General features: G+C 44.9%; 1 protein-coding gene and 1 long non-coding RNA gene across 3 annotated transcripts; both read right to left on the bottom strand.

Moving 5' to 3' along the window:
• Positions 1–68215: 68215 nt before the first annotated feature.
• On the bottom strand, positions 68216–266540 carry LOC138296348 (heat shock factor protein 2-like). Of its 2 annotated transcripts, XM_069235398.1 has the most exons (13): positions 266381–266540; positions 239764–239872; positions 222700–222827; positions 216942–217058; positions 211900–212024; positions 211374–211449; positions 209268–209317; positions 178651–178720; positions 155498–155637; positions 153402–153575; positions 121037–121112; positions 102324–102405; positions 68216–68855 (listed from the first exon to the last, which is right to left on the bottom strand). In XM_069235398.1, exons 1-13 carry the CDS (start codon positions 266480–266482, stop codon positions 68569–68571), a joined length of 1536 nt encoding a protein of 511 aa, XP_069091499.1. In that variant the 5' UTR covers positions 266483–266540; the 3' UTR covers positions 68216–68568. The 2 variants fall into 2 exon arrangements, with proteins under 2 accessions (XP_069091499.1, XP_069091500.1); XM_069235399.1 differs by lacking the exon at positions 216942–217058.
• Positions 266541–278597: 12057 nt separating this feature from the next.
• On the bottom strand, positions 278598–286139 carry LOC138296346 (uncharacterized). The gene is made up of 2 exons (XR_011203815.1): positions 285632–286139; positions 278598–279632 (listed from the first exon to the last, which is right to left on the bottom strand). It is a non-coding gene; the product is annotated as an uncharacterized lncRNA (long non-coding RNA).
• Positions 286140–288358: the final 2219 nt, after the last annotated feature.

The following is a 288358-nucleotide window of genomic DNA, read 5'->3' as shown; positions in this document are numbered from 1 at the left end:
CCAATCATTTATGCATCTGTTGGGATTATCATCTGAGGCACCGGGTCTTGAAAAGGCTTCCCTTTTGATAGGCTGGTGGAATTCCACTATTGCAGAGAGTGGTAAGTTTGGCGGTCCGACAACACTACATCCTGAATTTGACTGCATGCTTGAGGCCACTGCTGAGAGAGACATTGCTCTAGTGGTCTTGTGGAGTCTGGCTTTGGGTACTATTGCTATGCATGAAGCCATTATCCCTAATAATTTAATCACCAACTTTACTGTATAAGTGTGGTTGTATTGTAGTTGCGATATGAGATCATGAAATGCTTGAATCTTGAGTAGGTTTGGGTTTGTTAATGCTGATTGAGTGTTTAGAATCGCTCCTAAATATGGTTGCATCTGTGATAGTTGCAGGTGAAATTTTTGGTAATTGATTGTGAATCCAATTTATGTAGGATGGTTATGGTATATTGAGTATGTTGTTGACAAATATGAAGTGTTCTAGCTTTTATAAGTCAGTCGTCGAGATATGGGAAGACATGTATGTGCTGTCTCCTGAGGAATGCTACAACCACAGCTAAGCATTTGGTGAACAAACACCCTTGGTGCTGTTGTTACCCCGAACTGTAGTACTTTGAACTGGTAGTTTTTTCCTACGACAACAAATCTGTATGCAAATGTGGAAATAAGCATCCTTGAGGTCTAATGCTTTCATGTAATCCTGTTTTTATAATAGGGGAATGATGTCCTATAGAGTGACCACATGGAAGTGTTCTGATAGTATGTAATATTTAGGGGTCTGAGATCTAAGATTGGTCTGAGGGTACCATCTTTCTTTGGTATGAGAAAGTATAGTGAATATACTTGGGATCCTTGTTGGGATATATGTACTGTTTCTATTGCTCCTTTGAGCAGTAGTGACTGTACCTCTTGTTTTCATAGAATGTGATGCTCCTGAGTAAATCTGTGTGAACGAGGAGGAATGTTTGGTGGCGTGGAAATTAATTCTAGACAGTAACCATGTTGGATAATTGACAGAATCCACTGATCTGTAGTGATGTTGTGCCATTGCGGGTGGAATTTTACCAGTCTTCCTCCCACAGAAGATGCATGGTCTTTGGGACTGGTGAGAAAGTCACTGTTTATTTGATTGAGAGAAACCTCTGGAAGTGGATGGTTTATCTCTTCCTCTATTGGTGGATCCTCCATAGGAGCCTCTATGCGATCCTTTTGTATAGAATTTTGAGGGTTGCTTTTGTTGGGAAGTTGCTATTTCTGAGGCTTTGAAACCTCCTCTAAACTGTGTTCTACGTAAAGTACCTCTACTGGGTGTGATATGTAACCTGCCCATTGCTTTGGCTGATTCAGAATCCTTTTTAAGTTTGTCTATGGTTGTGTCAACCTCCGAGCCAAAAAGATGTAGTTTGTCAAAGGGCATATTTAACACAGTCTGTTGTATTCCAAGTTTGAAACCTGAACATCTTAACCAGGCATATCTTCTAATCAGCACCCTGGTGTTGATTGATCTGGCTGCTGTATCAGCTGCATCCATAGTGTATCTAATAGCATAATTAGATATTGCTTTCCCTTCAGTTACTATCTGCTGTCCCCTCTTTTGGTGTTCTGGAGGAAGGTACTACAAGAGTTCTTCCATCTCATCCCAGTTAGCCCTATAATACCTAGCAAAAGAGCATGTGAGTTGGCTATCCTCCAATGATTTGCAGCTTGTGAAGCTACTCTTTTACCTAATGCATTTATCTTCTTACTTTCTTTGTCTAGAGGAGAAGCATCTTCTGTAGACTTACTGTTGGCCAATTTCCTTGCTGCCCTAACTACAAATTAGTTTTTATAAATACTGGGTCTGAGGGTGCAGGTTTATATTTCTTATCCACTCTAGGAGTGATAATTCTGGCCTTTATGGGTTCCTGGAAAATATCAGAAGCATGTCTGAGCATTCCTGGAAGCATTGGAAGACATAGATATTGTTTATGTGTAGACACTAGTGTGTCGAAAAGGAAATCTTGTTCTAACTGATCTATATGCATCTGCGCATTATGATAGGCAGCAGCTCTGGCTACTACTTGATTGTATGTAGTAGTGTCTTCAGGTGGTGAAGGTCTAGCAAGGATATAAGTCTGGATGATTTGGCAGAATGGGATCAGGATCATATGTATCCTGTGAATCTTTGTCTTGCTGGTCATCATTAATCCCTTTTGTGCCGTGGACGTAATGGTTACGTCCAATGGCACAGTGCTCATGTGCTGAGGATGTAACTATTACGTCCTGGGCACTGAGCTCAGAGGGAGCGCTAGTGCTCCCTCTGTGGGCTTCCCTTCCACCCCTCTAAGGCAGGGATGGAAGGGGAAGCCCTTCCCCTTCCATCCTCCCACCCCCGTAATGACGTCAGCACGCAATCGCACGCTGACATCATTACAGGGTGCCGGTCGCACTGGAAGCCATTTGCTTCCAGTGCGATCGAGGGAGAAACAGGTGAGTTTCTCCTCCACCGGGTGGGGGGTTTGAAACAAAGAGGCACCGGGGGAAAGGAAAGGCTTTTCCTTTCCCCCGGTGTCTCTTTGAGCATTCCTGCTGCCCGATCGCATTGCGATCGGGCAGCAGGAATGCCCACTAGACACCAGGGATTTTTTTTTTTTTTTTATTTCTCCTGTGTTTTGTCAATGCGATCGGGCAGCAGGAATGCCCACTAGACACCAGGGATTTGTTTTTTTGTGTTTATTTCTGCTGTGTTTTGTGTCGGGGAGCAGCCCCATGGGCAAGGGTCGCTCCCATTTGGGGGGCATGTTTGTTGTGGCCAGTTATGCCCCATTTGGGGGCAGATCAGCCTATTATTTTTAGGCTGATCTGCCCCCAAGGGTGCAGAAACCACTAGACGCCACAGATTTTTTGGTTTTTGTTTATTTCTGCTGTGTTTTGTGTCGGGGAGCGGCCCCTTGGGCAAGGGTTGCTCCCATTTGGGGGGCATGTTTGTTGTGGTCATTTCTGCCCCCTATGGGGGCAGATCGGCCTATTATTTTTAGGCTGATCTGCCCCCAAAGGGGGCAGAAACCACTAGACGCCAGGGATTATTTTTTTGTTTATAATGCATGATTTTGGTGTATGGGAGCGACCCCTTGGGCAAGGGTCGCTCCCATTTTGGGGGCATGTTACCTGTGGCCATTATTAATTTTAGACTGATCTGCCCCCAAGGGGGGGAAGAAACCACTAGAACGCCAGGGATTTTTTAAATATGTTCATAAATGTGGGGGGCGTCCCGTTGGACATGAGGTGCACCCCCAAGGGGGCATTGAACTGTTGGCCATTTCTGACCCCTTTGGGGGCAGATCGGCCTATTATTTTTAGGATGATCTGCCCCCAAGGGGGCAGAGGCCACTTAGACACCAGGGATAGTGTGTGTGTTAGTGGTTGGGGGGGCGTGGCCCCTTGGGCAAGGGTCGCCACCCTCTGGGGGCACGTGTACCATGGCCATTTCTGCCCCCCTGGGGGGCAGATCAGCCTATTATTTTTAGGTTGATCTGCCTCCAAGGGGGGCCGAAACCACTAGAACGCCAGGGATTTTTTAATATGTTTATTTATATGGGGAGGCGTCCCCTTGGGCAAGGGGTGCCCCCCCAAGGGGGGCATTGAACTGTTGGCCATTGCTTTCCCCCTTGGGGGCAGATTAACCTATTTTTTGTTTAGGCCATCTGCCCCTAAGGGAGGCAGAAGCCACTTAGGCACCAGGGATAGTGTTTATGTGTGTGTGTTAGTGGGTGGGGTGGTGCGGCCCCTTGGGCAAGGGTCACCACCCTCTGAGGGCGCGTGTACCAAGGCCATTTCTGCCCCGCTTGGGGGTAGATCAGCCTATTATTTTTAGGTTGATCTGCCCCCAAGGGGGGCAGAAACCACTAGAACGCCAGGGATTTTTTAATATGTTTATTTATATGGGGAGGCATTGAACTGTTGGCCATTGCTGCCCCCCTTGGGGGCAGATGGGCCTATTTCATTTTTAGGCCCATTGCCCCCAAGGGGGGCAGAAGCCACTTAGGCACCAGGGATAGTGTGTGTGTGTGTTTTTTTGTTTTTTGGGGGGGGTGGCCCCTTGGGCAAGGGTCGCTCCCAATGGGGACACACTACTAAAGGCATTTTCTGCCCTCCTGGGGGCAGATAGACCTATTCTATAGTAGGCCCATCTGCCCCTATGGCAGAATCCACTTAGGCACCAATTTCTAAATGCTTGATGGTGGGGTGTTTGTCAACTGACAAAGTATTTGCATTTGTGATAACAAAATTCTCCTTTTTGTTCTAGTTCAAAGCTTTTGCTTTCTTTGCTGTGGCTCGTTGCGGTTTTGGCGGTCGTTGACCTGCGGTTTGCATATTTGTATGTTTTAGGTAAGTGAAAACAATTTACTCCAAAGGAGTATTGTTGCCATGCATGAATGACATGTTTGTAGGTGGTGTACTAAATGCTGGATTGTGTGTGAAATTGTCCTTAGATTTGTGCACAATGATATTTGTGTTGTCTTATTTCTAATTAGCTTTTCTTTCTTTTTAGTGGGATATAATTGGTGATTGCTGTGTCTATGCAGAGTAGTTGCTGGTGAGTCAAGCTTTTTCAGGCAAGTGAGCGGTATAGTTTTTGAGTTTATAACTCTTAGTGATAAAGCTACACTTTATTACATATCTTACACAGTGCTGGTTGCTGGTGGTGCATTTGTCCAGTTAATATTCGTAGGAAAGATCATGGCTAGCCGCAGGATGACCGCTCAGCAGGTGGTTGGTATGCTTTTTGAGTCATTGTCTGATCATGATTATGTGACGGACTCTGCATCTGAGGCAGAGGAGGAAGTGAGAGATTCTGGCAGTGAAGTTTCTGTCGGAGAGGAATCTTCTGATGAGGAGCCACACTCAGTGCAGACGAAGGGCCTATTTTAGAGGAGGACACTGACGTGGCATTAGTGCAGCAACCTGGGGCTGAAAGGTTTCCTGTTAGAAGACCTGAACTCTGGGTTGCCCCAGACATGGAGCAGCCAGAGTTGCCTGCCTTTACTGGTCTCTCATGGTGTAGAGTCAATACAGAGATCTTTTTGCCTGTCACTTTCTTTGAGTTATTTGTGGATGATGTGTTTTTGGAACAGATTGTTGAGCTGACTAATTTGTATGTGGAGCAGCATTTGAGGGACAACGCTGCTAGACTTAGGCCACACTCTAGAGCTACCAAGTGGATTTCCCCATATTTGGAGGAGATGAAAAGGTTTTTGGGTTTGACTCTCTTGATGGGGTTGATAAGGAAGCCGTCACTGGCTTCTTATTGGTCTACTAGTCCCTTGATGGCAACAGCTATATTTCCTGCAACTATGAGTCGTAATCGGTATTTGCTTCTTCTTAGGATTTTGTTGACAATGCATTAGCCTTGCCACAAGATCACCCTGATTCTGACCGTCTTTTTAAGATTAAGCCTTTACTTGATCATTTTGTAGAGGTCTATGTTGCAGGCAAAGAAGTAGCTGTGGACGAGTCTTTGGTCCTCTTCGGTCGTTTGGTTTTTAGGCAGTATATTCCTAGCAAGAGGAAACGATATGGAATTAAATTGTATATGCTGTCTGAAAGTAGTACAGGATATGTGTATAGTTTCTGTGTCTACACTGGTAGGGATTCCAGTATTGAGCCCCCTGGTTGTCCTCCCACTTTTGGAGTTACTGAGAAAATTGTGTGGGAACTTGGTAGACGACTGTTCAACAAAGGTCACCATTTGTATGTAGATAACTTTTACACTGGAGTGCAGTTGTTCAAGGAATTGTTTAGAGTGGACACTGTTGCTTGTGGCACAATTCTTTGTAACCGGAAAGGCTATCCAAGGGAGCTTGTCTGTAACAAACTTGAGAGGGGACAGTACAGTGCCTTGCTTAATGATGAGCTGCTAGCTTTGAAATTTTCAGACAAGAGGGATGTCTACATGCTAAGTACCATCCCTGATGAGAGTACTTCCCCCGTGACTGTTTGGGGCCAGGTTGCTGAAGTGCACAAACCTGTGTGCATTTTAGATTATAATAAGCACATGGGAGGTGTAGATAGAGTTGATCAGAGGTTGGAACCTTATACTGCTTTTCATAAGTCTTATGTTTGGTATAAGTAGTTAGCAATTCACCTCTTCCACTTAGCAACTTTTAATGCTTTTATTGTGTTTAAGAATAGGTCTCCAGAGTCGAAAGAAGACATTTGTGAAATTTTAGGAGTCAGTGATAGAGAGCCTTATTGTGTGGGAACAGGCAAGAGTTCCTAGAGAAGCAGTGGTGGAGGATGTGGCTAGATTGAAAGATCGCCACTTTGCTGAGCACATTCCTCCCATGCCCCAAAAAGACTTTCCAACTAAGAAATGTAGAGTGTGTGCTCAAAGAGGTGTCTGGAGGGAGACTCGACTGTGCTGCCCAGATTGTATTTCAAAGCCTGTGCTGTGTATGGGTAGTTGTTTCAAGAATTACCACACCTAGAAGAATTACTGAGAACTACCATGAGTGTAAACTGCCTGTTTTATATTTTCATGTGTCCAGTTTCATGGTTGGCATTTCTGTCATGTACTTAGTTAGAGCTTTTGTGTTTGTAGTTTTGTAATTATTTCTAAATAGTTAGGGGCATATTTATACTCCGTTTGTGCCGAATTAGCGTTGTTTTTTTCGACGCAAATTCGGCGCAAAATTAACGCCATATTTATACTTTGGCGTTAGACGCGTCTAGCGCCAAAGTAGGAGTAAAGAGCGTCATTTTTTTGCGTGAACGCCTTCCTTGCGTTAATGAGATGCAAGGTAGGCGTTCCCGTCCAAAAAAATGACTGCGACGCAAATGCGTCGTATTTATACTCCCGGGCAAAAATCACGCCCGGGAGTGGGCGGGCCAAAAAACCCCGCATTTGCGCCGGATTTTAGCGCCTGGGTCAGGGCAGGCGTTAAGGGACCTGTGGGCTCAAAATGAGCCCACAGCTGCCCTCCCATGCCCCCAGGGACCCCCCCTGCCACCCTTGCCCACCCCAGGAGGACACCCAAGGATGGAGGGACCCACCCCAGGGACATTCAGGTAAGTATACATTTTTTTTTTTTTTTTTTTGGCATAGGGGGGCCTGATTTGTGCCACCCTACATGCCACAATGCCCAATGACGATGCCCAGGGGACATAAGTCCCCTGGGCATGGCCATTGGGCAAGGGGGCATGACTCCTGTCTTTACTAAGACAGGAGTCATGTAAATGGCGTCTGGGCGTCGTTAAAAATGGCGCAAATCGGGTGGAGGCGATTTTTTTGCGTCTACCTGACTTGCACCATTTTTAAGACGCCCTAACGCCATTTTTCCCTACGCCGGCGCTGCCTGGTGTACGTGGGTTTTTTCCACGCACACCAGGCAGCGCCGGTCTGCTTGCGCCGGCTAACGCCATTCAATAAATACGGCGCCCGCATGGTGCTTCAGAATGGCGTTAGCCAGCGCAAATTTTTTTTACGCTAAACTGCGTTAGCGCAGTTTAGCGTCAAAAAGTATAAATACGGGCCTTAGTGGTTTCTTTGTTTTTAAAACAAACAAAAAAAGTGATGCCATTGTGTGTGGAGTGGCGCTTGGCTGACGGTGTACATATTGACTTGCTGTTGGCTACTGCAACACACTGCCAGCCAAACGCCAGTCCACACACTCCCATCAGCTGGTGTGATTGCTGTATCAGGCATGTTGGCGTATGTAAGTGATGGGCCCTTGAGTGGTGCTGTCTGTTGATGCGAGTATTGTAGTGTGCTGGGCCCGTGGCTGGCGGCGTGAATTGTCTTGTGCATGTCATGTATGAAAGGTGTGTGAATGGACTGTAAAGCAGTTGGTGCCTTGCCGTGGCTTTACAGCTCATGAGCTGTGAGTCATTGGTTCCGTTTTTTGGCCTTTCAGTTATTAACAGTGCATTTCATTTTTGTGAAATCTCTTGTTAATAAAATTTGATCCACTGAACCATCACTCACCCTCGTGCCAAATCCAACCAGTATGTGTGGTAAAAATGACAAAACCTGCTCCGCTGTAAACAGGCGTCGCAGCACACCTGTGACACGCTAGGTGTCTCGGGTGGGACCCCGATGATGAAGCATGCCACCAACTTGGTTGGTGGGTGAGGGGTCTTTTTAACATAACTAAGTGTTTCTTTTCACAATTTTAGGTCCATATTTATAAATTTTGGCACAAAACTGCGCCGGCGCAGTTTTGCGTCAAAAATATTACCGCCGGCTAACGCCATTTTGGTGCGCCGTGCGGGCGACATATTTATACTTTGACGCACGCCGGCGCAAACAACAGGTGAGAGTCATTATTTTTGACGCACACCGCGGCGTCAAGTAGTAAAGGAAAACGACGTAACGCAACGGAAATGACTGTGGGTTGATTTGCAACACCGCAAACCGGATATGCGCTGTTTTTTTTTACGCAATAGCGTAAAAAAACACAGCGAACACAGCCATATCACCAGAGGAGAGCCAAAATGGATCCCAGACGCCACTACAGACCCCAGGAAGATGACAGCAGACCAGGAACCAGCCAGGAGGACCCACACAAGAACCAGGACACCTTTAAGAAGAAAAGAAAGTGTCGCTTAGGTGCAGAGGAGCAGGAAATTCTGGTTAAAGAGGTGACGGAACACCAGCACCAACTGTTTGTCACATCAAAGTTGCCAATCAGTAGGAGAGAGGCTATATGGCAACAAATTGTCGACAAGATTAACAGTGTGGCTGAAGTACGCAGAACAGTCATCGAGTGCAAGAAACGCTGGCATGACTGCAAATGCAGGACCAAGGAAAAGATGTCAAGGAACAGGAAGGTAGCACTGCAGACTGGAGGGGGGAGTCCAGCACACCAGGAGGCCCTGGACCACATGGAGGAGATGGACGAAGCCGTCATCCCTGAGGAGATCGTCACAGGGATTCAAGGACAGGACAGCGCAGACTACCAGGAGACAACGCACATGCAGGGGAAGTCGCATGGGGAATTCAAATTCACAAATGTTAACTGCAAGCGGGGGGGATACCAACCACAAAATGCATGGAAGTCAACATATACATGGAGTGGCATGGGTAAAGGGGCATGGCATTGGGGCATGGCCTGCACAGACAGAAGCTGGGGCACACCATTACACTACACCAACAACAGTCCCATGGGGGCATGATGTCATGCCAACGATGGAGCAAAGGGAAAGCCACGATAGGAGGGAAGGCCACTACGTCAAACTTACATCCTGGCACTCGTCAGCCAACATACCTCCTACATTAACTAGGGCCCTATTAGCAATACTCTAGCAAAACCGACAACTGCAATGTAACTGCGACAACAGTTGCCACTACCACCTCTGATCTGTGTGCAGCTCAAGTAGCCAATGGCAGTAACCTCCCCATGGATCATACACACTTAAATTAGGGGGTGAGGATGACATCTGCAACAATCCCCAGAAACAAGACCAAGGCCCTCATTTTGACCTCGGCGGGCGGCGGGCGACGCCGCCGGGCGGGAACCACCACTTGGCCGCTCCGCGGTCAAAAGACCGCGGAGGCCATTCTAGCTTACCCGCTGGGCCGGCGGGCGCACGCCAAAGGAGCGCCCGCTGGCCCAGCGGAAAGGCCCTGCAACAATGAAGCCGGCTCCGAATGGAGCCGGCGGAGTTGCAGGGGTGCGACGGGTGCAGTTGCACCCGTCGCGATTTTCACTGTCTGCTAAGCAGACAGTGAAAATCTTTATGGGGCCCTGTTAGGGGGCCCCACGACACCCGTTCCCGCCATCCTGTTCCTGGCGGTAAAAACCGCCAGAAACAGGGTGGCGGGAAGGGGGTCGGAATCTCCATGGCGGCGCTGCTTGCAGCGCCGCCATGGAGATTCAGCCCAGCAAGGGGAAAACCGGCGGGAAACCCCCGGTTCCCCTTTTCTGACCGCGGCTTTACCGCCGCAGTCAGAATGGGCTGGGAAGCACCGCCAGCCTGTTGGCGGTGCTTCCGTGGTCCCCGGCCCTGGTGGTCTTGGACCGCCAGGGTCGGAATGACCCCCAAAGGCCCCAGTACACTCAAATGTCAATGCCCATAGTTGTCACAAACATCAGCCAAAGTAAACAACAATAGGAGCGACAAGGCACTAAGGACACACCCATGCTGCATATGTCAGGGTCCATCCTGTGCCTGGGTAACAAGGCAACATCCCAAATGTCATACTGCTCAGACAACAGCATTGAGGAGGGGACACATGTAACTGGTCACTGAAATACACCTGCACAGTCAGAGGAGGAAATAGGACACTGATACGACTATCAGGGCAATCCAATGTAACACACATTACTCAACATCAGCAGGACACATTAACAATGTCAACATCCATTTCGGATCATAACATTGCCATGCATAGGATATGCCACATGCCAATTACATTTAAGTCGATGTGAACGATCAGGGATTGGGGCAGGTCCAGATTGTTAAGTGTGCTGCCAGGGCCATCAGAACACCCACAGCCAGTGAAAGGTCTCACCATGAGAATGGATGTACACGGAGGGTCGAGTAGGAAAAGAAGGTGGCAATTCTCTATTTGGCTAAAATCAACACCAAGAGGCGATGAAGCTGACAAGTCTAATAACTCAATAGCATACATGTGACACACAGGTGGGCCATAGGCCTGAAACAATGCCCATCTGAAGGACTGCAGATATTAAAACAAAACAAGATCACAAAGTGAATTCATCAAAAGGCAGGCACGTCACATCAAAATTGCCACAACACAGACACACTAATTGTACCCTGTTTCATTGCAGAGGAAGATGGATCTCCTGCCGATATGCCTGTCCCAGATTTCCCTGATGACATGGATGACAAGCCGATAAACATTCCCCAGGAGACTATCCAAAAGGTCCTTGAAACCCTCCAGACCCCACCTTCAGTCACAAGGAGGAGCACAGAACAAGCAGCCATCGCAGAGGAACCACCCACCACCCCAATTGTAAGACCTGCCAGCTCCAATACAGCTCAGGACTCAGACGACACTGGCACCAGCTTTGAGAGAACTGTAGTTGGAGTACAGCGGGAGCTGGCCAAGTTGGTGCGGGTGGGGATGCAAAATATGGCAGCCAGCCTTGAGGGGGTGCGTTCGTGCATGATGTCATTTGCAGATCAGGCAGCAGCTATGCAAGCCCTAACATCTATCTTGCAGGAACTGCAGAAAACCCAGAAGGAAATCAGCACAGCTGTAATACAGTTGACCCAACACCTACAACAGCAATCCTGTCAACGCGTGCACGAATGCAACATTGAACCCCTCAGGGCCGACCTGGCTGCCTACCATCGTGATGTGGCTGCTATTCTCAAGAACCAGCAGGCCCTCCTTGCAGCAGTACTGCCCTTAAGACCTTCACAGGGAGCAGCGACCGGGATGTCTGACTCCATGTCTTCTAACACTGAGGTGTGTGTTGCCCCTTCACAACCAACAACAACAAGGACAAAGCAGGCAACACACACATCAGAAGAAGACATGGAACAGATCACATTCACATGGAAAAGTACCCGGAAGCACTAGTCCCTGCCACATGGCCAACTATTACCAAAGTCCTGCGTTTTGAAACATGACAGTCTTACAACAACTGTACTCAAGCACTGTTCTGCTAACCACTGTATATCTTGTCACCCAGCCCAGTGATTGTCTCTCTCCTACTCATTGGCTAAGTCTGTCCCTCTGCACTGTCTGAAACAGCAACCCCAGCATGACAAAAGCATTTAGGTAAACCCTTGTGTTGGATCACAATGGAAGATATCACTATAATGGACTCACAATCATGGACAATGTACATATAGCACTACAGCACTTTTCAATAAATAGCACGTACACAACAAATCTGTCTCTGGGTAATGTGACATATCAACTGTGCAGTAGATAACTGAAATGTGCCTACTGTCAAATTACGTAGCTTGTCAATACAACTGTCCAGATAATATGTAGTTAGAGAAATCTGCACAGTGACCATGATTGCATCATACTCTGCCCATCCTGAGGGAATAATCTGATGAAGTGAGAAACCATACACCACCATGCTGTGTAGGCAGAAGAATGTTTCCTCAGGGGATAACTAAGTCATCAAATAGTGCCCGATAAATGTTGTCAACATGCAAAAATAACACAATAAACATGCCACACTAATCTAAGTAAATACAAAAAAAAACTGCACAAATGAAGGTGTCTGAGTTAACATACTAATCATGCCGAACTGTGTCACAAATGATGTATGAGGGTCATGAAGACAAGAATACAAGATTGCCAATGAGAACTCATCTTATAAGGGTGTGCATGATCATCACACTGCAGTCAGACCTAAAACTGTTTCCCCAATATCAAGTCTGGAAGCACTGTTAGTGACTTTGAAAACACACTTATCAACAGAAACACATTGGGAACCATATTAACTGTGTTTGGTGGTTGCAACAAAGGGTAGACACTTTGCAAGGTAGCTCTGGGCTAGCTGCCAATCGTACAGCTCAGTTGAGATTTGTTTGTAGCATAGGACACAGATGTTATAGTACAAAATTGATGTACACTGAATCCAAACCCACGATCAAGTACCATTCAACACATACTATTAAGGGGTAGCCAAATATTTATTAAAAGCTAACCATAGATGAGGAAACTGAAGGAAAAATCTTACCTACCCTAATCTACCCTGACTATTCATTACCCACAACTGTCCCTAACTAACCTAAGCTACACTTACTAATCACATGTAACGAAACGTTCTAAACATCTACCCCCCACCCCCGTTATGAGATGGGACACATTGAGGACAACACATACTAACCTAAACACATACTATACTATCCTAAACAAATATATTTTTTTTGGTATTTTTTTTTTTTACAGTTTTTCTTTTTTTTTTACACACAAGAACCCCAACATAGCCCAACACATGTAATAAGTCAAAAAAGAAACAGGCAGGACCCCCCACCCCACACCCACTAACACTAACTAAACTAACAGCCTATACTAACCTAACACTAAGCCCCCTAAGCCCACTAACTATAAGAACAAGGAAAGAGGAGGGAGGGGAGGGTATCATGTCCATCAAATCAACTGTCTAGAGGTTGGCCCTCCGGAGGGTCCTCTTTATATCCTTGACCCGCCGTTTAATGTGCCGCACGTCCCGGCTCAGGTGGCTCACCTTGCGCAGCACTTTGTCCATCTTATCTTCAAGTCTATTGAAGGCTGCAGGGTCAACAGCTGGAGCAGTGGCAGTCTGGGTACCGGTGGAGGAGGTCTGTGTGGGCTGTCCTGCACCGGTGGCAATGCTGGGGCCAGGAAGTCCAGCAGATGTTGGATCAACAGTGGCAGCTGTGGGTGGGGCCACCTGGCTCTGATTGGTGGTTGTTTCTGTGGTGGCTGTGGTAGGCAAAGTAGGCCCACCCTGTGGGAAGGCCCGCCATGCCCCGGAGGCACGTTCATGGTGATATCGCCGGGCCATCCTCTGGAACCCCGACTCCACCAGCAGGATGTGCTGGTATTGCATGGCCAGACGCTGAAATTCACGGACCTGGTCTGGAGTCATGTTAGCTGCTGTGAAGACAAATGCAGATATGCTACATTAGTAACTGCATTGTGTGAAACGGCACAGTAAGTTAATCAGACATTACATCTACTGTACTTGTAACAGCTCATATCACGATACAGAGCATTGAATGTCCCTGAGGAAGTATATGGCAGGCCAGACAACAAAGGTGACATCACACAAAGCACATCCATAACCCACAAGATGAGTAACAACTGGCTTTGACTTGCAATCTGAGTTCTGACAGTTAACATCTAAGAATCATGCTGCATATCCTCCACCAAGAGCTAGGCTACAAATATCAGTGTACGGAAAGCAAAACTAAAGCCACATGGTCTGCAAGTTGTAACTGGACTTTCCAGTATGGTACCAAGTGCCAAACCTGAGTGTGTATACTAGCATGCAACCAAACCGTCACTTATTCACAGGTATGTGTAACATACTGGTAGCATCAATACTAGGTACCCCATTCACAAACCCATGGCCGTGTTTGAGGGGGGGCGGTGGATACACAACTATAATTTGCCAACAACATGTACACCGAGGAGTGTATAGGAAACTCCACACATGTTTGTCTCTACAGACACACCACAGGTAAGGGCTATCTACAATTTGGAGTCAGCAAACCCTAGAGCACTCATAGGGTCAGACATGTCAGGAAATTCAGAACTTAGTACACAACATATACTTCCAGTGAGGCCTGACTTACATCAGACACAGAGTTGCTAGAACACCCATGATCATGATTTGCATGCACACCTAGGCCATTACACTCAGGTTCCACAGACTTGATGCACTACATGTGGAAGTACATGCCGCTAGGAGGTTCTACCTACTGTTTCAAACTTACGTAAGTAAATAGTGAAGCAGATGTCTATTGGGAAGCTATTAGCTCCACCAATCTCAGAGAACGTGGGTCTGACAGGCTGACTAAATAGGGGCTGACTTCCTTTGCGACTCTTGGTGATACAAGTGTCAGACACATGACTATCCCCTGAACTCACAGTGGGGCCTACAGGGATGTCCTACAATCCCTACATGATACCATTGGATACGCATTTGCAAACTCAAAACATGTGAGAACTGCATTCCCACTCATGGAACAAGTGTAAAACTTGCCCAACGCATCACACCTTGCTATGCGTCCAACTCAAACGAGTCCATAACCAGCAAACACAACACATAACAGACATATCAACACTTACTGGAGTGGTCGGGTTCCTCAAATGTCGCCACCTCTCCCACAGTGTAGGGTGCCGGTCCACCTGTAAGGTATGGAAGGAAGAAATGTGCTCAAAATCTGTGCACAGCGCAACAATTTCATAAACATATACAATGTGTAGGCTGAATAAGGACATGGCAGCCATTCAGACATGATGGTAATGCATCTGATATTTCACGGCCAACTTGTACATAGCATGGGTCTCCTGTGACAGTTACACACATATCTGCACACATACATTGGCCCTAACTATCATGTGGTTGGAAACTTGCCCCATAATTGGTGAGCACTAAAAAATATGGAGTGTAATCGTCTCATCATGTGCATCCAAGAGAAACATCCAACGCCTGGTTACTTGAGGACTGCATTACCAGTCAAACATGCTTTGTGGCCATGACACATTTATTGCACATAGGCCCAATGTACAGACGGAGGGGCAGGGACTCCTGTAAGCCATCCTGTTGTTACAGTATAGTCAATTGATGTGGCCCAGCTATGGTGATTTGCACCAACCATGGAGATGTGAAGCCAGGTGCATACACTTGGACTGCCATCCATATTTGGACTGTGGCTCAACTAATTCCAACAAAAATCTTAAGATGTTAGCTGAGGGCACCTTACACCTTTTCACGATGTTTTCAAATCATGAACTGACATGTATCCAGAAAGATCAAGAAACCAAATAATCCCACACATTCATAGTACTTCTGTGAACGCTTTCCTTCCACACTCACCAGACTAACATTAGACCAATGTTTGAGCCACTTTGCTATTATCAATTGACGTGAAGGCAGCACTCATTTTCAGCATCATGTAGTGATTCTAAAGTCAGTCTAGCAATTGCGTCAACATAGTTGGCCTAAATGTTGGGACATCTGTACTTCTCTGTCAATAATACCCTATATAGAAATGATTGGCTCCAAATTTTGTTAGCTGTGCTGACAAAAAGGGCGCACCAATTTCCTTCATGGTATAGTTACCTGTAAGTTTGCTGAGCACGCGCTACCTGACAGCTTGCAATTGTGATCCTTGCCATAGTGCATCAATGATCCCCTTATATTTCCCCAGCATTACACACAGTCATCAAGTTAGCTGGCAGACATTGCACTAATCCCCTGATGTCACTACAGAGCATTTAATCGTGCACATTAACATAAGTCGTACTCACCAACAGTGCCACCAATCATGATTCCCAGGTGGTCCAAGAGATCCTGCTCCCTGGTGATGAGGTCAGCCCACCGGTGCTTCAGCTGGTGGTCACTCCTCTGGCTGGCATACACACGCTGCAGGTGATGCAGCACCTTTCCCCACCGGATTCTGCGCGCCTCTGTCGGGTACCCCTGTATGACCCTGCCCCCTGCCTGGATCATGAGGGGCAAGAAATGTTTCACCAGCCAGATGAAGCCCCCCAACTCCTCTTCCCCCATCCTGCCAAGACGTGGCCTACCAGACATACTTATAGTTGAAGATAAGAAATAGGGGTAAAAGAAATTGAAAGGGGAAATGGGTGAAAGTAGGGGTAAAAAGACAGAAAAAAAGTAAACCTAAATACTAAAAGAGCCCAACTATCCCCAAACTAACACTACCCACAACAGACTCCCATAAACAAGAAATACTCAAGATAAACGGACAAATGTAGACAAAACACAGTACTACAGTATACACAAACAATATTTATTTCACAAAAGGACTTTACAGATAGCACACAGGACAAATACAGCACAAAATCTCTGGACAACACTCTCTACACAGCCACACAGTCTAGAAGGATCATAGACTGCAAAGTGAAAGTGAAAGTGAAAGTACACCCACTGTACATGATCTGTAAACAGGATATCCTATTACATCACTTCCTGTATGAAAAGTCCCGCCTTTTTCGCGTTATGTGTAATTTTTTGTTCCACAAAACTGTATTTGCGTCATTTTTTTTTTACGCACAGACGTGAATATTAACCCGCATCCACATAATGATACATGGACTGTACAAATATCTGGATGCGGGCTAAATTTCACTCCTGTGTGTCAAAAAAAATGACGCAAATACAGTTTTGGTAAACAAAAAATGACGCACACCGCTAGGGACGTCAAATTTACAGTGCATTAACTGGTTTGGGGCATTTTTACTTGTTTTTTGGTTATTTTACATTTGGAACACATCAGAGATTGGCTAATTGAAGACAGTATGGTGTTGATGGTGTATGTTCACATGTGTGACATCATACTGCAGCGGAACATCATCCACTACACCCTTCACAGTATGTTTACAGTTGGCTGACGTCATAGATGGTCATAAGTGTGGCCTACAAATATGTGTGGCACAAATTGTGCATGTTTGTCATAAGGAGAGGATAGCAATGTGACGCACATATGTACAATACCTAAATGCCTTTGGCTCAAAGTGTGTGCTTTGACAACTAATGTGTTGGTTGACCAAGTGTGTGTGTATATCACATGAAGCATTATTGTACATATGGTTGTATGAATGTGACGTCCATGTGTCCAATCCTAAAATGCAAGTCAAATTTGGAATGCGCAAGGGCATGTGTTATTCATACATGTAACAACACCCGTAAAGTATACTTCCAAGTTTTAGGGTCACGTAGACACCACATGTGACATAGCATGCACCAGATGGATGGCAGACGCTTGTTCATGTCAATGGTCCACATTTTCTACATCCTAGAGTATTGGTAAGAGCTTCCTAGGCACTAGTTGATGAATCCCACAGTGAGTCATACACATGCATTGAGGAAGTGGTACCATGTTGTTTGCACAGACAGACAAGGGTCAATCTCATATGTATGATGACACCACAGTTGAGGCCATAGACGTAAGCCCCAACTATCAAGTGGCTGTGGTGGACCAGCATACAAGACAGCACGTGTCCATATATTTCGAGTGATCAATTGCACATAGGTGTCTTGTTCATGTGTGTGGTCCAATGATGATCCTGTAGTTTGTTTGGGGTGTAATTTGTCACAGTTCGGACCAGGACTCATCATGAGTCAGTGACCGCTATTCCTGTAACTACTGAGTATTCTTTGTTGATCAATGTGAGTAAAGTAGATGTGGACATGTGAACCAACATGTGGATGGTCCCACCCTGTCACTAAAGACGTGTAATGAGACAGTCAACAGGGCAACCTTGGTGTGCTGAGTGAGATAATGTCTCAATTGTCATGTTCCGGCAGGTGTCATTACAACATTTGTACACAGGTTGGCCTCTGCACTTCCCACTGCATCTGGGAACATCATAGCCTCTGTGCTATTTATTCTCGCAGCTATTCACCACACACGGCCCATCACTATGTTGTGCGCACTGTGATGCTGTGTGTGAACTGTCATGGTTCTGACATTTGTGTATTATTCATGTACATTATCAGAGGTTGCTGGTTGTGCTGCAAGCCCCATACCCAATCCCTGCCTATGACCCTGGGACACTGTCACACTTTGTCATTCATGCATATATGCAACCCAGACAAGGGATGGGCCATGAATTTTGGTTTACACAGAGCATTTAACTCATATGGTACAGTTAAAAGGCAGATGATGCTATACAATGTATTTGGGTATGCATGGAAGAAGCCCATGCCCAATGCCCCCTGATGAATGGGAGGTTTGCTTACGCACATGTGGTACATATGTAGACACAGGGATACTTTAGTGTGACCCACAGACAGTTGCCAGTCAGGCTGACAGAATGCAAGGTGATTCAGGAGCCAGCTACTGGACAAGTTACATAATCAGTGGTCTGACTGAGACTGTTTGGAGGACAAACTAGACAGTTGACATGTCAAACTGTGTACGTCCTGTGTTTTTGAAGGTGACAAATGGACCCAGTGGCTGTGTTACACGGCTTAATTAGTATCAATGGTTGACAGTGTATTTGACATAATGGCAACTCCTTTGCTGTTCCAGGCATCATCAGGGGCAGTGCTTTTTGAAATGGGTGGTGTGCATGGAGGTGATCAGAGGTGTGGGCTGCATCTGTTTCTCACCAGTCCTGTAGGTGAGACTTGCATTCTAAGGGCCAACAGACATTTTCACAAGGGGAAGCAATCTACATGTGCTAACAGGGCTTTGAAACTAGAAGACAGTGGATAAATTGACCTGACGTCCATGCAGTCAGATGTTATATGACAATGGCATACCTTAGGTAAGGGTGTGGCACACTGGTTTGCTAATGTTGGTCTGTGTGTGTAGAGGAGGTATTATCAGGGTACACATCTTAGTATTCCAGGGACCTCTTCCGACAGGTGGGTTGTGACCAGGTGCATGGGTGTGTCAGGAGTTAGGAAATGGGCTGACATGTGCATGGAATGTCATGTGCGCAATGCATGTCATATGTGTGGCACTTGTGCTGTCTCTGTTCTGCTTCTATGGGACTCTAGTCACAGATATTCCTTGCAAATATTGGATGCAGTTGGACTAACTGCTGTCAAGGGTCTTGTCAGACATTCCTGTTAGTGATGCCAAAGCACATTGACTGCCTCATGTATGAGGGTTGTTTTCCCCTTATTGAGTGTTGGTGTCATAGTTGTGTCCCATATGCTGCGTTGGACCTTGCTTTCAACATGTATGTGTGAAATAGTTGTGGTCCTCTGCTATTGGCCTTCAAAGGAGATATGTACATGATATATGTCATTAAGAGTGTGTGTGTGTATGTGACCATTGTATGTTAGGCATCACTTTGGCTCTGGGATGTTCTGTGTCCTACTCAGTATCTCAGCAATGCTCCATGAGGCAACACTCTTATTCTGATAAGTAGAGATGAAGGTGTGCAAAAAGGAATAGCCAGACCATGATGTGGTGATTAGAATAGGTGTTTATTTAAATTAGTTAACTAAAGTGGTGAAGGTGATCATATTCAGAAGAAATTATTTACAATCTGTTGCCGCCTGCGTATACCAGCAGCTGTGTTCTGTAGTTCCCCCTCCTGTTGCAGGCCAGCATCCTCCTTTTCCTCCTCTTCAGGCATGTGTGGCTCTGGTTCCAGGAGGGGAATGTTTCTTCTGATACAAATGTTGTGCAATATTGCACATGTGAGGATGATCCTACAGACCATCTCGGGGGAATATAGGAGGCTACCACCAGTGATGTCGAGGCAGTGGAACCTTGACTTGAGGATGCCGAAGGTCCGCTCGACAATGCTGCGTGTCCTCCTATGGGCCTCGTTGTATGCACGCTCTGCAGCAGTACTTGGGTTGCCAAATGGTATGGCATCCATGGCTGGATGCCATACCCCTGATCAGCTGCAAGAGAAAATGAATGGGATCATGTTGATGTAGCTGGCACTATTGAAAAGACCTTTAATGGCAGTAGTTGTCTTGTGTAGTCTGTGACTCTTTTGTGTACTAATGTGACATCCTATGCTTGTAGGCTGTACCATCTGCATTGTGTTGTTTCCTTGGCTGAACGAGTGTTTGTCTGCTAACCGTTTGTCAGCAGTTTGTTTTGGGATTTGCAGTACAGTGTGCCCTCCCTAGCATTGTGACTTGTGATACAGGTGTCCGTGTGTCTTCACTGGGGGTGAGATGATAGTTCCATGCACAGTTAAAATTGAAAGTGTTGTTAACACGTTCTTATCAAAGTACCCTGGACATCCCATACCTTGACACTTATGCAATGTATTAATGTAAAGGTCATTGGGACACTTACAATTTGCAAGGTGACATTTAGGCAACCACACTCATTGACGTCTTCACATTAGACTGTACAGTAATTTCCAATGTGTGACAGGTTCAATGGTGACTTAAGAAACATGGCTAGCGATGTCACGACTTCAGTGTGTTCCTGTCTAGATGTTGCTGTTGTGGTGTATGTGTTGTGTGTCATAGAGGGTTGCTGTGCAGTGTGTATATAAGTAGGTTTTTGTACTTACCAACAAGTAGTCCATTGCCATACTGTCCATCCTGGAAGTGTTCATTGATGGTGCAGTGACGGAAGATGTATGAGTCATGTACACTCCCAGGATATTTAGCCACGATGTTGGTGATCAATCCCTGGTGATCGACTGTGTCCTGCACGTTGATGGAATGTGTGTGCTTCCTGTTGCGGTAGAGATGTTCAGTTGCAGCAGGTGGCACAAGGCGTACATGTGTGCAGTCGATTGCACCAAGGACGTGTGGGAAGCCACTGATTGTGTAGAACCCCTGTTTTGTTTCCTGCTGCTTCTGCAGTGTGTTAGGGAAGCAGATGTGGCGGGGTGTCAGTCGAATGATGGCATCCAGTACTTTGGGCAAAAAGGCGGAGAATGATGGTTGTTATATTCCACCAACCAGGGCACCAGTTGTTTGGAAAGAGCCACTTGCCAGCATGTGAAGTACGGCAAGCAGCTTTGTTTCTGTTGGGATGGTGCGGGATGTCACCAAAGTGGGGGCCAACTGCAGTTCAATGTTTCGCAGCAGCTGCTGAATGGCCTGCCAGTTCAACTGGTACCTCTGTATGATGTTGTGTTCCCTGAGGCCCTGAAGGGTGGTTCTTGGGCGGAATATCCTCTCCTGCCTTCTGCGCTGCCTTTGGGGTCCCTGCTGGTGTTGTTGTAGCTGCTGTTGTTGCTGCTTGGCTCTGCGTCTGCCTGCACGCTGGATCAGAATCACCTCCATGGCTCCCTGTTGCTGCTCTGCTGCTCTGCTGTTTGTTCTATGTGTTCTGATTAAATATAGGTGTGTTTGCCCCATTTTAACGCCTGCCCTGACCCAGGCGTTAATTGTTGACACAAATTGGGCTGTGTGTCGTTTTCTGGCTCCGCCTCCCGGCTGTGCGTAATTTTTGCCCGAAAGCATAAATACGACGCACGGCCGTTTAAGCCATTTTTTGGACGGGAACGCCTACCTTGCATATAATTAACGCAAGGTGGGTTGCCGCATCCAAAAAATTACGCACACGGCGGAATTTTGTCGTCCGCGGGCTTGGGTGTCAAAGTTTAAATACGGGGCTTAGTGTCTGGAACATCACATAAGTGTGTGGACACACCAAAATGATCTATTGCAAAACTACCTGTGTTTGGGGGAGGGGAGTCAACTATGTTTATGGTCCCTGGTGCGGCCTTCATCTAGGGAAACCTACCAAACACAGACATGTTTAAAAAATAGACACCCCAAGGAGTCCAAGGAGGTGTGGCTTGCCTGGATCCCCCAACATTTTCTTACCCAGACTCCTAGGCAAACCACAAAATTTGCTTAAAAAATCATATTTTCCTCACTTTTCTTTGTAGGATCACCGATGCGGCACAAATTTCCTACCACCCAGCGTTCCCCTCAGTCTCCCAAGTAAAATTATCTCACTTGCATGGGTCCCCAAAGCAGAGTCAGCCTAAAAGATGTATAAAAGAAAAATATGTGCTTATCAACTCGCTGAGCTATCCCTTCAATCTCTACAGGTTGTTGCCATTTTTCTGTTGCAGGCACCTGGACCACCCACACAAGTGAGGTATAATTTTTATCGGGAGACACGTTGGTGGAAGGAAATTTGTGGCTCCTCTCAGATTCCAGAACTTTGTGTCACCGAAATGAGAGGAAACGTGTTTTTTTTGGCCATATTTGGAGGTTTGCAGAGGATTCTGGGTAACAAAACCTGGTCAGAGCCCCACAAGCCACCCCATCTTGCATTCCCCTAGGTGTCTAGTTTTCCAAAATGTGCAGGTTTGGTAGGTTTCCCCAGGTGCCGGCTGAGCTAGAGGCCAAAATCCATAGCTAGGCAGTTTGTAAAAAACAGCTCTGTTTTCTTTCTGAAAATGTGGTGTGTCCACGTTGTGTTTTGGGGCATTTCCTGTTGCGGGTGCTAGGCCTACCCACACAAGTGAGGTAGGATTTTTATCGGGAGACTTGGGGGAACGCTGTGTGGAAGGAAATATGTGGCTCCTCTCAGATTGCAGAACTTTCTGTCACCGAAATGAGAGGAAAAAGTGTTTTTTTGGCCAAATTTATAGGTTTGCAGAGGATTCTGGGTAACAGAACCTGGTCAGAGCCCCACAAGTCACCCCATCTTGGATTCCCGTAGGTGTCTATTTTTTTTAAATGCACAGGTTTGCTAGGTTTCCCCAGGAACTGGCTGAGCTAGAGGCCAAAATCCACAGCTAGGCACTTTGCAAAAAACAACTGTTTTCTTTGTGAAAATGTGATGTGTCCATTTTGTGTTTCCTGTCGCGGGCGCTAGGCCTACCCACGCAGGTGAGGTACCATTTTTATCGGGAGACTTGGGGAAACACAGAATAGCAAAGCAAGTGTTATTGCCCCTTGTCCTTCTCTACACTGTTTCCTTCCAAATGTAAGACAGTATGTAAAAAAGACGTCTATTTGAGAAATGCCCTGTAATTCACATGCTAGTATGGGCACCCCGAAATTCAGAGATGTGCAAATAACCACTGCTTCTCAATACCTTATCTTGTGCCCATTTTGGAAATACAAAGGTTTTCTTGATACCTATTTTTCATTTTTTATATTTCAGCAAATGAATTGCTGTATGTCCGGTATAGAATGAAAACCCATTGCAAGGTGCAGCTCATTTATTGGCTCTGGGTACCTAGGGTTCTTGATGAACCTGCAAGCCCTATATATCCCCACAACCAAAAGAGTCCAGCTGACATAACGGTATATTGCTTTAAAACATCTGACATCGCAGGAAAAAGTTACAGAGTAAAACGTGGAGAAAAATGGCAGTTTATTCCACCTCAATTTCAATATTCTTTTATTTCAGCTGTTATTTTCTGTAGGAAACACTTGTAGGATCTACACAAATTACCCCTTGCTGAATTCAGAATTGTGTCAACTTTTCAGAAATGTTTAGCTTTCTGGGATCCAGTATTAGTTTCTCACCTCTTTCTGTCACTAACTGGAAGGAGGCTAAAAGCCCCAAAAATAGTAAAAATGGGGTATGTCCCAGTAAAATGTCAAAATTGTGTTGAAAAATTGGGTTTTATAATTCAGCTCTGCCTGTTCCTGAAAGCTGGAAAGATGGTGATTTTACCACCGCAAACCCTTTGTTGATGCCATTTTCAGGGAAAAAAACAGGAGTCTCCTTCTGCAGCCATTTTTTCCCATTGTTTTTAAAAAAACGAAATTTTGCTGCATTTTGACTAATTTCTTGGTCTCCTTCAGGGGAACCCACAAAGTCTGGGTACCTCTAGAATCCCTAGGATGTTGGAAACAAAGGACACAAATTTGGCGTGGGTGGCTTATGTGAACAGAAAGTTATGAGGGCCTAAGCGCAAACTGCCCCAAATAGCCAAAAAAAGGCTCGGCACAGAAGGAGAAACAGACTGGCAGCGAAGCGGTTAAAGTTATCCCTGTGTGGTGATAGTGAGGATGTGTGTGGTGACAACTGTGCATCAAATGTGGGTGATGGTGGTGGTGTGGAAGAAAGAACAGGAGAATTGGTGGTGAAGGATGTTTGTGTTTTGTGGCCTCTTCCTGCTGTTTATCATTGGAGGCCTTTTTTGATGGAGGTACATCCTTTGAAAGTCAATTTCCTCTTAAAGGACATTGGATGGGGAAACAATTATTCTTCCTGTGTCCTTTTGAATGTGTAGTTTTTGCTGTTTAGCATCCATCAACCTCTATAATAGGTTGTATGTCCAAGGACAAATAGTTGGCTTGCTACCAGTGTCTTTCGACTCCGAAGATTTATGTGTGGAGTGCTTTGCTCGAACTGAAGACATCTGCTCCAAAGGTGGTGTAGATTTTTTAGGCTCTGAAGATATCCCTTCTGATTTTTGGCTCGATTCTGATACTGTTGTGGGAGTCTGTTTGGTCGATGCCAAATGCACTCTAGTCTTTAATCTCGGTCCCGAACCCGAAGGTTGGTCATCTGGACTTACTTTTCGGATATGGCCATGGTCCAAAGGCAGTGGAGGACCGACGACTAGTGTTGGAGTCTTTTTTTATATTTTTGTGTGGTGTGATGGCGCAGTTGTACTCACATACTGCACAGAAGGTATGTAGTGGCTATCATCATCCAAGTGCTGATCAGAGTCGGAGTCTTGGATGGAAAATGTTGCCCTTGTCGAACTTCTTCTTGTGCATGCTCTTCACCGAAGATATCAGGTGTGTCTTCTGTGGAGTTGGACGCCATTTCAAGACGACTAGCTTTACAGTCCCGGATAGTCTTTTTAGATCAAAATGATCTGCAGGCGTCACAGATTTCTTCCCGATGATCTGGTGATAAACAGAGATTGCACATGTAATGTTGATCGGTGTATAGGAATTTAGCATGACACGAGGACAGAATCAAAACTGAGGCCCATATTTATACTTTTTGACGCAAAACTGCGCTAACGCAGTTTTGCGCCAAAAAAATTAGCGCCGGCTAGCTCCATTCTGAAGCGCCATGCGGGCGCCGTATTTATTGAATGGCGTTAGCCGGCGTTAGCCGACCGGCGCTGCCTGGTGTGCGTGAAAAAAAAACACGTACACCAGGCAGCGCCGGCGTAGGGAAAAATGTCGTTTGGGCGTCTAAAAAAGGGGCAAGTCAGGCTGAGGCAAAAAAAACGTCTTAACCCGATTTGCGCCATTTTTTTACGACACCCATCCCCCATTGAAATGACTCCTGTCTTAGCAAAGACAGGAGTCATGCCCCCTTGCCCAATGGCCATGCCCAGGGGACTTCTGTCCCCTGGGCATGGTCATTGGGCATAGTGGCATGTAGGGGGGCACAAATCAGGCCCCCCTATGCCACAAAAAAAATAAAAAAAAAATACTTACCACAACTTACCTTCTCTTCCCTGGGGTGGGTCCCTCCATCCTTGGGTGTCCTCCTGGGGTGGGCAAGGGTGGCAGGGGGTGTCCCTGGGGGCTTGGGAGGGCACCTCTGAGCTCCTTCTGAGCCCACAGGTCCCTTAACGCCTGCCCTGACCCAGGCGCTAAAATCCGGGTTTTTTAGTCCCGCCCACTCCCGGGCGTCATTTTTGCCCGGGAGTATAAATACGACGCAATAGCATCGCAGTCATTTTTTTAGACGGGAACGCCTACCTTGCATATCATTAACGCAAGGAAGGTTTTCACGCAAACAAATGACGCTAACTCCATGAACTTTGGCGCTAGACGCGTCTAACGCCAAAGTATAAATATGGAGTTAGTTTTGCGTCGAATTTGCGTCGAAAAAAACGACGCAAATTCGGCGCAAACGGAGTATAAATATGCCCCTGAGTTTGTACCATCAGCCTGACATTGAAGTAGGCCTTAAAGGGCGATTCAACTCCGACGGTCTAAATCGGATTGAGTATAAATGGAAAACATGATCGAAAACAATACTGACTATATTATAGAAATGTAGAAAAAAGTTCAGAAATACCAAAACGAGATCCACTGGAGCGAGAGGAAACACGTCCGAACCCAACAACAGAAAGAAAACAATCTAACAAAGGACTCAATGCCCATGCACACTATCACCGAGAGGAGGAGTCACTCGATCTCTTTACTTGAAAACCTTCTTTGAACAAAAACAACTTTTAACAGTCTAAGCCCAACACTAGATGGCGGACTTATGCAAAGCATGTGTATCTACAACCACATATGCCACCAAACATGGTATTTCCATCCAATTGTTCACTGACTTGCACACAACGTGTCTCCTTTTGGGGTAAAAACAATCAAATTATTCCATCTTGTTCTAAATTTACTTTAATGTTTCTTGTTTTAATGTAATCTTAACCAGATAAATGGCAAAAGACAAAGTACCATTATTCTGGGACATTTTCCATTTGGTTGCAGGCTTTTATGAGCGAAATAGATAGGAGGGGGACCAATTGCAATTGCAGCTACTTCATTGAAGGAACATCCTGGCTGGCTGTACGGTGTTCCACCATAGAAAATATTACAGAAGGGCTCATCCCAAAATAGGAACAGCTATTAAACAAGGGCATTTTTTGATGGAACAACTACTATTAGACAGTACCTCTGCATCAGGTGAAAACATAACTTGGTTTTCCATAAATTGCCTTCCCTAATGGAAGCAATTCTAGGGCAATTACATTTTTATGCTGAGTCTACAGAACAATATTGATTATTTTTATTTTTTCTGCAAAAGCAATCCTCTCCGATTGACCAGATGTGATCAAACCATTGTTTATTATGTTTGAAGCACACCTGGAGTTGCAGTCAGAAGGACAATATTTTTAAACTCCCCTGAACCTAAATTAGATGTAAAGTACATATCTACTGTTTGGACACAGTATGTCATCAAATTTATGTTAGCATGTCCCTCAAAAATCTACTAAGTGTGAAAACCTGTTAAAAAATTAAGAAAATGACCCCCTCTTGTGCTTTTCTTTCCCCAGACAACCATAAGAGCAACCATCCTCATTCGTAGTCTTTAATTGTTAAAGTTTACTTATGCAGTGTGTTTGCTTCTAGAAATCAAAATGTTCAGTTGTGGAATATTGGGGTCCCAATATGCGCCCAACTCCCCCCTCTCCTGCAGGGGCTCATGTAAAAGGCATACGTCAATCAAGTGAATTAGAGAGGTTTATTCACTGTACAGGATAGCTATTTATGAAATTAAGAAAAAAATATGTTAATAACATAGTTCTGACCTATTGAGCATTTATGCTTCCTACTACCAGAACAGTCAATTTCACCACAAGAAAGCGTCATTTGTTTAGTATTTACTCCAATTCCCCACTGGGTGAACATTGACTGCTTAGCAGCAAGGATAAGCTGTGAGTTCACTGCACTACAGTATAACATGAGTGGTCAATCAGATGGATTCTCCTTATTAGGAGTGTCGCCTATGTAGTATCTTTTGAGGCACAAACTACCTACCAGAACTTTGAACCCCCGCAAACAACTTTGGTTGGCAGCTGAAAGCATGTGTGCCATTAGCATATGAGAAAGAAACTTAGACCTAGATTTACACTTGCTTTGCGCTCAATTTGCATCATTTTGTTTATGAAAATTTGGCGCATACCTAACTCCAAATTTATACTTTGGCACTAGACCTGTCTAAGGCCAAAGTTTTGGAGTCAAAGTAATTTTTTGCTAGCGGAAAACTATCTTGCGTCAATGAGATGCAAGGTAAGCGTTCCCAGGCAAAAAATGACAATATGGCCTTAGTGCCATATCTATCCCCCATGCTAAAATCAAACACGGGGGGAAGGGGGCCTTAAATAATGGTGCTAAGCTTGCTTAGCGCCATTATTTAACGCCAGGGTCAGGGCAGGCATTAGGGGACCTGTTAGCCTATTTCCATGGTCAGAGACAATGGAAAGGGCTCACAGGTACCCTTCCCTAGCCCCAGGGACACCCACACCAGAGGGATGCCAGAGGATGGGGGGCCCCAGCCTCTGGCGAGGAAGGTAAGTACAGGTAAGTATTTTTATATTATTTAAAAGCGCCATAGGGGGCCTAACTTTGGCCTACCTACATGGCACTGGGCCCAATGCCCATGCCCAGCGGGCATGTGTCCCCTGGGCGTGGCCATTAGGGTGGTGGCCATGACTCCTGTCTTTGTTAAGACAGGAGTCATGTCCATGGGGGTTTTACATAAAAAAATGATGCTAGCCTGGTTAGAGGCATTTTTTTGCCTCTGCCCATACTAACATCATCCTTTGACGCACAATCTCCTGCTCCCCATACGCCTCCCCCACCTGGCTAGTGTCCTTTTTCATGACGCTAGCCGGGCCTTACCGCTGACTACCTTCATTCCTTAAATATGACGCCTGGCTGGCGTTTTGAAATGGGACTAGTCGGTGGTATACTTTTTCATGCAAATCTGTATGAGCGCAGTTTTGCGTGAAAAAGTATAAATATGTCCCTGAGTACCATCAGCATAGCATTTTGTATGCCACCATCTTGTAATGTATACAAATGAAAGATCTGTCCGCATGTTCAGGGCTGGTTCTTCAATATTTGTTCACATTGTTTTAAAACTCGTATGACCATTTAGGAGAAGTGAATTCAACTGAGGAATTTACAAAATGTTTAGATTATGCCTATTATCATGATGGAGAATTAATGAAAACTTTAATAACATGTCATCCTGGCCATTCACTGATGACTCAACTGCGCACAATTGATTGAGTTGAAGATCTTAAGCCCATTCACCTGGCGACTTTTGTCCTGCACTGGTATTTCAGCTTCTAGCTTCAACTGTTGCTTCTTACTTTGTCAACTTAGTAATCATAGCCTTGAGTACAATTACAGTTTCTGCAGCTTGGAAGCAGGGTATGGTACCTAGCAAAGAAGGAAACCCTAAATCATTGGTTCCCAACCTGTGGTCCGGGAACCCACGGGGGTCCGCGAAGCCTCCTCAGGGGGTTTGCGACTGCTTAAAAAATTTAATAATATTAACAGATTGTCACCAGCTTTCAGTAATGACTCATTGGGAGGTCCCTGGATTCCAATAATGATTCAGTGGGGGGGCCGTGAAAAAAGTAGTGATAAAGTGGGGGTCCACAGAAGTCAAAAGGCTGGGACCCACTGACCTAGATAGTTTGGTGGTGGATAATTATCACCTCATGTATCTCCACCAAAACCTAGCAAAAGTATCAGAGGATGGTGGCTAAACTGCTATCCTCTTAACTAGAGTTACAATTTGCTGTGGAGGAATCTGCAGCTTTAGTGTATCCGTTAGAAAGAGTGTTACCAAATGTAACTTATGTATTAATCTGATGAATACTTCTAATCGAAGTTGCCTCATATTGTGAATCAGTGTCAAATCAATACCCCTTCCATTGAGAGGGCTGTAAACTAAGAATGCAGGACCAAGTGGGCAAAAGTATCCTCCCTGTGGACCTAAGAATCACTACAGTAGTGCCTGGTAAAAGTATGGATAGAAGTCCACGTGGCTGCCTGTCAAATGTCTGAAACAGGGACACCTCAAGCCAGGGCTGTAATTAATGAGCCCTAAGGCCCAAAGGGGAATCCATTTTGGCCAATGCGTAGCATAGTTTGATACAAAGGATAATCCATTGCAAAAAGGTCACCACCATCCCTTTCTTTGCACTTGCAAACCCTGCCCCATAATCCGTAGTTCCACCACTGTAGAAGAGAAGAACCCTTCGTGGACCCGACCAGTATAGCTCTTCTCCTTAGAAGGATGTGGTGAAGAGAAGAACAAAGGGAGCGTGACAAACTGTCCCACATGAAAAGGTAACACCACTTTTAGAAGAAAGGATGCATGAGGCCTAAGTACCAGCTTTTCTGACGACACTGGCTACTCACTGAGGCAACATGCAGAAGTGATTCCAATGAGGAACATGGTCTTCAAAGTCAAACCTTTGTAGGTACAATTATGAAGAGGCTCCTAAGGAGTGCACATTAAGAATGCCAGAACTAAATTAAGGTCCCAATGTGGGATACAAGAAGGAAGCAGGGGTAAATGTGAAAAGACCTTTCAATAAAAGCATCACAGGTGATTTGAATAAAGAGGAATGATCAGACAAACAAAGGCCAAAGGGGTCAACAAGTAACTGTTAACAGGGCCCACATCAAAGTCCTCTTGGCCAAAGACAGCACAAACAAAAGGATGAGCCAGCTTGTAAAGAGTCAACCTGCTTCTACCTGCACCAGCTGATGTACTACGGCAACAGCCCCAGCAAATCAATTTTGTGGCAGGGCATGAGCAGCCAAAACAACATCCAACAGCAGATCAAAACCTCTCCACTGGTTCTATCCACTTTCCACATTCAGAGATATAGATTGTGGCGGTTTGGGTGAAACACTCTGCCCCAGTGCTGGGACATCAGATCCTCCCAAAGAAAAGTTGCAGAGGTGGGCATATGCTGAGCTTCAACAGTTCCAAGTACCAATCTCTCTTGGTCCAGTCTGGGGTCAACATACTTAGCTATGCTCACCACCTGACATTATTTCAGGACCCAGACGATCAGCAGCTGAGACACAGAGTAGAAAACTCTAGCGTGAAAAAGACAGGGCATAGAGTATTTTCAGAGCTAGTGAAAAGGTCTACTTAGGGCATGCCCCATTGAGCAATCCTACCCTGTGCCACCTCCAGGTGCAGTCATAACTCATTTCCTGAGCTTGCCTACCTTAATGCAGAGGAAGCCCACCAGGTGACTCACTGTCTGGGAGATCTTGTGAAAATCCAACCACAGACTCAACACATTCAGACAGAGAGCATGGGGTCCCATTATGCCCTTCTTGTTGCAGTACCAAATGGTGTTTGTATTGTGCCTTAGAACCTGGATCGACCTACCTTGATGGAATGCAGAAAAGCTTTGAGGGCCAGATGGATGGTGCTAGTTCCAAATGATTGCTATGATGACATTGCTGCATCGGAGATCGGTTACTTGGTCCACAGATGGTCTGTATGCTCTTTTCAGCCCAGAGTCGACATGCTTGTCATCATTGTGATGGATTGGGCAAGAAAAAGGTCTGTTGCTTGGTAGGTGTGAGTCTGCCATCCACTTGTGAATGTCCTGACATGCTTTGTGAGATATGGGGGTGCTGCCCTTAAGGAATCTCTAGAGCTGTACCTTATGAAGGTATAGTTTCCTCTGAAGGACTTTCATGCGCCAACAGTTGTGAGGCACCAGTAGTATCCACATGGATATAAGCTAAGGTACCTAAAAACCTTCAAGGCCAGAACAAAAATCTTCTGCACAGACAGAACATGGGATTTTGGCTCTCTAATGTAAAAAAAAAAAAAAACAGAGTGGAAAGCAACAATTCTGTTGCCTTCATGTGATCCATGACTTGCTGAGGTGAGCCCACATCAAGAGCCAGTCAACAAGGTACAGGAATTTGTGAATCCCTGACATGCAATGATAGACTGCAGTAACCAACATAATCTGTGTGAACCTCCGAAGGGCTTAGGTAAGGCTGAAGGAGAGGACAGAAATTTGAAAATATGCTGATCGCACCACAAATCAGATATATCGCCTGTGGGACTGTAGCATCAGCACATGGAAGTACATGTCCTGCAAGTCCAAGGACCACCTTCATTTTAAGAGTCCAACACTGACTTGGCATAGGCAAGCTTTTAATGTTTTGAATTTCTTTTTCTTTAGAAATGCATTCAACAGCGTGAGGTCCAAAATTAGTCTAATTTACCATGTCTTTCTTGGGGCTCAATGAATATATGGTGTGGCATCGGGTACACCTATCCACTTATGGCACCACCTCGATCGTGCTATTGGCTAGCAATTACATCACTTCGAGTGTGAGAATATAGGCACAATTTGCTGACGTTGGGCTAAAATTGGAGAAATGTGGGGAGGCAAGTCAAGAAATGTACTTGTTACCAAACTGAACAATCCGAAGGACCCATTAGACTAAAGTAATAGTATGCCGTCCAGGAAGACCGTGCTGAATTTTACCCCTTTTCGGTCCCACTTAGCTTGGAGGCATGAAGCATAGGATAAGGACTGCTGCATCTGCTGGAGTACACGGTCTCTACCACTGCCAATTCCTTTAGAGCCACTCAATGCCTAAATTGTCTGTCGTACAGGCTGGCAATAGCAAGGCCTTTTAAGTATCTTCAAAACTTATATATGCTGGTAGATTGGTGTGTGGAGCATAGATCCCGAGAGGATGAGGATATCTCTGCTGAATTTAAAGTGGTTTAGCACTGAACATGCCTTCTTGCCTGATAGCGTGGACCCATTAAATGGCATTCCCTTTATAGAAACTTGATGGCACACATCCAAATGTGATGTCAGATGAGACTGGTGCCCATAGCCTGGGCAACACAATCTGTAGTGTCAAGGCCAGGATGCAAAATACATCTTGCTGTATATTGGCCATCCGGTACAGTCTTGGTGAAGGAGCCATGGAAATCCCTGGGAACAGTAGACAGAATCTTGATCACATTGTCCTGGAAGACACAAGTGTAGTGACCTAAGAGGCACACAGCATTCAATGAAAGAAGTGCAAGGCTAAGTGTAAGAAATTAGGGTATTTTTAAGGCACTGAGCACCCACCTCCAATAATAACCATCCTTATTGGGGTAAACCATAAAGTCACTCAACTAACATAAGCACAACACCCTGGAACCTAAGGCACAGAGGAGATAGGGTTAACTTGGAGGCAAAGTGTAAACTATTTATGAAGTACTCAAACAGTAATAAAGTCAAAACACAACACAAGAGAATCACAAAACAATTTAGAAAAATAGAGTACATATTAATAAATACAATTACACCGAAATGACCAATTTCCAATAAGTAGAATTGGAGATTTCTATTTTTAAATTTTAAGGTTCAAAACAGCACCAAAAAACATTAACTGCCAACATTGGTCATATGATTATGTTTGACCAGTACAAGTGGAAGATCTGATGCCGACTGCAATGGAGCATAGGTGGGATACAACGACTAGGTGTGTCCTGGTGAAGAGTTTTACCTTCAGATTGTCTCAGGAATGGAAGTAAAAATCCTCAGTGGGGCAAGGCAACAGGTTGTGGCTGAAGTAAGCTCCCTATCATCGGATAACCACTGGACGAGGTCTCGGTGAAGCCATTGACTTTTGGTGGGAAAGCGCTGAGTAAGAAAATATGAATTTCTCAGCTGGAGAAAGCCCCTCGCCGGCCAGATACTTTCTACTCCTTTGCCCAGTGAAAATGTCTACCTTCGAACTTAGTCATTTGTTTTTTTAACTCTGATTCTTCCTGTGGATAGAGGCTGCAGGCTCTAGCTGAAGAAGGATCCATGAGGCTTGATATATTCTCCACTATGTCCCGCTGAATCTGATTTGCTTCTGTGGAGAAGAACATAGCAGGAACCTCCTGAATCTTTGGCCCAGTGGTGATGCACCTTGGTCAGATCGACTTGTCAGGTTAGTTTTGGTCCCCTGCCAGTTCTCCGAGCAAAAAGTTGGCAAAAGGTGTCTAAGTCCTAGGTTTCAGGATTTGTTAAGAGTACCCTTTGACATCAACTAAGGGTCCATGAGCTGAGGAACAGCTCTTGAGGGTGAAGACGGAGTCCAACTGAGGTCAACAGCAGGGTCCAGGCCACATAAAGCTTGTTGTATCTCTGTAGGCCAAACAGGAGGGGTCCACGTTATGACCCTTGGAGTCCACTTTTTGTACTGGGTACAGTAAGGGAGAGCAGGTTCAGTCTTCAAGACTCTTCCCAGTCACCAACAGCAGATTCAGTCCTCTTTTATTCTTCCACAGGTCTAGAAGAGATCTCAGGAGGGTACTATGGGTGCTAATTCATGCCCAGTGCCAGCTTGTGGGTAGTGTAAACAACTGAACACACTGTAGCCAATGGGGTAAAAGTTCCTAGTGGTGATCCTACCCATGTTTGGTTTACTGTAAACAGTCCCACAGCGTCCTTCTCGCCCCAAAAACATCACAGCAACACCTTTCTTTCTTTGTGGAGAGCTCCTGTGCTCCCTGCGCCCTCCTCTGTGGTCTCTTAAAACCTTTTCTGGGGCAGTTCCTCTCACCTTGGGCCTGGTGCCCGGCTGGCTAGGTAGACAAAGTAACGGGTCAGTCCCAGGAATCAGCTAAATCTGCCTGTGACAGAGTAGGCCTCTTAAGAGTTAATTAAGTTCCTTAGCACAGCACAGATAGTCAGCCTTCCAGAGAAACAGAACAACTTCATTACACCCAAGGCTCTGGGAGAAAGTTCACACCTCATCTGGGGAGCTATTCAGCCCCCAGGTGATAGCTAGTAGTGCATGCAAATGGGCTTCTAGGGGCTTTAGGCAGACAACAGGTGACCTTTCTAGAAAGTACCTGTCCAAAAATATTTATTACAAATCCATCTTCACTAATGAATTGGGGTTATAATAAGGATTTTAAAAAGTCAAAATATGAATTCTGTATCAGTTTCATAAGCGGGCACAGCAAATATTAAATTTATACAGTTTATCCCAATGCTTTCCTATGGAGGAGCTACTCCTGCAAAAGTAAAAACAGCTCTGAGGGCTTTTTCATTGTAAGGAAATATTTAACAGTAAACTTGTACCTACTTTTAAATAACATGAACCCTGTCTTATGGTCATGTAAGGCCAGCTTAGGATTGACATAGTTGCAGTGCTTAATTTGTGTAACAAAATAAAAGTGCCAGGGCCCTAGTCAGGAGGCCACAGCAGCCTGCACCACACATTGCATATTTACATTGTCCCTGTAGTTGATGACTCAATGAGTGCTGTAGTCCACTTGTGACATTTAACATACAGGCCTTGGTTACACTGTGGTAAAATATACTAGTGACTTAGAGCTACGTTAAATATACCAATCAGGAGAATAACAGTTTCATCATGTTTTAAGGGGGAGCTCAGATACTTTACCTCTGGTTAGCAAGGTTAACGTGCACAGAGTTCTACAGCCATCAAAGCAGTAAAAGCAAAACTCTGGGGTGGTACCACGCATTAGACAGTCATTCCCAACACAAACCAAAGAGAAGACTCTCTTACCCATATAATCTGTTTTCTTAGATCCTCTGCCCAGTGGTACAGTGAGAAAGACATTTGGATTGACTTTGCTCAAAGAGGTATGAATGATGGGGCTCTCAGGAGTAAGATGCTACATCAGGAAGGCTGGATCACCTGGTGTATGTCTAAGTTGACACACCACAGGGCAATTCATTGACACGAGCGACCAAGGCTTAGACTTGACTGCCATGAGGGACTCAGTCAGTGCTTCATTAAATGAAGTTGATGGCCCAGACAGTAAAATCTCAAGGTACAAGTTTAGCCTTAGTCTTAAATACAAGCAAGATAGACAATAAACAAGCCAGCATCACTGTAATGAAGTGGGAGCACGTTGTCTGCCTCCTCACTATCTTCATGGGGAACAAGCTCATGGCTTTTAAGAGGATCAGTCCTGAAGAAAGCCTCCGTCTGCCTGAAATACTGCCACAGAGACAATGGACCAGGAAAGTCATTGTAGACCTGAGGCTGTTCTCTGGTATTGTATAGCAAGACATGGTACATACCCTAGCCAATGTCTGCTGTGGATCCACAACTAGATTCTGGGCAGAATCTGAGACCTGTGCCAATACAACAATAACCAGTGGAGCCTAATACGCAAAGGCACAGACTGGCATTGGAGGTGGAAGGTGGGGAGGTCAAACAGGGTCAGTTAAAAGATCTGTGGACCCCGAAGCCATGCCAGAGGGATTTGGAACCATCTTGAAGAACTGCAGCATGGCCCCCTTGAAGGTCACAATGTTCTGCAGAGTTGACGTTTGACAGGGAATTCAGGGCTCATCAGCTCCAGATTAGAACTGAACCTGATTTGGATGTCCAAGCTGGAAGTCAGGCCCTTCGAGTGTGACTAGGCTACCTCTTCTGGGAGCAGAAACATCAGAGAGAAATCCCAGACTTATCCAAAGATGGTTAATGGGAACAATATTACAACTTTAAGCAAAACTGACCTCACTTCTAAAGTTTGTTTGGCTTCCGCCTCCTTGATGGCCTTTGGGAGCATCCAGGAGCGTTTGTGACAAGACTCAGAATCATTGTTGGTGGCAGGACACCAAAGTCACATGTTATGTGCGTCTCTGACTGATCTTTGCTTGCGACAAGTGTGGCATGGCTTAAACCCTGTCTCTTGGGTAGTGACATCCCTGAACACTGTAATAAATTTGAATAACTTTGATCTCAGGAACCAAAGATGCTAGAAGGAGAGCTCCAGACCCACAGCAAAGACAGTGGAAAAAGAAGAACGGACATCAGTATGCATAGGTGGTGTCTCCTTGTGGCTCTATCATCATGTCCAGACAAGGGAAATAGTCGCAAAAGAAGTTGAAGAATTCTGCCTGCACACAGAAGCTACCACAAACAGTTTCCAGACCCAATATCGTACCTCCAAAGATTCACAGTACCTCTAGAGATTAACAAAATGAGGAATCTGTTTTTGCACGCATGCATTGGAACCCTTCTTTTAATCTGAATTTGATTAATTTGTCTTGATGTTAATAAACTAGAACCCTCAAATAACTTAAATTGCATTAGGTAACATTCAATTAAGTTCAGTTTGCATTAAATTTTACACATTTGAATTAATTTGAATACGTACCCTCATCTTTATTTAATAATTTTAAAAAAATTAATCACCTCTATTTTACTAATTTCTCTAGTGATGTAGAGGAAGCCACAGTAGTGATCTATTGATATGGTGCAATCGATTTACAGGGTGGCTCCAGGCATACCTGGTAAACATGTTCGATTAAACAACAGCAAAATATACCTCTGTAAAACCAATCACATGCAGAGTAGTAATTTAGCTGGGGCGAGAGGGAAGGATGTTAAGGTTAGCCACCAGCTGGAGATTTTGCTATATCAGTACAATAGTGGTTCATACAAGTTACAGTATAAAACCTCTAAAGTACCACATGCCTTTGATGGAGAGATGAAGGTAGCTGCACAACATTAGTCCCCGTCCTCTCTGAGAGTTACTCATGAGTTACTTACCTAGGTGTCTGATTCAGTCTTAGGTATAGGGCCATTAAACTTAAACCTACTCGTCATTTACTGATACCAGCTAGTGGATATTTGTTATCATGTTTAAAGTCATGAGCGGTACCTGGGGAAAAGTAAATGCTAAACTGGTAAATTTGGGGACTATGCGGTTTTGCATTACAATCTTCATGTCTCTTCTAGATTATAACAGGACTTTGCAAGTTTCTTTACAAGGGATGTGCAGCTCTTAGGCAAGAGAGGGACTATAATGTTCCCTTAAAGAAAATTATATTTAAACATATGCATTCTTCAATAAGACAGACATCTAGATTAATTTTGGACAATTTTCAGGCATCGGCCTAAAAAAAAAAATCACAGAATAAACAGAAAAAACAAATGTTCTAATTAAGCAGCTGTTACCCAAATCAGAGCTCATCCTGAAACATTTATTTGGGTGAATTACCGTGGGGGGAGGCGGTTGATAGTGCTGCTTCTAAGTGATTTTCCATAAAAAAGCAAAGTGATAAGCTACAGTTCTGATCCGAAAAGCCACTACTTTCAAAGATATAAAAACATTACCCTGGATAGCAATTTAAGTGCAGGTTGAAATTTCTTCATGACCTGCACAGCCTCATTTAGAATCCATGCAGAGCCAGCGAGCACAGACTCGCAGGGTCATGCTGAGAGCGCAGTCGCACCTCCAGAAGTGTTCAGTGCTATACACAGTGTGGTATGGGGTCAGAAAGGCTTGAACCAAGCATGTTTTGAGAGAGGCCATGCTTAAACGCCCACGCATTTTCAACAGTTCATAAATATGCCACAACCCTGATGCCTACCTTTGAATACAACTACAGCATTAGTCCGAAAGATACATTATTTTCAAACAAAGCTGGACGTCTGAGATGATACCTTGGATGCAAGAGCACGAGTTCTTTTCCTCACGTTAGCTAATTGTCCTGCACTCTTGAACACCTTAACTAAGGTAATTCTGTAAATGTCTTGCATCGGTCCTCGGAAAACAAATGTAGATGCTCATGTTCATTTTAGTTTTAATTCCAGTCGATTTCATTCGTCTACTCGTAATATCGTTGTCTTTTTTGCCATTTCAGCTGATGAACATCTAATTATGCTGTTTAGAACTTGATTGAACAAAACGATTCCTGGCAGACCTTGTTTTGAAAGCTTTATAAAGAACCTTGATATTTTGTTACTGATTGTTAGACTATTTGCACGTATAAATGAAACTGTTGTCTTGATGTCTTTAAACATTTTGGTAATTTTCTGAATAACGTGCGTTCTGTGATTAATATGTTAGCTTGTTCTACCTCTTTTTGCAGTACACCTCATCTTCACATATAGTTGTAGGAGGGGAGTGGGTAATGGGCAGTCTAGTCAACAAGGAAGGGCCCACTGTAAAATATGGTCAGTGGATGAAGAGAAATAAGATAGAAAGTCATGGGAGAAAGAGGTTTGAGTTTCTCTGTCCTGGAGATGGTGGCGAGAGATACTCAAATCTGGCAGAGTGGAAAGTGAAAGCAGAGATAGAGTGAGACACTCAAATCTGGCAGAGTGGAAAGAGCGCTAGAGATGGAATGAGGTCCTGTGAGCAATGGCAAGGCATTTATTTGTAGGGCAGGTTGGCGAGTGATACTGTAGCCGTTACGGACACAATGAAGGGGATGGACGTAGGATCAGGCATGTCACTGTGATGCAAACAGCATGGCGGTTTTATGTGTGTATGGAGATGACAAATGTCGGATACATGTTTCTGCATCAAATATACATGACCATGGACAGGAAGGAGAACTGTGTGTGTCATGGGTTTCAATGTAATGAGGCTGGAGTGTTTGTTTTAAGGTTGTAGTTTTAGTTAGGTCTCAGCTGTAGATAGCACATGCGGCGTCTCAAAGAGACATGCTGTATTCTACTTTTTGGGCTTCAGCCCAACCATAGGCTTTTCATTTGCTGTCTCCATCATCACTCTTCTATTCTTTCTCCCCATTTGCCCACGGCATGCCCCTTCCTGTGTTTATCCCTCCCTGAGAGCAAGTACACTGTTCCCTCCACTATCGCTCACTTTATTACCATTTTAGGAACTTCTTTTTTTCTTGGTTTACAAGCCTTCCTCAGGAGTGCTGGTGTTTTCACTCGCTCCCAGCAGTTTCTGTAAACAGGCCTGTAAAGAATGTCCTTATCTTGCTCAACTACCAGCTGCTGGCTGTTCCCGAACAGCAAACTGTAAACAAATGGCAGGCAAGTTTTTTCCTGTGCCATCCCCCAATCATTATCTTCCCGCTTGCTTCTCCCGCACCCCTTGACTGCAACACCATCTGAACAACAGACGCATCAGTAGACCATGATTCAACCCTTGTTTCTTTGTATGTTGGTACTCTGTAAGGCTCTCAGCTGTTTCTGCCAATGCTCTGAAAATTTGTCTTAAAAAATCCACTAAGCAAGAGAGAAATGAACAGGCAAGATTCAGATGGGCAATTACCCTCTCTGTGTAATTACAATGTTAGGTATACCATATATAGTCACATGATTCGTGAATAGATTCATAAGATGCCATGTGATATTGAGATAGTGTTCAACTTTGCTGTGATACTGAGATACTGTACTGTGATGAAACTGTGCTCCTTGTTCTTTCTGGTTACCATTTCACCAGACTACATGTGGTAACACTAACATACTTGTTGCCTCTTACACAAGTTTTTCTGGTTTATGGTAAAACATTATCTTTAACTGATGGCTGTTTTGAGTTTCCTTGAAGTTCTGACTGGCAACCCTCATCTCCCAGTTAGACGGATGCCATAACCATACTGGGACCATATAACGTAATCCAAGGAACAGCTCCTCACTAGTGTTTCACAACCCCCAAAACGTCTCCAAACTCATATCGGCCTTAGAGGCCTTATAGAGTTTAGCATCTCCAACGCTCAAACCTACCTAAGGACATTGTAATTCTTCACCTCACTTACTCAGTATGTACACATGACACCTGACCTCATCCTATCACTCCAGATAACTACTGTCTCCTTTCGGTATCAACCCTCTGAAACATGTCCATCCCCAATCTCGGACATCTGAATAAATACTGCAAAGTCTCCCCTTTCATAAAACCAGGACTCAGTGAATCTCATACCTCCCCCTTTTACTCTACCCTTCCAGTTGACCCTGTCCCTTAAACTCCCATCAGTTTGTATAGCTGCAGGGCAGGGCAGGGCAGCTACCCGGACGGTTTTGGGACAGACCAGCTTGTGGCCCAAAGTTCCCCACACAGAGCATGGGTGGGGGAATGACCCCTTTACCCATTCTGTGGGTTGGTTAGTGGGCAGGTGGGAATGGGTTTTCCTGATTTTGTTACATTGACATTTGTAGTTCTGGTTTCTCTGGATCTCCTCCTCTCTGCTATTTATCTTACATATTCTAACCTTCTCCTCTCCTCCAGGTATTCATGCCCATCTTCTCTCCCACCTGAGCAGTGTTTCCAATGACAATACCTCAACACATTGACTAACAGGGCCCAGGCCCTCACTGACACCTATGACCTATGCCCATCACCGACCGATGCCCCTGATGAATCAAAATATACTGCCTGGCACTCATCCTCCCCTGTGGGCTCCGGCCCCCCTATACTGTTACCCACTGCCCCAAGAGACCTCAGAATTTCCTAATGGCTCATGCGTTGAACATACTCTCACTAAACATGAAGGGGCTTAACCAGACAGGTAAAAGAAAAGTAAAAAAGACCCACTTAAATTCTATTCATGACCCAACATTTTACAGCCCATGGAATGTAGATGTTGGCATCTCCCTGGCACCGCATAAAAAGAATGGGGGAGTAACACTAATCTCGCAAAAATCAGATATATCAATTGTATCACACACTCACGATCAAGCTGGCAAGTGGCTCATCTCCAAGATGAAAAAAACGAGATCTGGAGTTCTTCAATGTAATCATTTACGCACCATATAACAAAGCCTCAGACTTCTGAAGGGACCTACACAACATCTCTCGAACCTCCCGGATAACCTTGTGTTATTCTGGGTGGAGATTTTAACCTACCTATGGACCCAATCTAGACAGGATATCAACTCACAAATGTAAAGGCAATAAAGCGCATAAACAAATGAAAATCTGCTGTAAAAATAATCTTGTAGACATCTGGCATCTTCTTACCCCCACCAGGAGTGATTACACCTTTTACCTCGCTCCATCACTCGTTCATACAAACTCATTGCTCCACCTCTTCCATTCTCCGAAGACTGAGTCCATAGTGGTCTCGGATCACGCATGTCTCAATTCAGTTATCACTTAATGACCATACACTTCCACCTTGCTAACTGCACTTGAACAACGGACTCCTAGACGACTCTAACAATAGAGAAGAGATAAATATGGCCATCACAAACTTCCTCAAAGAAAACTCCCTGAATGGCACCTCCCATATAACACATTGGGATGCCCTCAAAGCTACCTTAAGGGTGAAACTGATGCACATCACATCCATTAGGAATAAGGCCACCTTGAGTCGCCTCAAACAACTAGATCTGTCTATACAAACCCTAACCTCCCAACTTAGACAATTCAAAGGCTCAGCCCTACTTTCTAAACTGCACACAAACAAAATCCTAAGTCAGAGCCCAAAAATGGATTGACGTGATCAAAGACAATAAGCTATGTAACAACTACAAAGTGGGTAAATCTCTTGCAATTATCCCTTGTGTCAGACTTAAGAAACCCAGATGGTGTGGTCACCAAGTCCACTTCAGACATACTTGAGCCCTTCAAACTGCTCTATGCGGAACTCTACAATTCCAATGTCCCCACTCTCCCTGCCAAGATCACTAAATATATAAACTTATGTAACCTCCCCAAAATATCTCAGCAAGATCAATTAGTGATTAACTATCACAATCGAGGAAATCACCGCAGCTATACGTTCCCTCAAAACTGGGAAGGCTCCTAGCCCAGACAGACACTCAGTAAAATTTTATAAAACATTTGCAAACACAGTGTCAGGCCCCCTACACGCAATTTTTTGTGATTATGCCTCCACGGGTTGTATCTCAGATTTGGCTACTGAAGCTACCACTGTAGTGATACTGAAGGAAGGGAAAGACAACCTGAATGTCAAAAATTATACACTGATTTTCCTTATCAACATCAATTGAAAGATCTAGGCAAAAATTGCAGCCTCCTGCTTGGAGTCAGTTATCCAACTGATCCCAAACTCACAAACAGGTTTCCTCAAAGGTAGACTTGTGGCAGACAACATCAGGACATTGTGTCATGTGCTAGGAAAACCTAAGTTATCCTTCTCTCCAACAGTGGCCCTTGATGCAGAAAAGGCCTTCGATAAGGTCTCAGCCTTTTCTACATGCACTTTAACACAAATACCACCTGGGCGAGAATGACTATGGCCCTGTACTCAGATCCGACAGCAAGGGTAAGAGTTAACGGTCACCCATCCCAATCCTTCACTCTCTCACAAGGTACTCGCCAAGGGTGCCCTCTCTACCCTTTGCTTTTCCGACTGATCATTGAACCAGTCATGGCTTAACATTGAAGCCAACCTCACCACACCACTCCCACTTAGTTCCACCCTTACAGTCCACAATATCTTGAAGCTCCCACTCGAAAATTGTAAACAAATACTAATGGACACTGTAATCTCTCTTCTCCACCTTGACAAACACCTACAGCATCGAATATATGGCTCGACCCTAGCCACCCTGTGGTATAACCACTCAATTAAATTAGATGAGAAAACACTTTTGGGATTCATGGGCTCACAAAGGAATAAATACCATATTATGGGGGTCATTCTGACCTCGGCGGTAAAAGGCCCTTACCGCCGGTCAGAAGTCCGCCATTCTACCGCCGCGGCCGCGGTAAACCGCCACGGTCATTCTGACCCACAACGGCGAAACCGCCAAAATCCCGACATCCAAGGAAGGCCGCCTCATCAGCGGGCCGCGGAAAACTGGAGATGACCAAACCTCCACCGTCACGCCAACACAAACACGCCCATGCCATTCTGACCCACCAATCCATGCGGCAGTCTTTCAACCGCGGTATTCCATTGGCGGTACACACCGCCGCGCTCAAAATACACACACAGCTCCAAAACACAGCCACATTGGACAATTTGAAATACACACACCTGACACACATACAAACAACACTCCCACACATCCAACCAACTATAAAACACACACCCACATCACCCACAAACCCCTACGACCGAAGATCATAGACGAAGGAGAGAGAGACACATCACAGAATAGAGAGCTACATCACACAGAGGCACACTACACCATCACACACACCACATAGAAGCACAAAGCACCACACACCAACACACTCTTCACCATATACACCACCCCACACCTCATCCACACCACCCCATGGCACCCCAAAGGCACCCACGCTTTTCGGACCAAGAACTCCGGGTCATGGTGGAGGAGATCATAAGAGTCGAACCCCATCTCTTCGGCTCACAGGTGCAGCACACCACTATAGCCAGGAAGGCGGAGCTATGGCAGCGGATCGTGGACAGGGTAAACGCGGTGGGACAGCATCCCAGAAATCGAGAGGACATCCGCAAACGTTGGAACGACTTACGGGGAAAGGTGCGCTCGATGGTCTCGCGACACAACATCGCAGTGCAGAAGACTGGCGGGGGACCCCCACCCACACCACCCGAATTCACAGCATGGGAGCAAGAGGCACTAAACATCCTGCATCCTGATGGCCTCGCTGGAGTACACGGAGGAATGGACTCTGGTAAGTACAATCTCAACTACTTCACCCCCCCCAGCATGCCAACCCCCACCACCACCCTCACCCCCAACCCCCATCACACATCCTCCCTGAGAATGTCTCCCCAGCACAACCCACCCAACACCAACCCCTGCATGCCACCACAAACTATGGACACCCATCACCTAAGCATGACCACTGCACATACCCCCCCCCCCCAAACACCCCCACAACACCTCCCCCAAGGGAATGACAGCACTGGGGGACAAGGGCACCCATAAATCGCACACAATAGCACACACAGAAACAATAACCATACTCTCTTACCCCATGCAGGACCCGAACGCCAACACACCGGCCAGGAGGGTCCAGAAATGTCCATCCCCCCCCGGAAGAGGCACCCAGTGATGACAGCAGCTCTGTCGACCTGGAACCTGATGACCAGCCCGGACCATCGGGGACCTCTGGACAGTCGCTTCCCCACACACAGGCCACAGCAGACCCAACCCCCTCTGGGAACAACAGCACAGCTCCCACCCAGCGGGCCCATGGCTCTGTCTCTAGGACAGGTCAATCAGCGGTGTGTCTGCCACTACAGGGCCCCCAGGCTAACCCACCACCCCAACAACAACAGGGACCTGGGGGCAGTAGTAGTGGGCACACCGTCCAGGGGACAGAGTCCGGGGGAAACAGGGCAACTCGGAGGGCTGCTGTGCGACAGGGGGGGGAGGAGAGGCCCAGGGAACCGACTCTCCAAGAGGCCCTCACCACCATCATGGCAGCCTACCACCGCTCACAAGAGACGATGGCGACGGTACTGGCCAGGTTCCAGGAGATCCAGGCACAGCAGGAGGAACGCTACATGGGGTTCAACAATCATCTCACCAACATCTCTACCGCCATGGGGAGCATAGTCCAGGCCCTCCACCGGATAGAAGACACGTTGCGGGACCATGTGGCACCACACAGGGCCCCTGTCACTAGCCCGGACCAGGAACAGCCTACCACCTCCGCCGGCGCTAGTGGACAGGAGGCCCCACCACAACGACAGGCCACCAGAACCCCACCTCCTGCTGAAGAACAACCACCCCGCAAGAGGAGCCTGAGATCCCAAAAAAAGACAGAGTAGGATGTCAAGACCCCCGCCAGCATGAGATACCCCCTGAAGTCATTCCACTGTCCCACATTGCCACCCTGTCCAACCTTGAACTGCCCCTGCTCCATCCTTCCACAGGCATATGGACAATGCACCTGTGAGACTGAGAACTGGACTCTGCCATGGACATTACTCCACCCCCACCCATCACCGTGTGAATATCATGTACCATCATCTAGCACCAAAAATAAATCACGCAATGCACTGAAATCATGCTGGAGTCAGGCTGTATTATTTACAAATGTAAAACACATTACCGATCAATTATGTTCTGTAAACTTTGTGCTGAACACATACCGAGATCAATAAGCATTAGTCCATGGGCTAACCAAGCAGAAGTCACGCAGTGGGTCATACAGCACTGAAAAGGGAAGGGAGAATCAAACATCAGTTTCAAATAACTGGGGGGTCATAGACAAAGTTGAGAAGCACGAGGCATTCAGGAAAATTAAAATGGCGTGTGTGATTCTTACCTGTGTGCTACTGAAAATACTGTTGGATAACTCTGTCCCTGTTGTCTGGGTCGTCCTCTGAGTCTTCCTCCTCTTCACTCTCCACAGGCTCCACAGCTGCTTCAACACCACCATCTGGACCATCCTCCTGCAGGAAAGGCACCTGACGTCGCAATGCCAGATTGTGAAGCATACAGCAGGCCACGATGATCTGGCACACCTTCTTTGGTGAGTACATCAGGGATCCCCCTGTCATATGCAGACACCTAAACCTGGCCTTCAGAACCCCAAAGGTCCTTTCTATGATCCTCCTAGTTCGCCCATGGGCCTCATTGTACCGTTCCTCAGCCCTGGTCCGGGGATTCCTCACTGGGGTCAATAGCCAAGGCAGGTTGGGGTAACCAGAGTCACCTATTAGCCACACCCGTTGTCTCTGTAGCTGTTCCATCACATAAGGGATGCTGCTATTACGCATCACATACGCGTCATGCACTGAACCAGGGAACATTGCATTCACATGGGAGATGTACTGGTCAGCCAAACAGACCACCTGGACGTTCATAGAATGGTAACTCTTCCTGTTTCTGTACACCTGCTCATCGTCTTTTGGGGGGACTAAGGCTACATGGGTCCCATCAATGGCACCAATTATGTTGGGAATATGTCCAAGGGCATAAAAATCACCCTTCACAGTGGGCAAATCAACCTCCTCAGGGAATATAATGTAACTCCGCATGTGTTTCGTCAGGGCAGACAACACTCTAGACAAAACCTTAGAAAACATTGGCTGAGACATTCCAGATGACATGGCCACTGTTGTCTGGAATGAGCCACTTGCAAGAAAATGGAGGACTGACAGCACCTGCACCAGAGGGGGAATTCCTGTGGGTTGGCGGATGGGGGACATCAGGGCTGGCTCCAGCTGGGCACACAGTTCATGGATAGTGGCACGGTCAAGTCGGTATCGTAGTATGATGTGGCGTTCTTCCATTGTCGACAGGTCCACCAGCGGTCGGTACACGCGAGGATTCATCCTTCTCCTCGCAAATCCCAGCGGACGGTGCCTAGGAAGGACAACATGGAGCACAGAGTCAAGATAATCACTGGTACGTTCACCACTGCTTGCATGGCACACGGTTATCTAGGTATTGAAAGGCGTGTATGTGTGGCAATGCCAGGCCTAGGCCTGTGTGTCGCAGTAGAAATTATGCCATGTGGGCCCTTGAAATGGCGGCTGCCTGACCTGTGAAGTGGGACAATGGGATGTGAGGTCACTGCGCTGGCGGAGCACACCGTGGCGGTAGGCGGTCGAAGACCGCTATACGGAGCCGCATTGGATAACATTGAAGCCTAGGGGTTTCAGGAGCCAATGACGACGTGCGCCGGCGGTCGCGGTACGCACCGCCGCGGGCGTGACCGCCATTTTCTATCTGCTTAATCACTCGAGACCTGATCATCCACAGGAGAGGACCTATACTGCAAGTGCTGCTGTGAACTCGATCTGGAAGTGACAATGGCTGCTGCGACTGGGGAAAGGGCCCCTGCCTTCACGTCTGAAGAGTTGGAGAAGCTCGTGGATGGGGTCCTCCCCCAGTATGCGTTGCTCTACGGTCCTCCAGACCAACAGGTGAGTACACCGGGTGCACATGGAATGAGCGATGCCTGTGTGGAGTGGGGTGGATGTAAGTTGGTGGGGTGGGGGGCGAATGAGGAGTGCAACGCACGACAGATGAGAGCATGTGCTATATTGCAAGGTTGGGGAGGGGGGGCCAATCACATCTAACATGCAGTAAGTTGATTAATGTTTCCTTCCCACCCTGTACATGTCACATAGGTCAGCGCCCATCAGAAAGTCAAGATTTGGCGTGCCATCGCCAAGGAAGTCTGGGCCCTGGGGGTCCACGTCAGACGGGGCACCCACTGCCGCAAGAGGTGGGAGGACATCCGCCGCGGAACCAGGAAGACCGCTGAGTCACTGCTGGGGATGGCCTCCCAACCTAGGAGGGGTGCCAGTCGTACCCTGACCCCCCTGATGTCCCGGATCCTGGCGGTGGCCTACCCTGATTTGGATGGGCGCTTGAGAGCATCACAGCAGACACAAGGGGGTGAGTATCAGCACATTCAGCTATCTTTCTGCGCAGTGGAGGCGTCTGGGTGGGGGAGGAGGGTTGGGGGTGACATTAGGCCAGGGCGCTTTCTGTAGTGTAATCCTCTCCCTTAGGCATGGCCCTATGCTCCCGGCCCCCACCTCCGTAGGGTGACAAGTCCAGCTATTGATGGTCCAGCCTCACACATGTGCGTGTTTGTCGTCTCCTGACCTGTTGTCCGATTCTGAAGTACTGAGTAGTGTGCCCCGAATGCGCGGCTTAGTGCATGCGGCTCCTGTGTCTGTCCTCTCCGCCAACGGTGTTGACATTGCATGCACTCAACCAGGTCTTCTCTTTCTCCCCCCACCCTTCTTCTTCATCTTCTTCTGCATGTGTGCATTAGCATCATCAGGCGGAGGAGATTTGGCATCGGAGCACGAGGGAGCTGCAAGCCACAAGGCCCCGGTGGGCACAGGAACAGACACCGAGGGCCCAAGTGAGCCGGAGGGCGAGGGGAGCACCACGACGGGGACCGGTGGTGAGAGCAGCGACAGCGACACGTCCTCGGATGGGAGCTCCCTAGCGGTGGAGGCAACATCCGGGCCCCCCGCCTCTACAGGTACAGCCGCCACCCAGCGCACCAGCCCCGCCCTCCCAGCAGCCCCTCAGCCTACGCTCCGTGCCCGCTCACCCAGGAAGGCGGGCGTCTCCTTCGCCCCAGGCACCTCAGCCCCTGCCCCTGTTACCCCTGCTGCCCTCAGTGAGGAGGTCATTGATCTCCTCAGGACACTCATTGTTGGGCAGACTACCCTTTTGAATGCCATCCAGGGGGTAGAAAGGGAGGTGCATCGGAGCAATGCCTACCTGGAGGGCATTCATTCGGGTCAGGCTGCCCATCAACGATCGTTCAATGCTCTGGCCTCAGCACTGACGGCAGCCATTGTCCCTGTTTCCAACCTCCCTCTTCTGACTGCCTCCACCCTGTCTCTGTCTCCTGTTCCTCAGCCTATCCCATCCACACCATCTGACCAGCCTGCACACACCTCAACACCCAAGGGCAGCTCATCCAGACACGAGCACCACAGATCCCACAAACACTCACCCAAGCAACACACAGATGCAGACATCCCAACAGTCACTACCACCACTGTGTCCCCCTCCTCCTCGTCTCCCTCCTCCCTCCCTGTGACGTCGACACTCACACCTGCATGCACACCAACATCAGCCAGTGCTTCCATCACCACCACACCCTCCTGTACAGTCCGCACGCGTGCAGTCACCACCCCCACTGCCATTTACACGTCCCCTGTGTCCTCTCCCACTGTGTCTGTCACCACCCCTTCCAAGACACACAAACGCAGGCTGACACCCACCCAACAGACATCCACCTCACAACAGCCTACAGCACCTGCACCTTCACCCAATGACAGCACACCTGACTCTCCTACAACCACATCCTCTTCCTCCACTTCCATCTCCACTTCTCCTACCTTTTACCTTGGCCCTAAAAAAGTTTTCCTGGCTAATCTTGACCTCTTCCCCTCCGATGACCTACCCCCTCCATCTGCAAAGAGTCCCAAGAGCACCACAGCCACCACCAGCCCAACTTCGGGGGTCACTGTTGTGCATGGGTTCTGGAGTCCACCCTTTGCCAGCAGTGACACCTCCATCAGCAGCAAGGACACATCCAGCCCCCCCCCGGCAAGAGGACCAGGAAACACAAGGGCCGCCGTGCGAAGACTGACACGGCTGCCCCCAAGGAGCAGAGTTCGCCCACTTCACCAGCCACAACGTCTAGGGGAGGCAAGGGCCCGAGAGCCCTATCTAAGGAGCGTAAGGGCAGCAGGGCGGAAACGTCAGCCAGCAGGAGCGCGGAGCAGGTGGGCCCCACATGCCACATCCCAGCTGTAAAGGAGGACACCAAAGGGCCCAGGACTCCGTCACCGAAGGGCCCAGTAACATCACGGTCGGGGGGCGTCTGAGCACGGAGTCCAGGCCAGGTCTGGCTCCCTTCAACCTACTGGATGTGCACCGCTGAACAGGGCCCGCCGTCAGAAGAGCACCGCTGAACAGGGCCCGCCGTGAAGATAGGCACCGCTGAACAGGGCCCGCCGTGAAGATAGGCACCGCTGAACAGGGCCCGCCGTGCAGAAGAGCACCGCTGAACAGGGCCCGCCGTGCAGAAGAGCACCGCTGAACAGGGCCCGCCGTGAAGATAGGCACTGCTGAACAGGGCCCGCCGTGCAGAAGAGCACCGCTGAACAGGGCCCGCCGTCTCAAGCACCGCTCCGCTGGGCCCCGCCGTCTCAAGCATCGCTCCGCTGGGCCCCGCCGTCTCAAGCACCGCTCCGCTGGGCCCCTTCATCTCAAGCACCGCTCCGCTGGGCCCCGCCGTCTCAAGCACCGCTCCGCTGGGCCCTTCCTGTCAAGCACCGCTCCGCTGGGCCCCGCCGTCTCAAGCACCGCTCCGCTGGGCCCCGCCGTCTCAAGCACCGCTCCGCTGGGCCCTTCATCTCAAGCACCGCTCCGCTGGGCCCCGCCGTCTCAAGCACCGCTCCGCTGGGCCCCGCAGTCTCAAGCACCGCTCCGCTGGGCCCTTCCTGTCAAGCACCGCTCCGCTGGGCCCCGCCGTCTCAAGCACCGCTCTGCTGGGCCCCGCCGTCTCAAGCACCGCTCCGCTGGGCCCCGCCGTCTCAAGCACCGCTCCGCTGGGCCCCTTCATCTCAAGCACTGTTTATGGTTCACTGTGCCCACCATGCCTCCTCCTTGACCAGTGGAGACTGTTATCCACTTGAGAGACTGTGGCTTTGCACTCCCCAGGATGGCACAGTGGGCAACCCACCCACTGTAGAGACTTGAGAGACTGTGGCTTTGCACTCCCCAGGATGGTACAGTGGGCAACCCACCCACTGTAGAGACTTGAGAGACTGTGGCTTTGCACTCCCCAGGATGGCAGAGTGGGCAACCCACCCACTGTAGAGACTTGAGACACTGTGGCTTTGCACTCCCCAGGATGGCACAGTGGACATGGTGGCCCCTTCGTGGATCTGGCGTCGTGGACTCATGTGTCTGTGGTGCCCCCCCCCCTTCCCTTCCCCCTGAGGTGCCTGTAGTATTTTCATCAGATGCCCCTGCAGTGTTCTCTCCAAAGGACTCAGGTCTCCTGTGTGGGCTTTGCCCTTGTGTCGCTACACTGTAGCCCACGGACTGTTCCATTTGACTTTGATGTAGCGGACTAATTGCCTCGGTTCTCCATGGCAGTGTGTATAGTATTATTTTGTTATGGATATTTTGCATAGTTGCCGATACATATCAGAGTCTATTTTTTATATTAAATTTTGGTTCACAATTTAATTATGTCTTTGCATTTTTCAGGGGGGTTTGGGTGGTGTCACTGTGCATTGTTGCTCTGCATTGGTGTGTACATAGTTTGGGGGGGTGGGGGTCGCATATGTGTGTGCCTGTAACCTTTCCTCCTCCCCCCTCCCGTGTGTCGTAGGTGCAGTACTCACCGTTGTCGTCTGCGCCGGAGTTCGTACTCGTGGTAGATGAGCAGGTAGACGAGTGCAGGTAGGATGTTTAATTCGGGTTCCATGCTGTCCTCCGTACTCGTGGAGTGTGTTTTGGTGAGCGTTTTCCCGTCCGTAGTCTGTTTCCGCCGTGTTTTTATCGGCGGGGCTCCCGCCCCGGAAAAGGTGGCGGATTGGTGAGTTGTAATACTGTGGGCGGTACATTGTCTGCCTCTCGGTGATAGTGCGCATGGGCATCGAGTCCTTTGTTAGATTGTTTTCCCCGCAGGAGGGTGAAGTAAGCAGTGATGAATTGTATATGTACATATATATAAAGAAAAGAAGTCCATGCAATGTATATACATATTTACATAAGAAATTACCACAGCGGCTACAGGCTTGCGGGAAGGATGGAGGGCACATGAGAATCTGCAGCACTACATGCCACAAACAGATGTACACTAGGTAAGTGACATTTTCCGTTCAATGACATGTGTAGCTGCAGATACACATGCTTTGCATAGACTGAAAAGCAGTCCCCTCCTAAAATAAGTGGTGGCTAGCCTGTAGGAGTTGGAGTAGTTTGAAATAGCTTTTTAAGCACTGCTTGACTAACATTTACTTGTTGGCGAGATAACACATCCACATAGTAGTGTTTAGTAAATGTGTGTGGTGTGGACCATGTGGCTGCTTTGCATATGTCTGCCATTGGTATATTTCCTAAGAATGCCATTGAAGCTCCTTTCTTTCTAGTAGGAAGTGCCTTAGAAGTTACTAATAGTTGCCGTTTAGCTTTAAGATAGCAGGTTTGAATACATTTTACTATCCATCTGGCCAGTCCTTGTTTGGAAATAGGATTACCTTTATGAGGCAATTGAAAAGCCACCAAAAGTTGTTTAGATTTTCTAAAGTCTTTTGTTCTGTCTATATATGTAGAGAGCTCTTTCAGCAACTGAATCTGGCTGTGGAAAGAAGACTGGCAATTCCACTGACTGATTCATGTGAAATGGTGATACCACTTTGGGTAGACATTTTGGATTTGTCCTAAGTACTATTTTGCATGCTTGAGTTTCACTTACTCTTCTTAAGGAATTAATTGCTACCAGGAAAGCAACCTTCCATGAGAGAAATTGAAGAGCGCAAGAATGCGTGGGTTCAAATGGTGGACCCTTAAGCCTTGTGAGAACAATGTTAAGATTCCATGCAGGAACTGGTGGAGCTCTAAGTGGAATAACTCTTTTAAGGCCTTCAATCAAAGCTTTTATGACAGGAATTCTAAACAGAAAGGTATGTTGTCTGTTTTGGAGGTAGGCTGATATTGCTGTCAAATGGATTTTAATAGATGAATATGCAAGAGTTGCTTTTTGTAAATAAAGCAAATAACATACAATATCCTGTACTGATGCTTTGAGTAGATTAATGTTTTTGGGTTGACGGTAACATACAAAACGTTTCCATTTAGCTGCATAGCACTGTCTAGTTGTAGGTTTACGTGCTTCCTTTAGAATGTCCATACATTCTGATGGAAGTTGTAGATATCCAAACTCTATGACCTCAGGAGCCAAATCGCCAGGTTGAGCATAGTGGGATGGGGATGCGTGATCTGACCTTTGGTTTGAGTCAATAGGTCTGGTCTATTTGGGAGCTTGTGATATGGTTCTACATACAGATTCATCAGTGTTGTGTGCCAGTGATAAGTTGGTGTGATTACACCATTGCAGAGAGTTGTAAATCTGGTGGTCCAACCTCACTAGATTGTGAAGTTGACCCTGTGCCTGAGACCAGTCGTGAAAGACACTGTTGCAGGGGTCTCATGTTTAGACATTCATTGGGCACTATTGATATGCAGGGTGCCATAATTTCCAAGAGTTTCATAATAAACCTTACTGTGTAAGTTTGATTGTATTGCAGTTGAGAAATGAGACTGTGAAACGCTTGAATTCTTTGTGGGTTTGGGAAGGCTAATGCTGACTGAGTATTCAAAATTGCTCCCAGATATGGTTGTATTTGTGCTGTCTGAAGGTGAGACTTCTGGTAATTGATTGTGAACCCTAGACTGTGTAGGGTATCAATTGTGTATTGTGTGCGTTTTTGACAGGTTTGAATGGTGCCGACTTTTATGAGCCAGTCATCCAGATAGGGAAAGACTAGTATATACGGTCTTCTGAGGTATGCTGCAACCACTGCTAGTTTGCAGTGTGCTGGATGTATATGTATTGCAGTTGAGATATGAGACTGCGGAACGCTTGAATTCTTTGTGGGTTTGGGAAGGCTAATGCTGACTGAGTATTGAGAATTACTCCCAGATATGGTTGTATTTGTGCTGGCTGAAGGTGAGACTTCTGGTAATTGACTGTGAACCCTAGACTGTGTAGAGTATCAATTGTGTATTGTGTGCATTGTTGACAGGTTTGAATGGTGCTGGCTTTTAAGAGCCAGTCATCCAGATAGGGAAAGACATGTATACACTGTCTAGTTTGCAGTGTGCTGGATGTATAGGACTGTGGAAGTAAGCATCTTTTAGATCTAATGCTGTCATGTAGTCTTGTTTTTGTAACAAGGGAATGACATCCTGTAGAGTGACCATGTCGAAATGCTCTGACAGAATACATTGATTTAGAGGTCCGAGATCGAGAATTGGTCTGAGAGTGCTATTTTTTTTGGTATGAGGAAGTACAGAGAATATACCCCTGTCCATTGTTGATTGATGGGAACCATGTCTATTGCACCTTTGAGTAGAAGAGATTCTACCTCCTGTTTTAACAGACCAATGTGTTCGAGAGAAAGCCTGTGTGAACGGGAAGGAATGTTTGGTGGAATGGTTCTAGGCAATAACCACTGCGGATAATTAACAGTACCCATTGACCTGTTGTAATGTGTTGCCAGTGAGGATGGAAATATTGCAGTCTCCCTCCCACAGGAGATGTATGCTGTGTGGGGATGCAAGCAGAGTCACTGCTTTGATAAGGTGGAGGCACCTCTTGCGGCAGTGGATTTGCCTCCTGATCTGAAAGTGTGTCCGCCATAGGAGCTCCTGAAAGATCCCCTGGAATAATAGTGTTGTCCCTGTTTTTGTTGGGACGCAGAGACCTCTGAGGTTTGTGGCTTAAACCCTCCTCTAAATTGAGGTTTACGCTTGGGCTACCAAAAGGTGTGTAAAGGGCTCCCATGGCCTTTTCTGTTTCAGAGTCCTTTCTTTAATTTGTCAATGGCTGTATCCACCTCAGGTCCAAAAAGTTGCTGTTTTTTAAAAGGCATATTAAGGACTGCTTGTTTTATTTCTGGTTTAAATCCTGAGGATCTCAACCAAGCATGCTTTCTAATCAGGACACTAGTGTTAATTCCCCTGGCTGCTGTGTCAGCTGCGTCTAGTGCTGATCTAATCTGATTATTGGCAATTGCTTGTCCTTCTGCCACTACTTGCTGTGCTCTTTTTTTGGTGTTCCTTTGGGAGGTATTGAAGGAACGCCTGCACCTCGTCCCAATGTGTCCTATCATACCTGGCCCAAAGAGCTTGGGAGTTGACAATTCTCCAAGGATTTGCAGCTTGAGTTGTCACTCTTTTGCCTGCTGCATCAAATTTGCGGCTCTCTTTATCAGGGGGAGGAGCAACCCATGTGGACTGGCTATTTGCCCTTTTCCTGGCTGCACTGACCACAATCGAATCAGGTGGCAATTGCTGTGATATAAAGACCAGATCAGATGGCGTAGCTTTATATATTTTTTTTAATCTATTCTAGGTGTTAATACCCTAGCCTTCACTGGTTCTTTAAAAATGTCATTGACATTTTTTAACATACCTGGTAACATTGGCAAACATTGATATTGTTTGAGTTGAGGAAAGAGTGTTAAATAGAAAATCCTCTTCTATAAGCTCAGAGTGCATTTGTACGTTATGATAAGTGGCTGCTCTGGAAATGACCTGATTATAGGCTGTTGTGGGGTACAAATCAGGGTCATTGGATGGAATTGGGTCTGAATCATGTATATTCCATGGATCCATGTTGTAACTATTGTCACCCATATAATTCCCCTTGTGAAGAGACTTTGGAATGTGTGGAAAATTGTGTGGGTGAAGGTGGTGGAATAGGAGGTGGTGGAGAAGATGGAAGATAAGGTGAAAGAGGTGGAGAAGGCTGGTGTACAGTCTTTGGCTTCTTGTGTTTAGAAATTCTTGATGGTGAAGGGCCAGTTTCCAAGTCTTGTTGGAATGCTAATTTCCTCTTTGTTATATGAGGAGGAGAGGCAATCTCTTCCCTGTATCTTTTTGGATTTGAATTCTCCTTTGCTTTTGGTTCATGACCTCAAGAATTGGTCTAATGTCTCATCTGTTTCCTGTTCTGAAGATGAAACCTGTTTGCTTCTTATCATGCTCTAAAAGCTTGGTAGCAGCATGCTTTATACGGCTGAAAAAGCGGTCTGTTCAGTAGGCGAACGTTTTTTCGACTCCTGTAGGAAGTTGGCTTTGTATGCACTATTTCAAAGTAAGGAATAGTATGCACAGAGTCCAAGGGTTCCCCTTAGAGGTAAGATAGTGGCAAAAAGAGATAATACTAATGCTCTATTTTGTGGTAGTGTGGTCGAGCAGTAGGCTTATCAAAGGAGTAGTGTTAAGCATTTGTTGTACATACACACAGGCAATAAATGAGGAACACACACTCAGAGACAAATCCAGCCAATAGGTTTTGTTATAGAAAAATATCTTTTCTTAGTTTATTTTAAGAACCACAGGTTCAAATTCTACATGTAATATCTCATTTGAAAGGTATTGCAGGTAAGTACTTCAGGAACTTTAAATCATTACATTAGCATGTATACTTTTTACATAAAACACAATAAGCTGTTTTAAAAGTGGACACAGTGCAATTTTCACAGTTCCTGGGGGAGGTAAGTTTTGTTAGTTTTGTCAGGTAAGTAAATCACTTACAAGTCTCGGGTTTGGGTCCAAGGTAGCCCACCGTTGGGGGTTCAGAGCAACCCCAAAGTTATCACACCAGCAGCTCAGAGCCGGTCAGGTGCAGTGGTCAAAGAGGTGCCCAAAATGCATAGGCTTCAATGGAGAGAAGGGGGTGCCCCGGTTCCGGTCTGCTAGCAGGTAAGTACCCGTGTCTTCGGAGGGCAGACCAGGGGGGTTTTGTAGGGCACCGGGGGGGACACAAGTTCACACAAAAAGTACACCCTCAGCGGCACTGGGGCGGCCGGGTGCAGTGTAGAAACAAGCGTCGGGTTTTCAATGTAAATCAATGAGAGATCAAGGGATCTCTTCAGCGTTGCAGGCAGGCAAGGGGGGGGCTCCTCGGGGTAGCCACCACCTGGGCAAGGGAGAGGGCCTCCTGGGGGTCACTCCTGCACAGGAGTTCCGTTCCTTTCGGTGCTGGGGGCTGCGGGTGCAGAGTCTTTTCCAGCCGTCGGGAAATGGAGTTCAGGCAGTCGCGGTCAGGGGGAGCCTCGGGATTCCCTCTGCAGGCGTCGCTGTGGGGGCTCAGGGGGGACAACTTTGGTTACTCACGGTCTCGGAGTCGCTGGAGGGTCATCCCTGAGGTGTTGGTTCTCCACCAGTCGAGTCGGGGTCGCCGGGTGCAGTGTTGCAAGTCTCACGCTTCTTGCGGGGAGTTGCAGGGGTCTTTAAGTCTGCTCCTTGAAACAAAGTTGCAGTTCTTTTGGAGCAGTGCCGCTGTCCTCTGGAGTTTCTTGGTCTCTTGGAAGCAGGGCAGGCCTCTGAGGATTCAGAGGTCGCTGGTCCTGGAGAAAGCGTCGCTGGAGCAGGGTTCTTTAGAAGGCAGGAGACAGGCCGGTAGGACTGGGGCCAAAGCAGTTGGTGTCTTCTTTCTTCTTCTGCAGGGGTTTTCAGCTCAGCAGTCTTCTTTTTCGGTAAGTTGCAGGAATCTAAATTCTTAGGTTCAGGGAAGCCCTTAAATACTAAATTTAAGGGCGTGTTTAGGTCTGGGGGGTTAGTAGCCAATGGCTACTAGCCCTGAGGGTGGGTACACCCTCTTTGTGCCTCCTCCCAAGGGGAGGGGGTCACATTCCTATCCCTATTGGGGGAATCCTCCTTCTACAAGATGGAGGATTTCTAAAAGTCAGAGTCACCTCAGCTCAGGACACCTTAGGGGCTGTCCTGACTGGCCAGTGACTCCTCCTTGTTATTCTCATTATTTCTCCTGGACTTGCCGCCAAAAGTGGGGGCTGTGTCCAGGGGGCGGGCATCTCCACTAGCTGGAGTGCCCTGGGGCATTGTAACACGAAGCTTGAGCCTTTGAAGCTCACTGCTAGGTGTTACAGTTACTGTAGGGAGGAGGTGTGAAGCACCTCCACCCAGAGCAGGCTTTGTTTCTGTCCTCAGAGAGCACAAAGGCTCTCACCGCATGAGGTCAGACACTCGTCTCTCAGCAGCAGGCTGGCAGAGACCAGTCAGTCCTGCACTGAACAATTGGGTAAAATACAGGGGGTATCTCTAAGATGCCCTCTGTGTGCATTTTTTAATAAATCCAACACTGGCATCAGAGTGGGTTTATTATTCTGAGAAGTTTGATACTAAACTTCCCAGTATTCAGTGTAGCCATTATGGAGCTGTGGAGTTCGTTTTTGACAGACTCCCAGCCCATATACTCTTATGGCTACCCTGCACTTACAATGTCTAAGGTTTTGCTTAGACACTGTAGGGGCATAGTGCTCATGCACATATGCCCTCACCTGTGGTATAGTGCACCCTGCCTTAGGGCTGTAAGGCCTACTAGAGGGGTGACTTACATATGCCACAGGCAGTGGGAGGTTGGCATGGCACCCTGAGGGGAGTGCCATGTCGACTCAGTCATCTTCTCCCCACCAGCACACACAAGCTGGCAAGCAGTGTGTCTGTGCTGAGTGAGGGGTCCCTAGGATGGCATAAGACATGCTGCAGCCCTTAGAGACCTTCCCTGGCATCAGGGCCCGTGGTACCAGGGGTACCAGTTACAAGGGACTTACCTAGGTGCCAGGGTTGTGCCAATTGTGGAAACAATGGTACATTTTAGGTGAAAGAACACGGGTGATGGGGCCTGGTTAGCAGGGTCCCAGCACACTTCTCAGTCAAGTCAGCATCAGTATCAGGCAAAAAGTGGGGGGTAACTGCAACAGGGAGCCATTTCTTTACAACTCCGAATAAGAGCTTTGATGTTTCAGCTCCGAAGAGGAGCATGGATGTTTCGCCTCCGATGTGGTGTGTAGCCATCTTGGTTCCGAAGTGGAAGCCTCTGTTTTTCGACTCAAAACCAAAACTGGCAAGGCAGTCTGTTAATCGAAGTGAGTATTGGCCTTTTTTGGCACCGAACCTGAGGGTCAGTCGACGATATGTTGTTTTCGGGTCAAACCATTGCCAGCAGGCACTGGTAGATCCCAGGCCTTCTGTGATTTTTTAACTTGTTTCTGCTGGGAAGGGGCTGGTGTACTCATGTACTGCGCTGCAGGAAAATCTGACTGTCCTCATCTGAATCACGGTCGGAATCGGAGTCTCGGATGTAGTCTGCAGTCTGTGCCTGTTCCTCACCAAAGATGTCAGCATTTGTTCTGTGGACTTCAACGCCATCTCTAACCGTCCTGCTCTTTGATCCCGTAAGGTTTTCTTGGATCTGAAGGATCAACATGCCTCGCAGGTCTCTTCTTTGTGGTCCGGAGAGAGGCAGAGGTTACACACCGAATGCTGGTCGGTGTAGGGGAACTTGGCGTGGCACAGAGGACAGAATCAAAATGGAGGTCCGATCCATGAGCCTGTGACGCAGTAGGCCCGAGAAGGGCGCGGGCGCCTAAAAGGACATTTAACTGACGCTACAATCGGATCGAGTGTAGTCAGAAACGCGTTTGAAAACGATACCAACGTTTTAGAAAAAGACAGAGAAGTTCAGATTTTACCGAACCGAAATCTACCACAGTGAGAGGGAACACGTCCAAACCTGAATGCGGAAAGAAAACAATCTAACAAAGGACTCGATGCCCATGCGCAATATCACCAAGAGGAGGAGTCACTCGATCTCGTGACTTGAACAATCTTCTTTGAAGAAAAACAACTTGTAATACTCTGAGCCCATTCTAGATGGCGATATATGCACAGTATGTGTATCTGCAGCTACACACACACACACACGTGTGTGTATATATAAAAACAAAGGAGAACTTTGGTAAGTTCCCAATTTTAGGTGGAGCGCTGCTCTAGTAAGGAGCACCCTGCAACACCAGCGACACTCTAGATTTACTCACCTCAAATGTCTGCTTATCTAGCAAAGTTTTTAAGCATAGGATCAGCACAGTGCTCTCCTCGCCGAGCTAGATAGTGACAAAGTCTTTTGCCATTTGTACAGCAAAATCTTTAAGCATAGGATTGACACAGTGTCATCCTCGCCGAGCTGTAAAATGACAAAAGCTATTTACCACTCCAGGCACAGTATTACAGCTTTGGGCTGGTCAAATACTGTCCAAGCCAACCTGGAATGAGTAAAACAACCCCTGACACGTGTTTCGCTCTCATTAGAGCTCTCCAGAGGGGTATAGCTTTGTCCAGACACAAGGGAGCACCCAGTATAAAATTGGGAACTTCCCAAAGTTCTCCTGTTTTTTGCATAATTTATGCGCCACTCTAACCCTGAAAGGGCCTTGCTTTGATATATATGGAAAATGTCACTTACCCAGTGTAGATCTGTTCGTGGCATTAGTCGCTGCAGATTCACATGCTGTGCACATCCCGCCATCTGGTGTTGGGCTCGGAGTGTTACAAGTTGTTTTTCTTCGAAGAAGTCTTTTCGAGTCACGAGACCGAGGGACTCCTCCCATTTCGACTCCATTGCGCATGGGCGTCGACTCCATCTTAGATTGTTTTCCCCGCAGAGGGTGAGGTAGGAGTTGTGTATGCTAGTAATAGTGCCCATGCAATGGAGTGAATACGTATGTACATAATGAAGTTTAAAGTAATATATTTACAAATTTACAAATGTTCAAGATCAACTTCTAAACGGCACAGGCTCCCGGGGAGGCGGGTGGGCGCATGTGAATCTGCAGCGACTAATGCCACGAACAGATGTACACTGGGTAAGTGACATTTTCCGTTCGATGGCATGTGTAGCTGCAGATACACATGCTGTGCATAGACTAGTAAGCAGTTATCTCCCCAAAAGCGGTGGTTTAGCCTGTAGGAGTTGAAGTTGTTTGAAATAATGTTCGTAGTACAGCTTGACCTACTGTGGCTTGTTGTGCAGTTAACACATCTACACAGTAGTGTTTGGTAAATGTATGAGGCGTAGACCATGTTGCTGCCTTACATATTTCGTTCATTGGAATATTTCCTAGAAAGGCCATGGTAGCACCTTTCTTTCTGGTTGAGTGTGCCTTTGGTGTAATAGACAGCTCTCTCTTTGCTTTAAGATAGCAGGTTTGAATACACTTAACTATTCATCTAGCAATGCCTTGTTTAGAAATTGGATTCCCTGTATGAGGTTTTTGGAATGCAATAAATAGTTGTTTTGTTTTTCGAATTAGTTTTGTTCTGTCAATTTAGTACATTAGCGCTCTTTTGATGTCTAATGTATGCAGTGCTCTTTCAGCTACAGAATCTGGCTGTGGGAAGAACACTGGTAATTCTACCGTTTGATTCAAGTGGAACGGTGAGATCACTTTTGGTAAAAATTTTGGATTTGTCCGTAGAACTACTTTATGCCTGTGTATTTGAATAAATGGTTCTTGTATGGTAAATGCTTGAATTTCACTCACTCTTCTTAGAGATGTGATGGCAATCAAAAATGCAACTTTCCATGTTAAGTATTGCATTTCACAAGAGTGCATGGGCTCAAAAGGTGGACCCATGAGTCGTGTTAAGACAATGTTGAGGTTCCATGAAGGAACTGGTGGTGTTCTTGGTGGTATAATTCTCTTTAGGCCTCCATAAATGCTTTTATGACTGGTATCCTAAATAATGAAGTTGAGTGCGTAATTTGCAGGTAAGATGTATCTTTATTGAAGAGAAAGCTAGCTTTGACTTCTGCAATTGTAGTAAGTATCCTACTATATCTTTGGCAGATGCGTGTAAGGGTTGAATTTGGTTATTATGGCAGTAATAAACAAATCTTTTCCACTTATTTGCATAGCAGTGTCTAGTGGTAGGTTTCCTAGCCTGTCTTATGACCTCCATACATTCTTGTGTGAGGTCTAAGTGTCCGAATTCTAGGATTTCAGGAGCCAAATTGCTAGATTTAGCGATGCTGGATTTGGATGTCTGATCTGTTGTTTGTGTTGTGTTAACAGATCTGGTCTGTTTGGTAGTTTGACATGAGGTACTACTGAGAGGTCTAGTAGTGTTGTGTACCAAGGTTGTCTTGCCCATGTCGGTGCTATTAGTATGAGTTTGAGTTTGTTTTGCCTCAATTTGTTTACTAGATATGGAAGGAGTGGGAGAGGGGGAAAAGCGTAAGCAAATATCCCTGACCAGCTCATCCATAACGCATTGCCCTGAGACTGATCTTGTGGGTACCTGGATGCGAAGTTTTGGCATTTTGAGTTTTCCTTTGTTGCAAATAGATCTATTTGTGGTGTTCCCCAAATTTGGAAGTAAGCGTTTAGTATTTGGGGGTGAATCTCCCATTCGTGGATCTGTTGGTGATCCTGAGAGAGATTGTCTGCTAACTGGTTCTGAATTCCTGGAATAAATTGTGCTATTAGGCGAATGTGGTTGTGAATCGCCCAATGCCTTATTTTCTGTGTTAGGAGACACAACTGTGTCGAGTGTGTCCCTCCCTGTTTGATTAGGTAATACATTGTTGTCATGTTGTCTGTTTTGACAAGAATGTGTTTGTGGCTTATTATGGGTTGAAATGCTTTGAGCGCTAGAAATACCGCTAACAGTTCTAAGTGATTTATGTGAAACTGTCTTTGCTGTATGTCCCATTGTCCTTGGATGCTGTGTTGATTGAGGTGTGCTCCCCACCCTATCATGGAAGCATCTGTTGTTATTACGTATTGTGGCACTGGGTCTTGGAAAGGCCACCCTTGGTTTAAATTTATACTGTTCCACCATTGAAGCGAGGTGTATGTTTGGCGGTCTATCAACACCAGATCTAGAAGCTGACCCTGTGCTTGTGACCATTGTGATGCTAGGCACTGTTGTAAGGGCCGCATGTGCAACCTTGCGTTTGGGACAATGGCTATGCATGAAGACATCATGCCTAGTAGTTTCATCACTAGTTTGACTTGTATCTTTTGTTTTGGATACATGGTCTGTATCACATTGTGAAATGTGTGAACTCTTTGTGGACTTGGAGTGGCAATCCCTTTTGCTGTGTTGATTGTCGCTCCTAAGTATTGCTGTGTTTGACACGGCAGAAGGTGTGACTTTGTGTAGTTGATTGAGAAACCTAGTTTGTGGAGGATTTGTATGACATATCTTGTGTGTTGTGAACACCGTCTTAGCGTGTTGGTTTTGATTAACCAATCGTCTAGGTACGGGAACACATGTATTTGCTGCCTTTTTATATGTGCAGCTACTACTGCCAGGCATTTTGTAAAAACTCTTGGTGCAGTTGTTATTCCGAATGGCAACACTTTGAATTGGTAATGTATCCCTTGGAATACAAACCTTAGGTACTTTCTGTGTGAAGGATGTATTGGTATATGGAAATATGCATCCTTTAGGTCTAGTGTTGTCATGTAGTCTTGTTGTTTGAGCAGTGGGATTACATCTTGTAATGTAACCATTTGAAAGTGATCTGATTTGATGTAGGTATTTAATGTTCTGAGATCTAGTATAGGTCTCAGAGTCTTGTCTTTTTTGGGTATGAGAAAGTACAGGGAGTAAACTCCTGTGTTTATTTGTTGTTTTGGTACTAATTCTATTGCTTCTTTCTGTAGCAATGCCTGAACTTCTAGTCCTAGAAGATCTATATGTTGTTTTGACATATTGTGTGTTTTTGGTGGGACGTTTGGAGGGAATTTGAGAAATTCTACGCAATAACCATGCTGGATAATTGCTAAGACCCAAGTGTCTGTTGTTATTTCCTCCCAATGTTTGTAAAACTTGGTTAGTCTCCCCCCCACGGGTGTTATGTGTTGGGGATTTGTGACCTTGAAGTCACTGCTTGTTTGGAGGAGTTTTGGGACTTTGGAACTTTCCTCTATTCCTTTGAAATTGTCCCCCTCTATATTGACCCCGAAAACCTCCCCGCTGATACTGGCTCTGGTAAGTGGGCTTTGTTTGTGAGGTTGTGGCTTCTGTGGTTTGCCCTCGAAACCCCCCTCGGAATTGTGTCTTTCGAAATGTGCCTCTGCTCTGTGAGGAGTAGAGTGCGCCCAGGGCTTTGGCCGTGTCAGTGTCTTTCTTAAGTTTTTCGATCGCAGTGTCCACCTCCGGCCCAAACAACTGCTGTCCGTTGAATGGCATATTCAGCACAGCTTGCTGTATCTCTGGTTTAAATCCTGATGTACGCAGCCATGCATGTCTCCTTATTGTTACTGCTGTGTGCTGTGTTGACAGTTCTAGCAGCTGTGTCTGCAGCATCCATTGCTGACCGTATCTGATTATTGGAGATACTCTGTCCTTCTTCTACTACTTGCTGCGCTCTTTTTTGGAACTCCTTGGGTAAATGTTCAATAAAGTGTTGCATCTCATCCCAATGGGCCCTATCATATCTGGCTAACAAAGCTTGCGAATTAGCAATACGCCACTGATTTGCTGCCTGTGCCGCCACCCTTTTTCCTGCAGCATCGAATTTTCGACTTTTTTATCTGGAGGTGGTGCATCTCCTGAAGTATGAGAGTTGGCTCTTTTGCGCGCTGCTCCCACTACAACAGAGTCTGGTGTTAGCTGTTGTGTAATGTAGACTGGGTCTGTTGGTGGCGGTTTATATTTTTTATCTACTCTTGGAGTAATGGCTCTCCCTATAACAGGCTCCTCAAGCACTTGTTTGGAGTGTTTTAGCATTCCGGGTAGCATAGGAAGACTCTGTTATTGGCTGTGTGTGGACGACAGTGTATTAAAAAGAAAGTCGTCTTCAATGGGCTCTGAATGAAGGCTGACATTATGAAATGCCGCTGCTCTTGACACCACCTGTGCGTAGCCTGTACTATCCTCTGGTGGCGATGGTCTAGCTGGATAGCATTCTGGACTATTATCTGACACTGGTGCGTCATAAAGGTCCCATGCGTCAGGGTCATCTTGACTCATTCCTGTATGAGTTGGGAATTGCATCATTGGTGGAGTGGCTACCGGTGATGGTTGCGGAGAGTGATGTGGGGATGGTGGTGGTGTTACTTGTTTAGCCACCTTTGCGTGTGGCTGCTTGTCCTTGTCTTGGAAGGCAAGCTTGCGTTTTATATTTTACTGGAGGAAGAGTGCTGATCCTCCCTGTATCTTTTTGAATAAAGAGCCGTCTTTGTGTGTGATCTGGCTCTATTGTCTCTAATTCCTGTCCAAATCTATGTGTCTTCATTTGTGTGGACAGTCCTTGTTCCTCAGTGTAGGAACTTGTTTTCGGTTCCGAAGCTGGATGTTTCGGTACCGAAACCTTTTCAGCTGCTTTTTCGGCTCCGACGAAACCTTCTTTACTTTCGGCATCGTGCTCTCTCGGTGCTGACCCGTTTCGGTGCCGCTGTCTTGGTGCCGAACTTTTTCTGAGCCACTATCTCGGGCCCGAGATTGCTGTGTGCCAGTATCTCGACCGGAGTCGGATGACTTAGACACCAGCTCGCCCTTTTTCGGTGCCGATGAACGGTCACCTATTTTTCGGGTTAAGCCATGGCCTGTTGGCAGTGGCGTCCCATGGGCTTTAGCGGTTTTCTCGTGAGTTCTTTGTTTCGACGTCTTACTCACGGTTTTCGGCGTTTCCTCGGGATCGATCTCCTCAGAGTCCGAATCTTGGGTGGAGAATGTTTCTTCCTCCTCCTCGAAACGCCCTTGTCCTGTCGGCGCCGACGCCATTTGCAGTCTTCTTGCTCTTCGGTCTCTGAGTGTCTTCCTGGACCGAAACGCTCGACAGGCCTCACAAGTATCCTCCTTGTGTTCCGGTGACAAACACAAGTTACAGACCAGATGTTGATCTGTATATGGATACTTGCTATGGCATTTTGGACAGAAGCGGAATGGGGTCCGTTCCATCAGCCTTGAAGAGACACGTGGCCGGGCCGACCAGGCCCCGACGGGGATCGAAAAAACCCCGGAGGGCCACCGGAGCTCTTCTTAATTCGGTGTCGACCTGTTGTAACTAACCCGATACCGAACGCAAACAATACCGACGATTTTTCCGAGATTCTAACTAACTTTCCGACCCGAAACACGGAGCGAAAAGGAACACGTCCGAACCCGATGGCGGAAAAAAAACAATCTAAGATGGAGTCGACGCCCATGCGCAATGGAGTCGAAATGGGAGGAGTCCCTCGGTCTCGTGACTCGAAAAGACTTCTTCGAAGAAAAACAACTTGTAACACTCCGAGCCCAACACCAGATGGCGGGATGTGCACAGCATGTGTATCTGCAGCTACACATGCCATCGAACATATATATATATATATACACACACACACACACACACACACAGCTGGCTGGGACAGAAAGATAACTTTCAGGCATGGTGTACAATAATCATATGCCTCAACATCAACAGCTTTGTGATCATGAGAGACATTCTTCTGGCACCAAAAGAAGATAGGCAAGCATGCCTTGATTTTTCTCATCGACAGCTAAAGGAGGAATTAGAAGCAGAATTAAGATTGACTGATGGCCAGTGCAGAGCAGATCACTGTGCTAGCAGGTCCATCTTAAGTGTGTTAGTTTTATGGTGATCGATACTCAAAGGGCCTTCAGAGCTCTAACATTCAGGCTTGTCACACAATTGTCGAAAACATCTCCAGATGCCTTGTGAAGCAATTCAGGCAAAATACACGCATGAAGTTACCAGTTACCTATTTCAAACAATGGTGACACAAGGCGCTCTCTAGCTCAGCTAATGAACACTGTCGCATTCCTGGAACTCTAGATCTTGGGTCAAGGAGCATGCACTAAGTATACTGCAAAATAAAACCACAAAGCTGGAGTTGTCCAAATACAATATCTGACTTCTAGGACGCGGCCACATACAACCAACAGAGTAAAAACCAAAAACACTACCCCAGCAAAGGTGAGAGAGTATGTGTATTAGCTGCTTACAGACTAACTGTTTCTACGAAGCGGGGAAGTAGTTTTTGCAACACTGTGTGCAGTATCAGATTGGGAATGGTAGATGTAGTACGTTCAGTAGACCCCTTAAAGTATTTTGGTCAGAACTGTGTTTTTCTAGATGGATGACTTCATGGATTAAAGTTGGCAGTTTGAACAGCTGTTCATGTGACTTGTATGGTTTATCTGATGGCACCAGATGAGTTAGGCTAATAAATGAGCTTATCCTGATTTAAGGACAATAACTGTGTTGTTGAAAGACTGTTGCTGATCATACAAAGCATGCCGGATTAAGCCTCTAATAGATGTGGCTGACTTCAAGGCCAGTAAACTCTGTGCAGCAGATAAACCTGAGGATCCAGATCTAGGGATCACTTAGAAGGTCATCAGTATTTTTAAGAACTCATGCCATTATCTACAGTTGCCTTGTTGGTCTGAAGTAAAGCTTGCTGTCTTTATCATGAAGCTGCTAATCTGCTGTTCTTGCAACTCAATGTTGCTATCTGCCTTAAAAAAGACAGTAAAGCACATTTTGTCACCAGGTATTGTTGTGCATAATATTGCCTCTAAAGACAGAATATGTTTTTTATTATGTAACAGATGAGGAACTGGTATGAGTGATCCTTAATGTTCATCAGCTAGTTTGACAAAACCACCCCCAAAAGAATCACAATTTCAACATGTGGATCAGAGGTGGAATTTAATTATTTTAATTGGTTTGGAAAAGTTGTATCGTCTTCCTCCATTTGTCTTCCATTGACTAGGTCTGTCTGTTTCCTCCACTTTACGTGACATTCATGCGGTTCCACTGAAGCTATCTTTTTCATTTACGCACTCAATCACCCAAGGCTATCTGGTGAATGGCAGTGAATACTCATCTAAGACACTGGGCTTCTTATCTGTACCTCTGTGAGGTAACTACCTATATGCAATCTGCAATTAAAGATGTACCAGGACCCATAACTTTGCCCCTTGCCTTCATCATGTGTGGGACATGTGACAAGGATAAGTGTGCATGTGTGTGGTTTACTTATGAGTACCTGGCAGGGTACGTCTGCACTCCATGTATATACTGCACAACATGGTGGCCCTCCTTAATGCAGCCTTGCATTCACCAGTGTGGACAACCAGTCTGCACATACTCCTTCACTGAAAATCTTCTCCCTCTCAAAAAGCTGTTTTGCTATATGGGTAGAAAGAGTAGCTGCAACCCCATAGTTTATGCCAAAGATTCCCCCATGTAAGAGACAACTACCCATCCTGTGTTGCTGCTGCTCACTGAGGAACAGTGACTTCAGTTGGCCCATGCCCTACAAAATCATGAACTGGTGGCATGTTACTATTTTGTCAAAAGTTCCAAGAAAAAGAAAATACAGTGAAGATTTTAAGATCTTAACTTCAGAGGATGAAGGGAACTTTATGGTTTTGTTTAAACATCTTATAATTAACTGCTCTTTGTACCTAACTGTTGATACAAATTCAACTGGCCTTTGAATTTATAACACTGTCATTATTGACTGTGGTTTAATGAATACTGCTGTGTCTTGGTTCCTAAGCCATATAAGCTCCTACTGTATCTTTGACTGCTTTAACTAGAGAGAGACAAGTACCCAAATGGAATAACTTGACTAATCTACTGGAGAGTGGGCATTGGGATGCCAATGGTAAAAACATATCCTCTGAAATGATACAGACCAGTCACCGCTACATGCCCTAGGAGCAAAGAAAAGACCTAACCACAGGGTGAAAGCTAAAGGAGGAAAGAAAGGGGGCTAAGTAAGAGGAGTAGAATAGAGCTTGATAAATCATGTAAAGCTATTTTGTTCACACTGTTAGGATGTTGCGTATGTGTCTATTTCTGTTGTGGAGGTAAAAACATGTTCCAATTGGTACTGTGACATTTCCTCACAGTACAATTAAAGAAGTGTGCACCACTATTCGATACTAATACTACTCTGTTAAGGACATGGGCTGGTAAAATGTACACATCCAAGACCAGCTCTATAAAAGTGTGATCAAATATTTTTATCTAATAAAAAATATATAACTCAAAAAAATATACATTAATCCATGGCTACATGCCTAAAATGAACCTTACAGCTGTGCTTCTCTATTACAAAACAGGCACACAACACAGCGTTCATAAGGCTGTTTATAACTACCAGGAGTATAAGCTACACAGATTGTAGTACAACATTCTCACTGCTGTATGCTGTGTGAGCTACTGAAAACCAATGCATCCAGGTTGTTGATTCAACGTCATCCTATGCATTGGTAGGCAGACTGGTTTTGACTAGCCATTTCCTGCAGTTGGAGTGCTGCTTTAAAATCCTGCGATGCTGAAGGAAATATGACGGGTTTAGCTTGGAGTCTGATAAGTATTGCTCATATCTTCAGGCTTTGATGGCAATTGTACATTTGGAAATAACGACTGCTGTAGTGGGCTTTGATTATGATGCGTATTCATGAAGAAATTTGTTAATGTGGATAACGTGGTTGAAATTTCAGAAAGCTTCTGAAGGGACTGTTCTTCTAAAGCTAACACCCGCTTGGTTAGTTCAAGGTTGTCTTTGTGCATCTGGTCAAGGAGATGTCCAATCTTCTGCCCAGCAGAGTCATTCACTTTCCTTCTTTTCCTCATGTGTCCTGTTGGAAGAAGACCACTGATTACAATGTTGTTTGTGCCAGCTTATTCATACACAAATTAGATAACTCCATGAATACATATTTGTCCAAAAGATTCTAACAGCTAAGACGACTCTGGAACTTTTTGAAGAAATCACCTTGAAACAGAAGCCAATAGGAACATGAACAGCATTATTCTAAAAGCTGAACTGGGCCACTGTGAAAACATATGGACATATTAATCAGAATATGCACTAAAACAATAAGGCAACAACAAGAATCTACAATGACAAAGCATTCAGGATTGTTACATTATGTGAGCCCACAAATTATTGCCAACACAGGGCTCCATGCTAAAAGCCAATAATATTGTAATACACTTGTATCAGCACAGTAGCAAACAGCTATATTACTCTTTCATGGTGTAAAACGTTCTACTCCTATGTTTTGTGACACTATATAATAACTACATGGGCCGCATGGAATCACAGACAATGCAGGAAACACAAGTCATCTAAAACCTATGGGGTGTGGGAGAGAAAATAATGGGAGCAAGATGATAACCTACATAGATCACAAAGGTTTTGGATCCAATATTCCAAGTATGCGCACACACTCAGCTATTTGGAGTTTGGGGTTGCAGTTCTCTGCAGTAATGCTAGGTAGTTTCTGAGATTTTAAGCAAATAATTGATAAAGGATTACCTAGTCAAATGCACATCCATATACACGTAAAAAACCAACTAGATGCCTTAAAAAAAGAAAATGTTCCTGAGAAAACAGGAGAGGTTGCCTTTATTCTAGTGGCCTGTGTCTACGCCCTATTACGGTAGACAGTTAAGCATTCTCTTAACCCCGAGGAAAACAGTAGTTGTGTCTTTCATTTAGAGACTCCCCCTGATGAATTCAGAATTCAGTTTCTATGCATGGGTGCAACAGTTGGCAGTGCAATATATCTGAACATAAATAGCATCCTTTAAATTCATGTCAGTTAATTTGCCCAAAACATTAATTGCCAAACCTAACATTAATTTGTCAAAGCTTTAAAGCACAAAACTGTTGAAGCATGCCTTTGTCCACACTAATCCCATAAATCAGATTATGAATATAAATATTTACACTACTGTGAACCTTTTTCAAATCTAGTTTCACTGCTAAGAAGCCACCTAGAGTCTACTGGGCTTAAAAAAACTTCCAATTCAAAATACAAAATGTTGCAAACGAAGACGTAATCAAGACAAATTAAGTCAGAACACTTTTGAAGGATGTGTCCAGGCTGATGGCAGTCTGCAAAAGCGAAAAGAATATCAGCATCAACATGTTCCTAATGTTTAGCACACCCTTTTCTGTTTTCGGAGAAATAGACACCTCAATGACCAGTATCATAAAAGTTCATTTTAAAGTGAGCTATTTCTTACCCCTCATTTAACATTCTCTGTCTTTGTCTGACGTTCTAAAAACAAAACCCCAGACATAACCTTTGATAACCCACCATATCAGCCCCTTTGGGAGGCAATTAATTAGTTAAGGCGGTGCTGTAATATCCACACAAAGATTTACAGTAACTCTCTCAGAAGCTGAGAAGTTGGTTGGTGGTGTCAAAATGTCATTATATTTTCTCTGCATTTCATTTCCACATCCATGCTGTGGAGGTTAAAAAACACAGATATGGTTAATTTGCCTCATCAGATAAGGGATAGCCATCTCAACAAACGGTGTTAGCTCAGATGTTGCTGTAAATGCGACAAAGCAAGTGCTTACTATGGTTTTACACTACATCTACAAAACGCTTTCAATTATTCGTTTTTCAAACATCCCCAAAAATAACTCGAGTTGGTATGGAGTGTCCTTTTAGTTTCACTAGAGAGCCCATAGTTGGATTATCTGGACTCACTCAAAAATGTTGATGGTTTCTCCTTGTGCACTGTTTCTGCAAAATATCTTCTTTAAGAGTCATCATGCCCAAGGTTGAACCAGCAGAGTCCTCTTCCGGAAGAGGTGGGATGGACCAAGGATTGCCGAGTGCTCACATCTCTTCAAGGGAAAATCTGATTCTCTTTTCTGCAAAATCATAATTTGATCAAGTCCTGCTAAGACAGACTTTTCTTCATTGACTGTATTGAAGATCCCCAAAAGCCACGTATTGAATCGATTTCTGACACATCCTTGCAACTGCTGCATTACACACACCCAAGCGGCCTTTTTCCCAGGTGGAAAAAAGCAATTGAATAAGAATTTAAACAGTCAGCTCCACTGCAAAAGTTGGTCATCTCTACAGTGCAATCTGATGATTCAAACCCACTGAAGGGGAACTGCAGGTCTTGGCCATAATTGTGACATTTGTACTTGTCCATTTTATCATGCTCTATTAGTTCCCGTTATTCCAGTTTAGCGACTAGGCTTGTATTATTTCCCAAAAGCCATAAAATATGCTGGTAAACGGTTTCCCAGCTTCCCAGCTTCCCCAAAGAGTGTAAACCCATCACCCAAAAAGTCTTGTTCTTCAAAGAAAATCCATTTGGTTATGGAAAAACGACCAGACTTCTAAGAAACTGGAATTTTTATTTCTGGAACCAAAGACATCAACTGAAGACCATACAACCAGAGGATAACGTTACTTACCTAGAACTTCAGTTGTCCATTGTTGCTATGTATCAAAGATAAACGGGCTTTTGAAAAAAATCCCCATCATCAGACTGGAATTCTTGGATGCATTAACACAATAGCAGTATCAGAACAGTTACTTACCTAGAAAGACAGTTTTGTACCTTGAAGGCATAATAGATGTAAAGTAATTGCATTCACATAGTGTTTGCTAATCCTGACAAGGAATAGAGGTGCTTTACAGCAGGTAGCAGGCTACTCTGAAACCCAACATTAGTGATAAATCCTGTAGTCTTGAGCTATCAATGGAATCATGTACCCCAGTTTCTCTATGGTAAATTCTATTAAAAAGCCATTAAATGTGACAATTAGCGTGGAGTGTGTGAGTTTATGATTATCTATATACTTTCCATACTTCTGCCTTTTGAGGGCTGGTTGAACACGTTCTGTTAAATAGGCTGACTGAGAGCAAGGCAGACGGCTGTCTTTATAACATTACTTCCTCATCCACTATGGCAATGCCTTGTGAGCTGCGTTTTTTTAGGCCTTTGTTTAGTTGATATTATGGAAGGTAATAGTAAAGCTTGATCTCCCCGGGATATGACTATATAACATCTGCAAACCCACAGATACCCAAAATAAAGTCAGAGCTAATTAACGTATCGGCAGCCGCATAAATCGCTACCCGTTTATGTTTTGCAAATAGTATTTAAGTGAAATAAGTACATCTGTGCAGCTTGTTCCACTGGTTTAGTTCATCCACATAACAGGCCAAAATAGTAATGTATTGCAAATATGTGTATGGAACTCCAGTTAGCTGCCAATGTCCTGCAAAGGAATATGTACCATGAAAACTAGACTAGCTCCTAGAGGCCTGAAGGCGCGAGCTCTAGATGCAGCCTAAAATTTGATGGCCCATAATCTTGTAACATGTTGGAAAACCTTGAACTATTGACCTTCCAAGCCACTGAATGCCATGCCTTTGTTAATACTGCCTCATAAGACCAACACGTATTTGACTTTCCCATATTCCCTTTACTATTCATCAAGTGTATTGCTGCCCTGTGACATCTAGTGTACATAGATACCGCTCTACAATAATGTATGCATTTTAGAAAAAGATTAAGCACTGGTTTGGTTGATGTGTAAAGGTCAAATAATGAAAAACATTTCTTTACATAACTGGGTGAAAGAACGGCCCTTTAAAAGTTGAAATGTACTTGCCTTTCTCAGCAAGGCGATCACCACCAAAGTTACAAACATTCAAGAACGATTGGATGAAAAGGTGGTTTGGACACAATTATACTTAAATCCTTAGCTGGTATGATGAGTTTCTAACTACAGGTCAGGTTCTCCTTATACCGTCTTTTAAAAAAAAATGTCTCGGTATGTGGGATAATTAACAAGGATCCATCATTTTGTGCTGACCTATACATTAAGCCTTCCAAACCTTAATACACCCATATGTGTTTTCTTGTTAGTGAAATACAACACATATTTTACTGTTCAATCTATCAGTGAGCCATGCTTTATTTTTCATAACTCAGAAAGCTTTCACGCCAATGCACAGCATGTCTTCTTTTTTGGCATTCAAGCCTCCCAGAACACCTCCATGGTTCTTTCCGACAAATGGGGATATCCACAGTCTATGACAGGAGCCATGCTACCAAGTTCAGTGACTTTGAATCAGCCTGTGTCACTGTAACATCAAATAGATGCAGGTTTGAGGTGCACCAACAGTTTATTGAGTACAGCACTGGACATCTCCAACAATCTGTGACAAACATGTCAGCCACGCCCATGTTATGTGATCAGAACCATTGTCATATATACAGGATTACCTGTATGGCTAAAATTGGTAGAGGAAGCACTGACACATAACTTATACTGACAACTGTAGTGCATTCTCCTTGTTTGCCTTGCTTGTTATATATTGTATGCTTTCACTGGCAGCTGACATGAACGAGTTAATCTCAGTTTCAAATGTGAAGATTTGCTGAGGTACTCTCTGTTATAATCTATACCATCTTGTATTTTATTACGGTCCGAAAAGATTTAAAACCTAAACCTACAGCCTTAGTTTCAACATATTTGTGCAACTGTGAGTCAGTTCATCACTTCCTGTGCTGTTAAGTGCAGGTTAGAATGCATGTAACACATGAAGCTGGGAGATGGATCAAAGAATCAGAGGATTAGAAAAATGTACAATAACTAACACCCACCTTCCATCAAAGACTAAAGTGTCAACACGCTCCCTGCAACCCAATGTAGAGCATGCATGTCTCCAACATTCAATTGAGAGGTCTCATAGCTGAGTTGTGTTGCTGACACGACAGTGAACCTCTTCATGACTCAAACTGTGAAAAGTCTGGGGTCTAAGAAGGAAAAGAAACTCTCTGCATCATTAATCATGCACTCTCAACAATTAGAAAATCTAATGAGAAGATAGAAAAAAGAACCTTAACTCAAACTTGTAAAGAGACTCCATTTTGTGGCATTCAAACAAGTCAGCCTGTAGAAAACGAACCTATAAAGTATATGCTACGCCCGAGTTTCAGTACATAGTTTAGTTACAAGGCGTGGGCACAGAAAGAACACAAACAGTTCCAAGAAACAAAGAAGCAGCAAACGCCCCCAGCCCATCGAGTGTAGGGAGTCACTTAAAAAAAAAGATAGAGGCTGAGAAAGAACTCACATAACTAACAGATGTGCTTGCCCGATTGTAAGGTATGCATCAGCTATTGTATTTAATGCCTGTTGAAGTTTATAAATACTGGATGCAGTCAGATGATCTTTGAGGCCCTCCCTTGTATGTGACTTTGCATGTATCACTACAGTGTGCCTCCTGGCAGTGAAATAAAGTCTATCCTGAGAACCCAAGACAGAAGGCTATGATAATTACTAAGGGGGGTGGGAGGAAAATTGTCCAGAGTTGACATTGGTGAGCAATCCAGATGACCCCCCCACCGTGGTAGGACCTGCCGGGCCCATGGACCTCTCCAGGCATTTCCCTCTGGTAATCAGCACGCACACAGGGGAGCAGATGCCAGCGGTTAAGCAAAGTCTGCCTCTGGGGGGGAGGAGCGTGACCCGGGGCACGGATAGACAGGTGAGGCCAGGGCGGTCTCTCAAGTATTACAATTGCCCTTATTTTTCCTTCCCTCTTGAGGGTCTTTGAAGGTACATAGGATACGGATTGTGAGGTGGACTACGAGTTGGTCATACTTGTTTTGATCAGAAACATCCAAGAGTCTGCATTAAGTTTAATAGTAGACAGTAAACCATTTCATGCCACTGAGGTTCAGCAGGAATGAAGTGTCGCTAGCAGTACTGCAAATATATGAGGAAACAACTGTTACGATATGGTTCATGTCGTATTATAAGTAAATGAATATTTTATGTATTTAGAACAATTCGTTTTTGAGACAAATAAATACAATGTCTTCTTCACAACATGTGTCAAAAGTATTCAATGGGGACTCAAATAGAATTGATAAACATAGTGAGGAATGGTATCTGGGTACAAGTAACATTTCATACCCAAGGCCAAAAGAGGGAAAATTTGATTCAGTGACACTAAGTCACTTACAAACATAACTTTATGAAGCCTACATGGGTAGAAAATTAAGGAAACGGATTGCGACTTTATTATGTGGCAGGCCTCCTACAGCACCTCCCCCTTATGAGCACACAAAAGAATGTAAAAACATATATAAGGAGTTAATGCACCTATCAAAGAAAACAGTAGTGGGCATGCACACTTTAGGGGAGGAAGCAGGACCCCCAAGGTCTACTATAGAAGAAACACTTCTGACCCCACCCCTTACGTGAGAGACAGCGCTAGTAGTATAGGCAATGTTTCTGTAACAGCCAGGCGTGCCACAAAACAGGGCTCTGATCAAGATGAGGATGATGGATAATTGAAGAAATATACAGGACATGTGGAAGCCACATTCACTCTAAAATTAGATAATGGCAACAGAGAATTTGAAACACAAAGTCACATCAAGTTACACACCTTTACGAGAAGAATAACACTCAGGTGCAGGATTCCATGTCATGTCATATTACACAACGTCCACCATATTCAACGCAAAAAGGGCCCATGTTGGGGGCCACCCATAAGACGCTAGGATGGTGACGGACTGGCCCCACCTTTCATGACCTTTCGGGAAGGTATGGATAACCATGGGATTAAGAGGCGAGCGCCTACTGACATGAGGATTTACTAGAGAAGAAATATTCCCTGACAAATGATGGGAGGTACTATTGTACAAGGAGGAAATCCACTTCTAGGTACATAATGATGGTCAGGACCTGAGACCCTAATGCCCCCAGCTGTATTTAGATCTTCCAATTACTAACAGGAACCAAAAGTCCAAATATGTATATTGAGGAAAAGGTACAAGTTTTTCATTGACATACATCAGAGATCCAGGACTGCCGCTTACAAATAAATCTTTGGCCGCACAAGGGTTCTCAAGTGAAATAATAACAGTACCATATCCCTGTGACGTTCCAGTCCTAATTGGGGATACAATCATTTCTGAATGATTGCTATGTGCCCCTCAGGCCCTTGCAAATTTATTGGGCAGAGACCTCTTGCATGAATGCAACGTGACAATAATATTTCATCCACCTGGATCAATGCTTTGTCTGCTCCCGGGATACCAAGATGCATAAGTCTTAGGACCACACCAAAAAAATGGGGCCCACAAATAAGAGGGGTCCCACTAAATATGTCCCTTATTCAAGTAGGGATAGAACATTTTATAATGACTGAAAGGGGAGAGCCTACATGGGACAAGTTACATGCAGGGGAGTGGGGAGAGGGAAGAGGGGGGTGGTGTTCTGATGTTTGGGGTTTACAGGTTGTACTCCACATGCACTGGTAAACATGCCTGGACGGGGGTACTGAAATTGCTCTTCTGCCTGAATTGCTAATAATGTGCATCTCATGCTGATACTGACTCAGACACCTATATATTGTCCTCTGTTATAGAGCCGTAATAAGATGACGTCCTGACAGAGGCCCATCTGGGTATGTACAGTGCATGTATAACTAAAATGCAATAAAATCTGTTGGCAAACACATATTCCTTAATGACGATTTGAGATCCACAGAGATTGTGCTCGAAGAAGAAGCAGGCACAGAAATACAGGTGGCGACACAGTCCCCTGAATTACTAAGGACCACAGTAGAGGATGTGAATGGCTGTCGTGCTGGCACATCATCCCAGCTATGGTCTTTGGATCCGAATGCTGAAGGACTTATATTAAGTGCAGAACTGTTTAAAAGTAAACTAAATGATAATGTGCAACTACCTAGAGTAAGACAGTACCCTGTCTCTAGAGAAGCCCAGGAAGGAATAAGCGTAACTATACAAGCCTTGGCTAGACAGGGGGTTTTGTGTCGTCCTTCTTCACCATGTAATACACCTGTTTTTCCTGTGTCCAGGATTTCAAACTTTTGAACGCCACTGTGGTGCAGGAATTTCCAGTGGTTCCTGATCCCACAGTTATCCTTACAAACACATCCAAGGATGCCAAGTATTTTTCTGTCGCAGACTTGAAAAATGTTTTTTATGGCATGCCATTACATCCACAGAGGACATTGTCTCTGTGAGCAGTCCCTACCTGCAGCAGCCTGTGCTGTAGAGAAGACATCAGCAATAACAACTGGTAGGCTCACCACACTGGATGTTAAACATCCCCCTTTTGCAGTTTTACAGTAAGCTGAGAGCACCCTTAACTCTTCAAAGGGCACCCAGGTATGAAGTCATACGTTCCAATGCTGCTATTAAAATAGTGTGTGTTCACTCTGTCAATCCCTGCACAACTTCTAGTAGAACCCTTAAAAAACACAGACCATGATTGTGCCACGCATGACAAACCCCACGTTGCCCTAGCACAAGAGACACCAATTGAGGGAAACAGAGTATTATATACTAATGGATCCTCTATAATAGACCAGGAGACAGGAATTAGACACACAGGTGCACCCATATTGGAACAGGCAGATACCTTACCTAATGTGATATACTCAGTAGTGCAATACTTACAATTGCCTTCACACTTCTCGGCCCAAGCAGCAGAACTACACGCTCTTGTATAGACATTACAACTGATGTATCAGATGATGTTACAATATATACAGACTCAGCATATGTAGCCTCTACTGTCCATTCTGGGATAACAAAGTGGCAGAGAAGACGTTTACAGAAGAGTGATGGTACCCCAGTAGCTCATGACTCCTACAACAACTAATAATAGAACTGCAAAGAGTGGGGGGACAAGGCAGTGGTAAAATGCCAAGCACACACGAGGGGCTTGGATGCTGTGTCACAGGGCAACCACACATCCAACCAGGCTGCTAAGGAGACTAGGCAGATAGCTAATACCATATGTACAGTGCAAACGTGATACAGAGAGGGGTGATGTCCCCTCTATGACATTAGCAGCATACCATCTTCAGCACCTGCTGAGGAAAAGAAGGTTTGGGAACAGAGAGGATGTAGGATATCCACTGATTTTCTTTCTGTACAGACAAACAGAGATGGGCAAACTAATGATGCGGCAGAGACTGCTCCATTATGCATTAACAAATTACACTTAACACATGTCCCTCAAAAGACATCGTTAGACACAATATCAGCAGACTGGTTTGTTCCAGACCTTCTGAAACAAATTGATTGTTTTATACACCAATGTATTATATGTAAACAATACAGTTCATCCTGACCACCAGCATTACCACCATCATCCATACATAGCCAAAGGGTCCTTTGCAAGAATTACATATTTACTTCGTAGTTATGGTCAACAGATGTAACACCATAAGGTACATGATAGTGGAAGTTTGTCCTTTCTCTAGGTGGATAGAAGCAGGCCCATGCCACAATGTGGATGCAAAATGCGCTGCTAAATTACTTCTAAAAGAAGTAGGAACAAGATAGGACATTCCCAAGGCCATTCATTAGGACAATGCCACACACTTTGTTAATAAGATCTTTGAATGCATTACCCAAATGCTGGGAATACAGCACACCCTTGTCTCTGCTTATTACCCCCAAAGTAATGGGTCAGTGGAATGCCTGAATGGCACCCCAAAAGATAAAATACGGAAGATATTGTTTGCCCCAGGCATTATTGTCCCATAGGAATGCTCCCTCCTATGCCCATCACCTAAAGCCACACCAGATTATAACAGGCAGAGCAATGCCAATGGGAGACAGCCCACACAGGACCAATATGGATGCACATAAAACTGTTGATGTTGTATGGCAAGAAATGTCAGCATTTACGTCTGCCCAAGCAAGCGCTGTTAACGTTTTTTTCTAAACAGGTTCACCTACAAAAAGCGAGCTCCACAGCGCCACCTGTGGTACCACAACAACACCTGCCCCAGGCTCCCAAGTATTTGTCAAGAACTTAATTCGACAATGGAAGGATCCATGCTTCTTAAGAACCTACACGGTAGTTCAGACTACTCCAACAGCAGTCACATTGGATACACAACACAGGTATCAGACCAGCTCAACACAACGTCCTTCCCTCTTCCTCCTTGCTAGGATTAAGGAGAGGGTGGTATTGACTCCCCTTTAAGAGACCCCAAAAACTTTTTTTCATATCTGTGTTGCTCGTCTTTAACCTCTTAAAGGATAAACATATGCTAGGTAGTCATTCTAAGATTGTTTTTCATATTTGTGTTGCTGGTGTTTAACCTCAAGGGATAAACAACTGCTAGGCAGTAATTCTGATGTGCTTCTGGCACCTTCCTCCTTAAGAGAGAAGGACCTGCTAGGTAGCCAAATGTTGTTGACCCCCTCTGTAAGAGTCAAGTGTCTGTCAGGTAGTCTGATGAATGAAATGTTGCAGACCCCCTTCTCAAGAGACAAGGTTCTGACAGGTAGTCTGATGAATGAAATGTTGCAGAACCCCTTCTCAAGAGACAAGGTTCTGACAGGTAGTCTGATGAATGAAACACCGCAAGCACCAGTATCCCCTCTGGAACTTACAGATGCAACTGACAATTTATTAAGGTCAAAAAGAGAACTTTTCTCAGCACTCTATGCATCCCTTGTGGCACCAGAGTACGTGGTAAAAATGTTTACATACAACAGTTACAGAACATTTCAATACATCATGCTTTGTTTGTACCCTTATACCACCTGCTTTTGATAGCCACGAAATAAGAAGGTTTCAGGAACGCTCATTCACAAGGTGTTTAATAACACTGATGTCATGTTACATTAAAGGGAGAGTGCAATTTCATGGCTGAAACTTTTACACACCAAAATGGAATTCCACAGCAATATTAGAAGAACAAGCTCAATCAGTGTTTCAGGATTACAGCCAGTTTGAAAAGTCAGGAATTCTCAGACAACCAAAATCAATATTTAAACAGTGGCAGATGCAGGGCTGAAGACTAGGAAATGTAATGATGATAGTGACTCCACCTGTGAACACTAACCTCAGTTAACATTCAAGCTCAGGCTTATGTCAGAGGGCAGTGGCAAGGAAATATGATGATGAACTGCCCCTCGAGGGTTTAAAGGAAAGGTATAATGATGATACAGCATATCATCAGATATGTACGAATAGTACCCATAAATGGGATTCAGAGGTATTCTCAAACACCCTTTCTGGATCCAGTTCCGGGTCCCCTCCACACATTTTGCCTTCCAAAGAATACTCAGCTTGTTTTAGAGGAAATGGGACACAGAGTACAAATATATAAGAACTTCAAAGAGATAATAGATATGACATCCCTACAGGAGGGCCTTGCAGCATTGATTCATACCTATTGGTTATGTGGAACATTAGCACATGTCTAGTTGCCATATAGCTGTGCTCTGTTGCCATATCGGTGTCCCAGATATTGATAGTTCCACTACATGCCAATATAATAGTGGAAGACATCTATGTGCATGTACAGTAGCAACAACATGTGCTAGTGCATAGATGGAAGAGGGATGTATTCCAATACTTTGCCCTTGTTATGCAATATGTGCAGGATGAGTACAGGTTGTGGAACGGGGCTGAGATATGGTTGGATAGCATCTCTCGGGGAGGATTGATGCCTGCCCTACAATCCATTTTTAATTTTTTTTATTTAATGCGTTTTTATATAGCGCGGACTTTACCCGAAGGTGTCAGAGCGCTTCACAATAGGCAAAGTAAAGATACAAGAGGAGAGGAATTACAAGTGAGCTTGATACAAACGCAAACGTTACATTACATGAGACAATGCGAAAGGAGAAAGTGACGTGTGCAGGTTACAAGAGCAAATAAAGTACGAGTAGAGGAAAAAAAAAGAAAAAAATAGCAATAAATGGTAGACACTCAAAACACTAAAACAATAGTTACGTTACATGAGGCAGTGGTGGCCGTTGTGCATGTATCAAAAGCAAACAAGATAAAAGAGGTAGCAAATGATACGTTGTAAAAGGAAAGGTGCCGTGTGCATGATACAAAAGAGTACAAAATACAGGTAGAGGTATAAAACTGCACTAAATGGCAGACACTCAAAACACAAAAACACCCTGGGAAGGCACTTCTATAGGCATGGAGAACAGAATTTCCTATAATGGAAGGACTTCCTTCAGAAAATAGAGGGCTTGAATTAAATTTGGAAGTGTCTTTGAAGGAGGAGAGCTTTGAGGTCAGTTTTGAAGGCCTGGGAAGAGGTGGTGGTCCGAAGCTGAGGCGGAAGTGAGTTCCAGATTCTCACCGCGTTGCCTGAAAAGGATTGGGCCATCGATCTTTCCTTCTTGAAAATGGGAGGTTCAAGCAATAACTTTTCTGCATTACGTGATGGTCTGGAGCCCCCAGAGAGTTTCAGTTTATTCACCAGGTAGCGAGGGGAGGAGGAGTGCAAGGCTTTGTGGGTGATACATGCAGTTTTGTAGATAGATCTTGCCTCTATGGGAAGCCAACGGAGGGTGGATAAAATGGGTGTAATGTGGTCACTTCTTTTGGCCCCATATATGAAACGAGCTGCTGAATGGAGAATAGACTTCAGGGGGGAAAGGTGGGATTTGGGAAGGCCAGTAAGAAGAGAGTTGCAGTAGTCCAATCTGGAGAGAACCAGCGATTGGACCAGGGTTTTAAGGTCGTGCTCCGGGAAGAAGCGACGAATTCCCCAAAGAAGGCGCAGTTGGTGTCGAGCAGACTTTGCAATGGAGTCGATGTGGGAGAGTAGATGGAGTTTTTTGTCGAGTATGACACCAAGGGATTTTGCGCTCTCGACAATGATGGGCTTATTGTTCATTAGATTGATCTGATCCATCCATGATTGCACTGGGGGATGAGAAAGTGAGGAGGAGAGGAGGAGGAATTCTGTTTTGGAGGGATTCAGGATCAGTTGATGAGTTAACATCCAGTTTTGAATGGAGTCCAGAGTAGAGCTAAGGAAGGAGAGATCGTGATTGGAGGCCACCTTAAGGTAAATCTGAGTGTCATCCGCATATAGATGATAGTGGATCCCGGATTTACTCAGGAGATTTCCCAACGGTTCTAAATAGAGATTGAACAGTGTGGGTGCAAGTATGGAGCCTTGAGGAACACCTTGACTGACCGCTAAAGGAGCTGAAAGACTGTTCGCTATTTTGATCATTTGGGATCTATCAGAGAGGAAGGAGGCAAACCATTTGAGCACAGTGCCCTCCATGCCCATTCTCTGTTGAAGAGTGTTAAGGAGAGTGTTGTGATTGACAGTGTCAAAGGCTGCAGAAAGGTCAAGAAGAATTAAAAGACAAGACTCCCCTGAATCGAGTATCCGCAGCGCGTCATCAATCACTAGCAGCAGGGCTGTTTCAGTGCTGCAGTTTTGAATGAAGCCGGACTGGAAATTGTCAAGAAGATTATTTTCCTTGATATGGCGAGAAAGTTGTTTCGCTACACATTTTTCTGTGATTTTCGCAAGAAAGGGTAGGTTAGTGATGGGACGGTAGTTGTTGAGGTCGTTCGCAACAGCGGTGGGCTTTTTAAGCAGAGGGGTGACCTGCCCAGTTTTGAAGGGAACAGGAAGGGAGCCTTGACTGAGGGAGAGGTTGACCAAAGTGGTCCAATAGGAAAGAGAGTTAGTATAGAAGTCAATGGCACTAGGGATGGGGTCAAGAGAATGGTTAGAGGGCTTTGTATCGAGGATGCATTTAAGGAGAGCATCGTCAGAGATGGGGTCAAAGTTTTGCCAAATGGTTAAGGATTTGCGCTCCTCTGTAGGGGTAGGATGAATGACCTGATCTACAAGTGATTTTACCTTTTTGTCAAAGAATACAGCGAATTTCGCTGCTTTCTTTGTGGAATCTTCCAATTTGGAGGTTGGGGGAGAGCTGCTTGGGTTCTTGATGAGGTCAAATAGTTTTATGGGTCTATTTTTGGCTGAGTCAAGGAGGGATTTGTAGTGTGATGCTTTTCCAAGGAAGATGAGCTTGTGGTACTTGGATCTTGCTGAACGAAGCGTGGCCAAATTTTCAGTGGAGGGCACTTGTCTCCATTGTTTCTCAAGGGCTCTTAGGAACTTCCTTTCTTCATAGAGGGATTTGTTGAACCAAGGTGCTGAGGGAGTGGGCCTTTTCTTTTTGCTTTGGAGAGGAGTGACATTATTGATTTCGACTGCAAGGACTGTGAGGCATTGGGAGGTGAGTTCGTTAACATCTAGGTCCGGGTCTAGCCTTGGAAGTGATAGCAAAGCAGAATCACAGAGGGTACTGAGGTCAATATTTTTAGTGACACGGAACCAGGAAGTAGCCCTCTTAGGCTGGCCAAGAGTTATAGAGTGTGATAGGTGAAGAGAGAATGGGATGAGGAGGTGGTCCGACCAGTCTACATGAATAGGGGTAGTGATAGTCAGCAAGCCTGCTTTAGAAATAACAAGGTCCAGGATTGAGCCTTTAGAGTGTGTTGTTTCTGTGCAGTGTTGGATAAGATCGTTTGCAGAGAGGAAGGTGGCCAGCAAATTCGCATAGGTGTCTTGAGGCGAGCCCCAGTGGACATTGAAGTCACCCACGAAGATCTGATTGTCACTTTGTGTGTATTGGTCGCTGATGCAGTCCGTGAGTTCCTCCATAAACGAAGGGCTGCTACCAGGCGGGTGGTAAATAGCATGGAATCTGAGAGGTGAGCGGTGGTGCAATTGAAGCTCAAGAGATAGGCATTCAAAAGTGTGGAAGGAGCTGTTAGGAAGAGCCTTAAGTTGAAGGGAGTTTCTAAAGATGACTGCAACACCTCCCCCAACTTTATCAATTCTGTCATTTCTAAGTATAGAATAGCCTAATACTAATAGCTAATGCATGTTGGTTACAACTGACCAGATACGAGTTAAGGCTAATAGTAAACAGCACAGAGGATGGATTCAATTCCATCAAAGAAGAACTTTGGGTTATGCACAACACCGTTATGCAAAAAAGAATGGTGGGTCTTCCATTGGTGCGTTCATCCCGGGAAATGATGAAGAAACTGGAACATTGACCAAGGCTATTCAGACCCTACATACTTTAAGGGACACCATGGCGGAGGAGCAGAAGGCCCCCTGTGATTTGTTTTCTGGCTGGCTTTCGTGGTTACCATCCTGGCTATCAGGCCCGTTAAAAGCCTTGTTACAATAATAATAACATTATGCTGCTGCTTTCAAACAATACTGCCAGAAAGGAGTAACACAGATAAACACTGTAGGAAATAACATCATAGAGGACACAAGGATATATCAAAAGGATATAAGTGTTGGAGATTTAACAAGAGGGAGGCATGTGAAGATAGGAAACAGAACCTTAACTACATCTTGTGAAGAGACTCCATTTTGTGCCACTCAACCAAATGAACCAGCAGAAAACAAACCTATAAAGTACATAGATTAGTTGCAAGGCATAGGCAGAGAAAGAACACAAACAGTTCCAAGAAACAGAACGGGTTATCTTAACTAGAAGAAACAGAACACCGCAAGCCCAGGAAGATAAGAGGCTGAGAAAGAACTCACATGACTAACAGATGTGCTTGCCAGATTGTAACATATGCATCAGCTATTGTACTCAATGCCTGTTGAAGTGTATAAATATTGGATGCAGTCAGATGATCTCTGAGACCCTCCCTTGTACGTGGCTTTGCATGCAGCTCCCAGCCGTGAAATAAATCCTATCCTGAGAACCCAAGATGGAAGGCAGTGATCATTTCTAATGGCAGAGGGAGGAAAATTGTCCAGAATTGATACTAAGAAGACCTTTGTATCCACCTTGAGGAGCTTTGCATTAATAAAACCTGGTAACAGTATATCGAGATCACCCACTCTTTAGAAGATACACCTGCACTTAACTCTCAAGGTAAAGCAGGAAGACCGAAACCCAGAAGGGCTGTGCATTCTTGTCCTGAGCATCTGTGCAAAATTCAGTTTCATAGTATTGCTTGTTATCCTGTCTTCTGCTGATGTGTTTAATAGACCCATGGGAGTCAGAAAAGAAAACAAAAAGGGTATTCAGTGAAACTGTGATTAACATCAGTTAAACGAGGTCACAGAAAAGAAAAGTTAAGAAAAATAAACAGATGATGTGACAATAAAGGCTGCATTGGAAGGATTAAAGATATTAGGGATAGGGAAGTTTTGTCACTGGCTACAGTAAACACACATCAAGCTTCAAAAAGGGTGCAGCCACTGAAGACGCCTGTAAGAAATGTAGCACCTGAGAGCGCTATGACCGAACACAGAGAAGAGGAAGCAAGTTTATCAAAGTACGAAACACTGGAGATTGTCAAACTAAAAGCCTTGATGAAGACGAAGTTTGTAATGCAATTAGTGAATATATGCTAAAACTTGCCAGACACTTCATATCTCCTGAGCACGTATATGGAATTTGAACTCATCTGTGGTTTGGATTTTCAAAGGCCTTTTGTTGACATAATACAATAAGTGTGTGGCATCAGAAGGAGGAGTAGGCTGACGTAGCAGCTGTGTGGCTTGCTCCCAAGCTCCAATACCTATCCGCCCTGTTGTTAGGCTTTGCCCTGCACACATCAGCTCATACATCTGTCCAATAGCAGAGGTGGCAGCAAAATCACAGTAATTTGGTGCCTTTGACAGAAATAAACGCACTACAAGCACAATTGAGCCTGCACTGTGGAGATGCTGAGTGATCACTAGGTGCAGGTTGCCTAATATTATATGGAGGCAGTTTTGAGCTGCATTTCATATGATGGGCAGGGTGTGTGTTACTGCTCTCCTGTTTTTGTTCTTGGCTCCAGTTGTGTCTTACACACTGATGTGACCCTTTCACTAAAGCTGGGCATAAATAGGAAAATAGATAATTAATATTCTACTGAAATTTTAAATTCCTTGAGCCTTTGTGGCCAGAATCCCCCTCTGGAATCTACCAGGAAACGAAAGTGGGGTGTTTTTGTTAGGGCTCCCAATATGTGTCTGTAGCTAAGACATCTAATTAACACATGTGCCAGAATGGGCCACTCTGCACTGTTAACTCTGCTCCTCTAATGAAACACTTACTGCCCTTTAGGCTGACACTGCAAACTGTATTCCCAATTTTGAAGGCAGTGAAAGATTGAGTAGAAGAGCAAAATGGACTGAAGAACATTCAGGCTTCAGAGAAGATATATACACTATCTATCAAGTCTTTGTGTTTACGCATATTGTGAGAAAAGGTGGCACAGCAAAACAAATGCACTTTTAAACTGCACCCCAGGTATTGTCATATGGGCTACATTTTGGCAGAAACTGTCTCATATGAAAACTAACACTGCCCTACTGTTAATAAAGATGCTGTCCACACGAACTACCTTCCCAATGAGTGACTTAAAAAGGAAGACTGAGTGGGTCAGTTTCAACTACTACAGAAATAAAGCAGAGTTGCTTACTTGCACCTCTGCTTTTCTCATGGTACACAACTGATCTGAAAAGGGAGGTGTTGCAGGCTTTCAAGTCACCATATTACTGCACACTAGAGACTTATGCTGTTGGAAACCCAAAAGGGGTACACGCGCAGGTTCAACCAGTGGAAAACTACTGTATGTCAAATGGGTGGATGATTAACACAATAAAGTCAAAGACAGTTTTTGGAAAACACTGGTGGTGCATAGAAAATTTCAATCTGGGTTGTAAGAGGTTCACTCCTTTTGGTACTTAAGCATAACACTGTCAAGTAATTTGTGCTGGAATAAGCACATAAACAATGCAGTTATGATTTATGATTATTTAGGTTCCATCATTCGGTTTACCAGCGAACATGAAAATATATTTCCCATGTAAAGAAGCAAAGTGGTGCAAGCTAAAACGGGAAGCCAGATAAGGTATGGTGTCGAACTCTGGTGCATAAACAGAACTGTGGATAAAATCGGCCCCTCTGAGAGAAAGTTCTGAAAGACGCTTCCCCAGCTGCCAAGAGGTTATCAAACTACTGCCTTGGAGCTTGATGCCATCTACAGATCCATTCAGGACAGATGTAGATTGGTACCTTTAAAATATGCACTCAATTTGGTCTCATCTTTAAAACGACTTGTCAACAAGGCTTGGAAGGAGCAGTTACGATCGAGCTCCCTGTCAAAATACGTGCACTTTGAAAGCCGAAGCTGGTTACACCCAAGTCTTGAAATTGGCACAATGGGCAAATCTCAAGATCACTAATATCAAGAGCGCTGTCTGCCACGGCAGACAAATGGCAGGAGATAAGGCTGCAGGCTGTTAGTGGGCATCTGGTTGATGTGTCACAACATCTGCCGTCCTACTTGAAGAGCCTGACAAATCACCGGTGAGAAGGCTATTCGCACTGGTTAAGAGTGACTCACTCATTACTATAACTATGCCGTGGAAAGAGAAAGTAAGCTCCAATAGGCATTTGTAAATGTGACCTGAAAGAAGATTTGTCCCATTTTGTCCTGGGATGTTCGTTATTAAGAGAAGTGACCATAGAGGGGCCCAGCGCAATGAAGGGCCTTGAAACAGAGAGGGAGGTATTATTCAGCATACTTCGCAACACCTTTGATGCTACAACAAGATTCTTAGCACAATACATTTCAAGGGGCACAGTAGATACAGGCTGAGGGACATCAGCAGAAAAAATTGATTGTGATGCATCACTTTAGTTCCAATGTTGGGGAAATTTAAGCAAGAACTGGCATCCACCTGTGTCCCAAAAGGGGCGTTTTCAGTGTTTTCCTTATCACTGGCTGTGGTTTTTTTAATTTTACATTTTCCTTAGTTGTTTTAACAGTATGTTTGTGTGAAGGTACTGATTGGGTGACCAGCCACAATAGAGAAACAACATAGGCGTGACTACATCAGTTTGTTTATAACTTCAAAGTGTAATTTTTCTCAAAATATGAACTGCCACATTTGTTAGGACATGCACCGGTGAACTTGATGAGCATGAAAGACACTGTAAACTGTGGAAAATGTGGCTACAGTCAAAGTAATTAGAGGTCTGAGTACATACCAACTCTTTGGTCGATGCCAACATTGCTATTTTTTTTACTTTTCAGTTGTTATAGTCATTTCCCACTAGATTGGAGGGGTATGCAACAGACTAATGTTTACTCACTTAGACACTTGTTCTCTACCTTTTTTTTTTTATTACTTAATGATTTGTTATGTAGTGAGGGTTCTTGAGACGGCTCTCTCAAGAGATATTGACTGAATGAATTACTTTAAACAATCTGTAAAACATGGATCCTAACTGTTTGTAAGGAAAATGTTACCTTCAGAGAAAGCATCTATTCGTGGTATTTATACTGTAGATTCACATGCTGTGCACAATCCAAACATCTAGTATTGGGTTCAGATGTGTGCAAGTTGTTTTTATTTGAAGAAAATCTTTTGAGTCACAAGGTACTGTAACTCCTCCTTTCGCTGGTAATGCGCATGGTCATTGACTCCATTGTTAGATTGTTTTTGCATGGTGGGGGAGGATGAAAAGTAAAGCAAAGCGTAGTATAGAGAGATGTCCATGCCCCAGGGTTTTATGAAAGAATACTGAAAGTAACTATAACAAGCACAGCCATCTGTGAAAGAGGGTGGGCACGTGTGAATATACAGCACTATATGCCATGAACAGATCCTTACTGGGTAAGTAAAATCTTCCTTTCAAGGCTTGTGTGGCTGTAGATACACATGCTGTGCATAGACTGTAACTTTACAAAACAAAGGGCAGAAGCAGGACCAGTACCTAAAAAAAAAATCTTTATCCAACAAACACTAAAAGCTGAGTTTCTGAGATACAACAATCAATTTGTGTAAGAAAAATAATAATTTATCACCTATTTAAATCCTTTAAATTACTAATTCAGCAATTGTATACTTTGCATTCAATTTTGCATTTATTTTACCACAAACATATTGATAAAAAATAGGTACAAATATCCATCACTCTTCTTTTTTCGAAGAAATCAGTTTTGTTGATCATACAGTATCATATATAGCTTTTATCATTCATTAGATGAAGCATGACTTAACCTATCAAACACATAATTTTCAGACTAAAAAGCCCACTGGTGGTTATACATTAGAATTTCCAAGATATAATTCACTGGTCAGGTCGCCATTCACAAAGACACATCTATTTCTTTAAGTGCCTAGTTTGACTGTTAGAGCATCAGCTTCAAACAATGTCCAATTATGAATCAGGCTCCTTAACAATACCGATACCCACGCGTTATAGCCCACGTGACTTATTGGTCTCATCAGGACTTATGGCTGATATGTGTAATTCTACAATCTAAAAACATAACCAACCAACTTAATTTATTTACACAAAATAAAAATCCTGTCACCTTTAAACTACCAGATCCTAGTGTAAAACCCCATGCTGTGAAACACCACTCTGGAGTGCGAGAATATGTGCCCTTGTATACATGCTAAAGCCACATTAACAAGTCAAGATGCACCTCACAAAAAGACCGGTAAATACACCTCTACTGTGGCAAAGACAAGACCATGCATCAAAGAGAGAAAGACAGGAGTCTCAGAAGTCATGTGAACTTAGTACAAAAATTGCTCTTCCATTAACGTCAAAAATTATTTTGTAGTTACTGGCTCTGCTTCTCCCCTTAGCTGTTTTAGGTTGTAGTTTTTGACCCAGAGAAGCAGTGGATAACAGGGCACTGCTGGGTGGGTAGTGGCTCCTACTCCTCCTGGACTCTTCTGTGACTTCTGGACTTGGTCCCTTTCTTCCACAGGTCTTCCTCTTCAGTCTTGTATGGGTATTGCATTTTCTTAATTTTCTTCCCTTTGGGTGGTTTGGGGAAATTCTGGTAATTTACTCCTTTCCTCCTGGTCGCTAGGGGGGGCACTGTCATACTTACCTTTGGCGTTTTCCAGTACCCTCAGCTGCCCTCTACACATTCCACATATCTAGGTGGAGGTTCTGTGTTCGTCTTCCATTTTTTTGGTATGTGTTTGATTTGTGCTCCCCCTAGGGTCACTATTACCTATCTGCATTTACACAATTTTCTTGCACTTTCTATGCCTATTGCGGATTACTAGTGTATATATTTAGTGTGTTACTTATCTTCTATTGGAGGGTTGCCTCTAGTACTTTTTGGTATTGTGCCACTAAAATAAAGTACCTTTCTTTTTGTAACACAGTGTTTTCTTTCATGTGTGTAAGTGCTGTGTGACTACAGTGGTACTGCATGCAATTTGCATGTCTCCTAGATAAGCCTTGGTTGCTCATCCACAGCTACCTCTAGAGAGCCTGGCTTCTAGACACTGCCTACACTACACTAATCGGGGATACCTGGACCTGGTATAAGGTGTACCAACCACACACCAGGCCAGCTTCCTACACTTAGTAAAAGGCAACAAGGGTTCTGAGGATTATGAAGCAGAATAAAGCACCATAGTTAGTAGATTAGATTTAAGTTCGGTAGAGGGAAGAGGCAAATCCAATGTCAGCAGCCTTTCTAATGATTGATTGGTAAGATGTGACTTCTGCTGGAGGAATGCCTTTTCAGCGACAACTCCCATTCCAGAGACGTATCTAGAAGCCTAAGCTAAACCCTGAAAGTCTGGATTCAGAGACACCATATCACCCTCTTCCACTTCTCGAGGATCTTTTTCACCAAAGAAATACTGCTCTTCTTCAAGAAGTCTTTGAGCCTCCCTTCTTGATCTGTGCTCCGAAGTGGTAACAGCATCTGTGAAGACGGACCGGCGATGTTGGCAATGTGCTAGTGACTTTGGCACCTGTTTTGGAGAGGGGAGAAGAGGCACCCGAGTCGTAGCCCGTGACGCTGGAACGGATCCAGCCGACACCTGAGAAGGCACAATCAGCACCGGTGACATCTGCTAGACGAAGACTGGAAGAGACTTCTTTGGCCCCGGAGTTGGTCAGGAAACGTGGTCCATCGGCATAAAAGGTGTCAGTTGAAAATGTGCTGGAAATCCTCCCAACTAATATGATAGCGAACCCATAGGGCCCACAGCCACACCAGATGGACTAATCACCCTATTAAAAATGCTGAGCATAGCATTAAAAAATTGGAGGGGTCCACTCCTGGAACAGGGAATGCAGGATACGCCTGCTCCTGTTGAGGTTGAGGCACTGGATCCACGACTAGCATCGGATCAGGATGTCCAAGCAAAGCCAGTGGAGGCATGGGATTTGAAGGCAATACCAGGAAGGCCATTGGAAACTGCACCAGAGTCACTTGTCCTCGATCTTTATGCGAAGTAAGTGGTAGGGATACTGACTTCGGAAACTCATCTCTATAAGAATGAAGTTGGGAACCATGACGGCACTTCTTGTGTTTCCTTCTCGCTGACTTCGATGAATGGAGAGACTTTGACTTTGAGCGAGACTTCCAACGACCTCTCTTCTCAGGTATCAACTTGGCCATGAAGAGCTTCACCTCCCTTTCCTTCAGTGCCTTGGGGTTCATCTTCTGACATAAAGAACATACCTCTAAGTTGTGGTCCAAACTTAAGCACCACAAATGAATATCATGAGGGTCAGTGACAGACATCTGGCCCTCACATTCCTTACATGGCTTGAACCTGATGTGGAGACATTATTTCCAACACAATGTAAACATCTGGAAAAAATGACAAAAACTGATTATTCTCTACTGGAGAGCCAACAGAAATCATTACAATTTGAATGTGTAGAAAAAAGGGAACTGACATCAACATGCCAACAAGGGCTTCTTATGGCTCAAGTGACGTCACGTGAGGTCGGGTGCAGAGTCATGAAGATTTCAAAGCCCTTGTCGACATGGGAAAGCTATCAAGAAAGTTTCTGTGGAATGGTGGCGCAAAGGAGTATTCAAAAGGTGAGGAATCCACAGGTAGATGTATCCATGACAATTGGTTTTCCTGCATGCGGTTGCTGCCACTAAAGAGACTGGTGGAAGTTGACCTCTTATGTATAGCGGATCATTTGGGAACGCTTTGTATTTTTTGTCTACCCTTGATGTTATAACCCTAGCTCTTACAGGGTTATTAAATACATCAAGGGTGTGATGGAGCATTGGTAGATATTAAGCAGAACACTGTGTAGTGGAAAATATCTCAAAGAGGAAGTTTTCCTCTTGGGGCTCCTTGTGTAGTTGTACCTTGTGGAAGGTGGCAGCCCTACCAATTAGGTCATGATGTGTCATCTGGGGAGGATAGTTTTTTGGGGTACAGACTGGAGTCTGTATCAGCTGGTGGGTCTGTATCATATGTGTCCCATGGATCATCCTGTGGTGGGATTTCAGGTGTCCCCATCGTCTCATCCCCCTATATAAGAATAGGTTGACTCTTCCGGTATTGTATGGTGTAGGGTCAGCTGGGGAAGCAGGAGGTGAGGGCGAGTGCGTTGCAGCCAACAGGGGTGGGAGCTACAGTGTAAAGGACTTATCCGTCTTCATTCTCTGTTTAACTGGAGCTGGAAAGTCCAAAGCCTCTTCAAAAGACAGCTACCTTTGGAAGATTGAGCACCAGTCTCTGGAGGTTGAGTAATGATCCGGCTTGTGTCTGGATGGGTCATTATATGCTTCTGCTGAGCGTCTATTTCCTCCTGCAGTCTTTGAAGCAGGGGTTCCATGGGCCCCGAACAATGGAAAGTTTTGCTGGAGGCCGTTGTTCTCTGCGCCGGCGCCAATATTTTTGGCTCCGAAGATCTCAGCTCTGATGGGACAGCTTTCGATGCCCACAACGGCCTGCGTCATAACTCCAAAATGCGAGTGTTCGTCTCTGAAGCAGGCGCTGAGCAAGGGCTGGGCGTTTCTGAAGAGGACAGTCAGTAGCGACCACGGCCCGAAGCCAGTAGTGGCCCAGCAATCTGTTTGAATTGCTCTTGAATGGGTAGTCAACCCTTTTTATGGTCTGCTGTTGTCGAACGCAAAGTTGTGGGGGAGCAGTACTGACGGCTAGTTAAGCAGGAGGTATATCTTTCTTAAGTTCAGTGCTGGAGCTGTCATTGGGGGAGAAGGTTCATTCCACAGTTGATGCCTGTACACCATGTTCTTGGATGTCCTCTGGGCTGAAGAGGTCTGGTGTATCATCTGCACTCCTTCGAGACATTGCATAAAGTCTTCTTTTTTCCCCACATTCTGTTTATTGAAGATTTATCATACATTGCTCATATCAGATTGTGACATATTTATACAACCATACCTTATACATTCAATCCAGTATTCTTCATTTACGAAGTAAGCTGCTAACAATAACATTAACAATAACTGGTTACCCACCCCCCCGTCCCCGGCCTCAACTGATACAGATTTACAGTCGGCTCATATATACTTTCTATAGATCACTGATGAGTGGTTGTCATTTCCCTGCCGAGGTACTGCCCCTACTATCACTTCCCATTCAGGTTGCAGCAGCATTATTAGAATACTCTCTCTATCCCCAGGCTGTTAATGCCCCTCGCATCTATCGTTGTATGGTTGGGCTGGTCACTTCTGGTCTTGCACTTCTCATGTGCTACTCTGGAGTATAGGACAAGTCTGTGTTTTGTGTGGTGCCTGTGCCCCCCTTTTCCCCTAGCTTGACTTCTGTGCTAGCATCCTGTCCATCAGTGCTGCCCACTCTTCCAGGTCGTCTCCCAGTTTGTCAACACTTCAGGAGTTTTTCATATGTATTTCCTCCACCTTAGTCCATTCTAAGAAATCCGAGCACCATAGTCTTGTGGATGGAATTCATGTCCCGAGCCACACCATGGCCACTCTCTGTTTTGCCAGGGTCAATGCCAGCTACAAATATTTCCAGCACATCTTCCCTGCCTTATATCATGTGAGTATGCCCTACAAACATGCCTGCGGGATTGTCTCGACTGTGAGTGCTGTCACTTCTCTCAGATTCTGTGCCACCCTCAACCAGTACCACTGTACCACCGGACAATACCATATGCAGGAACGAGGCCCCGTCTAAGATTCATCTGGGGCATGGTGCCTCTCTGTGTGGGTACATCTTATGGAGTTTGATCGATGTTAGATATGTATGGTGAAGGAAATTAAAATGTGTCATCTAAAATCTTGTGTTACAAGACACTTGTTTTACCAATTCACGACATATTCCACCCCGCATCAGCAATTTGTGTAGCTAAGTCCTCATCCCTCTCAGTTTAGCATACTGTAAAAATTGTCCTCATCCCAGATTGAATCTCTCCCTCACCTCTGTACATGTCAGAAATGTGTCTTATGGGTACAGGTCCCCCAGTGTTAGGCAGCCTCCCTCTCTCCATCTTACCATGGACATTGTCTTATCCTCGTGGCAGAACAGGATCATTGTCCAGTTCCCTGGCAAACGGTGGCCTTTTAAACACCCTTGTGATCACTCGCTCCAATATATCTGCCGCCTGCCGTATTAAATATGGGGTGTCTGGGGGTTCCGGTTTATCGCACATAAGTAGCTGATTTAACGTGTGTGCCCCTGAACTTTTTCTTTGCACTATAGTCTCCAGGTAGCCACTGTGTGGGACATACTGCAATTTGGTTGCATAATAATAGAGCTCCAGAAGACCAAGTCTCCCACTCTGAATTTCTTTCTTAGTGCTACCCGGCTCCTTTTTCCCACCCATACGAGGGATGTCAGTAGGCTGTCCAGTGTGCAAAAAAAGTTCACATGGCAGCATGTACCTTACATTTTGAAGGGTGTAAAGACAACTGGTGAGGAACACCATCTTTGCCACCACTACCCATCCCATAGTGGAAAGCGGAAACATGTTCCAAAACAGAACAGACCTTTTAAGCCCTGTCACAGGTGGGCCAGTGCAGTAATGTCTTTGATCCTCTGGACCATGTTCTACCATAATACCAAGATACCCGAACATTGTTCTCTCCCACCGGAGCCCCAACATGGAGAGTTCCCCCTCCTGCATCTCCCTCAGCACCCCCAGAGGCTACAACAGTGGTTTATTTCTGTTAATTCGAAGGCCCGCCACCTCCCCAAATTTGTCCAGGTGTTGTAACAGCTTTGGGACCGAGTCCCGCGGGTGTTGTAGATAAAACAGCACATCGTCAGCATACAATGATAGTAGGTGGTTTATGTTACTTAGCCTATAAGCATTTGTTCGTGGCATGTAGTGCTGTACATTCACATGCTCTGCATACTTCTGCCATCTAGTGTTGGGTCTGGTTGTATAAAAGGTGTTTTTCTTCGAAGAAATCGTCGGAGTCACGAGGTAAGATGACCCCTCCTTTTGGTGATACTGTGCATGGGCATCGACTCCATTTTTAGATTGTTTTCCCTTCTCATATGGAACTACTGAAAGTTCGAGTAGTGTTGTGAACCATGGCTGACGTGCCCAAGTTGGAGCCACCACAATGAGAGTGAGACATGTTTGTCTGAGCTTCCCCACCATAAAGGGAAGAAGAGGGAGTGATTGAAAAGCATAAGCAAATATCCCTGCTTAATTAATCCATAGAGCATTGCCCTTGGAGAGGGGGTGTGGGAGCCTGGAGGTGAAGTTTGAGCATTTTGAGTTGTTTGATGTTGCCAACAAATCTATGGGTGGAAATCCCCACTGATGGAAGAATTTTTGTAGGACTTGAGGGTCTAGTTCCCACTTGTTAACTTGTTGCCATGCCCTGCTGAACAGGTCGGCAAGATTGCAGTTGAATGTATGTCCAATCGTCCAATTGCACAATGCCAAATTGTCTGAGCTAGTTGATACAACTGTGTGTTCCCTTCCTGTTTTTGTAAATAAAACATGGCTGTTTTATTGTTCGCCCAGACTAGAACTGTCTTGTCTTGGAGGTGAACTAGAAAGGCTTTGAAGGTTAGGTGAATTGCCTGAAGCTCCAAGTAATTTATGTGTAGAGCTTGATGTTTAGTGTCCCACATCCCCTGTATCGAAAGATTGAGGAGATGAGCACCCCAACCTGTAGGTGAGCCATCCGCTGTGAGAATGAGCTGGGGAACAGGGTCTAGAAATGGCTGCCCTTTTGTCAGATTTTGTGTGTTCTACCATTGCAGAGAAGAGTGGGTGCAGCTATCTACCAACACTAGATCGTGTATCTGACCCTGTGCTTGAGATCATTGACTCAGCAGACACTCCTGCAGTGGATGTATGTGTAGTCTTGCATATGGGACTATTGCAATACAAGATGCCATCATCCCTAGATTTTTTTGTATTGTTCCAGTACGAACATTTTGATTGGGAAATAGCTGACTCAACAGAGTTACTTTTTTTTATTACTGATTGGATTGTGTTAGGCTAATCCTAAATGTGTGTTTATAACAGCTCCTAATTAGGGCTGTATCTGGGATGAACGTAGGTGTGATTTTTGTACTTTGATGGTGAACCCAAACATGTGTAGAAGATGAATGGTTGTATATGTGTGCTGAAGACATTGCTGAAGGGAACTGGATTTGATAATCCAATCGTCCAGATATGGGAAGACATAAATGCTTTGTCTGCGTAGATGCACTGCAACTACTGCAAGACATTATGTGAATACACAAGGTGCAGTTGTTACTCCGAATGGGAGAACTTTGAACTGATAATGTCTGCCCTGTATGATAAATATAAGATATTGTTTGTGTGCTGGATGTATTGGGATGTGGAAATAGGCATCCTTTAGATCTAGAGCAGACATGAAATCTCCTTGCTGTAATAGTGGTATTTCATCTTGTAGAGTGACCATATGAAAATGCTCTGATAGGATGCATTGATTCAATGGTCTATGGTCTGAGATCTAGAATTGGATGAAGGGACCCATCTTTTTGGGGAATTAGAAAATACAGAGAATAAACTCCTTTTCCCTTCTTATGATTGAGAACTAACTCTATTGCTCCTTTGTGAAGGAAAACCAGTACTTCTTAATTTAACATTTGGAGATGTTCTAGAGAGAGTTTGTGCTTTTTTGGGCGGTATATTTGGAGGTGTGTTTAATAGCTCCAGGCAATAACCATGTAGGATAATGTCTAACACCCACTCGTCTGTTGTTATATTTTGCCAGCTGGGGTGAAAATCTTGTAGACGTTCCCCAACAAGGGTTGTGTTATCGGGGGGAATGAGGAGAGAGTCATTGTTTTGAAGTGGAAGGGGTGGTGCGAATGGAGGCACCTCTTCCTCTACCTTTGGAATTGTTTTCCTTATATGATCCACTATAGAAACCTGTTGAAGAGGATGGTGAATGTTGCCGTCTGAAAGAGGTGAACGATTCTGATTGTCTATATCTTTGTTTGAAATTTGCTTTACGAAAGGAGCCTCGGCTTCCAGGAGTTTGAAGAGCTCCCATAGACTGCAACATCAGCATCATTTTTTCATCTTTTCTAGAACTTGGTCTACTTGTGGACCAAAAAGATGTTCCTGATCAAAGGGGTAATTTAACAACGTTTGTTGAACTTCAGGTATAAAATCTGAAATAGGCAGCCATGCGTGACATCGTAACAATACGCTTGTGTTTATTCCCCTGGCAGCTGTATCTGCTGCATCAAGAGCAGATTTAATGCAGTGGTCAGAAATCAACTTTCCCTCTTGTAAAAGTTGTTGTCCCTTCTTTTTAAATTCTTCTGGGAGCTGTTGAACAAGATCCTCCACCTCGTTCCAGTGTGGTCTGTCATATCTTGCCAATAGGGCTTGTGTGTTGCAATCCTCCAGTGGTTGGCTGCATGAATCCCCATCCTTTTACCTTAAGCGTCAATGAGCTTGGACTCTGTCTGGAGGAGGTGTGTCCCCAGAAGTTTGAGAATTAGCTCTTCTACAAGCATTGGAGACTACTAAGGAATCTAGTGAAATCTGTCCCTCAATATAAGAAGGATCTGATAGGGCTGGTTTATAGTTTTTGCCAACCCTGGGTGTAACTATTCGGTGCGAACAGGGTCTTTTAAAATTTCCTCCACATGCTGTGTCATGCGTTTTAACAGGGGTAGATATTGAGATGTGCTAGCGGTGGAAGAAAGGATTTCGAATAGAAAATCATCTTTTATAGAGTCTTTATGCAATGGGACCTGATGGTATGCAGCCGCTCTGGCTACCAGCTCTTTAAAAGATGTCATCTGGTGGAGATGTTTTTGCCGGATACAAATCAGGATCTGTGTCCTCTGGTGGGTCAATATCATGTGTGTTCCAAGGATCTAATAATGGCTGTTGCAGTTATCCTCCCTCCCCTGATCTTCTACATAGGAGTGTGGTGACCCTAATAGAGTTTTGTGTATCAAATCTTCTGTCTCCGAGGGTGAATGATGTGGTGAAGGAGTTGGAGGAGAGGGTGGTAAAGGTGGAGGTATTGGACTAGTGGCAATGTCCTTTTTCCGCTTCTTCTGTGGAGGTGGTTGGACATCAATAGCCTCCTCAAATGAAGCCTGAGGCTTAAGATGGGAAGATTTTGCAACTATCCAACCAGTAATTGGTTGAATATGTAGTGTTATGTTGCGGATTGAGCTTCTCTGCCATAGTCTGTAAAACAGGCTCTGTTGCCAAAACAGATGGTTTTGATCCGAATGGTGAAACTTTGGGTGCTGATGAATGTTTTGATTTTGATTCCGAGAAATGTTTTGATTTCTGTGCCGAAAAACTTGATGCCGAAGACAGCCCTGGTTGGGTCGGTGCCCAAACCTTGGGAGCCCATTTCGTGGGAGGAGCCCTAGGCTTGGCCTTTGGTGCTGAGCTGGAAGGCCGGGCATCCTTGGCAATCACTCAGTGCTGACCATGGCCTGCTGGCAGTGGTGGCCCAATAGCCTTAGTCTCTGTTGAAGCAGAATGTTTCCTTGGTAAATGGGCCTTTGTACTCTCTGCAAGCTGCACACACGCTGATGGTATCTGCACGCCCTCTTCGGGCTCCGACTCAAATCCAGATTCTGAAATGGAAAAGGCCTCCTCTTCCGCCGCAGTAGCCTCGTGGAACTGGAGACCGAAGATATCTGGTGTGTCCTTGAGGCCAATGCATCTGTTTTCAGCATGCCCGACAATCTCGTAGCATCTTCTTCGACCGAAAAGATCGACAGGCTTCACAGTCCTCTTCTTTATGATTTGGTGATAAACAAAGATTACACACAGAGTGGAGGTTTGTGTGGGGGTATTTGGCGTAGCACCTAGGGCAAAAACGAAAAGGTGTCTGTTCCATCAGCAGAGCATTTCAGTTAGATACCGAAACTTGTATAGAGAGAGGCTTGATCGGGTAAGATCCAAAGGCCGAAGGCAGAGTATGTCGACCTGACAAAGTGTGCTTTGTGTCCCTTCCCAGTATGTGGATGAAACACAATTGGAAACAATACCGATAAGCATACAAAGTCAAAATTATTCCAAAGGGGCTGGAAGTAGGCTTGAACCGGAGCACCAAATAACACGTACGAACCCAATGGTGAAAAGAAAACAATCCAACAATGGAGTAGATGCCCATGCAGAGTATCACCGAAAGGAGGGGTCACTTCTCATTGCGACTCTGATGACTTCTTCGAAGAAAAACAACTTGTACAGATCCGGACCTACCACTAAATGGCAGAAGTATGCAGTGCATGAGTACCTACAGTTACACATGCCATCGAAGATGTGGTTTCTCCCACTCTTATTGACTCTGTCCCCATATGCCTCGGAAGCTACGCTACGCTTCAATGGCCAAGGCAAACAATAAGGGTGAGAGTGGGCATCCCTGCCTTACTCCAGAGTCCATACTATCCCCCCACTGTTGTACTCTGTAGAAACTACTTATACATTCCCCTCTGAGGACAGCTTTCAGTACCTCCCATTACGTACTCCTACTGGTTGCTGTGCCCCAGTTTTCATCCAGGTAGTTCATAATCCTTTCATGCAATGTTTGGCAGAACAGTGTATCTGTCAATGCCTCTATGGGCATACGCCAGTATCTCCCTCCATTAGTGTCCCCCTTTCTATTCCACTCCAGCATTAATTGAGAGTAGTCTGAGAGATATCTACCCATGTAGCTCACTTTCTGTATTTCTGTCCTCAGGGTTGCTGTACCCAAGGCTCTATCTAGCCTACTATAAGTGTCATGTGTAGTAGAGCAGCAGGAAAATTCCTTGTGTTGGGGGTGTCTCTTGTGCCATATGTCCTCACATTCCAGGTTAACCATAGCGTCCGCCAGAGAATGCACAATTCTGGGTTGTGGGGGCTGCTTGTCCAAGTTTGCATCTATCACACAATTGAAGTCTCCCTCCCATAACAATCTCTCCGTCATATTGTCTGTCAACAGTGTCTGTAGCTTGGTGAAGAATACCTCATCAGTTATGTTGGGAGCGTAGGTATTCAGAATGGTTATGTCTGTGCCATCCAACGTTCCCTGTAGCAGCAAGTATCTTCTCTGCGTATCATCTTCTGCATAAATCATCCTAAAGGGAATTCCCGGTCTCACCCACACCACCACCCCTCTGGCATGCAAGGAGAAGGTGGGTGCATATAGTTGTCCGCTATATTTCTTTCTTAGCCTTTCGCCTTAGCAGTCCATGAGGTGTGTCTCCTGAAGGCATGTGATACCCACCCCGTGTGACGCAGGTATGAGTGTATCCTATATCGTTTCAAAGGGTTGCCTGATCCCCTGACATTTCATAACACAATCCTGTAGTTTTGCACCGTAGTGTGAATGAGAATGTTTTGATCTCGCTTTCAGGGGCATCTGACCCCACACAGAGCAGCTTGTTGTTCTATCTCCCATTGCTATCTCACCATGCTTTTCGTAGCAGCAAAACACAATTTGTATCAAACAGCAAGTATACAATAAACAATTATAATCAACCGCTCCTTTTCCCTTCTACCCCGGTCTTCTGTGCCGCTCTTCATTAAGGTACCTGAGGGTTCCTCTGATCATCTTCCCCCTTTATCTCACAGAGGGGGGGGGAACCCCACTCCCTCCCTTGTTCATTACAGTTACCACAGTCCTCTAGGGCAACAGTGTGCTCGCTCGAGTTCAGCTATCAATTTCTCGAGCTGTGGGGTCTGGGTCAGAGATACCATTCCTTCATCATCTCCTTCCGCTCCTTCTGCGTGGCTACCTTGTGCCGGTGTCTCATCTTCTTCCTCCATTCGCATTTCTGCAATTGTTCCATCGTCCTGCACCCCGATCCTTGATGTCTATGTAGTTTTCACAATTGAGTCTCTTAAGGAAAGACTACAATTAGTTGTTCTCTTACAGCCACCTCCCTGTTTCCCCGGTGCAGTCTCCCACCAGATGAGAACAGAGACCCCAGGGGTATTTTGTTCTCACTTTACAGCTATGCCTATACTTCCTCTGGCGTGATGAAATATATATATTTTTTTCTTGTGCCACCACCCAGGGAAAAGTAGCATGTACGTAAGTTCCAGTGACCTGAGTTTTTGTTCGACTTCTACCTACGTCTTTCTCTGGGACCGTGTACTTTGCGTGTGTAATCAGGGTAGATGGTTATAACGTGATCTCGAATCGTAGGGTTCTGGCTTCCCTGGCCGCCCGGAGTATGCAGTCTCTATCACGATAATTGAAAATGGGGGCAATCAGTGCTCTTGATGGGGCCCCCGCCAGTGGTCTGTGGGCTCTCTCAAATGCAAACATCATGGACAGGCCCTCTGGTTTTAGTGCATCTGTGATCCAGTTCTCCAGGAAGATCTCCATCGAGCTCCCGTCCACCCTCTACTGGAATCCGACCAAATTATTTAGGCGAAAGCAGCCCTCTGCATCTTCCACTTTATTTACCAGTGTCGTTGTCTCCATGAGTTTTGTGACTTGTTCCTCGACATAGGATTATTTGCCCCACCTAAGGGGATCATTATACACATTTTCTTTGCCAGTGGTGGCAGGATTATAACTTGGGGCAGCAGAGCGCGGGCTTAAAGCGTCCGGTCGGCCATCTTTACAGGCCATGCCCCCACATAAAGTCTTCTTTGACCTGAAGGAGTGGCAAGCCTTGCAGCTGGCCTTATCATGTTTGGAGGAGAGGCACAGATTACATACTTGGTGGAGATCGGTGAGAGGAGACGTAGAGTGACACCAAGGATAGTAAACAAAAGTGTGTCTGTTCCATCACTGAGTGGACATGATGAGGGAGTTTAGGGTGCCTAAGGAGCGAAGTGAGGTCCTGAAGGGGGAAGGACCACGGGGAACCAGTGCATTAAGAGTTGCCTGACATAACTGGAGTTATCAAACGGAGGAGAGAGAAGACCACAATCAATAACAATACCAACGGAAAGCAGGTATGAACTAAGAGAAGAGCAACACGACGGAGTTGAACCGCAGCACAAGAGTACACATCCGAACCAGATGGCAGAAAAAACAATCTGACAATGGAATCAGTGACCATGCTCATTACCAGCGGAAGGAGTCAAGAGTACCTTGTGATTCAAAATACTTTCTTAGAAGAAAAACAACTTGCACACATCCAAGCCCAAAACTAGATGGCAGGATTATGCACAGCGTGTATATTCAGCCACACCTGCCTGAACATAACCATGTCTATTTCTTCATTTTCTGTTATTCTGTACAAGGTAAATAAAATGTAATTAATATAAGAGTTAAATTACACTCTTACCAAAACCACTGGAAGAGGTCCGGCTATCATCCTGATCTTCGATATCGTCCAGTTCACTGATGTCCAATGCATCACCACCTTCCTAGGAGCAATTTTCACAGAACCACATCAAAGACCTTTCTTTTAATAAAATAAGTATTTTATGTTACTGAATGAACTCATAACACTCGACTAAAAATAAAGGTCAAGGGTTTTTGTGGTAGACAGAATGGAAATAAGGTAAAACAATTTTGCAACTATGCAACAATGCAAATGGTGCCAAAAAAGTGTTTGCTCCAGTGTGCGTTGCGTTTGACTTTCTAGAGTGTGTAGCAGAAATATAACATTCAGAAAACCTTTAACTGTTTCTGAAAAACATCTTCTTTTTAGATTTTATTTATGTAATCAAATGCTCATTTTTTGAGCTTCTTAGAGATAGATAAAACACATTTCCCTCAACACATGGAGAGTGACTGTGAGGATCTACATACATTATATCGTATGGCTGTGAGACCTTATCATAGACTACACTCGCAAAAGATGTCTTGGGTCCTGTCAGGATCACTTGAACAACCTTACTCTCAACCCTGGGTAGCTTTGGCTTTCGAGCAGCAAGGCTTGCACAAAGGAACTTAGTCCAAAGCATTTAACAGTACTAAACAATGGAATAAAAAAGTCACACACAACAAACGAACGAGACATCAATTCATAAAAACTGAGTATATTGTTATGCATTTTTTAAAGACCTTGATGCGCAAAATCCACTGGCACAATACAGAATTTAGAAGATATCACTTTTAACTGCAATAGCAAACAGCATTGGTGAGCAAAAAGTTTGACATTTTTTCAAAAGTTTGTAAAGTTAGTTTGACTACTACCCGGCTTGGGTGACCAAATCCGATAGGATGGCAGTCTAGTGGGGGACAGAGTATACTCTGGACAGTTACCTAGCCACCAGAGCCTTTTTGAGTCAACTTCCAGCCTTTAAAGAACAACAGCCATGGACGAAAAAGGAGTGGTCCTGATGCTGGGGATGCACAATGAAAAGATGTTCAAGGATGCTCCGGTTGAGGTGCGGTCGGCAGGGGTGCCTTTCTGGTAATTCCTCAGTCCATGGGTAATGTGGGGTGAATCTGCCCACAGAAGTTGGGTCCCACAAAGTCGTTTTTATGACAGTAACGGTCCAGCTGATGCTGGCTACCGATCTCCTTGCATTATAGTTGGGGTGAAATCCTTTGGTCTAGTGTTCCTTCTGGGTGACCAACCTGGACTGTAGCTGACACTCCCGGGTCCGGCAGACTCAGGTGCAACTTTAAGCTGTTGAGGATCTGTCTCTTGGGTCACCCATTCTCAGGGAGCAGCAAAATGTCTTTGGTGCCTACCAACTTGCTGGTTTGGGGTTCTTCAGCTCTTGCGTCCCTGGAGTTTGTTACAGGGGAAATCAGCTAATGATCCCTGGAATCACTACTTCAATCTGGGAATCAGCTTTTCCATGAGCCAGGGGCCACAGGCACAATCCCAAACTTCACAAGCCCAAAGTTCAGCAGGTGCAGTCCTTCTGACGGTGCAGCCTCTCTTTATGTAGTTTGAAGGGAAGACAGTCTTTGGTCCTTTCTCCAAATCCAACGTGACCTGACATACAGGGGGCCAAAGATGCCATATTTATCCCAGGAAAGTGCACTTAGGGGACCAATCGGTCACTAGCCAATGGTGACTAATTTTCTGCCATCTGTGGCATCTGGCAATCCCAGAGTGCAATATTCTAGCCACTCTTAAGATGTCTGAACCCCTCTTTGGTCATCAGGAGCTTGGTAGGCCACCCTAGAAATGTGGCTACCTGGCAGCTACACCCCACAGGAAAACCAGTTTAGGAACAAGTTTTCCCTTTCTGTCCCTGTCTCCAATTTGGCTGAATGAACTAAAGGCAACCTGCTCAGGAGTGTAACAGCATTTGCCCTTCAAAGGTGGCTTCGCCTTTGAAGCTTGCCTTTTAGGCTAAAACCCCAGGTGGCTTCCCTGATAGGGGAAGCAACACCTCACCCTTAGGCAGCTGTCTTTGTTTTCAAGCCTGGGAGCTGTTCATACTTCTTCCTAGGCGGGCATAAAGCTTTCTGTGGGCCGGTGCCCATGTGAGGCCACTGGACCAGCTGGGTCACAGAGTGGCAACTTTCTAAAAGTTGAAGAACGTTAATTCTGACATTAAATACTACCTGGGCGCCAGGTAGGTTTAATGTCATAATTAATTTGATACCTTACAATACCCAGTAAGGTAGTCCTATTCAGAAGCAAGCCAGGCAGGGTGCCAGACAGTAACCTGATGTTCGCCAATGGGGCTACTAACCTTTCCCCAGCAAAACAGCTATTTGCGGGGTTTGCTATTAACACATAAATAAAAATATATGTCCTACTTAACAATATACAGGTCCCTGCCTTAAAACTCTATAGGCCTTCATTAGGGGAGACTTACATATAGGTTTAAGGGAAGTGATGGCTCTGCCATTAGTTTAAACACTGCCCTTCCAGTATGTGGAGGCAGACTGGGAGCCATTTTGCCCTTCGTCATACTCAGGATGGCACAAATAGTGTGCAGCCCTGGGTGGACACTCTGCCTAACATGCCCTGGATTCCCTCAGTACAATATACTTGTGACCTAAAAGTAAGTCAGCGCATGCCAACTGGACACAGGCAATTCCACATACACTTTGTAAGGGGTTAGAACACTGGCACTGAGGTCTGGTTAGGCGTCCTTAGTCAGAGTCAAAAAATCAGCAGCATCAGTCCAAAAAAGTGGGGGTGAACGTGCAAAATAGGCATTTCCCTAGAGTGAAAAAACCTGGGGAAAAGAGGCTAAAGGAAGATACTGATTATAAAGCTAAGTGTTCAAAAAGTTTCTAAAATGCCTCAGATGCGATTCAACATGGAAAATGAGGGGCAAAGTGTTCCAGACTGACTGCAGTGATGCAAAAAGATCTATGACCTTATGTCACACTCTAGGGACCACACAAGTAGATTGGTTCAATTGCAAAAATAGTTTTTAGGTGTCCCATTCAAATTTAGAAGGCACAAATTCAGTGGTCTTTTGATATAAAGATGTTTGCACAACTGTCATGGGTTTGAAACAGACCCATATATAGATAGAGGCAATGAAGAGATTTGAGCACTGGGGAATTGTGCTCATCTTTTGAGGAGGCTAGTGATCAACTGGGCTGCAACATTACCACTAACACAAAACATCATAACGTGTTCACTTGAGGTAAGAGAGACAGAATCTGGACTATCTAATCTGGACGAAACTGGGCATTCATCACATCAATGTTCAAATGTGTTTCAAAGAAGGTGAGTGTTATTTTAACCCTGGCAACATGGGAGTCCATGATGGATTCAAATAAATTTAAATAAGAATACAAAATGCCTTAGCAGAATAAAACAAAGGACCAACAATAAGCGTCCAAATGAATCACTCCATCCAGTAATGTCTATCTTGTAGCAATAGTTTGGTTTTTCTTGGACTGAGCTCTATAAAATTAGCTGACATTCACCACTGTGTAATGGCCATAGCCTTTGGATAATGACTGATGTTTTCCTCTATGTGAACTATGTGACTGGCCAAACAGGAACTAGGTGGTGTATGTGAAATCAGGTCCCTACCTGAAGCAATTTATAATCATGGCAAGGGGCCGTGTGTACAGATAAAATACATAAAGGGTATTATACTGACCTATGTGTGACACCACAGCTCTACTCTAATTTCAGAGGCAAAAGATAAAGCTTGTTTTGTTCCAGATGAAAAATATTGTATACAAAGAAATAGGGTGCATACGAACACAGCTCTTTGCCCACGTCTTGAGCATTACGTTTTGATCAAGGCTATCAAAGGCAACTGACAGATCTAAAAGAGGCAGTGCTCCACTACCACCACCATCAAGCAACCCAAGAAGGCCAAAGCGGCACTGGGAACCAACAGTAGCCCTGGAAATATTGTTTAAATCAGCCTAAAACCTGCCTGGAAGGAGTCAAAATGATAATTTTCCTCATCAAATATTTTCAACTAGCTAAAAGCAAGCTTTTACTTCAAAATCCAAAGTAAGGCAAATAGGTAATAGGGTGAAAATTACTCAAATTGTCTACAAAGAGAGGGCTTTTTGACCAGAGGTTTAACACTGCAGGCATACATATTACAGGTACAATTCTTTGCCTCAGGCCTCTGTTAAACAGTACAAGAAGTCCATTTTTTCAGGAAGTGATAAAGATGCTTAAGATTTCTAGCTGAAATGGGGACCTTGGAGCCACAAATTGTTCCAAGTGAGATCCAGAGCCTTCTTGTACAAGATGTGTACTACAAATATCGAGCAGTGGGACCCACCCTTCAAAGAAGCAAGAAAGATCCATGCTGAGTTGAAGGGAGATCAAGAAAGAGGTTTGACTAGCTCCGGTTGACTGCAATTCAAGAAGGATATGGAGGAGTTCTGAAAAATCAGAACCTTGGTTAATGCACAGTGATTAAAAGAACTCTTTTGCCACTCCGATTTCACTGCTGTATGTAGCTGATCCTTAGCTTAGCTCTTCACTTTCTTTATGCCGGGTATGTTTCTAGTTTTAAATTAGTAATAGTAAGCTCAGAGGAGAACCAAGTGTTTTGTTTAGGTTAACTTAAAGCTTTTGATTTGACAGGATCTCATTAAAAGAGAGTAGACATGGCCCTTATAGAAGGTATCAAGCACAGATTTATTATCATGATGGGGAAAAGAAGATCTGACCTTAGACACGGCATTGTGCTAGTGGATCCTTAGCTTCCAAGTCAAAGTTACCTTAACTGACCTAAGATTAGGTTAAGAGAAATCTATAGGAGATTTGATGTCCAGGAATAGTGAAAAAGAAAGGGTCCTCAAAATAGTTTATTATGGCAAACAGAACTATCTCTTCTATTCTTACGTCTTAGCTCATAATACGTATGTGATCAAGAGGATATCCAGTCACACTTGCTTATTTTGAGCTGAGCAGCTTTGAATTCAACCTAAAAGGCAATTTATAATATTACAGGTGGCTTTTGCGGGGGCCATCAGCCAAAGAATTGGATTTCCCAACAGACTCATATTTCCTCTTGCTAAAACACGGAAGCCAGTCTTTTATACTAGTGTGTAAATTTACTTACTGATGCATTTGTAGGGTGACCGATTAAAAGACAATTGGGTATAAATACTGTATGAAAATGCCAGTAGTCAGTTTTCAAGATTAACCTGAATGGTAACTACTGTGACTGACAAGGTCTGATGCGAACCAGTGTATAACAGAAATGCTGTCGTCCAATAACCAAGTTTAAGTTCTAAACAACAGATCAAGTGAATGGTTTGCAATTAAATGTATTACTTCTTCTTTGTCGTGCACCACTGATCTAACTTTACAAATCATGGCATTTAACTGAGACCTGCCCTCTTGTCTAGTGAAAGCGTAAGAGGAAATTTTCTGCAAGGGTGTCGGAAGATACAAGTTATCTCATTTCAGTACCCAGATGACATTGTGTTGTAATGGTTGCTGTCAAGAATTGCAGATGCAGGGTAGCAGCACTTCTGCTCCAAAGGAGTTCTTTTTGGCAATTTGCGAAGCACTGGCAGCTCTTCCATTTTCTTGGAGGCTCCAGCAGCAGGACAGGTGAGTTGCTCCTCAAGGGTCTGATGCAGCAGGCAGGCTGGCAGGGTTGGCGCCAAGTCAGTCTTGCTCCTTGGTTCTTGGTCAGCAGGCTTCTTTGTCCACTCCTTTTTTTGTGTCCAGCAAAAATCTAAAATCCTGGTATCAGGGGGTCCCCTAAATACTCAATTTAGGAGCCGTGAAGTGTAGTAGTAGCCAATGGGCTACTTACCCTCGGGGTCACTACACCCCTAGATGGCCACTTCCTTTGGGGATTGGGCATCACCCTGTCCCAGAATTCCTCATTTCACCACACACAAGATGCCTAAATTCCTACGGCTGTGTTTGTGACAGTCTGGTCACCCTAGGGGTGTTTCCAGTCTGGAAATTCAACACGCCTCCCGCATAGCTAATTTTACCACCTGTCGAGATGCCATTTTCCACTGAGGAAAGCTGGATTTGCATAACAAAGGTGGTGGGCTTCTTTGAAGCCTCCTGCCTTGGAATGTAGATTTGCAAGTGATCCTGTTCGGAGGGGTGTGAAACACACCTGCCAGAGCAGACTTTGCTTCTGACCTCCAGAGAGCAAAGTCTCTTACCCTTGGGGGTCAGAATCTCGTCTGTTGGTGGCTGGTTTTCAGGGGGCATCTCCAAGGTGTTCTCTAGGTGCATGTATTAATAAATCCATCACTGGAATCAGTGAGTGTTTATGAATGCAAGATGTTTGATACCAAACATCCCTAGTTCCAGTGAAGTCATCAAGTAGCTGGGAAACTCATACTGACCACTGTCCAGAACATGTTTTTAATATTGCTTCACTGCACACTTACTATGTCCAAGAATCGACAACATTACATGCAATGTTTTGGGTGGCATGGTACACAGGCTGTGGGCCATGTCCTGTTTTTATTTCTGGGAGCACCTAGTCACACACCCTGCAATGGCAGTCTGCATGAGGTTGGTGCTGGGTCCCTTAGAGTGGCACAAGTTATGCTACAGCTCTTAGGGACCCTCTTCAATACTGAGGCCATAGGCACCAGAGGTACCATTTACAAGGAACTTACGGAGGTGCTAAAGGGCCTGTCCACTTGGGGATTAAGTGAGCAGGTGTCTTGTTTTGGGTAAGAAACACTGGCGCTGGGGATGCGGTTATCAGGAGCCCAATGCACTTCAGTCAAAGTTGCATCACAAAACCAGGCAAAAAGTGTGTGTGTTGGGTGGGAGGGTGAAGGTGGCATACTGCCACCAGTACCCAGCTTCCTACACAATGGCTGTCCCAAAAACCTAAGAAAGGGTTTTATGGTCATGCTCCAAACCAAGTGGTATTGACTCAAACGGCATGGTGTCACCACAACTATCCTCTTAGCTTGAGATATATGTCTTGGTGGGTTTGGCTCAATCTACAGGTAGATCAGTCTGAATCCCACTTGAAGCAGAACAACGGATATGCGTGCTGAAGAGTTGGAGGTCAGTGGATGGGTCAGGAAGGCTAGAATGTCTTTCCAATTGTATACAATTATGACTGCCCTTGGAATTCACATTGGCTACTGCCTTATGAATGAATACTGTGTGCCATCTCCTGAGTGAATTTTATGCACTATCTTAGGTTGAAAACTGCCTCAGGGTTGAATTTTACATAAAACGACTGAGGGGCAACACTTAAGCAATATTAGCCAAGGGGGAGGTAGGTTTTGATAGGAGTTGAGTGAAGGGTCTGAGGCACAGCTGAAGTCTCTGCTCCACCCCTATAAACTACTAGCTGGGAGTGCCTCTATAGTACCTAGGCCGTAAATACTAGAGGTACCATTTACTAGAGACTTAAAGAGGTGCTAAAGGACCTGGCCTCTTGGGGAACAAGAGACCAAGCGTCTTCTGTTTGGGAAGGAACACTGGCACTGGGGACCTGGTTAGAAGGAACCCAGTGCACTTCAGCCAAAGTTGCATAAAAAAACAGGCAAAAAGTGGGGGGAGGGAAAATTGTAGCCAGAAACCAGCTTACCACACCACAGAATTGAAACCGCTTCTCCCAGTCTACCTATATGGCTGCACCTGGATGCAAACCTTTGGTGTTCTATCTGAAAATAGATTTATATCCTGACAACTTGATAATAGTACCCCTTGCAGGGAAAAGACCCATTCATAGTTAAGTGTAGCCAGTGTAGGTGGCGGTCTCACAAATACCGCCTCTTAGGGGAAGCGCCATCATTTTATCAAATCAAAGGTGACACTGCATGCTACTGGACCAAATTATATCACATAACACATCACATTAACTTTGGCCATGATGCAGGCCTTTGGATTCTTTTACCAACCAATTTTAAAAATCCAAGAAGGTGATTTAAAACTAGCAAAAGTAACCAGTAAAGCTAAAATGTTTTAAAATCAGTAGTTTGGTTAAATCACTGGAGATGAAAAGGAGTCCAAGGGGGTTACAAACAACAACAGAAGTAACTGCTGCTTCCCTATCTTTTTTCATAAAAATCCAGTTTCGGCATTGGTTACAGTATTGAAACAGCCACCCTTAAAAAGCCTTAATTATATCCTCTCAAAGTTAGACAACTGGGCTGCCAGCTTGCTAAACTACTAGTTTTATCAGCAGCATTCAACATGATTGATCATGGCTAACTTTTTACTAATTTGGGGGTATTGCATGCTCATCAGTGGTGCAACACTGAACCGGCTTGCATCCTTCTTCAGAAACAGATGATATCCGGTGAGACTGGCAAGACAAGCTTCAAGATCTACGCCCATGACTTGTGGTATTTTACAAGGACCAGTCCTAGCTCTGATTCTCAATAAGGTGCATTTGGACACCTCAAAGGTGTTGCTAGAGGATACGGTGATGCCATCCATCAGTATGTGGACAAAACCCAGCAATACCTTCAAATCTGTTTCAATTAAGAACTAATTATTAGGAATACATTTTTGTAGAATATTCAAATTTGTACGTCGACCAATACACTGAAGCTTAAGCCACAGAAATCAGAGTATTTTCTAATCAAATGCCAACAATATTAAACAAGGCGATAACTAAACCACCCCAAGGAGGGACAAACGTAAAACATTTACCAATGATAACAAAGGACTACTTAAAGGCAAGCCCACGGGGGGAGGAGCCAAGATGGCGGCCGGGACGGTCACTTGATCTGAGCGCTCCGTTCCCGGCTACCTTGAAACATCCTGGAAGGCGCTCCCCCGCGGCCTGGTAGCGGCGGCCGGGACGGCGGCTTGACCGGGGGAGACCGGGGCACCCAACTTGTGTCGCGGGCGCCCCTCGGTACGCGGGCAAGGCGGGGCTGGGACTCGTGAGTCCGCGCCGGGTGTGGCGCAGAGCGGGAGGAGCTGCGGCTGCGGCCCCGGTCGCGCTCTCGCCGGGCGCGGCCGCCTCCCGCTTACAGGCCTGCTCGTGGCCGGGAGGGCTGAAGAGACGTGTCCAAAAGCGGACCGCACGGTTGATTTCACTGGGCGCCCCGGGACGCGTGAAGCCAGCTCGAGGAACTGGGGCGCCATCTTGAATTTTGCCGCGGTAGCAGCCGCGTGTGTAAGCTGCTGAGGGACAAAGAAGAGGCCCAGCAGCAGCCGCGTGTGTAAGCTGCTGAGGGACAAAGAAGATGCCCAGCAAAGAAGACGCGCAGCGGCGGCGGGCCAGCAGGCTGTGGCGGTCCCCGGTGCAGAATTTTTTTTTTTTAAACGAGGTGAGGAGGGCACCTGCGAAGGGGGGGTGGGGGGGGGGGGGGAAAACACCAAAACTAAGCTGAGGGGAAAACCCTTGGAATGACAAGCAGCCCCCCCCCTCCACCCCACCTCTCCATTTACGCAAAAGGGCATGATGGATGTGGATCGCGTGCTGCTGGGAGCTCGGACTACTCAACCAACGCAGAGTGGACGGCTGGGTTGGACCGCGGGCGGGTGGCCTGCCCTGGACTCCCCTGCAATGGGTCCCTGCCGCGACTGTCCTTAGCTGCACAAAGTTAATTTGCGGCGCCCTGCGATCGCCCTGACCCGCGATTTCTCCCGCGTGTCGACGCCTCTTCCGGCTGCCCAGCACTTCTCCCCTCTATCTGAGGGAGCCTCTGGCACCAAGCCCTCCCGCCACACAAGAAGAAACGAGGGTACTCCCCCAGCGTTTACACCCTCCGCATATTCCGGTGGGCCCGGAGGACAGCCCCACAAGAACTCATAGCTGGAACATTGAATCCATTAATGACTGCAGCATTTGTCATTGAATATCCAGGTCATAATAAGTCAGAATAAGACTAAATGTCACTTTGCTTTGCCGCCTAAATCTCACGCCCTCAACACCGGATGTGCGCTCCATGCCCAGGCAACTCAGTAAAAGTTTATAACATCGAATCAGGAAGATTAAAAGTGCGTAATCTCTGCAGATTGGGAGGTAATCTCAGAACAGCCAAAATGGCCGGCAGAGCCAAGTCAACCAAGAACCCAGACCGAACTACCCAAGCGATAACGCCCACTGACCAACAATCTGGCCCAACCCTACAGTCACTGGAAAGCACACTTCTAGCACATTCTGCTCAGTTCGAGAAAGTATTGCAGGCAATATTGGACACTAAGTCATCCTTGGAAGGCAGAATTGATGCAGTCGCGCAAGACTTGAACCTTTTACGAGTGGATCATCGAAGCCTAGCTGAAAAAGTGAAAACAACTGAAGCTGAAATAGCTGATCTAACTCCAATAGCGCAAGGGAACCAAAAATAGATTCAACGCATGGACGAGGAGCTGAAGATACTTTGGAGAAGATCGGAGGAAATGGAGAGTAGGGCGCGCCGAAATAACGTGAGATTCCTGGGATTTCCGGAATGTATGCGTCAACCGGAATCGGAAATCTCCCTAGAGCAGTGGCTAATCAAGGATGTGTTAAATGGGGCTCCATCCAAGTTTTTCTCAGTTGAAAGGGCTTACAGAATCCCGGGCAGGCCTCCGGCCCCCGGCCAGTCCCCCAAGCCATTGATTGCCAGGTTCTTGAACTATAGAGACCGAGACGCAATATTGCAACAATTCCGCAATAAGGGCCCGTTCAAGTATGAAGACTCGAATATTAACGCTTACCCAGACTTTACGCAAGAGGTGCAGAACCAACGCAATTCTTTTGTTAAAATAAAGCAACGCTTACGAGAACAGAATATAAAATATGCCCTGCTCTTCCCAGCCAAGCTAAGGGTAGTGATGGAGGACCGTACCCATATATTCACCAACCCCGAGGATGCCTGGACATGGCTCCACGCCAAGGGCCTTGCACACCCCCGGGAAGACGAAGAGGGGGACGAGAAATGGCAAAAACCTGCTGTAAGGAAGAGATCCAAACGGCGCACCAGAGGCCAGCCCAATGTCTGGCAAGCAGCAGAGGAAAGAGCAAAAGTGCTAAAAGAGACGCCGTTACACATGCAAAGCCGCAATACAATTGCCAGTGGTCTTGAGGAGCTGGGATCGGACTCAGACACCGCCAGCTCCGCATCCACGGTAACAGGAGAACTAGGTGGGCCGAAGGTCACCCCAAGAACTGCTGACGATCTATAAACTATTCGTTCAGGCCCAGAGAGACTACCAGGGACGATGCTTGAAACTTGAAAATCTACAGAGACTCTGCGACACTGCCGAGACGTGGGGATAAAGTGCCTTCAACAATATGCATCTTTGATATAAACACTAAGCTAAGTGATTGGGGGCATAAGTAGGTGGTACATGACGGATGGGCGGGGCCAGAGGGAACAGATTTATGCCAAGGGGGGGCGCCTGTCGATATTGGCAGACTAAGTCTGCGGCACGATGTGAGCCCCTTACAAGAGCCACATCTGCACGATATGAGAATCCCACTATGCAAATCCAACCGGATAAGAGTTATTTCACACACTTTTAAGTTTTGTAGTTTCACTGTAGTTGTAAGTAGTATAGGGGGTTTAATTAGGGGGGTGGGGACTAACAGTTTAGCAGCAATGCAAGAATCGGAATTACTCAATGCACAAAACATAGACCTGCACCCGCTATATTTAAATATCAGCAACAGAAAGGCAGAGACCAGGCGGGCCAACACCAAAGCCCAGATCCACAACACAGCAACACATCCCCAATACCCCATATGATGTCTTCCCGAAACAATACGAAAAACCAGTATATTATATTAACATGGAATATCAGGGGCCTTGGGATGCTGAGCAAACGGGCTAGAGTGCACGCTCGACTTAAAAGACTAGGAGTGCATATCGCTATTCTGCAAGAGACACATATGCTAGAGGGGGACCTACGCGCCCTACGCACGAAGTGGGGAGGCCAGTTGATAGGCACAACGTACTCGGCTTTTGCGAGAGGGGTGTTGATCTGGATAGCTGCGGGAGTTCCATTTCTCATGTCAGCACACAAGATAGACCAGGGAGGGAGGTAGGTACGTAGTAGTAGAGGGCAGACTAGATGGCAGACAAATGGCTGTGATCGGGGTATACGCCCCCAACAGTGGCATCTCGGGCTTTCTTACCACTCTCACCCCAACGTTGCTGTCCCACCCCATGCCCCTAGCCATCTGGGGCGGTGATTTTAACAGTACCCCATCAGCAGCATTGGACAGAACCAGTGCCCACTCAAGCACACCAACTAGTAGGAAGCCCGTAAGTACTCTGCAAGAATGGGCAAATGTTATGGGTCTTTATGATGTATGGCGATTAGGCCATCCAGAGCAAAAAGAATATTCATTTTACTCGGTCCCACATAACACCCACACAAGAATAGACATAGTATGGGGCACCCGCGAAATAGGGGCGCTGATCACTGAATCTGAATACTTGGCAAAGACAGTCTCGGACCATGCGCCTCTGAGAGTAACACTGAACTGGGGCAGGGCACGTCAGGCAATTCCCACTTGGAGATTCCAGGCGGAAGCTCTACAACATCAAGCATTCGCCGCAACATTGGGGAAATCTATAGGCCAATATTGGGAAACAAACGCTATGTCTGCAACAACCCGGGCGATAGAATGGGATGCCCACAAGGTAGTAGCACGCGGAGTATGCATGTCCACTACGTGGGGAGTGAGACGTTCTTTACAGAAGGAAATTAGTAAACTAGAGAAGGAGCTAAGGATTGCGGAAAAAGCGGTAGCACAGGGGGAAATCGCTAGCACTGTCCTCAAAGAAAAGCGCTCAAAATATAATGAGGCAGATAGCAGGCTCCGATGCCACGACTACAACTATTACTTAACCAGGTTGCAAACGGAAGGAGACAGATCAAGTAGAATGTTAGCGTGGCTACTCCGCGAGGATAGACAGCAAGTTCCGATAGGTGCCATCCGGGTGGCGCGCATGAGATGGCTACTACACAAGTAGAAATAAACGAGACGTTTAGGAACTACTATTCAAACTTATACACTAAACGTACCTCGTGCACAGCTACACAACTTGAGGCTTTCCTGGCGGACTCCTTCCTACCCCAACTACCACAAACAGATAGAGATGGAATTGAAACCCCCATAACAACAGAAGAGACAGAACTAGCCCTTGCACAGCTGCCTAGGGACAAAGCCCCGGGTGCAGACGGCCTCCCCTCGGAGTATTATAAAACCTATTTACCCAGCCTAAAATCCCATCTGCTAGGAGTGTTCCAGGAGGCGTGGACTAAAGAAAGCTTACCTATATCTCAAAGGGAAGCTATGATAGTGGTACTCCCTAAACAGGGTCGAGACCACACAGATGTTAAATCTTATAGACCACTATCGCTGTTAAACACAGACTGCAAAATATTAGGCAAAATATTGGCTAATAGGTTAGCCCCCCTCATGCAATTATTGATTCATGCAGATCAAAATGGCTTCATCCCAAATCGTAACACCTTCCTAAATATTCGCAGATTGCTGAGTATAATAGGAGACACCCCCAGGACTGCACAGGAGGAAATGGTGCTCTCACTAGACATAGAAAAGGCCTTTGATACGCTGGAATGGGACTTCCTGATGGCTACGATGGCCCGTATGGGAATAGGCCCTAATTACATTCGTTGGGTCCGTACATTATATTCTAATCCAAGCGCGAGGGTGAAGTCAGGCAGGGTGATTTCTGATAGCTTCCCGATTTCCAGGGGGACACGGCAGGGATGTCCCTTATCCCCGCTACTGTTTGCCATAGCAATGGAGCCGTTAGCGGCAAAAGTACGCCTTATGGAGCACGAATGGGGAATTATTAGGAATGGGTTACATCACACGATTTCATTATATGCAGATGATGCTTTGATATATATCAGGAACGGTTGTGCAGCTATCCCACCTGTAATGTCTTTATTGGCTGAATTTGGAGGCCTGTCTGGCCTTGTGGTAAACTGGGAGAAGTCCTGTGTGTTCCCCCTGGCAAAAAGGGCCCCCAACAACCAAGACCCCCCAGAGGTAGGGCACCTAAAGTGGTGCCCGACAACATTTAAATATCTTGGGATAAACATATATGCCACAGAAGACTTAAGAGACGGGAACCTGGGGAAGGCGCTAACTTCCATAAAAGGCTCCCTACAATTTTGGAACAAGCTTCCGCTCTCGCCACCCGGTAAGGTGGCGATTGCTAACATGTTGATTCTACCTAGGCTCCTATATTATTTTGCGGCCCTGCCGATAACCATTCCCAAAAGTTTCTTCAGCAATTTAAACACAGCATTACTGCAGCTCATTTGGGGAGGTGGTACAGCGCGAGTGGCGCTATCCACATTGCAATGCCCGTTGGATAACGGTGGCCTGGGAACTCCGAATTTTGAAAGATACTATGCTGCCGCACAACTTCAGTGGGTCCAATATTGGATCCACAGACCAGAGCAAGCGGAACCCATGAGCCTAGAGCCTCGGCGGAACGATACCCCCCTTTTAAATTGGCTGACGTCAAAGCCCCCCAAAGTGGTACTGGTTAACCCTTTGCTTGCAGCCACGCATGCGTGCTGGGTTAAATATGTGCAAAGAGGAGCGGATAAGCTTCCTTACTCCCCACACATACCGCTAAATTATCTATTGGCGGGGACTGCAGCTGGAATGCGAGCCGTAAAGCTGTGGAATGAAGTAGGAATACAGACAGTAGGGGACTGCTTTGAAGACGGCAAATTAATGACGTTCGAGGCTCTCCAGGCCCTCACAGAGATAAATTCGGGTCAGTTCCTGACATATCATGCCGTATGTCATGAAATCAGAAGAATATGGGGAATAGGCACTTCGGAACCAGAGACCTCCCCAGTTCTCCACCAGCTTCTACAACACAGTGATCAAACAAAAATAATATCCAATCTATATAGAATCCTCAACAAAACTCCTGAAGCACAGGCAGGGAAAGCATGGAGTAGATGGAATGCAGTACTCCCCACCCCGATCCCATTGGAAGACTGGCCCAAGGCCTTATCTCACATCAGAGGCGTGTCAAGGAATCCCAGATTTAGATATACCCAATTCAATTACACGCATCAAACATATCTTTCCCCAGCAAGAATAAAGCGCATGTTCCCTGATTCAGTACCAACATGCCCCAGATGCAAAATACCGTCAGCACCCTTCTACCACATGGTATGGGATTGCCCTAATATACAAATGGCCTGGGCGGAGGTGGTAGGGGAGGTATCTGGGCTAACGGGACTTGCACTGTTAGCAGACCCTGGGTCCTGCCTGCTGGGACTGAGGAAGAGACCAAAAAAACAAAGACACCTGCACAAATTTATAGACTTGGCCTTTTTAATGTACAAAAGATTAATAGCAATGCATTGGAAAGCCCCGAAGGCACCCGATCTGAAATCCTGGTACTCTCTAATAATACGCTGGGCTCGCACTGAATACCAGGTACTAAAAAGAATGGTGCGCGAAGGGCGACAACCCACAGGATGCTCCACTTGGGAGGATTTGGTAACAAAATTGGAGGCTAAAAACGATGAGAAGCCTCCTTGAATTGGGGCACATACAATCGCGATAATCACGTCATAAATTCCCCTGCATCCCCCATTACGGAAACAAATTCATAGGGCACCCAGGTATCATAGCGCACACACATAATTTCCTCCCAACTCTCTAGTACTAATTGTTCATCAAATTTTCGTCACCATAGTCCCAGCGACACGTGAGGAGCAGTAAACCAGGGTAGCCATCTGCATAGACTAATCCAGATGGTGCCCTCCTCAGGGAGCCAGGGAACTCATGCATGCAAAACAAGGCCCACACTGGTCACGAGCGAATGCCTATATAAAATAAACAATAAAGGATAAACCCATGGAGGGTGCAGCCAGAAATGATACTGTAAAACTTGAAGTGTTCCGTGAAGTGCATATTGGGGGGGTGTGTGATTGTTAAATGACCTAGATATTAGTTATTGTATTGGTTTATCCTGTGGTTGCAAATTGAATAATTTGTATTATATTTTGAAATATAAAATCAATAAAAATATTTAAAAAAAAAAAAAAAAAAAGGGAAGCCCACGGACGAGTGAGTGTGATGAGCATGGTTAAAAGCCCACAATACTCACAACAGGTCAAAGCGCTTGTGCGCTCGACCTAACAAAGACTGTTAATTATTTGCTTATCTAAGACATTTTAACAGTCCTATGTGTATATGCTTCTGAAAATTCAAGCTCTGTCCACTTGTAAGCTTGGTACTTTATGAGTGTTAGTGAGCCTTCTGTAGGCAGTCATACTACTGCTTGCTCCAGACAATAAATCACAGCTGTGTGGAGGAAAGCACTTTTTCTGTGGAAGCACACCACTTCTAGCCAATCCGAAAATGTACTCCTGAACACCAGAATGTCATAGCAGAAAAGGCCCCGCTCTGTAGTACGCATGAAAGCATTTTTTGTGTGTTGTTTTAAAGCTTGCTCTTTTACCTGGGGACCCGCTGTCCACGGAAACGGTTACCTGAGCCGGGCACCACTAAGGTATTGAGATGACATTTGAGTTCCAGTATTTTTACCATGCATATAGTCTGTCCTACTGGAGATGGCGTTGTTTTGACATTCTGAAGTGTTTTAGGTGTTTAGTGGACTGCAGACATTGTGAGAAGTCATTCTAAAGCTCCTCTTCCCTGATAACTCCCCAGTCTAACCCTTAGAAACAAATTGGGTTTCCCACAGAAAAATATCATCGTTTACTACACATGAAAATGTGCATGTGCAGTTATTTATAAAGTGCTGAATACTGGCATGAAGTTTGCTTGTAAGTACTCACAAATATAGCGGATAAGGGTACTGAAGCAGGGGGAATGCGTTATTTGGCCAAGATTAATTTTTGGTCAACTGACGAGGCCAGGATTGGGACTCAGATGTCTGAGTTTCTGTTCCTCAATGACCACATCTCCTGCCGGCGCACCCACAGCATCTCACTGTGAAAGCCACTTTTTGAAACGGTTTGGAGGTGAATTGTGATGGTTCCCCATGCTGTAAACTTCTGATCTTCTGTTGCTACTTAAGTAGCATTTTGCCTCATTTCATGTGTGCATTTTTGAAATTCTCCTTTATTATTTTAATGTTGCAGAAGGGAGCCTAGAGCACAACTCCAAGGGCAACCTCTGCTGCACACTTCATATTGAGTGTGCACGCACTGACATACATAGTTGTCAACTGGCCCCCCCATGTCATGCTTGTGAATTTGACAAGTCTTCGTATTTCAATCAGCAGATCCAACCTTCTAGGACATGCAGCTGAAATTTGCTCTTTATACACACAGACCTACAAGCCCAACATGGTTAGTCCTGTTGACTCAAAAACTAGAACTGCCTGCTTGAATACATCGAGTCGTTGCCATTCGGGATAATGACGTGGCATTGTTTTTTTTTGGTGGGAATGACACAGATTTGCAAAACTACAGGCCACTTGCTCTTTCTGAGGTTATGGATCTAATTCCGTGGCAACAAGCTAAATTGAAAATGAACTATAGCGTGATTTGAGAAAATTACTTTTTTTTCCAAATGTACTTCATTATTCTATGCATTCATTTATTTGCATTCTAGCAAAGCACACTCCCACGGGGGTATTAGCGCGCTATCAAAATGACAACAAAAAAACAAGCATTTGCAATGCAATAGGTCTCACATTTTTCGAACAAGTTAATTGTCATCTTTTGACAACAGCGCTCACTAGCAAAAACAAAACACGAGAAGAAACTGAGAAAAGACAACATGGCAAAAAAAAAAAAAGTTAGCTTTAAAATATAAAACTTTGTAATTTTGGGCCTGCTGGGCACGTTTTTGCCAGTCACAAGCATTCTGTTTGCAGGGCACTTGAAGTTAAAAACAACAACAACATAACCTGGAGGTAATAGAAACCCAAGAAGTCTATAGACTAAAACCCCTGAGTGCAAGAAATTCAAAACCAAAACAAGTGCCAACTCAAGCCATCTCTGGTACTGCAGTAACTCTTGCTTACCACGAGGCCCTCTGAAAGGTGTTCTTACACATACTTTTTTCTACGCCCCTTTGATATGTAAACCTTTTCCTTGATCTCCTTCTACCTCCCTCTTCTCCCTCCTGTCTCCTATTTCTCCTTTTGCAAGTTTCCTTCTACCCTAAGCACCCTATTAAGCAACATCTTCTAACCCTCCTTGTTTAAACGCCTGTCAGACATTATATTGATCCTCCACTTCCTGACCCTTGTATCCCCCTAATGCTTTGCTGCTTCCGCCTTCCCCTCCTTGCCCACCCAGCTTTGCTACTGTGATGGTGTTAGTTATATTGTGAAGCTGTTCTATGTGACGTGGTGCTACACAGCATCAAAACTTTTTTATGTCCAGCACGCTAATAACTTAAGGTCGAGGGTGTTTTATATAATTATCAATACTCATTCTCATGATTTCCAGCTTTCAACACTTCAGATGGGATGTGGTGTTAGGTCTTTCATGACGTAACGCTATGAATTAATAATTAGGCTTGTATGGATGGTATTCCCATTTATGGATGTGTTTATAGCCTTATCTCTCTATACGTATGTTTTAGTAAGAACTGCATCAAGAGACTTTGATCGGCTTGTGGCTTTAAGTAAAAATAGAATATAATCCTTAGTTATTATTTTTCACAATCCTAAACCAATCAAATAAAATCAGCTAAAGGACAAATGTACCTGTGACAACGTTCAAAAGTTACACTCTAGCAAATGAACAGGATTACTTACATAAGCATCAAAATCAGAGTCCTTGCTCAGTCGACTTTTAGATTCAGGTAGTTCATTCTTTTCTGGTTTAATTGCCCTACGCAACAAAAAAATATGTGGATTAGTTTGTAATAATTCTTGTAAATGTCTTACAGAATATTCATTTTTAGTTAAAAGAAAACAGTAGATTTATGGGACTACAGAAATAATGAGCACATCCTCTTCAATCTCTTGCTTAATATCATTACGTGCTAGGCACATAATAACTAACTTACCTGTAAATGTTTTCTCCAGCACTTGTATCTTTCATTCCTATGCCATTTGCGTCAAGCTGGGAATTCAAAGTGAAAAAATAAAACTGAAAACCATGACGAATCTTTAAAGAGAGCCTTGCAATAGGGTTCCTTTTAATATTCAGTTGCACTTACTTTCTTCTCGCAGACTACTCTTTCCAGCAGCCATCCTACCTGCTAGCATCGTCTTTGATCAGATTTTTAGTACATATAACTCATCTACACCACCAGTGAATAGGCAGGGTAAAGTCAGCTGTAGATGAAACAATAAAAAGGGGTATGGAACTACCTTTCAAGGCAACTTGCTCTCTGCTTGCACAAGATATGCTATAAACACCAGTACCAAGAAATAAATACCTGGGAGGCAGGAGATATGTTAGATCTTCATGTGAGGAAGTATCTTGTAATGCCTGTTAAAATAGAGGGTCTGCTTCTACATCCACAGCCTGGCACTAATGCTTGCAAAGAGAACAAAATAATTTTCATGTGACTGCCTTGCATATTTCCACCTACTACGTCTTGGCCATCAAAGCAGTAGTAATGGCTTTTCCTATTGTCAAGTTCACCCACCAAGGCGCCTGTACATTTCGAACAGTCCATCAAACATCTGGTGATCGCTGCCTTGGCCAAAGCTAGTCATTCTCTATCCTGCCAATTTACAAGGAATAGTTGAATAAGCTGATCTGAAAGATTCTGTTCTCCCAGTGATGAAAATCGGACATCTTCAGGGTGAAGTTTAGATGAATCCATAGCCGAGTTAATGACAGGAAACGTGAATGTGAGAGACTGGACTTAACCCATTATTTACTTGCATCGATGGGTTAATGTGTTTTATGTGGTGCAATGAGCTAGGTTGCAATGGGAAGCTCGAAAAAGGAATTGTGTCCAAGGAACAGCGTTTCTATCTGAATGTAAATGCCTCTTACAAATAAATTGCATATAGCGATGCTGTGCTAGTACAGGAAGACTTAGAGCTCAATGACAGGGGGTGTTATTGAAACTAGTCTTTAGCTATTCGGTGGCCAGCAGAAATTAATCTGTATAACACAGCTGGTCCCAATATAATGTTGGCCATTCCTGATGAAAATGATATTAATAAAGCAGACAAAGAGATGGGCAAAGAAAATGTGGTAGTGGACCACACATTAATCCGAACAATGCTAAACCTAGATTTGTGCAATTCAATGTACTGGTCCACTTATAGATTCTTAAATATTACTTTTTCAGGAAGGAGTGATCTGGTCGATTCATATAGTGGCGGAAGGAGAGACAGCTTTTAGATCGATAAGTGCAAGTTGAAGAGGAGTGTTCTGATTTTATTTCGAAACAGGCCAATGGCCTGTTGACATCTGCTATATTCTGGAAGAGCCTGTTCCTGCTCTAAAAAGGATTTTTATCTGGCAGAGTTAGATTAGATTCAATTCCGCTACATCTAAATCATGATACTGCCATGACTAGTCTCCTCCTACCCTGGTTAAAGTGGACTCTAAATGCCCTTCCTAGGTTGTGGGGTTCTCTTTAGGGGACCAAGTGACGAAGCATAGTAATATTGTCCATTGGACTTGTGTGTCCAGTCGTGTGCATAGGTGGTCTCCCGGCAGGTTGTCCTTTGTTCGTGCTGGACATAAGGGAGGATTCCCATGTTCCCCTAGTTGGTGAAACCCACTCATTGTCCTCTTTCTGTGCTGCTATCTTTCATCTAGGAACGATGGCCATTTGTTGGGATGTCTCTGGCTTGGATGAACAAAAAATCTTAACCAGCTGAAACAGGTCGGACCATAAACTCTCTCCTCTTGAAGTCTCCAAAAATGAGACAAATTTTCGTAACTGACATTACCCATATCACAGAGTGTAGAAATTACTGGGTGCAGTCCTACAGCATCAGCATTTTGAAGCTTTGTATGGAGCGTAACACAATTTTGTGCATTGATTCTTATGATTTTCCTCTTTCTGACTACTTTCCCCGTTTGCATTTAGAGAGATTTCTCTGAAGATATGTGAATGGTAACAAGTACACAATGTGTGGGGGCTTCACTGCAAAATTCATAAACCTGATGTATTCACAAGCTCCTGTATTCCACTTGAATCGGGATTACAACAGGAGCAAAAAAGAAGTAACATACAACTCTCACTGACTGGAAAAGATCTTGAAAGAAAGCTGAATTTTTGTTTACTGAGGTTTCCCCCTCTGGCTACCTACAGGTGCCAGTAACTTGTACATCTGGTACTCGCTATCTGTGTTAGACCTCTCAGCCTGAGGGTGGTCTTCCTCCAAACCTTTTGCCTTCACCCCTCCTATTTTTCTGAATTTGTTTTTGATGGCCTTAGCGCGGTGTGCACTTTACCACTGCTAATCAGTGCTAGAGTGCTTGTGCGCACGCCCTAAAACATGGTAACATTGGCTTACACCTGATTGGCACATTTAATTTACTTATATGTCCCTAGTAATGTGGTACACCTTACACCTGAGACTGGTATATTAAATGCTACTAATAGGCATGCAGCAGTTATTGTGCCATCCACTAAAGTAGCCCTTAAAGCACGTCCCAGGTCTGCCACTGCAGCATGTTGGCAGTTTTAAACTGCCAATGCGACTTGGAAAAATAACCCCTTTGCCAAGCTTTAAACTTCCTTTTTATTCAATCAATCAATCAGGAATTTGTGAAGCGCACTACTCACCCGCGAGGGTCTCAATGCGCTGAGGAGGGGGGAGGGGAGAGAGGTGCTGCTACTGCTCGAACAGCCAGGTCTTGAGAAGTTTCCTGAAGGTAAGGAGGTCTTTGGTCTGGCGCAGGTGGGTGGGAACAGTGTTCCACGTTTTGGCACATTTTAGGGGTGACGTTATTGCATATACGCCACCCCTGAAATAGGTCCTAGACAGCTCATAGGGCAGGGTGGATTCTAATTAAAAAATTGGACATATACGTTTAAGTTTTACATGTCCTGGTAGTGAAAAAAACACAAATTTGTGCTTCACTACTGTGAGGTCCACCTCTCCCAAAGGAAAACATCTGGTTACCTTATTACATTTAATAAGTGATAACATCTGATTGGGAGCAGGTTGGAAAGTCATGTTTGATGTCTGAAGAATTCTAACTTAAAATCCTCTTTCATGGTAAAATTGGATTTTAAGTCACAATTCTGAAAATGCCACTTTTAGAAAGTTGACATTTTCTTGTATTAACCATTTTGTTCCTGCAGCCTGATCCTGGGTCACATGCATGTGTGTAGGCGGCAGTTGGACTTTGTGTATTCCTCACAGACAGTCACACAACAGAGGGATTAGTTGTTTTGTATGGGCCACCTCAGGCAAGACGGGGGCTTGGGGGAGCAGAACTGTGCCCTGCCCTAACACAAAGAACTTTACACTAGCCTATTGTGCATACAAACAGGCTAGGACCAGGGCAGGGAGGCAGGAAATTCCAGACACTTCTGTGAGGAGAAACCTCTTGCCAGTTAAAAAAATAGGACCCACAGACCCACTCTTCAGTTAACTTTTTGGACCTGCGGAAGGACTCTCAGAGGATGCCTGCTGATGTAGTGTGGTGTGTACTTTAGAATGACAGCTTTGCTGCACCAAGCAGGACTGCTCTGCTGCCTGAAGCCTGCTTTGAGCCCCCAGATGTCTGCACTGCTGCTTGAGCCCTGCCCTTCTACTTGAACCCAAGACTTCCAGACTGACTTAAAGGGCTAGTTGACTGGCCTCCTGATCAGTGTCTTCTGGGTACCAGCAGGTGGGAGCGGGCTTGTGTAGGTTAACACAAACAGTGGGCCTTTTCACGAATTTGTGACTACAAAGGACACTGTCCTCCTTCCAGACCAGGAGCTAGAATCCCCTAAAATAAAGGGATAATTTACCAGAATCCATCCTCAGGGAGGACTCACCTGGGTAGTATTTTTCAAAAGACAATATCACTCTGCATTTAGTATGCCGGAGTAAGTTAGGGATCCACAGCTCTGAATAATGCCCTAAACCTGTTAAGGGTACCAGGAAGAAACATGTTGGCTAATTGAGACAGGATGAGTTATTATTCTCGAAGATACCGCCTCTAATCGATTTTTAGGCATACCTGACGACCCCATTATTAAAGGGGTCGCATCAAGGGATGCTTTAATCAATCTGGATCCCCCTGTTGTCCAGTAGTCCTTTTATATAAGAACTCCCTCCTACCAGGGTCTGCCAGGTGGTAGAGTCTGCCTTGGTGGCACTGTCAACAACATGGTGAGGAGAGGTCGTCGATGATGAAGCATGACACAAACTTGTGTGAGGACTCTTCTCACATAAGAAGGATCTTCCCTTGAACAGTGCCTCGAAAGAAGTTCTCTAACATCCCTATTTTGGGCATAGAACTGTTTACCTATCCTAGGAAACAGGGAACTTTTTTCTGTGTATCAGCTACCATACTTCTTGTGATTGAGTGCTCCTGGTCAGAGCATCTGGACTAAAAAGGGCTTCAGCGACCTTGAAAATACACCTGGACCATGCCTGAGTGAGTTCTGACCCTCCAAGTGGTGCCTCTCCAGTCCTGGACCCTTATAAGTGGTGCTAAACATTCTGAGATTGTCGAAATCCAAAACTTAGGACATAGAACATTTTTACCAAAAAGTGCCTTGAGATCCAAGACGAGACCAGGACCTACGTGCTCACCAATCCGCTCAAGGTGCATCGCAGGTCAGCCTGACTTTGTGGCAGCTCCCGCTATGTTCTTATCCACAGCAACATATCCTGTTCAGCGGCTCCTCGTAAATGGGGTATCCAGCCTTCTGCAGCCCTCGTCAGCTGCAGCCTGCAGCTTCTTCTATCTAGAGATTTTAGACTTCCAAAACAGAGACTACAGGCCTGATTTAGGTCTGCAACAGACCCGAGAAGACTGTCAAGTTGGCGGTGTTCTGCCAGCCATATTTAGATGTACTGCAGCTGAGCCAAAGACCGCCACAATGGAGCACACTTTCTTAGCCCTCAGGCAAGACATTGGATAATGCCTGGAGAGACAGAATACAGATAAGTCTCACACACACTCTCTACCCTTCACATATGTGTCCCCCTGCATTACACACGAAAAAACACACCACATGCACACCAATATCCCTTGCTATTCCACCACAACACATACATGCCGCAAACACACAGTTGTACATCCATCCCACAACATACACACACTAGTGACACTGCACCTACACACGACACAACACACTCATCTACACAGACAACAATGTCCATGTCATATGCAAGAGGCACACAAAATGACACAACCCACATCACACACTACATCTCCCTCCACCTCACCTAGCTAAGTGCATCGCGTTCGCACATACTGGTCTCCACACACAACTTGATGCACAACATGACAGGTACCAGTCCCCTTGCAATGTGCACACATCTGCACAGTTGGCAAGGGTGCATATACTGTCAAAATGGTGCCAGCTTTCATTGGTAACTTGGCTCTCAGTGGTAACTGTCTAATCACAGCCAATGAGGAACTTTCTAGTCTTTTTTATTATCACGGCCGATAGCAGACTTTGGTACCACCTCAGCTGTTAAGATCTTAACCCCTGGGGCCGTGTTTTCCTGGCTGAAGCCCGGTGTGCTGATGGGGAAGCGCAAGCTAACAGCCGAGGCTCTGGGGGGCCTGAACCAGCTCCTTCAAAAACTTGCCAGGAGAAATCAAGTATTTTGTCCTTCCTATCATCTGCAGTGAGCCCTTGGAAAAATAAATTAATAATGTGTGAGGACAAACTGGCGCAGTGTGGGGGGGACGTTGTACAATCAGCAGTCCCCCATAGACATACACCAACAACGGGTAGGCCAGTTATGAATGCAGTCACTGTAGAAGTCCATGTTCAGAAGCCCACCCACGTACAATGTGCGGCTGCTTCGGTACCTGAAGCTGTTTCAACCTTGGCCCCTTCTAGTTCAGAGAAAGGAAGAGATTTTCTGTCACCGGCATGGAAATAGAAGAAGAGGGATGGACGGGATCTGGAGGGGGACATAGCCTGTCCTCTGTATTGAAAGCGTTTAGACTTGGCATCCTTGGCGTGGTCTCCTTTAACTTTTTGACTCTTTTTCCGAGGTTGTTGAAGTATTCTGGAGTCTATTTTTGCTCTTTTTTGTTACTCTGGGCACTTTACCACTGCTAACCAGGGCTAAAGTGCAAGTGCTCCTATGTAAAATGAATGTGTCATTGACTTTCCATGATTGGCATATCTGATTTACTAGTAAGTCTCTAGTCAAGCGCACTACATGTGCCCAGGGCCTGTAAATCAAATGCTACTAGTGGGCCTGCAGCACTGATTGTGCCACCCACATTAATAGCCCTGTAAACATGGCTCAGACCTGCCACTGCAGTGTCTGTGTGTGCAGTTTTAAACTCCCAATTCGACTTGGCAAGTGTACTCACTTGCCAGGCCTAAACCTTTCCTTTTTATACATGTAAGGCACCCCTAGCGTAGGCCCTAGGTAGCCGCACGGGCAGGATGCAGTGTATGTTTAAGGTGGGACATGTACTTGCGTTTTACATGTCCTGACAGTGAAATACTGCCAAATTCTGTTTTCACGGTTGCAAGGCCCATCTCTCTCATAGGTTAACGTGGGGGCTGCCTTTAAATATTATTAAAGTGCAGATTCCGTTTGGGAGCAGATAGAAATTTGGATTTTAGGGTCTCTGAGCTCACAATTTAAAAATACATCTTTTAGTGAAGTTGGTTTTTAGATTGCGTGTTTGAAAATGCCACTTTTAGAAAGTAGGCATTTTCTTTCTTAAACCATTCTGTGACTCTGCCGGTTTGTGGATTCACTGTCTGGGTCGGTTTGACAGTTGGGCTGTTAGCACCTCTCTCTAGACAGTGACACAAAAGGAGCTGGGGTGTAACCTGCATATCCTGATAAGCCATCTGTGCTGGGAGGGAGGGGAGGAGTGGTCACTCATACCTGAAAGGGCTGTGCCTGCTCTCACACAATGCAGTCTCCAACCCTCTGGTGTGTGTGTCTGGGGCCTGGCCTGGGCAAGGCAGGATCTTACAAACAAGAGAGTCTTTCCTTTGAAGTTTGCCTACTTCAAAGGCAGAAAGGGGTATAAGAAGAGCAACCAAAACTCCTGAAAATTAGATCTCTTCTGGAATCATGAGGAGCCTCTGCCAAGGAGAAGAGCTGAAGAGCTGAGAAAACGTGCTGCCACTGCCTGTGACTGTGCTTTGTTGGGCTCTCCTGCAGTTGCTGCTTCTGCCTGTGAAAGGGGACAAAGAATGGACTTTGTTGTGCATTCCTGCTTGAGAAGAATCGCCAAGGGCTTGAACTGAGCTTGCCTCCTGTTGTTAAAGTCTCTGGGCCATCAAAGACTTCCCCTGCCAGCACCTGGACTCTCTGCTGAGACTCCAGCCCTGCCAAATGGTGCCCTATCCAGTTCCTGGGCACTTGAGAGGTGGAGTTGGTAGACAAGGACTGAAAATCCTTCTGTGACCAGGTTGATAAACAATGCACTGCCGGCTTCACTGCTGAAATCAACGCTCCACCTGCAGCGCGGCTGTAAGATCGACGCAACGCCGATGGAGAAACGACGTGCAACACCTGTTAACAGAGGCTGATGAAGACCCAAACCCCACGCAGCCCGGTTTCTTGATACTGTCCGACTGGATTTTCCACGCATCGTCCCTGGGTATCAAAGTCAACCGAGAGTGCGCAGATTTGAGGTGCCCCGTCCAGAAATCAACACATCGCACTCTTCTGGGAGGAAAACGACACCGCCAACCCGATCGAAGAAGGAACTACTCATGGCCTCACTTGCCAGTAAGGAATCAACGCATCGCTACCCTTTTCCGATGCATGCTCGCCAGTGCAGCTTATTTTTTACACTAACCAGGTACTTTGTGTAACAACAGCATTCTCACTGTTTTCTAAGGATTACGATTCTTATTCTTTTGAAAATTCATAACTTGACTTGTGCATGTTGGATTTTTGTTGTTTTGGTCTTGTTTTGTGTAGATAAATATTACCTATTTTTCTAAACCTGTGTTGTGCCATTTTGCAATGTTTTCACTGAGTTACTGGTGAGGTGGTACAAATAGTTTACACATTGTTTCTGAAGTTAAGCCTGCCTGCTTGTGCCAAGCTACCAAGGGGGTGAGCGGGGGTTAACCAAAGGTGATTCTCCTTTACCCTGACTATAGTGTGGGTCCTTGCTTTGAGAGGGGGTAACCTGACTACAAACCAAAGACCCCATTTCTAACATTGGTGATCAGCGGTGAGGATTGGACTTGTATTTGTACTTGACATACAGTGATTAGGAGTACACTACTGTTTTTAGTGCAGACCATTACGTGACTACATACAGCTTGTTTTTGCTTTTTCTCTTTTGGATTTATTTTTTCTGCTTCCATATTTTTACTGATCTTTGATTGACTTTTTGAACTTCACTCTTTTTTCTGCCTTGGAACTTGCACTTTTGTTGATTCTTCATCATGTCTCAATCTAGAGATGCATCAGCTGGAGCTGCTTTTGACTTAGGGAAACTGGAGAGCTATACAGTTGCTCAGTTGAGGCAGTTCTGCAAAAATCTTGCCTGTACCATTAAGGGCTCCACCAGGAAGGAGGAGCTGCAGAAGGCACTGAGGGCCTGCACGACAGCCAAGGAAGCTGAGAGGCACACAGAGGAGGTGGATGAGGGGGAGGATGTGCAATCCATACACAGTCGTATAGTGGGTGGGCCTGTTATGTCCAGGGAGAGAATCTCCAGGTCAGGTAGCAGTGTGTCATCCAGGAGTCTGACTCCTGAAGAGTTACAGGACAGGACAGGCAGAGAGGGCTCACCAGCTAGAGTTGGAAACGTTTAGGATGCAAAGGGAAATGGAAGCAAGGAGGATGTCCATAGGGAAGAAGATACTGCTGGCTCATGAGCTCAGCTAGAGGGAGCTGGATCAGAGGAGACAGTCTAGTAGGGATGGTGGCAGCAATATCACAGTGCAGCCTAAGAGGAGGGTGCACATTCGTGAAGACCTTGTGAAGGATTACAAAAGGGAGGATGACATATTCTTGTGGTTCAAGGGGTAGGAGTCTGCTCTCCATATGAATCTGGTCCCTGTTGCTCATGGGGGGGCGGATCTGCAGAAGCACTTTGAGGTAGAGGGGAAGGGTACTCTGACATCTTTACAGGATCCTCAGGGGCTCACTTACTCTATCATGAAGGGTGCCCTACTCAAAAGGTATGGTCTCACCCCTGAGCACTATAAGGACAAATTTAGGGGTCCTATAAGAAGACGGAATCCCAAACATGGTTGGAGTGTGTTGATTCTTTTTGCAGGTCACTGGATGGTTGGGTGGAGGGCAATAAGGTGACAACTTATGAGGGGCTTTACAATTTAATTGCTTGGGAGCACTTGTACAGTTTATGTTTTCCAGAGCTGCGCCAGCACCTAATTGACAGCAAGCTTACTGACCCCAGGAAGCTTGCGCAGGAAGCGGACCGCTGGGAGAGCACCAGGGTCCAGAAGAGGTATGGGGGAGACCACGCCAAGTGTGGGCATGGTCCCTCTCAGAAGAAAGGGGGGTAAGGGTAAACAGGGGGAGTTCTCTAAAGGGCCCCAACCTAGTTCCCAGGGTAAGGATTCCCAGCCCCCCAGTGAAAAGAAGCCATGGTAAACCTGAGGAAGGGGGCCCCATATGTAAGTGTTATGCATGTAACCAGCTGGGTCACGTGATGGGGGCCCCAAATGGCCCAAGAGTACACCAGCACCCACTGGTGCTCAGCCCCAGGGTTTGGCAAGTGTAGAGCTTGGGGAGGAGTTGGCTCCAGGTGGGTGGGAGCCAGCTGAGATGACCCTTGTCTCACTAGGAGACAGTGAGATGGTCCAGAGAACTCTAGTGCCTGAGAGCACTTAAAAGTACAGCCAGTGGGTGACCATCAATGGACAGAGGGTGAAGACCTGAGAGACGCAGGAGCCAGTGGGACTACAGTGAGGAGTCACCAGGTGTCTGAAGAGCAGATAGATCCGTGCATACTTATTCAAGTAGTTGCAGTGGACAACTCAGAGCGCCTGTGCAGAGTGGCACAGGTGCCCTTTGAATTGGGGTGTGGAGGGGGGTCTCAGGTTCCTTGAAGGTAGCTGTGAGTACAACCATGCCTGTGGATTGTTTGCTTGGCAATGACCTTGAGGATTCTCCTTGGAAAGAGGTGGAACACAGGTCACACTTTGAGATGTTGGGTCTGCCTGGGTGGGTATGGGTGGAGCCTGAAACAGTGGGCCAGGGAACTGCCCAAAAAAAGGAAGGGCAGGAGATGTGGGAAACCGGCTCCAGAAGTTCCCACGGTCCGCGAGGAGGTGAAGCCTGAGGGTGACGCCCCGGAGCCTACAGGGGAACAGTTGGCTGAGCTGTGGGAGGTCCCTGAGCTGTCACGGTGGCAGCAGGAAGGGGTACCCACCAGATTCTCCTTTTCCCTGACTAGAGTGAGGGTCCTTGCTTCGACAGGGGGTAACCTGACTGTCAACCAAAGACCCCATTTCTAACAAAAGCTAAACCCGGGAATAAGTCCTTGGAGGCCTTTATTAATAGCAAGATTCAGTCTTGTATGGACTCTCGATATTCCCTGCTTGAACTCTTGATTAAGGGGTTTCTAGGCCCTCTGTAAACACGGTGGAAAAATATAGAACAAGTCGTATTGGATGCGAGAGGTGTCCTGATGGGGCTTGCTCCCATACCTTTGTCTCCATTACATTAGGTTTCATCATTTGACCTACCTAGGCTGGCCAGAGCAGAGGCAGTTCCAATCATTGTAAAGGGTAATTCTAGGGTTAACGCCACTCATCCTTCCCTAGTTTGAACGCTATCATATGAGGATGATGGCGTTTGTGAAGGTGCCTTGATTAGAGAACCCACAGAGGCAGGTTTCACAAGCTCAAGGTCTTCCCCATCCTAGTTGGAACGTGATCTAAAGCCCAGTTTGTTCAGTGTGCCAACTATCAATCTCTCCCTAAAGCAACCCCGTGCGTGACTGTTCTTGGTAATGTCCTGCCTTTGGCCAGCAATTTTTCAGAAACTTATAAACAGTTGAAAAATAAAGTAGTTTATTGGTTAGGCTTTCACTTGAACCTGGGCACAGCCATTTCTGACTGCATTAATATGGTGAGAAGAGTTAAATGGCTGGGCTAGGGCTCCAAGACCCTGCAGGGGGACTGTATAGTTGTTAATTTTAACAGGGCTCACATAGCTGAATACGTGTTTGCAGTGGCTAACTCCAGTAGAGAATACGTCCTCTACTATCCAGGTTTTCCCATTGGGTTTCTTTTATAGCCCCGTTTTAGGTAGTTTACTCACTGGATCTTTGAAAATGTGTCACATTTATACGCGGACTATTCTTCCTCAAATAAAGTGTGATAATAGGTTTGCTTCTTTGACCAAACTGGATGCCTGCGAATGACTAAAGCCGCCAGCAGCAGATATTCCTGTAGGGTTAGTGCCCCCTAGTTATTTGGGCTCCCAATCTCATAGTGTGGACATCCTTCCCCGGACTTCGGTGATGATATACTCCTCTTTAGTTGGAATATCGCTGGGCTCTCTTCTAAATGTAAGGATGCCAATTGGTTTTGTTTTGTAAAAGGTTTCCAGCTGATCTGCCTTCAGGAGACCTGGGAATGTAGGAATATTTTCCATCTAGAGGGCTACAAAACATACTTTACTCTGATGATTCTGTCAAAGATAGGTAGGGCAAAAGTGGGTATGATAATTTTCGTTTCTATTAAGAAAAATGGGTGGGTCAGAGAGTTTGTTTTCCCAGTTGCCATATTACAAGCTCTTAAGATTACATTTTCTTGTTCTTTGGAAGTTGTGTTGATACATTTTTAGAATGTCTTTGGTTACTTCTAGTGTTCATAGTTTGATTACGTTTGTTGCATTGTTATGGCACCAGCAGGGAGGTAGGCAGATAAATCTGATGTTGGTTGGTGATTAATACACATCTCTGCGAGCTGGGGGACCTTGGAGGTTCTGAATGTGAAAAGCAGATTTTGTCTCCAAATATTTCACGTAGGGCTTGTTACCATGGCCCCACTTGGTACACACTGGGAAGGTACTGATTTATTGTTGATGGATTTTAATCTGGAATTTACTTTGGATATGCTCACAGTACCCCAAGATAGGAAAATTGTTCCAACGTATACGGAGAGGGGTAGTGCTTCTATTATTGATTATGTTTTTGTACCAGCTACTTATATTCCTTTATTTCTAAATTTGATGTAATTTGTCAACCTTTTAGTGACCATAATCTTTAACACTTTAGATGAGGGATCCCAGGTCATCAGTAAGGACTATCCTATATCAGCATATAGCCCAGAGCCAGTGTGAATGCCCAAGGTGGTCGCTAGTGGGGCCCGATATTTCCGTTACGTCCTTATATCACAGTTGTTTGAATAATTTGGCTATCGATCTAGAGCTTTCCTGCCGCAGACGGATACCTTTTAATTACCTGTAGTGCCATTGTAGAGAAGGCTAGATCCTTCTTTCTGTAGACCCCAAAATGGTTTGATTCCAGTTGTTCAAGGGCCTTGCGTAACTTAAAAAAAGCCCTTAAAACTTCCCCTAGAGATAGGGAATATGTGACCAGGTGCTGACATATCTACAGGGAGTGCAGAATTATTAGGCAAGTTGTATTTTTGAGGATTAATTTTATTATTGAACAACAACCATGTTCTCAATGAACCCAAAAAACTCATTAATATCAAAGCTGAATATTTTTGGAAGTAGTTTTTAGTTTGTTTTTAGTTTTAGCTATGTTAGGGGGATATCTGTGTGTGCAGGTGACTATCACTGTGCATAATTATTAGGCAACTTAACAAAAAAAAATATATACCCATTTCAATTATTTATTATTACCAGTGAAACCAATATAACATCTCAACATTCACAAATATACATTTCTGACATTCAAAAACAAAACAAAAACAAATCAGTGACCAATATAGCCACCTTTCTTTGCAAGGACACTCAAAAGCCTGCCATCCATGGATTCTGTCAGTGTTTTGATCTGTTCACCATCAACATTGCGTGCAGCAGCAACCACAGCCTCCCAGACACTGTTCAGAGAGGTGTACTGTTTTCCCTCCTTGTAAATCTCACATTTGATGATGGACCACAGGTTCTCAATGGGGTTCAGATCAGGTGAACAAGGAGGCCATGTCATTAGATTTCCTTCTTTTATACCCTTTCTTGCCAGCCACGCTGTGGAGTACTTGGACGCGTGTGATGGAGCATTGTCCTGCATGAATATCATGTTTTTCTTGAAGGATGCAGACTTCTTCCTGTACCACTGCTTGAAGAAGGTGTCTTCCAGGAACTGGCAGTAGGACTGGGAGTTGAGCTTGACTCCATCATCAACCCGAAAAGGCCCCACAAGCTCATCTTTGATGATACCAGCCCAAACCAGTACTCCACCTCCACCTTGCTGGCGTCTGAGTCGGACTGGAGCTCTCTGCCCTTTACCAATCCAGCCACGGGCCCATCCATCTGGCCCATCAAGACTCACTCTCATTTCATCAGTCCATAAAACCTTAGAAAAATCAGTCTTGAGATATTTCTTGGCCCAGTCTTGACGTTTCTGCTTGTGTGTCTTGTTCAGTGGTGGTCGTCTTTCAGCCTTTCTTACCTTGGCCATGTCTCTGAGTATTGCACACCTTGTGCTTTTGGGCACTCCAGTGATGTTGCAGCTCTGAAATATGGCCAAACTATGTGGCAAGTGGCATCGTGGCAGCTGCACGCTTGACTTTTCTCAGTTCATGGGCAGTTATTTTGCGCCTTGGTTTTTCCACACGCTTCTTGCGACCCTGTTGACTATTTTGAATGAAACGCTTGATTGTTCGATGATCACGCTTCAGAAGCTTTGCAATTTTAAGAGTGCTGCATCCCTCTGCAAGATATCTCACTATTTTTGACTTTTCTGAGCCTGTCAAGTCCTTCTTTTGACCCATTTTGCCAAAGGAAAGGAAGTTGCCTAATAATTATGCACACCTGATATAGGGTGTTGATGTCATTAGACCACACCCCTTCTCATTACAGAGATGCACATCACCTAATATGCTTAATTGGTAGTAGGCTTTCGAGCCTATACAGCTTGGAGTAAGACAACATGCATAAAGAGGATGATGTGGTCAAAATACTAATTTGCCTAATAATTCTGCACTCCCTGTATCTGTATATTTATTTATTGTTTCATTTTTTTGACTAGATTTGGACAACTTTGATTTGTCTGTTGTATATATTGACAATGGTTGTAGACGGATAGGATTACCCGTTTACATTAGATTTCGACTAACAAGAGGGTACTGCCATGAGCTTTATGAAATTTTTCTAAACCACTGTAATCCACTGGTTACCGTGCACAGTATTTTGTGACTTGTTTGTTGGATGTGATAGTTTTGTTCTTTGGGCATCAACTTACATCTTATTAATCATTTTTAATAGTTGGGTTTAGGGTTTGTTTTCACAAACAAGTGGTGATTATGAGGCACAAACACAGCTGTGTGAGCATGTGGAGAATTAGGGTTTCTACTTGGTGATTGGTCAGTTTTAATTGTGGTTTATTCTCTTCCTAGTGGGGTTTAGAGTATTTGTTCAGAATACATTATAATCTCTTTCTTCTCACTTGTTTTGGGTGTCTAGATTTTTGCTTTAAATTTGGGGGTTTTGCACAACACTTAATTTTGGCGTTTGAGCATTTTGGTTTCTAACTCAAATAATTTGCTTACAATCTCTAGCCCTGAAGAAGTCGTTTGGGATGAAAGAATTTCCCATGACGAAACACGTGTTGGCTTGAAATGTATTTCCAATAGATGAAATGTTGAGATTCAACGAATCAGCTTGAATTATATTTCCAATGGATGAAATGTTGGGATTCTAGTCATTGGAAGATTTGATTCACTAAATCATTTGATTGGACCAGACGATACGGAACTGTGTTAAATGTAACTGATTTGTTTTTCTATAACATTACTCAACTGTGTTGACATATACCTTGATTGTTAATTGTGGGGGGCCTCATATTGTTTTCTATATTTTGTTGGGTTTGTTTGTATAAACCTTTAAGGGTTGGGTGTTTTCCCTTGTGAGGCTGCCTCATAGGTTATTGAATTTTGGCTGACTTGTATCCAGAGCGCCTTGTCTTCCCTTATCAATACACCCCATTAGTGAAATATTCTGAGGGTTTGGCCTGTAAGGATACTGACACAAGCACGCCATACACACTTGATATCCAAATGGCGTGGGGTGGGAGGAGGTTGGGGGAAAGTGGGGCCTGGCGGCTTGGGAGGAGGCAGGACCACACAGCTTGGAGACTTATACAGAGATGGGAGCCTGATGCCCTTTGAGGACTTCAGACAGGAGTATGATCTTCCATAAGGTCACTTCCTGCTGTACTGAGCGGTCACCCACACCATCAATAAACATTGGCAAACGGGAGGCATGGAACCCAGACCTTACGAGGCCAGCAGCAATATAGCAACCTCGGATGGCACATACAGGGCCATAACCGGCTTATATGGGGGCAATCCGTAGGGGAGCAATGCGCCCCTTGGATGGCCTGCGAGAGAAGTGGGAGGTGGACCTGGGGATCCTGCTACCCGAAAAATCTTGGGAACAGATACTAGAGAGGGCGCCGAAGGTGTCTAGAAATGCTAGGGTCCAACTTATACACTTTTATGTTCTACACGGAGCATATCTTACTCCGAGACGGCTTTGTGACCACCTCCGAGTGGCAGACGCACAATGTCCCCACTGCGGGGAAGAAGCAGCAGACTTTATCCACATGAGGTGGGCTTGTGCGAACCTAACCGATTACTGGAGAAAAGTGACAACACATGTAGCGGGGATCATAGACCGTGAAACCTCTTGCACACCGGGCCACTGTCTCCTTCACTAATTCCACCATAACCCCCAAGTACAAAGCCACTAGTAAGTTACAAGACCTTGAATACACCTTGGCCAAAAGGGAGAAAACAAAGAACTGGAAGAGACCGCTGGGCCCCAACCTCCTTTGCTGGAAGAGGGAATTAGAGCGATGGGCAGAATATGAAAGCTTAGTACTGCAACGAGATCTCAGGCAGGGCAGGGACTCCCCAGAACTAACGTGCTTGGGAACAGCTGGTTGAAACCCTGAAAGATGAGACCAGGATACCCCATACTGAATCTAATGAACCCGCACCATCACCCATCACCTAAGAAGGCCTTGCTCCTACAACAGGGAGAGAATTAGCCCATAGGACAAATCGCCCACAAGCTTAGTACTACCGGAACCTTAAGTAGCACAGCGGAACAATGCGTGCACTTGCACACATAGCACATAACAGGCGATGGGTCTGGGAGGTGGAGCAGCACGGGATGGGGGAGGGAGAAGGGGCTTTAGAACATCACTACTCTACACAACATGATTATTAAATGAAGCGATGTAGCTTTAACTTAGCCCTAGCAACATGTGAACAAACATTAGAATCTGGCCCACACAGGGCATAGAAATCGAAACACTAATGGACAGAAGCACCACATATATTACTCAGCCATGAAAGGTGGGGAGGATGAAACACACCTAATTACTATACGGGATTCAAAGGAGTGGCTCTTGCCTTGTGCGAGTACCTTTAAGTGCGCTGGGAACAGCAACATATATTTGAGTCCTAGGGCCCTATGTTTTTGCTTCACCCCCATGTAGGTTTTCCAGTGGGTTTTCACCAGTCTGGTAGTTTGTGGAAGGTGTGTTGTTCGACTTGTCTAGAAGCCCTTAAGATGCAGTCTTGATCTTTGTGGTTCAGGATTCGCACAATTAGGGCTCTCAAAGGGACCCCGGGAGGGGGCAACAGCACCAATGCCCTATGGACCCTTTTCACTATGAGTCCCAGTGACAAGCCCTCTGGACATAGTTCTCTCCTTATCCAGTTCTCCAAGAAGGCCTCCACTTAGTCCCTCTCTGCCGAGACCGGAAAGCCCAAAGCATAGGTTGTTTCGGCAGGATCAGTTTTCTGCTTCCTCCACACTGTCTTGAAAGGTCCTAGTCACTGTCGTCAGCTTAGCCATTTGGTCTTTCAGTGATTTAACCTCGCTTTTCAATTCTGTGACTGTGCCCTCAACCAAATGGACTCTTTCTATGACCTTAAGTAGATCAGTTCGGAGGAGGTTGTCTCAATTTTCACCTCAAGGCTGCTCGGGAGCCATGTATTGCTACTAGTAGTTCTGCTCTCAAGGGTTCCTCCAGCGACTCCACCTGGCCCTTGGACTTCTGAGCTTCTGCTAGGCACGTTATCTTCTGTTCAGCATAGACATGCAATGTATCATGGTGTTCCTCTAGGTGGACTTGGGTACTCTCTCTTTGCACATGGTGGAGCTCCACAGAGTCCCTGAGCTCTGCCACGCCCTTTCTTTTCTCTTCTCGGGCCTGCCTGCTTGCCAGCTCCCGTCCAAAGGTCCAGCCACTCGCCCACAATGCCTGGAAGACCCCCACAGCCAGGAATGTGTCAGGAGTTCACCTCCTGGGAGTCAGTAGCCACAGGCTCTGCCTGTACCCGAAAAGGGGCCAGAGACCACGCTGTATGCGCCTTGTCTCTCCACCTGTAATGCTACCTGTAATGCTGTCCTCCTGGGATGTCTTGTGCTGAGGCCATGTGGGGACCCAATCCAGATGGTGCCATTTACAGTCTCCTCTCAGTACCGGCCCCATCATTGCACATCACAGCCAGTATTCCCTTACACTGCCTTCCAAAAAAAAAAAAAAAAAAGTGTGGGGGATTCGATGCCAGCCTTAGGCCTATCTCCCACCGGGCAGAGATGCAGTCTATCCACAAGGGCCATTGTGCCATTCCAGACTGTGGTCTTTAGGCTGTGGGCTGCCGCAGACACATAGGCTAGCCCATACCGGCCTCTTGCACCTCCTGTGTAGAATACGGCTCTCCCACACCTCATTCTGCTCAAACAGAGGCATGCCCTCAGCACTCTGCTCCACCAGCTCAGTCCGTCTTACAGCTACCACCTTGAGTGCCCCCTCCAGTGCACTCATCTCCAGTCGCAGGCCTAACCCCAACCCAGACAGGCTTCCACAACCCCAGTTCCTGAGGGAGGGGTTGTGCTGGGGGGTAGTCAGAAGCAAGTGCCTAAATCCATGCCCCTGGCCGCTCCTATGCCCATCCAGGCTGGTGGGCCTCTGCCCCTGTTAAAGAGTTGTGGCAGCAGACAGGGCCAGCTTTAGGACTGGTGGTGCCCTGTGCGATAGTTTATTTTGGCACCCCCCACCCCATGACCTCCTCCTCGGTTTCACTCACTACCACCCGGCAAATGTGCCTCTCATCTCTCCATCATAGCCCCCTTTCACATACATTTATTTGTTTTAAAGCACTTGTAAAGGCTGGCTTCACTAATCCACTCAGCTATCCACATAAAATATAGGGCATATTTATGAGCCCCTAGAGTCATTCTAACGCCACATTAGCATCATTGTTTTAAGCTAGTGTGGCATTAGAAGGCCAAAAACGCTGCACCATATTTACACAAGTGGCACAACGCATGCATTGCGCCACTTTGTAACTCTTTGCGCTACATTATGCCTGCGTCAGGCATAATGTATGCAAAGGGGTCATCCCCCCGTTAGGGGGACCAAAAAAATGATGCAACGAAATCTGACAGATTTCTTTGCGACATTTTTTCCAGCACTTTTAACCCCTGCTCAGAGCAGGCATTACAAGGAGGCTTCCATTGGTTACAATGGGCCTCTGGGTGCTTTGCAGGATTAGAGTCAACATATTTGATGCTAATCCTGCAAGGCGCCGGACTAGCATAACAAATTCTGACACTAGTCCCCTAGCTACCACCATGGTGCGCCGTATTATAAATGTGTGTGTAGTGCCAGTTTTTTAAGAGCATATTTAAGAGCCCCTAGTGGCATTCTAATGCCACATTATTTTAATTTCTTTTTTTATGCTAACGCTGCGCCATATTTATAAAGAGGCGCAATCCATGCATTGCGCCACTTTGTAACTCTTTGCGCTACATTATGCCTGCACCATGCATAATGTATGCAAAGGGGGCCCCCCCCGTTAGTGGGGCCAATAAACTGACACAAAGAAATCTGTCAGATTTCTTTGCGTCAATTTTTCCTGCACTTTTAACGCCTGCTCAGAGCAGGCATTAAAAGGAGGCTTCCATTGTTTACAATGGGCCTCTGGGTGCTTTGCAGGATTAGCGTCAACATTTTTGACAATAATCATGCAAAGTGCCGGACGAGCGTAAGAAATTCTGACCCTAATCTCCTAACTACCGCCATTGTGCGCCCTATTTTAAATATGACGCGCACATGGTGGCAATTAGGGAGGTTCTAGGGGGTGCAAGAAAAGTGGTGCTGCACTGTTTGCAGCGCAACTTTTCTTAAAAATGTCCCACAAGTTCTGTTTTTTGCAGCAGGCATATTAATCCTCTATGCTACTTTATTTTGAGTCAAAACTGCCACTAGGCAAAACTCCAATCTCTCTCCCTAGCAGGAACATTAATCACAAGAGGTATCTTGACATTTTAATTGTTTCCTGAAGGCTGGATGCACAAGAAACTTTTAAGCAGGTGCTTTCAAATCGCAAGTTTCGGACGTTATTGCTTAACACAGCGCCCCTCTGCGGTCACCGCCCGGTGCAGCCGCACCGCCCAAAAGTTGCGCCCTGGCAGCAGAGCAGTTTCAGTAGACCGTGGCCAAACTCAGCAGGACTCACCTTGCCGCCGGCATCTCACCCTGAATGCTCTGGGGGACACCAAGGCTCGGGTGTCCCCCAGGAGCAATGAATGATCATAGTTGACTAGCTCTGGTTCAGGATGACTCAGGATTTCGGCTTAGGGCAGCAGGAATGATTGACTTTCACATCTGATCTGCCATCTTGCTTGCCCCCGTAGAACAAGTTACTTACCTTCTTTAACACCTTATCTGGTAGGGACTATATCTAGCCACAGAGTCCTCACCTTAGAATTATCCCCCGGCATCAGACTGGATCGGGAATTTTTTTCATGAGCAGGACCCCTGTGCACCAGTAGGTGGTGTTGTTTGGCTCTGCGTGGCATTGTTGGCATCGTCTGCGCCATATGTAATGTTTGCAGTGCCTACATAGGCACCACCAAGGCGTGCTCACGTTAGTTTCTTTTTGTGACTTTACACACCAAGAGCACAGTGCCAAGAAGAACTAATCACTGAGGTCGAAAATTAGGACACTCAAAGGGAAGTAGCCCTGACCCTAGAAATCCGTTTGCAGAGGGGGAAAGATTGGTGGAACACTAAGGAATTTGATGCGAGATATAGTCTGTACGAGATAAGGCATTATCGAAGGTAAGTACCTTCTAGTCGCAGATTCCTTACCTTATAATAGTTACACAACAATACATTCCCCAGAGGTGGGTCTGCAGATCAGTTTCAGATGAGGAAGTCCTGCAGAACCGAACAAGCAAAATACCCATCTCGACGGACCTGAATGTCCAGACAGTAGTGCTTTGTGAACATGTGCAAGGAGGCCCATGTCTGCCTGGCAGATGTCCAGGACCGGAAATTTGTGTGCTAACACAGTGGTCGCAGCCTTGGCTCTGGTGGAATGAGTGCGCAAGCTCCACGGGGTTACTTCTTGGCCAGTGCGTAGCAGGTCTTGTTACAGGGCATGACACAACTGGGGATGGTCCACTTCTGCACGGCCTGTCCTTTCTTTGCTCAAACATACCCCACAAAGAGTTGGTCATCCACCCACAATACTCCAATGTGGTCAACAACACTTTTTTTGGTTCTAGGCGATGGAGTTCCTCCTCCTCCTTGGAGGAATGTGGCAGAGTGTACAAAGTAGGCAGAGTGATAGATTGGCCTACATGAAAGGAAGTGACCACTTTCGGAAGAAAGGAAGCTCTTGTGCAAAGCATCAGTTGGTCAGGTTAGATTGTGAGGTAAGAAGGCTTAGATGATAAAGCCTGAAGCTCGCTGAACCTCCAGGCATAGGTTATAGCCATGTGGAAGGCCATCTTGAGGGTAAGTAGCCTGAAAGGGCAGTTATAAAGTGGCTCAAAGGGAGCACACATGAGAAAACTGAGAACGAGATTGAGGTCCCATTGAGCATGATAATGGGGTGAGGGTGGAAACATATGTTGAAAACCTTTCAAAAACCTGTTTAGAATGGGAGATTTGAAGATGGCTGTACAGACAACCGCAGAAAAGCAGAAATAGCAAATAGGTAGCCCTTTAGAGTGCCCAGAGCAGAGCCCTCTTGGGAAAGAGTGAGAACAAAAAAGAAGAACCTGAGAAAGGGAACAGAAAGGGGATACATTTGTTTTTCTCAACACCATACTATAATTTTTTGCCAACAGCAGGTGTATACCATCTTGGTAGAGGGACACCTGACTGCCAAGATAACATCACAGACTTCAGGAGGAAAGGTGAAGACTGTCAACTGTCACTGCTCAAGCTCCACGCAAGAAAGTGAAGAGTTGACAGGTTTAGGTGGGGGACCCTCCCCTGCTTCTGCAACAGATGAGCCTCTTTAAGGGGCAGCCTGATCAGTGGATCGAAGGCCATGCTCAACATCTCAGGATACCAAACTCTCAATGCCCAGTCCAGAGTCACAAAGATGACTTGGGCCTGGTCATTCTAGATCTTGTTGAGAACTCTCGGCAGGAGTGGTATGGGCAAAAAAGGGTACATGAGGCCTAAGTTTCACATGACACAAAAAGAGTGTCTCCAAGTGAGAGCCGCCTTTGAAAATCCAGCGCGCATATTTGTGGGCTGTAAGGAAATGCCTCCTTGGCATGGTTACCCCCTGACTTTTTGCCTTTGCTGATGCTAAGTTTTGATTTTAAAGTGTGCTGAGGCCTGCTAACCAGGCCCCAGCACCAGTGTTCTTTCCCTAACCTGTACTTTTGTTTTCACAATTGGCACACCCTGGCATCCAGGTAAGTCCCTTGTAACTGGTACCCCTGGTACCAAGGGCCCTGATGCCAGGGAAGGTCTCCAAGGGATGAAGCATGTCTTATGCCACCCTGCGGACCCCTCACTCAGCACAGACACACTGCTTGCCAGCTTGTATGTGCTGGTGAGGACAAAACAAGTAAGTCGACATGGCACTCCCCTCAGGGTGCCATGCCAACCTCACACTGCCTATGCAGTATAGATAAGTCACCCCTCTAGCAGGCCTTACAGCCCTAAGGCAGGGTGCACTATACCATAGGTGAGGGCACCAGTGCATGAGCACTGTGCCCCTACAGTGTCTAAGCAAAACCTTAGACATTGTAAGTGCAGGGTATCCATAAGAGTATATGGTCTGGGAGTCTGTCAAACACGAACTCCACAGCACCATAATGGCTACACTGAAAACTGGGAAGTTTGGTATCAAACTTCTCAGCACAATAAATGCACACTGATGCCAGTGTGCATTTTATTGTAACATACACCCCAGAGGGCACCTTAGAGGTGCCCCCTGAAACCTTAACCAACTACCCGTGTAGGCTGACTGGTTTTAGCAGCCTGCCACACTCGAGACATGTTGCTGGCCACATGGGGAGAGTGCCTTTGTCACTCTGTGGCTAGTAACAAAGCCTGCACTGGGTGGAGATGCTTATCACCTCCCCCTTGCAGGAGCTGTAACACCTGGCGGTGAGCCTCAAAGGCTCACCCCCTTTGTTACAGCACCACAGGGCATTCCAGCTAGTGGAGTTGCCCGCCCCCTCTGGCCACGGCCCCACTTTTGGCGGCAAGGCCGGAGGAGATAATGAGAAAAACAAGGAGGAGTCACTGACCAGTCAGGACAGCCCCTAAGGCAACCTGAGCGGAAGTGACTCTGACTTTTAGGAATCCTCCATTGTGCAGACGGAGGATCCCCCCAATAGGGATAGGAATGTGACCCCCACCCCTTGGGAGGAGGCACAAAGAGGGTGTAGCCACCCTCAGGGCTAGTAGCCATTGGCTACTGCCCTCCCTGACCTAAACACACCCCTAAATTCTGTATTTAGGGGCTCCACTGAACCTAGGAACTGAGATTCCTGCAACCTAAGAAGAAGAGGACTGCTGAGCTGAAAAACCCTGCAGAGAAGACGGAGACACCAACTGCTTTGGCCCCAGCTCTACCGGCCTGTCTCCCCACTTCGAAAAGACACTGCTCCAGCGACGCTTTCCCCAGGACCAGCGACCTCTGAATCCTCAGAGGACTGCCCTGCTCTAGAAGGACCAAGAAACTCCTGAGGACAGCGGCTCTGTTCATCCAAGACTGCAACTTTGTTTCAAAGAAGCAACTTCAAGACAACTGCGTTTCCCGCCCGGAAGCGTGAGACTTGCAACTCTGCACCCGACGGCCCCGCCTCGACTTGTGGAGAAACAAAACTTCAGGGAGCACTCCACGGTGACTACAAGACTGTGAGTAGCCAGAGTTGCCCCCCCCTGAGCCCCCACAGCGATGCCTGCAGAGGGAATCCCAAGGCTCCCCCTGACCGCGACTGCCTGCTTCCCAGATCCCGACACCTGGTAAAGACTCTGCACCCGCAGCCCCCAGGACCTGAATGATCGGAACTCCAGTGCAGGAGTGACCCCCAGGAGGCCCTCTCCCTTGCCCAGGTGGTGGCTACCCCGAGGAGCCCCCCCCTTGCCTGCATCGCTGAAGAGACCCCTTGGTCTCCCATTGATTTCCATTGGAAACCCGACGTGTGTTTGCACACTGCACCCGGCCGCCCCCGTGCTGCTGAGGGTGTACTTTCTGTGCTAACTTGTGTCCCCCCCTGGTGCCCTACAAAACCCCCCTGGTCTGCCCTCCGAAGACGCGGGTACTTACCTGCTGCAGACTGGAACCGGGGCACCCCCTTCTCCATTGAAGCCTATGTGTTTTTTGCACCACTTTGAACTCTGCACCTGACCGGCCCTGAGCTGCTGGTGTGGTAACTTTGGGGTTGCTCTGAACCCCCAACGGTGGGCTACCTTGGACCCAAACTTGAACCCCGTAGGTGGTTTAATTACCTGCAAAAACTAACTAACTCTTACTCCCCCTAGGAACTGTGAAAATTGCACCAAGTGACTAGTTTTAAAATAGCTATATGTGATTCATGTGAAGACTGTATATGCTATTTTGATTATTCAAAGTTCCTAAAGTACTTACCTGCAATACCTTTCATTTGAAGTATTACATGTAAAATTTGAACCTGTGGTTCTTAAAATAAACTAAGAAAATATATTTTTCTATACAAAAACCTATTAGCCTGGAATTGTCTCTGAGTGTGTGTTCCTCATTTATTGCCTGTGTGTGTACAACAAATGCTTAACACTACTCCTTTGATAAGCCTACTGCTCGACCACACTACCACAAAATAGAGCATTAGTATTATCTCTTTTTGCCACTATCTTACCTCTAAGGGGAACCCTTGGTCTTTGTGCATACTATTCCTTACTTTGAAATAGTGCATACAGAGCCAACTTCCTACATGGACATTGCACGTTTTTGGCGGCGGCAAACAGATCTAACCGAGGCTCACCTGTAGGGAACAGGGTCTGGTTGCAGAAGCCCTCGACTTTTTGCCTGTTTTTTGAGGAATCTTTGACTGAGGGGCACAGGGTTCCTGCTAACGAGGTCCCCATTGTCAGTGTTCCTTCACCAAAACAAGACACATGGTCACTTGATCCCCAAGTGGCCAGTGCCTTTCGCACCTCTGTAAGTCCCTAGTAAATGGTGCCTGTGGTACCTAGGGCAGGAGTACTAAAGAGGATCCCTAAAGGGCTGCAGCACAGCTTGTACCACTCTGCGGGACCCAGCACCAAACTCATACAGACTGCCACTGTAGGCTGCGGGACAAGGTGCTCCAAAAAGTGAAAACACGAAATTGCACACACTTGTGTGCCAGGTCCCCTAACACTGCCTGTAATACTTGTAAAGTCACTCCTTCAGCAGTCCTTACAGCCCTAAGGCAGGGTGCATTATATTACAGGCATATGTGCATGAGGAAATATTCCCCTACTATGTCAATTCTTAGACATAGTAAGTGAAGAGAGAAGTCATTTTAAATACATGTGCTGGACTCTGGTTAGGGGTGTGGAATTTCCATAACCCGGTGCCCAGGACATTTCGTTTGGGGGTCAAGGACAACAGGTTTTCATGTTTATTTTGTCCTTGGGACAAGTAGTCCCAACCCCCAGCAACACAAACCCTTTGGCTGCCAATTTACAGGGAAGGGAACTGTCTGCAGTTGAGGTAACGTGGCTATATGTTAATGTTGTTCGAACTTGTATTAATGGTTCATTAATGAAAAGCCTTTATTGTTAGGGTGAGTGCTCTAAATAACATTGTAAGACCACACTGCACTGACAGTGGTTCCAGTAAAAAAAAAAAAGAAAAAAAAAAAAAAAAAAAAGAAGTGTGTACACGATTGAAAAGTTTAACAATATGAGTCTACATATAATGCTCCCATCATGCTCTCTGTTTAGATGCAAAGGTTTGCAGAAGCTTGTAAATGAGAAGAATAAGGACTCTTTAGTTTAAAAAATAACACGTTTTTTTTTTTAAAAAAGGCCGGTAGGAAAAATAAGGTTTTGCTAAATTACTGTGAAATGTTAGGTGCTATTTCCTTGAAGCAGCATTGAGTAAAATGTGTTGAGGCATGCTAGTATTTTCAAAAAATCTTCACAATAAAAAAATCAGTGCAACCATTTTCAATGAGATTATCGGAAACATGAAAATAAACAAGCACTGGCAAAGCCAACTGATAAGTCATTAGTTGTCAGTATTTTGTTTTTGTCTATGTGTGTCGTCCTGTTTTGACATGGCTTTTGTAACACTTTATTGTTATGGGAGCTGCCAGTCCCACACCATTGTAACAAACATTGGCAAAAAGCCAAAAAAATTTTGGGGGATTAAAAAAAACACACATTGCCACAGTGGTTCCTGGAACTGAACAAAACTGTGTGTGCCCAATATGCTCTTTATGGATGAGCACAATACTATCTTTCACAGTAAAGCTAGCCAGTAGATGAATAGAGGGAGAAATAGAATTTTAATAAAAAACAAAATGTTTTGGTTAACGCTAGCCCTAATTGGGGCCCAATTTTTAAAGAAAGTCACAAAAGTGCACCCATGGTATATGTATTTACATTAGTGTTTTTTTCTGAATTCACAACAATTTACAGAAGTAGACCAGGAAATCATACTCCTAAAAATACTTGTTATCTGTATTTGAGTAGATTTGCTCAAGCGAAAATCTATTGAGTGTTTACAAGTTCACTTTCCCTGCAACCATTTTCCCCCAAATCCCTGGAAAAACTTTTACTTCTGCCCTTGTCAGGAGTACATTTCCAACCTTTCTCAGTATTGGAAAAGATTAGAAAAGAGCCGGTGAAAATCCTTAAAACATGCAAGTTAATAGGTTTTCACAGACTCAAAGGCATTCCAGCCCTGGAACTATTGCTTACTGCTTCCTCCAGCCCTAGTATGTAGATTTGTGATAAGGTGACAAAATGAGGAAATTGCTTTAGTAGGGCTTGAAATTGCTAATATTCAAGACCTACTGTAGTATTAGTTCTGGCATACTTATAAGGACTTTTTTCAGAGATCATACGTAATGAGATTGCTGCCATAATTTGTCACTGCTCTACATGGCACCAAAGAGACAAGTAGATTCAGGAAGCAACTTGTAGCTATTTTATTAAATTCCACACCCCTGCTCTGGTCAATACGAGTTCCCAGCTACATGATGGCTTCACTGAAAGTCGGGATGTTTGGCATCAAACATCATGTATTAATAAACCCTCACTAATTCCAGTGAAGGTTATATTAATACATACACCCAGAGGGCACCTTAGAGATGCCCCTTGAATACCCACCAACTGCTGGTGGGCGGGATGACTAGTTTCTACCAGTCTGCCACCAACAGACAAGTTTCTGAGCCCCCAAGGGTGACAGCCTTTGCTCTTGTGGGGTCAGGAACAAAGCCTGCTCTGGCAGGGGTGTTAACACACCCCTTCCAACAGGATTACCTGCACATCTGCATTCCAAAACAGGGGAGCTTCAAAGAAGCCTACCCCCCTTGGTATGCAGACCTGGCTTCGATCAAAAGCGAGATGCTGACCCCCTTTCCCCAGGGCCCCTTTCCACAGGGCCCATTTGGCACCTGGATAGGAAGGAAAATTATCTGTGCAGGAGGCGTGTTCGATTTGCAGGCTGGACACACCTCTAGGGTGGCCATCTTGAAGTGAACACAGCCTTAGGTATTCCACCCTCTTGTGTGTAGTGGAATTAGGAACTGGTCCACTAGGGCTCGCAGTGACCTCAGGGCTAAGTAGCCCATTGGCTACTACCCTTTATTCCCCTTTATGCCCCTAAATTTAGTATTTAGGAAACGCCCTGATACCAGGACTCTGGATTTGCTGCACTACAGACGAAGGACCCTAAGAGTCGTGAAAAGCAAGAACTGTGGAGCAGCAACTGATTTGGCCCCAACCCCACTGGCCTGCCCCTTTCCTCGAAAACCTATGCCAAAGATGACACGTACTGCAGCTGTTCTGCATCCAAAAGCCTGGAAGGACTGCCAGCAGGTCGAGAAGTAACCAGGATCCCCTACAGAGTGGCAGAGCTGCTTCCCTGCACCCTGCAGGCACCAAAGAAGCCTCAGGAGGACTCAGAGTCGCCAAAACCTGACCCTAGACAGCACCACTGTACCTGTGTCTCCTAACCAGAGTTGAAGTGGACCAACGGTGCCAGTGTAGTCCCCAGGCCCTCCACAGTCAAAATTCACCTTTTACCAAAGTACCAACAGTGAACTTCCCAACACCGCCTGCAGACTCTTTCTGCATGCCCCGTACAACTGTAAGTATTCCCTGCACCGAACCAGACGCCAAAAGACACCACTGCACCCAAACCCCACAGCCACGTGCCCGATGATCTCAAGGGTTTAGCTCCCCGCCCACCACCCCCACCGGGGTTCCCCTGGACTGTCCACTTGGTCCATGCTTGCAGCCTCTTTCTGACCGGACTGATCTCCATTGAAGCAGTGCTTTAAATGGGCCGGTACTGTCCGGTACTGAATACCAGCACTTTTTTGAGAGGGAGAGTACCTGCACTTCTCAAGAAAAACGTAATACTTTTCATTGGAGAGAACCGGCACTTCTCAGAAACAAGCAGGTACTCTGATACAGAGTACCTGCACTTCTATTTTTCCATTTCAAGCCCTGCATTGAAGTGAATGGGACACCAACGCCGTAACACACCTCTGCACCCGGACGCCCCAGAGCCCCTCAAGTTGAACTGTTGGTGTGGCCTGGACTTTGCCCCATTCACACCTCAAGTCCAGAAGAACAGTCTTGTAAGTCATTGCTAAGTATCCGTATGCAGTGTCTGTTTCCTTCCCATAGAATAACATTAGGGCACCCAGGGCTGAAAAGCTCCTCTGCACCGGGACGCCTCAGTGCCTCCCGAAGTGACCTGTTGGTGCTGCTTTGGACCCCACCCCATACTTACTTTAACTCCTGAAGGACAGTCCTAAAGGTCGTTGCTAAGTGCCCAAATGCAGTGTATGTTTATTTTCCCTTTGGATAACATTAGGGTACCCAAAGCTGAAAAGCACCTTTGCACCCAGACGCTCCAGTGCCTCCCGAAGTGACCTGCTGGTGCCGCCTAGGACCTTGCACCATTCTTACCTTAACTCCTGAAGATGGGTCCTTTAAGTTTTTGCTAAGTACCCATATGCAGTATATGTTTTTTCCCTCCATAGGGTAACATTACCACTCCAAAAATTGCACCATGTCAACTTTTGAAAGCTGTAAAAATTCATAACTCGAAAAGTAGTCACTGAGTTGCTGATCTTGGTATTGAAAAATATATAAAAGTAAGTCTTATTTTTGTAAATTGGTGTCGGATTTCTGTATTGAGTGTGTGTCTCGCTTACTTCCATTGTGTGCTCAATACATGCTTAGCCGTCCCGTCCCGGGAGTAACACATCTATCATTACCGTCAGATCTGGTTGTAGAAGAAAGAAGGGATCTAATCATGATTAATAAGCCACCACCGCAGGCTTTCACGGTTCCTTCCTAGATCTGGACCATGCCAGAGAGATTTGCCCACTAGAACTTTAGCGCCCAAAGCAGAGCCCACATATACCAGTGGACATGTGTCACCAGCAGAATACAGGAGGCCATAAGTCCCAGCAGCTTCAGAGTCTGTCTCACCGATATCCAGGATAGAAGTTGAAAGATCAGTATCATATCTTGAATATCCTTTCGGAAGGATAGGCCTGAAACTGCACCGTGTCCAGAATACCAGAACAGCTCAGATGAAGGGGAGCTTCTGAGAGGGAGTCAGGTGCGACTTCGGCACATTGATAGTGAACCCCAGTGAGTGCAAGAAGTTTGCCGTAGTCTGAAGGTGGGAGACGAAATCCTGGGCCGAGTCCGCCTCCAACAGTTAGTCCTAGAGATAGGGGAAGACTGGCACCCATGATCTGCGTAGATGAGCTGCAACCAATGCCATAACCTTGGTGAACCCTTGAGGGACACTAGTAAGGCCAAAGGGAAGCACAGTCAACTGAAATTGCTTGTGACTCATCTTGAACTGCATGTAACATCTGTGGCCAGGCAGGACAGGGATGTGAAAATATGCTCCCTGCAGGTCCACCGCTACCATTCAGTCTGGGGGCAGACAGGGTCTGAGCAGCCGTGAGCATTTTGAACAACTTCTTCTTGAGGAAGAAAATGAGGGGATGCAGGTCTAGGATAGTACAAAGGACTCCGTCCTTTTTGGGCACCAAACATTAGCGGGAATAGCAACCATGACCAACTTCTGGCTTCAGCACTTTCTCTATGGCATCCTTTGCCAAGAGAGCCATCACTTCCTGGTGGATAAGGGATAGATGATCCTCTGTCAGACTGTCATACGTTGGTGGCACTGGGAGGTGGGTGAGGGGAAGAGCCATAAATTGCAGGGGGTGTCGGGGGATTAGGGGGAGAGTAGCCCTTCAGACTATCTGTAAACGTCCAGGGTCCGATGCTACAGACCGCCAGTGGTGCAGTTGATGGCATATTCGGCCACCCACTGGGTAAATGACGGTAAGCGGGCAGATAGATTAGGAGGGTTTGAGGCTGTGGCTGCAGGAGGGGTACTGGACTAGCCTAAATGCTGGCTGCCCGACCCAAGGGGTCTGTGGTACTGTGCCCATGCAGAGGCTAGGAAGCATGTAGGGTGAGGTGACTGGGAGTGTAGCGGTACAGCTGGAAGCCCTTTCTGTGGCGACGAGAGCAGCAAAAGGCAGATTGGAGGTGACATGGGACCACGGAAAACACAAGAACCTGGCCGTAGCCCTGCTGCATACTAAAGCGGTCTAGCGCTGAATCCACCTTGTCTACTAAGAGACTGGAGCCATCAAAGGGCATGTTCATAAGTGATGGTTGGACATCCCCAGAAAAGCCAGTCATCCTCAACCAGAAATTGTGTCTTAAGGGCACTGTCAATAAAACTTCCCTGCCTAGTCTGTGGTATTCAGACCATAGTGTATTGTGAACTTAGCTGCGACTCTCCCATCGGTAATAGCCAGGAAAGGTAGGGACCAGGCCTCCTCCGGGACCATTGCCAGCACCTACACAACTGTAACTGTATCCCACAGAGCGTGGAAATAGCAGCCCAAAAGGCCTGTGGTGTTCACAGACTGCAGTACCAGGATGGTGGAAGAAAACATCTTCTTCCCTAAGGTGTCCAGCCTTTCGAATTCCTTATCTGGGGAAGCAGTAGAAATCCACCAGGGTTTATGTGGGAAGCAGAGGCTTGGACCACCAAGTTCACTGAGCTGGGGTGCTGGGAGAGGACGTTTGGGTCCTCTGGAGCAGGGTGGTGGTGGAGCGCAATCGTTCTGTTTACAGAAGCCCCTTGGCTTCCTGGACCAGGCCCCAAGCAGGATGTCTGGGAGGGCCATGCTGAATGGAAGTAGCGCTTCTGAAGGGGACACTCCTGGTTACAATACCTCTGTCAAGAGATTAGTCTTGACTGCCACTGACGGATACTGTGAAGTCGAAGATTAGTTTGACTTCTTCTTCCTATGCTGGTGGGACTTACCCGAGTGACCGGATGATTGAGGGCAATGAAGATCTTGGACTCCGCGACCGCTCCCTTCCTCTCCACCAAGACCTTGATTGTTGTTGCACACGTTGAGCCACCAGGAGCTTGAGGGTTTACTCCTCAAGGCCTTCAGGTGCATGACATGACAATCAGAGCAGGCCTTCAGGTCGTGGTCGCGACAGAGGTACACAAAGCGCGGGTCCGTCACAGACATCGATTGATGACAGGTGCCACAGGACTTGAAACTGTCTGCAATGATATCTACCAGCCCAGGAGGAAAACCCTCAAAAATACTTTGACAAAAGTTGAAAAAAATGTGGGCAAAAAAGGACTAAGGGGTAGCTCTTCTCCGGATCTGCGCTGGCATGAAAAGAAAAGACCTGACATCAGCATGCTTGGGTAACACCTATGTTGTCACAGTGAACCTCAATCATCGGACGATGCAGAACCGAATGATGCCACCTACTGGTGTGCAGGGCTACTGCTCACGAAAAAATTACCAGATCCAGTCTGCCACCTCGGAATAACTCTAAGGTAAAGAATCTGTGGCTACAAGTCTCTATCAGATAAGCAAAGTTTTCAATTTGCTTATTGCTCACATTCTGATCACAGAATGGAACAAAACATATTTTGGCAATATCTTTAGCAGCCACATATCTCACATCAGTCACAGGAAACAAAAGTAAATGAGGAGTACAAAACTTGCATAAGAAGATACAAAGAAATATACAGTTTATCATTACTTCCGTTTGCCCATTGTAGTCTTTCACTATAGAGCACATGCTTTTAAATCAAATCGTTGTTCATGATCGTTACTATGGCTTCTCCTTATGAATCCCTCACAATCCATCATTTTTCCAGTTCCAGCACTTATCCTCGAGCTTTTTTCCCTTTCTATTATGTCTTTATCTTGTTCACAGAATCTACTTGAGCCCGAGCTGCTACATAGACTGTACCATGGTAGAAATATAGTCCAAACAACACACTTCAGAACAAAATTGGATTATTGGATACATGTACAAATCCTTTAATGTTAATAAACTAGAAATACATACTTGTGAAAAAGCTGTCCAGAGGCAAGCCTGGATGCAGGATTTCGGGCACTGGATAGCAACTGGTTCGCTGACAAGTTACATGTGGAGCTTGCAATCGCATGAATTTTACCCAGATCCTCTGTCTCACTGGAAGACCTTCCACAGTTGGAATGTAAGATCTGCTTCAACCTCTTGCTGCAATAATAAAGCAGGGAACAGGAATTATTTGACTATCTAAAGTTAGAAACAAGATAAATGGGAGAATAACAGCCCACCTATTTTTTGGTAATTCTGACAGAGAATACAATGTCTTGTTTTGTAATTGCATTTTAATAACACAACATACAACTTGTACATTGCCATCAAAACAGTAAATATGATCACTCTTTTTCAGGTACAAGCCAGTGTGCTGCTGCTAGGGGTTCCATCACCATCTTTTAATACCACTGGGCATATTATGCCCAATTCACATTGTTTTTATACATCACAATCCACTTCATCATTGCATAAAACGGCACATCAGGCTGAAGGAGCTACACAGTTGAAGGATGGGTTTTGACTGGTACGAAGACCAGTATTCCTCTAGGTGTTCCTGACAATATGAAATGGCTTGTAGCCTACTTTGTACATGAAGGGAGGCTCTGCACCCCCATTACATTGCCAACCACCTTTTTCCAGAAGCTGCATTATAGCGACTAGCTTGCACGTATAAGCTGGGACCAGCTTGACACAGGCTAGCAGGACAACAAAAGGGGCTCTTGGCTCCATGTCTCCCTCCACCTCACCAATGCAATCAGACACCGAGGCCCAGAACTTGGCAACTTCGAGCACTGCCAGGCCTAATAGAGAAAGTCTGCATCTCCAGCACGGCAGCACAACCAGCAAATTTCATTCATTAGACCCATTTTATCCAGCTTGATGAGTATGTGGTATAGTTTGTATAAAACGTTTACATGTATCAGCTGTAGCCTGTAATTTGGTGACAACGCACTTGCCTGGGCAAAGCAGCAGTGCCAGACATCTGCTACATCTGTTTAGATAATTTTACCACTCAATTTAAAACTGGGCACAATAACAGAAGCTTTGACCTGCATGGTGGAGTACAACTGTGTGATCAATTGTCTGGAAAAATATGAGTTGAGGATACAGTCCAGTGCGTAAAGGCTCTTAGGTTCTTATGGAAAAGTGCTAAGTATTTCTCTGCAAGTGCAGCACAAACAGTTGATCAAAGAACATGTAAAGTTCTGAATGTTATGGATAGTGATAAAATTATAATCGGGATATAGATCCCCCATCATCTTCATCCCAATACGCCTGAAGTCCGTTCTGCACCTCCGCTTTGAGGAACAATATCAGGTTTAACGTCAGCAAAGGTTTGCTTAAGTACAGGCGAGTCAGCTGGGCCCTGCAGTGCATCCAACCCCAAGCCTCCACCACACGTTTCAGTGTCAATCTCGCCTCTAGGGTGTACTAGATTGGTACAAAATACTGAGGCCAATGGGTAAGGATTAGCATTGTTGGCCTCAACTGTCAAATGTGGCTGATATGGTATTGAGGAGAACCTTTGATGTACGAATTGAGCCTGCGCACAATAATAGTATAGTTAGAAGTGAGGCGCACACATACTGCCCTGGTCAAACGGCAGGGTTAGCACCTGCTAGGCCAGTCTTGGCTGATTCCCAGCCCATATTAAGCCGACTATAATGGCTTTGATGCAATAAAAAAAGGCTCTTCTCAGTGGAATGGAGATTTTCACAAAGAGGTAATGAAACTTAGGTAAAATAAACCTTTTTAGCAATCAATATTTTTCCGGCTATAGTCCACAGCAGCTTGGCCCCTAAGGAGACCTGCTTCTCTAACAATGCAAAAGTCCTGCAAAAACCCTGCCGTAGTTCTCCTGGCAAATCACCTCTACTAAGTTAGATCCTCAGATATTTGACAGCAGAGGTAGCCCATCTCAGTAGTAAATCTATTTTAAAGTGCAAAATGCTATATAACTTCACAAAATAGCAAATATTCACAAGGCTTTGAGTTTGTCTTGAACCTGCTTCTATCACAATTGACTGCATAAAACATACAAACAGTGCACTTAGACTTCATTTACTTTACAAACTTACTTTTCAGTTTTATTAGCCCACGAGTCCTCCAACTCATCCTCAGAACTGTGTGATGGCTCCTCCTCCTTCACAGAACACCTGCCCATTGGTTGTAACGCTACTTCTCGATTTTCGAGGCAACTAGATTGTGTTTCAGTTACCTGCAAGAAAGAACAAGTTCCAAAATAGATGTCAGCTATGAAACATATGAAGGGTAACCACATCACATCAACATGTCACAAGGATCAATTCATTTAGACAGCAGAAACTTGCTTTCTTCATAACGGAAATTCTGTTTGTTCGTCTGTCGGCAAAGGAATCCACAACTATCATAACCTCAATCTCGTAAGTAAAACATAGGGTGTTACAAAGTCGAGATCATGCGAAGACCACTGAAAGCACCAAGCGTGGTGTAAATAGATGCTGAAGGCCTGAATGAAAAGCTTGAAATCTGTTTGTGTAAAATAACTCCTAAATTTGAAGACGATTTTGGGCCTTTGAATGGATGTCTGAAGGTTTCTAGGAGTATTCTGCCAAATGTGCAATTTTGGCAGATTTCAAGAAGCACTCAAATGTAAAACATTTACCTTTGTGGAATTTTCACACAGAGGAAAAATCTGCATGTTCAAATGTGATTCAAATATCCTGATGCGAAGGCAACATTTAGGTACACTTTTGAACATAAAATCCCAAAAACCTGATTTCGTGACTCAGGATTGGATTTTCCATTTGGAAGGAGATTTGTTGCACATATTCAATTTACCAAGGTGCACAAAATGGATGTAATCATCCCAGAGACTGCAACAAGAAAGTGTGTGCGTCATGTACAAGCCTTTACCTTATTAAGAAAGTTGAACAATATTTTCCATTGCATATTTGTTGAAAACTATTTTGATTGGGAATGCAATCTCAACTGAAAAACAGTCTTAGGAAATTTAATATATCGTTCTCAATGAGGTAGTCTCAAGAAAAGGTAAACATGCACATTGGAGAATACTGCATACTGCAACTACTATTTTACGCTTAGGTCATAAAAAGGGGGTATATTCCATGTCTACCCATTTTTGCAATGTCATTATCATGTGATCCATTTTATCAACTTAACTATACAAATCTGTCAGAATTTAGTAGAAACACCATTTTAACAGGAGGTGTACACATCCGTGTCAATAGTTTACAAAAGTACATCCAAGGAAGGCCCAAGTTAGTGTCATAAAGAGGCTAGAACCCACACATTGAAGTGTACTTTGGAAATATGAGGGCATTATCAATAGCAGCTGTGAAGGTTTCTGCAGATATGTAAGGAGGGCAGCTATGCTGGTGATGCCAATGATGTGGTACTTTGTGAAACGCTGTACTAAAAGTACTGTGGCCAATGAAGCCTGCTCAGCACATTACAAGGTGCAGACTTGCAACACTCCACTGCTGCATAAACTTGCAATAAACAAAAATCATAACATGGTCAAAGGGGAACACAAGTGCACGACCTACTTCCTTGTTCAAGTAAAAATATTTTAACTTCTCCTTCCAGTGTAAATCTATTATTATACACGTCCATATTCACTTCTAAGCAACCCATTTAAAACACATGAAGCCAAGTTAAATTTTTCTCTCTCAGGTCAAGTGGAAGTGTTCAGTGACACTCCAGAATTGTAGCTTCATTTGACATTTTTAAACAATCAAACATTGTAACTGTTTTCAGAAATCAACACTGTAGGCTTCAACTAGAAACCATGTATCCAAAAGATGGTACCAATAGATCTACCTGGTAATAGCCATAAATTAGCATTATCATTCCTGATGAAGGCTGTAGTTAGGAGGCACAGTCGAAACAACACTGTTGTTGGGTGGGCAATGAAAAATATGAAGCTATGTTCTATTTCTCATTTTCAAATCTAGAGAAAATGATCACATTTAGATGACTGAACAGTGAAGGGAAGAAGCTAAAGAAACAACCAAATTTAGATGACTAATCAGATACGGTGATGGAGAACAGAATACTGGATTGGTAGTATAAGTGGTAAGTGCGAGGTGTATATGAATTTAAGCTAGAAAGTGAGGCAGTGTATCTATATAACAAAGTATTATTCTATAGCCAATAATAGTGCATGTGCTTATAGTGACGTATAATGTACTTGTGATTTATCAATAATTATTTTTTTGATAAGCAATACTTTTCGTAGTTCTTCACTGGGCATGACACATATTGCGTGGGTATCAGATGAAGAATGTATGTGAAATAAATGTAGGATCAAAGCTCTGCCCGCTGACCACATGATGACTGATCTCATGAGGGGGGAAGCCAGGACCACCAAGTCAAAAGGTGGCAGTTCCATAGACTATCAAGCTGTATGACAAGGTCCAGAGAGAATGGGAAGAGAAAGTGGAGCCTTCAGAGTGGGAGCTGATATCTGGGGCAGTGCATAAGTTGGATAGGGGCCTCAGATCACCTGAAGCTTTCTCTTTGATATGAGAGCCCAGTGCGGCTATAGCAAGAAAATAATTGCATGTTGTCTCCAGCAGGCGAATGCCACGTTGGGATCAGGTTTTGTTTTTGTGAGCAACAGTAATGTAACTTGATGGGCAGGCAGTGGAACCTTTCACTATGGATAAGATCGGACAACTGTGGCAGGAAAAATGGTAAGCTGACTGTTAACACAAAGATGAACTACACAATTATTGGTCTTGTGGTTTTATTTTGCCCAGCTCCCCTCATTGCAGTAACAGCTGAACTTTGGTTTGGCTGTGGCAATGCCCAGCCTCAGCGATTTCACTGAAGTCTGCAGCTTATGGAGGACTACCTGAATTTTATAAAACCACCCTCACATCTTCCAAGTCCACCTCATGGGTGGTATAACTCACATTAACCACTGGAGCAGTTTCAGGTGGAAATCTGCCTTAATGATACCTGGGCAATCATACCTTTCAAAGAACTTAAATGGAAGGGTCTTTGACTTGCAGGCATGGAAGAGGGGCCAGACAACCCCAATTGCATAAACTGGACAAATACACTCCTCTTTGCTGCAGGCTTAAAGAAAAACATATATCAGATCCGTCACTGGAGGAAAACAGCCTGAAGGACCCAACCTCACTCTCCAGAACCCTCAATGAGGAAACCTTTAGAGACTGCTAAACAAACTAAATCTACATTGAAACAGACAAGATACACCATAAGCATGGAAGTGAATCTTTTGAGAGTGGATTTTCACAAGGTATCTGAGAGGGTGGGAGCTAACTCTGAAAGGGACTACTGCAAATGTAAACCTACTGAACTCTCTTCTAAAACTGCAATGCTCCAGGCCAGATTGGAGGGAGTGGAAGGGCGATTGAACAGAAAGTATGTAAATATGTCTGCAAGGGAGTAATACCAGAAAATTCTGAGGGCTATCCCTTTCTCTTTATGAAACCCATAGACGTTGCTGATATTGCTTTGCTTTTCTTTTTGCTTTGGCAGCCCAGAAACACACTGGTGATGCTTTGAAAGATTGGTTAGATAAAAAATTGAAATACATGATTATTGCAGCTCACTTTAGAATCGCTGCTGTGTCCTGCAAGCACCATTGGAAAAGTAGAATAACTCCCTCAGATATGGTGGAGCAATAGAAGTAGTAACAGAACAATGCCAGGGGATCATCGAGATTTAGGAGGACAGCGGTCAGAAGAGTCAGAATCTGATAAGCGGTCTACAGCAGAAAAAGTCCCATATACTAACGTAGAATTAGAAACAACAGTTGTTCATTCTCAGTGAGAGACTAGGCCCAGAATATTAAACTGAGAGAGAAGAACTTGCACTGAATACTAGATCTAGAAGGCAGGTCTTTCTTGCAAAGATTGTAAACACTTAACATACAGAATTTCCTGATGGTTCTGGAAAGAGGTGAGTTGGGGTCGGGGGAGGCCCTGTCAAGACTGGTGAAATATTTCAATAAAACAGAAGTTCCTATATTCCACTGTTTACCAAGATTCTTGGGATCCTTGGACCCAAGAACGTGGTGATATTGCCAGATCATACAAGTCAATACCTCTAAAAGGGGAGACAACTAAAGGAGTCAAGGTATCTTAGGCAACCATACCAACAGTGTATCTACATGTCCTTATTGCTCAAACTTAGTTACATTGTATATAAAGGGGGGAGGGGAGAAGTAGGTTTGGAACTCATCATTTGAAGTGTCGGATAGTGGTTGGGGGGAGTTAATTAGTGTTAGGAAGGAGAACAGGTAAGCCAAAGTATGGTAATAAAAGAGTAACATGGAAAATCGTGAGTGGTTGAGATCCCTGACATGCACAACATAGAATAATAATGGTCTACGGAAACGAATCAAGAAGGGGGTGATACAATTAATATTGTTCAGATTTGTATCCAAGGTGGTCCTTGTCGAAAAAAAAAAAAAACCCTCATCTTATTCACAGTAGCAGTCACTTTATTGGCAGAGGGAAGTATATGCTGCTTGGGCATTCCAGATATTCCTAACAGTCCAAGGTGCTGGTGAAGAAATCATGTATGTTTCATAAGGGATAATGTTGAAAGGATAACAGGTGATGCTACGTGGCAGCACTGGGATGATCGAATGGGGAGAAAATAGCTTTTGCTAGTGTATATATTTGATCAGGCATACAAACTACGACTACACTGGACATCTTAGGCACAATGATATCATCTATAAAGGAGCACTCTGATAATTGGAGATTTTAATATACTTATAAAAGCTAAGTGTAAACAGGACTATCTATGTTTGAAAAGGCAATGCACATCTACATGGATGAACTCAAAAAGTTCAATTTATGTCAGAGAGTTACCCAATTAAGCATAGGGTCCCACAGGAATCATCGAACCTTGTTTAATATATAAGTGCTTCTGCTAGATCAGTTAATTTTGTCTTTTGGATATCAGTTTATGATATATGGTGACAACACTAGCTGGTCATACAACAAGAAGGGAATTGTAAACGTAAGAGTTCCTCTCCATGTTTCCACAAAATGGATAAGTATGATCACTAGAAACTTTGCTCAATAAAAATGAGGTCTTAGTTTTTGGTCAAAATGAACTGGTTTGGGCAAATAATTGGTGGTTATAAACTTAGCATTTCTCCAGTCCCTTGAAAGAGAGTTAAAAATCGAAGGATTCAGCTGGATGAGAGAGTATCCCTAAAAGATCAAAGAAAGGGGTGTGGCTAACTGGCCAAGATGACGGACGGGAGTCTCTGAACACCTGCATAGGCAGAATGGAGACAACAGTGTTAGAGGCACCATGGGGCCAGATTAGTTAATACTACCTTGTCGCAACCACCTGCAGACATGTGGCACCAAGATTAGGATGGCACAGGTGGTGGTGGCGTTTCAACTGCTTGAGCATGGGCCCGGAGACTCACAGTGACAAGATGGTGGCACCCGCTCTGTTCGGTACGATCCTTGTGCCTCATCTGAAGCCGCCGCTGGCTTTTCTCCAGAGCCTCCTTCTGGGCTCTTGCTTTACCCAGGGTCCAGAGGCAGCTGCTGTGGAAATAGGATTGGCAACGAAGGTGGGCAGTCTGCGTGGGAGCCCCCGGCTCATTGACGGGCTTGCTCCAAACACCCAAGATAACCCACCAAATTGCTCAAACCCCCTCCCCAAAACCTCAGCGCTTCCTACAGCATGCTAAGAGGCAGCAGATGTGGACTTTGCGGGGTGGGGCAGGACTAGAGATGTAAGCGGGCCGAGATTATTGACTGCCAAGGGGGAGGTCCATGAGCATTGTAAGTGTCCAGTTTGCTGTGGAGCTGGTGTGGGTTGTGGGGCACCTCGCTGAGCAGGGTGAAGCAGAAACTCTGGAGCACCAGAAGGCCTTTCCTGGCCGAGGGTACTTTGATGTCTGGGTTTTGGCTCGCTGCTGGGGGAAGGCCCCTCTGGTGTTGGTGCTGCCTATATATATAGTTGTGCTCCAGACCCTGGTGACTTGTAGTCTATGGCCTCTGCACTTCTCCAACGCTCGACACCAGGCCGGTGACCTGAATGCCGCCCAAATCCCATAAAAATTGAGAACTCAACTTGCTCACATTGTGGACCCCACAAAGCCAGGAATCACCTATCACAACCCGGCAGGTGTAGCTGTGGCAGCACCATGGCACAAGGAGGCAAAAATTATACCCTCACAAAGAACAATCTGAAATCCTGCCTGCAGGATCTGAGGATTAATAGAAGATGAGGTCTGAAGGCAGAACTGCGGATATTGAATAGGGACCTCTGTGAGGCTGTGGAGTCCCTACGAAAGGATACAGACCAGATTGGAGACAGGGTTTTGGAGGTGTATGGAGAGCTTCAAACCCTGTCTCAAGAACAGGCATTGCACACGGACAGGATCCAAGCCCTGGAACATCATTTTGACTCCTTGCAGCTTAAATGTGAAGACTTGGAAAATATGTCTCTAAAAAGAAACATATGGATTCGAAATATCTCAGAGGAAGCCAAGGGCACAGACATCAAGGTCATATGTCCATGCTCTGTTCGCTCACATTTTGCATCTGAAAGAGCTGCACCATTGGCATTGATCAGGTTCACCGTGTGGGCCCCAGACTTAAGATGGCCCCTGCCTGCACAGCACTGTGATCAAATTATCATCGTACCCACAAAGAGAGATCATCCTGCAAGAGACATAAAAACTCCCAAACTCCATTTCGGTGGAGATGTGCCAGATTCTGCTCCAAGATCTAGCCCAGACTACATTGGAAAAACATTGCGAACCAAGACTATTAATGGATGCCCTAAATAAGGCCAAGATCAGATTCTGTAGGACATTTCCCTTCGGAGTGGCCTTCAGGGTCTTAACATGCTATGTACAGGTTCCAACCAACGATTTAACAACTTGGACCGGGAGCACAACGGCACAGGTGGGAATAGAGGACGCTCTCCAAGAGCATGTCGACAACATGTAGAATGAATGACAGGAAAGGAGAACTGGAAAACTTGATAAGTCTGTATCCCACGATGCGTGGCACAATGACACAAATAGAGGTGCCTGATAGCCGGACTCGCACCGCTCCTGCACGTTGCCACAGGTAGGACCTTAAATGCCTCCACTGTGTAATCCTCATCGATTTCACCTCCACGAGGACCACTGCTGATACATACAGTGTCAATGGTAATGAACCCACAAAGGATAGTTTTTCTGATATGTATTTGTTCCTGTTTTGGGGGCTATGGGTAGGGGGAAGGATGATACTGCAGTTGGGTGGGAGTGGATAAGGTTTGATTCCCAGATATGTATCCATACACACTATATTCCAGGTGCACACTGGGGAAACGGGCTCCCCTTGTCTCTTGACTATTGCAGGTCTTATCCCTTGACATGAACAGGCTTAATTTCCCTTTGAAGCGAAAATAAAATCCACAACTTTCTTTCCCTACATAAAGCAGAGATCGTCACACTACAGGAAACACATCCCTCCAGAAGGATGACTCCCTTTGATTCACCCTCAAGTAATATCCAGAGCAATTACACAACATGTACATAACAAGACCTGCAGGACGTCCATCCCTTAGGCAAACAATTTCAACTTGGCTTTCTCTGAGGACATTAGTGACTACCATGGAAGTTACGTCATGCTTAAAGGTATGCTACTGAGTCTTAAGATAACAATAGCCGCGCTTCACGCCCTTAAGTAGGCTCAGGACAGGTTCTTTGTGAAAGTCCTTCAGAGGCTTGGGTACCTCATGGAGGAGACAACACTCCTAATGGAAGACTTTAATGCAGTGACACAGGCAACACTGGAGAGGTCTGGGATATAATTGGCAACCTACAGGGAAATGACGGGAGAAACCGAGGCAACTTTTCATCAGGTGGGACTGGTGGTCGTGTAGAGAGCGCTTCACCCAGTGAACAGGGATGACACGTTTTACTCGAACGCGCACAAATCCTACCCAAGGATCAATATAATCTATGTTTCTGAAGACTGTATGCCCCTAGTCACCGATACAGGGATTGGAACCATAGCAGTCTCCGACCACACACACATGAGGATGGAGCTCAGAGCGAGCTCCTTGGGTCGCCCCTATAGGCGATGGAGACTAGTGAAAAACCTTTTATAGGATGCAGCCAACAGAGCAGAAATAGCCTCTACAATTGACGATTTTATGGTCAATGAACAAATGACTGACACCTCCCCTAACATACTGGGATGCACTTAAAGCTGTGCTATGAACAGAAATGTATTGCTTTAGCGGTCTTTGTTAAAACAGAAAGGGCACTGGTTGCCCCAACTTAGAAAAGGAGTTGAAACTGTCAGGAGACAAACACAAACAAACAGGGTCTAACAGCGACCTCAAATTGTATAGTCTCTCATGGGACAACTTTGAACTATACAGGTCAATGCCACAGAACGAACCTTGCTTGCATTGAAGGGGGAGAGGGGGTCTACGATATCAGAGACAAGACACCCCTCCTTCATGCAAATAAGTTGAAATGGAGGAAAAATGCAACCAGCACTAGAGATCTGAGGACACCAACAGGCTCAATTACCCATGAGCCAAAGCAAAATACTAACCTTTTTAAAACAATTTTATGCTGACCTCCATAAATGCACTGAAATGTCGCCATAAGGCAACAACAGTATCTACGTAACCTCCATTTCCCGAGCGTGACTGAATCCCAAGTGAAGGATATGGACTCCCCGGATTGAGGACGACGAAATTAGATCAGCCATTAAATCCCTGAAAAAAAATAAGACCCCCGGGCCAGATAGGTTTGGAGGGGAATTTTACAGTCAGTATATAGGGAAATTAATGCCACAGCTGGAAAAAAAAAACTTTAACCACTTCCGACTCAGACATAGAGTTAGCAGAATCATGGATGAAGCCACATTAGGGGTGATCCCCAATCCGGGTAAGTACCATTCCGAATGCTCAGCCTACAGACCTATAACTCTCTTGAATATAGATATCAAGATCTACATTAAAGTGCTGGCCTTGCACCTGACCACTCTTCTCCCCAACTAGTTCACAAGGACCAACCTGGCTTCGCAACAGGAAGGCAAGCCTTTTCACAAAATCTGCCATACAGACCACCTTGTCGAAAAAACAAAGTGCATCCTAAGTGCAGTACCAGACACTATATGCTAAAAATACCTTCATCAGGTATGGCCCTTTTTGGAGGCAGTGCTCCGCCGCTGCCGATTTGGAGAGATATTCATTGGCATGGTCCTGGTGACCTATCAGGCGCACACAGCCAGAATGAAAAATTTTCTAGCTTACGCGTTAAGAATTTTCAATTCTATTAAGGACACGGAGGCGAGGATTATGCTTTCTCTTTCTTTACTGAGAAATTCACAGCAGCCAATTAAAACACATTTAAACAAAAAACAACATTTCCCAAAGTGCTCTAGTGTATAAGTCACATGCACCAATCAACCATAGTGACCTTAGTCCATAAAGTCCTTAACCTCGAACGTCATATCCTCTTTCTTTGCTTCAACCGAAAACAGTAAATTCCTTTCTCACGACCTCAAAGTCTTTAGATGATACCAACTCTCATCTAGGAAGGAAGAAACCAATGAAGGAGACCAGACTGAACATCAAGTCGGTTTTCCAAGAACGTAGACATCTGGATGGAAAGAACTTCAGGAATTCTTCTGATCCGTTCCTAAGAAATAATAATAAAAAACCAGCCGGTAATATTTTCAAACTAATGGTAAAAACCATTTTAAAATCTTTCACATCTTAATACACTCTATAAACGTGGGAGGGTAACAATGAATTAAGATTTTCAAGAGTAATAAAATTATTAATATTCATAAAAGGGTGGGATAATCCTCGCCTCCGTGTCCTTAATAGAATTGAAAATTCTTAACGCGTAAGCTAGAAAATTTTTCATTCTATATCAGGACCGGAGGCTCGGATTATGCTAGTTCAAAGCTGACCCATAACCACAGAGGCCATATCCAAAACGGGTTTAAAATAAAACTTACGAAAAGTGCTTCCAGACGACCAGTCTGCAGATTTCATAATATCTGTTAAACTGGAACCTAACGTAAAAGGCTTAGATGCCATTGCTCCTCTTACTGAATGAGCTCCAAAATGGCTAGTATCAATGCCTGCTTCATTCATAAGCCATCTTAACCATCTCGCTAGAGTGGCCGAAGCAACAGGTTTAAAAGGTTTCTGAAGTGCAATTAATACTTGCCCATTCATGTCCTGTCTATGTTCTTCTGTAGATATTTCATAATCTTTAAGACACTGTACCACACATAATTTTGAATTATCTGGAAAACAAGGGTACGTTACTGACCTGCAATTGTTCTTGGTTCTTCTGGAGATAACAAAGGTTACTCCCTCCGGAGAATAAAGTCTCCCCGATAGATCTAGGGCTCTCACATCTGAGACTCTCTTGCATGAGACTAAATATAGCAACATAGTTAATTTAGCTGACAATTGTTTCCGAGACAAGTATTTGTTACTGGGCCAAGAATCCAGAAATCTCAACACAATATTCACATCCCAAAGTACAGAGTACTTAGGCTGAGGAGGATTCGAAAATCTGATACCCCTCAACAGTTTACATACTAGCGGATGTTCACCTACCTGTTTGCCATCAATAGGTGGATGTCCTGAAGAAATTGCCGATCTAAAATTATTGATTGTCCTATAAGCCAAACCTGAAGAGGCTAACTCAGCCAGGAAATTAATAATCATATCAATACCTGACCCCATGGGATTAAGGTCTCTTCCATTGCACCAACTAACCCATTTACGCCATGCCGAAGCATATCTCTTGTGGGTACTCTTTGCCCATGCTCGCTTGATAAAACCTTCAGCCTGTTGTGAAATTCCCGGGGCTTTCCATCTTGCCCTGAAACCCTCCAAGCCATCAGAGTTAGAGTCCCCGAGACAATTAAGGGATGTTGATGGCCCTCCGGACTGAGTAAGAGGTCCCGACAAGGAGGAATGAGTAGTGGAGGAGCACATGCTAATTGAAGGGCAATAGGGAACCACGGCTGAGACCTCCACAACGGGGTTACTAAAATCAATTCTACCTTCTGTCTCCTCACTTGAGCCAAGACTCTGGGTATCAATAGGAATGGAGGGAATGCATAGCACTGGAACGAATTCCAATTCTGTAGAAAAGCATCCGTTGCCGAGGCTTGAGGGCCCGGCCTCCAACTGAAAATTTTTGGAACCTGGTTGTTGAGGCGAGACGCAAACAGGTCTATCTCGCAGAAACCCCAAGTCTGGACGATCTGTTGAAATATCTTTGGATCCAGCTTCCAATCGCTGGGATCCGTCAGATATCTGGAGTTCCAGTCTGATACTAAGTTCTGATCTCCCGGGAGATACTCCGCCAACACCACTAGTCTGTGTCTCAGGCAATAATGGCAAAATTCTTTGGCTATCTCCGCCAGAATTCTGGATCGCGTTCCCCCCAGTTTGTTCACATACCGTACTGCTAAAATATTGTCCATTCTCAGAAGAATGCAACAATCTGTCCTGATCGGGGAATCGCTGGAGGGCACGATAGTGTAAGGGGGCAGGAAATATTGCTTGAATGGAGGAGGCTAATAGTCCCACCAATCGAGCAATGCTCCTTAGAGAAATATTCGGCCTGAGTAATGCCGCTCTCAATTCTCTTTTGATATTGCAAATTTTTGCAGCTGGAAGTATCAAGAGGGAGAGAATGGAATCTATCCTGAAACCCAAGAATTCTATCGTTTGGGATGGTTTCAACAATGACTTCTGCGCATTGATAAGGAAAACTAATTCCTGTAGTAAAGTGATTGTCCAATTCAGATGTGTCAGCAACGTCGTTGCATCCTGCGCCATCAGTAAGATGTCGTCCAGGTATATGATAAGACGAACCCCCTTGGTTCTCAGCCATTCCACTACTGGTCTCAAGAGCTTTGTGAAGCACCAAGGGGCCGAGGATAGGCCGAATGGGAGAGCCGTGAATTCTAGGCAATACCCCTTCCACTGGAACTGAAGATACTTCCTGTGGGGGACAAAAATCGGGATTGAGAGGTACGCATCCTTCAGATCTAAGCGAGCCATCCAATCCCCTTCTAGAAGGATGTCTCGCAACATGTGGATCCCTTCCATCTTGAAGTGTCTGTAAACAATCCAAGAATTGAAGTCCTTCAGATTTAATACTAGCCGATGACCACCTCCTTTTTTGTCTACCACAAAAATAGGATTGCAAAAACCGGTAGGGTGTGGGGTTGAAAATGTTACCGCACCTTTGTCTAACAACGCTTGTACCTCTATATCTATAAAATTCTGATTTGATTGGGAAAAACACATGTTTATCGGAGGGGCATGCTGAAACGGAGTGTTGAGGAACTCCAGGTGAAATCCCGACACTGTCTGAATAACCCAAGGATCTCCTGAAATCTCCCTCCATTTGTACAAACAGACTGACTCTTCCCCCTAGAATGACTTGTGAATGTAGAATAATTTTTACCGGTAAAGGAGGCGTCTTGTATAGCTCCTTGCTGGCTCCTACGGTACCCTCTGCGGAACCTGGGTCTTCCTCCACGGGGCCGTGAGGGATAGAACGTGGTGTCTGCTTGATCTCCAGACCAGTTACCTCTACCCCTCGGGTAGTAATTTTGGGGACTGACAAAGCCACCTCGGCTGGGCATTCGCCCGCCATAACGCCCAGCCCTGATAAAAAGGCCGCTTCTAAAAACTTTTTTAAGGGACAATGGGCCTTGTACAATGTCGAAAAAGTAGAGCAAAATTTGGCCAATTCTTTAATGAAGGATGAGCCGAAGGGGAGACCTTCAGCTGCTGGTCCCGCTTCGGAGGCAACCAAGTCTACTAGTTTAGGGTCCATCTGCATCAGTATGGATTTCCTGCGCTCAGTGGAAATAGCACCATTTGTGATGCCTAAAAGGCATACTGCTCTCTGGGCCCATCCCAATAAAACATCAGTGTTCACTGGGGTGTTTGATTCCTTGGAAGTGGTAGCCAAATCTAAGATTTTTGTTAATGGGCCTGCCATGTCTAATAATTTGTCTTGGCAGAGGCGCCAGGATCTGTCGAGACCCTTTTTAGGATCTTTCGTGTACTTCTTCATGAAGGTAATCATAGTGGGGTCAATCTCGGGAGTTTCCGCTACATTATTATCTAGCTCAGGCCTGGGGCATTCTGCCTTGAGTCTGGAACGCACCTCTTTATCAAAACTCTTCCTTAAGTTCGCGTGAACATAGAGAGCTACCTCAGGAGTTGGACGCCAACTCGACTATCTAGGGTGTATAATCTCGGAAGGATTAAAATCTAAAATTTGAGGCGTAGTGGAAGTAGTTTTCGATTTTTTACTAAGGTTGGGGGTGGTAATGTCGTCTGAATCATCGGAGTCTTCCGAAGAAGAGGAATTACGATGGGAGCTATAATTATGCTCTGCGCTTCCTGCGTAACTTGTCAAACATGTCAGCATGTAACTCTCCAACAGGGTCCTCCTGTGAAATGTTCTTAGATTTTGACTTGGATTTTGTAGGGACAGGTGTAGCAGTGTCCTCAGAGGAAGGGGTGGGGTCCCCGGTCATCCAGCCCTGCGTTTGGGCATACTCTAATAATTGACCTGAGAAGGGGCCCAAAGCTCTTGCTAGAGCATCATTCACCGACTGTTGCACCCTGGAATCTAGTGCCTCAACCAGATTTAACTCCAGTTGGTTGTCGGTATCATCAGGGTAGAACCCTGCATCCTGGTCGCTCCATTGAGCCATAATAATAATATATAGGACCAGATGACAAGAATAATAAAGGAGTGAGTGGATAAACCTCAGCAGGCGAATTAGCAGAACAAAATAAATATATATATACCTAAAAACCACAACCAGTGAAAATAAGTATATATATATCAATGAAAAAACAACTGTGCTTGAGGAGGAAGGTGCCTGCATCAATAAAAGGTATTTCCCCTAGGCCAAGCCTTCTTTTAAATTTTACAACCCAGTGGAATCTTTTCTTAACTGGGCGTCAGGGAGGAGGTGAGTTAATGATTCCAGGCAAGCCCCGATGCCTCTTGCGCTGTCCAGAAACAAACCGATCTCATAAAATGGCAAAGGGAAATGAGATCGGCTCATAATGGGCGTGCACGCTTGGCAACACCGGTTGCCTGTGAAAACAGACTGCCGCAGGGCGTGCAGTCCTCTCCCGAGGTCCCTCCACGAGGGAAAATCCATATAAATATTAACTCGGCAGGGAAACCGAGCTGTAGCGTCTAGCGTCTAACGGGTTCCAAATGAAAAAATCAATAACAGGAGAGTTCCCTCAACACGGGAAAATCAATAAAAGGGATTAACTCGTCAGGAGGCCGAAATGTACAGAGTAAAGCCAGTGCTTTAGAAAAAATCAATAAAAAGGCAATTAACTCGGCTGGAAGCCGAAGAATAAAGATTAAAAAGCTTGTAAAAGGCACGCAGACTCGCGGCGCCTGTTACATTTAAGAAATTCAACTTCAATACACCAGTAAAATAGACATAAGATTTAGATAAAGTGAAAAGTTACTTATCTGCTGCGAAGCAGCAAAGAAAGAGGATATGACGTTCGAGGTTAAGGACTTTATGGACTAAGGTCACTATGGTTGATTGGTGCATGTGACTTATACACTAGAGCACTTTGGGAAATGTTGTTTTTTGTTTAAATGTGTTTTAATTGGCTGCTGTGAATTTCTCAGTAAAGAAAGAGAAAGCATAATCCGAGCCTCCGGTCCTGATATAGAATTCTGGGGTGTGGATCCTTCTCTGATACTATGTATCTGTGGCACAGTACCCAACAGGGTCGCCCCTTGTCACCTTTACTGTACATGCTGGTCAATGAACCTCTAGCTTTAAAGATGCGCTTTTTCAGGGAGTGGAACATAAGATCTCACTATTCGCAGATGAAGTGCTCCTCTGCATTCTTTACCCCTACTGAATCAGTTTTTCGATGAATACGAGGACCTCTCAGGGTACAAAATTAATCACACTAAATCAGAGATCCTTCCTTTTAGTACTCCCACCATCGGATATCCGTTTTTTAAAAGACAACACACCCTTCATAGTAACATCTAAGGCTATACGTTATCCAGGGGTTAACCTTACCAGCTCCCTATCGGGGTGGATCCCTGCCAACTTCTCCCAGGTTTTGAAGGATATAACCCTCGAAATGTAAAGGTAGAATAACCAGTACATCTTGTGGCTGGGCCAGATTGCAGCAATCAAAATGACCCTGGTCCCTCCGACTCCTGTATGTCTTCCTGGCTCTAGCCTTATACATCCCATGCACCACACTGGAGGAGTTCACCCGCTCCTTTATCAACTTTGTCTGGCAGGGTAAGACTCAGAGTATCTACAAAGGCCTTGATGCATCCACGGGAGAGAGGGGGCCTGGGCTTCCAACATATCCTCCACTGAACTGCGAATAACAGGGGAATAGTCCAAGCGGAAATCCTGCAAACATCGATTCCTCACAGGCAGGGATGTAGTGGCTCGTACTTTATGGGACGTAATTTGGAAGCCCCGCAAGTATAGACACTAAAATACATATTGTATCCAAATTACTAGTACACTGTTGAATACAGGGGACAATGTGGTAGCTGGACATGCCATAATGACTTTCCCATCTCCTCTTACCCCCATATTGAACAATTCAGACTTCACACCGGATCTAGGGTTGAGCTCTGACCCACCTTGGAGGGAAGGAGACTGTGGAATGATATCAGACATGTTTTAAAAGATTGAAATCAGATCCTCGGTGGACTGTAAAAAAAAAACACATACCAGCTTCTACAGACAGAAGACTTCCGATACCAACAAATATAACATTGGGTCCTTCACCCACAATTAAAGGCAAGGGCAACCCAATAGCTGACAGAGGGCCGAAAACCCCTCACATCACACAGGAGGCTAAGAAGTGGGTTCATGCCATATACAAACATCTGAACGCTTCTCAAACGCCAAACCCCTGGTCCTACATGCACATGTGGACAAAGGTACTTCAACACTCCATCAGCACACACAAATGGGAAAAGTTGTGGATGGATATGTATATTTTTAAGTATAACCTGTCGGTTCGCCATAGGGAGTCAGCACTCAAAATAATGACATGCTGGTGCCGTACACCAGACAAACTTCACAAAATGTTCCCAAAGACCATGACTCATCTGTGTTGGAGAGGGTGCACAATGGTGGGGGGGATCTACTCCAAATCTGGTGGAGCTGCCCAAAGTTACAACACTTCTGGAAAGAAGTCTTATCCACAATTAAAGCTATTACAGGAGTCACAGTGCCAGCTGAGCCTGCAGTGACAGTATTAGCCAGCCTTCGGAAGGATGGCAAGGGGATACTCTGAAACACTGGCACCTGATAAAGCAGTTGCTGTTAACTGCAAGGATGTCTGCTGCTAAATACTGGAAACAGAGGACTCCTGTAAGGAACACATGGTGTTGGCATATTTGGAAAACAATGATAACTGAGAGTATGATGGATCGCATTGATGAGGACCAGAGCAATCTCAAGAGCAGTTGGTAGCCAGTACTTTTGTATATGGATGACACACGAGGTGCGCTGAAATGTCTTTCAAGACTACAAGACCTGAATTGATTAGGCTAGGTCTCCCTTGAGGAATTCACATCAAGGCCAATACAGTAAGTAGTGGATCATTGAACTACTACAATACTGTAGACCGTTAGTGTTCTCTACATGTGACCCTACTTGGGCACCTGGATACGAATGTGGTACACTGGGAGGGAGGGAAGGGGGTAGGGACGTTTTGTTGGAGATGTTTTCTGTGTTAGTTTGTTTGCTTCTATTCATAAAAACTGATTGGAATCTGTATTTACGGCCAGAAAACTAATAAAGTGTATCTGGGAAAAAAAGAAAAACTCAATAAACCTGCGTCCCCTGGTTTCTTATACCTGAAATAATTTAAGAAAATTTTACCATTCCTGACTTGGTTGACAGAATACAAAAAGAACAGATGATGGACGGAATGCAGAGCAAATCAAACATTCACCCCCGTCACAAAGATCTGGGTTTAATCCATTGTTTTTTTGCTCACAACACCACCCCAGTTGGGACCCCGCCATATGCAAATCAGTCTTGACCCTGTTCCTCATGGGAACAGTCCAGCCCAAACTGCCAAGCCAGGTCCTCCTTGGACCGGAAACAAGCATCCTAGGACTGGTTTCACAGTATCACCCTTCATCAGCTAGGCTAGCTTGAATCCAGTGGCGCAGTGAGCATGGGACCCAAGGTTGGGCGTACCCTTCCGACTTGGGGCGACAAATGCAAAAAGAACAGATGATGTATGGTATGCAGAACAAATCTAGCATTAACGGGCTGCAGCACTTTATGAGGCTACCATCCCTAGCTACAATCCTGACTAAGTTGAACAATTGGCCTGAAAAAGAGGCAGCAGCTGCTGAAATGTCAACACCTTCTGTTGGTTGGGGTAGGCTTGCATGTAACTGCATTTAATATGGTCCCCGGTAAGAACTGCACGTGCAAAAGGTGGAGGAGGGACTTTGTGGCATTTATGGTAAATCACAGGCAATGGAGCAGGAGGTTGTAACTTGAGTATGGGTTACCCAATGAAGCCTGCGCTCTTGATCAGCCAATCGTTAAGATAGCGTAAAACAGGAGTGCCACACCTTCTTAGATAAGCAGCCACCACCTACAGGCACTTTGTGAACACCTTTAGGGCAGTGGTAACCCCAAAAGACAGTACTTTAAATTGGTAGTATTGTTCACTTACTACAATGTGAAAGTAGCACCAGTGGGCACAGTGGATGGGTATGTGGAATTAGGCGTCCTCGAGGTCTAATGCAGTCACCTTCTTCGAGCAGAGGGATGAAGTCCTGCAGGGTTGTTATGTGAACATGTTCCACCAAGATGTATTTGTCTTGTGGCCTGAGGTCCAGTATTGGTCTTAGGGAGCAGTTCTTCTTGGGAAAAGAGGAAATAAACAATAGACACCCTTGCCCGGTAAACACTCTTTCAATTGCCCCATTGTGGAGAAGCGATTGCATCTTTTGCTGGAGAAGGTGAAACTGTCTGCTGATGGTATGTGTACATGGTGGGATTGTTGGGGGGAGTTCTAGGCAGTAGCCATGACAAACCACCTCCAGAACCCATTGACCTGAGGTGATTTCCTACTAGTAGCAGAGGAAATCATGAAGTCTTCCCAACAGACAGGCCTCTACTCTCTTGTTTTGTAGTTAATGCCCCTGTAGGTACCTTTGGTATAACGATTTCCTTCCTGCCGGTGGATGGACTGCTGCTGCGTATGACAGGAATGTGGCTAGTCAGTGAAATCATGTTAGCTCCTCTTCTAGGTTGCGGCCTCTGTAAGAAGCACTTAGCAGCAGGGGCTTGGATGTCTGGGTTCATCTTGATTTTTTCCAGCTATTTGTCGACCTGTAGCCCACACTGGTGTACCCCATAAAATGAGAGATTAAGATGATGCTGTTGGACCTCTGGCTTGGACACTAAAATGTGGAGCTAGGCATGGCGTCTGAGATTAGGATGCTGTTAACAACGCCCCAAAAGACTGGGTCTGGGGCACCTAGGGCACAACCGATCAGATGTTGCTGTTTGTAGGAAAGGACATCTTTTTTATGTTGACCGATGCATCTGAGGCTACTGTTTTGTTTTTTTGCTCTGTGGTGCACTGGACCATGGTGTCCAGACCCCAGTGCATGCCTCTCAAGATATGTGTACCATTGGCTAATGCCCGATTGGCTCACTTAACTTACTTACAAGCCCCCAGAATATGGTAAAAGTAGTACCCAGGACTAGTAAGTTAAATATCACTAATGGACTACAACGCTTAATTGTGCCACCACTAGTGACAGGGAAAAAACATTACTCTAAGACTGTCACTGAAGCCTAGTTGGGCAGGTTTGAACCTGCCAACTTGACATGGCAAAGTAAACCCTTTTGCTAGGACAAAACCTTTTCTTTTATTATTAGTACGTTGCCCATAGGGAAGGCTTAGGTAGCCAACCAGAAAGGGTGCCTAAAATTAAAAAGAAGGGCATGTTTCTTTTGTATTTAGCATGCCCTAACAGTGAAATCATGAAACTGCCATTTTTACTGTAGCAAGGCTGGAGTTCCCATTGGCTAACAAGGAGTTTCACTAGCCACAGCGCTAAGTGCTAATGGACATTTGAGACCACCAAAGATGTTACTCCAAGGTACCACATTAATCGTTACATTAAACCCGACTCATTGCTGAGATTGGACTTAAGGTAACTTTTAACTCACCATTTTGTTCCCCAAACCTTTGGTAGCCTTTCCTGTTTGTCTGCAGCAGTTGTCACCCGAGACAACATGGTACTTCCCTGCTAGGAAATGTGAAGTGCTTCCAGGAACAGGGAATAAAGACAATTGCGGAGGGAGGAGATGTGACCTCCTCCAGCAGGATGTCTAGGCGGTGGTGGCCACAGATGAGACGCAAGTGATAATCACACCTTCGCCTATCCACTCCTTTGTGTAGGCAGATATGCTACCATTTCCTCTAGAGGTGAAAAACCTGTTGCAGAACCAGTGTTCCAGGAGGAGTGGCCCGTTACATTGGGTACACCTCAGGGGTGTGCCCGAGGCCACTCAAAAGGGAAAAAGGCTTGCGCCATCTTGGTTTGAGGTAGGGAGGGTTATTCTTGGATTGTTTGAGGGCCAAACCACCAGGAAGTGATATAAAGTTGGATGGGTAGCCTAGTGGGAACTGCTGCCTCATTGAGAAGTGAGTCCACCCCTCCCACAAATAAGAACTTGGCATAAATATGGTACCCCAGATCCACAGTCCTCAGATCACTTATGGAATGGAAAGAAGACTAAAGGAGGTCTGCCCTGCTGCTCCCTGAATCAATAAATAGAGGCTGCATCAAGATTGAACTGCACCTACTTAAACTGAGGATCATGCAAGAGAAGACTGAGCTTTAGGCGCCCACTTGAGGAAAACTCGCTCTTGTGTGCCAAGACAGAAGGAGTGACTTCAGCAGTCAGTTGGCTGACTTCTTTTTGCAGCTACAGGGCGACAAAAACTGAAGGAAGCCTGCACTCATGAGAGCCTGGCTTCCCAGGTTCATCTGTCTGCCACTGGATGTCAAACTGCCTGCTGGGAGACAGAGTCCTGACCTGACAGATGTGTCCCACGTTTGTGGGGCCTGTGGCCATCATTGAAGGACACCCTGGTCCTCTGAGACACCCGCTTATGCCAGGGATAATCCCTGAAGTTCATGGACCCTAGGTTGACGCCAGGAATGGTCGCTGCACCTCTTCTGCAGCTCCAGAATCCTTAGCATCTTCTCAGCATCAGGCATACCCAGCATCAGGACCACTACTTGGCTAGAACCACGTTCTTTGCATCCTTGTAAATTTTTCTCTAAGGATTCAGACTGGTGGACCAGACAGGTAACTGTCTACCTGGACCTAACTGGTCCCTGTGACTGGCTTCCAGCCCTCTGTGGCCAGTCCAAGAGAGGATTGGCAGTTGTGCTAGCCCACTGGCTCAGAAACTGCAAAGCTGATTACAAAGACTTATCTCTGGTTCCGCTCAATAAATGTTTTGTTGTTTTGGCTTCTAATCTAGGATAAAAACACACTCTATTTTTATAAACTGGTGCTGGATTTTTATTGTGTCATGTTTCTTACCTGTTGGTTTGGTACTTCTAAATGCTAAACACTTGTTACTTCCACTAAGCCTGCCTGCTCTGTGCCCCAGCCACAGCTACCTATGACTGAGCTAAAGGATTTGTTAAAGAATCCTAACTGTACCTGATAGAGATTGTGACTTTCTTCCATCATAACCATACCACATAATAATCCACTTTCCTACAAGGTTGGAGATGATTTTCCCCTTGGACACTACCTCGCTCTTCTTTTCCTGAAGGCCTGGTGAGATGTTTGACCGGCTCCTGCGTTTTTTCTCTTTGGGGGACCTGTCAAAGCACAAAAGGAGCCCCACAGAGTTGGCTATACTGTACACCAGTGAGCGACTGCCATAACAGTCATCCTCTTACCTGCAGCATCCACCTTCTTACTCCTTTCATCAGGCAGCACAGCATGGTCTGTGGACTCAGAAGATGCCCTTTTTCAGCCAGTATGACGATGAGGGAATTGGGAAGGGTGGTGCGGGTGCATGGGGTGGGGGCATGCCTTCTGGTGTAGACACTAGTGGAAGGTTTATACTTCTACTACTCTTGCCATAATGGGCTCTTTAAATGTCTCAGGGGCGGATTTGATCATGCCCTTAAACACGGACAGCAACTGCACCATCTGCTCTGACTTACAAAGCGTCTCTATGAGAAAGTTCTCCTCCTTGTGAAGGACGTGCATGTCCACTTTGTGAATGAAGACTGCCAGTTGAATGACCTCATGGAATGCTGTAGTATCGTCGTTGGAGATGACCTGAGATGATTGTGGTTGAGGTCCGGGTCTCCCAAGGGATCGACAACCTAGTTATCTCAAGGGTCATCTGTAGCCCTTGGCTCAAAGGGCGCCTCATAAAGATTAGCAGGACTAAAATATCTAAAATGAGACCAGACAAGAACACACATTATGAGGTTATGATGCTACGGTGGTAATGGGTGAGGAAGAACTTATCTTCACTCCTTCTGGAAGTCTGAGGCAGAGGTGGCCACAGAGGATCTGAAGGCCTTTGTAGATGAAGGTGATGTGCCTGAGCTGAGAACAGAGGATAGCCACAACTTGGAGGGAGATATTACCATCAAAGAAGTAAAAGCAGTGATTAAACAACTCCAACAAAGTTAGTCTCGAGGACCCAATGGCAGCCATACAGTCTTTCAAGAGAACAGTTAGATTTGTGTCAAGTCCAATACTTCAAATGTTTGAGGAGGCTACAGAAGATGGTAAACTCCCCTTGGATCTCTGCATGGCCTCAATGCTTCCTATACATAAGGAAGAAAAGGTGAGCCACGATTTCCATTCATAATGGCTTCTTCATTTTAAACAGGAAGGTCAAAATCTCTGTGAAAATTTTGCAAAAATGCTATAGGTCAGGGTTTATGTCTTATCGATCAACAAACTCAATTGCCACAGATTTCTTAATAGCTTAGCATTTGCCAAGTGGGAGACAGATATGTATATCTTACAGCCTTGACAGATTCTACAAAGACAGCTAAGAGACAGTACTGCAAAAGCTTGGGAACAACATGACACACTGAAAACTCCCTTATCATTAATGTGTTTTGCAAACATGTTCACAATGGTTTCTGTACATCCAACAGACCACCCACTAATTTTCTAGAACAGTTGTTTAATAAGTGTAACATTCAGTGTAATCCTTGCCATGGGAGTGGTGCATCTAGAATTCCGTTAGCTACACTACACAGAAGTAAATACAAGTGTGACACAGCAATACTGAATGAGCAAATGCACTATGCCAATGTGCAATTGTTGGTAATCAACTGTTTTGCCTCAAAGAATGCCCCTGTCCTGACTACAGACAGACATGTACTCATATCACTGTCCACCACTAGGAAGTTTGATGGCAATTAGCAGAAGACCAAGGCACAGTTGATGCTATACTTTTGTTCCCACTTAGCTTCTCCCATGAGGTATCTCCTCCACAGGCTGAATTCTCACCATTCATGGTGTAGTATTTGAGTCCATGTGTTTTATCCTAACCTGTGATGGAGGTGTTGTCTATCTAACTGAAGGTTAAAATGCTTAGTTTGCTTTACGTGCAAATTACTCGCTTACCATCAAATACTAAGCTCATCACCGATGAGGAAATTAGTTTAACACAGAAGGGATAGAGAATTGTGTTTTATTAACATTTGTGTGAAAGTAAAGCGATTAAGAGGTCTTCAATGTTTAAAACAGTAAATAAACAGCTCAAGGAGCTCAGATGTTTGTGTCTGTGGTCAGTGTCTATTTAGCTATGTTTTGCATTACATAACTGTTTTGTTGAAACTTCAGCGATCCGTCAGTCGAGCACATAATATATATGTGTTTGTTCTTTTCTTATCTGCTCATTATTAAGAATAAATCATAGAAATCAGAGGCCTATATCAGTCTTTTGGTAGGAGGAAACAGGCAGTAGAATATATAAGCATCTGCACCTTGTATCACAGAAACAGATTCCTACCCATCACACATTTGTGCACTTGTGCTGCAGAACGGTGCTAAAATGGAGAGTGGACTGGTGCCTTCTCATGTGGGTCAGTATTATTTATTCCTCAAATGAAACAAATCATGCTACTAACCTTTCTATTGGCTTCAGACTTTGACGAGAGAAGCTGGTTATAGTGTCCAAGACCGTCAATCATCAATGGTCTAAGAAAAATGGTATACATCACTTGCAGAATTAACAGCATAATTAAATATCACACACACACACAATTAATGGATTTCAAGCACAAATGAAGCACAACTGATAGAAGTGACTATCTTTAATGGTTCAGCTTGGAACAGAAAGCATATAGTTAATGTTAGGTAAATCAAAACTGCAAATGTTTATGGCTGTTCAAGAATGGCACACACATTCTAAACTATTACAGCTGTATAGTGTTAATTTAGACTTCAGTTCAGTAATGACAGGCATGCTGAACTATACTGCATCACAAACACTGCAAGGACTGAAACAAGTCACTTACCGTAAGTAACCCTTCCTGACAGACATCATCCTATTCCAGATTAATTAGCTCGGAATGCTGTCTATGCATTGGACGTTTTCCAGAAGAAAAAATATTCAGTTGACCTACTTGTGCATTAGATGGATACAAAACATTGTCATCTGAAGAGTTGTGAAGGCATCAACTCCTGAAGGCATATATTTGCAATCTGTGAGGTAAGATCTGCCCAATTTTGCTGCTCTGAAGAGGGCCGGAGAAAAGGACATATCTGAAACGTGCAAGAGCACCTGAAGCTACATGACAGTCAGATACCCAGCAGAGGGAAACATCTTAGAAACGAGGAGCTAACTGTTGCGTCTCTAGTGTAATTGGCCAAAAACCAAACAAGGGAGAGTCATCAAGGTTACTTTAGGTGACAGTAGGGTTTAGAAGCACAGACAGTAACAATCAATAACTTAAATGCCGAGAAATAGCTCTATCTTATGAAAAAGTACCAGAGGCCAGGACACCAGCATGCAGTTCGGTCACAAAGTCTTAAGAGTCATAAGAGCCCAGGAGAGTCCTAAAGCCAATCAGCATCAAACAGCTTGTCCTTCTTTAAATGGGACACGTAATAGAGGGCTAGCATCTACCACACAATCCCACGGAAGGGTATCAATTAAGGATATAGTTCTCCAAATATACCACGTGTGTTTGAGATGTCCGAGCGGCTGGGTCACCCACAGGGCTGGGTGTACCGACTGAGGTGACTGGCTTCACCAGTTCTCTCTGACAGCTGGACTTCAGAATTAGGACTTGGCAGGAAATTTAAATGTTGATATATGCATATAAGGGCAAAGATGGTTCAAACAGTTCCAGAATAGAATGACCTACTCCAGACTAAAGAATCAGACCACACACCATGGATGCTAAGGTAAGGTGACTTGTGCTTCTTCTGGTTTTATCTACTGTATGATGCCTGTGTCCTGCAGAGTACAAGCTTCATAAATGCAAAGGTGGAGGTTGGGACAGAAAACAGGTGATGTTGCAGTTCCAACGCCCAGATTATGTTGTTCCTCCTCCTGGCCATCAGGGCAGAATAGATTATCTGACTGCTGGTTCCTTCAGTCTGTTTAAATATCCGCCATCGAGAGGTCTCAAACACTCATCCAATCCTGGAAAAATACATCTTTCTGTTTTTTCAAGTTTTCTTAGAATCTCAAGCCAAGAGTGAGAAGATGGAAAACTTCAGACTGGCCAAAATAGTTTGTGTATACCAGGTCACTTTGGCTTTCACATTTAGACAAATTGTCTAGAAGACAGCAACGGCAAGGGGTTTCCATCAGGGATGGGGAAATCTACTCTACACAAAGAAATGAGCCAGTAGCCTTCATTCATCAACCATATAAAAGACTTCATGAAGGGTGGCCTGGGAAGGAGAGTGAGCAGATTGGCATGTCTAACAAGAACAAAACCAGCCTTCCAAAAGAAAAGCTTTCATGTAGTGCATCATGCACAATGTGACCAAATAGAAACCGCTAACAAAGTTGTATCTGTAATCCCCTAACTCCTCCCATCAAAACACACAACGAAGGTACCTGGTTCAGGGGACCGAATATACATTTAATCAATGGCAGCCAGTGGGTTGCCTCCCTGCTGGGATACATATAAACAAGCATTGGTAAAGCCAATAGGTTGCGCCTTTGCTAGAGCTATTGGTTTTGTCGATATGATTTAGCCATGTTGTACACCAGCTGGGTAGCTGTTCGGCATGTCTATAAGTGGTGTAGAGGAGAGTGGCGTGGAATGGTCTAAAGTAGTGTCATGGAGTAGAGTGGGATGCTATGGAGTGGTGTAGAGAGGCATGGAGTGGTGTAGAGTAGAAGTGAGAAGTGTGGAGTGTCATGAAGTGCCATAGGGTGGAGTGGCATTATATTGTAGAGGGTTGTGGTGGGAGTAGACTGTCGATGAGGGAAAGGGCATAGAGTGAAGTAGAGTGTTGTAGAGCTGAGTGAAGTAGAGTATCAGAGTGAAGTAGAGTGTCGTAGAGTGGAGTGGCAGAGTGTTGCTGAGTGGCATAGATGAGAGTTGAGAGGTGTAGAGAATATTGCATAGAGTGGAGTAAAGTGCTGAAAATAGAGTGGTGTAGAGCGGAGTATGTTGTCGTAAAGTGGAATGCCATAGAGTGTCAGACTGGAGTAGTGCAGAGTGGAGTACTGGAGGGGTGTGGAGTGGCATAGAGTAGAATAGTAGTGCATCATAAAACAAAGTGGAGCAAAGTGGCACGGAGTTTCGTAGGGCATTGTAGCGTTGAGTAGTGTCAGACTGGCAAAGAGTGGAGCTGAGTCAAGTGGCATAGAGCAGAGTAGCGTTTAATGAAGTACAGAGTCGGAGTGGAGTGTTGTATAGTGGAGTAGAGTGGTCTAGAGTGACGTGGCACAAACTAAAGTGGTTTAGAGTAGATTGGCATAGAGTCCAATGGCTTAGAGAGCATTGGTTTTAAGTAAAGGGATGTAGAGTGCATTGCCGTAGAGTGCAGTGGCAAAGAGTAAGTAGAGTAGTGGTGCAGAGTAGAGTGGAGTGCCGCATCCTAGACCACAGTGGCAGAAAGTGCAGCGGCATAGAGTAGAGTTGTGCAGGGTGGAGTGGCATAGATTGTTTCAGAGTAGAGTGCAGTGGTTCAGGGTAAAGAAAGTGGTGTAGGATAGAGTGCAGAGGTGTAGAATAGAGTGGCATAGAGTGCAGTGATGTAGAGTTGTGTACAGTGCAGTGACGTAGAGTTGTGTAGAGTGCAGTGGTGCAGAGTAGATTACAGTGGTGTAAATTAAAGTGACAGAGTGATTTGGCATAGAGATGAGTGGTACAGAGTAGCGTACAGTTCAGTGGCGGAGAGTGCGGTCTTGCAGAGTAGAGTGTCTTAGAGTGCAGTGGTGTTCAGTGTATTGGCACAGAGTGCATTGGCATAGATTGCTGTAGAGAGCAGTGGCATACAGTACAGTGGTGCTGAGTAGCATAGAGTGCCGTAGACGGCAGTGACGTAGAGTGCAATGGTGTAGAGTGGCATAGAGTGGCTTCACGTGCAGTGGTGTAGAGTGCAATGGGGCAAAGAATTGCAGAGTAGAGTATGGTGGGGTTAGAGCGCAGTAGTGCAGAGTAGGTCGCATAGAGTGCAGTGGCATAGAGTTCATTGGTTTTGAGATAAGTGGTGTGAAGTACATTGGGTAGAGTGCAGTGGGTTGGAGTAGACTGGTGTAGAGTGGCATAGAGGGGCACAGTGTGCAGTGGTACAAAGTAACTTGTTTCAGAGTAGAGAGGAGTGCTGCAGGGTAGAGTGAACGGTGCAGGGTGGCGAGGCATAGAGTGCAGTGGCACAGAGTGGAGTGGAATGGCCTAAACTGGAGTGGTACAGAGTGCAGTAGCGAAGAGACGTGATAACCTCTAAAAGGGAGAGGATGTGGCATAATGGCCTGAGCTGCAGACTTCAGAGTTGGTGGAACCAGGTTCGAGTCTCTGCCTCGGCTCAACATCCTGTGATTCTGGGCAAATCATTTAATCTCCCCATGCCTACAATTCAGCCCCTTGAGACCCTAACAAGTTATTTGGCTTTTTGCCTATGCTGAACATGTCCCAGTGTAATTTCCAGACACCAGGACAAGTTTAGCAGCGCCTGCACTGTTGTCTACATTCATACTAAGCAGCAACAAGCAGGTGGAGCAAGGGCTTTTTTATTTATCTTCACCTCCTCTTGGGTCAAAGATAAAGGCCGAAGTTAAGTGGCCGTAATGCCTCCTTTTGACCGAATCTGATCCTGGCTGGGTGCGGTCTGGAGGCTCACACTTAGATGTAAATGGAGGGGAAGGAAAAGAAGGTTCACAGCTTGTTATCACTTCACAGGTGCTTAAGCGAGGCACGCTTTTGGCTTTGTTCAGTCGGTGTTTATAAGAGTAATGTCAGATGTGTTGGTCTGTCCCAGTATTTGCAAAAAATAATGTAAATACCCTATTTTATTTCTTTTATAGCGCTACTCATCCCAGTGCAGGGTGTCAGAGTGCTTTACATAACATACATATTATACATTGACAATAAATCATGTAAGTACGTAAATCAATGTACAAGATGGTAGTTGCATAAAACAGTGAGGGTGACAAGGTGTGGGAGTCGCATTAACCCCATAGCTCACCATGCTATTTTAGAAGGATCACAATATATTAACTGCAAGTAACAAAAGGATCTCTGCGTTAAAAGCAGTAACACACTTACCTATATAGCTAAAATAAAAATCTGTCATCTGCATGTTACGTGATGTGCTACTTAAAGGTTATGTTACAGCCTCGTAAATTTAGCATGGGAGGGGCACGAGTGGGCTCCATTCACAAGAGTAATCTGCATTCCTCTTTCCTACAAACGCTCTCACTTCGAGACACACCTTGACATTTGACCTCTGTTGTTGAAATGCACAACAAATGTGACAACATAAGAATTAAAGGCCTGTTTACAGAAAGCAAGTTTGTGGAAGAATACAGTAAACAAGGTTTAGGCAATGGGAGGGCCAAACTCAAACTGGACAGCCTAAAGCAAATAAAGCCCGCAAATAGAAAGCCAGAAAATGTGAGTTACAAACTGCAAAGCCAATGGTAAGCAATGGGCTGAATGCACTCCTAAATCAACTTTCTGAATGTCCCCAAAATGTCTTTAGCAAACAATACAGCTTAGCTGTCTAGTAGGCTGCAACATAAAAAGGCGAGCACTCTTGGACAGGCAGCCACACATCACAAAGCCTGGACCGAGTTGGACTGAGTTGGCAGTAGCAACCATTACCCAGAATGGGGGACACAGCTTGGGTGCACTGCTGCAATGAACAAGCAAGGTAAAAAGATTAAGTACTGAAGTGGGCTTGCATGATTGCCTAATATGCTGGAATAAAATACAGGTCTCACAAGAAGAGTTGTAGAGGGCATTGGTGTTCATCCAAATATATACATTGAAAGAAAATGAGCCATGAGGTCTGCTGTGTACTTGGCCAAACTGATAGTGTGGTCCAATGTCAACATGCCTTCTTTAAGGATTTCCTGAAATCTATATTTTCCTCAAGGAAGGAAGTACACAAATATGTCCGGTGATTCTCGAAAAGCATGGTACTAGTTTCCCAAAAGAGCTGAGGAACTATTGGCTTGTATATGAAGTTGAAGTCAGGCACACTTTTTCTGACTTGGAGGCAGTGTAGCTAGAGACCAACAAATTAGATATCTGCTTCGGTCCTAAAACAACCATATAATTGTCTGGAAAGTTACTAGGCAAGAAGAGTGGGTCCGGTTCTGGAGAGCTATACTATTTTCATGCTTTTCTCTCACAGAGAAGTGTGAGGAATGTGTGCATTGTCTGTTCAAGAAAACAAGGTGCCTCCAACAACTGAAAAACATGAACATGACTGGTACAGTTTAGTGTATATTGACAGAGAATTAAATGTGCACTACATGTGCAGTGACCTGCATGTCACAAGTTAAAATTCAAGGTGAGGTGACTGTCTACCATCCTCCAAGGTGAATAAATGGAGGACTCTTAAATTTGGTAATAGGTAGACCTGTTATTTACAGCACTTGTATGCTAAGAAATTCTTCAGAACAAACAACAATAGAATAGCAAAATGGGATCTAGCACAAGCATAATAGTTCATCTGGTCCATTTTTTTTTTTAACAAGAGGTCCCAAAATAACTGTTGTAATCCAGGGGCCTTTTAAACAGTACTCAAATAGTGCTCAAAGAGTGTATGTGTGAGGCACTGGCTTACTGGAGGTTCACACTCACTTTTTAACTAATAGATACTTGTGTACTGACCCTGTAATGCACTGGGCCCGTGTATGTCCAGGCCTCAGTGCATCTTTTCCAACCCTTACAAGTGTATTCTTAATTGGTTTACCCCCAACATATTTCTAAGCCAATACTATATGAAATCAGGGGTACCCAGGACCTGTAAGTTAAGTGCCCCTTCGAGAACAGCAGCACAAATTGTGCTATCCCAAGTGTGACAAAGTAAAACATGTCCCCTAGCCTGCCATTGCGGACAAACGCCCAATATATATGTCTATCTATATATCTATCTATATAGTGGCAGTCGCCACTAGGTAGTTATAGTTAGGATCATGTTTACATAGAAAAATCGCTTTTTGACTTGCCTTTATATTTAGCACCATTTGTTGAATCTTCACAAAATTCTAGCCCCCCCCCCCCAAAAAAAAAAAAAGTGGCCCTGTGATTCTTGGTGCGCATGGAAAGTTTTGGGGTGATCCGTCAAGCAGGGGCCAAGAAAAAGGGGACTAAAAAAACATTGCGTTTTCCATGTTAATTCCCATAGGATCTGTCAACACATCTACAGCCCGAACTGCTGGACAGAATTACACCAAATTTGCCAGAAAGCTAGCTGTTGGTACGCAGATTGTGCTTTTTGTTATTTGGTGTATATACGTTCAGTAGTTTTTGAGAAATGTAGGGAAATTCTAATTTGTATCTCTTTGGCCACGAAGTATCCGCAAACAAAGACGAGCTCATGCATGGAAAAGCACAACTCTGATTGGCTGCTAATACTTCAAACCAGGACCCCTTAGCTTTGGTAGTGGGGGTGTCCCAGAGGGACTCCCCTGAGCAAAAAAGCATTTTTTTGTTGTTGTTAATTTTTTGGCACAAATTCACTGCAACTTTAAAAAAAAAAAAAAGTGCAGACTCCTGCACTCGTTTTCTTTTTTATAGGCCCCGGGTTGGTGAGATACTAGGGGCTTTAACAAAAATGTGTGTGTGTGTGGGGGGGGGGGGGGCAGGAGACCCCCCGCAGCCCTAGGGACCACCACTTCCCCGGGGCTTTTATTTTCATACATATGGGGTGGAGACGGGACCCATGGTCCTCACGCCCTTGGGTCCACCACATCCTTGGGGCTACTATTAAGTATATGCGGGGGGCCCATGACTCCCCTGCATCTTGGGGACCACTACCCCCGGGTCAAAGAGAAAACAATATATTGGGGTCCGTTTCGGACACCCATGAGCCCCTGGGACCACCACCCCCGGGGCTATCATCACGTTGGAGGGGAACCGCGCGGCCCCCCTCAAGGAGCCACTAATGGACCTGGGGACTGCCACTCCCCAGGGCCACCTCCTGCTATGTCCCAGGGTGCCCACCTCCGGGGCATAGCTGTTTGGTGTGGCTTGGCTGCAGCCAAGACACAGCAAACACTTCAGGTCTAAAGCTTTCATCTCTGCCCCCTGACAGAGAAGAAATGCTTTGGCAAGCACTTACCCGTTGTCAAAACAGCTCCCTGCTTGCTGAAGCATTGGCACCACAAGGGAAACCAGATAGCCCGTAAAGGGCTTTTCAATACTAAAAATAAATAGGTAAACAGAAACTAATAAATAAATAAATACATCAGAAGGGCTGCCCGCTGTCCCAGATAGCCTACAACGGGGTAAAAAAAACAAAAAAAAAACAAAAACAAAAATAGCTCACTGTGAAGTTCACAGACCTTTACATTGAGCAGCGGGGGTCCGAGTCCAGCTGACTCCTTTCCACTTTTTTTTTCCAATAAAAAACAAATCATTATATTTAAAAAAAAAAAAAAAACATTTTTTAATTTAAATTGTAGACAAATATCTCATTCTAAGACATCAAAGCCTAAAAAAATCTCTCTCTCTCTCACTCTCACTTTCTCTCTCTCTCTTTCAATCAATTCTCCCACTCACACACACACTCACACTTATGCACCCACTCACAGACCCACTCAGACCCTCATGCACTCACTCACAGCCCCAGTCAGACCCTTAAGCACCCACTCAGTCCCACTCAGTTAGGTACCCACTCACACACCCACTCAGATGTCACACACCCACTGAGATGTCACACACTCACTCATAGACCCACTGACACCGTGATGCACCCACTCAAAGACCCGTGCACATACTGACGCACCCACTAAAAAACTGATGTACACACTCTCACACCCAGACAGATACTTTGACAGCCACTCTTACCCCCAGACATAGAATCTCACACCTATTTTCACACCCAGAGAGGCCAGAGGCAGTGGTGGTTGGATTCACGTATAGTAATTACAATTACTATACGTTAAAAAAAACATAGAAATTCACAGAAAAAAACAAAGGTTACAAGGATGTTATAGTTAGGTTCTGAATTTACTCGTACAAAACCACAGAAATTCAGCAGTTATAGTTAGAGTTCTTTCAAGTAACTAAAACTTGCGCCCTAAGGTTACTATAACTCGGGCTTTCGCTGTGCACAGCTAAGTACTCCACATATTATATCATTGATGACATATTCTATGCCATCTTTCATATTATGTCTGCAACATTTGCAATAAAATTATTGATAAGACAACTGTGCAGGGGAGGGCGCGAGTTATAGTTACCTTAGGGCGCAAGTTTTAGTTGCTTGAAAGACCTAACTATAACTGCTGAATTTCTAATGTTTTGTACGAGTAAATTCAGAACGTAACTATAACTTCCCTTTAACCTTTGTTCTTTCCAGTAATTATGTATATATGTATATATTAGCAGCCACAAACGTAACTGAAAGATCTACACTCGGGCATGCAGTGTGCATCAGAAGTTTATTGTGAGAATCGTTTAGACTACAAAAGTCTTGTTCACTACACACAAGTGCGACCATATTGAATACATTTATAATACACAAGTAAGCAATAGAAAAATTACTCCTGCACATAAGGTGAAATGAAAGGAGAGAGAGAAAAAGGAAATGAAAAACGTCAGCGCCATCTTGAAATGTCCTATCCTAGGTTATACATAATTGTATATGTTCAATTGTCAACCTTGTAGTGGTTTGTTTTGACTCTCTGATTCATATATCTGAAATCAATCAAAGTGTGCAGCATTGCGTTTAAACCAATGATTGCCTGTTCCCACAAGTTATCAGCCTGTCCATCTTGATTTCACAATTAATGAAGTGAAAATTAAATGGAAGATAATTTGAACTAAAATAGAATTGGTTTGAAATGAAATAAAGTTACATATCATGCTGTGTACTGAATACTGTTCGCAAAAACTCTCCATGATTCTATGGACTCAGTTATCAACCATAAGGTCTGCTTTAATCACTTAGTTTGTACATCTGAAATCAATTGGGGGTGAGCAGTACTATGTTTGGGCCCATAATTACACAAACAAGCAAGATATTGGATACTGAAAATATATTAATACATCATACATCTGAAATCTATTAACGTGAGCAGCATTGCATTCAGACCAATAACTGCCAATTCCCCCAAAATTCTCAGCATATCCATCTTGATTTAGTTAAAAATGAAATGAGAATACATTGAAATAAAATAAAATCTCGTACTCAGTACTATCTGCAAAAACTTATCTATGATTATATACCCAACTATCAACTCTGAGATCTGCACTAAACTCCACTGAAGGTGAACAGTACTACCATCAAACCCACAATTACATATAAAAGCAAAATATAAAATGTCCATCTCCTTTTGAGACCAATAAACATAATAATTGAATGAATGTGCAATTTTTTACATAATTAGTGAGGGTCCAATGTAACAACACTAATAAAGGGATCAAACCAAGGCTGTCCATCCTGGAGGACATTAGTCACCCAAGTATACATTCAATTTATTTTCTGTGTTTAATCCCATAGGATGTTTCGTTTCCAGATCAAGGATGTACCTGTATTCACTTCTTCAAAGTTTTAGTTCCCTATTGCCTCCACTTGGGTTCCATTTTATCTTGTCAATGGCAAAAAAACTGAAGCAACTCTCTATTACTGCAATGAAATTCTGCAAACTGACGTGCCACAGGATAATGGCTATCCCTATTATTGACTGCCCTCATATGTTCCAAAATCCACTTTTTGATGGATAAATTGTGCTGCCCACATATTTCTTTCCACAATGGCAAATCAGGGCATAAATTGCATAGTCTGAACTGCAAATAAAAAATGTATTGATGCTCCTGTTCCCTTTCCCATGGGGCAATGTGCAAATTCTTTTATAACATTACTATTTTTTCATGCTTTGCATTTTTCACATGGGGAAAAAACATTCAAATCCAAGACTGTGTTGCAATGTGGATCTGTGAATTCACTTTGCACCAAAGAGTCCCCTAATGACCTCCTCTTCCTGTAGTTATATGAGGTATATCATCAACCTAATTCTGTATGATGGGATCACATTTGTGCAAACCGCCATTTCTTCGTTATGATCTTTTTGATTTCTTTGGATGCTTCATTGGAAGTGGTAATGAATCTCATTTGGTCACCGCCACTTTCAGGGATGGACAGATTGTTGTCAAATTGTAGGGACTTTCTCATTTTCTCCTGTACTCTCATGATCGCTCGTTGCAACACATGCTCAGGGTAAGCTCCCTTGTGAAATTTGGTAATCTTGTTCAATGGAGAAAGAACTAGTTTGTGCTGCAATTCCTGTGGGCACAGAGGAGTTCTCTATGAGGAATACTCCATTTCAAGGGCTCAGGGTCATCGCTTCGAGCATGTAAGATCATATTGCCTGCTGTAGATTTGCAAAAAGACTTGTTTGCAACCGACTGCCACTAACCTTGACCAGAACATCTAAAAATGTGATCTGCTCACGATTGATGGTTGCAGAAAACCCAAGATTATATTCATTGTTATGAAGACATTCTACAAATGACTCAGCTTCCTCTCTAGAGCCATCCCAAATTACAAATAAGTCATCAATATAGCATAGCCACAAAACTACATGTTCAAACCCTCCATGTGTCTCATCAACGATGGACACCTGTTCCTCCCACCAGCCCATAAGTAAGCCAGCGAAGCTCAGGGCGAAACAAGTGCCCATCGCTGTACCTAGTGTTTGTTTGTATAACAGGATATTAAACATAAATACAATATGTTCCAAAGGAGAACATGTTAGTGTGTGCTACCAGATGCAAGGGTCTGGCTCTCAAGAAGAGTTTCATGGCTCGCAGAGTATTATCATGGCGAATACTTGTATATAGTGATGACACATTTAATGCAATCAACCAGAAGTTCTCTTCCCAAGTTACATCATGAATCTTCTTTAAAAATATTTTGTGTCTTTCACATACGAAGGTAAATTAGATACAAAGGGTTTAATGAAGTGGTCTATGTATCTGGAGCAAATTTAAAAAAAGGTCCTTATCGGGGGTACTATTGGCCTTCCTGGAGGGTTCTCAATGTCTTGCAATGTAAACTGGGAATCCGGAGTCTTTCACAGTAGATGTATTCATATTCCTCCTGTTAACAAAGACCCTGCTTCTTCCAATCAACTAGCATGTCTCTGAAGGTATTAACCATTTTGAGGTAATACTCTTGTGTGATCCTTACATAACACTCAGGTGTGTTCAATTGTCACATAGCTTTATTAATGTACTTATCAATGGGTAAGATCACAATATTCCCTCTTTTGTCGGCAAGACAATTCACAATATCCTTGTTATTCGCCAAGGAGTTAATAGCATTCAAGTTTTGACCATGATAAATTTCTGGTGCCTTTAAATCTCCTCTGCCTTCATTTCTTTAAGTCTCTTAATGTCATCTCATGGAATGCATCAATCAAATCATGATTTGACAAAGGAAGAAAAGTAGATTGTGGTTTGAAGTGACTCTCTGCACTGCAATTGTAAGCAATACAAAGATCCTCCAAGAACTTCTCTGTGTTTTCCCCACCTACAATCTCGCCACTTTCTAGTTTGTGGAATATGGTAAGTGTGTCAATGTCACTTATTTGTAAATTCATGTTTCCAGTGGCTTAGATGTTACTATTGCCCCTGAGATCGTTTGTATTAGATTTACTAAAAAACAATTTTTGGTTTCAACTTGCCTACCAGCATGAACAGATCAATACGAGTTTGTGAATAGTCAAATCTATTAGTAGGACAAAAAGGAAAAGCCTAAATTCAATACTTCTTCTTCCATTGCGGGGAGCGATATCAGTGTTAAATTGATTATACTGTTACCATCCTTGTTCATCATTGACCCTGGAGTACACCAATCAATGTTGTTCCCACTGGGGTAGGTATTCCTTTGCCTCTTCGTTTTCTTCTCACGTTGCCTCTTCCTTTTCCTCTGTAATTGTCTTCTCTGTTGTCATATCCTCTTCCTCTTGTTGAATTCATACTTTGTAAGCATCCTTTTCTCAACAGACGCATCCATTTAAAAGATTCATCAGGAGTTTCACCTTCTGATAAGCTGCTCTCACCTCTCTCAGAGATTTCCCTTTCTTCCGCTGTCTCAATCTCTTTCTCAACTCTACTGGGATCCCAGTGTGCTTGATTTTTTCTTTGTTCCTCTTCCTGATAAACAGAATCATATTTCTGATCGAAAGTGAGAATGCGCCCTCCTCTCATAATCCCGAACTTCTCTCAAAAACTTATTCTGCTTATGCAGTTTGATCTCTTCATCAAACTTGTCCAATCTCGTTTCCATGTCCCTTAGAAATTTGTCTATTTCCTCTTTTCCATTCTCAGGGCGGTCTGCAAGCCATTCCTTGATTTTTGCAATTTCCTTCAAAATGTCTTCCCGATCTGCTTTGGCATATTTAATCAAGATTTTTAACATGGTCTCAGAGCAGTTGGTGATGTTAATTGCCCATTCCTGTAACATACATGGATTCGGATTAGTATAAATTGGAATACTAAATATGCGTAAACCTCTAAGAATTTTCTTATTGTCCAAATAGTTTTGTAAGGAGGTGGCTTCCCACCATTTTGAAAGTTCATTCCTGGAAATTTTTTCCAAATGCCTCAGTTCTCATAAATTTAAAACTCTGCTCTCAGTTTTGTGCAAAGGACTGTCGCTCCTTGTTTTCACTATGGCTCCAGACAAAAGATCCCTTGCCAATTGTTCCCTTAATTTATATTGTTGATTGGCCATACTTGCAAAATAAACACAAGTCAGTCAGTTAACGCACCAAGAACGCCCCACAGGGCGAAGGCAGCCACACAAGGGTGCGCCCAGGGTTTCCCTTGCCTGAGGTAGTCCCTATTTCTCCCTCATCTCAAACGAGAGAAAGATTGTTAAAAGCCAGCAGGGAGACTTACCCAAACCAAATATGTGATCGACGGCAGGTACTCCGACTTGTCATCACCTCAGCCGTTGGCGCGCGCTCCAACAGGTTTGCAGAAATCCATTTTCGCGATAGCACCTCCTCAAGTGAATGTCCAGTGAGTACTCCTAGGAAACGAGGTGCCACTATAGGTACCGTGGTCAGAGTCTGCAAAATGCTGAAAAGTGAGCATGTACGCTGTGAAGCCTCTATGCTCCCCTTGGTCACCAAGGCATCGCTGTTCAACACAGACAGAAAGATGCTCTTGCCACTGCGAACAGAACATGCTGCCATCATGGACCGCCTCAGATGTGTTTACTACAGTGCACACACTGCTCGGACCCACATTAAGGCGAGAAATTGTGTGCTTTCCTCCCATGGCTGCTCCTACAAGATAGCACCCCCTCGGTCCTGCCTACTCTGCGCCTCACACAAGATACAACTACGCACACCCAGTCAGTCATACATGAGGCTTTCACCTCACACTATCCAACACCGAAGATTTAACAATCGTTTTCCAAGATCATCTTCTACCTCAGATTATAATGGGCCAGCGATGCGCACAGGCTCTGCCTATCACCTCTGTGGAGACAGCCAAGGCAATTTGCTCCATCATTACCAATAAAACACAGAGTAGAGCTGGTCTTCCTATCAAATTCTACTGGACTTATGGGGACCTCCTTTACCCCTACCTGGAACGCCTCTACAACACGGCGATAACTGAGGGTCACCTCCAATCATCTTTCTGGGATGCCACACTAATCTCCATTCCTAAACCTGGCAAAGACACATATGACAGATAACCCCATCCATCCTGCATACTCAATGCCACATCCTCTACAACTGCACAATGCCCCACCTTGCTACTGAGGTACTGCATAGGGAAACCTTCTCTTTTCTTCCTTCTTTCTTGTTGCGACAGTCGTCAAAGCCCTACCAGCCCACCCCGTCTGTTTTTTTTCCTTCTCTTTCCCCCATGATTCTGCCTTTGCAAATCATCCTACTGTCACCTTACTCTCCCGCCTCTCCTCATTTATGAAAGGAACCATGATCCTGTCATACCTACCACTCTTTTACTATTGTCAAGAACGACACTTATTTGTATCCCTTTATTGCTGCACAAAATCATTCAAGAGCATTTAAATAAAAAGGGTCAAGCGTTTTTTCATGCCCTGATAGTAAAATCCCAGAATTTTTGTTTTTACTGTGGAAAGGCTAGTAGCTCCATTGGCGAGTACAGGGTTACACGCTGACAACTCAACAGTGCTAGCTTCTAAATGGGACTGCTAAAGTTGGTAATTCAAGATAGAAAAATTATTTTTGCATTAAACTCGACTTGATGCTCAACTCTAATTTAATGTACCTTTTGTATAAATGGCAATGTTATAAAGTTGCCACTGAGTTGCTCAAAGTTTCTAGGGAAAGTTTATGGCTGCACACAAGCTGCTGTCCCTGAGAGAGCGTTCTGGCCCTGTAGAGAGAGATGTTACAGACTTTCAGGAAGGAGGTGCGACCACCTCCTGACAGGATGGTAAAGCAAGGTGTGAGCCCAAAAGGTGAGCGTCAAGGGGAAACCTGCCTTTGAAAGGCAAATGGCAGGCACTCACAAAAGGGGCTGCTCTTTTGTTTGGGCAGACATACGCTGGCATCATGGACAAGAAAGAAGAAACCATTGTCAAACCATTTTTTTTCCTGGGAGCGTGTAGCCCCAAGGTAGCCACACCTCTGAGATGGGCTAGTGAGCTCCACACAACAAGAGAGGGGTTCTGTTATGTTGGGAGAGGGCAGAATGGTGCATTCTGTGTTAGCTAGATACCACACTTTACAGGACTTGTCAGGAGGCAGAGAAGGGACCTGGTAGCCCATGGTTTTGTAGTTGCCACACTCCCCAGTAAGTAATAGTCACAAATGTGGTACCCAGACCTCAGATCACATCTATACTGGAGGAAGGGTGGAAGAAGGACTACCCTGCTGTTCACCTGAACCCAGCAAAGAGAGGTTGAACTGAAGACTGGGCTATAGCTCCAGTTTCTTGGGCTAGCGAAGAGAGGATTGTGCCGGTGGTGTCCTGCTTGAGAAAAGTCGTCCCCGATCCCCAGACATCCCCAGACTCCAAAAGTCAGTGGTCTCACTTCATGTTACAGCAACAGAGTCACAGAAGCCTGCCTTGGTAGCCAAGATCACTTGACTGCTGCTGATTGCCAAAGTATAGCCTGGGGACCGAGTTCTGACCTTCAAATGTTGCACCAGAGTCTGCTGGACCCAGGAGAGTCGTCAGAGTGTAGTTTGGTTGCCTAGAAAGACGTTACCACTAGTAAAAGGGAACCACTGTTTTCACTATAACTGGAAACCAGTAGATCAGTAGCAACTGGTTTTTGTCTGGACTTCACCCAGACATCGAGGGACATCAATACCTGTAGCCAAAGTTGCCTCACTGTGTTTATGGACCAAGGGGTGGCCCCCGAAAGGCCCCCTTCACAGGCTAAGTATCCTTGAACATCTTCAGCATCCTGCAATCCTTGCATCAGGACCACTTCAGCAAAGTCTATGGCAGTTCAATCATAGAGGCTGCACCTGGACTGGAGACTACTTTGACTGCATGGTAACTGTTCAACTGGATATTATTGGCCCCCTGTCTAGCTTTCTGCTGGAGCTGACCCCTCCAAATGTGCCAAAGTAGTTGCTTGCAATTTAATAAAAGTCTGGAAAGTGCCCTACTATTGTGGTCCATTGTAATGGTTTACTGCGCTCAATGAAAAGATGTGATTTATTGTTTTTTTTACATTCATATCTACAGAAAACTCTGGTTGATTTTTTTCACTGAGATGTCTATTTAAAAATAAAAATACAGCCTATTTTCATAAATTGGTGTCAGATTTTTATTGTGTTGTATTTTCTTCTTATTCAACTCTTTTGGTATTTCTTAATGCAACAGACTTGTTTCTTTGATAAAGCCTTACTGCTCAGGGCCAGTGCTATCTAGGGTTCAGCAAATGCTTTTCAAACAAACCTGACTGGACCGAACATGGATCCGTGCCTTTATTACATGGTGATGTCGCACAACCACATCATATAATAAAGCACTTTCCTCACATTGGTGGCAGTGGTGCGATCCAGAAGTTATGTTCTGCACACCATACAGGTCAGAAGTTAAAAAGCTTACAAATCAACCAAGTTAACACCTAGAAGGACATACTTGTAATTCCCAAGCCAAGATTTAAAATATCTATGCCACTATTTTCAAGAGTTTGCAAACATTTTTTAAAGTATTGAAAAAGTTTGGAAAAGTTTAGACAGATCACAGAGTTTCTGAATGTCATCAAAAAGTTCAGGAAACATGGAGCTCGACTTGGCCACCCAGTCCACACTCAAGATAAACGAGTTGAGAGATTTGCGCACGGACAGGAGGATGAACTTAGGGTCCTTAGCCAAGGTGGAGGACCTCGAGGGGCTTCAGGGACTGGAAAAAGGCTGGCAGAGCCCAGGCCCCTTTTGAAGATGAAATTACCCGAGACAGCGAGGACGAGGAGGATACTTATCAATAATGAGTATTGGGGAAGTGGGGGGTAGAACATTTTCACCTCAGACACCAGTGCTAGGATACTCTCTAGAGCTGCCAGACAGAGGAGTTCATCCAGCAGCTGGCATTCCAGGTATCAAGGTTATCAAAATAATCCTTGCATTAAAACCGTCTTCATGCTCAATTCAAATTTAATGTCAGGTTTGTACAAATGTCAACTTTAGAAAGTTGCTACTTTGTTGCTAAAGGTTTCCAGTTACCGTTTACACTTGCACACAAGTTGCTGTTCCTGAGACAATCTTTTGCCCCCTGGAGAGAGATGTGAACGAATCTCAGGGAGGAACATAAAGGGCCTGCCATTGGAAGAGGTGTGATGGTCCTTCTGGTAGGATGGCCAAACAGGGTGCGAGTCGAAAATGTGAACTTCAAATAGGAATCTGCTTTTGAAGGGCAAATGGTAGTCACTCATAAGTAGGGCTGCTCTTTTGTTTTAGCATACTTGCTGGCATCACAGGCAGGGAAGGAGAAGCCATTGCTAAAGAGTTTTGTTAGAAGTCTTGGAGCACCCAGATAGCTATACCCCTGGGATGGGCTGGGGAGTTCCACATTCCAAGAGAAGGGTTCTACCATGTTGGGGGAAGAATGGTGCATTCAGGGCTAGCTAGATGCCACACTTTACAGGAAGTCGTCACTAGGTGGGAGGGGGCCTGGTAGCCCATTGGCTAGCAGTCACAACATCCCAGATGGAAACAGGCATAAAGTTGCACTCTCGACCCAGACCTCAGTTTATGTCCATACTGGAGAGAGGACTGAAGAAGGGTAACCCTGCTGTTCACTGGACCCAGCAACTAAACTGCACTGAAGTGTATGCCACCTACTGTTCCTTGGGTTAGCAAAAAGAGGACTGTGCCTGTGGTGCCCTATTTGAGGGAAAGTCGTCCTTAGCCCCAGACAGAATACACTCCAAGAGCCAGTTGGATGACTACCTGTTACAGCTAAAGAGACAAAAATGCTGAAGAAGCCTGTCTTGGTGAGTTGGTAGTCAAGAATGCCTGACTGTTGCTAACTGCCTAAGTACAGCCTGGGAGAACGCGCCCTGACCCTCAAAAGTTGCACCAGAGTCTGGTGGACCAGGGAGAGTCGTTGGAGTGCAGTTTAACCACCCAGCAAGCAAGTTACCATCAATTAATCTGAACTGTTGTTTTTGTAGTAATTGGAGATCAGTGGCAACTGGTTTTTGGCTGGACGTCACAGGATATTGACCCCTGTGGCCAAAGTCCCTCCACCGCATTTGTGGACCGATAAGTGGCCCAAGGAGCCCCTTTCACCGTAGCTCAGTATTTTTGAGCCCCTTCAGTATCCTGTATCCCTTGCCCAGGACCACTCCAGCAAAGTCTATAGTGGTTCGCCCATAGAGCCTGGAATTGGAGTGGAGGGTGCTTGAGCTGAAAGGTAACTATTCAACTGGACCTTATTGGTCCCTGTGAATAGCTTCCTGCCAGAGATGGTCGTCCCAAGAGTGATGAAGTAGTCTGAAACTTTATAAATGTTTGGAAAGCTTATTGCGCTCAGTGAAAAGCTGTGATTTACTGTTTCTCTAAAAATTATGTTCTCCAGAACCCTTCAGTGGCCTTTTGTTGTTTAGGTGTTTATTTAAAGATAAAAGTACAACTTATTTTTATAAATTGGTGTTTGATATTTATTTTGTTGTTTTTTCTTCTTATTGAACTGTTTTGGTGCTTCTTAATGCTTTACACTTGTTCCTTTGAGAAATCCCAACTGCGCGAAGCCACAGCTACCCAGGGTTGAGCTCAGGTTTTTCAAACAAACCTTATTGGATACAATACGGTTTGTGCTTTTATTACACAGTGAGATCGCACAACCACACCATATAATAATCCATTTTCTTCACAACCTCAAAGTGGAGGAGGAGTTTAGTGTGAGCTAATCATGGAAAGTCTAATATAAGGCAGGGATCGCTACACTTTTCTAGTGCTCCACACCACCCCGTTTAAGTGATCACCAAGGAGTCTGAAGTGCAGTCTCATGCCTACAATGTGCATGGGTGGTTTGGAGTTGCTTAAACAACCTCTGGATTGCAGAAAGGCATTTTGGTCTGTATAATTTGCCATAAAGGGAAGGGACCCTCTACCTAAGATGTTTGCTACAGTGAGACTATACAAGCCTTCTATCCATGGCAGCTTCTCCTCCCAACCCCGAATCTGGCTCTTCACTGTCACTGCAAAGCCTGCTGACCAGCTCTGCCTAACTATGTACAGGGATAAGGCTCAGGTTGGTGGCCTGCAAGTACGTATAGCGCTGACCAGTGGTCGAGGACGTTCTTGTAGACAGGTCATCCAGGAGCAGTGGCATAAAATGGCAGGTGCATGGACTAAAAGAAGATGTGCCCGAGAGCAGGGACATAGTACCCTCCAGCGTTCAGGCTATTACACATCTCAGCCTGATGTGCCCACTGCCCTCCAGGCCCACCCACAAACCCCAAGGAAAAAACAAACATCTTGGAACAGATCGATGCCTGACTTATCTAATATCTAGAGAAAGAGGTAATCTCTGAGCATACACATACTTTATTACAGCCACGTTGCTGCCTACTCCTACTCCTTTTCTGCATGACCATGTGCTTCCTCTGACATTACCAGACCTTATCTGACACTGGACTCCACTTCAATGTTTGTTGCACCATGACCCTCTGGCTGGGCAATGAAGGAATTCATTTGTGTGCTCTGCCCTGCAGGCATTAACTCCCTCCCTGCTGGGCTGCCAGGTTCCACTGGAACATCCTCTCCATATATGGTCCATCTTGGGGCATGATTTTTGAGGCAGTCTCTGAATTCATCAGGGCTGTTACCTATTGTGCCACTGGTGTGCATGTCACTTTGCACACCCTGTAGCAGACATTTATAGATTACATTGAGACAGCGGAAACAGTTCTTTGACTGCTTGCCAACCACAATGTCTGAACCACACAGAAATGTCCTAGACAATTGCTGTTCACTGAAGTGGTGACAGACTAGTTGTCGGAAGCTGGCTCTTTATATAGTGGACCAAAAAGAGGTACACTGTGTAAAGAGTCCAATCAAACCCCAGAGGAATTACAGAGTCACAAATGACACCCCAAATGTTCTCTTTTGTCGTGGTGTGAGCGAGCAGTTAGGCATATTAGGGGGTAGTGCTAAGCATGTATTGCACACACAAAGGCAATAAGCGAGAGACACACTCAAAGAAATCCAATACCAATTTATAAAAACAGCACATACTTTTATATACATTTTTATACCAAGATCATCGGAATCAGGTGAGTACTTTTCGAATTATGAATTTTTACAGGAGTTCAGGAGTTGACAGTGCAATTTTTGGAGTGGCACTGTTATCCTATGAAGAAAAACATACTGCATACGCGTACTTAGCAGCGACTTCCAGGACCCATCTTCTGGAGTTAAGGTAAGTATGGGGCAAGGTTTAAGGCAGCACGAACAGGTCACTTCGGGAGGCACTGGAGTGTCTGGATGCAGAAGTGTTTTTCAGCATCGGGTTCCCTAATGTTATCCTGTGGGAAAAGAAATATATACTGCATTCGGGCACTTAACAATGACCTACAGGATTGTTCTTCTGATCTCGAGGTGATTATGGGGCAAGGTCCAAGGCCACACCAACAGTTCAACTAGGGTAGGGCTCTGGGGGATCCGGGTGCAGAGGTGTGTTACGGCTGGCTTTGGGTGTCCCATTCACTTTAATGGAGATCGGTCTGGTCAGAAAGAGGCTGCAAGCGGGGACTGGGTGGCCAGTTCGAGGGAACCCAAAGGGTCGCTCACCCCTTGAGATTCTCAGGCACATAGGGACACCATTGGCCCACTTCTCCTTCGGCTGTGGGGCTCTGGCGCAGTGGTGTCTTTCGGCTCAGGTTCTGGTGCAGGGGGATATGTGCGGATTGAGAGGTCCTGCAGAAAGAGGATGTAAGCGTCTTTGGGAAGTACAGAGTGGGTGAACTCAAGGTGGGCTTCTTCTCTGGAGGGCCTGGGAGCCACGTTGACATTGTTGGCCCACTTCAGCTTGGGCTAGGCAGCTCGGGTGCAGTGATGATGTCGGGATTTTGGTGGTCTCGGTCCTCACAGTTCTTTCTTGGGTTGTCTTCAGATGCAGGGAAGCAGCTCCTCTGTTCTAAGGAAGTTCTTCTCTGTGATTTACTAAGCACTGGCAGTTCTTCCTATTTCTTGGATGTTGCAGTGGCAGGACAGGTCAGTAGCTCCTCAAGGGTCAGGTGCAGTTGGCAGGGTTGGTGCCAAGTCAGTCCGGTTCTCAGGTAGGCAGGCTTCTTTGTCAATTATTTCTTTTGTGTCCAGCGAAGATCTGAAGTCCTGGTATCACGGGGCCCCATAAATACTCAATTTAGGGGCCGTTAAGGGGAGTGAAGGGTAGTAGCCAATTGGCTACTTAGCCTTGGGGTCACTACACCCCCTAGATGACCACTTCCTTTGGGAGTAAGCATCACCCTGTCCCAGAATTCCTAATTTCACATAACACAAGATGATGAAATTCCTGAGGCTGTGTTAATTTCAAGCTGGTCACCCTAGGGGTGTGCCCAGCCTGGAAATGAATGTGAAAGGATGTGTGCCATGTTGAGTTTTCAGTTTTAGGGAGCACCTTGTCATGCAGCCTGAAATGGCTGCTGGCATGAGGTTGGTGCGGGGTCCCTTACAATGGCCCGACTTGTGCTGCAGCTCTTAGGGGCCCTCTTCAGTACCCATGCCCAAGGTACCAGGGGTACCATTTACTAGGGACTTACAGAGGTGCTAAAGTGATCAAGTGTCTTGTTTTGGGGAAGGAACACTCGCCAAAAGTGGTGGGTACTTCAACCAGAACCTAGCTTCCTACATATTCCCAATAGCACCTGCTACCTCCCCCCCCGCCCCCCCACCCCAGCCGAGCCAAGAGGCCAGGAGACTCAGCCACAATCTGGGAGAGTTTCCCTAGCCTGTCAGACGAGGAACAGCAAGGAAACAGGCTGGATGGTTGCAGGGACTACTGTGCCTTACCTCCTCCCGTCCAGGTAATTTCCATTGGAAAGCTAACCTACCTCAACAGTGTGAGGACCCCATTTAAAATGCTTTTGTCTTTTAGTTTTCTCACCCATTCTCTTTTCTTTGGGATGAGAGATGTCCACCTCTGCTAACCCTATTTTAGCCAGGGTAGCCCCCAGCTTACCCAAAGAGGTCACCCACAGCTTGAGTAACCCCACTATGACCAACAGGGGCAGGGGTTCTAGCTTGCTATTTAGCATGGGTAAAGACCATCATGCCAAGGACAGTGCAGCAATAAAGATTAACACCAAGCAGAGGCCACTGCCAGAGGTCAGAACCTAGAACCATATCTGTAGCTCTTCACTGACAGGTGAAGGAGCTAATCTACAGGACTTCTGGGGTTCGGTGGGCCTGTCTGCTGTTTTAGAGGGAGGGGTTACTACATTCTGTAGCAAACACTCTTCTTCCACTCTCTCTTCTGTTAGGTAAGGAGCCACCATCTCATGCTCAACAGTTGCCTGACTAGTCAGGACTTACTGGGGGTCAGGCTGGGCTTCACCAGCACCAACCAGGGAGTGCTTCCTTACTAGAGCAGAGTCGCCTTGGTTCACTGGAACTTTGGCTAAAATTGCCCACCTTTCCTACAGTTTTTTCTTTTCCTTTTCTTCTGGGGCGTACTTGCACTAACTGCAGGAGCAACACCTTCAGCATCCTTGGGAGAGGACTGGCACTGGACCAGTTCCTCTTTTGGGCATTGACCAACCTCTGGGAGATCATGTCCAAGGAGACAATCTGTTTAACGTTTTAGAATGCTTGGGAGACCCTTCAGAATTTGCTGGGTGATATCTGGGCTTTCCTGCCTAGCCATCACTGCCTTCTGCTGCCTTATCTACCATTAGAGAATGAAGTGCCACCTTCCTTGCTCTAGTATGTGCTGTACTAGAACCCCACGCCCCCCAAAGTGGTATTTAGGGACTCCTGAAAGGAGACAAGTTACTGTTTCCCTTGTCTCCTTCCGCACATGTCCCATGTCTAGGCTCCACATTACGGATCCCCACATTATGTCCCCTATCCAGACACTACTTCCCATCTTTGTCACTATTTTTGCACATATGAAGAACTTATCCATAAGCAAGAATCTATTTTATCTGCTGATATAAACAGTCTAATTCCCTTAATCTAGTGAAAAAACCTCCCCTACCTTGCCACTAATTCCCCTAGTATAAAACTACTTCAGGAGACTAATAGAATCAGATATATTGAGAAGAGACTGGTTGGGAAAAGGGTTCTTTGTCTGTAATCCTTCCTCCACTCCACCTGGCACCTTGCTCTTCAAGATGGGTCAGGTAACCATCTTATTACGACAAATGCACAGTGCTTGGACCTCTGGGTTCTCCATGTATTTAGTACACTAGTCACTCAGGGCAAAATGCTAGTAATGGGTTCAGTTTACACTACGAATGGCAGCAAAGTGAAATTTCTGAAGAAGTCCTAGGACTCTAACTGAATCTGACAAGACTAAGAAAGTGCTGTAGGGCACTGAAATATAACTGCAGATTATGTTGTATGTGACCTTGTCACTCAGGCCTGACTCTGCTGGATGCAGGAGCAGGGGATTCATGAAAGATCTGATGGTGGTCCATGCACTAGTTAACACTTGAAGACTTCAGCACACAAGTGAGAGAAGCTACTCTTTCCTCTCCTGTTAACCCCTTTGCTGCCAGGCCATTTCCCCCTCTGGTACCAGGCCTTTTTTTGGCTATCTGGGGCAGTTCGCGCTTAGGCCCTCACAACTTTTTGTCCACATAAGATACCCACACCAAATTTGCGTCCTTTTTCCCCAACATCCTAGGGATTCTACAGGCACCCAGAGTTTGTGGGTTCCCCTGAAGGAGACCAAGAAATTAGCCAAAATATATCGAGAATTTAGTTTTTTTTTTTTTTTTTTAAATTAGAAAAAAGTGCTGCAGAAGAAGGCTTGTGGTTTTTCCCCTGAAAATGGCATCAACAAAGGATTTGCGGTGCTAAAATCACCATCTTCCCTGCTTTCAGGAACAGGCAGACTTGAATCAGAAAACCACATTTTTCAACACAATTTTGGCATTTTACTGGGACATACCCCATTTTTACTATTTTTTGTGCTTTCAGCCTCTTTCCAGTTAGTGACAGAAATGGCTGTGAAACCAATGCTGGATCCCGGAAAGTAAAACATTTCTACAGAAACTAACAGCTGAAATAAAAAAATATTGAAATTGAGGTGAAAAAAACTGCCATTTTACTCCACGTTTTACTCTGTCACTTTTTCCTGCGATGTCAGATTTTTGAAAGTAATATATCGTTACGTCTGCTGGACTCTTCTGGTTGTAGGGATATTTAGTGCTTGTAGGTTCATCAAGAACTCTAGGTACCCAGAGCCAATAAAGGAGCTGCACCTTGCAGGGGGTTTTCATTTTATACTGGGTATACAGCAATTCATTTGCTGAAATATAAAGAGTGAAAAATAGGTATCAAGAAAACCTTTGTATTTCCAAAATGGGCACAAGATAAGGTGTTGAGAAGCAGTGGTTATTTGCACATTTTCCGAGGTGCCCATACTATCATGTGAATTACAGGGCATTTCTCAAATAGACATCTTTTTTACACACCATCTTACAATTGGAAGGTAAAAATGTAGAGAAAGACAAGGGCCAATAACACTCGTTTTGCGATTCTGTTTTCCCCCAAGTTTCCTGATAAGAATGGTACCTCACTTGCGTGGGTAGGGCTAATGCCTGCAACAGGAAACCCAACATGGACACATCACATTTTTATATTGAAAACTGACGTGTTTTTTGGAAAGTAAAAAGCTGTGGATGTTGATCTTTAGCTCAGCCGGCACCTAGGAAAACCTACCAAGCCTGTGCATTTTTTAAAACTAGACATCTAGGGAAATCCAAGATGGGGTGTGACCTGTGAGGCTCACACCAGGTTCTGTTACCCAGAATCCTTTGCAAGCCTCAAAATTTGGCCAAAAAACACTTTTTCCTTACATTTCGGCGACAGAAAGTTCTGGAATCTGAGAGGAGCCACAAATTTCCTTCCACCCAGTGTTCCCCTAAGTCTCCTGATAAAAAATGGTACCTCACTTGTGTGGGTGGACCTAGTGCCCGCGACAGGAAATGCCCCAAAACACAACGTAGACACATCACATTTCCCCAAAGAAAAAAGAGCTGTTTTTTGCAAAGTGCCTAGCTGTGGATTTTGGCCTGTAGCTCAGCCGGCACCTAGGGAAACCTACCAAACCTGTGCATTTTTTTCAACAAGACACCTAGGGGAATGCAGGGTGGGGTGACTTGTGGGGCACTCACCAGGTTCTGTTACCCAGAATCCTTTGTAAACCTCAGAATTTGGCCCAAAAAAACATTTTTACTCACATTTCAGTGACAGAAAGTTCTGGAATCTGAGAGGAGCCACAAATTTCCTTCCACCCACGAAAGGAAATGCCCCAAAACACTATGTTGACACATCAAAATTATCAAATACAATACTACCTGTTTTTGTGGCGGGGGAGCATCTGCGTTTTTGGTCCTGGGCTCAGCAGCCATATAGGGAAACCTACCAAATCCAAACATTTCTGGAAACTAGACACCTGAGGGAATCCAGGGAGGTGTGACTTGTGTGGATCCCCCCAGTGTTTTCTTGCTCAGAATCCTCAGCAAACCTTAGATAAAAAACAAACCCATTTTTCTCCACATTTCTGTGTGGGACCACCGCACCAGGACATATTTCCTACCACCCAACGTTCCCCTCAGTCTCCCGGTAAAAAAAAATGATACCTCACTTGTGGAAAGTAAAAAGCTGTGGATGTTGATCTTTAGCTCGGCCGGCACCTAGGAAAACCTACCAAACCTGTGCATTTTTGAAAACTAGACATCTAGGGAAATCCAAGATGGGGTGTGACCTGTGAGGCTCTCACCAGGTTCTGTTACCCAGAATCCTTTGCAAGCCTCAAAATTTGGCCCAAAAACACTTTTTCCTCACATTTCGGCGACAGAAAGTTCTGGAATCTGAGAGGAGCCACAAATTTCCTTCCACCCAGTGTTCCCCCAAGTCTCCTGATAAAAAATGGTACCTCACTTGTTTGGGTGGACCTAGTGCCCGCGACAGGAAATGCCCCAAAACACAACGTGGACACATCATATTTCCCCAAAGAAAAAAGAGCTGTTTTTTGCAAAGTGCCTAGCTGTGGATTTTGGCCTGTAGCTCAGCCGGCACCTAAGGAAACCTACCAAACCTGTGCATTTATTTCAACAAGACACCTAGGGGAATCCAGGGTGGGGTGACTTGTGGGGCACTCACCAGGTTCTGTTACCCAGAATCCTTTGTAAACCTCAGAATTTGGCCCAAAAAAAACTTTTTACTCACATTTCAGTGACAGAAAGTTCTGGAATCTGAGAGGAGCCACAAATTTCCTTCCACCCACGAAAGGAAATGCCCCAAAACACTATGTTGACACATCAAAATTATCAAATACAATACTACCTGTTTTTGTGGCGGGGGAGCATCTGCGTTTTTGGTCCTGGGCTCAGCAGCCATATAGGGAAACCTACCAAATCCAAACATTTCTGGAAACTAGACACCTGAGGGAATCCAGGGAGGTGTGACTTGTGTGGATCCCCCCAGTGTTTTCTTGCCCAGAATCCTCAGCAAACCTTAGATAAAAAACAAACCCATTTTTCTCCACATTTCTGTGTGGGACCACCGCACCGGGACATATTTCCTACCACCCAACGTTCCCCTCAGTCTCCCGGTAAAAAAAAAAATGATACCTCACTTGTGTAGGTGGGCCAAGTGCCTGTGACAGGGAAGAGCCAAAAACATGTCGAAATTGAGGGGGAACCAAAGCGGGTCCAAAAAGGCAGTTTGAAAAAAAAAAATTTAGGCTGACAAGTGAGGCAGAATTTTTATCGGTATAGATGCGACAATGCAGCGTGGTAGAAAATTTGTGGATTCCTGCAGATTCCAGAAAGTTCCACCACAAAAATGTGGCAAAACACTGTGATTTCCAGCAAAGTTGGAGGTTTGCAGGGCATTGTGGGTAAGAAAATGGTGCAGGGTGCATGTGAAGCACACCACTCTGGACTCACCCAGATGTTTATTTTTCAGATGTGTCTAGGTCTTGTGGATTTTTTTATATGGCAGCGTTCCAAAGTCCAAAAAGTGCAGCCCTCATCATTCTAAGTGGGACGATTTTGAGAGTTAGACAAGCTCTCATGGCCCAAATGTAAACCCAGAATCCACAGTTATCAAATGTCCTCTTGCTTGCCGTGGGATAAGATGTTTTAGTGTGCAGGGAGAGTTTAAAGACTGCTACCCCCTTCAGTTGGGGAGGAGGCATAACCATGCCCATACTGGTTGGTAGCCACCAACCCACTTTTTTTATTTTTTATTCCCTGCCATCTAGTAGGCTTTCGGAAGGGCTTAAATACAGGGAATCATGAATTACATTTTTTGTACGAACCCCTAATAAGAGGTTTGTAACATTTAATGAGCCGGTCGATTTTCGTCAGTGACACCATACTAAGAAGCTGAACTCTGAAGCAGGAGATCTGTGAAAACCCAAATTTCTTTAGAATCCTGCAAGATATAACTCTTTGATCTTATAGAACACCAACAGCTGTGGAGAGAACTGACAAATATGATTTCAATGCCCTCTACACATGCAAAGCTGAATAATCACTGTCTCATATAAAATGGAGACATTATGGATACAGAGAGAAGGCAAGAAAGCCTAAAGCGGCACAAGTGACTGAGAACAAAATGTTGTCCGCATCACTGATCATTCAAGATCCTCAGGTCAAGTTGCTCACTAACTCTCCGGTTACCACTAAAGAACTGGCCTCCTTTTGTGGCCTGAAACACACAAAAAGTGTTGGGAGGAATGCTGGCAATTTGTTTAACCACTGGCAATCGCTTGGGGTAGCATACCAACCCATTGTTATTTTGCTCACCATATCACCTCAGTTTGGACCCAGCCATACACAAATCAGTCTTGACCCTTCCCCTCGTGAGAACAGTCTAGACAACTGCCAGGCCAGGTCCTCCCTGAACTGCGACACAAGCAACTCAGGACCAGTTTCACCCTAGTTATGGGCTCAACAGCTGGGTACAGCTTGGTTCCATTGACACAGGGAGCATGGGACGACCCACGTCTGGGCATACTCATGTCATTTAGGGCAGTACATGAAACACACAAAAGGTGATGGAAGGAATGATTACAATTTGTCCTTTTGTAGCTGCCTATATGACGTGGCTCACCCCCCAAACTCAAGGATGAAGAGATATTTACTAAGAGCACAGAAATGGCAAAGTTGTATTAGGATGTTTGTAATTTCATGTGTTGGAAATTTGCCTTTTCTGCATGGTCATCCCAGATTTTTTACCTTTTTCTGGGCCCTAGTTTTGATGGACTTAGAACTATGTGCATTATTACCCCTGCTAACCAGGAGTAACGTGCCTATGCTGTACCTTTAAACATCGTTGAATTGGCTTACCTCTGACTGATAATTAACTTGCCTACAAGTCCCTGGTATATGATGTAGAAAAGGTATTCAGTCAATAGGGAAGTAAGATGAAGCTACAATAAAAGGTGCAAACCAAGTTAAACTGGTAAGGAACGTTTTCCGTTTGCGTCATACGTTTTGTAGGCACATGCCACGCATAGATTGAAAACAGTACCATCCACCCTGAAGGCTGTGGGTGTCGGGAGTAGTAGTGGTGGTAGTAAATAATGATCCTAACAGCTTGTGTTATGCATGAATATCAAAACAATAATGGTTTGTGAAGGTGTGTGCTGATGACCATGTAACAGCTCTGCATATGTCTGCTAAAGGAAACATTTCCCAAAATATACAGTGACCCTCTGTTGTATGTGGAAAGTGTCTTGAGGCCTTCCTCCTACACATGTTTACTGCATGTATACCACATTTGCATACTTCTCAGAACCAAATGTACAATCTGTGACTTCAAAATGTGGGGGTTAAAGCATCCCTGACTCTGAAATAGGTTGTGTAAAGGACACAAACAACAGTTTTGTCTTTCAAACGTTCTTGGTTTTGTCAATGTAATACATGAAGCCTATTTTTACATATAAAGAGTGTAGTGCCCTTTCTATTTCTATTTGATCCTACAGGTTTGGCAATTTGTCTGTCTTCATTAAGTAAAAAGCTCAGGTGGGTATCCAGACCAGCCTTATCATAATGTACTTGAATATGTGCTTCCTCACCAGATAGTGTCTATAGTATAGTTCACTGATCTGACTCTGTAAAACAATTACCATCAAAAACATCTCTTTTCAGGTTAGTGCCTGCAAAGTGTAGAAATGTAAAAGCCCCACTAATCACGTGAGGTCATTATTTAAGACCCAAAATCTTGCTTGGATAGCTCTTGGTGGGATCACTCCAAGTCCTCCATTCCACCTCCTACAGGTTCATGTCATACAGCAAAAGAGAGCCTGTGAATTAACTATCAAGTTCCTAACTCGCTCATTGCCACCTTTATCCCGGTGGCCAATTCATTATCAGGATCCATGATAACATCCCTTTTCGAGACATGTGGACTACCATGAAGTCTGATGTGATGTTAAATAGTGTACTGTCTGCACAACAAAGTTTCAATGATGAAGTCATTCTGCTCTTTCTCAACTGCCATGGTCACTCCAGGTAAAGAGGCAGACTTTCTATAACAAAGCAGTAGGCAGACATTTGTCAGGGAAAGAAGTGTTAAAAGTTGCTGTTCTAATGGTTACTCCTCATGAGAGTCCTCTGTGTATGATTCCTAAGCATTGTTCCTGCAGAGTCTTCTATTGTGTATGATTATACTCATCTGAGACTATGGGGGGTCATTGCGAACCTGGCGGTCCCATGACCGCCAGGTTCGAGGTGGCGGTCAGACCGTTGACAATGTGGCAGTCCGAGCGCCACATTACGACTGAGGCAGTTGCGCCATGGTCGGACCACCAGCACCGCCAGGATTAGTCGTTGTGGTGGTCCTAATCTGCCAGGGCAGCGCTGCCCTGGGGATTACAGCTTTGTTCTCCACCAGCGATTTCATGGTGGTTCCACCGCTATGAAAAGGCTGGTGGAGAACGGATGCAGAGGGCCCCTGTCCAACACTGTTACAATGTTTGCTGTCTGCAAAGCAGACAGTGAACACTGTGAAGGTGCTCGTGCACCCTGCACACTACAGCATTGCCGCTGGCTCTATTACAAGCCAGAGACAATGCTGTAGGCGGTTTCCCACTGGATCAGCGGGCGAAACTGAGGTTTCCGTCCATTGACTCAGCGGGAAACTCGTAATGGGTCTGGCAGGGAGGCTGCCACAATGGCGGCAACCTACCCATCGGGATTTCAGGGGACAGGCTTTATCGTCCGCCAAAATCATATTCAGGCCCTATATGTTTGTATTAATGCTGGTGGCCAGCAGAGCATTTCCTATGGATTCCAATACTATCAGTTCAAGGAAACAAATGTCTGTCATCAAACATATTTCTTTGTTACTATATTCATTATTGCACTCTGGCCACACAAATACGTACTACAAATATTGGGCTTGATATAGATACTATTAAAACAGTAGATCTGAACTTACTGATTTTGTTGCAAACAGACCACTTGGTCCAAGGAGTGTGATCGAGCCATCTAAAAAGCAACATTTTGAAAGTTAGAGGATGCATGACTTGGTGTTCCACTTCCACAATCACCAGTTGATAGAGATTTTACAATCAGTCTATTCATTTTACTTTAAACTTACTAACAGATCATTCAATGCAATTCGTGCTATTGCAGATAAAGATATACAAATTACTGCCTACTGTGGCAAAAAGGTGAACTAAGGACCCGTCTGAAATAATGGTGATGAGCAGAATCCTGAAAGCCTTTCAACGGCTTAAAAAAAAAAACGATTAGACAAATTTTAAAGCATGATACACAAGTTACTTCACAAGTGAAAAGGGCAACTGGATGCATCCGTGAGAATCACTTAAGATATTTAGTTTCTAATGGAAGCAGCCCCAATTAACATTCAACTTTTAAATTTCGTCTTGTCCTTTAAAATAAAACAAATCAAAAATAAAAATATGAAAACTACTGAGATTCTTATTTTATGCTAACAAGCATTTGTGTAGTGCTGCCATGACATTTGACATGTCATTTGTAGGAAATACAATACAATAAACCAAACCATGGAAGAGAGTGATACTCTCCGAATAGGTTATGGGGCATAAACGTTCATGGTAAATCACAAGTCAATAACGAAGCTTTTAAAAGAGGAAACAGAAAAACATAACAGTCTGAATTCCCAGCGGTGTGCGATTCCTAATCTATCACCACTGTGCAGTTGGTGGTGTTTAAGCAATAAAGACTGCTGAGTTAAAAGTGGCTAAAACCACCAATCGTGGCTAATAGTAACATCACTGCTTTTGACAAGATTACCTTCACATTATTTTGTCAATTAGAAGGAAAGAGGGTAGGGGAAGAAGGTATACCAGTATAGTGAATGAGCATTCTAGGAAAGCACCTACTGCCTTGAGCGGTTACTAGGGCAATTTCGAGTGGCTAAAGAGAATACTATTTGCCACAACTAGTAAAATGATTATCCAAGAAGTCTAAGCATAGTTCCCAGTCAAGGTGAGGCTGTGCAGCATATAAGATGGTCTGATGTTTTTGACTAAGGATGTTGTTGCTCTGAATTTGGTCAGTATTTACTGCACGTAGGAATATTACTGAAAAAGGCCAGCTTAAAGAAAGGAATATATGGCAAGGTCATGGGTAAATTGGAAGAACCTTGATTAGATTTGCAGATGCCTCAGTGGGTTATTCGCAGGAGGGGAGGGAACTAGGGGTAAAGAGCATAATTTCACTATCATTTAGAACCTAGAGGTTTCGGGCCGAGCAGGAAGAGCGAAAAGGTCTAGGAAGGAAAGAATAGCTATATAATGGGGGTTTGGCTGCAATGGAAGATGTGAAATAATGTATCTCATTCTTTGCATGCTTGTGCAGTTGGAGGAGTGTGACCATTCACTAGCAGATAACACAGAGACAGCCAGAAATGCAACCCAAGTTAAGTGTATGATGGAGGGGTAGGAGCAAATTATTTGGATGCTGCCCTCAAAGAGACGGGAGGAGAACCAAAATAAGTCAATAGGGTCTTTGAAGAATGTTTCATTAGAGGGAGCAGAGTTTGGGGACAAGTCACCGATAGTGAGGTGGGGGGTAGGCATGAACATCAAGGACATAGACTAAGCCAAATCACAAGGTACGGGGGGAGTGACAGATCACTCTAGTGCTAGAAAGATACTCGAGCCCAATAGGTGACTGTGACCTGCAGGAAACATGTAAGTAGAATAACTGTGTCTTTTCACAAGTGAAAGTCATTTTTCATTCTGAAGCAAAATGTTGCTCAACTACTGTGTCTTAATGACAAATAATCTATATCAGTTTTTACTAACCATTTTCACAGTACCAATGTGACCTGCAACTTTGATTCATGCCTACGCAGCACACTCTAGCCAAAGCCGACATACCATTTTTGTTTTGAAAGTTTGTAGTAAAAGCCGTCATTTAATATATGTACAGCACAGACAAAATTAAACAAATTGTTTCCTATGAAATGTGCATCAATTTGGGATCTGCATATTTTTCTGATATAAATAGACGACTTCAACTAAGGCAAACATAAAAATCTGAAGTAACTTACAGTCTCAAAAAGTTGCTGATGCTGGAAGTGTTTCTGCCTCAGGTCTAGGACTTCCTTCCACAGAGCCTCATTATCCCTGCAAATGAAAGGTAGTAGGCTGTTAATCATACGCATACTCCTCGAAAGGACAACAATATAGTATACAACACAGCTGAGTGAATTAGTCATGAGATGAATATTTTTAAGGAGAGAACCACTTGGTGCTTTTATTTTCCTACTCTATCAAGACACCACAACAAAGACATTGAGGCTTGAAGGATGGCAAGATCGAACGAGAAATAAAACATGCAGAAGACATTGGGGCAGACCTATAATTTGGTGGACAACTTACTCCGTCATTAAGGTGATGAATACTCCGTCCGCCATATAACAAGTACAACACATCTTATGGCACTTGTAATACAGCAGATGGGATATTTGTCAAGTTTATGATGGAGTAACCCAGTCCTCCGAACTCTAAATCAGGCCCATGGTCTATGTTAACCATGGAAGTTCTTGGAGAACAACAACTGCATATTTTACTCACCTCTTTAAAGATTCCACTGTGGAGTCGACAACATCCTGTCTCCCCTGAACTTGTTGGATGAGTGATAAGATTTTGTGTACATCCTCTGGTCCATTTGTGCGATCTTCCATCCGAGGTAATGGAACCTACAGAAGAAGGCAGAAATCGGTCATGGTCAACAAATAGCTACTATAACAGTCACAAATTATTCTTTAGTTCAAATCAGCAAACAGTTCTCATTCCTTTGACTCACAAATTCCAGGAGCTACGCTGATCTGTAATTTTCAGTAATAAAGAAGAAAGGATCCCTCTGGTCTATCTTTCCAATTCCTCTGTTTCGATACTGCTATCTTAAAGGAGTCACTCCAGAATCCTGGACTCGGAGTATTATTGTACCACTGCACAAAAAGGGTCCATGTAATCTCCTGAATAATTATAGGCAGAACACCTCACTATCTTCCGGTGGGAAGATATCTGCTAAAAGTATCCTTGAGCATTTGCAATATTGAGAGACAGAAAAAAAGTTAATTGCTAGGGAACAAGCTGGTTTCACAATAATGCTACAGTTTGAATAACATAGATGTGTTACAATTAATTTTGGAAAAAAATGTTATTATCCATGATCAATATGCTTCTTTTATAGATTTCTCCACAACATTCAATCGTGAAGACAGATGCTCTAGAAATAATTGTTCAGTTTAGGCAAATCAGAGAAACCTCTCATCCAGCATGTATACCAACAATGGTCTTAAACAGGACTGTCTGTTGGCTCCCATACTATTTCATATATATATCTATATATATATATATATATATATATATATATATATATATATATATATAGATATATATATGAAATAGTATGGGAGATATAAATATCTTGCCTCAGCTATATCAGAATATAGGGGTGATGCACCTTTAATAGTGGACCATAAAATAGCCTGCTTATGATATGCAGATATCATAATTCTCGAGTTTACTCCACAGGGACCTAAAAAATGTTTGCTCTGTCTTGACCAGTTTGTGAGGTCTCAATTTCTGAAAAGTAACACCATATAAAGTAATGATCTGATTTTCAAAAGAAAAAGATATAGGAAGGAAATTAAGTTTAAGTGGGAATTAGGTAATGAAACCTTGGAATTTGTGACTAGTCATCCACATTTAGGGACATTTTTTCTCCAGTAAATTAGATGAAAAAGATCATATTCAACGTCTTTCAAGTAACGTTATCTACCAATCCAATGGGCTCAGATCATTTTATATTTCCTTAGGAAGCAGGTATTTTGTACACTTGATAATGGTGTACGACTCAAAGGCTTCACCAACTCTTTTGTGTGATACAGATATAGTTGTGTTGGAAAAAATGAGTCCTTATGGATGTAATTGAGGGTCAAATTCTTTGTAGGCGGTGTAACCTGATCACTCTTGCAGCTACCCATAACCTTAGGCTGGAACTTGGTTTGGTTACCACTTTAGTGCAGGTGCTAGCTGCAGTACTTCGTTGGTGTCACTATTTACTTATGACTGAAATGAATAATCTAAGGATTCCAATGTTCCTAGAATATTTCAATAAGAACAGAGAAAATACTGTCTGTTTTAGACATTTTTCTTGCGCATCGAGGACGCTTCAGATTCAACAGATTGTTTTAAAAGTTCTATGTTGTAATCAAAAAGCTTGTTGAAAAAGCTGGCAATTAACATAAGTGCTTGGCATGATGTTGACATTGTTTAAAGAAGGAAAGGTATAGACCTGTTGGTGCAGTACACACTTGGAACAGACGACAACCATTCTTAACTTGGAATTTAGATCACAGAATTAGTTGCTTGTTCCTCTTATTAAGAATGAATATTTCAACACTGAAATATATCTATTAGTACCTGGCAAAATTTACCAGCTGAAGAAAGAATTTGTGGTCTATGCAATAATGGCATTAAAGATTCGAATCACGTAATCTTTTATATGCCCTGCATTACACGTTCCTCTTTTCCTCGCGATGATTTTTAAAGCCACTTTCTATAAAATCTAATGCTCACACTATTGATGAAGCTCGACAGGTGCTATATTTGCTGTGAATAAAGTGCATAGTTCTAAAATGTTTAAATGCTTTAAACGTTTTATAAAACTGTACTGAAGAGAATTTATTGTTTTGTCCATGTTCTGTGGACCCTTTTAGGAGATCCAAAACTTTTAATAAAAACCTTTTGAAAAACCCTTAATGTTTCTTAAAAATAAGCATCTCCTAACTTTTACTAAACAGCACTGCTTTGTATAGAGTTTCAAGATCATAGCATGAACAAATACAGTAGATGGCTAACGTAGTACACACAAATGGATGAAATGGTGATTTCATACACTTAGGGGACACGGGGTTTAAAGACTTGGGCTCAAATGCATATAAATGTAAATAATATCAAAGATAAACTGAGTATCAGCTTGTGAGTGGATACCAATAGTTTGCTTTACTCCAGATGGGGAGAACGGGAATGGGTGTCTTTAAGGTCATAAATTTGAGTTTGGTGGGAATTCTTCAATTCTTTGAGGGGCAGTGGCACTCTTGGTATAATGAGCGAGTATTGATGTCGAGGGGGGCAAGAGTGCAAAAGCTTCAAACAATGTTGTTTTGAATGGAATTCAAAGAGGGGCTTGGAGCCAGGTGCCTGCAAAGCACAGCATGCCGTTTGGGGTATTGTTGGCTTTATATAGCGTCTCAAACTCATGAGTAGGCCACTAAGCATCAGATTCACAGTGCAGGTCAGGAGGGCTGGTTGATACGATACTGGGTGAGGAACAGCAAATATGGGAGGTGTGGGTTGAAATGCATGAGATTCAGAAGTGCACTTCCAACATGGTGCATCAGATTTACTCCACATAAGCATGAGCTGTTGCACAGCTCCATACATTTTAGGAGTGGTGTGTACCCGGAAGTTGAGATGGTCACAGAGTACAATGCATGGGACAGGTGAAGCCCACTGCAGAGTGTGCTACATGGGATACATCATGAAGCAAAAAGGCATAATCCCTGGAGGCACTGTTTAACACCCAGGCTTAGCACTATGTACGGTGTCCACGCAGATGTGAACAGAGGCACTGCTACTCAACGAGTGAAAAGGATCTATGCACTGTACAGGTCTTCGAGAACAGCAGATGAACATTACCTGGAAGCACAGGTAAGCAGTCAGAATATGCCACATTATAGTAAACGGAATAGGCCCTACTCCCTGGTCATTGGCTGCTTTAAATACAAAGTTGAGAAACTTGATCAGCGCCCTAATTCAAACCAAGCTCAGTCCGCCTTGTGGCACTGGTTGGACAGACAGGACAGAGTGAGGAAGGCTGAGTAAGCAATACTGATGACTTAGTCCAGAAAGGTGAACTTTGTAAGACAGAAAAGACCACTCCTGCAGCAGTTAAGTTTGTAAAGGACAATGAAGTGAGGAAATTGGAAGAAATGGTCCTAGGGAAGTTCAGTGAGATTAAATCACTCCTAATGGAATGGCACAGCTTCCCACTCCTCAATCCCAGATACTTACCTTTATTAGGGCCCCTACACCATTGAATTCTTGCGCTCCTCAGGGAAACAAAGGCATGTCTGTCCAAGAACCAAAGACAAAGTAATTTCTGGCTTCTGTTGTCCATTTCAGTGTTATTTACCAGCACCTTTTTTTATTTTAACTTTAGAGCCTTTTTATGGTGGGTTGCTCACATGCATCTCCCTCACTAAATTTTTTTTAAATGATTATTTCTTAAATAGAGGTGTCCCTGGGCCCTTAGGCAGCAAACTGCTGGTAGTTTTAAATTCTAGAAGGAATGAAGGTGCTGAATTCAGCATTGACTGAAAAAAAGAGAAAAAAACTGATTCTGCCATCCATGCTTAATTTGGTAATGAAGTGCTTCAGCTCTGCTAGTAGGAACATTTTATTCCAAAATGACCCCAACACTGTTATGGTAGAGATTGTTAAATATGATGTACGTTCCTCTGATGGGTGAGAGGAGGCAAAAACCACCAGCAAGGTTTAAATTACCTCTTTTCCGTTCTTATTGTTGACAGAGTACTCTATGGACTTACACACGGTCAGCACCACACGTAAAACAATACTCCTACTTTAGGGAGGAGCCACACGATTTTGTTTAAAAAACAGAAAAGACTTCCAGCTTTCTCCAATGCAAGTTAAGATTGAGGTCTCTTATTTTTATCAAAAATCTCCCTCTTAGATGTTTTTAAAGGTTGGCAATTATCTGCTTCTTCTGTAACGGCCTGGACAAATAACAACCAAAGGCTGGACCTAAGACCCCAAACAGTCTTTAGTGGATCTGACATCCTTGCAGTTAGATTTACAGAAATGTACAATGTTAGCTTCCTTTACCGAAGGAAAAATTATCAAGGGAACATTTTCCTTGTCACACGACACAATAAAAGGGTGGAATTAAAGGCTTACTATCTACACTAAGAATTTCACCTCCATGTGAAAACTGTTGAGTTAGAGATGCACACTTTAAAAAACTTACTACAAAACTAAGACTCAAAGGAGCACCCAGTTCGCTAGGGAAATGATTGTGCCTCAATAACTGAAAATGTCATCAAAATAATGAACTGTGCCTAGAATGCATAACTACCCAAGAATACTTGAGAGTATTTATATTTACACTGTCCAGCACCTGTTCAGCATCTCATGCAATCAGCCCACGGTAGCGTGGATGCTAGAATGAATATGCACTGCTGTGTTTTTTTATTAACCAAGATGCCTACGCTCTCGTACTAACAGCCTTCCTAACAAACAAGACTCTATTGATCTAAGACGAGAGTACACAATCAGAGCATATGAACATGGGGATGGTATACAATGAGGTTAGGTTTAATGAGTTAAGGAGTAATTTCTCTCTCAATGTATGCGAGTTAATCCCATGCGTGTACTCAATGATTTCCATTATGAACCTTACTTTAAGTAGCTGTATTTTTATGCCTTTAAAAAGATTAGAAATACAGTACTTTATGGCAAACTTGGTTACTTTATACTTAACAGGACAAAAAGGTATTTATCTAGCTAAAAAAAAAAAATCCTACCTCTTTTTTAACAAAATGTTGCTGAGTATGCGGAAGCACGCATCCTTCCGGTATGGGGAGCTGGTCCACCCCCTCGATGGAAGGTTGCCAAAAATCATTGGGTGCCTCTTTTTTAACCTGAAACAAAGGAGCGGTGGGGACATTCATAAAATTAAAAAAATAAGTTTCATGTAATCTAATTTTTTGTATTTGTTCCCTCTTTTCTTATTTCAGCTCTTCTCTTCCTTCCCCATTTTTGCCTGGTTCTCTCTCATAATATTTGTTGTTTTTTTTTGCGTGTTTTCTGTCCCTTCAGCAGTAACAAGCTCTAGCTCTCTTTTTGTCCCTTTCCGACCAAGGTCGTAGCCAGTTATTAGTGCATGTTTTCTTTGAACTACTACTACTATAAATCCGTAATCCACGATATGTAATTCCCCACATAGGTCAAGGTCTTTCCTTAAAACATAACTTCTAACCTTCCTTGCATTAGTACTGCTTCTCTTTTAATACTAGTAATGCAACGTCTTTGCCGATTTCCCATCACCTTCATTTTTCTAAAGACTTTACACCAAACGTTCCCCTCTCAAATTATTGCCAAAACTCTTTCCATCCTTCCCTTCCTCTTGCCCCATTAGTGTGCTTTTTTTCCTCTTCAGAAAAGAGGGATACTTTCCTTAGCGCATATTTCATAATGAACTGGGTGCTGAGCGGGGGTGGCCATATCACGATGGAGTGAGGAGCAGGAACTTGAGCTCCTGCCGATAACCCCCATCCATGCTAATCCTGCAGTAACAGAGAGGCCTGGTGGCCCACTGTGGGCATGTTGTCGTCCCTTGATCCCCTCTTGCTGTCACTGGGCCCGCAAGAGGGTGGGGTGAGTTTTGGGGAGGGGGAGGCATTACTCCGGGTGCAAAGGTAGGGGGGCTGAGATTGCTCCAATCAGGCTCAGCAACATTAAAGGTGGCGGCGGCGGCGGCATGCTGCACGTGGGATCTGGGCAGCATCTGCGCTGGACAAAGGCTCCCCCCCTGTGCCGGAATACAGTCACAGAGGGGCCGACTGCTGAAAGCAGAGACCAGGGATGTACTGATGTTGCCCGGGAGCTGAGAGACCTCCGCACAGCCCTACGAGATTTATTTTTGAAATGCATTTAAAAAAAAAAAAAAAAAAAAGCTTTACTGAAAAGCCATCACAGACATGGTGGTCTGATGACCCCAGCAGGCCACCAACCCTGTGAGTGTGCCCATTCCCGAATGGGTTGCAAATTGCGACCTGTCTCATCAATATTCATGAGGCAAGTCCCTTGAGACCCATTAGGGAATCGCAAAACAGTGTGGGCAACACTGTTGTACATTTTGTTTGTGACTCACAATTTGCGATTCGCAAACTGATCGCAAATTGCGAGACGCAAAATAAAAGGTGTACATCTGGCCCTTTATTAGCAGAGGTCTCAACAGCTGAAGAGGCACTGCGCTGGACTAAGGTGTAAAGATCGGGCCACCCAGAGAAACAAACTGAGCTCCTGGAAGCAAAAGAAAGAGTAGCTGAACAGGTATAGAGCCTTCGGTGCTTTGACTAAAAAAACTATATGACTAAGGCGCGTGCATAGAGGGACCACACTGGCACACTGTTAGCGTGGCTGGCGAATCCGGCAAGAGGGGATTCGTGAGCCTAGAAAGCAGACATTAACAGGGAATTTCGGGACTATTATTCTGCACTGTATACTTGCTCGGCTACAGACCTAGAAGAATTCTTAGCACCCTTAGCCTTTCCAACACGGACACCAGAAGAGACAGAAGCACTGGGAGGGTACATAACACTGCTGGAGATCAGAGAAGCAATTAAAGCAATGGCTAGGGGTAAAACACCAGACACCGATGGCCTCTCAGTAGAATTTTATGCTACCCATGTGGATGACCTGGCTCCTAAATTACTGGAGCTTTATAACACAACCAAACATACATACATGGTGCCAGCCTCCACCCGAGAGGCCTTGGTGGTTCCTTTCTTAAAACCTTGGAAGCCGCACAGAATAAGCGGGTGTATCGCCCTTTATCGATATTGAACACCGATTATTAGATACTCAGTAGGATTCTTGCCACTTATCTCATATGCACACCCTTATCTATCTAGTTCAAGCAGGCTTCATCCCTGTACACAATAGAGTTAATAATATAGGAAGATTGCTCGCTATATTGGAGGGGGATGCCCATGACTGCACAGAAGTAGCAGCGTTTACCATAGATATTAAGGCGGCGTTCAGTAGTCTTGAGCAGTCATTTCTCTACGCAGCCATGGGTCAGTTTCAGATGGAAGCGGAATTTATTGCCTGGACTAGACTTTTATATATGGCCCTCATGGACATGGTGTGAGCAGGGGGATATGTGTCAGAGCTTTATCAGGTGGGAAGGGGAGCCAGGAACGTCAGAGGGTCAATTAGCAAAAATCACAGGTGTTTACCACACTCCCAGGCTGCCATCACCCGCTCACTATATGAGGGCTGCAATGGAAACCTAACCGCTTCCAGTAGATAGGTGTAAAAATGTATCATGACCCTGCTGACTTCTTGGAAGGGAATATAGGGGAGGCAACAAGAGACCTTAAGAGGAGCATAGAGTTCTACAGCATGCTCCCTTTATGGGTAGCGGACAGAGTTGACCTATTAAAGATGGTGGCTCTTCAATGCCAGCTCTCTTTATGGAGTGTTTGTGTGGATCCCCTAAATTCTATTTAGAGAGTTGGATTCCCTTATGGTGTTGTTCCTCTGGGGCTCAGGGCCGCAGGCAAGTAGCCCTGATGACTCTAAAAAGACCGACCTACACTGGGGGGCTTGTTGTACCAGACTTAGAAAATTATTACTTAGCAGCACAGATACAATGGCAGATACAATGGCTACAGTGGGTAGCAGGCAGACTGAGGACTGGACGTGCACTGTGCCCCAGTGTTCCAGTAGCACACACACTCATTTCCATCATACTGCGACTAAATCACCGAGATGAGCGGAGCTCAACAGAGTTTTCAGTTCTGAGGCGCTGTTGTTTGCAGAAAACTTGTACGAATATCCTGTACTCGCCAGACATACCTATGCGATATCTGGATCTGCTGCCTCGTGGGGGGAGGAGAATGAAGAGGACTGGAGATGTGTGTAGAGGCAGGAGCGACTATAATGGTTGAACTCCATAGGGATGAAGCTTTCCTCCCATTTGACGAATTTGGACATGACTATGGCCTTCATAGAAGCCAATTTCTGCTACATGGCGCAGTGGCCTTTGCAATACAGAAACAACAGAGGATGGGACACACTGAGCCACCACACTACAAAACCTGTCAATATGTTTTCACCCCCTCTGGGGCGTTTAAGGCTGTAAGATGCTTGTGTGCATCGATTGGAGAGGTTGTACTTGTGCCCTTGAATGGTTTTCGATCCAAGTGGGAAGGGGACCTCGGAAACCCTACACCTGATGAGAACTGGGCTGCTATATTAGAAAGGGTACCCAAAGTATCAAGGAACGACCGCCTTAAGTTAACCAACTTTTATGTAACTCACAGATCATACCTTACACCAGACGAACTAACAATTACTTTCATATAACAAGTACCAAATGCCCAAGATGTGGAAGAGGGGGCCAAACTGCTGCCCATGCTTTGGTCCTGCCTGCAGCTCAAATTATATGGGGAGGACATTACAGACACCCTCACTGACATCATCAACAGGAAGGTACCATGCACCCCACAACAATGCCTGCTAAATTGGCTCCCACACACAGCAAAAATTAAAACTACGAGCAGGTTCCAAGATTTAGCTTTCCTGCTTGCGAAGCCGGAAATAACGCGCAATTGGAAGACTTGGCACGGCCCTAGAATAGGGATGGGGAGAAAATAGCCTGTGAGATGGGCAGGATACAAAGGGGCGGTCCTGATGCAAGAATCTAAAAGTGGTCGTGGAGCTATGGAAATGGCTAACACGTGGGACGCATTAATGGAAAGTTTAACACACCCAGATAACTCCCCGCCGGGGCGCTGCAGTGAGCCCCAAGATATTGCATATTCATCTCAAATCAGGAGTAACTACTCTATGATGCTTCGTATTGCATCTGCTGCTTTTAGATTGATACCTCCTGCAAGTGTAGAAGTCTTACTGTGGACCGCCTTCCAATCAGACAGCATCAGACCACTCCTGCTCAGGATTATAAGGATGCAAGGAAGGAGGGAGGCACAAGAGAGAGGGGCGGGAGGAAAGTTTAGCTGGGTTTGGGTTTTTGTAATGGAAGCTGCGACAGCACTGGAGACTGAATATCTGATTACTTTGTAAGTAGTTGCTTGTTTGTTTCCTGCAAAAAATCAATAAATCTGTTTTAAAAAGGTGCTGATTTCTTCATTGTCATTTTCCAGGAATACAGGGTAAGAATCCGCAGGCTGCTGCAGGGAGAGTACACAGTCTTAAAAGGCAATTCTCTCCCCATTCACACAACACAATACAACATTAAATGTCTTTTTTCTTCTTGTTTGACATCTGCCACTCTAGAGGAACAGCTAATATTTGCTAATTTGATTATCATGCTATCTATTTGAGCAAAATGTGGCTCACTGAGATTTCACCAGATGTAGGTGTAAGAGGGGATTGCCTGGTGGAGAAAAGGACCAATTTTGTTTTATTTTTCAGACGCTGACATATACGTTTACTAATTCTTTGGCGCAGGACTGAGACAAAGAACTGAGAAGGGTGTTGTTATTATTAGTAATAATATAACCGCGTGGAAGGGACAGGTAAGGAGAGGAGAGAACATGAGTAAGTACACCTGGAAATGAACTTGTGCAGTGTCCAGGTCTAAGGGAATAAGTGCAATCTACATCATAAAAACCCTTTCACCATCCACCCAGCAAGCTTTTTTCTGCCCCCACACTCTCTGTGGTTCTTGGAACTTGAGGGAGAAGCAGATGATGCATGAAAAGTAGTTTCTAAAATCTTTATATTGAGTTAAAAAGATGCAAAGTGTTCTGCCTCTTTGTCACAAGAAATTAAACAAAAGCAACCATTCCACAACTGTCCTTGAAATCTGCAGTGCTCCGAAAAGTGAAGCACAGCTAAGCTCAGAAATGACCCACCGGAAAATACAGGCTACATGAACAAGAAAGACGATAAAGCTTAGCATGACTGGAAACGTAGATCTATTTACCTGGAAACTGCACTACGTTACTACCCATTCTTCCTCAGAACAAATTAGCATTGCTGTCGTTGTACAGAGGTCAAGAAAGGAGAACATGCAAACTCTGTGCTTCTTTCAAATTATATTCTGCGGAGTTAGCACCACACATTTTGTGATAACCTGCGTTGCTTCCTCCAAATTATATTCTGCGGAGTTAGCACCACACATTTTGTGATAACCTGCGTTGCTTCCTCCAAATTATATTCTGCGGAGTTAGCACCACACATTTTGTGATAACCTGCGTTGCTTCCTCCAAATTATATTCTGCAGAGTTAGTCCACACATTTTGTGATAAACTACGTTGAGCAGACACTAATTAGCTAATGTTGGCCATATACAAATCCTTACATACTTTCAATTATACTTAGTTCTGTTCAAATTATGTGTGTTTTTAATTAAAACAAAAAGATATGTGAAATTCCACACCTGGATCCTGGGAACTATACTGTGCCAATTGTGATATTATGCTCAATGATGTCTGTAAAACGATATGCTCTTCTTGAGCTAAATGCCAACAGGACTAACCTTTGAGGGTTACTAATCATTATTAAGCAAATGGATGCACCCTTTACCTTCCTCTTAATTCTGGCCAGTAGCTCTTCCTTGCCCTGTTTAAAAAAAGGATGGTGGTATCTGCCAGTTCCAATGCGATCCTGCTTGAATGTGCCAGTTTCATCTTGCATGACTTTCCGGAATCCATCTAAAAATCAAGAAAAGCATACAAGGTCAACTTTTATAACAACTAAAATGAATATCATGTTGCATCACCCACCTCCTCTCTGATCACCCGTTCTTGAACAGATGCTACACGCTAAAATAGAGCTCTCTACAACACTCCCCTTCGGATTGTGCCTATGGCTGCTAATATATTTTGGTCTGTAGAGAATACAAGTAAATGCACCGAATGAACTTACAAAACCAGGGAAATTCACCAGTTATAGTGAGAGTTACCTCAAGCAACTAGAAAATCGTTCCCTAAGGTAACGGACCCCTTTTTTGTGGGTTTTATTATAGCCCATGGAGATGGTGATTCCCAGGGCTTTTTGGGGGGGGCAGGTGAGGTGTTAAAAATGTTACTGCGGATTTGCGACCCCATCGCAATTCCACTGTAAAAAGTTTTTAAAAATGCTTTTTAGCCCTGAGAGGGTCCATTTGGGAACCCAGCACCAGAGTTAAGGGGGTCACAGTGTTTGAACCCTGGCCTCTTTTGTACTTTTTATTCTTTTTTTTCAGGGACTCGGCGTCTGCCGAGTCCCAAGACGGCTGACAACACTTCAACGGCTTCCTTGTTAAAGTGTTGACTGCCAAATCAGATCTCAGCACGAGATCGTGAGGGGTCGCAAATCCTTTGCGTTCCTATATATACAATTTTGGATTATCTTTAATTTCTCTAAAACTACTGAACAGATTTACACCAAAACAATAAAAGGTAACTTTCAGGAATAGGACCTACCTTTCTGCCAAATTTGATGTAATTCCGTCAAGTAGTTTCGACACTATCGCTGTTCAAAATCCCTATGGAAAAATGAATGGGGAAAACGTGTTTTGGGACCCACTCCCCCTTTCTTCTCACCCCTCCTAGATGGATCACCCCAAAACTTTCCAGGCAGAAGCAGAGGTGACTGGCAAATTGCTTTGGAAAGCTTCATGAAGATTTGTCAAGCAGCGCCAAAGATATATGGAAGTTAAAACAAAAAACAAAAACAAACAAACCACTTTTTACATAGACAATAGGTATATATATATATATATATATATATATATATATATATATATATATATATATATATATATATATATATATCACAGGATATATCACAGGATATAGGACCCCCCCTCAACTCAATACAGAGACCTTGTGAGCAACCAAGCTTATATACTTATGAAAGTAGTTTTTGGGCAGCATGTGGTCTTTGAGGACAAATGGCTGAAATATTCTAGGACATCTGTCATTAATGTGATGTCAAAGTGAAGGGCATTTGCTCGTTTGCATTAAAGTTGCACAAGTTCTTCCTAGATTGTCCCAGATATTCCAAAATTCTAAGAGCTATTGTAGAGGATTGAAACCAAAGATCGAAAGGGAAAACATACTATTGTAACACTATTTCTTTAGGACCAAACTTCGGTAACACTTGGCCTGAGGATTCTTTCTTTGAAGCTTTGTTTGTTCAGAATTTCCATATGAACGACAGCTTCCCTGACCCTTTGAGAATCACCTCAACAGTGTGAGTACAAGGGAGAGCAGAATTCAAGATCTTAGTTCATGCAGATAGCAAGTAGACATCCTCTTCTTGTCACTTGAAAGTCCAACAGTATTCTGATTAAGGTGAAGGGAGCCCCATGGTATAGAAGTCATCCAGCATTATTTGGTGAGGTCTCTGAATCAATTCTCACTACACCGTGCCCTTCGCACTTTTGCAGCTAATCAAGTCTCCTAATCCTTGGCTAAAACAACCACAGGAAGCACATATCTATGAGTTTTCAAGATGACAGGAGACTGGTTTCACTGACGAAGCTCTTCTCGCTAGCGCAAAGACTGGTCTATTTAAATTATGTACCTCCCTCGGCCCGCAGTGGAAGTCCTACTCCAAGATGGAGCAGCACCAGCTTGGATGCAAACAGGAGCGCTTCTAAAGCAGACCCACACTATAACACTGCTTCCACAAAAACAAACCCCCACAGAGGTTTCTGTCTGTGTTTTTTGTGGCCATTTAGTATCAACTTCTCTGCCACCCCTGGCACCACTGTTTTCCTGTTAAGAACCCGACGTACGACAGCTGCCCCAAATGGCCATTAGATTCCAAGAAGATGGAAGCTAGAGAAGGGTTGTTAAAGATACTTCAGGTCAACCTCACACTAGGGAAATCACAGTTTGCAGGAAGGAAAGGCCTGTCTTTCCTATTTTATGATGCTCCCTTTGTGCAGGCAGAATAGTTCAACTCTTTAAGAAATAATTTTGGTGACATTCATACAAAACTCTAAGTTCACTAATGAATCAGATTTCTACTACAGAATAAAAGGATGTCCAATTATTGTTGCAGCTGGTCCACAGGCCTAGACAGGTATCCAAGTATTTTAAGTATAAAGCTGACCTTTGGAAATGCAAGAGTCCTTGTACATATGGAATAAGTAGCACTTTTAAATTCTATCACTGCAGAAACATGGTAGGTTACATACTTTGCATGTCTCACTTCTACACATTAAGCACCAAGGCCTTGTGTGCTCCATATAACTATTTTACAGGTAACTTAATGCTGGAAGTAGGATAAACATGTCAAAATAGACTAAATGTGTCTGAATCTGGCTGCTGCGGATATTGGGTCTACAGGCACTTCAGGGGTTGCAATGAGACACGTAATGCTTTGTTTTTTAAGTTGTGTATGGTGGAAATCTACCCTCAGCCACATATGTGTGTAACGTTTACATCAAATGTGCAGTTACTGCACAACTTTACCATTGTCTTACTTAAAGGCTGGATGTGCAAAACTGAGTTAACCTGATGTGCATGTTAAGTGCCAGAACGCATGCCAAAAAAGGTGTATATCAACCACCCAATACCAAGAGCCAACTTATGCCGAACAGTTAAGCCCAAAAATGCAAAGAATCTGCCAAAACGTATAAGAAAGCAGAATTTTAAAAGTAATTAAATGAAGAGTATCGTAGCACAAGCCTTGAAGTCTAATGTTGAGCTGTCTTCTTTCCCAGCAGACTTCGGTGTAAGGTAGAAAGGAAAACATATTTTTGACTGAGCCCTTAATAATTTTCTGATTGTCTGTTAATCAAAATGTTCCCATCAAAACTATGTTCACTGCCAAGGGATAGAAACTCTTTAAAAACATGAAAGAATCAAGGGATGTTTTTGTTGGTTAAAACAACTTAGCTTCACCTTTAAAAATGAGAGATTACTATTCAGAGGTAAAGGAGGCACTTAGAATATTGGGCAAGTCTGCAAGTCTCATAAACCCCTGGACTGTCCATAATCCACAGATTTATAATAAGGGGAACATGCCGACACCCACATTCATACACCTTTAAACTGAAGGGAATCTCAGAAAGTGAGTAAATGTTTGGAATTGTTAGGTACATGCCTATACAATGCAGATGTACTTGTTTGTTTCTGACCAGGCTCCTCTATGCCTTTTTAAAGAGTCTTAGTTTTGGGAGGACTAAGTTTAAAAAAACAATTGCAAACCGCATATCTTTTCAATTAACATAGTTATTGCCATGTACTCTGTAAAACAAAGTGACATTGGAGACTCGACATATTTTCTTTATAGTTAATGTACTTGATAAAATACTGCCTAACCTCAATTGTTTGCAGATCTAAATTAAATTATGACGGCAGGAAAGCTACCCCCCCCCCCCCACTTCATTTTTGTCTCATTTGCGTTGCAGAGTGGACTGATGTGCCCAGCATGAAAAACTGGTATACAAAGCCAGGGCTGCCCAAAAAATGCAAAGGTTTGGAGCAAATGGTGGGGCCATTTTGGTCCTGGCTCACTACTGTAAATGCATGAGAGATGTAACCCGACTGTATTATTCATATTGAGGTAATGCTATTGAATTTAAGAAATGCTAACACAGTTTCCTATGATGATGACCAGAAATGGATGTGATGTGGATATCTTTGTTACCAAAAACAATATATAAGGTTGTTTAAAAAAAACATTATGAAGGGAATTACAATAGACATTTTAAAATGATCAAGAATAAAAAACCTATTAATAAAATCCTAAGTGAAGAGAGTGGGGAGAAAGAAGCAGGTTTCAAAGATTATGGACATCTATTTGGAAGCCGCAGAAAAGTTTCAAATGCTAACGAATTTCATGTTCTTGGTGCTGGAACTGAATTTGGGAAAAGACAATCTTTGAACGCCCGCAATCTGGGTGACTCTTGGGGGCCCCTGGATACACACTACTATCAGCCACATACAGAGCTATCCAAGGACAAATGTTCTTTAAGTGATGCAGCATCCCTGGGGCGTGGTTTAACTGGCCAAGATGGCAGATGCTCATTAATAAAGCTCCGAATCATCAGCCCTGCCATTTGCCATAATCTGACCCCCAGGCCCGGCTTCAACACACATCTGCCTCGCCAGATGTCCCTTGCCACCAGAGCTGGGCAAGTGTCCTGTCCGCATTTTCCTGGCTCGGAGGAGGCGCTGCCCTGGGTGAAGCGGCAGCCTTGTGGAGAATGCCTCATGGTCACCTGGGCCACAGCTGGCTGCGAGCGGCGAGTGCTGGGTCCCCCCCAATATCAGGGCTCTTGTCAGAGCAGGGTGATAGTACCAGAAATGCAGAGTCCGGCTCCAGCGGTAGTGATGACCAGCTGCCCCTCAGTGCCAAGCACTCCAGTACCTGTTGCGTGGAGCAGTCGATGGGGAGATGCGGCCTCCTTCACAACAGGGTGCAGACCATTCGAAGGTGGGGGTTACCTGTGTACCTCACTCCCTCCCCCCCACCTTAGATCTCCACCCTCTTTGGCCTGGAGTGCATGTATGGTGTGCCCTGCTGCGGGGCGGAGGACTGCCAGAGGAGTGGCCAGGTTCTTGCATGCCAAAGTGCCCCCTTCCCCAGATAGAAGGTAGATGCAGAGATTGACCTAATGGAGGCACAATAGGTACACTGGGGCACACATCCACCCCTCGAGGAGCAACCACACACAGCGCTGACATCCCTGACAACAGACTCCTGCTTCTGCCAGACCCTCCCAGCTATGGCTGGCCTCGGTCACCATTACACACCCGAGTAGGAGTCTTTAGAAGACCTAGTGGCCATCACCCGCACAAGACTACACCACCCTGAGCAGAGATGTGTTTGTACTCTTTGGGGTCCAACCTTTTGGGCAACACCAGGTGAGCCAGTGCTGCCCACTATCCTGGCTAATGGAAACTTGTGAGAGCAAACACTGTACTACTTGGACGTACAATCTCAGCACAACAATGGTTGACCCCACCATGGGTGACCCTACTCTTGCCCCTGGGGCCCATGCGCATGCCAGCATGGGCAGGCTCCAGTTGGCAGCACCCACACAAGTGCATGTGACAGCCAACCCTCTGTCCACCATCCCGGACACCCCAATGCCTGGAGACACGATACACCTGGGACCAGACAAGCTCAACAAGGTGCTTGCAGCGACAGAGAGTCCCGCATATTGATGGAGACCAAACTTGGCTCCCTGGTGATGGAGCTAAGCTTCTTGCGCGTTGACCATTGCAAACTCACTGACAGAGTCACCAACTGGGAAAAGACATTGGCCTCATTGCACCCGCTAGCCACAGATAATCACTGTGCGATTCAGGACCTCCAAGACCCCAGTGCGCCTACTCGAAGGAAGGGCAGAGGAAGCAGAGAAGAGCTGGCGTAGGAGCAATGTACAAATCCTGGGTCTGCAGGAGAGGGTTGGAGAACGTGATCCATTGACTTATCTAGAGACTTGTTTTAGGTCCTTTGTCCCTGCATTGGATCGTACCCCCTTTTTCTCCTTGAAGAGGGTCAACCAGGAGCTGGTCCGTAGTCCTCCCCCGGAACGCCCCCACACTCCATGCTGGCTAAACGTCTGCATGTCAAGGACTGCAATGCCATTTTGCAAGCTGTAAAAGTGTCCGGACTCTTAAAGCTTGAGGACAAGATCATCATGATATTCCTGGACTACACCCAAGCAGAGCAACAGCAGCGCTACTCCTTTCAGGAGGGCAAACGACGGCTCAGACAGCTGAGTGTTCAATATTTCTTGTTGTTTCTGGCCCATCTCAAAATTATCACCGATGTGGCAAAGCCCTCTTCTTTATCAGCCCCAAGGGCGCATGGAACTGGACAGACGTGCACCACCACACTTCATCTACAGGAGATGCGGGTGACCTCCTGGCCCCCACCTGCCATGGCAGAAGCAGTGGAACAGATCACACCAAAGGACTCCCCTGAGACCCCGATGGCGAAATCACCCCCCATTGAACAAATCATAGACAATCGCCTTTGAGTCCTTTGGGCGTCCACAACTCTGGGGACCGGCGCTAGGGTCTCAGACGATGAGAGGGGCTGGCATATCTTAACATCAGATGAGGAATTTGGCTTGTCTGGTGAATCTCACAGAGGTTCTCTGACCCTGCCGCCGGTGACTCCTCAAACAGCAGACACTAATATAGTATTGCTCCCTAATGTCTGGACACGGATAATTTAAGTACTTGTTCCTATTTTTACCCTGTGCTTTTCATGTGCCGCCAACCAGTCCACTACTCTCATACCTAGGTGCCCATGAACTCATGACCTGCCTGAACGATGATCCCACTTCCTCACCTCATACAACTATTGCTGGGTCAAGCACATCCCAGATGCGTAGTCAAATAGGGCACTCTTGCTCTCAGACCTCGCTACCAATTGTTAAGCCACCACCCCCACATTGCAAAATGGTTGCAAATTACAAACTGTTTGGACGTATTGCTGACTGGGGTAGGCCATGTAAGTTGCCTTTTTTACCTGTTGATACCTTTCCCTGCCCCTTCCACACACAATCCACCAGGGCAGACAGGTGCTTCACGCTCCACGCATCACACAGCTGTGGTGATACAGCACCCACATTAGGAGGTAGCCTCAGGAAGATCTCTCCCACATGAATCGCACTCTCAGCCTCATACTACATGGCTCCACCCAGTAACACCAGATTCCTTACCTTAAACATCAGAGGCATACACAAAGCGAGGAAGAATTACCCTCTTACTCATATCAAGCATCAGTAGGCACACATTATAGTCCTCCAGGAAACACATATCACCATAGGGAAGCTGCAGCGATTGCAAAAACAGTGAAGGGGTACGATACAGGCCACTGCCTACTCAGCAAATGTGCGGGAGGCCAGATCAGACTGGAAGATCCTTTTCAGGTACTGGACATAATAACAGACAGGGAGGGGAGATACGTGTTGCTCGAGGGCCAGCTTGATGGTCTGCGCGTTCTCTCAGGGAGTATATATGCCTAGAATACTGATCAAGGAACCTTCTGGACCACATTTTCTGGAGCGCTAGCTCATAAGACGCAAATGCCATGGGTGCTAGGTCGGGACTACAACTGTGTACTTAATCGTCACTTAGAAAAGTGCTCCCCCTCACATGCAATCGGATCATTTCACAGGGTGGGCCTGTCACTGGGTGCCGGCAGATGCATGGGGCGGCCCTATATACTCCTTCTACTCTGCACCACACCGCCTACAAGCGCGTGGACCTCATTTGATGCTCCCTTCCATTTGCCTCCCTCAGTCCGCTACATTGACTATCTTGCCCGTATCATCTCCAATCGTGATGGACATATTGTAGACGTGCAGTAAAACGCCCCACCTCTCCCAACGCCTACATGGCGGCTCCTCCGAGAATGTCTGAAAGATCCAGTCTTCCGTGAAACACAGGACACCCACTTTTGGCGATATTTTGCTGAAAACCACAACACTGCATCTGATACCATAATTGACCGGGACACCTTTAAAGTAGTCACAAGGGGAGCTTGCATGCAGGAGCTAGTGAGAGTCCACAGGACGCTAGACAGAGAGATGGAGAAGCTCCTGGCATGACTGGAGAAAGCTGCAGACCATGATGCCACAAAGGGCCTTGCATTCTCAGAGGCCAAGACACATTATGCGCCCTCCTGGAGTGCTTACGAAAATGCATAGTGAAAGCGACAAATAGTGTCGGCTTCTCGCTTGGATGATACAACAGGACACCCCCGCAAACTCTATTTTAGAAATTATGTCATACTCAGGCACTACCATCCATGAACAAAGTGGCATCCTCCAGGCATTTATCAAATAGTACTCAACTGTATACAAGGCAGCCCCCAATGCATCTGCAGACATAGTGGAAGTTTCTCTATCAGGCCTCACTCTCCTCCGAATCCCTAACACTACCAGAGGCTCCGTGGATGCTGTGATCTTGGCAGCTGACATATAACAGACTTTCAAGGCACTTACCAGCAAAATAAAAAAAACTGGTCCTGAGATGCTACCAATAGAATATTATAGCACCTTTTCCAACAGCCAGGCACCTCACCTGGCGGTGATGTTCAATGATGCTCTGAACACTAGAGAACTGCCTAAGTGACTCTGGGAATCCCTCTTGGTGTCCATTCTCAAACCACATAAGGATCCAACCAATCCATCATGTTACCAACCAATCGCTATCCTTTGAGAGTATTAGAATATCTTAGGGAAGATTCTTTTCAGTAGGTATGCCCAGGTTCTTCCCAAGCTCATTCATCCAGATCAGAATGGCATAGTTCAGGGACGCATTACCTCCCAAAAAAAATAAAAATCAGGTGCCAATTTCACATACAAGATCAGATGCAGATGCATTTCATACATGCAACCAGTCTCTGGATCTGGAGAAGGCATCTGATTTGCTAACATGGGATTACCTCTTACAGATCTTCGTCCGAATGGGGTAGGCACATGCCTGCTACCATACACAAAGCTACTATACACAGGGCCAATGGAAATATGCAGCAGGAGAGGGCCAAATTATGCGGCAGCACTCACTAAATTATGGACTCAGAAAAGGCAATTTATGCAGCATTATGTTATACATTTTGTGATAGTATTACTTCATTATTTCATCATCCTTAAACTAGGTTATACTCTCTAGCGATTGATTGCACCTCATTAGTGCCAGTTAAATACCTAAATATAGGAATAAGCAACAAAAAGGTGAGCAGTCCAGTTTCGCAAAGGACCTTCCACTGCGTGGTAACAAGTGTTGCCGCATTTTAGTATCTTTTGAACCGTTTAAGATAGAAATACGTTTTTTAAAATAAAAATCTACAGATTATGCGGCAGATGATGGATTATGTGGCAAATGCAGCAAATCTATAACTAAGCGAAACTCGCTGCAGCCGCATAATCTCATAATTCCGGGGCTCTAACTATACACTATTCCAGGATTTGCTTAGGTCGCCTTATTTCGCCCCCCGTTCTCAGGGATGTGGAACCAGACAGAGATGACCTTTGTTCTCTCTGCTTTTTGCGATGGCAACGGAGCCCCTCGCCACCAGACTGTGGAGGGATGTATCCCTATAAGTGACATACGCATGCGGTGTCCCTTACGCCGAGGACTTATTCCTGCATCTACAAAAAGTTTATGTTGATCTCTACCCCCTACGCTAAATGATTTTGCGTGAGCAGCAGGGATCAGAGTGAACTGGGCAAAATCATCCATCTATCCACTCTGCCCTGGCTTGACCCCACAGGAGGTACACGTTGGGGACACCTCACTCAGATGGCATGAGGCTTCAATTCGCTGCCTGGGAGAATGACTCTATCACTCCCCAGTTGACCTTTCTGATGGCAAGCTCTGGGCTGCTCTGACCACCATAAAATCACAGGTGCTATTCTGAAAAACCTTACCTCTGGCCCCTACTGGTAAATTAACACTGGCAAAGATGGTAATCCTTTCCGACTTCTTGATTACTTTGCGAACCTCTCCATAGCCCCGCCTCAAAGTTTTTTCTGTGATCTGGATATGCTGATATGCGACCTCCTTTGAGGAAACAAATATCCCCAAACACCCCTTAATAAACTGCAGCCAAAGGCAGTTTGGGCGGCTTCAGAACATCCTCTTTGGAAGCTTACTTCTTCGCAGTGCAGTTAGAATCGGTGGAGCGCTGGACAGCTGGGCGCAACTTGGGAGAAACATGTCATGGACCAGGCCCTCTGTCCCCAACCATGGTACGTGCATTCCTGCTCCCCAAAGTCATGCCCTCATCCCCCATTCTCTAGATGTATCAGAGGCTCGTAGATTCCTGACACAAGTCCATTGCCTCATGTGTCAAACCCCTGCATATGCTCCAGCACTCCCCTTGGTAGGCCTCCCCTACTTCCCTGGCTTCTACTCAACGCTGGAACTATGGAGCTGGCAGGAGCAGTCACTAGTCACAATAGGAGACCTCTTCTCGGGCTACTCCTCACTTTTGATCAACTTACCCACCAGGGCAATTCCTCACCAAAAGACAACTGCACACCTGTCACATACTTTGGGTAACACGTGATGTAGAACCTAGCACTCACCCCATCATACAAGCCATATTACTATGGGTGAAGGCAGTCACGTGCTTACTTGGATACAGAGGGCCATTCAGGAGCTCACCGACACTCCCCAAACTGCATTGACAGGAAAGTGGGAGGACAAAATTTGAAGGGTGCTACATGATGTGAATGGGAGCAGGCCTTAGAGTTTCCCATCTCGTCTCTAGGAATGCCCGCTTTATGAACATACAATTCTTCATTCTCCACTGGGCCTATCTAAACCCATCACAACTCGATCAGTATTTTCCTATAGCACATCTCTGCTGCCCCCCTCTTGCCACTCACCAGATGCTGAGCTACAGTACATGTTGTGGTCCTCCCCAGCCCTTCTGGGTTACTGGCAGTTGATTCATGATACGGGAGCTCACAGTACTCCCTGACATTTACATGTGGGAGGCACACATTTTTGGTATCTTTAAGCATAGGAAATGCTATTATGTGAGGACGTGCTTTGAAGGCATGGTGCTTCTACTGGCCAAAAGGGAACTTAACTTCCAGGGGTGAGCTACGTTGGCCTCCAGTGGCGGCAAGGCACGGGGCGATAGAAAAATGCGGGAGGGCAGATGAGGAAGCTTTGCTTTATGAAGAGTTCCTCCATCTTCATAAGAGCCATATCTCTCCCAAATGGGATGCTCTTCTCACCCAATTCCAACAGCTAATGATGACCTTCCCCCATGAACAACACTGGCTTCAATTGACTCCCCACCAACACCCGAGATCCCACACATGGGATTTCCCACTCCACTCTGCCTCTTTGATTCTCCCAGTCTTTACCCCTGCCCTCTCAACCCACAATCTTCCACTTCACTTCCCACCCATTGATATGTGAGGGCCCAATGCCCCACCCCCTCACGGAACTACTATCTCCACTGCAGACACTCACCTGGTTATAGTCTAACACTCCTCAGTCGAGCGGACCTGCCCGCCACTGTTCCCGAACCGTTCCCTCTCACCCCAAAGTTCTGGGCTCCACCCTTGTTGTGAGGATCGCACATATGTGCTTTGAGTGCCTATTCACACTGTTTCATGAGATTAAGAATGGCTTTTGGCTAATGTTTTACATTCCTGTTCCTTGCATTATCCCGTGGAGTAATAATGCTGTTCTTTCCTTTTGCTTACCACATTTATGAGGCACTACTGCCTGTTTGAACTTTTTTGATGTAAAACCCAAGAAAACATTTTAAAAAAAAGGTGATGTAGCAAACCTTGCAGGGAATACCAGCGTATGTTAACCTGGATTTAGTCATGTGGTCAAATATTTTGGTGGCAAGCAGCTAAGAGCAGTATGCAATTAAAATGGACCCCTAAAAAGTAGGTGGCAAAATCAGAATGGCAATGTCATCATTCAAACTGAAAGGCAGCAAGGCCAGAATATCTGCCTTTTAAGAAGGGATATCAGGAAGAAGTAGGATTTAAAAAGAAGCCAAACAAGCAATGTAAATGTAAAATGTGAATAGATTACAAAGCCTAATGACTTAACAGAAAACACCAATGACAGAAATAGAGATACATTGGTTAAACATACTTTACTGTATATTTTTAATCTGTACAGTGTTTGTTTCCATTTTGTGCTTCAATGCTTCTTTTACTGGCTTATATATGCTATAGAAAGTAATTTTTAACATTTACTTAATTTATTGTAACAAGAGGTAGCATTCGTAAAGTTCAGACAAATGTTGACAACTACAGGGAGTGCAGAATTATTAGGCAAGTTGTATTTTTGAGGATTAATTTTATTATTGAACAACAACCATGTTCTCAATGAACCCAAAAAACTCATTAATATCAAAGCTGAATATTTTTGGAAGTAGTTTTTAGTTTGTTTTTAGTTTTAGCTATGTTAGGGGGATATCTGTGTGTGCAGGTGACTATTACTGTGCATAATTATTAGGCAACTTAACAAAAAAAAATATATACCCATTTCAATTATTTATTATTACCAGTGAAACCAATATAACATCTCAACATTCACAAATATACATTTCTGACATTCAAAAACAAAACAAAAACAAATCAGTGACCAATATAGCCACCTTTCTTTGCAAGGACACTCAAAAGCCTGCCATCCATGGATTCTGTCAGTGTTTTGATCTGTTCACCATCAACATTGCGTGCAGCAGCAACCACAGCCTCCCAGACACTGTTCAGAGAGGTGTACTGTTTTCCCTCCTTGTAAATCTCACATTTGATGATGGACCACAGGTTCTCAATGGGGTTCAGATCAGGTGAACAAGGAGGCCATGTCATTAGATTTCCTTCTTTTATACCCTTTCTTGCCAGCCACGCTGTGGAGTACTTGGACGCGTGTGATGGAGCATTGTCCTGCATGAAAATCATGTTTTTCTTGAAGGATGCAGACTTCTTCCTGTACCACTGCTTGAAGAAGGTGTCTTCCAGGAACTGGCAGTAGGACTGGGAGTTGAGCTTGACTCCATCCTCAACCCGAAAAGGCCCCCCAAGCTCATCTTTGATGATACCAGCCCAAACCAGTACTCCACCTCCACCTTGCTGGCGTCTGAGTCGGACTGGAGCTCTCTGCCCTTTACCAATCCAGCCACGGGCCCATCCATCTGGCCCATCAAGACTCACTCTCATTTCATCAGTCCATAAAACCTTAGAAAAATCAGTCTTGAGATATTTCTTGGCCCAGTCTTGACGTTTCAGCTTGTGTGTCTTGTTCAGTGGTGGTCGTCTTTCAGCCTTTCTTACCTTGGCCATGTCTGTGAGTATTGCACACCTTGTGCTTTTGGGCACTCCAGTGATGTTGCAGCTCTGAAATATGGCCAAACTGGTGGCAAGTGGCATCGTGGCAGCTGCACGCTTGACTTTTCTCAGTTCATGGGCAGTTATTTTGCGCCTTGGTTTTTCCACACGCTTCTTGCGACCCTGTTGACTATTTTGAATGAAACGCTTGATTGTTCGATGATCACGCTTCAGAAGCTTTGCAATTTTAGGAGTGCTGCATCCCTCTGCAATATATCTCACTATTTTTGACTTTTCTGAGCCTGTCAAGTCCTTCTTTTGACCCATTTTGCCAAAGGAAAGGAAGTTGCCTAATAATTATGCACACCTGATATAGGGTGTTGATGTCATTAGACCACACCCCTTCTCATTACAGAGATGCACATCACCTAATATGCTTAATTGGTAGTAGGCTTTCGAGCCTATACAGCTTGGAGTAAGACAACATGCATAAAGAGGATGATGTGGTCAAAATACTCATTTGCCTAATAATTCTGCACTCCCTGTAGTTTTCCCGCTGGTCTAACAAAAGTGAATGTACAATAACCGTTGTTATAAGTCTCCCGTCAAACAACATACTGTGACGGCATACTGACCTAATTATTCCCCCTACCCACCCTCAACTCTCCCCTTTTAGCTTCCAAGAAAGGTTAACATAATATTTATTCATTCCTTTGTCACATTTAATCATACACTCTGAAAAATTCAGGGCAATTAATCTGCATTACCACCAACTGATAAACTCACTCATGCCCTGCTTGTTTGGGAGACGATTCAGTCACTTGTGATGCTTCTTGAGTAAATAGAACTCATTTCTGCCCCAGCCAGCAACACATCTTGAGCCATTGCATCTCTCCTAGTTTTCCACACACGAGCTTCCTCTGCTCCCGCCCACTCAGTCATGTCAGATTCCCATGTCTCTTTGGCTGGTGTCTGTGGACTTAACCAGTGAATAGCAATGCGGTGCCTTGCCAACGTGAGGCCCAGTACAGCTTAACATCTACTATGTTTTTTGTTCTTATTCAACGGAAGAAGGCCTAAGAGGCATTTCTCAATCGATTGTTGTAGCTCCCAAACCCGTGGCCTCCCGCAACCGAGCTAGTAGGTCTGTCCAGTAAGTCTGTAATATGGGACATGACCACACCATATGGATACATTTGACTACATCCACAGAGCATTTCGGGCATTTGTGCTCTCTGTTGGGGTATATAGCATGTAAGCGTTTAGGGTAGAGGTATGTCATATGTATGTAATTGTATTGGATCTGCTTAAAGGGGGCACAAACTGCCACTTCTTTCACAGCAACATGTATCTCGGGCCAGTCCAGTGGGGTTAAGGGGTGTGCGATAAATTATCGCCATGTGGTTTCGATGGGTAATGGTTGTGTTTTCTTATCTGTGCGTGGTGCACAATATAAATGTGTTATTATCCTACGTCCACCCACCATCGCCAGAAATGTGATAAAAGTTTGAGTAGGTTCCGGGGCATCTGGGAATGAAGGCCATAGTTGTCTGGCGGTGGCTGCCATCTTTGCATATTGGAGAAAGTGACCACTACCAAGATTAAATTAATCCTGCGCTTCCTGCAATGTCATGAACATTCCCGCTGGATAAAGGTCAGAGACCATTATGCAACCTCCTTCTTGCCATTTGGCCACTGTCATAGTCTGCGCTACTGGTGCAAAGGGGGAAAGATTTCAAATATCCATGTCAGGGGCATAGGGCATTCTCTTAAGTACCTGCCCTATGGCTTGCTCCCAAATTCTTCCCATAAGGACGATCACATGGGGAAACGTGCGTGGTATGTTATTTTGTTGCATTAATAATTCCCCCAACTGGGCTCTCTCTTGTGTGCCCTCCAATAATGTTTGTTCCCAGTTCTGCTCCCCATCCAACCAATGTACTGCATGCTGCAATTGTGCAGCACTGTAATACATTTCAAAGTCCGGTACCTCCTGACCACCACCTTTCCATTCTCTTCTGAGTGTGGATAAACTTACTCTGCAGCATCTGCCCTGCCAGAACAGATTCACTATAAATTTGTACAATTCTTTAAAGACCACTTTGGGGATTTCTTAGGAGCTTTGCATCACATATAAATATCTAAGTAGGACCACCATTTTCAAAAGTGTGGTTTTCCCCATCAAAGACAAATGTAGGCCCAAAGTCCTTCCATTGCTAGTCCCATATTAAGGTCACAGAAGCGCTTTTCCCGATGGGTGATATACAGGCCCAAATATCTGACTTCACTTAGCTGCCAGGGCAGGGCAACCGCTGCTAGGGTCCCCTAGGGGTGATCTGACAGGCTCCCCAATGGGAACAGGACCAATTTAGACATATTTACCCTGATCCCTGAAAATTCCCAGTATACTTGCATAACATTTAAAAGTATCGGAAAAGATTTATCAAGTCTGTTCAAGGATATCATGGCGTCATCCGCGTATGGCAATACTATGTGTTCCATAGCGCCTATTGTTATACCCTACCTCCAGGGGGCCTGTGGAAGTCTACATTCCAATGGCTCTATGGCCAAGGTAAAAAGCGAGGGGAACAGGGGGCATCCCTGTCTGGTGCCACGTTTCAAGACTATCTCTTCGGAGATGTAGCGCCCTGTTTGAACCCTTGCTCGAGGATGTGCATAGAGTAATTTAACCCATTTAATATAGGGAGTGCCCAGTCACATTCCATCCAGTACCCCCCACATCTATTCCCAATTAAGGGAGTCGAAAGTTTATTCAATGTCCAGGAAGGCCAGTGCATAGCATCCTTCTTGGACATGCTGCGTGTTCATGACATGTGCCAAGCATTGCAGACTGCGCAGGGTGTTCCTGCCGGGGATAAACCCCGACTGGTCTTTGCTACAGAAAGTAATTAAACTAATAAATCAGGTGTAAATCAGAAACTGGTTTACTACACATTTAAAAGAGTATATGAGTACTATGATAATCATCTTGATTTATTACTAGGTCAGAAATCCTTTAATTTCTGTTTTTGGAGATTTTTTTCAAAGCTAATTGAGTCCAGTTTTAAACAAAGCATAATTAATTGAATGCATCTAATACTCCTTGTATATATATTTAAAAAGAAAAAAAACGAGCTGACCCAAGAATATTTGATTTAATCAGACATGGAGATAGACCAAGAATTGCTTGATTTGCGATTTCAGAATAGAAGATATTTCCCTGAATCCACAGGCAAGAAACATTGGTCTGCATGCACATATCTAGGCTTCAGCGCGAGTGCAACGCTATATCACACCTTGTCCTGTTTTATACACTTGCATGCATTTGATGGCCTGGGTGTCACACAACAAAAAACACAGCAGGTAACTCAGACATGTAAAACTAGTGGATATCAAAGCAAACATAAATCAGGAAGTTACTGCATGTGGGCGGTACACTGCAAAACAATCTGGAATGGTACCAGTTAATGGATACCAAAAAAAAAACAAAAAAAAACCCACTTAAATAGAAAGTACCGTTCGCATGATGGGAACAGACACAAGACAAGGGTCAATAACTGAGAAGACATACTATTCATAGATCCGTTTACACCAAACTGCCCCTGCACCAGATTTTTCTGCAGCTGGAACCATTACTTTTCCGCCATCTTTACAGGTCAGGCGGAAGCACATTCCGGAGGCAATAAGTGTAAATCACCTTCTGGTTTTTAAATAAATGAATTCTCATTTTTTTAAATGGCAACATTTACGTAGTGATTACATTGTCCATAAAAGCAAATTCACTGACAAGGACTTACAATGCTTTAGATGTACATAATGAACAAATAGAAAGCTCAAAAACTAACTGTGCTAGAGGTAGCTTGTGTACTTACACCAGTTTAGCTGTCTGACAAAGCTGGCCATGTTGTTATGCTTGAAGTGCTTGGGAAGGATATTCTTCGCAAAGTTCTCTTCGTTCAGCACAATGAAGCTGTTTCCATCCTACACATGAATACACCACAGTCAAGACTAGACACTCTGCAAAATAAGTGGCAGATACAAAATCCATACATCCTGCAAAACGGACATTCGAGTATTAAGGAAGTAATAAAAACTTATTACATCAATGTATGTTCCTGGAGAAAGGAGCCCTCTGTTAAAAAGACAAGGTCACCTCGTGCTTTGTAGATAAATAATTTTACTTCAGAAAATCTCAGGCTTATCCGACCTACCAAACTGCTACCTGTTTCATGATCTCCATCTATATCTGTGTCACTAAGAATCTTGTTTGCCTTTACTCTTCTTGTGGGGCTTTGGGAATAACTTTCTATTTTGGATATGCACCATAAGGAGTACCTAAAATCAAACAATAGCAATGAAAATCTATGGTACAATAAGTCAATCACACCATGTAAGCATTTGATGTGGTTAAAATATATGTCATCCATAGGTACAACTGTTTATAGTTTGTGGCCATGAACCATTTGCATGCATATAGGTGGTAGAACATTTTAACTGTGGAGTGCCTTCATTTTGTTGGGGTCAGACTTCAGGCCTACTGTTTGCATTTCCGTCTTCTGTGTCTAGTCAACTGCAAGGCTTGACAGACTTTCCGTAAAACTAAAGGAACGCTGTTTGCAAGGAAGGAAACCGTGAAGGCAGATTGTTTTAAAGGGTACCTGCTTAGAAATTATTCTTAAAGAAGCGTAGAAAAATGTAGCATCTTAGAAAAACCCTATCTGATCTCTGCTTTTCACACTAGTTTTAGACCAAGCTAAGCTTCTCACAAACAATCCTTGAAATGTGACAGCTACAGAGTTTAGAACAGTCTTCATGGGGAGTGCAGTCGGGTTTTACAAACCATTGCAACAGAGACCCTGCTTCAGTGAACATCAAAGAGCGGTTGCTGGAGAGTGAGAATGCAAGGTTGCAGCACTTTTTGTGCTGTCGTTCTCTTATCTGCATTCGACATCCTTTTTAACTGATTGCATCATACAGCTGGAATTCTCCATCAGAATCCTGTGTTAAAGGAAGGTATAATTGCACCAGTGGCCCACTAATTATGCAGACTACCTCAAGTCACGCCCTACATCAATGAAGCAACTACACAATTTATTGGACTCAATCGGATGATTTTTACATCTAGACTAGTCACCCTCAGGTTTTGCTCCCACACAACAGAGAAGATTTTGATGTGGATTCTGAAATATTCTCAACCCAGGATGTAGAAAAGATGGCTCATAGCATCATATGTGCATGCAGCATCCGTTTAAAAATGAGTAAGCCCCAAAAGTACTGGCCGGTGGTGGAATTTAGCATTAACCGTCCTAGCTTGACAGGTTAAGTCGTGTACAATCTTTTACATCCTGTAATCAGAGTTTACATGTTACTCTACTTCCAGAACCTCCTGTGCATAAAAGTTATGGGACTAGTGACTTCTTTTGAGACAGGAAGGGTGCTCCTATGATCATTAAGACATAGGCCCTAAATACGACCCTGCGGTCTTGAGACCACCAGGGTTGCGGTGGCGGTCAGTTCGCGCCAATGTGGCAGTCCAGCTTCCATCTTACTACCATGGTGAATGCGCTATGTTCGGACCGCCGGCACTGCCACGTTACTGCCGGCCTTGCAGTCAATTATGACCCGGAGTCAATGTTGTAAGCTGTTCCCCGCTGGGCCAGTGGGAAACCCGTAATAGGGGCCGCGGGAAGGTCACCACCGCGGGACTTCAGCAGATGGGCTTTTCCATCTGCCTACGTCAAAATGAGGGTCATACTCTTCATGGCATGCCCAGAACAAGCATGCCTTAAACTAGGCAACTAAGGCTTTCTAAGGAATATTTTTAGAGTTGTGGAATGGCTGAGGAAAGAGAAAGACTAGAATGTGTGATGGCTGCAGTCTCCGGGAGGGCCAAACCCACTGATGACTGATTCTATGGATAAGAAAAAGTGGGTTTTCCTTATGGTTTCTGACACTCAACGAACGTTATGCATAAGCAGGATGGGGATAACATGATTATACAGCTTGAGCCCCACAACTGCTGCAATATTTTGAAAATCTGGAGACAGTTACAAAATCTTTTGATGGGCCAACTGTGCAAACAATTGTTTCTAGAGGAGCAGAGCTCCAGTCCTAAGCCTATATAAACCAATGATTGATGCTATGCCTATTTTCCTCCCTCTAGAGGGATAGCAGTGTTGTAGCACCAGACATATCCCACAGTAACATCAATAAGTTAACAGTTTCGACCTGTGATGTGAACATATTGTCTCTTGCAGAAGCAGGGATCAGACAAGAAAAATCTAGAAATACTCTAGACCAGACAAAATCCTGGCTGACCTGTATAAAACTGAACCCATGTAATGGGGACACTTCATCCTGCTCATGAGCAACACAATTTTAAAAATCTGTTCATATTCCCCCTTTCCTCACTAGCACAAAATTAGTCAAAATATACAAGGAAAATCATAAGGACAACCCTGAAAATCAGTCCGAAAGACAAACAAAAATATTATCTCTAGGCTGGAAGTCTGGGCACAAAATAATATCATAATTGTAAGCAGAGTTGACGAGGTCTTCATACTTTGCATGCTGCTGGGAAACTATGTCATCTTGAGAAAGGAGCGCCTCCACTTGCTCCTTGTGGCTGTTCGGTTAACCCATAAATCTTTTGAAGACTTTAATAGGACTACATTATGGAAATCATGCTATGGCCACACAGGTCCAAAGGGGGGGATGTGTGTTAGCAGAGGTGCTCTCCAGCACTACTCCTGTTTACCCTGTTTATTAAGTATGTAGGAGAGTGTCTCGTCAGTGATTAAGTAGGTAGAAGAGTTTCTCATCAGTAGCATCAACAATGCACCTCTGTTAGGAGGCCATACCGTTGTGACTCTGTTATTTGCAGCTGACACATTGCTGATATCTAGGAGTCCCATACGATTCCAAAATAAGTTACACAGGTTTGGGGAGTTCTGGAATAAAGCAACAACATGGCTAAATTGGTGTTGGCTGAACATCCTAGGGACAAGGTGTCCGACTTTGCTCATCGTGGTATAAGCATATGTTTGAACACAAGATTGATGAAACAAGTCCTGGAGAGCAAGAGTGCATTAGTCCAGCATGCTGGGGTCAATGGCTGTTTTACTATGAGGAAGTGACTGAGGGGCCTTTGGTCTCCAGCATTTGAGGTACTTAAGAATCAGGGACAAAGTGCATCTCTTTATGAGGCGAAAACTGGGGCTTTGAAACATTATCCGCTCTAACATCTAGTGAAAATTCCTTCTTTAAGCAACTTGTTATCATATTCATGACAATAGTGCCTCATAAAAATACTAACAGATTTCCTTGAGACTGACTTAAATTCATCTTTATTTTACTTTATTTTTATTTCCAAGCATACACATTGGTCTGTAGTACATTGCAGCAAATATTGAATAAGCAATGGAATTTCCACACAGTTATATAAATACTGTATCAATATAAACATAAGTATATAAGTAAACTTCCAGTGAATTACAACACTGCAAACATTACTAAAGCACTTAACTTTTGGCACAGACAAAGGAGTGCACTGTTGTTGGTACCAATATGTATGGGGGCTACTGGAGTGTCAAGGGATAGCTGCAGAGTGGGTCCCATCAATCGTTACAGCAGGGTGTCCGAGGGGTAGCATGGCAATTCTGCTTTAACGCTGTAGCTTCAAATCCTTGGAAAGGCTTGGGAACATCTTTGGCATGCCCCAATATGGCCAACATTGGCTCAGCTTGTAGCCTGCATGATATCATTTTGTTCAGTTCTTGAAAAGGTTTAGTTCAGGAGGCATAGCTCAGCAGGCATTCTTATGCTATGTTGAAGAAATCTGCTGTGTGCGCTGAACCTCAAGTAGTCCGATTCAGTTGCCAGACCAAATCTAGTCATAGAGCTCTGTGTATAAAAAGCCCTATGCAGAAATATTAGAAGAATGAGACAAAATCTGCCATGGGGGTGAGATCTTTTTGGTTTACTCACAGTAAAGGCCACTGAGTGTCTGAGATATCATGGCTTAGTTATTTCCCCAACCTGCCCTTATGGCCGAGATGGCACAGGACATAGAAAAAACTATGCTGTTAAACATTTGAGTAATTAGCTTGGCAGGACTAGGGTTCGTTATTAGTATGGTCAGAAGTGACCACTCAGAAGGTTCAGCAGGGAATGTTGGGTGTATTGTCCTAAGTGAACCACAGAGTCTGTTGTATAATACATGAACAGAAGTAGCACTGTCTGTGCCAATAAAGTCCTTGACGGGAAGAAAGTGGTAGTTTATAAAAAGGGCTCCTCCAGTAAAGAAGCCCTCAGTCAGCAGAAGTTTAATCACTGCCAGCTCTGCTGTCAGTGGCAGGCGTGGGTTATAGGGTAAAGGTAGGTGTAGGGAGTACATGTCAGGGTAACCAGCCAGCACACAAATTTGCGTCCAAGCCTAGTTGGTGCAGACAACACATGCAGTTGAGCATGCATTGTTCAACACATTGGCATTGTAGAGCGGAACCAGATAAACCAAGCCTGTTTCCACATTTCGGATGTGAAGCCTGGTGTATATTGTGTAGCCAGTAGTGTAAGAATTGGTCCTGTGCCACTAAATAGTAGAATTTAAATTTTAGGGCTGCCAAACCGCCCAGGTGGTAAGGCAGCTATAGTTTATTACATGAGACCCTAGGCTGCCTAGCCACCCAAGCAAGCCTAATAGTGAGGGTCGTGAGATGAACGAAGAAGGAAAGGGAAGTGGGAGGCAAATATTTTAGAATAGATACAGCACATTTTGTAATAGATAGAGCAGTTTGGGGAGGGCCACTGGCTTCATCAGAGCCACTCTGCAGCCAGTGTTAGAGGGAGCTTACAGTATTCAACCTGTTGCTCAAGCTTCTCAAAGTATCTCCCATAGTTTGCCGGGAAAAAGACTACATGTTCTGGATAAAATCTAATGCCCAAGTAGTTTGTGGGGTCGGTTTGCAATTGCAGGGGAACATGCTGAGTGGCTTACTGCTGGTGTAAGGGGTATAAGTATCAATTTGTCCGAGTTGATCCGAAGTCGGGATCTTATCCCAAAGGCTATAATTTCATGTATTACTGGTGTGAGATTCCTGTCCGGGTCTTTAAATATCAACAGGACATCATCTGCATATAGTGAGATCTATTTCATTTATTTATTGTGTCAGCTTAACAGAGACAGGCCATGCAATATACAATACAGTATACACATAATTAAATATTTGATCACATAATACAAAATACCAACATTCCAAAATAGACAAAAGCACTAAACATTACCACTAAAAACACTCTAGGTAATAGGCTGCCAGGAAGTTGAATAGCCACTGGCCGGCTCTAAACTGGTAGTACCCAAAAACCGCACAGTCGGCCAGAATGATATCTAATTAAATGACCACAGTAACTATTCAACAATCTAAGACAAATTTAGTCACTAATAAAGTGCATGTTAAAATGTCCCCAACATTACAGCTAAACACTCCAGGTAATAAGCTGCCAGGATAGTGCGGGCACCTATACATCAGCCAGCTGTAAAATGCTGCTGTCTGGAAGGTTTTGGGCTGATCCGTCACGTGGTGGCAGAGCAAAAAGGGGAGGCCAAAAATGCATTTTTCCCATTCATTTTCGCACTGTGATTTTGAACAGTGATAGCGGCGAAACCACTGGACAAAATTACACCAAATATGGCAGAAAGGTAGCTCTTGGTTTAGAAAGAGTCTTTTTTTTATTTGGTATACATCCACTCAGTAGTTTTAGGGAAATTAACGAAAATCCAAATTTGGATATCTAGGGACGTCAAGGTTTTGCGACCCCTTCCGATCATGCTCTGAGATCTGATTGGTTGCCAACACTTCAACAAGGAAATTGATATTTGTAATGTGGGGTGGGGCACCTGGTCACCTCGCAGCCCCGGGGACCACTACCTCCCCCAGGGCTTTGTTTATTGCAGTGCGGGGGCTCGCCCGCCCCCCAGGGATCACCACCTCCCCGTGACAAACTGTAGAAAAATAGATAGGGGGTCCATTTCGGACCTCCTGTAACCCCAGGGAGCACCAACTGCCTGGGGCTATGCTAGTTGAGGGGGCCAAGGGGCCCCTCACGAGGAGCCACTGATGGCCCTGGGGGCGACTCCTGCTATGTCCCGGAGTGCCCACACTTGGGACAAAGCTGTTTGCTGTGGCTTGGCTGCAGCTTTACATGGCGGGGTGTAGGGTATCGTTACCTTAGAGCACGAGTTATAGTAACTTGCGATAACTAACCATAACTCGTGAATTTCTATGGCTTGGTACCTTTAAAATGTAAGCCTAACTATAACATCCCAGTAACCTTTGTTTTTTTAGGTGAATTTCTATGTTTTTTTAAATTCTAATTCCTAATATAATGTCCCTGTAACCTTTTTTCCATGAATATAAACATTTGCTCAGAAATAATACATATATACAAAGCCATAGCGGCCTTAAAGATTCTTATCATATGAGCATTAAAAGGCGGATAGAGGTAATCTCTTCTAGTTTTGGGAGTAAAGATGCAGAACCACACAAAGTGCATTAGACCATCCCCCAGACTCACACCCTCAAATGGGGAAGCAACATACACCGTTTTTCCATAAACTTGTATACTCTTACCGGCAGTGTTGCTAGCCTGAAATTAATGTACAGGTCTCTTTTAATGGGTGGGTAGTGCATATACAAGTGTGGCTCAAAGGTAGGGATGGGCTTGAAAGTCCAAAACTGGTTTATCTTCTTACCTGATTGATTTGTGGAAAATATTACCAAAAACTTTCCTTTAAAACATTTCTGGGATTTAAAGTAATCCTTTGTGGCTCAAACCAACAGTCCACACACCCTACAGTTTGCAAGGTGATGGTCACATGATTTAACCAAGGTAGTTTTACTTGCTTAGCCTGCAGCGAGACTTCTTGCATAATGTCCAGGTAATACCTCAACTCAGATAGTGTCAATATTCTTATCCAATATAATATATGGGACGTAGCGTTGCATACTGCTCGACAGATTTGACACTCACCTCATGGTCCAGTGCATTCATTGGAGTCCCTGGGCACAGACAGAGTAGATGGCATAAAAAACTGTGTTTTGCCCTGGCCAACCCCTTTGCCTGTTTATGACCACACAACTCTGCTCCATATAGTCCTGTTGCAAGGGCTTGCGCTCTGTAAGCCTCATGTGCAGGGCCAGTCAAACTGCTCCCCTGGGTTTTAGCAAATCACCCCCAGCATATTGACTCCGTGTCCCCTCTGCTTTTGTAGTTGTGTTGACCAATGCATATAGTGAGATTAGCCGCATGTGTAGAACTGAATCCCTCTATGATGATGGTTCCACCTGATGATGCAGGCAGGTGGCTCCATCATGAGTGTAAAAGTAATCAGCGCGAGTGGGCATCCCTGCCTCCACCCTCTGCCAATGGATACTGGCGATGATAATAGGTTGTTTACTCAAACTATGGCGCATGGGCTTGTGTAAAGCAGAGAAATCCATTTTAGCAAGACCCGCTCCATTCCCATATGGTCAGAAAGGAGGAACACCTACTCCATGGAGTCAAAAGCTTAGCCTGTTTACAGAAGGACAGAAACATTTGCCAGGGCAGGAGCGATTGGATGTCAGAGTGAGCAGTGTGCAGAAATGATCAGAAGTGGACCTGTTCAGCACAAACCCCGCTTGATTGGGTCCTATTACATATGAGACAATTGGGAGCATCCTTGTTGCAATTATTTAGCCAATATTTTAGTGTCTAATTAAATCAGCAAAAGTGGATTTAGAGCTGTGTGGGGGTTTGCCAGGTTTTAGAAGTGTCTCCAAAAAGGGGGGGGGCGGAGGAGCACCTCAAAAGCCTCTGTGTAGACCTCCAGTAGTGCAGGTGCCAGCACATATTCTTTATTGAAATTAACAGGTAGACCATCTCCCCAAGGGCTGAGCTATTGTGCATGTCTCTAATACTGGCAGGGCTATGGGCGCACACAACGGTTTCTATTAGTGCTGGTTCAGCCATGACAGTGTGACTGTTGCAAGATAATCATAGATTTGTTGGACAGTGCTTTGAGGTTCGGCTGTATACAGGTTAGCGGAAAAGTTGGTAAATCCACGCAATATCTCAGTCAATTTATAACAGACTTGGTCTGTGGAGGATTGAATCTTAAGAATATCTGATGTTGCCTACGAGAGTCAGATCATGCCAGCCAATGATCTATCAGGGCGTTTGTCCTAGCCATTTCGCAATGCAGAGACATATTTTCCCAGAAATGTACCTTCTCACTCTGCTTCGTTCATAAAGGCCACACGTATTAAGTTGAGCTCCGCTACCGTAGAATGATCCAGGTTGTTATCTAACATGCACTGAAAATTGCAGATTTCAGACTCCAGTCGCATAAGCTGACCTTAAAGTGGTTTAGGTTCGGCGTCCACTCGCCCTTGATAACTACTTTATCACTGAGCCCCAGTTCAATTGAAAATATGCAGCAACGGACTGTCTAATTTCAGTCAGGAATGCCTCTTCCAGTAGCTTCTCTGGATGGACGAACCACTGCCTGCAACTGCGCATCACTTTGGTAATATGTAGGGTGAGCATCACCGGAAAGTGATCAGACAGGGTTTCTAGGTGAGTAGGAAACCGAGTCAATTCAGCCCACTTGGTCTTTATTGCCTAACTAATAATCTATTCTTGAATATGAGCCATATACTGCCAATTAATGTGAGAAGTCCCTGGCAGTTGACAGCAGAGGTGCTAGATGCCTACTAAATAGTTTTTGAGTCATTATATTTAATAGTTCTGAACGAGCGTGTCTTGGTGGAGTGGTCCTAGCACTGTCACCCCTCCCCTGCATCGAAATGTTGAAATCTCTCCCTCATATGTTGGAATGTGGTGCTACAGCTCCTGGCCTGTGTCGTGGTTCAGCAAAAAACTCTGGCCCATCTCTACTAGGGCCATATATGGTTATAAAGGATATCAGTGTATCTCCAATCAGACCTTGTTGAAGAATGTATCGACCCTATCATCATTGTGCACCAATATTGGCCGGCACTGGACCCCTTTACTAAACAGTGAGGCAATACCCCATGCATAAGCAGAGTAGGAGAAGAAATAGCAATAGGTGTTCCATCTGGAAGTGAAACTGTAAGCGGGGGGATTGGAAATGTGTGTCTGCGGAATAGAGGCAAAGTGAAAATTTTGTCTAGTGAGGTATGATAGGCTAAGACGTGCCTTACAAGGGTCATTAAGTCCTTGTACATGCCACGTTAGTAATTTGAGTGCATGTGTAGGTATGATGGAAAAAAATGACTTCCTCTGCCATGTCTGTAGTGGAGTGAAGGGTGACCACATGGAACATGCGCTGAACTTTGAGGAAATAGTATGCCAATTTAGCCCGCCAACTCCGACGGAGCCCAAACTTCTCTATGACAGTCCCTAGCCAGTAACAGAACAGGGCGAATAACCTATGCAACTTTAAACATTCCATGCACATTTTTATGCTAACTCAGATCTCTCGGAACTAGGCCACAAATAATAGTTTGGCCATTCCGACCATATTTTATAATCCATAATAAATGGGAGAACATTCAGGTGTAGTCCACACAGCAGGTGCAACCTTTATGATCATATGTTCCTCAGCCCAGGGGGAATACTTATATGCCGTACAGTTGGTAAAGAACAGGTTAAAACGATTAAGCAGTGCATGATAGAAACTGCACTCAGTGCTGCTATCCCCGCCTTCAAAGGACTAAATGCAGAGGGCAGTCATTCTACATCCTCCAGGTGATAGCTGGCTGAGGAGTCCGAGGCCGAGCTCTGGGCAGAATCTCTGGGGCTTCGGAGGCCTTTAAGAAATGTATTTGCATCATCTGGGGAGTTAAATACAGATGCAGAATATGTAGCCAGGCAGGATGTAGCACTGAATACTGAATGCCCATACAGCATAATTCTTTTAGTGGGGATAATCCTGACAGGCATCCTCGACAGATGGGGTAAGCCCAGGTAGAAGAGGTAGTTGACCTCATGCTGAATGACATTTCTCTCGGAGATCATCTCTGTCATTCAGCAGTTTCTGAATGATCGGGCACAGGGTGTCACTCGTGATGGGCTTAGGGGCAAGAGAGCAAGGGGCCCTTTCTACTACATATACCAAAGAGATCTGTTATCAGACGTTTTTCGTCATAGTCTTCCATCCTCAGTGTGTCAGCTGATTCCAGTAGTCAAACTATACAGAGACTGCTTCACATTGATTAGGCCTCCAAATTGTCAAGTCTTGAACCTTAGTTTCCGGAGGTCAAGTTGGACTTCCATCCAGATTTTAGAATGCTGGTTAATGTCATCCTCAATGTCTGAGATGCTTTTCCCTGCAGTGTCCAGTCTGTGGTTTTGCTTTTCCAACTGGTCCTCCATAGCAAGCAGTCATTGGGTAAGCGAGTCAATTTTTTGCACTGATCGCTGCCAGGCTGCCTCTTAGTTCCAGCAGCAGGGATTTAAGATCAGGATCTTCCAGTGCTGCTGTGATCTGTCCACACTGCATTTCTGCCCCTTCATAGTCTTGCTGTTGCCTTCGAAGGTGAGCTTGGGCTGCTTGCCATCCACCTTGCCCCTGACACCAATGATCATGCTATAACTATGGAGTAATGTATATTACGGTAGCACCAGGGCTGTGGCATTCGGGGAACCACTCCAGTTTCCACCTGCTCCCCCAGTGGGGTGTTCTGTGTGGGTGTGCGCAGAGAAGCCTTACAACCTTTACACATGAGATACAGAGTACGGGATTCTGTGTTAGTTGGCCACCAAACGTTTTTTGGGGTACCAGTCAGATATCTGTAGTTTAGGCCAGCCTCACTGACCAGTAGTATCAGGAACGTTGCATTGATTAAAGGGTCCCCTGTCATGGTGAGGATATAATATCCAGTACTGGGCATGCAGGGCAGTGGAGGAGATGGGAACTAGGCATGCACAGACCTCCAAAGATCTCTTCTGGGACCAAGAACCACGGTTGTGATCAGGCTGAGGCAGGCTGAGCCTGGTGTGCACGGCCATGCGGAGGCCAAGGCCTCAAATGGTCATGCAGCGGTGTTGGGGAAAACGAGTGGGAGGAAGCACTGCACACCTACTGGCTGATATAACCTCTGAGCTGTGAGGGAGTACCCGCAGTGCACAGCGAGGCTGGCCCAAAGCAGACCAGGCGCCCCAGCACACAGATTGGCCAATCCTTCCTCTGATGTGGCGTTATACCTCTCCACATCCGTCTTTCCTCTCTAAGCAAATCTTGCTGCCACAAATGCCCTTTGGTGTTGGGCAGCACAATTTATTTGGGGCAGCTCTGCCCAGTGCCACGCATATCCAGTTAGACTAACCAATTTTAGTGCTTTCCCCCGCATTGAGATGCTTAACCCCTCCCATACATACGAGGGGCTCCCAGATCATCCACGCGACCACACAACCCCTCTCACCCCCCAAATCATGATCCTCCAGGTACATTTTGTTTCATAAGTACAAGGGAGCCTTTGTTGGGATTGCAGATGGCTGCAGTTTTATTACAACACCTTTATAGAGACATTACATGGTGCAGCAATATAGCATCTAGTGGTCATAAAATGTATCATGTACCTCATAACTCATGAATATCTTAATTTCCTCTGTCTATTCATCAATCTGCTTTTTGGGACCTCTACAAGCACTGCCTCCTTTCCATGATGGTCTTCCTGGCCAGGTACGCAGCATTTGGTGGCTACTAGGCTCCCCCCACTTCTTACCGATGGGCGGTCCCTATGACCTCCTGGGCTATAAGTGCTGTGGCTGCCTGCTGCTGACCCTTTTGTGGCCCCACTTCTGCCTGCCCCCGTCCCTGCTGTAATGCATCCCAAGGACCTTGTTGAAGCCGGCCTTTTTTTAGGATTTTGTGCTGCTGGCCAATCATGTTTGTCTCCACCATGCTGCCATGCGGTATCTCCCCCTATCTGACTTAGGAAAAATCAAATAGCTCCAGGACCCCTACTATATCTAGGAAGAACATATCCAAGCCTACCACTGATAGGTGCGTTCCATCCACCCCATGATTCCCCAGTGTTTTGAGGTTGATGAAACCATGCATCACAAAACCCCAAGAGTTTGCTGTGCAGATTCTTGCCATTGATATGTTCAGCTTTCTTCTGGACCTCTCCAGCATTCCATGGTCCTTTGCCCCCTCCATTTAACTCCAGCTTTGATTTCTGACCCCAGGATTTCGGCAGGGTGCAATAGCCGTGATATTGCTGTAAGACCCGACTCAGCGCTGTTAGCAGATCCTTTCTACCCAGTCCATTGCTCCCAAGGTGAATCACCACGGCGTCCAGCTTGTCCTCCCGTCGCAGTGTACGCTCTATGTCGGGAAGCAGGTGGGCGCACCTCATGCCTGGCCTTCTTAACCAAATCACAGCTGTGTTTTTGAGCCAGAGCCCTCTGTAATCCTTATGTGCCATTGCCCACTGTTGCGCCCTTGTGATGTATGAATGGCCAACTAGCCCAAACCCTGCGCCTGTTGTTGGCTTGGCCTGCAGTGGAAGAAACAAGATGACTTAGGGGCCTCTGGGCCGGATGTAGCACTTGCACGTGTCAGATGACCAGCACCCTATCTTTTTTTATGTGGTCTTCCCTTGGCCCTTCTGCCGCTGCCATTGTAGCAGCACCAATTCGGAATGAATGTGACCCCAACCTATCTAAAGAAACCCCGCCTTGGCTAGGGCCATCTTGAGTAGCAATGAACTGGAATCGGCTGAGGAATGACCGGTCCCTGTGGAAGAACAGAGGCCCTTCCTTTTGAAGCCCCGGGGGACAAATACGCCCTCATGCAACACATCGGGCAATGCGTCTCATCCTCTATGCAATCCAGCCTAGAGTATTTCACTTTTCCCACCTGATCAGACTTGGACTGACGCAAATGAAGTGTCATGTTACTGATGCCCAGATGAAGGTCCTCCCCCTGCAGGCACATGCTCCCTGGGGCATTTCCGAAAGGGGAAACAATCTCACTTATATGATAGGCTCCGAAGAAGGCAAGCGTAAAGGCTGCACTGAACATGATGACCTTGTGGCCTGAGCTGCAAGTTTTTGGTACTACTGTCAGTGCTTCTACCAGTGTTGCACAGTCCAAGGCACTGCGCTGATCCTGCCGAACCAGGTTGTAGCCTACCCCACCCCTTTATCGCTGCTTTGCAGTAGAAGGATTTAGTTGGGTCTATCCCTGAAGCTAACCTTGCATAATAGGAAACAGCAGTAAGGTGTGCCTGTGCCCACATGTTAGTTCTGCCTTCTCTAAATGACCAGCTAATAAACAGACGCACATCATTCTCAGTGACTGCCCCACTCACGCGAGCCAGTGACCCCTTGAAAGCCCTCCTAACACTTACGATAGTGCATCGCAGTTTTGCTGGCCAAGGCATTGTCCCACAGCATTATCAGATCGGGTCGACCAATTCCCACAGTGTTTGGGTATCGGGGTCATGACAGGGTCTGCATGTGGTGCCAACTCCTTGAAACAATGCCACTGAATACGAGACAAAGCGTTAGCCACTGTGTTTTCTTATCCCGGGATGTGCCTAGCCCCCACCCCTATGTTGTCCTTAGGCTGACACTCCACCAGATGGCGAAACAGGCGCCCTTCTGCCAGGCAGCATGCAGTTCCCAAATTCAAGGCTTGGAACACCCCATGAATATCTGACCACAAAGTAATTTGTTTGTTAGAAAGCCTGTCTTCTCAAAAAGAAAAAAGTCACTACTTTAGAAAAAAGCTCCAGGAGGGTTATATTTTTGGTTGTCCCGTTCTTAAGCCAGGATGCTGACCAGTGAGCTGCGGTCCAGGTCGTGCCCAAGACCGGTCCAAATCTTTCCCCCCAGCTGCATCAGTGAATAGCTCTAGCTGTTCCGCTGTTACCCAAGGTTCCCATCACATGGCTGTGCTGTTGAAGTCGACCAGGAAGTTGAGCCACTGCCTTAGGTAATACCTGACCCCTTGGGCGATTCTCACCCTGTGGTGTTTCTCAGACAGGCCCCTGCATAACCACCCTAACCTCCTTGCGAATAGCCTGCCTGCCAGTATTACTGTGCCTGCAAAGTTGAGCCAGCTGATGGGTTGTTGCAGCTTGCACAGCATTGCCTTATTTTCCAATAGCAGATATTCAAGGAACTGATTCAGCTTGGATACCTTGGTTTCTGGCTGCCTGTACATCCAGTCTACTGTGTCCAGCTCTATCTCTAGGAACGACAGACATGTAGTTTGGCCCTTGGTTTTCTCCCCTGCTAATGGCACTCCTAGATTCTCCGCTAGCACCCTGAAGCCTTGTAGTAGTTCTGCACACTCCATGGTGCCCCGTGACCCAATGAACAGAAAGTCACCCAAGTAGTGTGTGACCCAGCCCTTCTTACAATGCTCGTTTAGTGCCCATTTTAGGAATGTACTAAAGACTTCAAGGTACGCACAGAAGATGGCACACCCCACTGGCAGACATTTGTCGAGCAGAATGCCCAGTCTAAATGAAAGCCCAGCAGGTGGTAACTGTCCGGGTGCACCGGTAGTAGGCAAAAGGCAGATTTTATGTCTGTTTTTGCTAACAAAGCCTCTTTCCCGGCCGCCTTGATGTGATCAATTGCATTGTCCACACTTGTGTATGATACTGAGCAGCTGTCTTTTTCAATGCCTTTGTTAAATGACTTACGAGGGGTACGATAGGTGATGGATCAGCCTAAACTTGCCCAGCTCTTTTTTAAGAACCATCCCCAGGGGAGACACGACAAATCTGCCTACTGGCGGTTAGGAAAAATAACTCCTACCATACGTAGAGCAAGCTCCTTTGCTATTTTTTGCCTGATAATTGCTTGATTGTCTCTCACTGACTCTAGATTGCTGCACCAGCGGAACTCCTCAGGACCTTCATAAGCGTAGGTGCATGGGAACCCTTTGGCCCATCCTCTCCCCCCCCCCCGATGAGCGAAAACTATGATCATGTTCACCTACGCCTTCCGTGGTGGCCACTATGTGGTTGGTGAAACCTTCGACATCCTGTTGATCCCACTCAATCACCGGCCAGGTCTGCATCTTTTCCCTGAATCCCTTGTTGTCGAGGGTGGGGTAACCGAGCAATGGCTTGATATTTTCACTTGTTGGCCTGCCTACCTCTCCCTTTGTTGTCCGTCCTCCTGCCCATGCTTTTGTGGGGTCAGAGCCTCCATCCGGGGCACTGGCGCTCTCCATTGCCTGCCCCTTGCCTCCTGAAGCCCCTTCTGAGGCTTTGACTTCCGCACCGTCTTGTTCTCCATCCCTGACACCGCCTGCCTCCAACCTACATATTGGCTATGTCTTGCTGCTCACGTTCCTGGCTGGCTCAGAGTCCTGACATTTTTGGGTGGGTTCCATGGGTTTTTTTTTGTAAGCTTGTGCTCCTCCCCACTACTGGGCAATGCCAGGGTGTCAAGTAAGGCTATGGAAATGAGGGGTAACCCGAGGTGATAGGGTGTCACTGAGCTTGGCCACGCCTGCCATGGGTTAGCTGTGAATGGAGGCATGGTGGGATGCTGTGCCCATGAGCCCGCGCCCCAGAACCAGGGATGCCCCTGCTGGTGCTGCGATGGATGGGCCCGCTCACTAACCCTGCTGTGTTCTGCTGTGTCAAGTTGACCACCCCAACCTGGGTCCCAAAATTGCTAATGCTGCCATTGGTTCTCCATCTGCCGTTTGGCCCCGCCCCTTGCGCTGTCCTTGTCTCACCCTCCTGTGCTGCTGCTTGTCTTTGGCAGGGACCAGAGCTTGCCGCCGTGCTGGCTCAAGACTCCTCCTCGTGTTCACTCCAGTTGTCCTCGTTCATGGTCTCGGACCAGGCTTCTTCGTCCTGAGGCACTGGGTGACTCTTGACACCTTGTTCCCCATCAGTTTGCGCTTCACTTGCCTCCCTCTGCACCACTGAGGTGTTTTTCATGCACCTTGCACCCAAATCCTTTGAGGGTGATGCCGTTCTGGCTACACGTGCCCTTCGCCTGGGGCCTATGGGTAGGGTATCTGGCTTCCTCTTGGTGGCCACATTTATAGCTGCTTCCACCTCTTCTGAGGCATCTTTAGTGCAAACATTGCTCCTTTGCGCCTTTCTATGTTGCGCCAGTAGTTCCTGTGCTTTTGCTAGTAGCTCTTCCCAATCTGCATCAAGCTTGGGCCCAGCGTTGTTTGTGACCAATGCCTGTGTTTTTAAAGGTGAGTTGCATTCTACTTCATCTCTGAAATGGGCAGGATGCTTCCTTTCCCTGCCCATGTAGCTCCTTTCTTGCTCTATTCAACTTGTCTGCCCTTGCGACATGTAGCAGAAGGGGCAGACCGTTTAATTACTCCTTATATTAACAAAAATGTTTGTGGTGCTCCTCAAGTACCTGTAAAGCAGAGAAATGACCTTTGACACACACAGACTGGAACCCTCAAACTTCACTATGAGGGTCTGAAGCCTTAACCACTAGGCCACAGGTGACTCCTAAGCAGGCCTTAATGTGAACCCTCTTGGCACCGGTGAGTAATGGATACAGTTTTTTGTTTGCCGCATAAATGATCCCTCTTTGGGCTGCTGGTAATCCTGCCAAATCTAGAGTAGGGGCAGTTCAATTCTTTTTAAGAGGGGCCTATTGCCCTGTCAAAACACGGGATCGAACCTGCGATGCCAGATACTGCTGCAGCCCAAACAGAGCTCCTTCCTCACTCGCCCACGTGACCCACATGTTCAACAGGGGACTCAATGCAACAGTAATATGCCCCACAATTACAAGACAGTGAGTCGAGGCTCGGACTCGCCCTGGTCCCCCAGCTCAAGCTGGAAGGTCAGGAGAGGATAGAACTAGGTTGATGGCAGCTTGCTTCCAATGCAACTGCACAGTCGGTGCTGCGGCTCACATGCTGGGTGTTTAATCGGAGTCCTGCTGCGTCCTTCATCTGCCTAATGCTCACCTCCTTTGTTTCGCCTTGCAGGATGCACCCGGGTTGACCGATTTGAAAGTCGCCACCCAATATGAGTGCAACTTTTTTCGCTGTCTTGCCACCCTCCCCCAAGGCTTCCATCCCCACCTTAGGGAGGCTTTGTGTGGGGGCCTTCATCTGGTCCACCCTGCAGACCGGCCCGCTCCTACAGTCACTCAATTGGAGCACCTTTTAGCATTTGGATTTGTTTGAGGTGCTTTACAAAGCAGTGGCTTTAAATATAGCCTGCTGTTGATGGGTGTCCAGGCAGAACCTGGATTCATGGAGATTTCAATTTTCCATTGAGATAAGAGTCCTTCGTTCCCCAGAGTGCTTGGTCTTTCAACATACCTAACTGAAAAATGAAACTCAAAGTAAAGGCAGCAATAACTTCACTGATTTCTGCTCAGTGAAGCATAATCTGCAACTGCCCTCTTACAGAGCTGACGATGCAGGGAGTTTTCACTGTATTTGGGTGGGGTCACTCTCTCCCTTCATCCTGCCTGCTGCCCTAGTCCTGGTTCAGCTTTGCCCTCTGCCTGGGACAGCAGAGAGCATCAAGGGTCACTGAGGTGGCAACAGAATCTCGAGGACCGTAATGATCATTCTTATAGAATAATGACTGAGCTAATTATTTTGAAAAATAGGTGCTTTGCGGCAGTTTTAGGAACTTAGAGTTTGTTGATCAAATGGGTGTAATCTCTGATATTTATATGTTTCCCTCATCTTCAGTGCTTGAATTCCTCAGGAGAAATTGTCACTCATAGTTGGAGAAATGGCACTCATAATTACACTGAAATTATGAAAATGTCACACACAGCAATCTGAAACCTTGGCAGCTATGACGAGGCAATGTAATAAATGAACGTTTATTTGGCTGGATATCTGCTTCCGGCCAGAGGAGCCTATTAAGAACTCAGCCATCTTATTCAGCGCCCATTAGGACCTCCCACATATGTCTGTTAATGCAGTGTTTCTTAACCTCGCCGTGATGCCACTTTTTCTCTGAGAAGCCTATCTGGAAATGATTTATTAGTCAACCAGTAGCAAAAAGCACACTGTTTAACAACCCACAAGAAATGGAGACTTCAGAAGTAACTGACCCATGTACATTGCATGCCATGAATGACTACAAAAAACACAAGCACTAGCGTAGCCAATAGGTCTCTCCTTTGGGACTTTACAAGTATTTAGCCATGCAGTACATTACATTGGTAGATGGAACTTACCATAGCTGATTATGTGCAACCACTGGTGACCCCATAGAAGGGTCACCCAAACATATCAAGAGTGTTCAAACAGTCATAGTGTAATAAGGATGTTACGTTGGCATGAATCATAGTCATAACTGCGGAGAGATCAATAAAACATATACAATCATCATCTAAACCCAATAAAAACCTTTATCAGAAATAGACTTTGTGTTTGTGCATTCCTTCATAGACTTGACATTAGACCGTAATGCTCAGAACAGCCCCTATAGGGCACAACAATAAAAATAGAATTTGGAAGAAACATGGTCACGTAACCATATAGTCAGCCCCTGGAGGGCATAATCACATGAAAATAGAATGGCAGAAAGCAATGCAGTGTAACCATATATTTAGCCCCTTATGGGCATAGTGCATTACACATTTTCAGGCCTAGCAAGCTTACTAGAATATTATTATAAACAAGGCCCTTAAAATTCAACTACTCCCAGCTGTAAAACAAAAGTTCCAGCCATGAGAGAATTAAAGAGATACGGAATGGTGGGAGGGGTTATTATTTGGGAGGGTGTTATTTTGGGGTCCCCCAACCTAGTGTGAAGACCCTGACCAAAAGAGCATGTTGTGCTGAACATTTTGGTGGTAGTCCCTATGTCCTAGGACCACCACAGGGTGAGTTATGGGCAAAAATGTTTTGTAAAAGAAATGCGCAACAAAGCATTATGGGGCGAGTTTCCCAAGTGCAGTGAATATTGTAGTGTCTGCACTCCCTCTATGGCGGGAGAGCTAGGTTGAGGATTTCTGTGTTTTTTCTGTCTGAAATGCGCCAGTTTGTATATTTTTCAACTGCTAAACTTGTACGTAAGTGGTACTCATGTAACACGCTCCTCAGATCGAGTTTGTGCTATATGAAACACCTGAAAAAATAAATAAATAAGAACTCCCCCCCCCCTCCAGCTTGGAGCCTTTGGGCACAAACACCGCAAAGAAACAGCAGCATGCCCTAAAACAAGGAAGAGGAAGAAACAACACACGGCCACAGAGCGCAAAGTGAAAAGGCAAAAGAAAAAAGAATTGCGCCACACTAAGGTACATGGCCGATCGTGCAATAATCCATGTGACATAATCAGTCTCCAGGGCAGTAACAAAACAGCCTCAAGGTGGGACAAACATAAAGCATTTATCTATGAAATCAAGGTAATTTTGAAAGGCAGGCCTAGGAATGAATGAAAGTGAGAGTGACGTTGTTAAAACTCACAGAGTAGATTACACCCTGTCAAGAGAGCAATGCATGAGCACTGCTAGGCTCGCCCTAAAAAGTAGCGTTGATTTTCTTTGTCTTTTCTAGGTAACAAAGTAAAACCCTTCCGACAAATAGGGAGTGCAGAGAACATTCTACATTATTACTGATGTAGACTGGAACTCAAAAGTTACTGGTGGTAAAAAAAAAAAAAAAAAAAAAAAAAGCTCAGTTCTTAGGACTACTCTATCAGAATGGAAAACCACATAGAGTTTAGTGTGAGAGCTTTAAGGGCTTGTTGCTAATTAACATTTTGTGGAGGAGGACAAGCGGAGACTGAACCACATCACCACCCCGTCATACAAACAATATTCACCATGGGTCCTGGTCGCCACCTCATAACCTGGCTATATAGAGCCGTACTTGACATTCACTGTGGAACCCTACACCCACTCAGATGTCGATGGGAGACGGACCTGGGCAGGGAACTAACTGATAGGGAATAGGAAATAGCACTGTCTCATCCCAAGAGTCTCCCGCAACTCCCATTTCAAGAATATACAGCTTTAGCTCCTACACAGAGTGTTGCAAATTCCAAGGCACACAGGTCAAGTAAACATGAACATTGTCCATATTTTGTAATGGAGCAAATTTGAAATTCCAGAAAATACATTCGTGTCACACGAATTATTGGAGAACATGCCACGCGGAAGCGCTATCGCGTAATGACTCTGTTTCAAAATGAATAGATTTGGGGATTTTTTTTCCGGAATATGGTTACAAATAGCCTGATAGATATATAAAGGCAAGTAGCGGATATGAGCCCTGAGGAAGTCAATGTGAATATTGCCCGCACAATGAAACACGTGTTGGCTGTTTGGATTTTCTGAAATTTCATGAAAACATTCTAATAAAACAAGAGGATTTGCTGCATTACAAATAGGGACAATGTTCATGTTTACTTGACATGTGTGCCTTGGACTTTGCATTGCTTTATCTCTTTGAGATCTGTGAAGGAGTGGGTTGGGTCCTCCTTCCGAGAGCACCATGAGGATATTTTCTTCATTTCTTAGTGATGAGTGGTGGAATAGCTGTGAGCGCCAGTCCTATAATTACACCCCTCTGTCTTTTATTATATTCCTAGACAGAGTGTACCTAACCCCCGCCTGTCTCAATAAGTATTATCCCACAGCACACCTCACATGCCCACGGTCCCCCCAAGAAGAGGCAGATCTTCACCACATGCTTTGGGATTGCTCAAGACTTCATCCTTATTGGTCCGCAATACAAACTACCCTACAGGGACTATATGGAACCTACCTGACTTGAACACATGGGAGGCCAGCGCCCTAGGCACTTTCAAACAGAAGAAAAACCATAAAGTGTGGTCTCGCTTAGCGGCTTTGACCCTCCTGGTGGCAGTCCGTACGATCACGCTATAGTGGCGATCGCCTGTACCTCCGCAGGTGGAGGCCGATGAGGGGGGTTGTGATTAAATGGGGAGCAGCAGAAGAGGACACCCTGTGCGGAAAGGAGGTGCAGGGCCTCCTTCGCCACCCCATCTCACAGCATTGGGCAACAATTTTTGCCTCTTTCAGGCAGCACCCCTGTGATGATACCAGACCTCCATAAGCTATAACATCTATGGAGAAAGGACACATTGCTCGTCTTCGTGACCTTCAGGTAATATTTCCTGCTACGCAATAAGAGAAGCAGACCCCCCCATCAATTAGGGGACCCCCGCTTCTGCTTTGATTGATACGAGCGCCTTAGCTAACGTACCTCCCACCTATACCCCTGCACACATCATAATGAAAACCTACAACCTGCGACGATGTGATGACCTTGCCCTGTATGTCCATGACCAGTTAACGTCTCGTCTCCCTTAGTCCCACACAGTTTTGTGACCCTTGAGGCATGCATATTGTTCAGAACTCAATGTGCATTGCCACATCATTTAGTATGCACACATGAAACAGTGTGCAACAATGCTTTTGCACAGATTTTACTTGTTGCTATGTGGACAGGGGCGTATACCCGCCCTCCCATCTGAAAATGCACAAAGTACTCAACTGTTTAGAACTTAATTGTTTCATGCCAAATGTTTCTACCTTGTTAAAATAAAGCAATAAAAATCAGTTTAAAAAAAACTCTGTGCGGAGGAGCTGGATAGGCTGCCTTCCATGAGTAATGCTATAATATAAAATGTGAACGGGCTGATACAGATCCCCTGATTGAAAGAAACTGCAGCTTAGATTTGGCGATGCGCAACAAGTATAGTAAAATTTAATCTTCTTGGCAGGAGAGAGTTATGATCCTGCAGCTGGTACCATAAGCAGAACCGTGTCCATTTGAAAGGTAAGAGGGTCTCATTGGATATTGTATTGCTTCCTTTAGAACTGCTATGCATGATCTTGCCATATATTCCTTATTATGAACTGCTTTTTTAATAGGCTCCGGGCTAAAAGCTATGTTTAAATCATCTGTGCCTCCAGAGATATAGGTCTGAATGTTGTTGCTACCTGTTTGTTCAGATACAGCATTATATTGGTATTGGGTGTGACTATCATAATCTACGATACTGTCCTTTGTCATAGGAAATAGAAAAGCCTTGAAAGTTAGATGGACTGCTCTGAGCTTTAAAACGTTAATGTAGTGTAGTATTTTCCTTCCTTGAAAACAGGCCTTAAACTGACATTATCTATTTGTGCTTCTTAGCTCACAAAGGATACATATGTGCCAACTGTTTGAACAGAAGGATGTCTTGTATTGGGTCTTTCATACAGTTACATGCTTGAATCCAGAAAGCAGTACTATAGCAAGCATACCCTGCAAAGGCTGCAAAACATTAACTTTATGATCCTAATTACATCATTTGAAAAGAGATAAACTTTAATCAATTAGATTGTATCCCTGATCAGCACTCCCCTCAGAGGCTACCAAACTTCAGAATTCTTACTTTGTGTCGTGTGAAGGGAGTTTCTATGAGTTCTGCTGAGTCTAATTCAAGAAAATCTGAAAACCTTCAACTCTTTAATTTTTTAAACCACATTTGATTACTTCAGACCATTTTTGCCACCATTTGTTATGAACCTTGACAGAACATTAGGTCATATAAATCAAATAAAGGCATTTTCACACTCTGGTACTTGTGATAAGCTGAGGATACATTTTGAAGATCCCTGCAAAGAATGTTTTACTGCCTCCACCACTCTCATAAAGTAAAGGACTGCAGGATTTACTGAACCTTTTCAGCCAAAGACTTTGCAGAACAAAGAGAGTAGGTTGCTGATCTGACTTCAGAAGAAGACAGACAAGGAAACCCTCGATTCAGAAGATTAGTGAACGTACCTCACAGATGCTTAAGAACCCTCAAAAAGAGAGCACACAGAAGGCCTTTCATCGAAATATCTGAGTGAACATCTACTAATGAGCCTCTAAAGAAGGTTTTAAAGAAATTTGAGAGGAGGCCTTCAAGAGACCAAAGTCCATCTCCCAAGGTCCCTCAACAATGAAGTAAGAAAGCTGAATAATCAGTGCACAGAAGAAGATCACAGCCTCCAATGCAAGTAAAAAAATGTGCCTTTCGGACTTACTGAAAATGTTGTTAGCACCATTCACTGCATTGCCATAATCAACGACAGAGAAATCATCGACTAAGTTAGTGTTACCTCCATCAACGATGGGAACAATATTGTTATAGCCTTTAAAATAACCCTGCTCTTCTGTAAGTCATTGCTACGTTTCATAAGAATCACATGGTCAGTCACCATGCTGTTGTTAACACACTGTTTGCCATGTTTGTTCTGCAAGCAGGGAGCTAGGACTCCACCTCTCCCCAACATCTTCTTCAGGTCATTAGACCATGTCAGAGATAGACACGAGTGTGGTCCAAGGATACTGCTCAAGTAAGTTCACATTCTTTCACCCTTAACACACACTTTCACCTACAATTCTACTACATTTAACAGATAGATAACAAATGCTCTTGATCTTGCTGTGTCTCTGAACCCCAGGAAATAATTCTGCAGTATGCTGCTAAAATAACTGCATCACCCCACATCCATGGCAACAGCGCCGAGAAAGACAGTTGTACCCTCAAGTGCAACTTTCAGCTTACAGACTCGAAACAACCCAACCAGCAAACTGCTTTTGATATGCAGGTAAGCTAAGAAGGGCTGACCTAGGGTTTGCTGGGGCATTAAATAGGTATGTAATTTCATTTGTGACTTTTATGTCTAGCTATAATACTAATAATATTAAGACCATAATACTCAGTGATCACCAGACAACTGTAACTTATATCAAACCCACAAAACGTGAACTTATATCTCTTACATTCACTTAAGACATATCTGCTATGAGGGATGTCCGTCACCAGTACTGTCCAGCTAAATGAAAACCAGACGTCACCAAATGAACAAGCATGGAATAACTAAACAGACCTTTCACAGACAACTGAACAATGCAGAGGACTTTAATCTACTCCACTACAGTAGGTCCCAAATATTTACACACTCTGACAGCTTCCTTACATCTCACAACTCTCTTCAATAAAATGAAAGTAAAAATGCTCAATCCCAGCAGATTTCCCCACTTTTCTCTCTCTCTCCAACCATGCTAGCTCAAGACCACAACTATACACAAAATCTCAGATTACACAACATAGAGTAGTAACCAGCTAAGCAGACTATATTCATAAGAAATACCATAAAGGGACCTGCAGAGTTGCACAAAGCTGCCAGCACAAAAAAACATAAAACTGTTTATCTGTCTCTCACGCCTCATCATCCACCACACTGCTATGCTTTGTTTCCTATACCATAATAACTGTGTCTCTGTGGTTCTTATTCTTGACATGGAAATACTATTCACATAGATCACAAAACAAAGAAAACAGTAGGTCCATTGTCTGTACCGGTTTAGGCGACCTTGTACCTGTAACCAGTCTACACTGTTGCATTCAGCAAAAATGTTTCCTTGAGCAAGTCGAATTTCGTGAGAACGGATCTACTACGGTTACACTCATCTTCTGGCTTTGGAAAAATATGAGTACATGTCCTTCAGCAAGTCAGCACACTGCACGTTAGAAAAACACATTTAATATGAAACCGGGCAGCTAGGCCTCGGCTCATGCTAACTAAGGCCTATTGATTTATTAGCAAAACCTTAACATATAAATCTTAACATTAGTGTCAAATCATACAGTAACGTATCAATTATTTCATTATCAGTCAGCTTCATTAGTCATTGTATACATTGGTGGCCACTCCCCGTGGGCACATTTCAAGCGTGTGTTTAGCAATAACACATTAATACATTTTCTATGCGGCATTATTATGCATTAGTTCATAAACATTTCATGTAAATTGTGAGTATAAGAGCTACGCTCCCTCAGCTCTGTTTAAGCACTACAGGGGGCTATGTGTGATGTCGTGAGGCAACAAGGTGGCCAGTGACTGACGTGATTCACACATGTCTGGAAAGTACTTGAGTTCTTAGGCCTGCAGCACGTGTGGAAAGCTCCAGAGAAAATGATCCTAGGATCCATATGTGCAGTCACTGGGAACAGTCATTTAAAGAAGACTTAATCAAATTTAAGAAGCCGAATAATGTATTTCCCAACAGTAAAACCTCTGCAGCGTCTGCAAACCAATCAGACAATATGGTTGGTGCTGGCCAGGGCCCTTTATATAAAGATAAGATTAGGTACCCTGCAGCTCGCATCTTTTATACATGTTTGAGATCTTCCTGGTGGCCAATTTCAGTACTTTGTAGTAATGTACGGAATGGGTAGAGTACAAGTGACATTTCTCGTTCTTCTGCCCACTATATTGAAGCCCTATAAGCAAATGGATAACCACTAATAAAGGAGGACATTCAGTCTCTCAAGATGCCATACTGTTATGCAAAGCAGATACTTCAAGGCCTGCCTTGTTTTGATTTATCTTCCCTTTAGCTGTCACGCAATATTCACCGTTGCTCAAACAAATCGGTATTGTAAATATCTTTTTAATACTATTTGTATTAAAACATTTTTAATACAAATGTTTATGTTACATTCTATTTTGTATCACTCTGGTTTTATTCGTTGTTACCCGAAATAAGCTAGTTACGATTGATTAGTAAATCCCAGAATAGCTGGGGTATAGTATGTCTGGATTCTTTGGATAAATAAGGACCGATGATTACATGGTGTCAGATAATGACTACATAGCAATGACAGCTGCATTTGTACAGAGATATGCATTCCATTGTCCCATGTCTACATGCTACATTATAGTCTTTCTTGCATCCTCTATTTAAATCCATTGCCCATACATTGTCTCTATTGCATTCTGTTATCTCGGAAAGGCTGAGGACAGGGACGGCGTTCTGACGGTAAACTGATTTACTTATGTGTCCTATACCGATTATATTCCTCGATGTTGTATATCCGAAGCAATTTTGTCGAAGTCGTCAGCTGGACTGCTTTGTGTCAAATATTTAAATAGGATACAACCTTCTACTGGCACCAGTAAAGGTAACGTAGAGTGGGTGATATGGTCAAAGTTGATGCGATACCAAATGAACCTAGATAAACAGCCCACACAGTTATGTGGTCCCGGCTGTGGTAAATGGGCTAAGTAAACAGGTATAAGATACGGAGTTAAGTATCTGTCTTTGTGTTTGTCTGATGGAGTTGGTGGGGTCGAGGTGCACTTGGTCCGTGAGTGGTAAAAGTACAGTGACATCTTGTCACTGACACGTGGTATGTCCTACGTCCTATTGTATGTTCCTGCTATATGTATATGTAAATGGACTGAGAATGTTGTAAAAGTGGATAGTTTGGGAAATGCATAAGACAACACCGCTAAACAGACCTCAAGTTTCGCTTGAAATACTGAGATTATGAATCCCTGTTTTCAAACAGGTATGTGTAAGACTGAACAAACCTACTGCAGACATATGTTTAGATAGAATGCCTGGTTCAGGTTTGGCGCAAATCATTTTTTATGAGCGGAGGTTAAGTTCAAGTGGTTAAGTCTTTTTGGGCTTCAGCTGGCTATTGCGTTTTAGCGCTCCTGAGACAGTCCACGCACCTGGCTCCAGCAGATGAAGTCGTTGGTCTTGGGATCTTCCACCAAAGCCCAGATCTTGGTCAGGAATTTGGGAACGCTACAATGGGGGTTCACGTTAAACATTGTTTCTCTGGGAGCATCTACTGCCCTACCAACACAGGCTCATGTCATGTGACCAAAACTCAGTACTGCCGCATCAGATATCCCAAACACACTCTAGAGAGACATAGAAGACGGCCAAGAGCATACCAACTTGTGAGGACGCGAGCGGAGCAGCCATGTTTGAGCAGTAATACGTTTGTACGTCAGAGAAATGTTCTTAAAAAAACACATCTCTATGTTTATTAGAGATAGTTCAATGCTTTGTACATTTTGCCAAATGTGTGTTTTATATATTATATTATGAAAATTATAATTATACATAAATGAGTCGACTTGATGAAATACTGATAAGTATGTATTATATTATTACAATTTTATTTAGGTCGTTTTTTGCTCTTCAGCAGTGTAATTTGTTTTGAATTTCTGTATAAGTTTGAAGCATTTGAAGAGTTTAGTTTTCGTTTACAGTGAATCGCTAACAGAAATGACCACCTCGTAAATCAGCTTACGTTGTCTTGGAACATTGTTGGTATTTGTCATGCTTTTCCTACGTTGTCGATGATGAGAGGGAATAAACGTAGTCTGGAGTTGCCTTAAAATGGAACCAGGATAGAATATAAGTGACACCAAGCAGTAGGGTGACCAGATTTTGAGGACCGAAAACCGGCACAGGCCAGACATAAAAGAAGGACTAAATACTTTACTCTCACTTCTATATATGGTCTGTCCCGTTTTTTTGCTTAGCTTTGTGAATGTGTGCCTATACAAGTGTGTGTATACATAAATATATATATATATATATATATATATATATACATATGTTAGCGCGTCTGACCTTAATTTGTAAATTTACAAGGAGACCTGTAAAGGGCGATGAACCTTTTGACTCGCTTAGAATAATCCTGCCATAGTTCTAGCATAGTATATTATAATCAATACACAAAAATCAATAATCATTAGTCAAATCAATAATTAACAATCAATTTTGTCAGTAATTTTCACACACCATGCCTTCTCAACCATGAATAAGCACACCTTTAGTAAAGTTTAGTAACTTTTATTTCCCTTTCAGTTACAATACTAAGTCATATGGATGAATACTCAAACTCAAATTCGAATGCATATAAGAACAATATTAATTAGCCCAAAAGACGCCAGAAACACAATTTAATTGAGGCTTGTATCACAATACATTCTAAAGCATCAGCACAAATCAATAATAGAATCAGCTTCAAGATTTCCGCTCTGTCCATAAAGTTCAGAAAAACATCCGTCAACCATTTGTCTCTATAATCTGTCAATCGTCAGGTAGAAAAACCCTCATCTAACCCAGATTAGCATCAGCATGTGGGGCTTCATGCAAAACAATGTAGATTTTCCTAGTGATTTATGAAGGAAAGTCTTAATTTTATTAAAGACACGGAGGCAAGTATTATGCATTTAGTCTTTTCTTTATTTTTAACAGCAGCTGTAGTCAATAACAAAACTACTGATCCCATAAGGGTAAAGGAAGTAGCCAATGAGGATCAAAAGGTAGTTTAAAGTAATGGACCAATCACTAACAATGCATACTAATAATACCTATCTTGACTGGGAACAGCCCTCGGTTCTTGTGTGAGTTCAAACTGTAACAAACAAAGGAATAATGAAACCACAAATACAAACAGCCAGGCAAAGTGCTAAAAGTTCTTGGAAAAGGAAAATCAGTCTTTAAACAAATTCCGGAAGGGTGTTCTGATCCGATGGCTGACTAATCATGATGGCAGGCGAGGCGAAGGGTGAAGTAGCCGTAGAAACCAAAGAATAAGCCTTACAAAGCAGACTGTTGTTCTGGTGTAAATGCTGGAAAGGGAGGGAAACAAAATAACAGAGTTAATCGTTGTAGAGGCGGGATAAAACTTGCCTACGTGTCTTTAATAAAATTAAGACTTTCCTTCATAAATTACTAGGAAAATCTACATTTTATGGCAAGACCGGAGGCTCCCATTATGCTATTTTAAAGCATATTAATTACATTTAGAGAAGCATGTTGAATCGGTTTGCAACAGAAAACCTTCAAAACATTGTCATTGGACCAGTCAGCCGACCTGAGAATATTCTCCAAGCGGGAACTGGCCCAAAAAGCTTTGGACGCCATGGCCCTCCTAGCCGAATGGGCCCCAAAGGCGGATACATCAATGCCAGCTAAAGACATAATCCAACGGACCCAATGCGCTAAGGTTGGAGAGGACACAGGTTTGAAAGGTTTCCTGAAAGATATCAGGAGCTGGGTAGAGGAGGAATTCCTCAGACCGTCTGTCTGTTGTTCATAAACTTTTAAACATTGACCTACACAAAGTTTAGGGTGATCTGGAAAAAGGGATAAAAAACTGAAGAAAGATTAGTTTTTGTACGCCTAAACACATTAAACATAACACCAGAAGGTGTAAACGGACGAGCTGTAATTTCCAAAGCTCTAACATCAGATAAACGTTTGAAAGACACTAGACATAAAAGCATGGTCAGTTTAGCGGAAAGCTGTTTCAATGATAACAAAGTATTGTCCGGCCAGGACACAAACAATATTTCGGTTTTGGAGGATTTGAAAATTTTACTCCCTTTAAAAGGCGACATACCATGGGGTGTTCTCCAATAGGTTTGCCCTGGAAAAAAAGAATGTGATGAAGAAATAGCCGACCTAAACAGGTTAATGGTACGGAACGATTTACCTTTGCAAGCTTCTGCTGCCAGAAAATTAATAATCATTGTTATATTTGCTGTAAAGGGATCAACCTGTTTTCCCACACACCAGCTATGCCAGAGAGCCCAAGCTGATCTATATGCTTTCCTTGTTCCTGGAGCTCTTGCCAAGTCCAAGAAATTTGAAGCTTCTGTCGAATTAGAAGCGCCAAGCTGGGATTCCTTGAGATTTTCCAGGCTGAGAGCATTCTGGAGAATTAGATTGTGCCATAGACCTTGAGGATTGGTTAAAAGGTCTGGGATCGGGGGAAGCAAGAATGGAGGTTCTATCGACAGTTCCAGGAGAGAGGGAAACCACACCTGGGAGTGCCAGAAGGGAACAATGAGTACTATTGAGGCCTGCTGGCGTCTGACCTGAGCCAGAACCCTGGAAATCAAAATGAAGGGAGGAAAGGCTAATTGAGGGAAGATGACCAGTCTTGAGAGAAAGCATTGAATGCTAGAGCTAGCGGATCCGGATGCCAGCTGAAGAATTTCGGGAGTTGTGCGTTGAGACGTGATGCAAAGAGATCTATGTCTAAGAGACCCCATTTGTGGAGAATGTTGTTGAAGACCTGCACATTGAGCATCCAGTCGCTGGAGTCCTGGAAATGGCGAGAGTACCAATCCGCAACAACATTGAGGTTGCCCGATAAATACTCCGCTTGAACTGAGATTCTTTTTTGGAGACAGAATTCCCAGAACCCTTTCGCCAATTCCGCTAAAGGCTTGGATTTTGTGCCTCCCAAGCGATTGATGTAAGGAACCGCGGAAATGTTGTACATTCTGAGAAGAACAGAACAGGAAACTTTGTCTCTTGCAAGACTTCTGATTGCAAAGGAGCCAGCAAGCATCTCTAAACAGTTTATGGATCAAATCTGTTTATTGATTTTTCAATTATAAAACATCGCATATGCAGTACATCACAGTATTGCCAAGAGGCTCGTTGTTAGCTTAATCCATGCGAAACAATAGAAAAGAAGGAGGTTAAATACACAATACAACTATGTTTCCCCACAGCTGGCTGGCAGTACACGAACCAAACAGTCTCAGGCTCTTTTACAATATAATTCTGATCCTATATATACTTCTACTTGAAGGTACGCTCCCCTGCACTCAGTTCAAATTCAGAACCCTCAAATAAGTTGGACATGTCAACTCTGAAAACTCCCCGGATAGAATACGTAAGTATGGTTGCCAAAGTTCTTTAAAGTCCCCGCTCCGCTGCTGAGAAGTCAGGGTGAGCTTTTCCATAGCGAGGATAAACCAGAGCTTGTACAGCCATGAAACTGTTGTCGGGATCCGTTCAGTCCCCCACACGGATAGCAACAGCTGTATTGCAGCATTTAAGGCTAAAGCCATCTGCCGTCCCTTCAATGATCTCAAGGGAAAAGTGAGGGGATTGAGAAGGCCCAACAAGATATACGCAGGAAATCTAGGGATCTGAGTGTCAAAAGCCATGTCCACAGTGTCTATTATGTCCTTCAAGTACTGATGTAGTTTGGGACAATGCCATAGTAAATGCACAAGCGACCCCCCTCCCCCACACCTCCATTCAGCAAAGACTAGATTTATCATGGTCCCAAGCATGGATCCTAGTTGGAGTGTAATACCAAGAGAAGGCTACTTTGTAGGCTGTCTCTGTACCTGCTGAATTGTAAGCTGTGTGGTGCGCCCTATAAAAAACACTCTCCCACTCATCTTCCGATAGCTCCCTCTCTAGTTCCTTCTCCCATCTCAATTGACCCTTAGTCTTGGGTGAACGGGCCTCCCCGCAAGAGGACATAGAGCTCAGAAACCACGCGCTTATCGCCCTTTTTCATTAAAATCTATTTTTCAAACGGTGTTAACGGCCTGTCTATTAATATCCTATTGGCTGGAGGCAGGGCCCAGTGTCGTATTTGATAGTACATCATCCTGTCAGCCTCGGTTAGGCCATATAGCTCCCTCAGCTGGTCAAAGGGGATAACCCCCTGCTCGTCAAATTAATATCCCACCCTTTTGCAGCCCCCCTCATACCATCAACGCAATGTTTCAGACTGTAGGCCCGGACCAAAATCAGGGTTCGCACCCAGGGGAGTCATTGGGGACGGGAAGGTCGTCAAACCCACCCTGCCGGCCACCCGATCCCACACAGAGCTTGTACAGCCATGAAACTGTTGTCGGGATCCGTTCAGTCCCCCACACGGATAGCAACAGCTGTATTGCAGCATTTAAGGCTAAAGCCATCTGCCGTCCCTTCAATGATCTCAAGGGAAAAGTGAGGGGATTGAGAAGGCCCAACAAGATATACGCAGGAAATCTAGGGATCTGAGTGTCAAAAGCCATGTCCACAGTGTCTATTATGTCCTTCAAGTACCGATGTAGTCTGGGACAATGCCATAGTAAATGCACAAGTGACCCCCCTCCCCCACACCTCCATTCAGCAAAGACTAGATTTATCATGGTCCCAAGCATGGATCCTAGTTGGAGTGTAATACCAAGAGGAGGCTACTTTGTAGGCTGTCTCTGTACCTGCTGAATTGTAAGCTGTGTGGTGCGCCCTATAAAAAACACTCTCCCACTCATCTACCGATAGCTCCCTCTCTAGTTCCTTCTCCCATCTCAATTGACCCTTAGTCTTGGGTGAACGGGCCTCCCCGCAAGAGGACATAGAGCTCAGAAAACACGCGCTTATCGCCCTTTTTCATTAAAATCTATTTTTCAAACGGTGTTAACAGGCTGTCTATTAATATCCTATTGGCTGGAGGCAGGGCCCAGTGTCGTATTTGATAGTACATCATCCTGTCAGCCTCGGTTAGGCCATATAGCTCCCTCAGCTGGTCAAAGGGGATAACCCCCTGCTCGTCAAATTAATATCCCACCCTTTTGCAGCCCCCCTCATACCATCGACGCAATGTTTCAGACTGTAGGCCCGGACCAAAATCAGGGTTCGCACCCAGGGGAGTCATTGGGGACGGGAAGGTCGTCAAACCCACCCTGCCGGCCACCCGATCCCACACTCTCATCGAAACCTCCGTGACCGGGAATATATACAGCCCCTGCGCCCTGTGGTGGCGCTTAAGCCACGGTTCCTTCCATATGTGAGAGCCAGCCACTGCCTGGTCCATGAAACACCAATGCTTCTCAGAAGACGGTCGGCTCCATTCCAAGAGGAAACGCCGCGGTGCTGCTTGAAAGTATCGGAGGAGGCAGGGGACCGCCAGCCCCCCCTCCCTCTTGGGGCGATACAGCACCTGCCGCGATAACCACGCCGCCTTCCCTTCCCATATAAATCGTAGAACCGCCGTTTGGATGGTCGCTATCGCTCACGGCGGGGGCTCCAGCGGGAGCGCCTGAAACAGATAGAGTATTCATGGTAAAATGGTCATCTTCACTGCCAAAACCCTGCCCAGCCAGGACAATTTGAGTCTCCCCCATGTCTCTAAGTCGCGCTGCACCTCCCGGGTTAGTTTCGCATAGTTCAACGACGCTGTGCGGGCGACTGTGGAGCCCAGCTCGATCCCCAAGTACGGAAGCCCCGAGGAGGACCATATAAAGTGGGATTGGGCGCTCAGGTCCCTTTCATGCTCTGCACTGATAAACTTGCCCATAGCCTGAGATTTAAGCATGTTCATTCGGAACCCCGAGACCCGTCCAAATTCCTCTAAAACACCCATTAGCGCCGGTAGTGAGGTCATGGGCTCCGCCAGAGTAAAGATGACGTCCTCCGCGTATAGTGATATGAAATGTTCCTCCCCCCCAAACTTCACGCCCGTGATCTGAGGGTTGTCCCGGAGCATCTGCGCCATAGGCTCCATGTAAAGCGCAAACAAGAGGGGCGAAAGCGGACACCCCTGTCTGGTCCCTCTTTGGACGGTGAATGGTAAAGAAAGCGTCCCATTAACTCGAACCGCCGCCCGAGGCGCCTGATAAATGCAGCGAATCCATGCCATGAAGCCCAGACCCAGTCCGAAGCGCTCAAGCACCTTGAACAGGTATGGCCAGTAAACCCTATAGAATGCCTTTTCAGCATCGATAGATAGGAAGAGCGCTGCCCTACGAGAGCGTTCGGTTTTATCCAAGAGGTGAAGCAGTCGCTTGGTATTATCGCTACATTGTCTGTGCGGTATAAATCCTGCTTGGTCAGGATCCACAAGCCCCGGCATATAATAGTTGAGACTGTGTGCCAAAATGCCATTGAATAGTTTGGCATCAATATTCAGGAGGGAAATCGGCCTGTACGAGGCGCATTCCTCAGGATCCTTCCCCGGTTTCGGGATAACCACGATAGTAGCGTCTAACATGCTAGGCGTAAGAACGCCCGTTTGACGAAAGGAGTTAAAGAGTCGCAACAGAACGGGAACAAGTTCCACACAGAAGGATTTATAAAAAAGCGTAGAAAAACCATCGGGCCAGGTGACTTCCCGGTCTGCAGCCGAGCGATCGCTGATATAACCTCCTCTGCCCTTATAGGTTGATCTAACTCGGTTGCCTCTCTTACCATCAAGGGAGTAATTGCTATACCCTCTAAGAAGGATTCTGGAGTTGAGGTGCCGGGCTCCTCAGCCCTGTATAGACCTCGATAGAATTCCGCAAAAGCCTCCGCTATTTGGTCGTTCGTACACACTTCTGCGCCCGAGGGGGAGCGCAACATTTTTATCATTGACGCTGCGCGCTGCGCTCTCAACCTATGTGCCAGTAGCTTCCCGCACTTGTTACTTCATGCATAATACTTTTGTTTGAGGCGGACTACCGCATACTCTGCCCTGTCCCAGTCCAACCTTCTCAGCTGCTTCCTCACCTTCTCGAGCTCCCGCCATATTCTAGGAGCACCGGTGTGTTTATGTGAACGCTCCAACACCCTCACTCGCTGCTCTAGGTCTCCCCTGAGTTGAGCCCTTGCCTTATTGTCCCTAGAAGAACGCAACATCACCTCGCCCCTCAAGACAGCCTTCTGTGCCTCCCACAGCGTTGCAATGCTTATTGTCCCATCATCGTTAAAGCTAAGATAATCTGGTATTGCCCTTCGGATCGCTTCTAACGTTGCACCGTTCTGAAGCATTGAGTCCCTAAATCGCCACCCCGATGCACTGACCCTCTCCATGTCCATGTGAATCTCAACTGTAACCGGGGCATGATCTGACAGGGCCCGCGGCTCAATCGTTGAGTCTCTAACCCTGGGGAGAAGCTCCTGAGTTGCCAAAAAAGGTCCAACCTAGCGTATGTTTTAGTTGCTGATGAGTAAAGGGAATAGTCCCTCAACGAGGGGTGCGCACTCCTCCACACATCCACCAGGCCACACTCACTCAACCACTGCCGACCTGCATCCGACAAAAACCCCGTCTGCCCATACCGATGGCCTGAACGATCTAGGTCTCCGTCCATCACCAAATTAAAATCGCCCCCCAGCAATACAGCACCGTCAGGGGATTGGAGCAGCGGAGTCAGAGCCTGTCTTAGGAAGGTTTCCTGTTGGAATTTAGGTGCATATAGGGAAGCGATCGTGAAGAAAAAAAAAAAACAGTCTAAGCCTCATGGCCAAAAGCCTCCCTGGAACCTCGTGCAATTTTGACATCACTTCCCCCGGGAATGAGCGTGATAAAAGTATTGCCACCCCTGCATGCATTGATGATAGCGAGGACCAAAACTGCCCGGGGAACCACTTAGAGTGCTTACAGTAAGTATCTTTGAAGACAAGGTGCGTCTCCTGCAGGAGACATATATGACACCCCGATCTCTCTAAGGCCGACAGGATAGCTAGCCTCTTGGTAGGGTTATTGAGCCCCCTAACATTTAAACTTATACATTTAATGGTCATAGCCTATACTGAGGGGAACAAGCAGAAGAGGCAGGAGCACGACAGAGGACTACCCCCTACATTAAGATCTAGACCACCTAGAACACACAGGCCTGAGGGTGTCTCTACAAAGAGCCAGTATCGCAGGGAAACCCAACAACAGACAACTAATAAGCACAACAGGTGCATAGAACACAGAAGTCCTCGGTCGTCCATCTTTGTGAGGTGAAGTCTCAATGGGGCAATATATCCAACCATGCAAGGTAACCAGGTCCATCGCCCCCGCCGCCCCGACCCTCATCGACGATCAGCGTATTGTTAGCAATGCGGCCAATAGCAATCCCGGGCGCCCCCGGGTGTCCACCCTAGGCTGAAGTTCCGGCGGCCACACTGTTCAAAGCGGATTCTCTCTCTAATCTCAGCTCCGAGGCCGTCGGGCGCTGCAGCTTCCTTTTCTTCTCTTTTCTCCGCCAACGAGGAGGGCCCCCCGCCGGCAGGATCGCCCCTTCGCTCGCCTCCCGGCCTATATCCTCCAGACCCAGGACACGGCTGGCTTCCAAGATGGATTTCACCTGCCGGAGTTGCTCCTCCCAGCGGAAGACCAAGCGGAACGGGTGGCCCCAGGAATAGGACACATGGGCCCTCATTCTGACCTTGGCGGTCTTTTCGCAAGACCGCTGAGTTACCGCCGCGGTGAAGACCGCCGACCGCGGCGGTGTGCCGCTGTGCGCATTCTGACCGCTGGGAGCGTGTCAAATGCACATATTTGCAGATACTTACAAATGCATTTACAAAGGAGTTTTTGACACGGAGAGCCGGAGTGAAAAATCAATGACCAAAGGTCTGTTTATTTTTGCTGCAGCAAAGAGGACAGGTTTACCACTGGCATCCCAGGCCCGAAGTAAAGTGTGCTGCTATAAAGCGTTTAACAGTGATATTTATACTCATACATCAAAGGATACATAAAATGTGTAACTAATGATATACATCATACAGATATTTTTAAGGAGTTAATCAGTATCCACACACTTGTTCCATTCCCAGCCTTGTCCTTGCCTCCCTTCTGCAGCTGCCTGACTCCCCACATTCTTGAGACCCTTCAAAGGATTACGTTGTTCAAAGGTATAGATATCAGCCTTTCCCTCCCCAAAATACCACAGCCGAGGTCAGTTAGTTATTTGAACACACAATTATAATGAATACAGTGCCCCAGTTAGGGAAAGAAACCAGCTGCAAGCCCATGGCGTGGAACCAGGCTTATTTTACCTAAACAAATATACATAAGATAACATATGTGATAGACAGTGCGTTCAGAGACAACAAAAGCTCAAACTTACACGTGTAAAAGAAACGAAGCAATTCAAAATGAATTCTAACAATCGACCCTTTTTGAGTTTTTTTTTCTTCTGAACATAATAAACGTTTGAATAGTTCTAAATTTCCTCATATATGTTGAATTTTACTCCCACTTCATTGAAATTTGCATTCATGGGGACATAAACAACCGATGGGTATGAACAACCAGTATCTGCAGTGAGGACAGTGGGGTCAATAGCCATTAGGGAAGTTATCTCTTCTCTCTGCATCATAGCTCGATTGGTTTCTAGTATTTTCACTGGCGGAAGTTTACACAATTTTAAACAGGAACAGAGAGCAGGTAAGCACTGCACTAATAAACAACTTAATACAATAGCTATTATTATAAAAAGTATGTCTTTAAACAACCAGCCCCACCCCCCAAACCAAGACCATAACCATGATAAACTCCAATCGCCTCCTTCATATTGGCCCCCCTTTTCAAATACCTGTACTGCTTCTTTTATTTTCCCAATATCCAATTCTATCTCTGATGACTTGTTGACGAAATAACAGCACTTTTGCTGGTACTGATGTTGGATTAAAACACATACTCCTCCTTGTTGTACTGTAATCAAGTCTAGGGCAAGCCGATTTTGTATCGCCAATTGGGCTGCAGAGTTTATCTCTACCTGTATACTTCCTATGGCCTCTCTGGTGGCATTAAATGCAATGGCTAATTCAGCTGACATATTCATCATTGCCAGTTGCAAATCGAAAATTCCAAATCCGGGAATAAGAACATGTAATACTTGAAATACCCAGTTCTTTCGCTCCTCCAGTATGGGTGTCCCTCGTTTGTACCTATGTGCAAAACTCCCCATGTTAAGGGGCTGGGAAGATGATATATTTGATATCACAGTAATGTTGGGTGCCAAATATGCCAGTGAACATATCCCTTCCCAGTTTAGAGGCAGTACTTTATATGCAGTTCTTCCACATACGAAGTACATGCCTCCCTGGATTTGTGAATTTATAATGCTGTATTTTATTCGAGGCAATCCTACACCCTCTGGGGTGTCATGCTCAGAATTATTGCAATATTTGTAATCTTCCCAGATTGTATTTAGCAATGATACATTTGCCCAGGGTGCAACATATGAACATCTAGCCGTCCAGAGGGGGCCAAGGAAAACCCGGGACAATATTACAGGTGAATTTTTCCCATTTCTATCTTGTTCTCTGGAGGGATCATATAACAATCCTTCTGGATCTACTAGAATCTCATTTTCTCCCACAGTCAGGTTCCAATAATTCACAGTGTAATTTTGATGAGTCCCATTAATTAACGCTGTCCAATTTCTGTCTATTTTCTCCTCTCCTTCAAGATCCCAATTCCCTGTTTTTATATCAAATAACAAAGTGTAAACACACTGTTCAGGAGGGATCTTTCCCATGTATTTTGCCTCTGGGTTTTGCCCATAAAAATAGGTACCAAAACATATGGGAAACATTTTAAGTGTGGCATTCTCTCCAGGCATCGGGGAGAGCTTGTATTCTGCCTGGGTATTAGGGAGCACCGCTCACCTAGGGTACCATTGATATTCTTGTTGGTCACATCTCCAAGTGGTATTTGGTACAAGACACACTTCCCCTCTTTCATATTCGCTTGGTGATACTGGTATTTCATAAAGGCCTATAGGATCCTCGGGGTGTCTAGACAAGTGCCGGCAAATCCAACAGTCAGTGAGACTTAATGTCTCTGCTAATTTTCCATGAACCTTTATCAATGGATGTAAGGTAGGATTTTGCAACAATGATGCAACACCACTGGACATTATACATATTAACATAAGGGTCACTAGGTACTTCATTATGGTTTTGTAGAAATAGTTATAAGGCCACTCTTCCCTATTCTCTAGAGGGATATTTGTCCTGCCAAATGGATATATCTTCATAATTTTATTGTGCTCTTCTCCTTGGTCCTACAACTTTTCTATGATACCGTTTTACTCGTCTCAACCGCCTACGCGTGTTCAAAAATATACTCACACAATTACCAAATATGTAAATGCAAAATATTGATATCACTATACTAATAATCATATACGTATAGATACAAATAAGTAAATTTTTCCTTCAATGTTCACACCCACTAGGGTTCAGCACCGCCGTGCTTTACACTCTAGCAGTTAGGCTGCACTGGTTGGTCCAGGACAATAGAGGTTGGCTTGATCCTAGGTCCCTTAGCTTCTCCTTTTCAAGTTTTAACTCCTGGTGAGTCTCAACTCCCAGTGAGTAAGTCGCAATACTTCAAAGTTAGTCTTCAGTATAGTTTGTCAGTTTCGTTCAGTGTCTCAGCAAAATGAGGGCGGAGGCCAGCAATTTTCAACCAGATTAGTGATGTGCTTGGGTATTAAACAGAAAAAGGGCACCTTTCTTTTTTTTTTTTTACCGCTGGGACTACAAACCGCACCAACCCTAATGGCTGGCCGCTTCCGTAGAACTGGTACTTGGTTTTTTTTTTTCTTTCTCGCCAGTCACAGAACTGTTAACTCCATTTACCCACTGATTGAATAGCGTTGCACAAGCTGCATCCCACTATACTTGTGTTCTCGTTGAGACAATTGTTCTGACCAATGTTCTGGTGTCGTTGCACAGGCTAGTCACCCGTGTTCATGCTGGAATTTTAGTCATCACAGTCATTTACAACCTCGTCGCCCAAAGTGTGCGTAACAACAGTGAGGATAGCTCGTTTTAATGCTGGTACATCAATGGCATCGGAAATGCCGGTGGCGGTGAAAGCGGGGAACTGTATTTCACAAAGGCAGGCGTGCCGTATTCTGCTGAGCAAAGGATTCCTTGGCCATTCAGAAGAGACCTCAGTTTGCAATTCCAAGCTAGGAGCTATCAGGGTGATGTAAATGTAGCTTTTCGTAGGGGTCACCACCTTACGCACCTTCAAAATTCTGTTCATTTGGATGGGCGAGGACGCAGGTTGTATCGATGAGTTTGTTGGTCTTCAAACAGCAACTCTTCGTCACTGGGCTGCTGTGTCACCGCAGGAGCAGAAGTAGCACTTGAAACCTGTGGAGGTGTTTCCTGTCTCCCTACTTCGCTGTAATCAGGAGACAATGGTAATTCTGCTGTTAGAGTACTCTGTAGTGGAATTGGTGCACGCTTACAGTGGCTAGCATGTATCCAGTTTTTCCTTCCTTCCACTTTCACCGCTGTCTGTGTTGCAAGCAGTACCTGGGCTGGCCCCCGCCACCTGGGCTGAAGACTGTTGGTTCTTTGAAAATTCTTTGTCATAAGCCAATCCCCTGGCTTAAAAGGGTGACCAGGGCCTTCAAGAGGAGTCGGTAGGCTGGCCTTGACCTGTTGGTGGATCAAACGCAAATCTTTAGTCAATTGTTTACAGTAATCTACAAACAAAGGATATTGCACTTCAGAAAGCTTCTTTGGTCGTGGTACCCCCCAGATATTGGCTGGCCTCCCCATGACAACTTCATAGGGGGATAATCGTGACTTGCTACTGGCAGTCATCCTGATGGACATTAATGCTAGGGGCAAAGCATCTGGCCATTTTAAGTTGGTCTCAGCACAAATCTTAGCTATTTTGCTCTTCAAGGTGTAATTATACCTTTCTACAAGGCCCGCTGATTGTGGGTGATTTGCAGCATGAAATCGATGTTTGATGTTAAGGGCGGTACAGACCTTCTCCATTACCTCATTAGAAAAATGACTGCCATTGTCACTCCAGACTAATCGTGGCAAGGCGTATCTAGGAAAATATTCTTTTAGTAATATTTTGGCGGTAGAGAGAGCACCATTGTCTTTTAATGGGTAGGCCTCTATCCATTTTGAAAACATGCATACTACCACTAACACGTATTTCAGTTTGTTACACGGTTCCATGTGGATAAAATCCATCTGTATAGCTTCAAAAGGGAGATCAGGAGGGGCAAAGTGACCAGGGGGCGTAGGGGTCCCTTTTCCTGCATTGTGCACTGCACACACCATACAACTTTTAACCAGGTTATTAGCAGCTTTGGATATCAGAGGATTACTCCAAACATGGTCCAAAGTTGTCTTGATGCCTTGGGCACTGATGTGTGCAGGACTGTGAGCCATAGTAACCATAGCGTGTACATAGCAATTAGGTAACATCCATCTTCTTCTGTCTGTGTCATCTGTGTAACAACCCTCACTGTCTAGTCTACCGTTCTTCTCCCACTGTTCCCTTTCCTCTGCTGTTGCTTCTGCTTGAATATCTCTCACACACTGCATGGTATTTTCTAATACTTCGTACTGGGGTTCTCCCTTGATGCTACTCTCAACATATGCATTGTCAAATGGTGCTCGTGCTGTTGCTTTCGCTGTAGCATCTGCAAAAGCATTTCCTCGTCCTATATCATCAGTAATTTTTTTGTGGGCACTACACTTAATGATTGCGACCTGACGGGGCAGACTGAGAGCAGTCAAAAGTGTCACAATCAAGTTGCCATGCTGGATGGTAGTGCCATGTGACGTGATAAAGCCTCTATTCGCCCAGAGTCGCCCAAAATTATGAGCTACTCCAAACGCATATTGGCTATCAGTGTAGATGTTAACACTAAGATGTTCACTTATTTCACAAGCTCTGGTGAGGGCAATTAATTCTGCAGCCTGTGCCGAATTTTGCGGGATTCTATGAGATTCAACCACTGTTTTGACTGTGGTGACGGCATAGGCTGCAGTGGTCGTACCATCTGGTAACTTGAAGCAAGACCCATCTACAAACAGCTCTCCCTGTGGGTCAGATAGGGGAGTGTCTGTCAAGTCTACCCGTCCCTTAGTTTCTTCCTCAGTGGCAAAAATGCAATTATGATCAAATTCCACATTGTCCTGAGGGAGGGGTAGTAACGTAGCTGGGTTCAAGACATTGCACCGCTTCAAAGTAATATTTGGACTGAACAATGTTAATTCGTAACCCGTTAGACGAGCACTGGTGAGGTGCTGCGTCTGTGTCTTGTTCAACAAAATATCAACGGCATGAGGAACCATCACAGTGAGCGGATTGCCACCAACAAACCCTTCACTTTGTTTCACCGCAGCTGCTGCAGAAGCCACTCCTCTAAGACAAGTAGGCAAAGCTTGCGCCACAGTGTCCAAGGTGGAAGAGAAGTATGCACAAGGGCGTTGTCTCCCACCTTGGGCCTGTGTCAAAACAGACAATGTACAGCCATGCTTTTCATGCACAAATAAAACAAATGGTTTGCTGTAATCCGGATTACCCAATACAGGAGCAGAGCACATCGCCTTTTTTAATTCTTGAAAAGCCTCCTCACATTTGTCAGTCCAAGGTACAGGAGAGGGCACATCTGAAAGTGTCAGAGCAGTCAATGGTTTTGCTATAAGTGAAAAATTTGGAATCCACTGTCTGCAAAAAGATGTAAATCCCAAAAATGCTCGGACTTCAGAAGGGGTGCGTGGTGCAGTCATTGTATGAACCAGTTTAATTCTGTCTGGATGTAATCTCCTTCCCTCCTTAGAGAGGAGGTGTCCTAGATAGGTGACCTCCTCTCTACAATACTGCAATTTTGGAAGGGACACCTTATGGCCCAGAGGTGCTAAATGATGTAATAATGCAACAGTATCAGTCTTACATTGTGTCATGGAATCTGAGGCAATTAAAATATCATCAATGTACTGCAACAACGCAGAGCCTGTAGGTGGATTGAATTGGTCTAATTGACGTTTAAGACATTGACTATATATGCTCGGGGACTCAACAAAGCCCTGTGGAATTCTTGTCATCGCGAATGATCTACCAAAAATCGCAAAGCTAAACAAATATTGAGATTCTTCGGCAATTGGAATGCTAAAGAAAGCATTCTTCAAATCGATTACGGTGAAAAAACACGCAGAGGGTGGGATCATGGTGAAAAGACTATTCATGTCTGGGACCACGGGAAACTGGGGAATTACTATTTTATTAATTTCTCGGAGATCAATAACTAATCGATATACTGTGTTATCAGTAAATGATTGCTCACCATCTAATCTATTAGCATCATTTCGTTTCTTTACAACAGGAAGGATTGGACTGTTACATGGGCTGCTCACTATTTCCTTTATGACACCTGCATGCACAAGATCAGATATGACTGCCTTGAGCCCTTTTTCGCTTGATTTAGGTAATTTGTATTGAGGAACACGAGGTAACCGGGCACCTGGTTTGATTTTTATTACAATAGGGTCGATATCCATAATGCCTACATCATTCTTGCCTTTGGCCCATAAGCGAGGGTCTATTTCCTGTAGCTCTGGGGGTAAGTCGTATTCCTGTGAGAACATGCACCGAGTTGGGGAAACACTATCCATAGTTACATAGACACCATCCATTGAACAGTGAATAACTGCATTTAATTTCTTTAACAAATCTAATGCAAACAAGTTTTCATTGCAACCTGATGTTAAAGAGAGTGGCGTGTGTACTGTAAATGGGCCTACAGTTACTCTCATAGGTGTTGAGATGGGGCTCACCACGGGGATTCCAGAAATCCCAATTGATGTGGTATGAAGCCCAGACAGGGGAGCCCCGGGGACTGCAGAATGTGCAATAGATGTTCTGGTGGCACCAGTATCTAGAAGAAACTTATGGCCCTCTCCTTCGATTTTTACATCAATGTAGGGACCATTTTGATCTACAGGAATACTTACTCGCCCCTGGCCCTGTCTGTGGCTGTCCTAATAATTGTAGGATTCAGAAAAGAAATCATCAGCATAATATTGTCGTTCAAATGCATTGTCAAAAATATTAGTGTTACGCGGGACCTGATTCTCATTCTGCGAATTCTGATCAGTTCTACCTCTTCCTCGTCCTCGTGCATTACCTGCCGCGTTCCCTCTATGAAGTGACATACTTTGCCTTCCTTCCAGTAATGGGCAAGTATCACGCCAATGTCCATCCTGCTTACAGTAGGCACATTGGTTGATATTTAATCGGCGGTCTTGGGGTGGTGCAGATGTACCTCGGCCTCGACCCCTTCCCCGTCCCCTTGGTGGGCCACCCCTTTGCTGAGGGGTTGCATCCCGCTGAGGGTATGCCTGCTGTAATAATGCCTTTTTCTTCAATTCTTTTACTGACTTCTCATTCTTTTCTAATTCTTCCTTGTACCTGCTCTCATAGTATTGCGCCATCTGCAAAATCTCTGCCTGTCCCTTCGTCATCCACGAACTCTCTGTTGCTTTTAATTTTTGTGATATTTCAGGTAGAAGGCCATTAACAAAGCGTTCTACAAATAGTGTGACACCTGTTACGGTGGCGAGGTCTTGACCGCTAAAATCTATGAACGCTTGTTCAATTCGAGTAAAATAATCTGGGACATCTTCACCTATTTTCTGTTTATAAGTGGCAAGCTTTCCCCAATCCACAGTCTGAAGAGGTATAACAGTTTCTAACTTAGTCAATATCCGATTAGGTAAATCTAAAATATCCTGATGCGGCAGGGTTCCTGGTGCCCTTTGTGCTTCATGTGCTTCTAAACCCCCCCATGTATTTCCCAAAGTAGGTGCATCATCTACTCTTCTAATTTTATGCCAAACTTCAGGACCCAATAAAACACCAAAAAAATAGTCAATGTCTTTGAGAGTCATGGTTGTGGTGGAAATGGCAGTTCTAAGGTCCCGATAGAATCCAGCTGGATTCTTTCGAGGGTCTGGCAAGTCTTTCTTTATAGCCATTACCTCCTCCCTTTTCCATGGTATATGAACAAATTGGGCCACCGGCACGGGAGCTGGTTGTCCGGCGGCAGCTGCTGCTGCGACTGCAGCTGCAGTGGGCATATCAGGGTGCACTTCCCTCATTGGGTACCCCTTGTCATATCTATTTAGAACATCTTCCCTGGCTATGACACAAATGCGTACTCCCTCATTTATGCTGCTACTATCAAGAATACAAGCCCTACTGTCCCGCCATAATTGGTTTAATTCTTGTTCATAAGGGAGAGGGGTAGAATCTGTAATGCAAGACTTCCAATCCCTCTCCAATTTTTCAATCATATACAACAGTGCTAATTGCTGTCCAAAATGTGACATCTGTTGTATTGTGTCCATAATATCGGTGTGGGTGTAAATAAGATGTGACATCCAGTTATCTGACTGATCCTTGATAACCCGTTTTTCCCAATCCCCAATAGTGGAGCGGGTACCAGGGGGCGAAATCGACTTCATAGGTGTGCTCCATATGGGTGAAAGTGAGTGAGTGGCTGTGCACCGTCGGCGTTGTCCATTTGGGGTATTAGGGGCAGGGGACATTATTGGTAATCTTGCAGTGTTGGCTGGTAGTGGTGGGGCAGGTGGCGGAGGGATTAGGACTTGGGCTATTTGGGTGGCTTGAGCTAGAGGCTGTGGTGGCTGTGGCACATGCTGCTGTAGTGGTGCACCTGGATTTCCCAAATTGTGCCCTTGCCCTTGCTGCTGTTGCTGTGCCCCCATGATAGGTTGGGCTACTGCAGGGGGTGTGTAAGGTGGAGGTGCAGTAGGGCTATTATCTAATAGCTGTAGCATTACCTCATCTTCCTCTAATGCATGTTTGGGTTCTGTTGGCTTTGATACATAACTTCCCTCCACCTGGGCCCTATGGACTCTATCTTCAGACTCAATTCTTTTCTGGGTTTGGGAATGGTGGTACAGGGCGGCTTTCTGCATGATGGTTCTCCGGTTCTCCTTCTCTAACAGTTTATCTGACTTCGTTTTTCTTTTGGTGGCCTCAATTTCCCATTTTCTGTATACTTCAAACATATGTTGTCTAGCCTTTTTATGAAACAAACATTCCTGTAGGTAGGTTAGTTTCTTTAAATCAAAAGACCCATCCTCCGGCCACTGGAGGTCAGGACAATGTCTAGTATATTTGCGCCATATACTATTATACAAATTATTCTCTAAACCATAATCCTTTAACATGTCCCACCCTGGTGTTCCCTCTTTTGGAATGGGTTGCTTTTTATCTAAACGTGGCACATGATTTCGGCGAAAACAAAGACATAACCCTTGCCAACATTTCTTATTTCCCATATCTAACCTTTTAATTTGTTCAAAATGCAACACGCACCAAATTTCAAAATGCAACCTGCACCGAAAAAAAAAACCCTTTTTCAAATGTGCACCAAAGAAAACCTTTTCAAATATTTACCAACTTACAAATTGCTCCAGGCCTGGGCAAATTACTCAAACAAGAAAAACACATGTAATACAAATTGTCAAATGGTACCTTGTACAGATGCAAATTTACCAAGAACTAATCATTCCCAAAAATGATAAGTTATCCAAAAACAATTATTCTCTCAAATGCAAGTTAAAGCAGACAAATAGCCAGCGAGGAACAGTCTTACCTGACTATCTGCTTTTTCCTGGATTTCTCTCCGGCCGCCCGTGTCAGACTAATCCGTCAAGATAAACACCGATGTTTCAGGGACTTCGCTGGGACATCATGAGAAAACGGGGGGAAACCTGCCCGGTGGATAAGATGCAGCTGCTTCAGAAACTAAGTCTTTGTGCAGGGGCCCCTGGAATCTACACCTCCGGAACGGCGTCCCCCCACTGGCAGCACGTCTCGTGACAGAGCTACTGAAGATATCCACTGGAAGGTCCCTGTTCGGGCGCCAAATTGTCAAATGCACATATTTGCAGATACTTACAAATGCATTTACAAAGGAGTTTTTGACACGGAGAGCCGGAGTGAAAAATCAATGACCAAAGGTCTGTTTATTTTTGCTGCAGCAAAGAGGACAGGTTTACCACTGGCATCCCAGGCCCGAAGTAAAGTGTGCTGCTATAAAGCGTTTAACAGTGATATTTATACTCATACATCAAAGGATACATAAAATGTGTAACTAATGATATACATCATACAGATATTTTTAAGGAGTTAATCAGTATCCACACACTTGTTCCATTCCCAGCCTTGTCCTTGCCTCCCTTCTGCAGCTGCCTGACTCCCCACATTCTTGAGACCCTTCAAAGGATTACGTTGTTCAAAGGTATAGATATCAGCCTTTCCCTCCCCAAAATACCACAGCCGAGGTCAGTTAGTTATTTGAACACACAATTATAATGAATACAGTGCCCCAGTTAGGGAAAGAAACCAGCTGCAAGCCCATGGCGTGGAACCAGGCTTATTTTACCTAAACAAATATACATAAGATAACATATGTGATAGACAGTGCGTTCAGAGACAACAAAAGCTCAAACTTACACGTGTAAAAGAAACGAAGCAATTCAAAATTAATTCTAACAAGCGTTCCGCCGGAAAACCGCCAGCAGCCACACTGGCGGTCGGCGGGAAAGTGGAGACTGATCAACCTCCACCGCCACGCCAGCAGAACACCGCCCACAGAATTACGACCCACATTTCTGTGTGGCGGTCTTCTGTTGGCGGTCTTCTGTTGGCGGTCACGTCCCTATGGCTCCCGTCGCCTCCCGGAGGACCAACGCACAAGGTAAGTTGATCGTCCGTGAGGGGAGGGGGTGGGGGGGTGTTGTGTGATGTGGGCGTGCATGGGGGTGTGCGTGTGAGTGTGTAGAGGGGGTGTGTGAGTGCGTGTATGCGGGCGGGGGGTGCTGCTGTGTCTATGGGTAATGTGTGCTGTTCGGCAGGTGCGCATGTCGGCATGTATGTGTGCGGGTATGTGTCCCCGTTGTGTATGTGTGTGTAGGGGGTGTGTATATGTGCATGTTGGGGGTGTGTGCATGTCGCGGTACATGTATGTGCATGTCGGGGTGGGGGTGGGGAGGGGGTTCGTACCACCTCTGGGGGGTGGCAGGGGGGTGGAGGGTGTGGGGGGAGGACTCGGGTGGGTAGTGGGGGGTGGGGGAGACCCCTATCAGTGCCAGGGAAGGAATTCCCTGGCCCCGATAGTGCTTACCGCCATGGTTCGCACGGCGGTTCCCGCCCGCAAGAAACCGCGGCGGTAGGCAGGGTCATAATACCCTTGGCGGTCTTGGGACGACCGCCGGGCCGGAGTGCGCAAACTCCAGCCCCGCGGTCATGACCGCCGCGGCGGTCGGAGTGGAGAAGTAGCGGTCGGTCGCGGCGGGGACCGCCGCGGTCAGAATGCCATTTTTAATACCGCCGGTCTGTTCGCGGTCCGACCGCCGTCTCTCCGCCGACCGCCAGGGTCAGAATGAGGGCCATTGTGTGCTCTCAAGTGATCCGTGATCGGTCTAAATTCTCTCCGCCTCTGCAAGGTCCGCACAGATAGGTCATGGAATAGTTGGAGTTCATGCCCTCGAAAGAGTACATGCTGAAGGTTGCGGGCCCGCTGTAGAATCTTTTCTTTAAGAACAAAATTATGGAGACAAGCTAAGATGTCTGGAGGGCAGTCTCCAGGGCCCCCGGCACGCCCAACTCGATGAACCCGATCCAGGACCACCTCCCGTGTCTCATCCGGGCCAAGCAGAGAGCGATACAGGTCCACCACGTAGCCCCCAATGTCCTCCTTTTCAGCACCAACCGGAGCCCCTCTAATGCGAATATTTTGTCGCCTCGAGCGATTTTCCAAATCCTCGACCGTCATCTGGAGGAGGTCCTGCTGCTCTCGGAGGCGGACTACCTCCTGTTGCAGGCCTGCCACCTCTTCAACGCGAGGGATCTCACTATCCTCTAGCTGCGATACACGTTCACCCAAGGAGGTAGCCTCTCCTCGTAACTCCTTCACCTCCTGTGAGATGTCCCTACGCAGCTCTTGGATATTGCCTCGGAGCGACTCAAACAGGGAGGTCAGAAAGCCCTTCGTAACAGGAGAACTCTCCTCTGGATCTGTCTCCACCCAACTCTCCTATGCTCACGTTTGGAGTTTGATGTCGCCATGGCGCACCGGCCTGGTCGCGCCTCGCCGGTTAAATCCTGCAGGGCCACTAGGGTCTCCATCTGAGGCCGATCAGTATATGCCACCTTGCTTGAGGCCGCGCCTGGATCCAACCCTCAGCAGCCACCACCTGCAGCGATCCGCTTCTGGTGCCTTTTCCCACGGGTATGCAGGACCACACTTATTAAAAGTTTAAATGTTGGAATTAAGCAGCCCGGGGGCCAGGCAACTGGGCCCCTACCTTCTATTGGG

The sequence above is a fragment of the Pleurodeles waltl genome, chromosome 5 (assembly GCF_031143425.1).
Source record: "Pleurodeles waltl isolate 20211129_DDA chromosome 5, aPleWal1.hap1.20221129, whole genome shotgun sequence".
In the NCBI taxonomy this organism is placed as follows: domain Eukaryota; kingdom Metazoa; phylum Chordata; class Amphibia; order Caudata; family Salamandridae; genus Pleurodeles; species Pleurodeles waltl.
Note: the sequence above shows the minus strand (reverse complement) of the source record. Positions and strands in the feature narration are given on the sequence as shown.

Bases quoted from the DNA above. Each gene is read 5' to 3' on its own strand.
- LOC138296348 (XM_069235398.1), bottom strand. From the start codon at position 266,482: ATGTTTAACGTGAACCCCCATTGTAGCGTTCCCAAATTCCTGACCAAG. The intron at 155,638-178,650 runs GTTAGTAGCATG...TCTTTCTTGCAG, and splicing joins AGTCTGAAGCCAATAGAAAG to GTAACTGAAACACAATCTAG. The intron at 102,406-121,036 runs GTAAGTAATCCT...AATTGCTCCTAG, and splicing joins ACTCTGATTTTGATGCTTAT to GAAGGTGGTGATGCATTGGA.